At 47.5% G+C, this 232,069-nt stretch overlaps 10 protein-coding genes and 1 pseudogene across 29 annotated transcripts; 7 read left to right on the top strand and 4 right to left on the bottom strand.

The window, feature by feature from the left end:
• The first annotated feature begins 4,659 nt into the window (after window positions 1-4,659).
• On the top strand, window positions 4,660-9,565 carry TMIGD1 (transmembrane and immunoglobulin domain containing 1). 6 transcript variants are annotated; one of them, XR_014855730.1, is made up of 8 exons: window positions 4,660-5,070; window positions 5,339-5,438; window positions 5,883-6,161; window positions 6,946-7,224; window positions 8,012-8,115; window positions 8,380-8,408; window positions 8,762-8,850; window positions 9,193-9,565. XR_014855730.1 is itself a non-coding variant. In XM_085078377.1 (8 exons), the coding sequence occupies exons 2-7, from the start codon at window positions 5,360-5,362 to the stop codon at window positions 8,766-8,768; spliced, it is 777 nt and encodes a 258-aa protein (XP_084934503.1). In that variant the 5' UTR covers window positions 4,660-5,070; window positions 5,339-5,359; the 3' UTR covers window positions 8,769-8,799; window positions 9,193-9,565. The 6 variants fall into 6 exon arrangements, 5 of the variants coding, with proteins under 5 accessions (XP_084934503.1, XP_084934502.1, XP_084934506.1 ...); XM_085078377.1 differs by having other exon boundaries at window positions 8,762-8,799; XM_085078379.1 differs by having other exon boundaries at window positions 4,661-5,070; window positions 8,800-8,850.
• An 883-nt stretch (window positions 9,566-10,448) lies between these two features.
• On the top strand, window positions 10,449-27,083 carry BLMH (bleomycin hydrolase). The gene is made up of 12 exons (XM_085078375.1): window positions 10,449-10,604; window positions 11,071-11,268; window positions 11,635-11,744; window positions 12,375-12,516; window positions 13,748-13,836; window positions 15,137-15,229; window positions 18,588-18,743; window positions 19,249-19,407; window positions 19,503-19,570; window positions 19,972-20,089; window positions 21,285-21,354; window positions 26,097-27,083. Exons 1-12 carry the CDS (start codon window positions 10,592-10,594, stop codon window positions 26,246-26,248), a joined length of 1,368 nt encoding a protein of 455 aa, XP_084934501.1. The 5' UTR covers window positions 10,449-10,591; the 3' UTR covers window positions 26,249-27,083.
• A 3,714-nt stretch (window positions 27,084-30,797) lies between these two features.
• SLC6A4 (solute carrier family 6 member 4) lies at window positions 30,798-51,017 on the top strand. Of its 2 annotated transcripts, none has more exons than XM_085078370.1 (14): window positions 30,798-31,169; window positions 37,432-38,033; window positions 38,749-38,883; window positions 39,490-39,709; window positions 40,098-40,236; window positions 40,608-40,742; window positions 42,487-42,590; window positions 43,300-43,427; window positions 43,756-43,868; window positions 44,616-44,747; window positions 45,792-45,891; window positions 46,250-46,350; window positions 47,709-47,876; window positions 48,543-51,017. In XM_085078370.1, exons 2-14 carry the CDS (start codon window positions 37,577-37,579, stop codon window positions 48,615-48,617), a joined length of 2,007 nt encoding a protein of 668 aa, XP_084934496.1. In that variant the 5' UTR covers window positions 30,798-31,169; window positions 37,432-37,576; the 3' UTR covers window positions 48,618-51,017. The 2 variants fall into 2 exon arrangements, with proteins under 2 accessions (XP_084934496.1, XP_084934498.1); XM_085078372.1 differs by lacking the exon at window positions 30,798-31,169 and adding an exon at window positions 37,014-37,225.
• Window positions 51,018-51,707: 690 nt separating this feature from the next.
• NSRP1 (nuclear speckle splicing regulatory protein 1) lies at window positions 51,708-63,369 on the bottom strand. The gene is made up of 7 exons (XM_085078373.1): window positions 63,216-63,369; window positions 62,053-62,140; window positions 56,915-56,971; window positions 56,626-56,757; window positions 55,894-56,101; window positions 55,220-55,328; window positions 51,708-53,337 (listed from the first exon to the last, which is right to left on the bottom strand). Exons 1-7 carry the CDS (start codon window positions 63,233-63,235, stop codon window positions 52,302-52,304), a joined length of 1,650 nt encoding a protein of 549 aa, XP_084934499.1. The 5' UTR covers window positions 63,236-63,369; the 3' UTR covers window positions 51,708-52,301.
• Window positions 63,370-64,507: 1,138 nt separating this feature from the next.
• Window positions 64,508-86,963, bottom strand: LOC146429167 (EF-hand calcium-binding domain-containing protein 5-like). The gene is made up of 15 exons (XM_085078368.1): window positions 86,897-86,963; window positions 83,014-83,169; window positions 78,240-78,339; window positions 77,275-77,529; window positions 75,972-76,180; window positions 74,603-74,759; window positions 72,288-72,577; window positions 71,479-71,651; window positions 70,556-70,784; window positions 69,701-69,853; window positions 68,423-68,520; window positions 67,418-67,671; window positions 66,846-67,075; window positions 66,562-66,658; window positions 64,508-65,080 (listed from the first exon to the last, which is right to left on the bottom strand). The coding sequence occupies exons 2-15, from the start codon at window positions 83,116-83,118 to the stop codon at window positions 64,968-64,970; spliced, it is 2,463 nt and encodes an 820-aa protein (XP_084934494.1). The 5' UTR covers window positions 83,119-83,169; window positions 86,897-86,963; the 3' UTR covers window positions 64,508-64,967.
• Window positions 86,964-88,724: 1,761 nt separating this feature from the next.
• LOC146429166 (EF-hand calcium-binding domain-containing protein 5-like) lies at window positions 88,725-99,271 on the bottom strand (annotated as a pseudogene). The gene is made up of 4 exons (XR_014855880.1): window positions 99,243-99,271; window positions 93,109-93,675; window positions 89,098-89,254; window positions 88,725-88,840 (listed from the first exon to the last, which is right to left on the bottom strand). The product of XR_014855880.1 is annotated as an EF-hand calcium-binding domain-containing protein 5-like (transcript).
• Window positions 99,272-100,527: 1,256 nt separating this feature from the next.
• On the top strand, window positions 100,528-197,899 carry SSH2 (slingshot protein phosphatase 2). 5 transcript variants are annotated; one of them, XM_085078367.1, is made up of 16 exons: window positions 100,529-100,755; window positions 111,055-111,147; window positions 135,329-135,372; window positions 165,037-165,140; window positions 169,801-169,865; window positions 174,449-174,570; window positions 176,953-177,021; window positions 177,784-177,849; window positions 178,857-179,051; window positions 180,847-180,940; window positions 181,056-181,184; window positions 183,253-183,299; window positions 184,679-184,825; window positions 185,403-185,603; window positions 189,738-190,581; window positions 191,831-197,899. In XM_085078367.1, exons 2-16 carry the CDS (start codon window positions 111,136-111,138, stop codon window positions 193,742-193,744), a joined length of 4,053 nt encoding a protein of 1,350 aa, XP_084934493.1. In that variant the 5' UTR covers window positions 100,529-100,755; window positions 111,055-111,135; the 3' UTR covers window positions 193,745-197,899. The 5 variants fall into 5 exon arrangements, with proteins under 5 accessions (XP_084934490.1, XP_084934489.1, XP_084934493.1 ...); XM_085078366.1 differs by having other exon boundaries at window positions 111,050-111,147; XM_085078364.1 differs by lacking the exon at window positions 111,055-111,147 and having other exon boundaries at window positions 100,528-100,755; window positions 176,956-177,021.
• A 1,448-nt stretch (window positions 197,900-199,347) lies between these two features.
• CORO6 (coronin 6) lies at window positions 199,348-205,610 on the top strand. Of its 4 annotated transcripts, XM_085078358.1 has the most exons (12): window positions 199,348-199,598; window positions 201,403-201,602; window positions 202,192-202,314; window positions 202,757-202,886; window positions 202,968-203,149; window positions 203,270-203,389; window positions 203,602-203,721; window positions 204,098-204,202; window positions 204,325-204,470; window positions 204,550-204,607; window positions 204,689-204,919; window positions 205,027-205,610. In XM_085078358.1, exons 2-12 carry the CDS (start codon window positions 201,405-201,407, stop codon window positions 205,147-205,149), a joined length of 1,536 nt encoding a protein of 511 aa, XP_084934484.1. In that variant the 5' UTR covers window positions 199,348-199,598; window positions 201,403-201,404; the 3' UTR covers window positions 205,150-205,610. The 4 variants fall into 4 exon arrangements, with proteins under 4 accessions (XP_084934484.1, XP_084934483.1, XP_084934481.1 ...); XM_085078357.1 differs by lacking the exon at window positions 203,602-203,721; XM_085078355.1 differs by lacking the exon at window positions 203,270-203,389 and having other exon boundaries at window positions 199,352-199,598.
• Window positions 205,611-205,703: 93 nt separating this feature from the next.
• ANKRD13B (ankyrin repeat domain 13B) lies at window positions 205,704-213,968 on the bottom strand. 2 transcript variants are annotated; one of them, XM_085078347.1, is made up of 15 exons: window positions 213,340-213,968; window positions 209,894-210,029; window positions 209,475-209,599; window positions 209,357-209,402; window positions 208,959-209,102; window positions 208,670-208,859; window positions 208,517-208,583; window positions 208,347-208,428; window positions 208,214-208,278; window positions 208,002-208,132; window positions 207,737-207,894; window positions 207,507-207,659; window positions 207,184-207,344; window positions 206,934-207,014; window positions 205,704-206,849 (listed from the first exon to the last, which is right to left on the bottom strand). In XM_085078347.1, exons 1-15 carry the CDS (start codon window positions 213,634-213,636, stop codon window positions 206,625-206,627), a joined length of 2,061 nt encoding a protein of 686 aa, XP_084934473.1. In that variant the 5' UTR covers window positions 213,637-213,968; the 3' UTR covers window positions 205,704-206,624. The 2 variants fall into 2 exon arrangements, with proteins under 2 accessions (XP_084934473.1, XP_084934474.1); XM_085078348.1 differs by having other exon boundaries at window positions 206,938-207,014; window positions 213,340-213,963.
• Window positions 213,969-215,078: 1,110 nt separating this feature from the next.
• GIT1 (GIT ArfGAP 1) lies at window positions 215,079-223,737 on the top strand. 5 transcript variants are annotated; one of them, XM_085078342.1, is made up of 22 exons: window positions 215,084-215,322; window positions 218,220-218,353; window positions 218,435-218,547; window positions 218,631-218,736; window positions 218,811-218,897; window positions 219,000-219,130; window positions 219,208-219,302; window positions 219,382-219,424; window positions 219,607-219,633; window positions 219,928-219,976; window positions 220,060-220,132; window positions 220,733-220,830; window positions 220,911-221,022; window positions 221,101-221,228; window positions 221,307-221,459; window positions 221,539-221,766; window positions 221,876-221,929; window positions 222,200-222,286; window positions 222,386-222,459; window positions 222,553-222,735; window positions 222,869-222,932; window positions 223,033-223,737. In XM_085078342.1, the coding sequence occupies exons 1-22, from the start codon at window positions 215,271-215,273 to the stop codon at window positions 223,243-223,245; spliced, it is 2,304 nt and encodes a 767-aa protein (XP_084934468.1). In that variant the 5' UTR covers window positions 215,084-215,270; the 3' UTR covers window positions 223,246-223,737. The 5 variants fall into 5 exon arrangements, with proteins under 5 accessions (XP_084934467.1, XP_084934471.1, XP_084934468.1 ...); XM_085078341.1 differs by having other exon boundaries at window positions 215,079-215,322; window positions 222,386-222,735; XM_085078345.1 differs by lacking the exon at window positions 221,876-221,929 and having other exon boundaries at window positions 215,083-215,322.
• Window positions 223,738-223,754: 17 nt separating this feature from the next.
• Window positions 223,755-231,446, top strand: ABHD15 (abhydrolase domain containing 15). The gene is made up of 2 exons (XM_085078352.1): window positions 223,755-224,824; window positions 226,041-231,446. Exons 1-2 carry the CDS (start codon window positions 223,755-223,757, stop codon window positions 226,516-226,518), a joined length of 1,548 nt encoding a protein of 515 aa, XP_084934478.1. The 3' UTR covers window positions 226,519-231,446.
• Window positions 231,447-232,069: the final 623 nt, after the last annotated feature.

The raw sequence follows: 232,069 nt of genomic DNA, 5'->3' as shown, positions 1-232,069 counted from the left end.
TGTTCTTAAACCAAAAGGGAGAAGGAATGTTAAGAGGGAATTTGGCTGTCTTGGAAATGATCACCACTATATAGCTTTAAGTCCTCAGTCTACAAATAAATTGCTCTGGATTTACCGAGAGTAACTGAGCTCATTTCCCTTTTTAGCTGATAAAAGCCCAGTTGTCTGGAACTCCCACAGGCCAATTGTAAAAGCAGCATGTGGCAAAGGCTGATGACTCACCAGCTCATTTGCTCAGCAGCCAGTAACAACAAACCCTTCACATTTCCTTGGGCCAACCGAGGAGAGCTCTGACTTCCACATCCCTGGGTGAGCAAATCCGCAGGCTGGGGACTCATCTGCCACCTCCTTCTCTTCCTCCTCCCTTTCCTCTTCCTCTCCTTCCTCTTTCTCCTCATCTCTTCTTTGTGCCAGTGCTGTGGCACTTAAAAAGATGGTTACTCAGGAGCTGTGGCTTTTGCCTCACCACACTTCACAGTGCTCCCAACCATGGAGCAGGAATGTGATTTTTTTCCTGAAGATTGGCAGCAAATGGTTCCCTATGAACTGAAAAGATGGAGCAGCTCAGTCTTTGCAGATTCCTTGCAGAGGGTATGAGGGATGACACCACAGCAGGGAAGTTAAAACTGCTAATATTGTTTGGCAGCACTTCACAAGATCAAATCAGCACTTGGTTTTCCAGCAGAGCACTTCCAAGAAATCCCACTGGTGATGAAAGTTCCTAGGTAGACAAAAATATCTGAGGTCCAGGCTGTAGAGCAGCCACAGCAGAACAGAGTCTTGAAAGAGAAGCAGATCTGGGAATTCTGCTAGGGAATGTCCTGTACTGACCACCAGCATGAAACAGGCACCAAGTTTAGCATCCTCCCTAGTCATTTTTATTTCAAAGATAAAAATAGGAAAAAAGTCCAACCCACCAGTTCCAGAGGCATTTTCTGTCCGTAAAATGAACAAAGTCATGGAAACCTGGCAGATAATTACTGCTATGATACAGCCTGACCCCTGGCTGAGGCAGGAGCCCACCTGGAAAATTGGTTCAGTCAGGTAGGAAATGGAGTTTCATGAGTGGACAATGGGAAGCAAAGAATAACAGCATTGATTTCCCTGAGTGCTGCCAGGGGTGAGAGCTGCAAGCTGCCAGCCAGGACTCCATGCATGGGAAACTACAAGGGCCAACATTTAGGTGCAATTTCATACAGAAAAGTCACTTTTATCTTGTGCAGGGCACCTCTATTGCTAATTTAATGCCAAGTTCCTTTCACATTTCCTTTTATTTGGCACCATATTCCTCAGAGTAGGACAGCAGAGGCCACACTAATGCACTGCCTTTGGTCACGATTGGTGCCACCAGTGCTGGGTGTGACCTAGAACAGCTGGGAAAGAGTGGGACAGCACTGACTGCTGGCAGCAGAAGCTGTGCCTACTGCACTGCTTTCACCTCAGCACAGGAAACACTGACAAGTGCCTCGATGCTCCTGATTCAAGGCTGGACTTCCTTCCTGGAACATGGAAGTTCCTTGCACTCACTTCAGGGAGAGTTTAAAAGATGCAGAGCAACTCTTCAAAGTGATGACTGAGATTCTCCGAGCCTCTTTTACTCACACTTCCGAGAAAAGAACATGAGTGTAGCAATATGTATCAGTAAAACCCCAGGACAAGTTTCCTTATTGCATCAGCAGGAGCACAGCCTCCGCAGGGCACTTCCCATAGCACAGATAAAAAACACCGATGGATTTACCACGTCAGAGATGCCTCCTTCTCCTCTGAGCCCAGGGGTTTTGGCAGAGCTATTCAGTGTGGCTTCAGCCTTCTACAGGATTTACTGCCTCTGAGTTTCTGCCAAGGTGATCACGGGGATCTCATCCGGTTTCCAGCGCTCCCAGGTGACTTTGCTCCCTGCCAGCTCCCGTGGGTGGGTACCCAGCAGGTGGCATCCACGTCCAACACTTGTGCTGGAACCTCACCTTCCTGAGGGCTTCTCTTCTGCTGTATTGATTCCAAGATCTGTTTCTTCATTAATGCCTATTTTTCATTTAAAGTTCAAATTTCACAATATTCACTGGTTTAGTGCTACTTTAACTATTCTTATTCCTTCCCAAGGATAAAGTTCAGTCATCATCCCTCTGTATTCAGTGGCACAGCATGTGACCTTTATATAAGGATCATCAGGAAAGAGATTTACTAATAAATTTATGAAAAAAATACTTGAAGTCTGTCCATCTCACAGTGGGTAATATGACGGGTCGAAGCTGGGAGAAATCAGGGCATCTCCAAAATCTTTATACTTGGGAAAAATAGGTTTTGTGGGAGGGAAGAGGAGTGCTGAGTAAGTTCAAGCAGCATTCCCTGACAGCCTCGCTTTCCATCCCAGTTATTTGGCAAGGAGAGGCAGTGGATTTGGGTGTTACAGTCATCCTCCAACAATGGAAATGTTGCAAAATATGTAGCACCACATATTAAGAAGGGATTAGGAGTGGGGAACCACAAGGAGTAGGAAGACAGGAGCAGCCTTGGAGCAGAGCCTCAGGCACTATTGCAGAAACATGTTTTCTGGAGCAGGATTACAGCTCCATGTTACAGCCTTTGTTTGGTTGACAAAACCATAGATACCATCCTGGGTTTCCACATGTATGTGCAGATCCTGCCATGCCCCCAACTCCAGAAGCAACTATCAGCCCTCCCAACTCTGCTGGATATAATTCAAGATATCATCTGCCAGTGAGAGTGTGGAGGATTAGGAATTGTGCTCCCTCCCCTGCAGGCACTGAGGAGATCCACGCAGAACCCAAACTGCTGGGAAGTTTGAAATTGGAGGTTAGGAGACCCGATGGAAAAAAAACTGCTCAATCTCTATCATGTTCTAAATCTTCTCTTCTCAAGTTTCTAAGGCTTGTATTACACCCAGAAATAGACTGGTGCTTATTAATTAATTCCTTTGAGGCTGTTCAGAGTCATATTTAACGACAGTCTTATTCTGGGTTTGTTGGTCCAGCGTTGCCATAAGGATGACAAGCAGGAACCGGTGTGGTAGATTACTCTGACTTCATGGTCTGTCTGATCCAGCCTTGGCAGTGCAGATCCAAGTACCTCAAATGTGAGGGTTGGATCCTTCACTGTGGAGATTTACAGAGTACCTGCCTCCCTCAAGAGGCTCCTCCCAGTCTGAGTCATTAGTGGCTGCTTTACATTCTGGAGCATGAGGTTTACGTCCCTCTAAAATGTAATGGAAAGGTGGAGAACGCAACCCACAAAACTCTAGACCTCAGTAATTAGACACCCACAAGATTAATTACACCCTGTATAAAAAGAAAAGTGTAAAAAGCCATTGCGAAAGTAATTCTTACCAGGTCTAAACAGCTGCCTTGCAGTGCCTCTGGCCAGGTAACACCTTGATTTTCTAGTCCCTCTTCCTTGAGCAGATCCTGAATCCCATTGCAAAAGAGGACACTGCCATTGCTCCAGGTGAACCTGAGCTCACCTCGCTGCCTGTCATGGACCTGCTGGGACAGAATTCTGCTCAGATCCCAGTTGGTGCTGGGCTGCACATCACGACAACCCCCCACAGAACAGCTGCTGTCTGACAATTTTCTGCTGTCTGTCTTTTCCCTTACTTTTATTTCTACATTAAAAGAAATACTCCCAAACTCCATGCTTTCCTTCTATACATCCTCACTTACCCCAAACACCTCCTTCTCCAGAGTGTCAATCACTGCAGTGCAGTGACCAGACGGAGCACATATCTCTGCACTCTATGGCCTTTGCCTTATGTTGTGGTGGGAGCACATGAGCTGTTTCCCAGTCCATTCCTTTGAATCCCTCTCTGTTTCAACTCAGCTTAATTCCAAACCACAAAGATCACTTTACTCCTAGGAAGAGAATTTGGACTGAAGTTTGTCCTGAACCATAAGCCAACATTTAGTTCAATACTACAAGGACAGGACAGTTTCTAGAAGGGAGACTGAGAACTCTCTCTTTAAGGGACTTCTGTACACAAACACTTTTTAAACTGAGAATGACTCCCTGTTAGTTTTTAAGGGTAAACCAATAAACACAGAAAGAGTTATATTAAGAAACGCTCAAAGGTGAGCCTTGTTTGCAACAGCCCCACAAATAACCAGTGCTGTGTGCTCCTGTGCTGTGTGTGCAGGCAGCCCCAGAGCAGGAGCCCTCCCTGCCCACCTCTGTGCCACTGAGCTGGGACACAGCGTCTGCAGCAGAAGGAAACGCCAAGGACACGTCCCAGACTCCTCCTGCTCATGAAATACACTTTATGGCTCTGCTTAGCCCATTCCTGATGAGTGATGTGCCTGCAGGGACACTGGCAGCAGTGACAACACGTTCAGAGGCTGCAAGGACCCCGTGCTTTGCAGTCACGTCACTGTCACCCTGCTGAGGTACAAGCAGCAATTTCAGATTTCCACGTAGCCAAGTGTTTCAGCTGTGCTCTGGGCACACACAGCCCAGGCACAGCTGTCCCAGCAGTGAGGACAGCTGGGACAGACCCCCTTGCTCTCTGCTGGAGGTGCCCAGGGCTGAGCTAAGTACAGGAGCAGCCTGGGGGTACACACTGGTGGGCAGGACAGTGTCTGCTCTCTCCTCTGCCAACATGCAGTTCAAAGTCTGAATCAGGGCATTTTCTCATTTTGCACTCAAAGGAGGACGTGGCAACGCAGTTTGGGCAGAAAGGGACAAAACGGAGTCTACTCCTGCTCTAGAATAATCTAGGATAAAATCCCTGTGGCTTGAAACAGTGTTGTGAACACCCAGAAAGCTGAAAGAAAAGGTATTATTTTTGGCTGAAAGTCTTTATGGCTGATGCAGGAACTCTCTCATTAGTTACTCATTGCCTCAGCAAGTCTCATAAAAAAGCCAGCGGAGCCCAGCAAATACTTTTCTTCGGTGTTCTGGGAGCTCAGAAATCCAGGAATTGAACGAGGCCTTGAACCCATTTTATGGACTCATTTCTTACTGAACCACCATAAAATATTAAAATTCAGGCCCTATAAATAAGGAAGGGGAAGAACTGTGCATTTCCCAGCAGAAGCAGCCTCTCCAGAGACTCTTCCCAAGGTAAGTCCAGCACTACCCGATCCAGAGATGAGTTCCCCTGACCTACAGGAGATTGGAGACAACAAACTCATGTAATGGAGATTAGAGACACAAAACCCCCCTGAATCTGCTCTGAACTGGAAAATGCCCTGCAACAATCGACTCAGTTGATTCCCTGGTGACCCTGTCCCCGCTGTGAGGGCTCTCCCCAGGGTGTCTGATGGCAGCAGGGATTAACCCCTGCGAGCCCTGAGCAGAGGCAGCAGGGCTGTGATCCTGTCTCCAACAGAGCCAGCTGGGCCCCTCCGAGATGGTGCAGAGACGCAGCCTCACTGTCCCCTATGGAATGCCCGTCCTTGCCATTTCCTTCTTGGCATGTGTGGCCACAGGTAAGCAATGGAAAAAATCCCTCATGGCTTTGTCCAAGCCCCATCACACCAACTGTTGAAACTGCCCAGGGCTGGGTCATGTGCCACAGCAGCATCCCAGCTTTTGAGTGTTCCGGAGGTCATCCCCAGAGGACTGTCTGAAAACTGGCCTCTGATTTTGAGAGCAGCAGAGAAGGAAATGGGGAAACCTCGGTGTTTTCCAGCATTATTGCAGCAGCTGGACAGGGATGATGAGGCCACTGTTTCCAAATCTGCTCTAAGCAGTGAGAAGTATGATAGCTTTGGCCACCTGTGAATACCTTCAGACAGAGACCTTCAGACTTCTTTGAAACCTGTAAGTCTCAGTCACTCCTCCAAGGCTGAGGTCTGGAGAAGTGAGCAGGGCAGTTTTGTGGGAAGGATATGCTCAGAATTCTTAATGTCCTTGTCCTCCTTCCTCTGCAGGTGTGGAACTGTCTGTAAATGACCACGTTGCTGACTTCACCCTGTCTACACAGCTTGGCCCTCCCATCTCCCTCTCGTGCCACATACGAAACAGCAGCCAAGCCGAGGAGCTGCTCTGGTACCGGGGAGATGGGCAGGTGGGTCTGCAAGATGGGAATAAAGTGAACATCAGCAACATCTGCATATCCCCAGTCAACAAGGCTGACAACGGAGTCACCTTCACGTGCAAACTGGCAAGGGACAAGTCTGTGCAGGTGTCTGTGATTCTGGATGTTCAGTGTGAGTCCCTGTGGTGGATTGCTGTGTGGGATGGCTGGGGTGGGATGGAGTCATGGGCTGAGCAGCTCTGTCTGGGCGGTGTTTTGCACCCTTGTACGCTGCCTTCACCAAGAAAAAATGCGTTTAGGAGGAGATAACTCACGTGATAAGACACACCCTTCCCACAGTGGTGCTTATGGCCTGATCTAAGGCCTCTTTTATAGGAGTGGGTGGGCCCTTAAGAAAGATGTCCTGGATATGTCCCTGCCTCCACCTAGATTATTTCCCAAGGATACAAGTCAGGGCAGAGGAAATACAGGAGCAACAGTCTGCCACTGACTACCCTCCTCATTCCCAGGGATCAGGAAAGGCTGCACTACTGTGATGTGTTAGATCACTGAACAAGGAGCACAAGTGAAGGGAACTTATTTTGGATTAAATGGTGGGCATTCTACAAGCTCCTGAAAAGAGGTTGGAGCAAGGTGGGGTCAGTCTCTTCTCCCAGGTAACAAGTGACTAGAGGAAATGGCCTCAAGTTGTGCCAGAGGAGGCTTAGATTGGATATTAGGGAAAATTCCTTTACCAAAAGGGTCATCAAGCCCTGGCACAGGCGGTACAGACTGGCCACCATCCCTGCAGGGACTGAAAAGATGTGTAAATGTGGCACATGGGGATGTGGTTTAGTGGTGGCCCTGGCAGTGCTGGGTTAATGGCTGGACTCAATTTGAGAAGGCTTTGCCAACCTAAATGGTTCTGTGATTCTATGAGCAGCATTATTAATGACCCATTGAACTCCTGTGAACAGTTCCTCCCCAGCTGAGTGGAGAGGAAACCCTCCACGTGGAAGAAGACAAAGATGTTACTCTGACCTGCAATTCCAAATCCAACCCTCAAGCCCAAACCACCTGGTATAAGGACAACCAGAACTTGACCCTGCAGCAAAGTCGTCATGAGGTGTACCAGACCAGTGAGGAATTTCGGCTCTCCATCAAAAAAGTACAGAAGTCTGACAATGGGACCTACACCTGCATGGTGGAATCACCCTTGGGAAAAGGGAAAAAGGATTTCCTCCTCATAGTTGAAGGTAACAAGGCTGCTGGCAAAACAACAAGCTTTACAAATAACTCTCTGTTCTCTTTCATAATGACAACAATCCATTTATATTAAGTGTAGGTGGAGTGGGGTAAATCTCCTGCATGGATTTCTGAGGGCACAGCAACAGCAAGGAGCTCTCCCTGCACCTGTACCTGGGAGCACAGCACCAGGAAGGGCCTTTCCTGCTCTACCTGTTATTCAAAGGCATTTGGCAAGTGTGACCCAGGGCAGGCTCGTCCCACTGTCACTCTTCCCACGCTGACAGGGCACACTCAAGTGTGGTTTAAAGCACCTCAGGTCTTACTTGAAGTGTCTTGCTATGACCACAGTATTCTGTCATGCCCAAAGAGATGCTTAAAGCAAGAGAAGTTGGGCTCCAGAAGTGACTACAGGGGCTGGGTGCTCAGACAGGTGACACTAAGTGAGGTGACCCACCAGGCACCTATTTCCCACCTCTGTCCAGGCCCCTTTCCTTTCTGCCTTCCTGGCAGAGGGAGGGAAGCAATGTTACCTGTGTCAGTGGTACCTCTGGACATCCTTATTGAGCATAACAGTGCCTGGGGAATCTTCTTCAGCTCACTAAAATACAGGCTCAGCTCCCTTCTTTCCAGGAGACTAACACACAGAGTCAATCTGCAGACGGCAGAGAGAGCAACAGTTAAATCAGCAGTGACAGCTGTGGGAAAAGAAATATGTCTTTCCACGGTCCTGTGAAATGTTCTGGGTTATGTGACTGCACTCATCTCTCACATATCCAACCTCCTCTTTCTTGACAGATAAAAAACCCGTTTTTCCCAAGGAGGCTGTTATTGCTGCTGTTGTGGTGATGACAATCACAGTACTTTTTGGAATTGTGGCTCGAAAAGATAAATTTTTTAAGGTATGGAAAGCTTTAGTTTAATAGGAAAAAATAGTATTGTTTGCTGCAATGCCCTGGTTTTCTCTGCTTTTTCTATTCTATTTCATAATGTTGCTTTTCACTGTTAGAAAACTGCTACAAACTACATTTTGCTCTAGAATTACCAGTAGATAAATCAAGTATTAGATATTTTATGTGGAAGGCATTATGTACTTGCAATATTTGCAACAATTTGCCCATGGCCAGGAAATGTGAAAGATAACAAGACTGTTTCTTTCTTTTCAGTGCTTCAAGAAACCAAGAGAAACAGCTCTGTAAGTATTTGACTGCTTACTCACAGTTATTCCAAAAGAATTCCTTCTTTAAAATTGGCAGAACCTGGAAAAGTGCACTCAGCATTATAAACCCACCCAGTCCTTGCTCTGGCTGGTGAACATCAGCCCACACCTCCTGTCCCAGCAGAGAGAGGTCCCTGGAAACATGACAGGACACACACAAATCCAGCCCTTCCCTGGCCATCCCAGGGAATTTTGTGTAATTCTCTTACCCCTTTGTATAAGCACTGGAGGGGAAAAAACCCTAATGTCATATCCCCAGCCTGCTGACAGCTTTCTGGAGCTGAACACAGCCCAGATGAATCTAACTTACTTGTGTTTTTTCTTCCTAGGAGGTGATTTTTCATTTCTTCTGTTCATTTTGCTGCAGGTAAAGAACACCCAGAAAACATCATTTCTAGTGGTCAGCAAAAGCCCTTGTGTGAGATGATGAGATAAAGCACTGAAACAAGTTTTTTTGGGGTCAAGTTTATATGTCTTTTTCAAAATATGCGTGGTTCTTTGCATCTGTTGATTATAAGTTGCTGCTTAGTGTCAGAACTGTTAGAACTGGTCACTAGGATTCTTTCCTTAGAGCACCATTGAGGGGAATGGGCTGTGTGAGATGATCTCTTGCTCTCCATGCTTATTCCAACACAGAATGCATGTTCAGTCAGGCATGTGGGTTGTGGATGAGTCTAGAGAGGAATCTCTACTGGATTGTGATGCTGATGCACACAAATAAAGCGAGGTGTTGAGCTGACAGCTGCTTTCTGTCCTGCAGTGCCATTCCACAGGGTGCTGGGGTGGTGGCCACCCAATTTCCTGCCTCTTCCCAGTGATCCTGTGGGCATCTCAGCTTCTGTTGCCAGGACAAAAGCTGCCTGGCACTCAGCACTGCTGCTGCACCTCCTGTCTCTGTGGCTGAGACAAATCCCAGGGTTTGGGGCAGCCCCAAGCGCTCGATGACACACAGTGAAGTTCCAGTGTGATTGCTCCAGCGTCGTGATGGGTGGAAAACCTCTCCATCCATCCCTTCCCCCAACCAATGTGCCACTCAAGCACTTTTCTCAAGGTCCTGGCAAGCTGTTGAGGCCTCAATTAGCCTTGGAACAGCCCATTGCTAACACTGTCAATAAAACACTGCGTGTTGTAAATCAATTTGAGACTGTGATGCACCAGCACTGCTCTCAGAGGAGCAGGGCGTTCCTCAGGAGGAAGATTCCGCAGCCTCATCTGGAGTGTGACCCAGAGCGTGTCCTTGGCTGACCAGAGCTCAGGGAGGTCCCTTAAGGTGCCACAGCGGTGCCACCTCATGCTCCTGGGCACTCAGCCTCAACACCGCCAGCTGTGGAGACTTTTCCAGACCCTCCCGTTAATCTGCGGCAGTGCAGGGGGTGACACCGTGGGGGAAGAGCTGGGGACAGCGGGGTGGGGATGCTCCGGCTGGATGTCACTGACCCAGGGGTGACAGCAGCCCTGCAGGGCCGAGCCTGTGCCACACACAGCCCATGGCACCGCCGCTCCTCAGGGCGGGGAGGCTGCGGGCTCTGGAATGTTCTGGAGGCACTGTGGAATGTTCTGGAGCCGCGGTTGTGAGGGGCCGGTTTGAGGGGGATGTGTGAGGGGTCCGTGTGAGGGTTCCATGTGGGGAATGTGTGAGGGATCCGTGTGGGCAACGTGTGAGGGGCCGGTGAGAGGGGTCGTTGTCAGGGATCGGTGTGAGGGGTCGCTGGGAGAGGTCTGCGTGAGGGATGTGTGAGGGGTGGGTGAGAGGGGTCCGCATGAGGGGCCACTATAAAAAGCCTGAGTGAGGGGTCACTGTGAGGGGTCGTTGTCAGGGATCGGCGTGAGGACTCAGCGTGAAGGGTCTGTGTGAGGGGTCAGTAAGGGGGATCGCCGTGAGGGCTCAGTGTGCAGGATCTCAGTGTGCAGGATCTCCGTGTGCAGAATCTCCGTGTGCAGAATCTCCGTGTGCAGAATCTCCGTGAGGGGCCGCCCCGCCAGCTCCCTCGCACTAATCATGTCCCTCGCCTCTCGCCGTCCGCCCTCCCTCCCGTCGCCGCTCGCCCCCCTCCTCGCCCCCGGCCGCGGCCCCGGGCCCCTCTTCCGGCTTCCGGTGCCGGCGCTATAAGAGCCGCTTCCGCCCGGGGCCCGCGCGGGACCGTGCTGCCGGTGCCGCCATGAACGCGCGCGGTGAGGGGCCGGCGGCCTGGCCGGGAGGGGAGGGGAGGGGAGGGGAGGGGAGGGGGCACGGCGGGGCGTCAGCGATGGGGGGGAGATTACCGGGGGGCGATGGGGTGGGTGGGGGGATCTCGTGCATGGCGGGGATATGGGGGCTCGTTGTTACCTCAGCAGTGGGTCTGGGGAGGGGGATTACCGGCGTGGGGAGGGGGTTACCGGCCCTTACCGGGGTACGGGTGGGGGGTGGGAGACTCATGGCTGCCTCAGCAATGGGTTGGCGGGGTGGGATGGTAATTCCCGGGGGAGCGGGGCATTTTCGCGGGGCATTTTCGGCCCTTAGCGGGGCTCGGGGCAGGGATAGCGATGTTAGGGAGGGGGCGGCAGCCTCACCGTTAGCTCCGCGGTGGATGGGAGGGGATGTGTGTGTGTGTTACCGGGCTGGGGGTGTCGGAGGTGACCGAGCCCCGGTGTCCCGCAGGGCTGAGCACCGAGAAGGCTGTCGCCTTCAGCCGGCGGCTGCGCTCCGAGCCGCAGTTCCTGCTGGCCCAGAACGTGGCGACATGCAACGACCCGCTGGAGGTGTGCCTGCAGCGGCAGGTGGTGCAGGACACCGTGCAGGTGTTCCAGCACGCCGTGCCCGCCGAGGGCAAGCCCGTCACCAACCAGAAGAACTCCGGTAAGGGCGGCCAGGGGCGGCGTTGGGGGGATGACTTGTAGCGCTGATTGTGCTCTCGGGAGTGGCGGCTATTCCAGAGTCCTTTGTCTGTGCTTCGGAGCAAAGTTCAATCCGGCAGCATCCTCCTGAGTTAATAACAGACTTTAGACCTGCAGCGTTTTGCCTCTTTTCCCTTCTGTGTGGTGTAATTGAGACCTGAGCTCTCAGAAAAAGGTTTCAGAACTCGTTCAGAGCTTTTTGGTGTTGTAGAACCCCAGCCAAAGGCTCGAGGCAGAACTGTGTCATGAATCTGGTGGTAAAAGAAATGGTTGTGCAGCTCTTGAGCACAGGCGTTCCAGTTTAATTCGTGTTCCTTTGATCTCTCAGGGAGATGCTGGATCTTTTCCTGCCTCAACGCAATGCGTCTTCCTTTCATGAAGAAATACAACATTGAAGAGTTTGAGTTCAGCCAGTCCTATCTCTTTTTCTGGGATAAGGTACAGTCGTGCAGGTTTGCTTATGCAATCAGGTGTAACTGTTGGGACAGAATTTTTTAGGCTGGGTTGTTTCCACACATATGAGAAGAAACTTCCAAAGCTCTTTAAAACTGTGTTTTAAATGCAGGTTGACCAAAATGGGACTTTCAGCTTGAGAAGAAAGTTGTCAAGATGTTGATGATTTGGAATAGTAAATGTTTTTTTTTTCAAGAGTACTGTATGTTTCAGAAATTACTTGTTGGAAGTTCAGGGGAAACATGACTGTAGCTCTGAGGTTTCAGTTGTGCTTGTGACCTGATGGGTGAGCTGTGTGCCTTCTTTTCCCCCTAAGGGAAATCAAGCAAATCTAGTACTAGTTTGGGCCAGGCTTCATTGCATAACTTCTGCTTCACATTTCCTGTTCCCCTACCCTCCAGCTCTGTGCTAACTCACTCCTAAATATTTGGTCTGTAACAAAGAATTTTATAGGGTAGCCCCTGGAATGCTGGAGGGGAAAATGAGGACTTCATAGGATGAGCAGAAAGTAGCTTCATCTGTTCTGTACTTGCAAAGAACTGAATACTCAGCAATTAATTAATGCATGATATGTCAGACTTAAAAGAGTTTTTTTTTGTTATCTGTGTGTTTCAGGTTGAGCGTTGTTACTACTTTTTAAATGCCTTTGTGGAAACAGCTCAGAAAAAGGAGCCAGTGGAAGGAAGACTGGTGCAATTCCTGCTCTCCAACCCCACAAATGATGGTGGACAGTGGGATATGCTGGTTAACATTATTGGTGAGAGAATTGGTCACTAGTGGCCCTTCCTGAAACTGCAGGTTTGAGAGATGGGGAATGGAATAGAATAAGAAGTGGAGTTAGAGACCTGAGAATTGGCTAAGGCACATGATGCCATTAACCACTATATTTTTTTTAATCAAATACCGTTTTTGGGCCAAATTATAAATATTAGGCTTAAATCTTGTCTAGCATTTCTTTTGCATATTGCTGCTGATGATTAAAGCTCAGAAGATCAACAGAAGTAACCACATAACCCAGACTTTTCCTTTAGTAAAAGGATTCAGTTCTGTTTTACTCCAGTCATCAGCCTAATTTATTTATATCCATGTACACAATTTTTAGGGCACATGGTGAGGAACAAACCCTTGCTAGAGCTGGGTGTGTCTACAAAGCAGGAGCAAAACTACTTGGAATTGCAGCCTGAAGTTGGTATAAAGATCAGTGAGAGGGAATTGATGTGGAATGTGGCAGTGCTGGTCTTACAAAGATCCAGCAGAAATGGGATCCTAAGCTGCTAGAGATACTTAATTACACCAGCACTTGCTTTCATTTGTGTTGTGAAACAAAGTGACAACCTTTGTAAATCAACAAGCCAATAATACAAATTTAGAATCACAAAAGGAATTTGTTTCTTTGAAGCCTGGAGGTTCCTTTTTTTCCTCCTCCCATTGCTATAAATACTTAATCAGGGCAGAGATTTTGGCTGCTGCTGTTACATCCAAAGCCTTGCATGGTGAGATCTGTGAGTGGTACTGTAATGTAGGAAACAATTGAGCTGCTGCTGGTGTTTTGTAAATGTTGAGAAGGAAAGGAGAGTGGGAAGTCAATTTTAACCTTAGATAAACTACATGGAGTGATTCATAGGAGGCCCAGTTCTTTAGAATGAATTTCAGGAGATTAATTTTAAAGTAATCAAGTCTCTTTTTCTTATGGTGAACAGAACTTCCTAAAGCACTAATTAATTCAGAACTTTTAAGTGTTGAGTTAAATGATACTGAGCAGTTCAGGGATTCCACATTCTGGGATCCCTGTGGAATGCAGATCAGAGGTCAAGATTCAGTCAAATTAAAATGTAAATTTTGGGTGCTTGTAACCTTTAAATAAGAAACTTTCCCTTATCTCTGCAAAAACCCAAACTCACTTTATCTTTTACATGGGTATAAGCAGAAGTATAAGCATCTATTGTGTGAAAAAGCCATTTGTTAACATCTAGTTTTATTTCATTTAGAAAAGTATGGTGTTGTCCCCAAGAAATACTTCCCAGAGTCTCATACCACAGAGGCTACTAGAAGGATGAATGAGATCCTGAATCATAAGGTAAAATTGATTTAGATGATATAAGTTAGGGGAGGGGATGGAAAAGAACCTGCTCCAAATGTTCCTAACCACCTTATCTTTATTGACCAAAGTGTTAAGTGCATCTCAGCAATTTAAATTTATTTACAAGCAGCCTAAAGTCTCAGCAAAGTCTGATGTTAACCTTGAAGCATGGAGCAGGAGGGTGAGATCATGGAAGATGTCTATTGCCAGGCTTCAGTAGCTTGAAAGTACCTTATGTGGTTTTAGTAGCAGTTATTCCTAATCCTCAGATTTCCAAAGAAGTTAATTCTTGACATGTGGCTGCTTAAATCTGTTTCTGCAAAACCAGCACATGGCGTCTAGGTGTATTTTTTCCACCCTTTCAATATCTCATCTCCCTGTGTGCCAAGGTTTCTGGAGATGACTGCCAAATTTGATGAAAAAGATGGGGGGAAATGTGTTTTAAAAACACTGCATCTTAAAAATCAGCTTTCAGTATAGAAGTGCACAGCTTTGTCTGAAGGAAGGTGTTAACTCCCTCCCTGAACTGCAGAAATGAATTAGCCTGGGAAGATGCTGGTGTAGGTAGCTAGATGAAAAAGGCAATTAAAACACTTTTTACAGTTTGCTTTATTTTTTTCCAGTTCATATGCTGCATGCTCAGGGAAAACTGCCTGCTGAAATCCATATAAAAAATGCAACATATGTGGTGGAATGAGCTTAGATATATTAAATGTTGTTAATGTTGTCCTAGTCCTGAGCATGGCAGAGCAGCTGCTCCTGAGGGAGCCCCATCACTGCTCCTGGCCTGATGGATGGTGACACTAATGGGAAGCTTGTGCTGCTCTGGCTGCAGCTGTGCATGCAGTGGGGAAATGCCCCTTTCTTTTCATCAACCAAGAGATCAATTATGCATTAGAATTGCAAAATAAATGTGACAGTGTGAAGAAAGTGTGTTCTGTGAGTCACAGAGGTGCTGGTGTGTGTGGATGTTGTGGCATCACCTATGGGACTGAGAGAAGGCAAGCAAACCTTAAGAGCTTAATGGCTGCAAGCCTCACATCAGTGAGGAAAGTGGTAATTGAATTATGACTATTTGTTAATTTTTGGTGATATTTTACTTTAAAAGCATTCAATTATCTTGTTATTTTTGAATGAATCAATCTCTAACGAAGCCTTCTGAAAGATATTTTAATTTTGAAAACATGTTATGAAGACTAAAACAGGTGCTTGAAACAACCAGATAGGAAGTCCTGGAGCTGATTAGGTGAATTACCTTTCATACCCTTTATAATAAAGTGACTTTCTCTTTAAACAGATGAGAGAATACTGTTTGAGGCTAAGAAATATGGTGGAAAGTGGAGGAAGCAAAGGAGAAATTTGTGCTGCCATGGACATGATGATAGAAGAGGTAAATACACTCCTGTGACACTAATCTTGGAACAGAGGACTGGAATGGATGAGATTTCTTACTTTTGTTCTGTAGCTATTGGATCAACCAAAACAAGTGCCTCTTGTTGCTTAACAGAGTGTTCTTGGAGCTGTACAAGCGGATTTTTTTCTGCAGTGTCTTATTGCTTACCTCCTGAGTTTTTCTAATCCTTCCAGACAAATATTTTGAATCCGTAGATTGCAGAATGATGATATTTTACAGTCATCTGCCTCTTGCTGTCGGAAAAGCAGCATTTTGTCTCTTGAGAGATCAAAATAGGGGCTGATCAGGCTCTTGTAAATAACAGGAAAGGTTGAAATTTGCATTCTGATGGCTTTGAATGCAAATCTTGCAGCACAAGTGTTGTGCAAGGATTCCCCACAAGAGAGCAGAAAAGAACCACAGAAGGGAGATGTCTGCACAAGGCTGAGTCCAGCTGAGGTCTGATCCTGCAGGGCAGCAGAGGAATGAATTGCAGCATGTTTTTGGCTGTAAATTGACTCAATCACTGTCAGTGTGTTTGTAGTGCCTAAACCTCCTCCTGCTCACACTGACCCATGTCATTTTTCTCATTCTGTGCTGCTCATACATGATTCTTAAACTGCCAAAAATAACTTAAGCTCGAGGCTGTTTTAGTGTGACCAAGTGTATGCACTTTAGAAAAAGTTCATATTTAATTTATTTCTTCAACATACAGTGCCAAGAGACCCAGTGCTTAAATGTATGTCTTTAGATGAATCTTTTTATCTTATTGTAAGGTTAGGTTAAAAGAAGAAAACTGTTTTGTGTTCCTTGGGTTTCATCAAAACTGTTGTGTAATTCATGCCTTAAGATGGATAGAATGCTGTGCTTTGAGTTTAGCCCAGAATGTTGCCAGTCAGCACTTAGTTCAAAGGTGAATTAATGTAACTTACATCCAGCATGTGTCCAAAAGCCCCCGGGGGATTCTACAGCAGACATCAAAAGCTTCCTAGAGATGGTCATTCTTAGGGCAGTGACACACAGTTCACTGCTAAATGGTTCTTCATTTATTTAGAGCCTCTTGTCCTCTGACAAGAGATCCTGAAACTGATTTTAAAGGTTATTATCTGATTGCAGTTTGTCTGTTCTGTGAAAGGTGCTTAATTCTCTGATGTTAGCATAGCATTTTCTCCTGCAGTAGTAAACGTGGTTTGCATGTATTTAGATGTATGTGAGTGGTATTTCCTCTGTATTTTTGTGGCAAAGCAGAGCTTGGTTTTGTTCTGGGAGGTTTTATTTGCATAGCAAATCTTGGTTTGCTCCTGCTGGGAGCAGCGCTCAAGCTGAAATGGGGCAGTTGTCCTGGAACACAGGATTAAATATTCACTCCAGAACTGTATAAACATTCTTATCAAACCAGTGCACAACAGGTCAGAAGTTGAAATCAGTGCAGTTCATGCAATAGAATTTTTCTTCCTTTACTGTTCTCCCTTGTAGACTCTTCCTTATCAGGAGTGTCCTCCTTTTCCCCTCCTCATTCATTTTGGGGTTTAGCACAAGCTACTATATCTTTGCCTTATCTTGGTTCTAGTTGTCACTAGGGTAATGTAAGTCACCCTTCAGTTTAAATATGCTTATTTTATTTATTGCTAGAGGAAGCTTGTGAGATAGGGAAAGAGGGCCTGTGTTGGGTGTGGTGGTGAAACAATTGAGGGAGGCCAATCCCAGGCTCCAGTGCCTCTGTTCATGGAGACTTCTGTCTCCATCATTTTCCTTCCTCTGGCTGGAGCCCATGTGGTTGCTGCTCTCCTTTTAGGCATTTTTCTTGTGAATTTTGTGTTCATGGCCTCATCTCTCAGCACTTGTGGTTATCTGAGGTAATGTGGGTGTTGCCACAGCAAATGGTACCTTTTGTGCAGTCTGTGCAAAATTAAATATTTATAGTAGTTCAGGGGTTTAGATTTGCTCTTTACCATATTTGAGAAATGTGTGAGTTCCTACAGTAGAAGCCTTATGCCCACACCCTCATTTTAACCTGTAATTAATCTTTTCACTTGTTTTTTTAAATTGCTTGAAGCAAGAACAACTTAGCATGAACATTGCACTCCTTTTGGTGTCAGCACAAAGAGCACATTAACATAAAGCCAGTTCTTGTGGAGCCTTAGGATGAGCTCAGCCAGCTCCAGAAAGAGTTAAATCAGCTTTGGGAAAGGTATTGTGTGTACTTTCCTGTGGAAAGTGTGAAGACTGCCAGGCTGGGAAAGCTGGCACAGACTACAGGAACTGCATCCCAGTGCAGAAGGTGCAGCTGAGATTTGATTCCCTCTCCTCTTATTTAAAATAACCTGATAGTTCCTTGCAAAGGAGAGACTTGTCTTGTGCTCAAGACGTGGACAGAGCTGAAGATCAGTGTCAGCTGAAATAAAACAGATTCAAACCTGTTTAACTGTGATTAAATTCCCTGTCCCCAGAGTACCTGTGGCAGGTCCTGCTCAGTATCTCTAAAGACACTCATGTGGTTACACTGTCACTGTTGGCACATTTTCTGATAAGCCCTGTGAGAAAGTGAAGTGCAGTTTCATATTCTTATTTACAGGGAGGCTGATGACTTGAAATCTGGTCAACTTTTTGTGCTAAAAATCCAAAGATAGCTGCCAGCTGCAAAGGATGTCACAGGCAGCAGGCAGGGAGCTGGAATCAAATTGCATAACCTGCCAGCTCAGCCCTAAACAGAGATACTGTTAAATGTATTAAACCAGATGAGGAGATTATTCTGGGCTTTTGAAAAGAAGCAAAGGCCCATCCTTGCAATCCAAATGAACATTACAGTAAAAAAGGAATTAGTGCAGGGCAAACACTGGGATAAATTGCCCATGTTAAAAGGTCTGGTTTGTCTCTGCATAGGGCAAACCACTTGTTGGAACAGGTGATGCTGAATGCTCAAGCCTTTCAAGAACCAATTTCATAAAGTTTCTCTTGCAGTGTTGGAGGAGTTTCAGAATTACTTATGAAATGTTGTAATGAAACTGGGCAGTGTCCTGGTTTTTGTTTTGGCTGCTGCATTCCTAGGATTACCTGGAATTTGTAAGCTTCTGTTTTGCCTGGTGGTTTACCTGAGAACACAGAGTGAGAGTGTGGAGAGAAGGTGTTGATTTTCCTTCCAGATTGGTTTTGAACTGCTGAAACACCCAGATTTCAAGAGCTGAATGCAAACAATAGATATGTGTTTATTCATGTGTTCAAAGGTGACCGTTAAGGTCCCGTTTCTCCAGCTGGTTCTCACACGGAGAAATCCATCCTGCAGTGTCATTGCTGAGGTAGGAGAGGCAAAACTGCATGTTCCAGCAGGCTCACAGCTGTTTGCTTCTCTGGGCAGGTATTCAGAATAGTGAGCACTTGCCTGGGCACCCCTCCGGAGACTTTCTGCTGGGAGTTCCGGGATAAGGAGAAGAACTACCACAAATATGGCCCCATGACCCCAGTGCAGTTCTACAACGAGCATGTGAAGCCTTACTTCAACATGGAGGACAAGGTTGGTGAGGCTGAAAGCTTTCCAAGACTTTTTTTTGCTGCTAAACCACTTATTTTCCACTGTTACCAGTGTCTGTCCCCCCTGTAGCTGCAGCACATGGGATGGGCACTGCTTGCCCAAGGAGTTGGCTCTGTGTTTATTGTCCCTGTTGTGCTGTTTGTGCTCTACCCTTTAATTATCTGCGATCTTGGGTTGCAGTTCCACGATGGTTTTGTAATGATAAAATATGCAATGATCTAATCAGTTGTAATATGTCATAAGGCAGACATTAGAGAAGGAATAACATGCAGAGCTGCTCTGCCACAGTTAGGAGGTGAACTTGTGAAACAAAACAAACCCCAACAATCACAACCTTAAAAAACCTCTTATTTCAGCCAAGTGGCTTGTTTGCTAATAGGGCAGACATTTGGCTGGGACAAAAGCCATTCCCTGAAATCCTTCTAGATTCACTCCTCAAAGATTTCAGTTGTTTCACCTTATTTTATGACATCTTGGTTTTTGGCAGATTTGTCTAGTGAATGATCCTCGTCCCCAGAATCCCTACAACAGGCTCTACACAGTGGAGTACCTGGGCAACATGGCTGGAGGGAGGAAAACTCTCTACAACAACCAGCCTGTGGAGGTCTTGAAGAAATTGGCTGCAGCATCTATTAAGGATGGCGAGGTGGGTTTGGTCTTTCTGTGGATGGCAGAGTGCAGCACATGCCATGTTAAATTCCTGGGATTTGGCCCAGACATGACCCTTCCTTGTCTTTGCAGGCTGTGTGGTTTGGCTGTGATGTGGCAAAGCACTTCTACGGCAAGCTGGGAATCAATGACCTGAATATGTGAGTAGAGAATCAAACCAGAATGCCATTTGGGATACTCAGTGGGGACATGAAGAGTCCTTTAGCTGCTTAAGGAACTAATCTGTACATACTTCAGATTATATACTCCAAAAGTGTATATTCGATTCAGCAGCAACAGAATTTTTTTTCACTTGTTGGTTAAATCTGAATCCTTTAAAGATGCAGTACAAGTAGTTGTTAAATGTTTTTATTTAAGTTGTCTAATAGCTTGTGAGAGAAGCTCTTAAAGGGCTCAGTCTTTGCATTTATTCTAACATTAAAATTGGCTGAACTGGTGTGCCTGTGCACTGTCCTGGCACAGGGCAGTCTCCTGATTCCCTGACTTAGTCAGAACTCTCCTTTCATCCTTTTTTGATATGGCTTATTTGGCTTTCTGATAGATTTAATCATGAGCTGGTGTTTGGTGTCTCCATCAAGAACATGAACAAAGCAGAACGGCTGATCTTTGGAGAATCCATGATGACCCATGCCATGGTCCTGACAGCTGTCACTGAGAAGGTAGAGTCTCCTTCTTGGAGTTCTGGTGCTGGCAGGGATGTGTTGGAATATCCTGGCAGCTTTTTTGTGTCCTGGGCTCACTCAGAGTGTGCCACAACCCCCTGCTGCACCAGGCCTGGTTGTTTATTCCCTTTGTGTTGTTTGTGTCTGAGTGTTCAGACGTATAAATATTTAACAGGGTGGGAAGAATTTTAGACATGTCAAGGGACTTCTTTCCTTTTGCCCACAAATTTTTATGGGACAACCACTGCATGGTTAGTCCAGTCTGTCCTAGAGCCTGAAACTCCTGTTAAAAAGCTGGTAGGAGGCATTTTGCAGTAGGGTTAACCTCCTGCAGTTCCCTGGCATGTGATCTCTCTGACCTCTAATTAGGGAAGGGAAGTGGTGTCCAACATAGCTCTGTGGCAAACAGCAGGCTGAGATGAATCCACAGCTAGATCTGCTCCTGGCACCATAACAAAGCACACAATGAAGTAAAAAGAGCCGTGTAAAAACTTACAACTCAGGGTTATCTGCAAAGTTGATGTTTCCATTTATTTCTAGAGGTTGTCATTATTAAAGTTTCTTTGAAGTGATCTCTTCCTGTCCAGCTTGACCTTGGCTTGAGAAATAACAGCTTGCACAGCACTGACCAAGTTTGCCTGAGCTGTGGAGTTTTGAGACTTGAGATGGAACTGCTGAGTCATAAGAATGTTCCAAGTTACTTTTTACAACTCAATTTAATTTTTTCCTGTTTTCTGCATTCTGAGCTCTTAATGCTTCCATTGTGTATCAGATTGCACGAAGACTTCTCTAAATATCTAACTGAAAAACAAGGAAAATTTTTGTAATGGTAATTCCTGTGTTCAATTTCCCCCATGCCCTGATGGGGAATAGGGGGACAGCAGCTTAAATTCTGTGTCAGTGAAGTCCCAACTAGAATTTAGTTAAATTTCAGTTTCCTGATAAAATACTGATTGCAGTCTCTCTTCTTGACCACATTTCCTCATTTTTTATCTAAGCAGGTAGATGAGTATTTTAGAAAATGGCATTTCTCCAGCCATTAGCAAGAAACCATTGGGACTCTCCAGTGCCTGTGGCCTGTTGGGAGTGGAGCTCTGTGATTTCCTGGTGCTGGATTTGGATGTGGCAGGGTTGGCTGCTCAGATCTGGCCTCTCCTTCTCTACTGAATGACATGGACTTGTTTTGTCACAGGATGGGCAAGAAGATGCATTTGAAAAATGGAGAGTGGAAAACTCCTGGGGTGAAGACCGTGGCAATAAAGGTAATTTACAGTCATGGGAACAGAAAGCTGAATGTAGTGTTTAGAAGTAAGGATGTGGAAGGGACAATGCAATAACCAAACTGCTTTGTGTATTGAAGGCATGGGAAGATACTGATAGACTTTATCAAAAGCTCATATTTTATCAAAGTTTAATTCCTTCATTATCAATTTTTTAAGGTTGTTCAGTTTATTTCTGGGAAGCTGCTGATATTCTTAAGCCTTGATATCAGCTTGCTGTTGATCCCAAGTAAATTCCCAGCCATTATCCCTGCCAAAAACCCCAGCAGCTGCAGGAGTTTGCTCTCCCTCTGTCACACTGCTCAGAACCTTGGCTGTTTTTTTGCTCATAATCCTTTGCTGCAGAAGACAAGTGTGGGAAATCTGGTAGCATGAGTCCAAAAACATGGTAGCACTTGTCCTGTGAGATACCAGGAATTCCTGTGGGTGTGTAACCAATCTGTTCAGAAAAGCACAATAGATAAGTTTTTGGCAGTATCAATAAAATAGGATCACTTCCAAGGACTGCACTGTATAGGAATGCTTTTTCTTTCTAGTACAAAAGGAGAAATAAAGACTTTACTGCACCATTTTAAAATGTACTAAAGCTTTTGGTAACAGCTAAGCTTTAATCTGTACACTGCACATGGGCCTCATGCTGGCTGTGGCTGGTGGTATTGAATAACCTTCCTGAGCCATGTGTGAAACTGAAGTGGTTTTTGTTTTCTTTTAAAGCACTGTTTATCAATCACTGCAAGGCTTTGCTTACTGATTTTGTAAACGAGGAAATGAGGGCATGGCTGGTCCCAGCTTGTGCTGTGAACAGCTGCAGTGCAAACTGTTCTAATTCCAACAGCTGGCTGTGGAAAAAAATTTTAAAAATCCTAATTCTGGTTGTCTTTTGGAAGCTGTGCCAAAGCCATGGCATGCAGCCTCCCTGCAATGTTCCTCACTGGTGTGACAGACACTGGGACACAAAATCCAGGCCTTGCTTTGCTGTTCTGCTTGTGCTGAGGGTTCTACATGAACTTGTTTTCCTGCTGCTGCTGTCACAGCTGCACTGCTGGGACACTTTGGGAAGGCTCTGAGGGCTGTGGCAGGGCCCTGGAGTGGCACTTGGCAGCAGTGTGGACACAGCCCTGAGTCAGAGCTTGGAGGTGGTTTAGGAAACTTCTTCCAGTTGTTTCCTTGCTCATGGAAACTGGGAATGACCACAGGGTGGTTCTCTGCTGGTCTGAGGGGCAACTCTGACCTCCCCAACCCTTTGAGCGGTGTGAGGGCATTGCTGCTCTGCCCTGCCAAGGTCAGTCAGCTTTTCCTACATGGAGTGGAGGGGAACTCCATGATTTTTGTCATCTCCTATATGAGACAGGCCGGATGTGGGCTCAGTGGTGAGTGTGCCAGGCCAGACTGTGTGTGCCAGGGAATAACAGTCCTTGCTGGCCACATTTTTCTGCTGCACATTAATTCCAAGTGTTGTGCTTGTAGGATTTGCTATGACAGAACTTTCCCAGGATGTCTTGGTTTTCTTCTGGGAATAGACTATTTTTGGAGAACTGTTTTAGGATGTGGTCTTATTTATAAGCTTTTTGATAACATGAAAAACTTAGAGGAGAACATAAAATATTCTTAGAAAAGTGTCTTAATTTATGTTGTAGCCTCTTGGTCTTGCAGTGGAGTCTGTTCTGAGTTAACTGTATCCATTCACAGCAAAGTATTCCAATAAAAATCTTCAGTCTTGACAAAGCAATGGAACTGTTGACATTCAGCCTTCAAGGCTCAGCAATATGACAGTGGTAAAATGTCCTTTGAATGCTGGATTAAGTAGAAAACCCCAATCAATACTGAGGTGACATCAAAAGCACAGGGCAGCAGCTGAACCCTGACACTGCTGCAAGTGGTACCTGCTGGGCTGGGACTGATCAGTGGCACTTCTGTGCTGCAGCATCCAAATACACTCACTTTTCAAGAATGAGTTCTAGAGTCATTTAAGAGGAGTTGGTTGTTCCTCTGAAATAAAATAGGACTTCAGAGTGACTTGAATAAACCCCATGCCCATCTGTGTGACCTCTGCAGGGTGAGTCACTGTCCCTTATCTGCTTTGTACCAGGGGACACCTCAGTCTATGGAAAGTCTTGCTCCCTGACTGTACTTTGTTTTGATTAGGGAGTTGCCTGGAAAAGTGCCTTGACAGAAAATCCCATCAGAAGTAGGAAGCTTGACTATTTCAGTCTGCCTTTTTTCAGGGAGGTGAATCCCTGAATGGTTTTCATTTTGGGTATGACCAAATAAGCTGCTCTGGAGCAAAAGGCAATTGGACATGTCTTCCAGGGCTCCTTCCCAAGCACTAGAAGAGGTAACTAAGAGTCACAGAATCACTTAGGTTGGACAAGACCTTTTAAGGTCCAAAAGAATGCAGCTGTTACCCAGTACTGCCAAGTCCCCATGGCACCATGTCCCCAAATGTCACATCTACACATCATTTAGATCCCTTCAGGGACTGTGACTCAACTTGACAGGGCTTCTTCTTCCTGTCCTGGTTTTTCACTCTTCAGTAGTAGCTGGTGTAGGAGGGTGAGGACTCAGAGTTTCTCTGAGCTGTCATGCTGTGCCACTGAGTCTGTGTCTCACTGTGATAAGAGTTAAGATTTTTATCTTATCTGCCTTGATTAGGCATTGGGAAGCTATGCTTGGCTAAGTCCAGCACAAGAAACCAGAATCCACATCAGTGAAGAGTCAGCGAAGAATGATGTTAGACTTGGCACATCCCAGCTGAGGCCCAGTTGGGTGTGGGGGATACAAGTAAGCCCCAACTCCCAAAATTTCTTGGCCAGGGTGATCAAGGGTCCAGCCTGCAACAAAACACCAGAGACTGGACTTGAGTCATTAAACAGTGAGCAAATAAATGACTTTTCTGGGGTGGAAAGAACAGTGTTTTTTCATATGGAGTCCCCTGTTGCTCCAAGTACAGTCCAAGGTGCCACCTGTTTCCCCTAACTGGAATGGAGCAAGACTGGAAGGATTGGGACTCCTAGTTTGGGAATTATGGGATGGAGTCAGTTATCTGTTCACACTCCAGAGTGAGCAGAACTGGAATCTTGTGGTAGTGCTTGTCCTGGAGAAAGGGAATCCCTGTGAAGCAGCCCAGCTTTGCATTTTGCAGCTTTGCACTGGAACCCTGTGTGTTTCTCCTCAAGGAATGAACACAGCTGCTGACAAACATTGCTTGTTTTCTGAGGTAAAAAAGTCACTTCCCAGTCAAATATTTCCTTTCTGTTTTATTGGCACTTTTTCAGCCACACAGGCAAGTTTAATTATTCTGAGTACTCCTTTGTTCTGGAGACACACAGGACATTATTACCTAACTTTGAACCCAGCTTATCCCATCGGATATCTTTTTTTAAAAGCACAGCAAGAGGGGAATACTAAATCACACTGTGGAGAGGGGTCCATCTGCTTGTTTTGGCATGAAAAGAGCTTTTTCAGGATACATCTCCAGCTAGAAATCAACTCCCTTTGGGCGTTTTATCTCTTGTTTTGGCTGTTGCTCTCCTGCAGGAAGGCATTTCAAGGATTGAACTGTGGGCACCCAATGTCTGTTTGTGCATCTCTCATCCCAAAAGTGCTGCTCTCCCTGAGCAGGAGTCACAGCACAAACACAATGTGGCTTCTGCAAGGTCCCCTGGGGACTTTCAGGGGCTTCCCAGGTGTCTGTAGGATGTGTTTATAGGGGTCTGCACTGCCCAGGCCTCCCCAGAGAGTGACCTGAGCTATTTGCCTGTTCCCAAGTCATGCTCGGCGCTTCCTCCTCACTCAGACGCCGCGATCCCAATCGGCTCCGAGGGACAGGATGTCAGAGGCAGAGTTCATTAATCCTCTCAGGGTGCAATTACTTGTTGGCTCTTGGGAGTGAGAGGTTTTTGTGTGTCCCAAGAACTCATATCCTGAAGAGAGGATAATCAAGGCAGCTCCCTTTGGCAGTGTTTCCAAAATGGCTTCTAGCTCGGGTTACAGTTGATAGGGGTTTTAATTTATGGGGATTATCTGATCTCTTGCTTTAGAAACAAGATGGTGTAGATAGATGCATTTATTGTCCATATTCTTTGGACATTTTCTTGTTTCATTTGATTGTGTGTTGATACTGTATAAGGACACGAGGAACTTTATTACATAAAGCCTTCTCATCTGTCTGCTAAATGCTTCCTTTCTCCCAGCCACTCGTGTTTTCAGTTCACCTGGAATAGCTTGTTTCCAATGTCCCAGTTCAAAGGGTGTTCACTGTAATTTTTATATTAAGGGAGAGAGTTAAGATTTAGTTTAGCCTAAGTGTGATGTAAATGGCTTTGTGGAAAGCAGTGACTGCAAAAACTAAACCAACGAAGTTTGCTTCAAACAGATTGATATTCACCTGGCAAATTCTAATGCCTCAAAGAGATTCAAATAATTTTAAATTCTGCCTTAAATGCCTTTAAGGCTTTGTAATTCCCTTGAGTATTCTCAATGCCTATTTTGAGAGAGCAAACATAAATTATGGATATTCAGGGTCTTGTTTTTCCTCGTGGCCTTTCAGTGCACACAAAGTGCATCCTGTTAGCCTGTGTTAACTTCCTTGAGATATTTTTCTGTGTGTTTTGAAAGATAACCAGCGTGCCCAGACCCTGTTCAATGCATCATTCCCAGGTGAGACTTGTCTGTGCCTGCTTTTCTGCAGTGGATCTGTGCTGAGACTTTCTGTTTCCCCCCAGGCTACCTGATCATGACGGATGACTGGTTCTCCGAGTACGTGTATGAGGTGGTGGTGGACAAGAAGCACGTGCCCGAGGAGATCCTGGCCGTGATGCAGCAGGAGCCCATTGTTCTGCCAGCCTGGGACCCCATGGGGGCTTTAGCCAAGTGAAGCACAGAGCATTTGCCTCCTCATGGTCATCAGAAGTAGCTGCAATAGAGAATTCCAGTGGTCGGAAGCCATAGCCAAATGATAACGTGACCGAGCCCTCGGCTGGTCCTTATTCCTGAAATGTAAGTTAAGGATCCTTGGGAAATAGCGCTTCACTGATCCAAGCTCTCAGACAGGCTGATCCAAAACTCAAAAGGGAAAAGGAAAAAAAAAACCCCTCAGAATGAAAGCATATAATAAATGCTGTCAATGGCAGTTTGATTTTACCTTAAATTTTTAATGCGAATCAGTGTAGTAATGTAGTAAAATTTTGAGCGGTGATTTCCCTAGAAAAATATGGGCATTAAGGGCCCTTAAGAATTAATACTTAGATGATTGTTAGAGCAAGCATATTGAGATAATTAATCAATTATGGTCTGGCTTGTCCTATAAAAGAACTCCCAAAATAATTTTATATATTTACATTTTTAGTTTTGCTGAAGTTTTGGAGGGGACATATGATTTGAAACTGCTAAAAATGACCTTTAGAAAATTTTCTCTTCCAGCAGAATTGGGGAAGGGGAACTGTTTCCATGAGGTATCCAGTTCCACTTGGTTTTATTCTTCCATGATTGAGCTGGGACTGGATAACCCCCCAAGGTCCAGTGCTATGTCTGTGTGCACAGGAGCGCTATTTTTCAGTTATTTTAGCAAGAACAACCATAAATATGTTCACAGGTGGAGTTAGTGTCATGCTCAACAGAAAAACCAACGTTTTAATTGCTGCATTTTATTTGGTTGTTTTAAAAAACAAGATGGTGCTATGAAGCTTTTGAATAAACACTTTCTAAAGTGACTGGGACAGTTTTGGTTTCTTTTCTGAAAGAGGTGGATGGAACTGATGGAATGGGAAGGTGTTGGTGACCTGCAGTGAGGGTGTGGTGCTTTCATTACAGACCTTTCACCACAGGGTACAGAAATGTCATATATGGCACTGGAACTGATCCTCCTGGGGGTGGGGGGATGGACCAGATGATCCTCCAGGGACTCTTTTGGGGTCTCAGCACAATCTCCACCTCATGCTGTCACTGGAGTGAAGGCAAGCAAACAGTTCTTGTACTCCCTGGTGGCTCTGACACAGAGCCAGATCTCTTGGAAAGCTGTGTTATGCACAATATTTTCATTATGACTAATGCATGTGTTGTTTTGGGGGCTTTTTCCTCTTCCAAAAGGTCAGTAATTTTAGTCCTTCAAGATCTATTTACAACTTTAAGACCAGTTCTCCTGTTTCCTCTGTGCTATCTATGAGTGTGATACCAGCCAAGAAGAATTAACTTTTCACCTAAAGTTTAACTTACATTTTTGTTGCTGGTGGTAGCACTGATGAGGATTGAGTTTGCTAAACTCAAAACTGATTGCAGGCCAGTTTTTGTTAGTTTCAGTATTTAAAAGTATTGTCCAGCAGGTGCTTATCTCCCCAGTTCTTGCCCGGATATTTCCCTGTACGCTTTATACAATAGTAATGTGTTTTTCTCCTTCCAAAAAGCACAGAAAATCCACATGGCTAAAACACGTTATGGGGAATGAAGCCAATCTGGCAGCAACACTTCTGCCTTTATGCCCTGCAATTTTATAAGTTCTTTCCAAGGTGGAATTGGGAAGGGGAGGGGGAGTGCAGAATGCCAAGGTGAGAACTGTTTTTTTCACTGTGAGGACTCTGAGGGCAGTTAAAGAAAATGTTCCAAGGTTTGTCCTGGAGCCACCAAGACCAAGCTGGCACTGCCTTGGGATGGATATTCCTCTGCCTGTGGGAGAACAGCCATGGAAACATTGGTAAGGATTGGTACCTGCAGACTCTTGCAATCCATCTCTTGCTGTCTCACTCTTTTCCCAGGTGTGTGGGAGAGAGTTCAGAGCCCAGGGATTGTTCCCAGGGAATTGTTGCAGCACTTCTCCAGCAAGGGTGATGGAGGAACAGGCCACTTAACCCCTGTCAGGTCTTAGGAAATGGTTCAGAGATGATAAGGAATTAAACTCTTTCCAAGGGCTGGAATGGAAATAATGTGGGAATGAGCTTGGCTTGCTGTAGGTTGTCACTCAGCAAAGAAAGCTCTGAGTCTTATGAACTGTAAATCTAGACTGAAAAAATTAACATACAACTGCTAAAATGATGCTATGGTTAGAACAAAAAAATGATTTATGCTCTCTATATTTCAACTCTGATTTGTCCCTTAGTTTCTATATACCTATATATATGTATAATCTCATTTGCAAAGCCTAAACCTTTGGATTGTTGAAGAACCAGCTGAACAATTTCCTTTTCCAGTTTGTCAACAAAACCATGTGAGAATTCAAAGACAGTTCCCCTGACAGGTGGCAAATACTGACAGATAATGTTATGAAAGCCAACTCTTTCAGATTTAATCAGATGGCAGAAAATAACAATTCCTAAAGAAGAAACTGAGGAGAGGTTATGTTGTAGTGGCAGTTTGTGGGTTCTAGGAATCAGATTTCTCCATTGGAATGTGCTCTTAAAACAGTTGTAGTGGAAACAGCAAAACCTCTCCAAAACCCATGCAACTCCCAGATGTGCATCCTAGCACTGTGAGTGTGGAAAATAGCAGGGAAGGGCAATCAGAGTTTCTTTTATCTCAAAGCCAATTTTAATAGCTTCTAAAAGTATCTGATTGCTAACTAAGAAAAGATGGGAACAAACAAATATTGCAGGATCTGTTTGGTTTGTGTTATTTGGAAAATTGTTCCAATCCTTTTATTGGCAGTGAATCAGAGACACTTGCAGAGCTATTACTGATCTCATAGTACAGTTGGTACTACTGTTATGAGGTCATTTGAGTCATGATTCCATCCTTGTGCTGGAATCTGCAGCTGCTTTATCTGTGGAAAAATGTCTTGTGTAAAGTCCATTTTCTTCTTTTTTCTTTCCCTAAATCATCAGGATTTTCCCCACCAATACACAGATTTCATGAGATTCTGGAACTGGCTCAGTACAGCACCTCAAAGTTTTTCATTTGTGAAATAAATAAGGTGTCGTAAAGTTGAGGGTTTTGCCTGGAAATCTCCAGTCTGTAATTTCTATTATGTCCCAAGGCTCCAGACTATTTTGCAAGAAATTAAAAACAAAAATAAAACCAGACAAAACAAAACTAAAACCCAACAACTGCTGTGGAAGACATTAATGAAAAAAAAAAATTAACAAAAAGGCCAGGATAAGGCATAGAAGAACTTACTCTAAGATGAGGCAGAGAGAGAGAAAAACCTCAGACAATCCCTCCAAAATTGTTAAAAATCCAATATATAATTCTGTAAAGAGCAGAGGGGCTCTCAGAGAGTGAATTTATTTCTTGCAAGAGAGTAGAAAAGGTGAGTTTGGCAAACCTTTCCGTCTCCCAGCAGTAGTGAGCTGGAAATCTGTATGGAAAGGGAAAGTGCAGACTCCTTGTGCCATCCATCCTCCCAGAAAAAAAATCCTGTTCTCCAGAGCACAGGGTCAGATCCACAGCTGGATATTTACACATTAAATCCCTGTGCTTTGACCTCAACCCTCTGAATTAGGACAAAACAGAGGGAAGGCTGTGGAGGAACATTACACACAAGGACACAAACTTGTGGGGGTTTTCCTGTCTGCAGTGAAGTGGAGGTTAACATGTCCAATTCTGATTATTTTGCAAAGCAGGGCACAGGAAGCAAATCCAGCACGGCAGATAGGAGGTAGATATTGCTTTTTTGCACTAAAAGATCAATGAATTTCTAAAGCAAGGGAAGGCGAAAAGCTCAATTTGACAAAACAGCCTTAGCATAGTGCCATGGGGAGTTAATGGGAAACAAATATGATTTTAATACATGCCCCTCGTGTGTGTAACTGCAATGCCTGAGCTCTCCTTGAGATGGTGCAGGTGCCTCACCCTGCCCAGCTGCTCCTCTGTCAGGGACCAGGGACAGCAGAGGAAAGTGCGAATTACAGCCCTCAGCTCTTCAGTTCTCAGTTTATTTTCTTTTCAACTGTTTGGAACAAGACTCTGAAAACTGGTAACTGCTTACAGCAAAGCTGCTGCTGCTGCTCAATCAATCAGCTACTCTTATTTGCCCCTATTCTGCTTTCCCACTTTTTTTTCCCCTGCCTAAATCTTCCACCTAAACTATGGCATTGACCTGTGATTTATGACTTTTTATAAACAAGTTGTGAAGTGCAGGAATGAAGAAACCCTGGATGAAAAACACTGGAGAAAAAAATAAGTCAGAAGTGGAGTGAGGTATTTGAAACAGTAGTAGGAAGAAAGGAAATTACTTGTTGAGCTTATTGAGGCAGCAAAATGCCTGTAAAGAATTCGTGCTTCAATCTTTAAAACAAAACTAAACCTTTTCTTTATTAAAATAATGCAGATATTCTGCAATAGAAATTATTCCTTCCAAGCCCTTTTATTGTGATAATATCCCAGTCCTTCCTATCCTCCTGAAATCTACAGACCCACCTATAAATCTGTAATTCACTGACTCGCCCAAAATTTTTTCGTGTCCATCCTCATCCCCATCCTGTTATTTACAGCTGTCACAGCATCCAGCAAAACTGTCCCTTACCAGGAAAGCTTCCCTTCCTTCTGCCTCTGCCTCCATTGGATCCTGCTTGCCCGAACGGATCAGAGCAGGCAAATGTAGCCACCCACCTCTAGGAGGAAAACTGAGCTGCAGCCCTGGTGAAACATAAAGTTTATTTGACTAAAGTGACGCAAAAAATTCTTAAAGAGCTCTTTGGCAGCAGATTATCTGGAAATCAGACCATGTGAGGGGGACTGGTGTACAAAAACCTCCCCAGGATGCTGAGTTGCCCACAGGCTGAGCTCCCCAGGCTGCAGTAAATGTGGGTGAAGAGGACTCGAGCTTGGATCACCCAAAGGGAAGAGCTTCGGACCAACCCCAAACACAGGTACTTTATGATTTTCTCTTTAACACAGCGATGTCTGAAGTGCTTTTATGAAATTCAGACAGACTCAGAGACAGCTGCTGCTCAGAGCTGACCCCCTGCAGCAGCAGACACTGGAGTTTCATTAACTTTCCCCCCTCGTTGCCTCTTTCCACTTCAGTTATAAAATCTGAAATACTGATGACAGGCTAAAATCTGTTCTCTAGGTTTTGTTTGTTTTTAAATCAGCTTTAAGGTCTCTGAAAATTTCTAAAACATTGTGGATCTAGCAAAGCTTTGGGGGCAAAAAAGATGCATTGATTTTAGTTTTAGTTTTCTGCGGGTTTTTAAAACTTTTAGTACCTTTTATTTCTTTTCTGCTGTTACATGCTCTACTCTGTCACGTTCAGGCACTTGTCCAGCAGTTATGAATGTTTGGAGTCAAATGCCTGTAGCAGAACATGTTCTGACAATCTAAAATTAAGAGTTTTGGCAGCCCACATAACTCCATTACAGATGTAAAGTTATTTGCTTACAAAAAAGCACTAAACTATAGGAAAAATGAAGAAAAGCAGCAGAATCTGAAGGAAAAAAGGAAAAAATAGGCAATTTAAGCTGTTATTTATTTTGGAAGGGTGAAGTGAGCTTTATTAACCATATTAAGTTATATTTTAAAAGGTAAATGGTTCCAGCACAGTAAATTATTGAACTCAATAGGACAGATTTATTGCAAGTAATAAATCTGAGGAGCATGTCCTATGTATTTATAGTCAATCATGTTTACTGAAACCAACTGGGTTAGTTTGCTGAGAAATGTGGAGTTTAATTAAGGAATGCAATGTAACTGAATATAGAAATAAGCAAGGAAAACATGTTTTGATATGTTAAGAAAGCCTGGGGGAATAGGGATCATGCATTTAATGGATGTGGATTCTTGCAAATGTTGTGGCTTTTTTTTTAATGTGGGTTTTCAGACATTTACCAGGGAAGGGCTCAAGCACTTGGGCTGCATCTTCTGGTGATTTTGATGGTGAATTGACTGTAATTTTCTTGGAGAATATTTTGCAAACTTCTCATATAGCAAGTGACTGTTGTGACCATTTCCAAATTGGACAGGGTGTGATGAATTTCAGATGGTTAAATTAAGAAAAACTATCCCCAAACCGAAACTTAATAAACCCCCTAAATTATTCCCACACATGGAAATGTCCAGTGTGTTTTAGTTCTTTCCTGCTTCCCTCCATGGAAATACACACTGCTGAGTTTTCATTAGCAGCAGAGCCTAAAGAAATATTAATTCTGTGTCCTGATCTCCTTTCTGATGCTCATGTTTGAACTCTTTTCCCAACCTGTGTGTTTGCAGCTCTGTATCTTATAGAACTGATAGAACACAAAGAACCCTGCCTGTGGGATAAATGTTTCACAAAGAACTTGAGTAGAACTTGGAGCCTGAATTAAGGGCTGTAATTTGGACACAGCCATTAACAAATCTCCTTCAGTGAAACATCATCTGTTACTAAGGGATGGTGCTCCATTTATTTAGTGATGTTTGCTGTGTTACGGCTCTTCCTTCAAGTTGATATAAATAATTTGGGGAAGGATACAAAAGCAATATCATTCCCTCCAAGCTTATCTGTTTCCTTGCACTACACACAGACACTCTCCAGCCAAAAAAAATGCATTTCCCCTCCTCCCTGTTTTTTAAATGACTGACACCAATTTGGCAGCATTCCCACTACAGTACGGCGTCAGTCTTCTCAACAGAATTTTGAAGGTAAAAATCTCTCTTTCCTGATGACTTTTTAATTTCAGACTGAAACATGGACACGATTGACATAAAACTCCCAGTGCACGTTTGTATTTCCCCAAAACTACTGCTTTCAAAAATACTCTTTTCCCATCTAATGCATATTTATCCTTATCTGGGAATATAGGAGTTAACTGGAGAGAGCCCTCTCCTTGTGCCACTCTTTGGGAAGCAGCTTTTCCCTCTCCCAGGAGGGCCTTTGTCTCACCAGCACGACTTGCTGAGTTCACTCTGCTTTAGCAGGAATGTGAGTGAGCCCTTGGAGCTCTGCAAATACTCACATAAAGGGTCTATTTTGTCACCTGCATGCTGCAAGTTTCCTCTAAAATACTGCCAGGTTACAGTGCTGTGCTGAAGTACCCCATCCAATAACATTTAACATCACTGGCATTGGGATCAGACCTGTTACAATTCACTGCATTTCGGTGGGTTTTGACCACTCCTTATCAAAATCCAGTTCTCATGTATGACACGCAACAGGTAAAATTCATCATAATTGAGTGCAATGCAATTTAATTGGCTGAATTTTTTTTTTAATAAGTCCTCACAGTATGGGAACATCTATTCTGTAATACTTTGATTTAAGGGTTGCTCCTGAACTGCGTAAACTCAGAAGAAAAATACAAAGCCTCTCTGGCTCATGGCTCTTTTGTGGCTCAGAGGTGAGAACAGGTCCAGGTAAACAGCACAGCCTGCTCCTGCCTGGGATGAATAATTTCAATCTTGTCATAGAAACTTCTTGCTTGATATTTGAGATAAAAGTCATGTCCTTGGACTCTTTCCATTTATGCTCAACTGCCTGTGCGAGCTGCAAGGTGTCATGTGAGTCAGGCAGCTGTAACTTTAACCACCTTAAATACTTTTTGATAAAAGTGAGATTTAGGTCAAGTTAACAGGGATCATCCCAGTGCTTGATTCTGTTTGCCAACACCCTTGGCTGACTCTTCTTCTAGAGCTTCAAAGTGCTTCAAATCCCTGCAAGTGCCTGCATGTGAGGGGCTGGAGCAGGGCAGATGGAGGAGCAGTGGGAGGGAAGGTGGTACCTGAATTTTCCTGCAGGAATGCAGCTGTAGCCCAGCGAGCTGCCGAGAGCAGGAAAATAACTTTGTTGTTGTGCTGGAAAGACTTGTTTACTCTGTGGCAGAGCGAGAAAGGCGAGGGATTCCCACACTGCCACGAGAGGTCACTGTGAGCCTCCAGAAATAAACTGGAGATGCTCCATCAGTTGTGCAGGAGGAATCCCAGGGCAGGGATGCTCCTCCAGGATTGCTCTGGTGGAAGCGAAAAACCTGAATTTGTGCATCAAGGAACACGCGGGGATTTTACATCCACAGTGCCCGTTCAAGTCTGGCTCTGTGTGGGAGATAAATAAATATAATTTAATTGATATTTAGCTGATGTGAAGCGCGTTGGTGGCTGTGGTCAAGAGTGTGGGAACACATGTGTTCAATTATCCATCCAAGTGCTTTCAACAAAGCTGTGAAGGCCACGCTGGGTGCTCCAGGGTCACTCCTCTTTAGTCACTCTTTGCTCAGGGAGGGTGACATTCCCAGGGCTGGCACATTCCACGTGCTCCTGGATGGAGCTGCCCTTCAGAACAAGCCCTGCTCAGGGCCTCCCAGAGGAGCAAAGTCACGTCCAGCAAACACAGATCAAAAGGAAACGAAAGCACAGATCTCTGTCTTCTTCCCTTTTTTATCTTGCCTTTTTCTCCTGCAGCTCCTTAGGGGTGATAAGGAGCCAAGGTGCAGTTATGTAAGAGAGACCTTTGGTAATAAAACTGGTAATAAAACTGTTATTTCTGGGGTCCTTGCTGTCACCATTCAAGCACCTGAATTAGGGATCTGTGCAGAAAAGTGGAGGCTGAGGTGGCCAAAATCCTTCACTCTTAGGGTCATTTTCCTCTGGATATCTTCCCAGGTGTCCAAGCATATTTCCTAACCCCAAGAGCTCTAGTTCTGCACCTCTTTACACTCTTTCTAGTGGTCACAGTGCCTTCAGATATTTTATTTTCTAGATTTGTAACACAGCAAAGAAAAAAATACATTCTCCCACAATTTTTTACAGTGTAATGAAATAATGTGTAACTGTTCTGCTTTCATGTGCCAACTATGCCCCTGTGAACTCCACTGTGTTGCCATGGCCTCTGTCACTCCAGAGATTTCCCAAGACAGCTGGTGAGCTGTAATTCCCTTTTCAGAAAGATATTGCTCAAATTTCAGCTGAAGCCCCAAAAAAATTCACAAGTAAATTTTGCATATTTGGGGCTCAAACTACTGAAAATTCTGCAGAAATATTTCAAACAATGTGGGGTTTTTTCCCCTTCTGGTCTGCAGAAGACCAGAAGGAGCTTAAGTCTGGATGGACAACGATCCTGGTTGTCACAGATCTTGGAAATCAACAATACACTCATTGACCTGCTCTCAGTAAAGAACGCACTGAAAAATGTGCAGAAATAAAGTGTTCTACAAATATAGTGAGAGTTTAAGCCTCAGGTATGGAAAAATCAGTCCCATGAGATAATGCAGTTAAATCAACATCCTTTACTGCATTCCTATTTATGGGTGAGAGGTATAAAGTCCAGAAGGGCTCAGGTTACTTTTCCATATTCCCACCTGGTATTTACCTCCCATACAAGGGGAGGATTGGATGTGGCCTTTCCTTGGATTTCTATGTTGCCACCAGTAGTGGCAGGATTCTTTCCATCTCCATAACCTCCTTTGGGACATTTGGAAGGTTTTGGACTCCAAAGGCATTCAGGTTTTATAGTCCTGCAGGTAAAACAGAACCTCCTGTTCTTTGCTTTGGTGTTTTCCTCTGGAACTCTGAAGATGTTTCAATCTTTGTGGGTGATTAACTGATGACAGAAAAGTATTTGCTCTTGAAGAATTCAAATTAATGATGCACTGCTTGCTGTATGATGGAAAGGAGATTATTTAGGTAGAGACAGAAAGTAAGCCTGGAGAACTAAAGATTTCTGAGAGTTATAAACATCATCTTCAAGTGATTTTTATCTTGAGAACATCCTCCTGTTTGCTCTGCAGCTCAATAACTTTCCTTCTCTTTCTGCTTGCACTGAGAAATGTTTAGAAGAAGTTTAACAAACTGTCTTTGCAAAAGGTTGAAAGCTGAGGAAAACTTGAGATTTAATAGCTCTGATAATCAGCAAATTATAGAAATATGCAAATCATATCCCTTCTCTGCTTTAGTTTTTCCTGCAGTTAAGAGTGAAATAATGCTTCTTTTTCTGCTAGGATGTGACAATGACAGTTACTGTGATAAAATGTTTGGAAAAGGAAAAATTGGGTGTAATTGCAATAATTTAATCTGTGGTGGCACAGTGTAGATTGTGTGACTCTGCCAGCTATAAAGCAGGGTTACTGCCCTGGGGAATTTACAGCACAGGGGATCAGCTCCTGTTCCAAAGTTTTGCTGGGTAAGGGCAGCTTGGTGTTTACATTACCTGAACAGGTCAGCAGAAAACAAAACATGACCTGCTGAATCACAACTCTTTCTCTGTTCTCTCTGTTCCGAAGGAAAAGTTAATTGTGTTATATTTCATTGCAGGATGGTTTATCTCCCTTGGATTCTGTTTTTAGCACATATGAAGAGGACAGATAAGAGAGATCCTCCCAGTGCCTCTTTTTTTTGCTGGCAGTGGAATAGTGCCCACCACCCTTCCCAGGGCTGGAACCACAGTGTCAGCAGATCCAAACAGAATGAAAGATGCTTTTATTTGCTCAGCGAGTCAGATAAAACTGGGGACAGGTTTTGTCCTTTAGACTCACATGTTAGTTCTTAATCAAAAAAATCAGACTGAAGTTTTTGATTTTTTCTTCTTGTTATTAGTGTTGACTGAGTCTTGAATGTTAGTTGATGCAAAACCACTGAGCTTTAAATACTTCTCTGAGTTTCATTTAAGCCCTCTATGTCTGCTGCTAAACAGAGCAGCCACTGTGGGATTTCTGAGGAAAGATGGTCATGAAATGTAATTTTTATATCCATGGTTATCTCGTATTTGTTTAATTAATTCTTTCCCCTTCATACCGGGTGAACCTAGAAATTGCCACAAGATGAGTGGATGAGTCACAGGATGAACTTAGGAAAATGAGAATTAAAGCCACACTAAACTCTGCCCTCAGTTTGCAAACTGAGAGTCCAACAGTGCTCAGAGGGAGAACGTGACACCAGAAGACAGCAGGACTGTGACTGTGTGTGAGGTGTCCAGCAATGCACAAAGTCCAGCAGATCCTCCCGAGAGGGTGTAATCCAGGTACACCAGGTTCTGCTGTCAAAGAGGATGATTTCTTCCTTCCTTTCTCTGGACAAAATCCCAGATTATCTGCTCCATGATTCACATTGCATGCTGTGATGGTTAATTACTTCTGTGTTTTAATCACAGAATCTGCTGGCTGTAACTTGAAAAGTTACCAACACCAGTAAAGCCTGTAATAGATTTTCAACTCTTTCATTTCTTAGATGGTGCTTGTGCCTTCAATCTGATGGATTTAAGTATGGAAGAGGAATTCTAGAAGTGCTGGGAGTAAAGGTGTGTGAAGACAAACCACGAGGGGACCCCGTGCTGCTGCCTCTCTGCAAGTGACCAGAACAAATCTCACCAAAAATGGAAAAAAAGGCCACAAGCAATGAGACTGAGCCACTGACTTCCAAGAAAGATGCCTCAGACTGTAGCAAAGGAGAAGACTGTAAAGAGAATGGACTTCTGGTCAGGAACCCTAAATCTGCCCTGCGGCTGGGGGAGGAGGGCAACAAAGTCCACCCCAGCCAGGGGGACAAAGGGGAGGCAGCTCAGATCTCCAATGGCTATTCTGGGGTTCAGAGCTCAGTTCCCCGCAGTGCAGAGGTGGAGGATGCCCAGGGCACAGCCCCAGCAGCCACCACCACCACCACCACCACCACGTCCACCACCTGCGGGGCTGAAGCTCAGCAGCAGCTGATGGAGCTGGAGGACAGAGAGACCTGGAGTAAAAAAATTGACTTTCTGCTCTCTGTCATTGGATACGCAGTGGATCTGGGAAATGTGTGGAGATTTCCTTATATCTGCTATCAAAATGGAGGAGGTCAGTGCCCGTGCCTGTTCATTGTTCCTTAATGCTGAATTTCTTGGTTTATAAATGGATGGTTTAGTGACTTTTAAAGTATCATATATAATGAATGACCGGGGAGAAATTACTTACTTTTCAAGCAAACTGAAAAACCTAAAAATTGGGATAGGGTAATGACAGAAAAGCTATTCAGCAAGATTTAAAACCTCAGCACAACCAGAAGCTGAGAGCCAGATAGGTGCAGACCTACACCCCAAAAGGGAAGACTTAATCCCTTTCCCATGGGATATTTTAAAATCTGATAAACCAACATGTCTAAACCAACTCATGAAGAGGTGGTTGACTCACTGACCTGAGGGTCAAAATATAAATATAAAATCTAATCAAGAAGATCTTGAAAAGGACTTTTGTCTCTCTGATGTAACAAAGGTATGCTACTGGAGAAATTAATTATTTTATCTGCAGCCCATCTCACAGCTGTACTTACTGCAGCCAGTGGAGTCAGTGAATTCTGCATTACAGAAATGTGAAAAGTTTGGCCTGAATGTTGCTTCTTGTTCACACTGCTACGTAGTTACCCTTAGAAGAAATCCCATAGTAACTCAGTGGTGTATTGGGAAGGGGATAGGCATTTTCCCTGTGGGATAAAAGGAATTCTTGTTTATGGAGTAATGGTACTTTTGGAAGAGGAGTCTGTGAAGAGTTACAATCATCTGTTTCTCTCCTGCAGGAGCATTCCTCATTCCTTACACAATCATGGCCATCTTCGGAGGGATTCCTCTCTTCTACATGGAATTAGCACTAGGACAATACCACAGGAATGGGTGTATTTCCATTTGGAGAAAAATATGTCCTATATTCAAAGGTAATGAAGGGAAACAGAACTTTCTGAATAATTGGAAAATTTTCCTATCAAGGTGGAATTTCAGGGTAAAAAGGAAGAAAGTCTCATAAAACCAAGTAAGGCTTGTTCTACATAAGATTTTGGCTTTAAAAAGAAAGTTTTCCTAAGAATCCATGCACACCTGCACAGGTGTATACTCTTGTACACATGTAGAGTATGCAACTCAAATTGATTATATAGAGGCTGACCAAGCCTAAAAATATAAAGAATAGAAGGAGCTGTTCTATATGCTCATTTATTCTTGTTCCCAGTATTATAAGTCTGGTTTTGTCCTTTTATTTACTGAGACTGCAAGAGGCCTATTTCTAAATCACAGGAATTTAGGAACACATGGAAAACCCCTCTCTATAAACATGCTCTGTCTTGATTAAGGATGCTTTACTGGAATCAGAGTATTTCTGAAGTCACAAGAAATTCCAGTGTTGTAAACACTTGTGAGGGTGTGTGTTCCTCCTGCAGAGCTGCTTTAGACAGCTACTAATGGTAGCTGATGTGATAACCGATTTATTTTAATTTTTTGGCCCCAAACTTGCACTGACTGAATGCAATTATCTCCTGCCTCGCCAGGAATCGGCTTTGCCATCTGTATCATAGATCTTTACGTAGCTTCCTACTACAACACCATCATGGCTTGGGCTTTTTACTACCTCATCTCCTCCTTCACGGCGGAGCTGCCATGGACCAGCTGCACAAACCCCTGGAACACAGGAAACTGCACCAACTACTTCAGCAAGGACAATGTCAGCTGGACCCTGCACTCCATCTCTCCTGCAGAAGAATTTTATACGTAAGTGCATGTAAGTGAGGATGGTGGTGTTAGCCAGACTGCTGGAACACCAGCAAGGTTTTCCTCAGAGGGCAGCAGGGCTGATTGTTGATGGTACTCTCTTCAAATCTCTGAATTCTTGCAGGTGGATTGAGGGTTGAGGGGTGCTCTGTGTTTTAGGAGCTTTCCAAATGCTGTCAGCCCTCACTTATCATCACTGGTGTGCCATTAATGTAAAAATTTTAATTAAAATAAAACAAATCCAAAATGTAATTTCTTTGAAGGCTGCTTATCAAGGCCTCAGGATTCCTAGTAACGCTCAGACCACAGCATGGGACTGTTAAATGCATGCTTAAAGCAAGAATTTGTTTTAAAAATATCTGTTCTGTGTTTTTCTTCCCTCTTGCAGCCGCCAAGTTCTGCAGGTGCACAGGTCTGATGGGCTGGATGACCTGGGGGGGATTAGCTGGCAACTGACCCTCTGCTTATTGTTAATCTTCACCATTGTGTACTTCAGCATCTGGAAAGGGGTCAAAACATCTGGCAAGGTGATGCAAAAGCAAGACACATCAACTTGGTATAGTACAGCATAGAAGCAGTTCTAAATGAGGCAATTAACTGACAGGGAATTATCTCAGGTTGTTTTTGTGACAGGGATTATGGGCTGGTTTATTTGGGAGGCACTTGATGTACAGTGACTGCTTTTCCAAGTAAAAAAGGACAATAAGTTGTTCTCTGGGCAGGAACAACCCTGCCAGGGAAAGGGGACAGATACGCAAACTGCTTGTTTACAGACCTGCAGAGAAGCTCAAGTGAAGATGCTATAAATGCTAAGAGATATAATATGATTAACTAATTCTTATTATCCCTGTTAACTTTCTACCCATGGCAAATGCTCTCCCACCATGTTCCCTCACAGGTGGTTTGGGTGACTGCCACATTTCCTTACATCATCCTCTTCGTCCTGCTAGTGAGAGGTGCCACTCTGCCTGGGGCTTGGAGAGGTGTCCTCTACTACTTGAAACCTGACTGGCAGAAACTCCTGGCCACAGAGGTAAAAACCATTACAAAAGTGTAGATATTTGCTTTCAGCCTGTCAGTGTGTGTATCAGCATAGATACATAGACCATGATTCAACAGGTGTCTTAGCACGGATTTAAAAGCCTGACTCCATACTTTTTCCATAATTATAAAACATTTTAAATACTAGAGTCCACCCTCAATTTAGCTTGAACTAACTGCAGATTTCCCATACAGTGGCTGAATAGAATGAGTGATGGGGTTAGAAGAAACGAAGTGACCAAACACTTTTTCACCAGGAAAATGGTGACCAGGCTGACTCTGAGTGAGAAGCCATCAATGCTCTTACACTGCAACAAAATCCTTCCCCTACAAGAGTCATGCTGAGCAAACTGAATTTATTAAACCTTAACAAGTGGTGGAGCTGCAGTTTTTTGGCTTAAGGGGGTCAGTAGAGCCCTACAGTGTCCACAGCTGCCCTTATTTAAATAGTGCAGGTTACTAGAGCAGAAACTTCCTGTCTCCATCCTGTAACAAGCTTTGGCAGATGAGCCCATGGACACCAACTAAACCCTGACCCAGTAATTCATGTAAGTGCTTGTGGAGGAGGAATAAATCAGTCAGGCCTGCATACACCACCAAAGTTTGAAAGGAAAGCAGGATTGAGCTAACTAGCAAACTCCAGGCCCTCTAGTATCTGATCCAGCCTTGAACTCTGTGGATGACAAGTAATCCATCAGGCTCAAGGCTGTGCTTCCTTCACTGCCTGTGAAAGTGTCTGGTGAGGAGGGTGATGGAAAAACCCCAAAGCAATAAATACTACAAACACGAAGATTAAAAAATTCCAGTGTTTGCAAGTCTGCTGCTGCCCAGCTGATATGGAGAGTTTTGAATGAAGAGGAAATGAAAAGACACCAGTCTCTGATAAAGCAGCATCTCCAATAAGGAACCACATCTTCTGAAAAAGCAATAAGGGGCATTGATATTGTATTGGATGTATCTGGAGTGAGGACAGCAGATTGCAATCTGTGTGCTGGGTGATGACAGAGCTCTGTCTGGATGATACAGGATGGCCTCACACGATGGCAGAGAATATTAGAAATGAGTTGTAATGAACTCCATGTTTCAATCAAAAGAGAATAAATGAATGAGGACTTTCACCTTCAAAAAGAGAGCTGATATTGTACTTTAGAACATTACTCATTAGGGCTGTGGCCACTTTTCAAGTACAACACGCTTTTCATAACAAGATCATCACACTTGCATCTGTCACAGCTACAACAAAGCTGAACTGAGCCCTAAGAACCAGAACTGCGTCCACACTGTCAAATATATTTCCATAAATCTAGGAAAAGTCTACACAGCCTGGAGGACACATTGCCAAACACAGGTCTATTCCACAGCACACGGAGTTTGGGGGAAGATTTGGAAGACTGCAAAATCATGGACAGAAAGTTCTTCACACACTGCAAAACTTGTGTTAAACTGATTCCAGGCAACTCACTGAATCAATCAAAGATGCTGTCAGAAGTGCAACTGCCACAACAGCGTAAAGACATAAAATAAGGACCACTAAAATTAGAGAGGATACTTACAACTCTCACAGATCTACAATAAACATTCATATTTCAACATCTCTTTTGTGTCTCTTAGAGCAGGACTAGGACATAGGCAGACTGGTGAAACACCCTTTTGTAGGTCAAAGTGATATTCTGCACACACCAAACTAATTCAATCTGTTTCATGTCATTTTCTTCTTGGCCTTCAATATTTTTCAGGTTTGGGTGGATGCAGCAGCTCAGATTTTTTTCTCCCTGGGACCAGGTTTTGGGGTCCTGTTGGCTTATGCCAGCTACAACAAATTCCACAACAACTGCTACCAGTGAGTTCTACCTTATTCTATGAGTGAAATCGAGTTAAAAATGTAACTGTGGGTATTTATGCAAAGAAACAGGGTGCTGGTGAAAGGGATTGAATTGTCAGATCTGTGTACACAGAAATCAGACAGAAGTGTGACGGAACAGAAACCCTTACTGCAAGAACCTGCAATCTAAAGCAGTCCTTTTCTATTTTGCCTGTCTTAAAGAGTGATAATTTTTATCAATTACAGCAAGGGGGACAAGGAGTAGAAATCTGCCACAACAAACTGGACTAAACACCCACCAAACCACCACACTGTAATTATTTAATCTGAGTAGTCAGTTGGGAAATGATTTCATAGTCTTGAGCAGAAAGGCAGTTTGCAGTTGTTTCCTTGTTACCTTGAAAAAATTCTTTTTCTAACTTGTAAAATAAAATTCTTGATTCTTTAATATTCATATAGTAATTCCTATTATTTTAAAACACCAGAATACAGCCAGCATTTAATCCAGTGCCCGACTGATGTTACAGCATCTGTTTGGATTTGAGAAGAAAAAGTAGTTTGTGGGTTGTTGGGTTTTCTCCTCTTTCTTTCAAATGTGCTGGTTTTTTTTTCTCTTGTATTCCCCTAGTTTTTCTTGGAGTCTGTCTAAACTGTAGACCAAGAAGTTGTAAACTACTCTTTCTAGCAGATGCAAATTCCCTGATATGAGTTAGGTCTTCTGTTGCAGAGATGCTCTGGTCACCAGCACTGTGAACTGCTTGACCAGCTTTGTGTCTGGATTTGTCATCTTCACTGTGCTGGGATACATGGCTGAGATGAGGAATGAAGATGTGTCAGAGGTTGCCAAAGACACTGGTAGGTTAATGTTTTATACACATCTCAAACTGCTTCTAAGGTAGAATGTATTTGTGTATTATCTTCTGGATTGAGAGCAGCCCAAATTATGAGAAATATTTAGTATATTATTCAGGATACTGACTTTATAAAGGCACTGTTACACAGTGCAGCTAAAAATTAGCCCATGAATACAACACATAAAAGTCAGACTGCAGTTTCACAGATGTGGTGGTTACTGCATGTGGCAAAACAGCCTGGAGGAGACTTTTCCCCTGGGAGTCATCATGCACCAGCCTGTCCTTCCACAGCAGTGTTGGCGAACAGTGATCTCAATTCTCTGATCCAGGACCCAGCCTGCTCTTCATCACGTATGCAGAGGCCATTGCAAACATGCCTGCTTCCACCTTCTTTGCCATCATCTTCTTCCTGATGCTGCTCACGCTGGGATTAGACAGCACGGTGAGTAGCCAGCGTGGGAGACTGTTGGGATCTGGGAATGTATGGGATCTGGGATCCTTGGGGGACAACCTTTACCCCACAGGTACCACAGAAATAGAATTACAAACACTGCACTGTCACTGAGGGGTTTGCAGCAGGATTGGCAGCTCCAGGTGCCTTCTGTAAAACAGCAACTATTACTCCAATTTTTATCTAAATAGGTTTAAATATAATTGAATGATTTGTCACTGTCATGCTGTGGACAATAAGACGTGGAAACACAAGCAAAGAACTTGATTCACACACTCCTGGTTGAATGCAGCCCTCCAGGCTCCTTTCTCATTTGTAAACTTACAAAGCAATTATGAAAATTTGGAGGTTTTTCACACAAACTGGATTGAAAAGGTGGGAACTGGAGATATAAAAAAAAAAGCTGCCATGTGAGTCTAGTTTTACAGATGGAGAATCAGCTCCTTCCAGCAAGGCTGAACTCAGATGGTTTCAGTCTTGGTCCTACTGAACCACCTCCCACTTCTCCACATCCTGGTGCCTCTAACACAGGACTGCCATTCACACAGATACCTGAGGACTAAATCCCCACCTCAAAGGGTATAAAAAAGTTATGAGGAAAGACTTGTTAAAAAACCCCACACCAGCTCTACAGACGAAAAAAGTGCAAGTGTTTCAATGCTCCTTTAAGCACTGAAACATCCTTTTAAGCAGGTAACACTGCCCTCTATTTTCCAGTGATTTTTCCATGCTTTTCAGTTTGCAGGACTGGAGGGAGTGATCACTGGAGTTCTGGATGAATTCCTGCATGTCTGGGGCAAACGCAGGGAATTGTTTGTCCTTGGTCTGACCATCGTTTGCTTTTTGGGGTCGCTGGCAACCCTGACATTTGTGAGTATTTCACCCACCCTGAGCCTCCCTCACTGACAGTTTCCTGCAAACGACACCTTGGAGAGGGTAGTAATTTTTGAAGAGTTTCGAGAAATCAGATTGAATCTCCAGCCTGTTTTCTTTATGCATTAGAAATCTATTACTTGGAATAAATGTGAAGAGTATTTCACTAGGAAATTGGTTGCAAAATGATCCTACTGCAACTCATGATGTGCTGCACATCATAAAGGATGATGCTGCTCAATGGCTGCATCAGTCATCAGACAACTAGCTACATTTTTAATGTGGTTTACTTCTTGTTCCCAAAAGTTCCATGTTTAAAAATAACATGAGTAGTTATTACAATCTCCACAATGTTTACAATGTATCTTGAATTAAAAAGAAATTCTAGTAATGGATTTCCTGGATCTTCCTCATTGTTTCAGGGCAGAAATCATCATTAGTCAAACCAAATAGTTCCCTTGGGGCTTATGGATTTCATTCTCACACCAAGCAATTTTTGAATAATGAGTGTAATGATCACAAGGGAAAAGGAAAGAAATACTTGGCTTTCCTGTCATGTTTTGCTTCACTTGCTCATTTATGTGTAACTTCCTTCTCATGTGAAGTGTTTGCTGTACAAGGATGATGAGTTCCTCTGCAAGAGGTCTCCTCCTTCATGGTTCTAGATCCCAAATGGAAAGAAAGCAAAGTAACACTTCATTTATTTCCTGTTCAGTAGCTATAATCCCTGTTGGAGAAAGAAGAGGGCACCACAGAAGGCATGCAAAAAGCCTGTAAAATCCCATTTGTTCACTAAAATCCAGCCAGAACTGCCAGCAGATTTTTAGCTTCTCTGCATGGCAGCCCCCTGGTGAAGGATGTCCACAGAGAGTGAGCAGATCAGCAGGATTTCCCTGGCAGGAACAGCCACAAAGTGACAGAACTGGGTGAATTTCCCACTTGTGAATGCTCTGCTCCAGCCAAAGGCAGTAACAGACTGCAGCAGTGCAGGATTCCCACTCCTGGATCCTGGGAATGCTGACAATTTGATCTCTTTTCCAGGGAGGAGCATATGTGGTGAAGCTGTTTGAAGAATATGCCACAGGTCCAGCTGTCCTGACTGTGGTGTTCCTGGAAGCAGTGGCTGTGTCCTGGTTCTATGGTACTGACTAACACCCCTGACCCAAACTCCTGAGCCCCTGCAGCTCACACTGCCTCGGTTTCTGCACACAAGATCACCCACTTCTCCAGAAAAAGTTTACAAAAGCTTTTTACAAACTCACTGATAATGAAACCAGTGAGATTTAGTATTAATTGCTCTCTGATAGAAGTATATCTAAAAGTAACAAGAGCAATAATTCAGAATAATGAAGGATTTAATATAATTAAGAGTTATAGGAACAACATAGTCTTTTGTGATGGATTCTGAATTTACTTGCTGGGCATAAAAAAGTGTTGAGCATCTACTTGAGAACAACTTAGATCTGCTGTCATCCCTCTGCTCCCACTTGTCTCCACAGGCATCACCCAGTTTTGCAACGATGTGAAAGAAATGCTGGGCTCTGCCCCAGGCTGGTACTGGAGAGTTTGCTGGGTTGCAATTAGTCCCCTCTTCCTTCTGGTGAGTTTTCTTTAGTGCTTTTTCTTTCCAGCACAAGAAAATTACCACTGAACAATGCAGCTCCTTGGACTTCTAAATGCTTAATTCCAGAATTCCCTTGTGAAGCTCTTTAGTAACAATTTTTATTAAACCAAAAAGGCTCAATTAGTGAAAAACCCAATACAGTGCTGCAAGACCTTGTTACTAAATCACAATTTTAAGGATTTTTGTAGTTGAGTTAGCTTTGTAAGTCTGGGTTTTGAATAACTCCCTCCCCTGCCCTCTGCTAAACAGATTTACTTCGTTTTGTTGCTTTATGTTTACCTCAGCAAAATGAAGCAATAAAAGCTGATGAAACATACTGTCAGAGGAGGAAAACCAAGATAAGTAAATACACTGTCTCAGCAACTGCTGACTGACAACTTTAGAATACTCCACTTAAAATTTACAGCAGCTAATTACAACCATTATAAATCTATAATTCAGAATTGGAAATACTGTCCCAATGTTTGGCTTGGCAGTATTATCAATAACATTTGAACATAAAGTGTTCATTTCCTGATTCAAAATTAGTTCACGCTATCTTTTATTCTGGCTTGCCTTAGTGGGAGCAGAGCAGGTCAGAATGGAGTTTATGAAGCACAGATTTAAGACCTACAAAGTGAATTCAAAACACTTGTAATGATCAGGGCATAATTAACAGACTTTCATTTTATTACCCCTAGAAAGAACAGTCTATAAATAAAACGTCACTCCACAGTAATGTTTATACTACTGTGCTCTTTGTGATCCTAAACCAGCAAAACAAACAGAGAGGCACAGAGCTCTGGGGATGTGGTTACCAGGCAGAGCTATTTGTATTCCCTATGGCAACTAACCTAAAATAAGGAAAGCCCAGGATGCAGGATGTCATTTCTGTACGGAAGTTTTTCTCATAATCCTGAGCTTCTGATGATACCCTGGAAAAAACAGAGATCCTTCCAAGGACAGTCACAAATAATATTCCTGTAACATTCAACTAAAAGTATTTGCTTCCTAAGAAACTTTTCAGTCATGAATGATATCCTCAGGAAAATGATCCATCAGCATTAACTGAGCTGATATTTCATCCTTTTCTTGTACTGACAGAGAGCAGTGTTGTGTGGAGAGCATCTCCTCTGGGAAGCATCCTTTTGGTTTTTGTCTTCTGATTTGTTGTTGATTTTTTGTTTTAAATCCATACTAGTGCAATTTAGGATTTTTTTCAGTGTCAACGTATTTTTTAATCTTGAGTCCCACTGATTTTTTATTTATTTCAGTATCACCCTGGAACACAGAGTTTCCCAAAGTGTGTGCCATCAAAATCCACATATTCACACTTCCCCCTTTTTCTCTTTCAGTTCGTCACTTGCAGCTTTCTGTCCCACCCTCCTGAGCTGAGGCTTTTTGATTATGACTATCCCTACTGGACCACAGTTGTGGGTTACTGCATAGGAACCTCCTCCATCATCTTCATTCCCATCTACATGGTCTATCGGTTGGTTGTCACCCCAGGAACACTTAAGGAGGTATCCCTGATGCTCTGTTGTTTCTGTTTGACTGTTAGGAAGGAGGTGATTTCTAAGAATGAGTAGATTTTTTTTATTCTCACCAGTTTCCTCAGGTCTTACTGAGGCCACTAACAAATTCTTAGAAAATGTTTTATCAAATAATTTTTTAAGCTCTGCAGAACTGAAGACTTTTCCTGAAATTCACCCCAGACACTCAAATCCCCCAGTCAAACAAATGAGGCAGTTAAAGGTTGGTTCCCTGGGGTGTATCTGTAAAAAAGCTGTTTTTCTCTCCCACATTTAGTAAGATTTCTCTGCCATAAATCTGTGGCAGCCTGTAATGATAATACTGGGATTTTTTCTAAGTTCAAATACCAGTTCATAAAGAATGTGTTTAGTTGGCTCAGGGTATCCAAGTAAACTGCAAAGTCCTCAAGCATTAATATGACATCTGCCAAGCTTTGATTCTAATTATATGACAAATTTAAAATCCTGCTGTGTACTTCTATAGCACTTTACATCTTCATAGTGCTCATAGAGGCCTGAAACATTCTGAAGTAGTAGTTCAGGAGGTGTAACTCAAAGCCAAGTCATACTTTATAATAAATCTCCTTTTGAATGGCTGTCATGTTATGTATTGCCTCCAAAATTAATCAATGTCTAATACTGATTTCTTTCCAACAGCGTATTCTGAAAAGCATTACTCCAGAAACAGCTACAGAGATTCCTTTTGGAGACATCCGCATGAACGCAGTATAAGCTAACCTGATTCTGGGGGAGGGAAGAGGAGCATAAAATGTCACTTTCCCCACCCTCTCCCCCCAGAGAATCACCTTTCCAGCTGAGACAACAGAGTTTTCCACGGAAGCTGCATCACTGACAACGTTCAGAAAGGTGATGCCTCCAAGCAATTTACCCAAGCAATTCAATGACATCTACTTCAGTGCACTTCCAAGCAGGCTGAACTGAGAACTCCCTCTGGAACTCGAGGGAACATCCCTGCTCCAGGAGTGGCACCGAGTGCCTGCAGCAGCCCCTCCAGGACGAGCAAGGCAAGGCAGGATTAGGTGTAGACCCCCAGTCCGTGGCAGTGCTCCTGTATCTCCCTCCATGTGATCGTTCGTACCGGGCAATGTCGTATTCGCTTCTAAGGTTCTCTAATTGCTTCAACTACATGGGAAAATGCACAAATATTTCTGATAGCCATACATTACTCGAGTAACGCAGGGGTTTATAAACTAGGAAAATAAAAATAGGAAGTTCCCTAGGTTTGTAGTAGGGTAGACAGAGGGAGAGGGTAGTGAGGTAGACAGAGTGCACTGGGTTTTCATGCTGAAGAAGAAAAGCAGAGATTTTTTTCTTAGCAAGAAGGTGAGTAGAGTTCAGCAGGATTGATTCTCATTAGAATTATTTCTATTCAATTTTAAGGCACTGACACACAAATTACCTTCCATGTACATCTTAAGCTCTTTACATGACATGCACACAAATGTTCCCAAATGCAGCTGCCCTTCAGTCTGGCTGCACCTCCCCTGTCCCTCAGAGGACACGAGTTCAGCTGCAGTGGATGTGCAGATAAAGCCAAGCAGGCATCATTCACATAAAAACTTGCATTGTATTTTTACTCTATGGCACAGAGATTACAATGAAAATAAAAAAATAGAGGATAAAAGTCTCTTTTGCATCCTATGGTGTACTAAGGTAACATTGCTAAACTTGTCAAGGTTCCAGAGCAGGGGCATTAAGGAAGCTGCTGAGTTTACCTGGGTATGAAGCACTTGCCAGGTGAGAAAAAAGCAGGGATGGTGTGTTTGCCTTTTGAAAACATTTCCAGCATCTTTGCCAGGTTTTTCCCCTTATGTGGGAGAAAGGCCTCTTCCACTTCCTTTTCCACTTTGGCTAATGACTTTTGAGTTCATTTAAGCCTCAAGCCCAGCTTCCAATATGGAAATAACTTATGAGGGACAAGGACTGTTCTTTCAGAACTACAGACTCCTCAACTATTTTTCAAAAGGGAATTATGTTCTTTAATTGCCACTAGAAAAACATAATAGATGTCTTACTGGACAGTTACTGATGAGAAATAGTTTTGTAGCTGATGCCTCAAGTGTATTTGAAACCTACTTCCAAAAATTAAATTCTCATTAACTGAAAAAATACACATGAAATGTCAATGTAAGATGAATGAGGTATTTGTATGTATCCAATAGCAAAGTGTGGGAAATAAAGGAGAAAACCCTACCCAGTTTCTTCCTTCTTCAGACAGGTGTTCAGCTAACAAAAAAATGTATTTTAAGACACCGATGTAGGGCAGATATTGTTGCTCTGGGTGGTTTCAGAGAGACTTCCCAAGAAATGCCACATTTTTTAGTGAATTAAGTCAGCCAGGAAGCCCTGATAGTAACACAAGCCCTGAAACAGCTGAAACGTGAGAACAATGTGCTCTGAGTCCTGAGATATTGAGAGAGGATGAAAATTCTTAGAATTATTTGAAGATACAAAAAGCAATGTAGATTTAAAAGGCTTTCCTTTTCCTGAATAATACAGAGATAAAATACATCCGTGTTTTCATTCTATAAAAGCTGAACTTGAAAGGCAGTTTAGTCCTCATTACTTTTTTGTTACATGGTTTGAATATCTTATTATGGTAAGTTCAGTATTTCTATTTAGCTGAGTGGTTGAAATATTGAGAAATTTATTTATTTATGCAATTCTTTTTTTTTTCCATTTTACATACCCATCTGAAACCAATATTTATCAGGTAGCTCAGCAAGTAGCCATACCTTAAACACTGGTTTTGTATCAAAAATATTGATAACAATTGAGGTGCACTGCAGTTACAAAGTGTTTTGAGGCAAAAAAATTCCTTCTCTTCAGCTCATGTTCCACTCATCTATCATGAGTATATCCTACCCTCTGTTCTGAACAGTGAAAAGGAAGTTATGAAACTGGTAAATTAGGACCATCTTTGCCTTTTAAAGAGAATTAAACTGGAGTTTTAGCTGTACAGAACTAAGTATTCCCTCCAACTTGTACATGATGCACCTGTATTAATTTATGCAGCTGTTTAGTTACAAGTGTTGCAAGCTGATTGTAAGTCATCAGTATGTGCCTTGTACTGTAAACTGTTATTGTAATAAATTTAATATTCATAAACCATCTGCAGACGTCTCTTGTGCCTCTCTCTTCTGGGAAGAGCAAAGATAAAATCTCAATTCTAAGGAAAAGCAGAATATCTAGTCCAGTTTACAATGCCAACAAGGCCTCTGACAAAAAGCAGAGGATTTCCTTCAGTGTTTGAACTCTGGCCCACTCTAACCACTCTTTCATTCCATTCCAACAGAAGAACCAAAGCTCATTACACTTGTTTACACAGAACAGCAAAACCAAACTGCTCCTCACTGGAGTATGTGCTTAACTACTTGATTAGCTGACATATAAAACTCATTCCAAGCCTTTGTAAAGTGGCAGCATTTGCATTTAATTTTACTCACATTTTGTCTCATTACTAAGTCTGCTGAACAAATTATTAGGGGAACACGAATCTCAAAACCTGTTTTTTTCAACATGTAAGTTCACCTTACTCTAGCATAAAAGTAATTAACTTACTACAAAACAAAGTGAAAGAAACAATTTTAAAAGTGTTGAAAATGTATTCTAAAAGCTATGGTCGCTGTCAGACATCCTACTTACCTAGTCTGAAGGTAATTTTATTCTTGAATATGAACCTTTGAACAGACGACTGACAAATCTAAAATATCATTTAACAGATACAACTGTAATACATGTAAAGACTAATCTACCTTATTCCATGCAAAAAAGATGCAGTAAAATATCCCACACATTAGATCCAATATGTATCTTACACTTTATTAACTGTTTCTGTACATCAGGTCCCCAGACCAACGCCCACACAATAATACAAAATTTGTATCTCAATATGCATATAGCTTACAAAACTCCACACTACATACAGAAATCTCCTAGATCATTATTCAGGCTGTTTTTCCTGCTTTGTCACCCACTTTTACAGGTCTGCTTCCCATTTTTGAGAGCACCAGTGGGCAACAATGAGTCTTCCAAGAGCTGAGAACACCTTTGTTTCAGCAGAGCTCACTGTTTTGGCTTCTGAAAGGAGCAGGGGGACATATTCTCACATTAAATTGTGTAACACTCCCAGGTCTGTCTGAAATCTCCAGGTACCAAGGACATGGTACTGAAGGGCAAGGAGGACAGTCAGCCACATTTAATATTTCAATGTACAAACAGACTAAGGGTGTGTGTCAAGAGACCCCATAATCCCTTCCAAAAGTTGTTCTCTTAAGGGACACACAATTTCTGGAAGGAAGCCAGGAATAAATAACCAGGATAATTTCTCTGTACAAATGAAGTGGCCCTCCCTTGTGGCTGACAGCCCAGGTGTTTGTGGCCAGCCCAGGGACATCAATCCTCCTCCTTCTCGATGTAAGGTTTGGTGCTGACCCGGGCCATCTGCCGGGCCAGGTACCGATCCCGCGCTGACATCACTGTCTCCTCGCTGCTCCTTTTAGCAAATTTGCTCATGCTCTCAGCGGCTTTCTGTGCTTGTTCTTTCTCCTCTTTGTCCCCTTCTTCTCCAGCTTTACGCTTCTGGTCAGACAAGCCTCCAGAGCTGGAGCTTCCCTTCTCATCCACCTCTCTGTCTTTGCCCTTTCTCTCTTTTCCCAGATCAGTCTCTCCATCTTTGTCTAAAGATGTAGGAGTACTTCCTCTCCTCTCTCTATACTTCTTTTCATCACTTCCATATTTCTCTCTCCTCTCCTTTGCATGATCTTCCCTTTCTCTGTATTTCTCTCCTCTCTCCTTCTCTCTGTCATTATATCTGTCTTTATCATTTCTTGTTCTTTCTTTCTCTCGTTCCTTCTCTGAGCCCTTCTCCTCTCTCTCCTTTGCCCTCCTCCATTCTCTGCTATGTCCCTCCCTCTCCTTTCTCTCCTTCCCCCTTTGTTTATCATCTTGATCTTCCCTCCTCCTGTAGTGATCTTTACTAGTGTGATCCCCATGCCTATGTCGCTCTTCCCTTTCCCTTTGATGATCCTTTTCATGGGTCCTACTCCTCTCATAATCCTTTTCCCAGTGCTGCTCATCATTTCCCCTTCTGCTTGATCTGCTCTCTCCCCTCTTTGCAGGATGACTTGCTTGGGCTTTGGTGCGTGGCTCTTCCTCCACACTGGATGAGCTTGGTGACCTGGAATGCCTCTGGCTTTTGTGATGTTTAGCCTCCTCTTCACTGCTCACAGAGCTCCCCCTTCTTTTCTTCTTTTTCGAATCTACTTTACTATGTTTGTGTCTCTTTTCATCATCACTGCTATCAGTTTCCAAGTCGGTATCAGCATCTGGATTACTCTCTTTCTTAGAGGGCTTCACCCTTTGTCTTTCTGATGGGCATTTGTTCTTCTCGTTGGGTTCATCCTGACTGTCAGGTTTTTCTTCCTTTATCCTATATTTTTTATGTTAGAAAAGAAAAACAACATTAAAACACCTAAGATCTTGGACTTTTCCACAAACTGACTTCTGGTCAAGACTTGGGCAAAAGATGCTGCTGGAAAGTCTAAGAAAGCAAATCTGCCTGTGGCTGAGGTTTCAGGAATCCAACACACAGTATCCATATCTGGTTCACTGGTGAATGTGAGCTGAGGAACTTACCTAAAGGAGTGACAGTGGTTATGTATGTGCAGCCTCCATCTAAGGAAAACGACATTGATTTGTGTTCCTGTGTAAGCCTGTTGGCAAGTTACAAGTTTGCTTATGTGTTTTGTCCTCATCGTCTTTTCACATCAAATAATTTTCCGGAGAAGAAGCAGGAGGTTGTGTGTTTTGTTGACAGAGACAGGAACATGGTTTTTTTAAATCCAGTACTTCTGAAGATCTCACTTGTGGCTAGACAGGAATTAGTAACTTTTAACAGCTCTAATGTCCTTAAATGCAAAATGCTGACCCATGGAGGGGGTTATGCTTTGTCATTGTCTTCTGGCTGATGAGGAAATACATGTTCACACAAGCCACGTCTCTTCCATTTAATCACAGCTCCAGTAACAGCCTGTGGGGCACTCTCATGAGTCAGCACACCACCAGTTAGAGTCTATGTCTGCTGAATGCTTGAGGGCATGGACAGCCTATGAATAAGGACTAAAAATTACACTGAAAAGTTTGGTAATTTACTTAGTAATGCAACTCAAAGGTGGACCACTTTAGGGACAATTATGAGAAGTAATAATGGAGCTGTTTTCTCTCTGCACCCTGTTGTACCACCATAAGAAAGAATAAAATTAAAATATACACCTGAGGCTTTTTATTTGAAAGCCTTGCTGGGAGCACCATCCACAGGACTACTTGTTTCTGCTGAATTGATTTTATGTGCCACTAAAGGAAACTTCCTTAATTTCCAAGATTAAGAAACCATCATTTTAAATGCTCTCTGCACAGTACCAAATCACATCATCCTGAAGACTTCATGGAGAACTCCCTTATTTCAGACAGCTGAATAACTTCAGTGGTTCCTTTCTTCATTTACCCTAAGAATTTGCTTTCTAATAATCCAATCTTGTATCTCGAAGATCTCCTGATGAAAGCTGCATTTTCTTTGTGATGTCAAGCACTTAACAAGTGACACCCATATTCAAAACTTCTATCAAACTAGGCTTAACCTGAGTTAATTGTCCCACATGATCAGTTGCTGCATACAAGAAACATCCCCTTCATCACATTTGCCCACAGGGCAGCATGTTACCATTTTAAATACCTAAATAATTCAGCTGCATCTCATTACTTTGCTTTGGAATGCTCACATACAGAGATTTCAAACTGTTTCCACTGGATTTCCTACATATTTGATTCATTTCCTTTTACCACAGTGTCAACACTCAATTTAGTTTTTATGCCACTAAATGTGGAGTAAGCACAAAGTTAAGAGACTCACATTCTTTACAGGAAATTCATAGCATATTCATTTCCTATGACTTACTGCTATGCTCATTATTTTACCTCTTGTCTTTGTGATTCAAAATGTGTAACTTAAAACATATTGCTAAATATTATGTAAACCAAAGAAAATGTATGTTAGAATAATACCAAGCAGGATTACAAGCATGACTGCCCTCTTGATACTTTTTAGACAGTGTCCCTGTCCTGCTTGTTTCATTTCTGTGTCACTGATGATCATTAGTTATTTACCAAATAATTCAGTTAATCAGCTGTATAAAATAACCAGTTTACCTTACCACTGTTTCAGTGCTCTCTGTCTAATCCTCCACTGAGTATGGAATCATAAACAGCCAGATGCTGGTTTTTATTCTTGAAACCTTGTTGGAATCACATCCTACCTGGCTTCACGGAAGCTGCATTTAGGCATCTCTTCTTCCCCCACACTCTGGTTTAAAAGATGTCTGTAGAATCCACTGAGATCCCTCTGTTTGGTCACATCCAAGTATGCTGAGAGAAAGAGAGAGAGAGGTTTGATTTACTGTGCCACAAACACTCATCACACACAACTCCCAACTGGTAGACACCACCAAGACTGCAATCTCCATCCTGGAGGTTTTCAAACCGAAAGTGGAAAAAGCTCAGAGTAACCTGATCTGACCTGCTTGGAGTAGGAAGCTGGAACAGATGACCTTCAGAGGTCCACTTCACTCCAATTTATCCTATGATCCTATATCCTGTGCTTTACATCTACTCAGATCCTGAGGTGAGGACTGGAAACATCATTGTACCCCAGGCTTACCAGTCTTCTTTCAACAACTGACCCTCCCTCAAAAATTAAGAAGTACCAACCCAAATAGCACTCACACACACACAGAGGAGCTTCATCTCTCCTATTTGTAACATGTACAAAGGAAATTAACAGACCAAGGTGGATCTGATTCAGGATCTGCTAATCTGGTCCTCTTTGATATTAATTATCTCAAGCCTCAGAGAGGGACCACCAGATGAACATGTAAATCATGTACAAGGCCCTACTTCTTTTTCAGGACAATTATTTCACTGTGAATCTCACCCTCAAGAGCTGATTCTCTTCTTTCTCTCTCCTCCTCCTCAGCTCTTTCTTGCAGCTTCTTCTTATAGGCTGAAGTCACAAAAGCCTCTTTGTGTGCAAACTCTCCTCCTTCCATTTCACGCTCTTTCTGAATTTTTCTTTCCATTCTTCTTTCTTGTTCCTTCTTTCTAATTTCAGCTGCTTTGAGGATATTGTGGATATATCTGGGCTGAAGTAGGAGGAAAAAAGTTACTGTGCTGCAAGGTAATTGAGGTGGCTGAGAAAACACAAATTGGGATTGATGGAGATGTTGAATTAAGTTGGTAATGGAAGAAAATTGTCAGGAGCTACTCTAATGTGTTCTCCCCCTGATTGATAGCTATCTGAAATAAACTGCCATTACCTTTCAGATCCCTAACATGGCACGTTTCCCAGTGCCAAGAGGTTGCTGTATTAAATCAAAACAGTCATCCCAGCTCTGACTAGGAGGATTTTTACTCTACATGAAAATAAATGCTTTTTGATTTTTCATCCCTCTGTTGTCTCTGTAACAGCCTTGCCCTTCTTTTAAGGACTGGGAAGCTTCTTTCTATACCCACATAACCTGACAAGAGCCTTCAAATGAAATAGAATGAAAATGAAAGTATCACTTGTCAGGATAATTCACAATGCTTTGAAGTTTACAAGTTAACCAGGCATGGTTACCCCAAGCAGACAGAGTTGGACAGACAGGATACATTCTCAGGTATTGACCTTTTTGTCATCATTTCCAGCTAACAATTTGGCACTGCTTTCTTTCTTCTTCTGCTGCATTTCATCATAAATACTGTCATATTCATACACTGTAGCATCTTCTTCTAAAGCCTTCTGTATCTCCAACTTTGTCTAAAAGAAAAAAAGGGGGGAGGTGAAGATATTAAAATAATAATCATGAAATTTTTACCATTTGCAAATATTTCATTCCTATATCGCAATTTAAACAGATCTATAGTCTAAACCTACCCATCAGAACACTGAGAGTAAATTGAAACCAGTCCCTTACCTGTTTCATTGCTTGTTTTTTCAATGCTTCTTTCTGAAGACTTTCCCCAACAGTTGGCTGTACAAAGGAAGCATTGCAGAAACAAAATTAATTACATTGACACAAATAGTATTATTTTTCTACTATTCTAACAAACAATTATATAACAGTCCAATTACAGACAGGTGTGATTCAGAAAATACTCAGTTCTTCCTGCATGTACATTAGAGATGTAGCAGTCACAAGCAGAGATTCTTACTGACAATCATATGAAAAAAGAGAAACTGTATTCGTAGTAAAAACCAAAACTCTGAAAGGATTTGATATTTATTTCAAGATTGATCTGTATCATTAGCTGTGTATGTTCAGAAAGAAGAACACAGCTAAGCAGCATGTACTTCAAATGTTACTGTTTAGTTTCTCAAGATGAATATGCTAGAAAATAGCAATACTAATCTTTCCTAAGAAGAAACAGATCCCCAGTGAAAATATGTTTTCTATTCATACTGTCTTGCACAAAAACGCTTTGCATTTTATTTACTTTTTTCTTTTAATTAGTTTTGACCTAAACTATATATCTATCTTTTCTCAGCCAATAGATAATACAGTTTATTAAACAGATCCACTATAATGGCAGGACTTGTATCCTTGTTTATGTAATTAAATATCTCTTAATCTTAAAAAGCAGAATTAGGAAGGAAAAATCCTTTTGCATTTTGGCAGCTTCCCAAGTTTTGCAGCTTTGGCTAATACATGCTCTGTGTCTCATTTTAAAAAGGCAAAGAGATTCTGTAATTCGTTCTTAATAAAATTTAAAAATTAAAACCAACTAGCAGGGAGCTTGGCTGCAGGGACTAAGATCTTCTGAAATCAAACAGAATTAGCACCATCTAAATTCAAACAGAACCCCTGAACATGAAGGCTTTTAAATTCATTTGATGTTTAAAATAAAATAATAACATGTCATGACCCCTCTTTCTTCTCCTATTAAAACTTTAACAGATGTGTCAACAAGGAAAAACACCAAGTGCTTTTCCACAATTTTCTACAGGACAGACTGTAAACAGTGCAAATCTTTTTCTTTTCACTGGTTAATTGCAGAAACAGGGAACAAGCTGTGCCAGGATGCAGTTTCATTATACGTGACTCTGTGCACTCTGTCTCTCTCTCTCTCCCCTCCTCAGAGGTGCTTGATTTGGCAGGTGGGCAGTGCTGTGTGAGCAGACACTGGCCCTGTGCTGAGCACCCAGCTCCTCCTCAGCACTGGGAAAGACTGAAATCACAAATTCTCACCCATGTGTGTCCCTTTACCCAGTTTGACATATTGAGGGTCATCACTAAGGTTTCCTCTATGGGAAACTCTTACAGTGGTTTAACAGCAAGGCACCTCAACAGTGAAGAATCTCCCCTGCACTATCCTAGAAAACAGACTCTGCAGCTACATTTACACAAGAAGCTTTATTTCACCAAAATATCTGAAACACTGCTTAAAATGTTCTCCTTGTCTGCCTACACGAAATAAATGAACTGATCTACAAAGATCAGGTAAACACTGAAGTAATACATAATCCTCATTATTGGATGGTAAAGAAGTCCATCTGCCATTTCTCTAGAGTGGCAGTAAGTTTACAGAAAACAAACACCTTCCCCAATGGTTTATGGTGGACAATTTCCTGTTGTGCTGTGAGCTCTGATAGATGAGAACTTCCCGTCCCTTTGTATTGTTTTCACTTATCAACTGCCCATTTATTAAAGGCCCTATAAACTCAGCAATCTGTCTCATACTTTCTCCTTCCCTCTAGCCAAGCTATTCTTCTGAAGCACAAAGCTTGTAGTTCAATATTTTCTGGAAGGAGAAAACTTTTTAACCCTATCCTGTGAAAGAACATAGAATGCATGCAAATCAAGGAACTCTCAGAAATTAGGCTCTCCAGTCTACCACTGCTACCAGGCCATGGAAGAGAGCTTGTACACGACTGAAAAGGTTATTTTTTTAAAAAATAGCAATACATCACCCCAACCTGCTAACATATCTCATGGTTCATTCCATTTCTTGCCTCCTTCTCACTCCAAAATGAGTTACTTACACCCTCATGTACATGGATTTAGGACTGAAAACTTCAGGAGTATCCTTAGAGACCTGCACTATCCAACTACAACCTGTGCATGAGACTCCAATCTTCATGGAGGAGAAAAATAAAAATCACATCAGGCAACAGATTCCTCTCAATTCACATGCAACATGAGTCATGACTACTAGCAGAAGATCATGAGAATGAACATAAAAAACAAGTCATGTACACAGAATTAGCTTTCCTCAGAACTCCTTCCTAGTTTCTAGAAACCAGATCAAGGGCTTCCTGAACTGGAGGATGCACCTGAACCATTGTTTAACACCAAGAGCATACCTTAATTTGACTAAGCCATTTCTGAATCCATTTATATTTTTGGCCATGCCACAGCATCCTGTGGCAGGGAATTCCACACCTTAATTACATATCTGCCTTCTGTTTAGATTAAACCAGTTACTTGGTGATTCCATAACACAACCTGCTGCTTATTTGATGAGAAATGGCAGCATCACCTTACTTCTCTGAATTATTCTTGATTTTATGTACATCCTCTTGAGCTGCTCCTTTCCACATCCCCCTTCTCAGAAAACTCTTTTCTAGGAGCTCTTTTACTCTACTTAGTCTTACTTTGCATGGAAACTGTTGCATGAATTCTGGTCAGCACCAACATTAATTACTCAGAAAATCCCTTTTAGTCATAGGCTCTTTGCAAAGTTGCAAAGGGAATGGAAGGATTGGTAGGCAAAACCAAAAATCTGAGCCTACAACAAGGTATCATTTTCTGCTTATTTTCAGCTTCTGCCTGTTTAAACATTCCATTTATCTTTTAGGTGGTCGCTAAAAAACCCACCAAATCCAGCTGATATATTCACAGAACTATCCACATTGGCTCCATAATCTCTCTCCCAAATTTAGCACCAACTGAGGTCTATGGACAGTTATTTTCTTAGCCATACTTTTCATCCTGTAGCAACAAATCAGTTTTGAAAGACTGGAATGGTACAGAAACATACACTGGGTAATTCTGGTGCAATCAAGAAACAGAAATTTTATCAGCTGTACCACAAAGATAATTTCAACTAAACCACAAAGGTAAAATGGAACAATGAACATCACACAGACTGACAAGACACCTTTTCCCAGTCTACACTGTATTTCAAGAAAATTTCCATCCCAGATGGTCTGTTTCTTATGAACTAACACAAAGATCATCTTCAGCAACTAACATCCATTAATGTACTTAGCCACAGGACAAAAATACCCAAATTCCTTCAGCAAGGGTAGAGGTAAAATCTGAGTGAAAAATGCATAGTAATGTTAAAAAAAAAACAGAGCAAAAGTTTGGTATCTAATATATAATCACAGACCAAGTCAGGTGTGCAGATTTCCCAGCACAAACTTTATTAGAGTTCAGTTAAAAATACATAATCTCCAGACATTTGAGATGTAGTTCTGACTGATAAGGCAGCAGACAGGAAATGAAACCCCTCCCAAATACTGCTCCTTATCTTGAAAAGCCCTGAAATTATTACTGAACTAATAAAGTAGTTCTGATTTTTAAAAAAAAAAACAATCTTCTTTGATAAAGGCAGTTATGAGATTATTCTTTTTGCTCGGTATGTACCATACTAATGAGCACAACTTTCAAGAGCTTTTATAACAGACTGACAGTGAATCTGTCAGCTTTTCTGAAAGGGAAGATACTGGAGCTGTTGAGCTAAAACTTGGCAGTCAGTATCATATATTATTTTTACCAGATTTATTAGTATTCATTCTTTCCTTTCAATGTTTAGATATTAAGAGAAAATGAAGAAGTGACAAAATACAAGACAGACTTTCGCTATACTCAGGAAGGTTCCCAGACCTACCACATGTTTAATGACAACAGATTAAATGAAGCTTATTCCTGGGATCTGGAAAATGTGGGGTTAGATCCTTTATGCAGAGAAAGACACTAAATCCCATCTAACAGGGAAAGTGTTCCTGCCATTGAGGAGAGTGGATCCACTAACATCTCTATTAGCTGTATCTAAAGGAAAGCCTCTCTCTATAGCCACAGTGGAGGGAAGCACCTCTGAGATCACAGCTAAGTGAGGGAAGAGTTGGGATTTAAAACATATTCCTGTCCTGTTTCCTGTGAGCTGCACTGAGGCAGTTTCATGTTGAGGGTTGAGTGAATATCACTAGGAAGGCTCTCAGTCCTTTCATGCCCTGTAAAACAGGAGCTCAGACACCTTCAACAGCAACACTGGATCCTGTAATGGAACCAGGTATGCAGGAGCTAAGAATTGCTAAATTCAGTCTTTCTGTGACATAAAATTAACAGCTGCTAGTTCATTAAAATAAAAATACATTTTAAAAATAACTGCTTTGGTGAGTCAGAAACTGACCAAAATTATTTGATGCTCTATTAGCATTGCTTTTCTCAACCACACAAGAGCAAGCTCTAGGTGAAACAAGCTCAAGTGAAGCTCTAGGGAAGAAAGAACATCTCTGTAACACGGATTATAAATACAACATCCAGGTGGGATTTACGCAGTGCACAGCGCCCTCTGCTGAGGCAGGTAGAGAGCGAATATTTTGAAAATAAAAAAAAGAACTGTCACACAATATCATACATTTTCTTATGCTTTAGAACTTCAAGGTTTTACAGCTTTTTTTCACAGTATACACATCATAATATCTATTGCATCAAATTTGGGTGGAATGAGCTGAAGGATAAAACACACTGAACTACTACATTTAAAGTTAGTATCTGAGTGAAGCCTGTTGATTACTACTGGTTGTTCTAATTTCAGGCATTCACCAGTGACAGACAACAAATCTCTTTACAAGCTACAGTTAACTCTTGCAAACAGGTTGTCACATGTGCTGAACTTCTGAAAGAACTGACAGAAAGTAACAAACAACTCATCATTTCCATCTAATGTGTACTAAAGAAAACACAGATCACATTTCACACCCAAATCCAAAATGATGACACATATCCTAGTGACATTGCCAAAACCTGCTGCACCCTTTAAGTGCTGGACACAAATAAATTTGCAGAATATGCGGCAAATTTCAGAAGAAAATTGTTGAACTGACCTCTTCATCTGACTCGTCTGCGAATACCGAGAGCTTCTTTGAAACAAGATTTTTCTGTTGCAGTTTTTTGGGCATAATAAGCCCATATCTAGAGAGAGAAAAAAATTTACCTTTAGCATCACTTACAACATAGCATGTTTCAAACCGAAAATCTGCCATTAACAATTCTGAAGCAAAAGATCAGCATCAACATAATGTATCAAAGTTATATGTGAGCAGCCTTTGCAGCAGAGCACACCTGCCAGACCTACTGCTGTCTTTTGCCATGCAAAGTTTCTGGATGATTGTCCTAAATTAGGGCACCAAACCCTTTTGTCCAGAGTTCTCAAAGAGTTATCTCTCAGAGAAGTAATAAATTACTGTTTAACCTGAAGGGATTTAGCCTTAGTCTATACCACGCACTATTCTGTGGCTACGTTTGCAGTTCAGTAACTTCAGTTGTTTTGCTGGCGATGTAAACCACAAGTACCATGGCAAAGGACAAGATTTACAGTCAGATTGTGCCATGCAGAGATTGTTTAACCATACAGACAACTCTTCATCTGACAAAGTCCATCTCTGCTAAACCCACTTCCTTTTGGTGTCTTTTCCTGAGACCATCACTGAGTCACCAGTTGGACACAGCGGGTATGGCTGAACTGGAACACCAGTCCTGGGGGTACCACACCATCCCTGTAGCCGCTGTTTGCTTCCTTGAGCCCTGAGCCCCAGGCAGGAGCCGCCGGGCCCGGTGCTCGGGGGTGGGAGAGCGGCTGAGAGTGAGGGAACACTGAGATTCTCCTAAATAAGAGTGAAAAACACCCCCTGGCAACACCGCCGAGCAGGAGCCGCCGGGCCTGGTGCTCGGGGGTGGGAGAGCGGCTCAGAGTGAGGAAACACTGAGAAAATTCTCCTAAATAAGAGTGAAAAACAACCCCGGGCAACGCCGCCCCACCCTCAAGCGCCTATCCGCTGTTTGAGTTGTGTTTGTTTTTTAATAAACACGGTTTTAAATTCAGACCAACACAGCGAGGCCGAGCGGCGGACACCTGGGGCAAGCGAGTGCCTGGACAAGGGTTTTTCCAGCGCTTTCCCCCGCTCTCAGCGCTGGCCCCAAGCTTCCCCCCTTGCCCGCTGCCCCGCTGCCCAGCAGGGCCCTCCCGCCCCGGCTCTCTGGCACTCACTGCTTGCCCAGCGCCGCCATCTTGCCCGGCCGCTTCCTCCGCGCTGCCGCTGCCGTTCCGCGGCCGCAGATTCCTCACGGCCGAGTGCTCACCGCACACTTTTACCACCCGCCCCGGAGACCACCAGGGCACCGCGCCGCGGTCCCGCTCGGGGAGGGAAGGGGAGAGCGGGCGGAGGGGGCTGGAGGCGGCGGGGGATTTTTTTTTAACGACTCGTTGTGCAGGCGCGAAAGTGCTGATGAGGGAAAGGCAATGGCGGGCGCTGCCTGAGGGGAGGGGCGGGGGGAGCCGGGGGCGCCTCAGGGCAGTGGCGGGAAAGGTCCCTGAGGGGGCAAAGGCCCTGAGGCGCTCCCGGTGATCGCCGCTCTCTGTGTCAGAAAAGATACCAGTTTAAAAACCTTGTATAACTTTAGTCAAAGGGTTCTGTTTGTCTTTACCCCAGGAAAAGGAATTTTAGGTTTCTTTCCAGGGCGTTGTTCTACCAGGTGAGGTCTGGTGGACTCAGCATATCAATAGACTGGAAGTAACCTAAAGATAAAGATAAAGATAAAGATAAAGATAAAGATAAAGATAAAGCAAAGATAAAGAGCTATCAGCAGAACATCAGCAGGACATCAGTGGCTATCTAAAACCCCAGAGCACCTCCTGCAAGGGTGAAGACATCCTGGCCTGGAAAGGACTGATAAAAAAACTGAAGAATGAAAAATCTAATTAACATCAGAGGCAAGGAGATTCAGATCCAATGGGAAACTGAATACTGGGAGTTTGCTCAACTTTAAACCAATGAACACTGACCCAATACTTTCCTATGTATTTTTACTGTATAAAATACCTGAGAAATTGGGTAAAAGCTATGTATCATGGAATGATTCTCTCTGCACAGCCGGTCTGTGTGTGTGGATGAGATGATTTCTGTGGCATATCCTGACCAGAACAACATCCAGATAATAAAGTAATGCTTTGACTTTCTAACATTAAAAATGTTGTTGGAGGGGTTTTTTTTGCCCGCAGATTCGGTGGCACCTGGGCTGTGGCTCAGGAGCCACAGCATCCCCCCCAGCCATCACTGACATGTCACTTGTTACTCGCTGAAGACTGAAAGAAGAGTTTAATTTCCCAAAATGTTATTAAAAAACTTGATTCTTCCAAAAGGGATGTTATTGGAAAGATGAAATCTTGCTGCAGACGGTGCAGTTGCTGTAATCTCATGCTTTATCCCAATAAGAAAGCTTTTTGTGTTATATTAATAGTGTTGGGCTTTTCTGCAGTGTGTTCAGAAGAACATTACAAAATGCTGATTAACAACCTTTATTTAAAATTACTCCTAAAAAGTCATTGAAGGTGACTGAACCTTGAAATTTTTTGCTGTATCATTAATAAGCATTGTACCTTGGGAGCCATAAAGATGTCCCTGCTTCTCTTTTTCCTGTCAGAATTAATTAAACCCCCAAAACTTTAATTAGGCCTTTAAAATTCAGTAGCTATACTGGCAAAATTCTTTCATTTAATGTTTCTATTGCTTTTTTCTTGATAATCCTTAACAGACTCCCTATCATTTTAACTATTAATCTCTAGCAGATTTCAGCCATCTTAACAACATATACTAGAGGCTATGCATAAAAAATAGAAATCCAACACTTAATTTAATAAAATATGTTAGACACCAGAATCACTAGGGTTAGGTGAGAAATTAAGATATTTAATGGAGGCACACTAGAACTAGTTGCCAAAAGGGGCTAAGGATGGTTTTCTTCAGTGTTGGTGGCTCTTTGTGAGCTCTGCAAGCGCCAGGCAGGTTTGAAGCCACTGGTGCAGGTATTCAGCTGGAGCAGAGTCCTGCTGCCACTCTGCTGCTTGAGGGACACCTGGAACAAAAAATTCCCAAAAAACCAGCCATAAATACAGCAGGGAAAGTCAAAACCATGAACAGTGTTGCCACAAGAACAGAAGATCATCCCCTCATTAGTTTTCCCCGAGTCCAGAAATTCCAGGAATGGTGATGATTTGAAAAACACACAGCTTTATCGTGACAGTGACCTGTCAAGTGCTAACTTTCTATTATAATTTATCTTGTTTTGTGGTGGATGCCCTGTTGCACAAAGTGCTCTCCTATATTTTAATGCTAAATATTTGATAATTAAAAATGCAATGAGAAAAGTGGTTTTTTTAATCCAAACTTATGTTTGTTTTAAGAGTAATACCCTTCAAAGCTTTAACTAAATGCTATTAAAAGTCACTACAAAACCATGCCATAAAAGTTACTCTGTCCTTAAAGCTGTTGTTTTGTGCAGGTTGTTTTGTGCTCTGTTCTATATTACAGCACACAGATATGGAACATATGGACATTACCTGGTGCTCATTTTAAAGAAATTCCCATAACTGTGAGTTATACCTGCACAGCTCTCTCAGGAAAGGTTCCATCTTAGGAAACCAACCTTTCCTAGGATAGCAGCAGCTTGCCAAAGCTACACTTTTAAAATCTAATTAAACCTGCATCCCTAACTGTAGGAGAAATGAATTCTCTAGGCCTGCTTTGTTCTTTCCAGAGAATTAACTTAATATATATGAGGAGAACACATGAAAACAAGCTATGACTGCCTCAAGTGTTTACTCTTTATCAGCAGGCAGGGTATTGTTGATAAATATCCCCAGCTAAAGTAATAACTCTTGTCCACGTTTGGTTTTTAACAGGCCTCTCAGACTGGTATTAGATCATGAAGAGAGAGATCTCAACAAGAACAAGTAATTTCTTTAGCAGAGATATTGCAAATAGCAATAACAGCCTCTTGACTGCTCTGGCACCAAAAAAAGCCCATGTTCATTAAAGGAGAGAAAGACAGACTGAAAAACAGCTCCTGTCTATGGCCCATGAGTACATTAAGCACTTGGCAGATGGTGTTTACGAAGAGGAGGGTTCAGGCTGTGTGTTCCTGTTTGGAGCTGGGTCAGTCCCTAGGGCAGGGCACAGAGGTCTGAAATAGATTTGCTCGCCAAAAGAACCATCATTCTTCATATGTCTTTACGTATTACTTGCCAAAAGAACCCTCATTCTTCATGCTTATCGGGAGGTTTACAATGAGATCACTTGTTCTGGAAGGTTTCAAAGGTGATCTGCTCCCCTTTCCTGAAGGCAGTGAATTTTGAGTCTAAATTTAACAGGTTGATTTCTATTGACCAAAAAAGACTGCAGATATTTAGGACCCTTTGTCTGTTATTTAATCTATTGTAAAATTAAAGGTAATTTCTGAAGAAAGGCCCTTAAAAGCACTCAGCTGAATGTTGCCATTGACATGGTTTCATTGTTGAGCTGTGCCTGGTAACCTCACAATGAGTTTATGATATTTACCACTGATGAGGTCCAGCACCAGCTCTGCTTGAACTTGCACAGATGAAGCAGTTGGATCAAAGCAATAAATCTGCTGAATCAAATTGTCATCAAGTTTCTGCAATGCAGAGAACAAAAAAATTAGGGTATTTGTGAAAAGCTTACAGAATGAAAGATGTCTGAGAAACATACAGGAAATCTATCGGTAATTAATTATTTCACTGCCATTTCCCCCGTGGCAAATCCCACTGTATCTTCTTGGAGGAGGAAGAACAGAAAATAAACTCAAGAATTTGAATTCTCACCATTTTACACTGACTCCAGCTCTCAATCTCCTCTGAGCCCTTCCAGTCTGGATTCAAAAGCAACAGCACAGCCTTAACTACATCATGTACCAGAGCTGGGGGTTCTGCATGGCTCTTTATTCCAGCAAAGCTCCCAGCATGGAATTTCTGGATACACTGACGCAGCTCCTGCAGCATGAACCGGTGGAACAGAATTCCTGCATGCCTTACATATGCCATGTGTTCTGCCTCTGCAATCAAAAACAAACCTCTCAAGAAGCTGCTCAGAAACATCTGCTACTCAAGACTTACATTTTTGACTTACAGTCTATGTGCTAGATCCCTGAGGGCAACAAGGCTCCTGCTTCACATGTTTGATTTCAGCACAAAGTACCCTGTGAGCCAGAGTTAAAATCTGACCATTCTGTTTAACTCTACTCTGCTAAGCACTGTGACTTGCTTGGGAGTAGTTTATATATGCCAAGGATTTGTATTTGTCTTCCCATACTTGTAGGAAGGGTACTTTAAATATAGTTTTACCGAGATTCCTAATTTCACCCCGAAAACCTATCTCACGTCCGTATGCACAATACCCAGCACGTGTGTTGGTTCTGTTTCCTCTAGAGACCTCCGCAGGATCTCTGAGCAGGCAGCTTGGGTCATCTTTAGCATTTTCTGCAGGTCTTTCTGTTCCTGAGGTGGTAATTTCTTGTGCTGTCCGATGTTGATATCAAATATGCCAAGAGTTTCTCTTGACAGGTCATGGAGAGGCACTGCAATGTGGTGTTCTCCATAGACAGAAGTGAGAGCGACCTCTGAACTGTCTGTGCACTTGAACAGGTAATCTCTGAAATGAAATGTGCTAGGCTTTACCATCCTGGTTTGTTTTGGTGATTTACTTAGCATATGTAAATAAAATGCCATTTGTCTCTTGTTAAAATAAAGGTATTACATTACTAAATCGTAGTTTGTTTCCTTGAACTGAAATCTGCACAGCTCTAAGTATCATTCAAGGCATGTACACAAAGGAAAAAATAGCATTGGGAACACAATATTGCTTAGCCAAGGTGATTGCTGAAAATCATGAGAAATTATCAAAAGTTGCTTTCAAAGCAGTTTGCTGTTTCTAACTGCACTGACGTTTGTTCTAGAGAGTTTTATAAAAAGTAGAAACAGCTGCTGGAACAGCAAATGGCTGTTCAAGCAACTTTAACAAGGATGATACGCTTAAAAGACAAGTCTGCGAGGATCTTGGCAGTGGAAGGAAACAGAGAATTGAAGGAAATGAGGCTAATATGGCCAGGAAAAAATACTGATTATTCTAAAGAGCAAAACAGTTCAGTGTAGGCTGTAATCCTGCAAACCTTGGCAGCTCAGCTGGTAAGCATTAAGTCAGCCTAAAGTCAAAGAGAAAATACTCCTCACCCCTTCACAGTTCAGTGCCATGTGCATATGCACGAGAAGCCTCGATGGTGAGAGAGCTGCAGCCAGACTCTCAGGGCTGCAGCACCAGGGGCTTCATGAAAAGTGGGTCAGCCTTATGCAGCCTGAGTCAAGGAGCAGAGGGCAGCAGTCCCATTGCAGGTGCTGGAGCTTACCTGAGGAGGTTTTCCTCTCTGAGGAGAACAACAGGAGAGCTATGGACTTCCTTTTTTCCTGTATTATCTGTGGTGATCATCTTGCACAAACTGTGGTTCTGTCAAAGAGAAAGGAGAGGTTTAGCTGCATCCAAGAAAGGAACAGATATTTTGAAGCTTGGAGAGGGAGAAAATGTGTTTTTTTTTTTCTTTTAGGAAACTTCTATGTACATACAAGAGCAACGGGATGGTTTAAAGACATCTCCCAACAATGCTTAATTTTATTCCCAGAGATACATGAAGAATGTGCCCTGGACCTCCCTCAGCCAGACTATTTAATCAACCCCAGGCTCCATGCTGAGGAACACCCACAGGCCTAGAGGTTTCCATTCTTTTTCCCATCCTCTTGCAGTCCTTTCTCATGTCATGTTTGTGTCAGTGTGCCTTGACACATGAAAAGCACAGAGGGGAGTGAGTGACCTGGCTATCAGGCAGTTAACAAGGGAACAGTGCCAAGCCTGGAATGACAACAGAACACTGACAACATAAACCATGCTTATCAGAGGAAGCAGCTGAATTATGGCTGCAGCAGATGTCATACAGACTTTGGGATGACATGGGATCAGTCCTAAATATTGCATACACTTTTCATCTTCTTAACTCTCTGGTACATGAAGCGACAAGCTTCCCAGGGCCCAAGTGCCTGCTGAACAACTGGAATATGACCTGCACAGAGCAGGGCTGCCTTTACAAGCTGGCTAATTGGGAACCAGTCACTTCCTGAGCTTTATTTACATCTTGGCTGCTGACATAAGTTCAGAACGAAGAGCTAATACATTAGCTGGAACATTCTCTTGTCCCTATAAAATACCGTAATTTTGACATTTAGAGAATCTCCAAAGAGGAGCATTTCCCTTTGTGGAAGCCCCAGACAGCAAAGCTATGGATGGATGGATGGATGGATGGGTGTGGGGTTTTGCTCTATTGGTTGCTATGCAGCAGTGAGCACTGAAGTAGGAGAATATTCCCTTTTCCTTTGGAGAAAGGGTTATACTAGCAGGTCTCTTGAATTCCTTTATGTGAGAGGGTGAAAAGAATGAAGAGAAGTCTCCTTTACAGAGGGAATCTTCCCTCTCTACCTTTGTAGCCCTTTTGTTGCACAGGCAGGCACAAGAATCTCAGGCAGGCTTCAGTTTTAATGATAAAACCACTGGGAAAACACAGGCAGCTGGAGATGGCACGTCCTCTCTAAAGCAGCCTTTCAGCCCCTGACAAGTACAGACCTTTTCTCTGCAGTACCTTGTCTTTGCCAGGTACCACCAGATACACTGTGACAGTGTGGATGCTGGGTGTTCTGGGATACAGCCAGTCCAGAGCAGTGACAGCCACTTGTAGGACATTTTGCCGCATGCAGATGTGGTGGTAGGCTTTGCTGAATGCATGGGAAACTCCCTGTGAAAGGAGAAACCTCCAAGTGAGCCAGACAATTCCACATGATTTGGGAGAAAAGAGCTGGGGGAATTTTCATGTTGTAACAAATTGCTTTAATCAGAATTTGTAAAGCGGAAAAGTGACTGTGAAATGTCCCTTATCAAATAAAGCTTTGAAGCACTGAGCACCCAGTCACGGCCAAGTCCTTAACCAGACAGAGCTGATTTTTAGTGGACATAGGCAAGTGGACTGGTAAGGTTGGCTTGCTGCGCTCCCTGCTGTCCAGATGATGCAGCCACAGTCAGGCTGATCCCAAAGACCATCCCAAAGAAATCCGGACGGCTGTCACTTACAATTATTCCACCACATAAAAAGTAAGGTTTCACATAATTTTACAGAAATGAAAACAAATATGAGATTGAGAGCTTCAGGAAATAAAAACTGCTATCTTTGGACTTTGCACAAAAGGTCAATTAACTTCCCATTCAGGAGAAGATTAAATAAATTTTTGATGAAGTGATACCTCATAATCAATTTCAGACAAGATTCTAATCAGCAGGATACTGATAAGGTACTCTTCTTACACCACTTTCACCATATACTACATAACAGGACCCACAGATATTTTTTAGTTGTACATCTTACATTTACTCAGAACAAACATGTAAAATTCACAAGTGTTTTGCAGGTCAGAGTAACAAACTGCTTTCTGATGGTGCCTACCTCATAGAAAGTAATCTCATGGGTCAGAAAGATGGATTTCTCACACTGGTCCTGAAGAGTGTCAAGTCCTAGAATGCCAAAAACTCTCCAACGAGCATCACGCAGGGGCAGCACCAGGAATGAACCTTTCCTCTCCTCCACAGGGCGGTCAGTGTTCCAAAAGTGAATATTTCCGTGGAGCTGAACTCTTGGAACATGGATTGGCTGTCCCTGATCAACGGCTGCAAAGCTAAAAAAGAAGCTTATGAGGAGGTTTGTCAGGAGCAGAAAACCTTTAGTGAAACAGTAAATGCTGCAGCTTTGACCTCTCCCTGTTTTTTGATCAGAGAAGGAAGGTGTGAGCTCCATGCCCTGACCACATTTACCACTTGCATCCCATAGGCACTTTTCATCCTTAGGACATTTTAAAAACATCAACTAATGAATGGAATGAAAAGGAATACAGAAGCAAGCAGCAGCTACATTTAATAGGTTAGAACCAAGCAATGTTTAAAGAGACAAATGTGTCTGGTTTTTGGAAATGACAAGTGAAGAAGCATGAAAGCTGTTTATAGCATAAACACTAGGGAAGGAAAGGCATTGTTCTCAAAAATATCCTGTGGATGTAAACTGCTGTAAGGGAATTAATTTTTAAAGAAGAAAATGTAGGCCCAATGCCACAGACATTTGCTAAAGGATGAGATTTATTAGACTGTGAACTAATCTCCCCAAGGAAAGGATTGAAATCCCAAGCAGAGCAGTTCTAAGCAGACCATGCAGAGTATAAGGAATGTATAGGATATTGGATCATTCCACAGCAGTCTCTTGGGAGATTTCCTCTCTGGAGTACTCCATCAACCTCAGTTTCCAGTGCATCCCAAACACTGCCCTGTACATTCCACACAGTTTGAGGAAAAGGAACAGTTATTTGCAGCTTTTCTTACCTTACTCCTTTCATGTCTCTGTGCAGTACCTGGTTTAGGACATAGGGAGCATCGTCTGCAGTACAAGCCACGTAGCGCAGGAGAACCTGTCCCTGCTCTGGGGAGAGCTGGTTCTTTTCCAGAAGGGCAATATATGCACTGATCCTCTTGCTATCCCCATGGGCTTCCATGTCCTAGCAACCAAATGTTTCCCATTACAGGCTGTACATTAGCCACTGGCACTTATTTCATGGACTTAGCACTTGTCTCGTTTTTGCTGAGATGCTGCTCTGGGTCACTGAGTTTGTGTGTCACCAACCCCATGATGTGGCTGTGTCTCTGCTGTGGCTGTGTCTGCCTGGTGCACTCTGTGGTATTTTGATTGGCAAGGAAAACTGATTTCCTTTTTCCTGTTGCTAATGGGGAGGAGTAAATAGAAAAATAATCCCTAACTATAACCTGTGCCTAAGTAAAAGTCCTATGGATTTCTCCTCCAATAGGATATTTCCTTAAGAAAAAAAGCCAAACAAGTGCCAGAGTTGTCATATTTACAAACCTAGACAATATTTTAAGAACACTTTAGCTACCCTGAGAGAAGTTTGGCTTTGAGGAGAGTTTCATTGGTGAGGACAAACAGCGAAAGTTGCAGCTGCAAGTTAAAAATGAAATTATTTCCACTACAAATTAACCATCTTTGTCCCAAACTGACTCTGGTGTGCTTCATTTCAGAAGCTCTAAACCTACAGCTAGGGATCTGAGTCAGCTCTTCCATAAGTGAGACACAAGAGTCCATGAGATTCCTTCTGTACTGGCAGAGCAAGGATGCCTACCTGGGAGAGGGCCTTAAACACTGCTTTGTACATTGGTTCCATGCTTGTTCCGCTGGTCTCAGCCACTTGCTGAATATCCTGCAGCCATTTCCTCCTGGCTGAGCTTTGCAAGCTTTCCGTGTCCCTTTGTTCCACACTTGTGGTCAGGAATCTCACCAAGTTATCAATAGTTTCATCCTCATTGTCAGTGAACTCAGAAGCAATTAACTCAAGGAAAGTCTGGAATGCCTTTGGGGATAGCTTTCCCACTCTACTGAGCTGTGGGTATCGGGAGCAAAGGTGTTTCTTTGCTAGAAGAAAAAAATAGAAAATAAGGCAGGGTAAATCTAGTTGATTAATCAGTTTTGCAAAATATGAATTGAGACCTAAACTGGCTTTGGGTCCATCATTCTAGGTTTCTTTCAGCTAACTCCTAAATGGAAGTTGTGTCAATGGTAATCTCCAGTTTCCAGACTGGATGCAACCTTTTTTCCAGATGCCTGCTTTCCCTCCTATGAGAAAGAACCCCGCACAGCCCTGGTTTCCCTCCAGGGGTTGGTTAACTCCGCAGCCAGTCTGTCAAGATCTGTCCCAGCGCTGTGCAGGCTCTGCCCAGCCCCGGCTCTGGGCTCACGGGGGTGCTCTTGCACAGCCTGAGGAACGCGCAGGCTGCCTGGCATTCACGGTATCTCTGTGACTGACACTTCCATAATTTCTTCTGCATCCTGTTTTCAATTCCTGTTGGACCTGAAGATGTCCATGCTCGTGACAGGGGATTGGACTAGGTGACCTTTACAGGTGCCTTCCAATCCAAATCATTCTATTCTCATTATCATTGATTTTAGCTGTAGAAGTAGCAAGTACTAACTGGCCCCAATGATGGTAGAGCTGACTATTAATGCTGTCGTATCCAGTGCATCATCTAAAGAACATTCAGTATTCTAATTTAATTTCTGATTTTCTGACAGGACTAGGATGGAGAATGTTTTGATGGTATTAAATGTTTGGATTTTCACCTCCACTTCCTCTTCTCTTTGAAGAAAGGGATGAAGAAAGAAACACACATTAAATTTAATGATCACTTCCTTCACTACTGAGCCACAGCATAATGAATTATTTTCCCCATTATATCTAATGTTATACTTTTCCCGTGCAAGGCAAATCAAATAACTCTACTCACTTTTTACTCTGTGTTTCCAGGAGAAGTGCAATGTCTGTGAACCCTTCCCCCAAACCTGCTTGTTCCACACCCTTGAGAGGTTAGGTTGAGGCTGCTAGAAATAGTTTTATGTTGCTGGTAGGTGGTATTGATTTTACTGTGCTCCCTTTCTATTTATTTGTCCTTTAGTTTATGAGCCCTTCATGGAAGGGACTGTGTCCTTCCATATTTCCATGGTATGTTCTGGCATGCTTTGAATACAAGAGAGCAGTAAACTAACAGTTTCTCCTGGCTGGACAGCCTGGAGATGATTAACTGTGACATGCTGGTGTGCTCCCCACCCCACCAGCTGCCTCCGGTGAGCTAAAGGATAAAGAGATTTTGGTGGTTGCCAAAGTGAGCCATTTTTAGTGATTTGCAGCAGAACAAGCAGCATGAAGACGAGCATGGAGATGAAAAAAACAGTCCTCTCCACCCAAGCACACATGCAGACATGTTCTTAATTGCTAATACAGTGTTTCAGAGCACCTTATGCCCACATGTTAATATGCATGAGGCTGCCAGACAGGTTCAGGTGAACCTGCAGCACTTCTGCTGGACCCAAGTCTATTCTATCAAGGACCAAATTTGCTAAGTTTATTCAGTGAAATAACCCAACAGAGAAGTGAGACTGGGAGTTGCTCTGTAATTCATGAGAGCTGTGCGACAGTGTGGATAACTACAGGCTATTTGAGACCCATAAGGAAAGCTGTTCTCTCCTATGAGGTACATTCCTGCAGGAAGCACAGTATAATATATCTATTAAAAATAGCTGGATAACACAGATGGACTAGACTAGAAGTGCAAAAGTGTCCTCAGGCTTTATGTGTGTTTTTTCACTGCCATATCACATATATACATTGCATGTTACAGCTGAAATAATTTTTCAACACATCCCAGTGTCATGAAAACATTGGGCTACTTCTCTGCCTGGGAATCTTGCACAGGAGGAGGGGATGGAGCAATGCATTAACAAGTAGGTCTGGGTAACTGTTCTTTTCCATTTTACACCTCATACTGTGTATGCTTATGACTGCTTGCAAAACCAAACTAGTGCTTGCAACAACCTCATTAGCCCTGTCAGTGAATGGTTGAAGGCCTCCCGTGTTGTTGTCACAGAGTAGAGATGTCTCCTTACCCTTCTTTAAGGCCACTTTTCCCATGCCTCCCTCAAATGAGCTCAGAGCAGCAATCACCTCTTCCAGGTCCAGAGACCCACATGCATTGCTGTCCCACTTTTCAAAAAGAGCCTCCAAAAGCTGTTTCCTTTGGGCCATGTGAGACATGTGGTGAATCTGCAACAGAGGAACAGTTGATGTTTGGTAACTCCTTTGCCACAGATGCTGATTTGGTAACTGCTGGACACTGATGGTGGACATACACTACACTGGTGTGCAAATCACATCATTCCTATAGGCCAGACCAAATCTGTACATACATGACTCAGACCTGGAGATGAATCATGAAACCTGGGAGATACTTAGAAACACTAAACACAGGTGACAGTTCAGTTTACCAGGCACAGCAGAGTTATTTCACAGTGAACAAATGAAGCCTGTGCTGGATTTAAGGTGAGGTCAGCTCAGGTAAGTGCAAGTTTCCCAGAATACAAATGTCTCCCCAGCAAGAACTAACCACAGCCTTGTCAGTGACAGCCAGAGATGTGACAGTTCATATTTCTGTACACTGTTATTCTGCCTGTGCTGCCCCGAAGTGTGTAGGCTCCAAGCAAATACATGTTACCATTTGTCCTCTACACTCAGCGTAGAGGCATAACTGGCTGGAGTGGAATTCTCTCAAAGGCCAAAATACTGGCAGTGTGTGCTGTGTTCAGTGAGGACTGTGGAGCCGTCAGATCCAATATCTCATCCAAATTAGGTCAGCAGCACAGAGAGAAACCAGAAAGAGGTCTGAGGAAAACGCAGCTAGAAAAATGCACCACAAAACAGATCTGAAGTGATATGAGGCACCCTGATGCTGGGCATGAGGAAGAGGCATATGGTTTTTTAACACATGACAAGAACACCTTGTAACTTAAACATAAAGAAGACTGTGCGCATTCACATCCAGCCATGCACATAGCAAACCCAAACACACTTGTTTTAAAATCCTCCCCAAACATCCACAACCTCCTGTGTACATGCCAATGCAGTAGGTTAGAGATGAGGCTCTTGGCTATTATAAAGGTGAATAAGCAGAATGGAATGTTTTGGGCTCTTTCTCAATTAACTATCAACTGTTGTCTCACTGAGTCCGGCTCTAGGACAGACAGACAACCTCTTACAGGATGAGTCTGTCAGCTTCCAGAGCTGAGGGCTAGGGAGGGCTTTGTTTTCATCAGTATGAAAACAAAGGGGTAAAAGGTCTCCTGAAGAAATAGAGGATGCAAGGCTGAAAAGTGGAGAGCTCTGCCAGCATGAGATTAACAGTTGACTTTGTTAAGTGTCTTTAGGCATTTGCTTGGTTTTTGTTTGCACATGGGATCAGCAAAACTTATCAATATTTACTTTTTCTAGTTGTTTCATTTTTTCCTCTTCTGTCTGTTTGTATTCTTTTTTGATAAATGCAGTAAGCCTCTTCAAAGTAGGCAGAGGAACATCTTCACCAACAAAATTGTCCATGAGCTGTACAAAATGTGGCAGGGTGATGCAGCTTGCAGCAAAGGAATTCTTAGAATCCTGAAGGTTCTGAATCCCTGCCACACTGGGACCTGAGTCTGAAAGGCAGAAAGCACAGTGTGTCACAGGAAGCCAAATGTTGCCCTAAAGCCAACCACATGGCAGCTATCAACACAGTCCTCAATCCTGCACTTCCTATCCAGGGAAATTACGGCTGAATACAGACTGACTCCATGCTGAGTAGAGGCCTTAATCTGCTTATACTGTTGTAATAGTAGCTCTTCAGATCCAGTCTGGCATGGATGCCATTGTACAGCCAGGTCAAACCCTGACTACAGGTGAGCTGGAATTGCTGTTACTCAGCAGGGGGCTGTCTGAGACAAAGACCTCATTGAGGAACTGCATATCCCAAACAAACAGGATGCACATCCAGGGACTGACTGAATGACAGAGTAGTGCTGTGCACTGGAAGTTACCACAGAAAGCTGTAGGTACCAGGGAGCTGTACCATCAGCTTTACAACCCTTTATGCAATAAGTCTGTCACTAAATTGTTCAGACAATGTAGACCCAGTCCTTTCAGTGTTCTAAACTGTGAGACATGTGTTCACAGAGTGCTAGCAAGGAGGTTTGCCCTTCTAGGATGTTTAAGAAAATACCTCTTTGAAACACACAGTTGTCTGATCACAGCCTTCCTAGAATAAGGGCCTTTGTAGACAATGAAGTGTGATCATCCTTTGGAAACTCAGTGAGAGATTAAAATAAAAGGTCCCTGCTAGATGATAGCACATCTCTCTATAGGCAGTTACAGCCTGAAAACTATTTAAGTAATTTCTAGATTTAATGTGCTGAGTTCCTGTCTTGCTATAGTAATATTACAGAGTGAAACAGAACATAAAGTTTCTCCTTATTATAAAAATGCTGCTGCTTCACAAAGTCCCTACTTGAATTAAAGTGTCTGCTCAGTGCCTTGAATATAGATCATCAGCTAAGTGACTCACCTGCCATCCTGTGAGAGGAATAAGCTCTGGCAAAAAACACCATGCTGAGAAGCTAGCAAAGCTTATGGTCTTCTCTACTCAGAAGTCACTCATATGGTTTTGAAATGGATTTAAAACACTCTATAGTTAAACTAGTCCAAATATATACATTGAAATATTAAGGGCTGTCAGAACAAAGGAGAACACTTTTACCTTTACCCTGGTCATTTAGAAGGTCCTTATCCTGCACATCCTTGTCTGATCCTGGGAGAGCTTCATCCTGTCTGTCTGCAGTCCCAGGCTCAGCTTCACTCATGCTTGTTTTTTCATCAACTCCTTCTGTAACACTGGTGCTTATGCTATCAGTTCCTTCTAGATTTCCCAAAATCTCTCCCTCACAAACTTCCTGGTCAGCAAGGCCTCCCCAGAAACCCATAAGATCAATATCTTCCAGCTGAATTATTGGCCCTAAAATAGAAAAAATATCGGTGATCTGATTGTTTGCATTGGTTTTATGTTCCCTAGTATTGCATAAGAAAGTTTAAAGAAAAAATGTTTTGCCAAGCAAATGCAAACTACCAGAAAGTATCTTCTGCCAACACACATCTCAGGAACACAAAACTTCAGAATAATGTCTTTGCCTGCAGAGATCTGCACTTCTGGCTATATATTACACCTCTTTTCTTTTGAAAGAAATATTTCATCATTCTCTACACTAAGAAATAGAGATGTAATTCGCCTTGCATTTGATCTCAGCAATTAATTAATGTCCAATATCTTTAAAATATTTTACTTTCATGCAGATGATTCCCTGCATTTTTTCTTTATCTTTCTGTGTGCCTGGAGGTATTTTAGTGCAAACACAAAATTAACTTCTAATACTGCCCAGTAAGAAAGAAGAATTGCTTCAGAAACAGTCTCTCTTTAATTCAATTTCCCAAAAAGTACTTCAGAATTTTGCAGGAAGGAAAACCTTTGGATGCTGAAACATTTCTGAACATTGCATCACAGTTTGCAAAACATGTTTGCAAATTATGGTGTATAGGTCACAGCATTAATTTGGGCCCATTCTGGGGCTCTGTTCAGTTCTGTTAACACTTATAAAACATATCTGAACCATCCAACCTTGTGTGGACTCCCACTGTTTCAACCACAACTGAAACATCCCATGTGCTCACACTCTCTGGGGTTCCAGAATTTCCCCTTGCCAGTCACAAGGCTTCTGTCATAGAAGTCTCTCAGCAGGGCCAGTATTTTTTCTCTATCCAAGACACCAACCTAGACAAAAAGATTACAATTATTGGGTTTTTCTTGTGGCTCTTGTGACTTACATCAACATTTGCAGCATTACAAGGGCAGCATTAGCCAAAAATTACCTGTGACTGATAATTATCCATTACCAGAAAATCACTACAAATTTCAAAGAAGTTAATTTATTTCACAGAGGCAAAAATTCTACTCTGGGCTGAGCTGGAACTCCCCACACATCTTACTTTGCAGGCTCTTCCTCTTCCGTGTCCTTGACAAATTACAGTGAGATAATTGTAACTGTTCTGCCAAAAGAGATCTTCGTGTAAAGATCAAAGCTTCAACATTTCATGCTCTCAGGACAGATATTGATTGCCTGACAGTACCATGGAAGAATTTTCATATATTATGGGCTGTGCTGTGTTACCTTAGTGACTGCTCATTGTAGTTTGGTTTTGTGCCCCATCATGTCCTTTGAAGTGTGATGTATTGGCAACTGCCTGGAAACATAATTAGTCCAAAACTCTGAGCTATTATGACAACCTCCTAATTTCCTTTAAAAATTCACAGACATTTGACCACAGAGGTGAGAGGTATCAGCAGTTGCAGTGCAGAGGAAGGTGCAGAGTTTATTAAATCCTTGTTGCTGAGGGTGAGTGTACACAGACGATAAACCCAGGAAAAGGCAATGAAATGGGTCATTTCCAATCAGGAAATTGTGGGGTTTAAAAAGTAAAGCAAACCTAAACGATTGCAACTTTTCCATTTTATGATGTATTCCTGTTGTCATTATTTAAGTCCTGCCACCTTTGTAATCTCCTTCCCATTAGTAAAATAAAGTAAATTAGGAAACAGATTTACTTAAGTTCATTATTTGTCGTGAGTAGCTTTCCATTTGAATTATTGATTTCCTTTTCACATTTTGTTCTTAGATTAAAAACTGCAAAATGTAAAATTCACCAGGCTTTTAATTACTTGAGAACTTTGCCTGCCCTTAGACTAAAGAAATAAAGGAAGAACTTTGCTGTTCTTTTCGGAAAATTAGCTCAAGATGACTGCATTGTTTATAACCTGAAACTGTAATGAATGGCACCAATAGTTAAAAACAGAGGATTTGGGAACTCAGAGATACACATCTCACCTACTGGTGAAGTTAATGCTGGAACTAAGTGAACACATTTGCTGGTACTGCAGCACCTTCCTTTACAGGCAACTGCAAGGTTTTTTGCCAATTCTGAAGAAAGGAACAGAACTGAAATGTAAGAAGCCATCTGGTCCAACTTTAGTGTTTCAGAGTCTGGTAACTTAATTCCTGCTGTTAAAAAAAATGCTGGAAATTAGGGTTGAATTTCAGCCATGGGTGGGTTTGGAGCAACAAATGTCATCACAGAATTCTGTCCCTAAACTTACAAGATGTAGGTCCTGATTCCCAGTATCTTCTGACATTAACATACAAATACCTTGCACACCCCTGTGCAAACATTTCTTCTTGCTGTTTGTCTTTCAGTTGAATGTATCAGATCAGGTTCTGATCCGTTTAGGAGATGCACAGACACAGAACATGTTTTTGAAGATGTTACCAGATCACTGCGAAATATTTGGATTCTCCATTCAGTATTTCCATTACACACACTTAATTTTCCATTCAAATTTCCTCAGCTGTTACTTGTCACAATCATTTGCTGGTTGCCTTGAACTTTGCAGTACTAATGCATAATTTTACTTTATTAAAAAGGGAATCAATGAATGAAGTATTATTAAAAAGAAAATAAGGATGCTGTTCTGGGATTCGGTTACTTTTTTGTCCTTTTAAAATAATATAACTGGAGGATTTAGATAACTCGAATTCTTGAAGAGTTTTTTGTTATTTGGATCCAATAATTTTATTTTATATAAAATATATAAATATATAAAATAGGTAAAATAGCTGAAATTGTCAAATATTAATAAGGATTTATTTACTTATTTAAACATTTACAATTTACACAGATTTGCCATTTTAGCAGAGGTCCCTGTTATTTCAGGACACTTTTCCTTACAGCTTACCCTGGGAGGAACACATCACAGCCCAGCCATCTACAGAGAGAGGAGCACTACAAGAAACCATTTCCAACTCCTCTCCCCAGCTGTGCTATTTTTCTGAGTTCCTAAATTTAGTAGAAAAGGTGACTTTTCTTTGCACTTGGTGTGTGACTGGGGAGGCTGATGACAGATTCCTGCCCACCTGCCCTTCGTGCTGCACCTTGTGAGCAGGACAGGTACAGCCTCCCCCTCCACAACAGGGAGCCATCTGTGTTTGCACAGCCTCCCAAAACTCGGGGCAGCTTCAGTGCCCAGGGAATTGAAACACGTTGACCTCATTTTTTTGTCACCTAGATATTGGCAGGTGATGATTCTCAGCTGTTTTCAGCAATGTTCTGTGACCTATGAGTAATTCCTTTGGCAACACAGACTAAACCAGACTTGCCATTTAATCAGGGATAGGTCAGTGTTTAACCACTTGATTGTTTTTCTGGAAATGTGATGTGTGTATCCTGAACCCTACAAAGAGCTTGTTAGTGAGCAAGAGGGAAGAACAGACGCTCAGAAAAGGTCATGAGAAAGCAGACTTTGTTGTTGCTGTACTGCAAGAAAGATAATCAGGAGTGTCTCAGACTTCATTAGCTTGAAAACTAATCTCTGGCTCAATTCAATTTCATTTAAAAATCCCGGGTTTGAAGCATCTCTCGAAATTAATGTGTAGTTATAAAAGAAACTGATAAAAGTGAACACAGAGACAATAAGCATAAAATTCACAGAACCATTGCCTTTGGGGGCCTTATAGCAGTGATCCAACTGTGTTCTGGGATTGTCTTGGGAAGTTTCTGCTCCAGTGTATAGTCCAGGCTGTCCTCACTGAGCTGCCATCCTTCTGGATGCATGCATTTGAAATCATAATAATGATCATGTGGATACCTTCTAATTTGACTGTAATTTAAACACTGCTTTCTCAGCTCCCTGGCCCTAATTGCAGCTCATTGAGGCAGCCAGCCACACTCACCATGCAGACTGGAATAACTGCCTGCTACCAAACAAATGGAAATTAGGAACTTAAACAACTGCTTTGCTGTGCTTTGCAGAATGGGTTCTACAGGTAATGGATCACATTCAAGTGGTACAAGTCCTTGGGTTACTTTGCATTTTTATCTCCCCTGTGGGTACAGTAGAACTTTACAAAAGAAACCAGGCCAAGTTTAAAAGAGCTGCGTGGCCCACACGACACTTTAGTGAACTCAATTTGCAGGGCAAGGCTACCTCAGAGCCTGGAAACCACAGCTCTGTGCTCTGATCAGTTTTTTTCAGCAGCAGTGGCGTCACTGCTGATAGCTGCTCACTCCTGTTGTGTTAGTATTTTTGGCTCTTTGCCTCTGAGATTCCACTGGGATTAGTAGCATGGACATGGTGATTACTGCCACAGAAATAATAGGAAGAAAGTCACATTAAGACATGAAAGGAAAGAAGGGATCCTCTGGAAATGCGTGGCAAAGACACGACTCAGGTTTATACATCACTGTAGCCAGGAGGATCCATCACAGCCCTTCTTGACAGAGCCTTAGGAAAGTGAAATGTCTCCTCGCTGGGAAGCAGACACATTTCTTCCCTCATCCCTGAAACAGCAGCTTGCCTGCTACTCTCTAAAACACACTATTGGTGTTGAAACGAGCTCTGTAATTCCTTTCTCCTGGCAGTAATGACACTATTAGCATGACATTGTAGAGCACAGTTCACTCTGGGTAGGCGCTGCAAGCATCACTGAAGGAATGCTGGGTGGAATATATAATTTATATAGGGAAGAAAACTAAGATTAGGGCAACTGCTTGCTCTGCAGTAGCCAGCAACTGGCAAACTGAGGCTGCTCATAACAACTACCATGCTTTTGGGATGAAGCCCAAGTTTTTAGCAATAGTTTATGCCATTGATTCTTCTGTTCCTACTATTTAGTGGTTTTCTAATAAGTCTAGCACTTTTTTGTTTGCTTTTTAATGGGGATGCAGGTGTACTGAGAGGATGATAGATAGAGTTTAGAGCTGCTGAAAACCAAATTATGGCTTTTGAGTTTCATTTCCAGCTGTGTAACTGACTTACTGTATTTTAATTTCCTGTCCATAAACTGTGGCTGAAGTTCATGGTACTGTTCTCAGAGAAGCTGTAAAGGTGGATTATTTTGCATTTTAAATTTTAACTATGAGATATATTGATAGAAGCCTTTAAGACCTATAAAGCAACATAATTAATGCAAGATATGTAATTATTGAAGTAATATGCACATTTGTAAAAGTCAATCTACATCAGATTATCTTTGCTGAAATGTGGCTGAATAGATAAATGAGCAGTCAAATATTCTGAGTGTGCTGTGGAAACAGGTAATTTTTTAGAATTAAAGTCCATGGTTAATTTCTTCTCCAGAATCATCAAACTTCAGGCTCAAGTCATCAGTTTAGGTAATTCAGCTCCTAATTAGCCATCAGTTAAGAGGCTAGTGAATGTTTCTGTGTCCAAGAACTATGAATTTGATGATAGTCCAGCATCTATTATTCTCTAAAATACTGCTGACTAAGCACAAAGAGAGTATCTAGAGTTGAGAAAAAGAAAAAGCAAGCAGTGACCCAGAGAAATACCAAACTGGAAGTATGCCCACATTAGGCTCAGAGCTGCTTTGCCTACCTTTTCATAATCACAATATTGGAAGACGGCAATAAAAATTTCCCTCTGTGAATCATGTTTTGTTGCTTCTTGGAAGTCCTCAGCACACTGACAGAGATATTCCATGATTTCTTGGAACTGGTCACTTGAAACATGTTCAGTGTAGGAAAGGACAAACTATGGAGAGAAAGCAGTAGTGGACATGGTTAGTTTCCTTCAAGCATTTTCACCTTTAGCTGAACTCCTAAAAATCTATTGTGTGCAATGAAATATTTAAGAATTTGTAATTTAATCTGCCAACATAACACAGACTTGGTGCCTACTTCATTCTTCCCTTCAGAACAAACAATATTCTCCAAACAAGCTTGGAACACTGCAGAAATGCATCCTGAACAGTTCCTTTCCTGGTCCAGAGGTCACTTATCAGGCTCAGTGGTTCAGAGATGCTGGATCACATCCCTCCTATGAAATATTGTGGCTTAAGCTCAATTTTCTTGTGGAGGATTTAAGTTCTCCACGGTTTGCTGCAGTACTTAGTATTCCTGACTTTACTCCCAAGGAGGCCTTTTGAGCCATTACATTTTGCAGAACTGACAGTCACTCAACTCTCAAATGCCACAAAAGAGCATTGCCTACAATTTCAGTGTTTAGAGGACCAGTTGGACACAATAAAAAACTGAAAGATCCTTTTGAAAATGAGGCTGCTGTCACCTAAGTCCTCTGACACTGGGAATACTACTGACTTGAGATTGATTTTACGTTCCAGCCTTAGAGACGCTTTAACACTTTGGATTTATAGCCATGTGGCTTTTATGAGCAAAAGCAATATGGTTCTAAAAATGTGGTGTGCATGACATAAATAATAATGGCCATCAGAACAAACCACAATCCCAGAGCCTGTGCTGAATTATTATAGCAGGTTTCTGGAGCCAACCACACTAACAGGGAGCCCATAGAGTTAAAAGGAGGAATTTCCAAACCACAAAACGTTTCCCATTATCCCATTTTTAGAGTATGGATACCTGACATAAGTGCTAAAACATCTTGGACTTGTTGAAATGCCACACAGGCATTAACCAGCTGAAATATTAATATATGTTATTATTATTCATGTCTGTATTGCAGAATTTCCAAATATATGGGACAAGTAGAAAGAGAGAAAGAGCAGAAAAAAAAGCAATGGCCTGAGGGGTGGCTGGTAGGAAAGCAGAGCTCCTAATGCAATGTAAGTTTTTTCTTCATTCCAGCGTAAAAAGAGAATGTAGGTTGGAGATAAGGTTGCATATCTGGGGCTATGAGTATCCACAAGCTTCTTGGGGTTATTATAACCTGGAGCCCTGTGACAGAGTGTCGCTGTTGAGCCGCTAGCAGAGAGAAGAATCCAGTTCTCAGTGGCAAGAAGGAAAAGGCCTTTATTGTTTTGATTTCATCATATATAGAGAGTTTTCAAAAGTCACCCAGATTGGTCAGTCAAAAACCTCCCCCTAGGCCTGATTGGCCAGGTCTGCACCGTCCAAGTCTTGGGACACTGTTTTTAATAACATCCAAACCTTATCTTTATTTATAAAACACAAAAGGATTTCTCATGGGAAAGACCTGTGCTAGCCACAACAGAGGAACCTTAAAGGCTGTTGGGATGAGGCAGGTTGGACAAACAGCTTGTTGTTTTGGATGTCACCTTGATGACACATCTAAAGGCTCCTGCACTAATACTGTTGTCTAGCAGCTTCACAGGACACTGTTTACAAGCGCCATGTGGGCAGGAAGCACCCTCACAGTCTTAAGCTTTTCTTAGCTGATGTGTAAATGACTGTACACATAATTAACATATATTTATTTGTTATTAACCAAGAGATTTTGACACCTCCCCAAAGAAAGCTGGCACACCTCTTTCTTGCTATCCAGAGACCTTGGTGTAGTTTGTGAACACATTATCATCAAGAACAATGGATCTGTGCTTCTTGTTCCTACTGATCTCACTAGAAATTGAGAAAGCCACATGCAATCATGGAAAATAATCTCACCTTTAAAGCCTGATTCTGACCCTGCAAAGGCAATGTGAGCATTTCCCTTGGTGTCAATAGCTTTGTCCCAGACTGCTGGGGGTTCTGTATGTTAAAGCACAAAGCCTGTGAAAGAAACTATTAAGGGCTGCTCTCTGCTATTTAAATGCTTTTCATATAAAAGGCCTCACGAGGTTGTCACTAAGAATGTAAAAATATAACAGCCACTGTTCTGCATTTCTGAAAAAACAACCCCCAAACCCCAACAACAATGATGTGTGAGGTCTCTCTGCTGAGTTTCTAACAGCCTTTAAGCAACCCAAAGCTACACTGAATTCAAGGAAGAAAAAGATATTCTATTTAATTTTAAGGTCCATTAAAAGCAATGCTTTCCACCTGGGAAAGAGCCATGACCAGCGTGGAGAAAGAACTTTTTTCTGGGTTCAGTGGATGATGGAAATGGGTGAACAAAGGTAAATTGTAGCTGAGGATTAGAAGCAGCCCCATCACATCCCAAGGGAAGTGATGAAAGCCTCATCATTTGATTCAATTAAAACTGGACTGGAAAAAGCATCAGAGAATATGTTCTGGGAGAACATTCCTGGCAAATCAGACAGCCTGACAATCCATGTCTCTTGTGCTTCTGATCTCTGTTGTCATATCTTTAATTGAGTTAAAATAAAGAGTACACAAACTATATTTTAAACAGTTTTCTAATGCTAATGGAGCATGAATTCATTCAGTGATTATATATATGTACCACAGGGGTTATGGACTGATGCTTCATTGCAGTGACAAAAGCAATTCTCTGGGCTCTCATTATCCACAATAGTCTTCTTAATTAGATGCAATAATTCTGAGGTTAAATTCAAAAATATCTCATTTCATGCTTAGAAAAACCTTCAACAAGTTACCATAAAAATGCATCTTTGTGCAAAATACCAAACATGTGAGTCTCCTGAGAGGGAAGAAGGCACAAAAATCACACATGTTTGCTTGGAATTAGTCTCTGAACAGCTGCTTTATACTCTGGTTTTAATTATTATAACAGCACCCACTAGCACTGCTGCAATGAGGATCTGCCATTATTCCTATTCTAAACACCCCTTTTCACAGGTTTAATTACCCAGCCATAAAATCCAGCTCTGTTGCAGGTAGAAATGGTTGGTAAAGCCTTGGCTTGGACAGTTTTCAATAAATATAGTTTGAATCAATTTGGTTGTTTTCAGCTTGAGGAACAGCAGAGTAATGGGGTGAAACTTCCAACTACATTTATGATTTTGATGAGTTAAAACCATGCTTCTGATGTTTCCCAATGACAGCTTTTGAGTTTAAAACTACTTGGTTATGCTTCACCAATATTTATGAGACTTGTTGCAGTTTGTTTATGGTTCAGACCAGTGATAGTGCAGGGCAAAAGTGGTAAAGCTTCTCATCCTAGTTCCTCATGGTTTGGTTCTTCTCTGGTTAATGGAACTTAGTCAGAAATAACAATACTGTGAACATGTTTCTAATTACCTCAGGCTAATGGCTATAGTGGGACACCAAACCTCCTGTGAGCAGCCAAGCAAAGTCTGAATTCACAAGTGATTCAGGGCTTTGACATTCTAGAAAGGGATGTGGAGGGGTGTCCTAAAAACCTGACTAACTTCCCAAAGAGCAGCACAGGCTGCAGCTCTGAGGAAAGCAAAACATTCCAGCTGGCCAGGATGGAAGTTTTGTGACAGCAGAGTATGGAAGACAGAATTGAAATGTCCAGTTACCTGGACAATTACTAGTTACCTGGGATGCTGGAGAAAGAAAGCCCTTCGCTTACTTCTCTGGGCTGTCACCAGGGAAAATGCTGATACTTTGTGATAAACACCCCATTCTGAACCAGATGCTCTTATTTCATTTCTCACCTTTGTGAACTTATTTAGTCCTACTGTTTTTTCCAATGTGTTTAAGATTTTCAGCTTCCTTTCATGGGTTGCTAGTAAAAAAATGAAGGGATATTGGTTTAGAAAGCAACAGTTGGGATTTTGCATATTGTACACATATTTTTGTACATCGTGCTGTTACATTAACTTTTTTCTCATGTTGGATGACATTTATTTGAGGTTATCCCACAGTAGCTGAAGCATCTGATTATACAGAGACCATCTAAATCTGCTTGCATTTCTCTTGCTGAGAATCTGCATTTAGCTATTCAGAACTGTAGAGTCATATTTATTCTTGACATAAGTTGGTGCAAATTGCCGTGATTTTAACAGTACTTACAACTAATTATGTGAGGGAGGAAATGATTTTTCATTTAACAAACAGATAAAACTGCCTTAGAAGTCTGGTGACATGGATTCTGCTTTGCAAAAGTGGAATCTGAAAATCATAGTAATTTTCTCAAGAATATGGGAATATTTTTACTGATGATGATATTCAAAAGTATGTTTTGGTCAGCTTCTGGATTGCTATAATGGAACTTAGAAGAGCCATCAAACATCTATATAGGTTTCTGAACGAGTTCTTTGAGCACAGACATGCTATTTCTTTGGGCATTATTTTTCTCTTCTTTCTTCTAAATATATCAGGAGTAATGAGAAAATTCATCATAGAATGCATTTATCTCTTGCTGGTTAAGACATTTCTAAACTGTACATTATCTTTATTAAACTATAAAACAGTGTGTAATGTTCCGTTAATGTATATTGAACACTATTAAATGAAATAAATTAAGAAATGGAGCCTCTTAGTGAAATAGTACACAGAGCACCCTCAGCATCTGGAGACCAAATATCTGGGCAGGAAATTCCTTCCCAATCTCATGTCCCAGGGTGTGTTTGCTCTGGAGAACCACAGCTCCACAGCAGGAACATAGGGGCTGTGTTTGGCAGTTACACAATGTCCTACCAATATTGGATGATTACTCAGAGGAACAATTCTGTAATACAGACAGGGCTGAGCAAGGGTGAGCTCCAGGCAGAGGTGACTCCAGCAGCAAGCAGAAACACTCTCTGGAGTGCCCTGTTTATCATCCCAAATCAGCAAAGGCACATTTGTTATCACTGATGATCATTACAGGCTCTTGATGCAAAGGGCTGGCAGCAGGCTTGTGTTGCCAGTTCAGTGTTCCTGGCTCTATTCAATTATCATCATCTGGGGAGGTCAAGTGTGAGCTATATAAAGTGGACAGGAATTATGGAAATCTTTCTGAGCTGAGTGCTCTGGTACAGAGGCCCTGGGCTGTGTGTCACTGGATGCATGGGACTGGCCAAGTGAATGGCTCTGTGAGATGGGCTATTGGCTGGAGCATTAGGTAAACCTCAGCATTTCCCCTGAAACCATAACAGGTCATAACTTAACACTGTCAGACTTTAATTTTGTTGATCCTGCCTTGTTCCATACCTCCCAGTATGCCAGTATTTCCAAGACCTCCCATGAGACAAACACTGATGTGGCAGGTGAAGGAGGTGGTTGGTAGAGCGATTCTTAAAAATAGCAATAAGCACATGGCAATATTTGGCTAATAAATGATGCAAGTGGAAAGGACCTGCATCTGGTCTTTCTACCTCCCTGAAAGGTTTTTCCAACTTTTTTCTATACTTTTCATGATCATAGTAATGAATTACATGGTGATTTTCAATCTATCTAAAGATGTGTGGTTCATACCCTGATGTAACTACCCTTAGAGATTCTTCCTCCATCTGCTGTTTTCTCCATTGCCATACATTTGCTGTTTGCTCACGGTTCACATCAGAATTCAGATCACAACAATAAAGCTAAGGAAGACACATTGAAAACTTGCCTTTTCTCATTTCTTCAGGAATAGAATCAGTGACATCTGGAAAAGACCTCAAGGTACTCTGAACCTAAAAATCAAGGTAATAGTCAGAGGCCTGTCATGCAGACAACAGGAGGCAATTACTAAAATAATCACCCAGAATAATCAGACATACAGGCCAGTCATGGGTCTTACACATAGGTAAGATTTGTGGACAACACCCTGTCCCCTGACTCGGTGGTGGCAGAGCCATCACCCATCCTTGTGCCCCATGCTGCCATGCCAGGGCACAAATGTCCTTCCCCTCCTGTCTGGAACAAGCACAGCAGGATCTCCCCTAGTTACCAGTGCTGCTGGGATTTTGTGAGTGCCATCCACTGTCCACTCCTTGAACAGAGCTGCCAACACCTCCTTTCTCCTTGCTGTCTCCTCAGCCTTCTTTCTTTCAATTTCCTCTCTTGCCTCCCATTTGTTCTTGGCCTCAGCCCTCATCTTGATTAGCCTGTAGGACATGGGAACACAGATTAGAAAGGTACCATCATAAACATACTTAAGATTGACTAAGCCTACCCTAAAGGACAAAACAAAAGGAAGAAACTTTTTGCTGAAATTCCTGTCTGCGTGGAAGACATTTAATGGAAAATCATCTGTGCAGCTCTCCTAGTTTTGTGTAACTTCAACAGCAATACATTTTACCTTCACATTTATGAGATTCATCATTTATTGTGTAGATGTCCTTCAATTTCCTTTCAGTTCTAGCAGGGAGACAGGTGCATAATTTTGCTACAGTTGATTTACCAACAAAATTGCATCAGTCTTCATTGTCTCCAAATCCAAGTACCTTTTCACACAAGCACTTCACTGGCAAAGAACAATGTTCAATGAAATTTCTGAAGCAGCCTCACACAATAGAGCCCTCACTGCCTTAGGACAGGGATAATACCTCAGCCTCTCCATCATTTTGAACACATAGAGTTTGCAGGTTTGGACTGTAGCTCCCTTTCTTTCTTCTTTTGTTTTCTTTGCTTTTCTAATCACCCAGCCATGTTTTTCCCAATTCTTCATTTCACACAACAAAAGAACTAAATAAAATTGATCCTAAATTCATCTGCTTTGATTTTTCACTTTGTTAATTTATGAAATGGAAAAAAATGAAAGCCTTTAGGAAGGTCAAAATGCTTAAAGCCAAAGGATCAGCTCATATGGAAAGAACAGCCTCTCTTCCTGGAGGCTGCTGGAATCTCTCTGCACTGAGGCAGCTGCTCATCTTTGTGGCCTCCACATCCTCTGCAGTTACTCAGAGAAGATGGAGTTGCTCCTCTTTTTTACCTGAGAATTCCAAAAACTATACTTTAGCTAACAATTGCTGCTCCCTGTGTTTCACATGTTGTGAAATGGGCTGTTCCTGTCCCTACTCTATCCTGTTCCTCTTGGATCATCCTAGAAATTATAACCCATTAATATTTTCTTTAATAAACAGAAAGACCTGTTTTACATGTCACAGCAATACACTTTGATCACAGTCCGTTTTATCACAGGGTACTTGTTCTTCACAGCCATTTATCACAGAGGTTTCTTAATGAATCATTTGATTCCTTTACCAGTGGTGGGCATTGCACAAGTGCTGCTGAGGCAGCTCAGCCTCGGGCACTTTGATAGCAGGGGAAGGGTAAAATATTTTCCCATCTTCTCACTCCTTCCCAGAGCCAGAGAAGAAACGGAATGCAGCAGGTACCAACCTAAGTGGACTAACAGATTTTTCTCCAGTGTGTGCTGCAGGCAGAAAGAGAAAACCAGACCATTTGTAGAGGTAACTCCTCCTCTGGATCTGTCTGTAAGCTGGAAGCAGAGCCTGGGCTGTGCTCGGAGCTGCCAAGGAGCTCTGGTGATTGATTTGGGCAGTGTCCAGTACAAGTTACATTCTGTGCTGCACCTGCACTGGGCTACAGTTTGGCATTCATTTCTAGTGTCCTAAAACACTGAGCAGGTGTATCCTCTGCCAGGTGCCCCAGGGTGGGACAAAACACTTCCCCCTCAGACAATAATGGCAAAACAGGGATAAAAGCACCAGGCACCCATTGCAAAGTGAGCTCATTTCAGATCAGACATTTCCAGAAAAGATGAGGTGGCAGCAAGGTGAATTCTCCCTGCAGAACCAAACATGTTTCCTCAGGAAGAGAGCTGCCTGCCTCCCACACAGGGATGAGTGACTCAGCCTGAAGGGCTCCCATCCCTGGACAAAGGCTCCATTTCAGGTATCAGTCCATGTGCATAAGGAATTTCTCCCATCTGTTCTCTTTCCTGTCTTGACTCCCAGTCAGGTGGCAGTTAAGGAGAAACTGGAGGAAGTCCAAGAGAGCTCACTGAGGATGGGTAAGTGTTAGATGGGAACCTGTGATGAATCCTGCCTTTCCTGAATGTAATGCCAAGGCTCCCAGGACCTTCATTTGGGCCAGAATTTTATTCCTCACCTTTCTAGTGCTTATGTGAGAGACACTGAGCACAGACTGGCATTGCTCTGGTAACACTTCTTTCCTGTTTGGAAAGCCAGTGACTCACACGGGGAGTCTCACTGCTGGTGTGGTGTTGGTAAAATCCTCTGTTGCTGTGATTTAAGAATTCCATGCAAATCCCACAATACAGCCATCACAAATATGTAAATCCTGAGCTGCTGTGAATGCAAATCCCATGATGCTACTACCAGTGGATATGCAAAACCTGCTACAGCCGTGATTACAGAGCCCCTCTGGCAAGGCTGTCTATGAAGATATTTATTGCTGTAAGTCTTGATAGTCATTCCCTTTGCATCAGCTCTGAGAGCTACAAATTGAGAACCTGTCTCCAATTGTAAAGATGGGCTTAACAGCCGAGGTCAAGATAACAGGTCATGGGTGGTCAACATTTTGCATTCAACAGGAAAATCGGTTCTCTCCAGAAACAAGCTCTGATTCACAATGAAAGCCAAGAGTATAAACCAGAACCAAACAAAAGCCTGACCCAAACCTCCAGGAAATTTTATGTATTTTAATTCAATTATTTTTTCAAAATAGAACTGAGATATAGTCCTGTGAAGCAATATGAATGGTGAAACAGTCCCCAAAGCGAAGGTGTGTCAAGGCTGACATCCTAAACATCCCCCCAGAACAGCCTGGGCTTGAGTGAAAACTCACTGAAAGAGATGTTTCCCCAGCTCATTTGTTTCAGTGGATCAACATTTAAAAAATAGTAAATAAAGCTGAAATTATTTTACCGGTGACAGTATGAAATTAACTTCTCACACTGCTTTGTCGTATTCACACCAGACATGTTCCTACAAACTGCAATAGCATGTTTAATGGAAATGTGGAGACAGAAGCTCAGATAGAGAGATTTAACATATCCTTTTAAGCATTATAATACTGGGAACTTCAATTATCTTCATTTAGGGTTTATGCATAAGGCATGTCAACATTTTACTTCCCTAATTCCTGACAGTGAAACCAATTTTCAAGCTGTATGCACTATTTATGCAAATAGAGAGACAGTCATTCAAATAGAAGTCATTATTCTACAAACACAGATAGAGTATAAAGTGATCTAGTAGTGAATGAGTAATTTTGACATTATTCACAATCACCTCTAGATCATCTGTGAACTGAAAAGTTCACATCTATATTTTCCTGAGTAGAGCAATGAAAATAAAGCATTATTGTTCACCTAATGCTCCCACATTCTAACCTTAGCATATTATAAGGTGCCATGGAACACCCTTCCAATATTCATTAAGTATTATACGAAAGCAAACAGCCTAGAAACAAGCAACAGTACAAAATACAAAACAGTTTCAACTTTAAAGGGGAAACTAGAATCTAAAAGGAAAGCCTGAATAAAAATCCCAGGAGAAGGAGTTTCTGCAATGTGCCAGGACAATATTGTTGGTTTGGTCCAGAGAAATCATCCTGAAGGACGGAAAAAATATTTGTATTAAGTTTCTAAGACTAGAGAAGAAATAATCTGAACTTTGATACTAACACCTGTCCCAAAGAGCTGCTGTCACTGAGCTAGACCAGTTTGGAAGCAGTTTGCATTGCACATATGTAATTAAGATAGAGTCTAAGGAGGAATTACATCCTTCTGAAGGGCAAAATATTGCCTTAAACAGGAATAACTAGTGTTCCATTTTGTGTGACATGTTCTGGCATTTGTCCTGCTTCTCAAGTTTTTATGAGACAAATACCATCCCTGGCACTGCACTCCACAGGCGTGTTTTGCTCAGCAGTCTGCCAGCCAGGCTGCAGTGACACCATTCCTTTTGTAAAACAGAAACCAAGACACCAGCTCTGGCCTTGTGACCAGCCCCACTGTCAGTGCTCTCACCTCTGTGATGTTGTATCTTGCTTTAAAGATTTTAGCTCCTCTGAGACCACCTCCATTTCTCTCAGGTATGGGCCTGGTTTTGGAGGAATGCTATACTGAGGGTTATGTCTCATCAGATGCTCTGCAAGATAATTAATGGGGTCAAAACTGGTTGGTTCTTGATCTGATACAAGCACATGCTTTCTTTCCACTTCCATTAACAGACTTTCTACTGCTGGGATTAATGTAGGAAGGAGTTTGTCAAGCAAATAGATGCGAGTGTCGAGTGTCTCCTTGTCCTCATTGTACCACTCTCTGGCCAGCCAGTCACCAGGTTCCCTCCTCTGCACCTTTTCTTCTTTTGCCTTTTGTGCATGAACCATCCTCACCTTTGTCTCCTGCAATCTCAGACACCTTTGCTGTACCTTTTCATGAAAACACTCTTTCCATGAAGTGTAATTACTAGGACATGGTAGTTCATCATTCCCCTGATTGCTTTCCATCTCTGTTGCAGTCCTGTCCTTATACCCAAGTTGGGGATCTTGTAAACCTGCAGACTGGGCTGATTCTTATGGCTGAGCAGCCAGACTTCAATCACTGTGACACAGAAAAAAAAGCAGTTGTTATATAATGCCAAAAGATGCAGCAGTGCCCTAACAGGTGACACAGGAATAGAGTCTATTGTTAGGCATTAACTAATATTTTTTCTACGTTCCTTTTTTTATTCCGTTACTTCTGCTTTGTACTCTTAAATAAATACAGATCCTTTATTTCAAAGATCAGTAAATTATTTATAAAGATTAATTATGTATCACAACAGCCCTTAGAGACAGAGCAACTAAATTAGTGTGTTCCTTTCTTAGGGGAGAAGAAACTGAGACACAAAAGGGGAGTGATTAATTCCAGGTCACTTAGAGACTCAGAAACCAAGTGGTGAACAGTGCTTGGAACTTGTCCCCCAGTCCAACCAGTGGAATCCTCTTACCCCCAGTACATTATTTCTATTTATTATTCACTGCCTCCAGGAAATTCAGTGGATATGAGACAAAGGAAGCAAGTAATGGAAAATGCCAGATACCCAGGAGCAAGATTCCTCTACATGTTTCCTCTGCTTCATCTTTTCTGAGGCTGTCAAGAACAGTGAGGAAGCTTGTCCCACAAGCTACTTAACTTCACCTTTGGCAACTATTTTTTCCTCTGGATGTTTTGTTAAGGTAACAGGGACACAGGTGCATGGGTCAGCAGAGCTTCTACAGAAAGGGGAAACTCATACCATGAACTCTGTAATCAAGTTGTTCAAAAGCACTTTATGTTGTAGATTATTCTGTGAAAGAATAATCCCTTTACAATTTCAAGAACTTCACTGCTCAAAATGTTCATTCTGTCAAATATCAGGAAGAAACTGAGCTGCTCACAAGGCACAATTGGAAAAATGTTCTGTGTGTCTCCATGCATAACTGTCTGCATCTGCAATGGGATTTATACACACAGAATGGAGCAGAAGACTGGCTACTACTTGATTCAAAGCATGAAAAATCAGCAGTGTGCTGCAACCCCCCCAGTTCAGTGTTAAACAACAGCAAGGGGAGGGTGATATTAAAAAATAATCTATCACCTTTCCAAAGTAGAGAGAAAACTCCGCTCTGAAATTGTTGCCACACTACCCTTACCAAGTTTTTATTTGAAAGTGCTTTTCACTGAGGCCTTTCAGTATCCATAGCAATACCACTGCTTTTGATATGCATTGCTCTTCCTGTTTAAGCATTTGTAGCTGTTCTAAAGTGAGTTCAGCCTTCCAGAAAATGCATAAATGTGATCTACAGCCCTCCTGGCACACAAATGTAATTATGAAAATGTTGACCTTCTGGTTCATTACCACTATTGGAGTACAAATACTGCCTGGATAGGTGGGATGCTTCACAGCATTAAATATCTAGGATTGTTTTCTCAATGGGCTTGTTGGCATCTTCTAGTTATTATTTTCCAAAGGTGATTACCTGCTGGGAATGGGATGGATTTCTGGCTCAAGCTGCCTACCTGACCCACACAGAGGGGCTTAGTTTGGTAGTTGGTTTTGCCTCCAAAGGACATGAACTGGAAAGAAGTCTGGACTTACAACGGTAGAAAGGGAAATATGTCCACCCTGTCGAATTGTTCCTTGCTTAGGTGAGCTCCTTCCAATAAGCTGTAAAACCAGACTCCTTGGTTCAAAGCAGGGTGTTAACCAAGTGTTCTGGTCACATTCCAAATCAGCTGGTTTTGTTGTGCCAAAATAAACCGTTCTTGTAGTTTCAAATACTTATGTTATTTTTTAAACATCCTTTATGAAACACTCTGCAGTTTCTGTGCAATGTTAAAGTGACAACTGCACTCTGCTTTATGAGGTGGCTGATTCTGAAAGATGATGAATGTATTTTCTACACTGCTCTCAACCTTTTGTTCAGATGGTTTTGAGGATTAGTAAATGTTTATAAAGGATCTCTATGTCTCTGAGCAAAACAAAACATAAAACAACCAGTGTGACTGTTCTGTCTCAGTTCCAGGGCATCCATGTAACTCCAGGAATGGAAGCAGAGCATGGAGAACTGTGCCCAGTGCTTTAATGCAGTACAGATGAAGAAGACTAAGAGAGTATGTAAGAACATACAAACACCACATAACTGCTCAAATAAACAACAAAGGAGTGCTAGAATCAGGACCTGAAACTTGGAATTTGTTGAGGATTACAGAGACACAGCTCCAGTTTGGGTAAGACTCCATTGGCTCATCACCTTCAGTGCTGTTTTACATTAGTTGAGAGTTTGGTCCATAAGGGAGAATTTCTCCATTGAAAGGGTGATCAGGCATTGGAAGTGCTCAAGAAACAAGTGGACACGGTATTCAGTGCTCTGGTCAGGTTGACAACGTGGTGTTTGGCCAAAGGCTGGACTCAATGATCCTGGAGGTCTTTTCCAAACTTAGCCATCCTATGAGTCTATGATTCTACAATAATACAGAGAGCTCTCAGGGCATCTGGCATTCCCAAGTGGAGCCCAAATAACAGTAAGCATGGAGCACAGAGGCAAGCTCTAGAAACACCTAGGAAATTTGAAGTGTGATATAAAGTTTCCTGTAAGCCTTTGTTCAAGCTGAAGGCAAGATAAGCTTTCCATTATTTAGTAGGATGCCACTTCCCTGGCTCCTTTTCTGTGAGAAAAATATTCATGCTGGAATCCCTGCAGGTACAAAAGTATTATCCCTGTGTTTTCCATAAAAAACTCAAATCTGCTCATAAATAATATTCTTATGGTTTCATTGTTATTCTGTTAGAGTATTTTGATGGGGGGGATAAAGTCAGGAAGGACTAAAGTTTGTTTAGGTAAATATTTTGGGGATGTTGCATTATAAAAGTCCTTACAAAAACAAAGTCCAATCTCTTTGACATTCTGTTGCTCAGAAATACTTTTGCCTTTCTCTGATGTGTTTCATAGAGCACATTTATCTCATCAATCACAAAGAGACCAACACCCTTTTCATACATGATCTTTTCAATACAATTAAAATTTAAAAACACCTTCTCTTTTGCTTTCTGAAGCTTTGAAGAACTGTTTTTCTTACCTTTGGAGCAGGTATCAAAACAGATCTTACTCCTCCTGCATTCAAAGTGGCTTTGCAAATCAACAGGGATTTAATATATGCCCATCTGTTCTCAACCATTAAAAATCTTGAAGTGAATTAGGGATTTCTCAGACCTGCTGTGGAGCTGGGCTGTGAGTTTTACTCCTCTGTGTGTTTGCAGTTGCTAAGCAATAATCCCAAAGGTTGCTATGTCTTTCCACGATCAGAATTGCTGTAGGTTGTCTTTTGGCTTTGGCACAGCCCAACAGACTCTTCTGTACTGAACTTAGAACATTGCATCACATGACTGAAAATAAAATAAAATCAAAAAAGAACCATGAATAGCAACAGAGAACATTAAGGGCAGAAATAGAAGCCACAGGTGCCCAGTGACAGATTACCTTCAGATTCAAGGTTCAGAACCAAGTCCAGAACTACCTCAAGTCCATTACCAGCTGAAGGGAGGACTGTATTAACCAGATGTGAGGATCTAAGACATGAAAAGAAGTTAATTACAAACTCAATTTAAACATTTTCAGGCTTTCTTTCTGGTGTTGCTTTGAAGCAGCCTTGCAGGAAAGGCACACAAAGCACTAACGAGGGGGGAGTGCACAGTGCCATTTTGTCAGACTGCTTTAAAACCTGAATCTAAAGGAATTTGATGAATCCGCTTTCATAATTTCTCCTATATTCTTTGAAGGATAATATGGCAGAGAAAGGAGAAGGGAATAAACAAACACATCTACAACAGGCATTCTGCACTCATTTACACACATGTAAATCAGGTGTCTGTTCAGCAATTCCCTTGGGTTAGGCAGGACTTCCAACTGAGAAGCTTATGGCAATTTCTGCCAGGAAATGAGGTTTATCTAATGCTGGTTTTTGCTTTGTCTTTTGTACTGGAAGTGGCAAAATCTTTGGATTGCCTACCTGCAGGAAAACTGAACTGTGATTTTATCTATGGTATTTGTCATTGGAACAGCTGCAAGGTACCCTGCCCTCTAGCACAGTATTAGTCTCCATTTCATGGGACAGCCTGTAAAAAACCTTGAAATAGAGGAGGTCAACTTTCATGTGAAAAACACACTGTAATAAATTATAATTTCTTTGCTATTTATTTGGAAAAACATATCAGAAGGAATTATGTTCATTGCAGTGCATTGCCAAGATGTGTTGAAGTCTAGCATCAATTATGTTAACAAAATGAAGCAGAAAATTAGTGCACAGGAGTAATTTAAAATGAGGCTTTAAACTGGATTGTGCACTTTTTCCTCAAAGCAGTTTGCACATGATTAATTCCTGTTATCTCTTCTCCCAGGTGGGCTTGGTTTTTCCCCTTTGCAATTCAGAATTCTGTTGCTGTTATGATTAACTTACAAAACTTTTCCAGTATGAAACATAAATTAAAAAAACTACTCTCCCTTTCCTAAAAGGGATTTCTTTCAACCCCCAACCAAGAATATACAACTAGAACTTAGAAGGATGGATCAAAACAGCTCTATTTTTATTTTTCTGGAAGTGGAATCCCGTGGGTTAAGCAAACCTTTAATTGCACCCTATCTAACTTGGCTGTTATCCCTTAATGTTTTTGCTAAGCAAAGTGTATCCTTTTATTATGCCACCAAATACTTGCACTGTTGACAAAATAATGGGCTGAATATGTCATCACAGATGTTTTGCTGGAATTGCCTCTTCTATCTTTTTCTGGTTTTCTGTGTAAGATACATTTTGGGAGCACTCTGTTGTCTTTTGCAGCTGATGCCAAGATTATGCAATAAAAGCCCTAACATGTAGTAATAATAAGTTGTGTTAGCCAGGGAAATGTTTGCAGTGTATTAAATAGTCAGTTTTGGAAATGTGTACAAAACCAGCTCATGTACAGCTCCACTTCTTTTAAATGCTACTCTGGGCTGAAGCAGCAGGTGCTGACCACAGTGCTGCCAGCACAGGAAAGAGTAAGGCCACAGACTTCCAGTCTGTTTTTTGTACCAACCCTGATGCTGTGACCACAGCCTGCCCTCTAATTGCTCTTTTCAATCCCAATACATCTGCCTTAAAGCTTCCTCCTCCACATTTAAATTCTGCTGCTGAAAAAAACACTGCACATGGAAATTATACCTTTCTAGAGGCTGGAGAACTATCACAATCTGTGGTTGTTGTAGCTAATAACTGATATGTCGGACTTTTAGTGAACTGTAGATAACAACTCCATTGTTTACTTGTGGTAAAGGTTTTTAAAAGTGTTTGCTGTTCAAATAACTGGGAGATCTACAGGGTATATGAAAATTACACAAAAGTCTGCTTTGGAACCTGGTTAAAATAATCATTTCTTGATAGTAATACCTGCATGGTTTGACCAAAATCCAGAATGAAACACCAGTCTCAGGTGAGGGAACTGCTACAACACTCTGGGAACTTAAGTCTTCCATCAATCCTCTGTATCAATGCAGATGTATCTGAACATGAGCTATGAGCCTTGAAGGAGCCTCATATTTGCATGTTCAAGACCCTGGCTAGCTGTGCAGCCCACTCTGTAAACTCAGTTTAGTCGAGTTTACTGAGCCTGTCCTCTGTCCATGTCGTCCATCCTCGCCTGTCCACCAGGAGGCAAAATGCTCCATTAGCGAGCCTGACTTCTCCATTGCAGCCAAGCCCAGCTACAGGACCCTCCCTGATCATTATTTTAATTGGGGAATAACCTAAAGAGAGACGGTGGCTTCTCCAGTGCTTAAATTTACAAGGGCAAAGTGCTGTCAGCCTGAGGAGCAGATCAAAGCAGCATCAGCTGTGTGCTTGAAAGAAATCTATGGGTTGATACACACTCATGACAAAGACTTCGCTCTGTTTAACATTTAGAACACCACCTGGTTATCATATGTAATGTTTGTCATTTGATGCCCAAGACAATGCTTGATCCCAGTTACCTCCTTCCTATGAATTTGGTGGATTCTTAATCCAAATTACTCCCTTCTAATGAATTTGGTGGCACCAGGCTGAAACTGCAAAGCAAATGAAGTTTAATAGCACCTGATCCTTTGTTTGAGGCCCCCAAACGCCAAACAGTTCTGCATCTGGGAATGTTTGGATGCTTAAATTGTACTCATTAGACTCATCTTTTGGCTTTTGGGCTTGTGCATTGGTGTACCTCGAAGAGGTACTACATGCTTCTTTCATTACGGAGTTAATATTGCTCCCTAATGCAAAGAAAAGCTCCATTATGTGACCATTAATGCCAACTTTCACCAGTGGGTGCCATACCCACTGTCAGGGCTCCTAGTAGGATGGGATTCCACAAACCATCACCAGCCAGGAGGCACATTGAGGGTGCCCTGCTGACACACATTAGTAAAAGTTAATATGTCCCCCCTGGGGCTGAGGGACCCGGGAGGCGATGCTGAAACCCCTTCAGAGACCGGGGGGAGAATGCCGGAGCACCCCAGCTCCCTCAGGGACCGGGGTGAGGATGCCAGTACCTTCCTGCCCATCACAGCCCCCTCACGGACCAGAGTGAGGATGCCGAGGCCCTCCGGCCCATCGCAGCTCCCTCAGGGAGAGGGGTGAAGATGCCGCGGACCCCTTGCCCATCACAGCCCCCTCAGGGACAGGGGTGAGGCTGCCGGGCCCTCTGGCCCATCGCAGCCCCCTCACGGACCAGGGTGAGGATGCCGGCCCCCCCTGTCCATCTCAGCCCCCTCACGGACCGGGGCTGGGGGCTCACGGACCCTCAGGAGCCGCCGGCGCCGTGGGGGTTAACGCGGCTCGGCCGCCAGGGGGCGGCGCCGCGCGCGCGCTGACAGCCGGCGCGTGCGCGCTGGCGCCTCATTGTGCCCGGCCGGCCCGGCCCCGCCGCGCCTCAGTCGGCGAGAGGCCGCGGGCGCGCGCGGAGCTGCTGCCGCTGCCGCCCCCTGCGGCCGCCGCCGCCGCGCCACCTCCGCTCCGCTCCCCTGTCCCCGCCATGGAGTGAGGCCCCCGCCGGACGGCCGGACGGGGGGGTCCCGCCGCGCCTCGATGGCTCTGGTTACGGTGCAGCGCTCGCCTACCCCCAGCGCCACCTCCAGCCCCTGCGCCTCGGTGAGTCCCGGCGGGCGCTGAGGGCAGCGCGGCGCTCGGCGGCCGTTGGGGGTCCGGCGCGCTGCGCATGCGCTCCACCCCTCCGCCTCACCCCCGGTGCCGCCGGTGTCCGGGCCGAGGGCCGGGGGCGATGCAGGGCCGGGGGCGATGCGGGCCCGCCGTGCTCGGGAGCGGGGCTCGCACACCCCTGGGCTGTGGCCTGGAGACAGCCGGGGGGACGGGCGGGGGTCCCGGTGCCCCTCAGCAGGCCCGGGCTGGGGCAGGGCAGCTCCCTCGGGGTACCGCAGGGTCCCCGTCGTACCCAGCCCCGTGTGAAGGATGGGGCGGCGCGGGGCTGTCTGCATAAATCCACCCGGTTTGTTCCGTGCTCATTGTATGCGCTGGGAGAGGCGGGAAGCGTGTGTGGAAGCGAGCTGACATGGTTGGGGCTCCGGCCGTGCTCAGCTGATCTCATCTGACAGCATCCTCTGGGTATCCCCAGCGCCCTGCTTGTCTCTGCGGGCACCTCAGGTGGTTTGCTCCCCCTTTTCTCCCAACGGTGCACATGATCTTCACAGGGCTGTGTCAAGACACAGCAGGGCCAGATTCCTAATCCCTGAGTGAGATGTGCAGTAGGACAGATGTTCCCATCGCTGCCCTGGTTGGGCAGGCGGCTCTGAAGGGTTCTGCCTTTCCATGCTCTTTAAACTTGGGACAGGCTGTTGTTTTGTTTGTTGTTTGTACTTCTGTGTTATAAATCCCTGCATGTTAACCCCTTATGCTGCTGCCTACCCCCTATGTGCCGTTTCTAATGTAGTCAAGGATGGAGAACGAAAATAGCTTTGCTTTCGCTTCTGTACGCTTCGTTCTAAGTTAGCATTTATCCTTAAAAAACCTCATGCATTATCACACTGCTGTTATGCCTGATTTGCCAATGTTTGGAGGAAGAGAATAGTTGAAATCCCAGTTGCTTCCATCCTCAGTGGGGGGGAATGAAAAAGCCAGCTACTCTGAAAATATTTCTTCTTGTGTTAGGTAACCTCTTCTGAAACCAGATCAGCTACTTGACAGGTCCTGCCTGCCCTGACAACATTTTAGCTGTCAGAACACTTACCTCTTTTTTTCCCCCTCTTTCATTCCCATGTCTCTCCTAAGGTATGTTTACTTAGCAACACAGATTAATTTCACCTATACTTACCTGCTATAAATATTAATGTGCTGCATTACTTGAGAGATTTCTTCCCCCTCTGACTTCTCTACCCTTTCCACTATTCCTTTTCCCATACATTTATAGCATTGAATACATCTAGTGAGAATGGATGGGTCTCTCTTGGCATCTTCCTTCTTTCTCCCATTTGGATGCATCTTCCTTCTTTCTCCCACTTGGGTTCATAGACCTTCCCTTTGTTAAATATTTTATATATATAAGAACAATTAGTTGTGTTCTCTAAAGCTTTTCCATCTGGAGCAGCCAGGCTGTTTCCCAACCAATTAAATTAAATTGAAACCATGCTGATATTTGGATACTACTTAGTTTTTAACTATGAAAACAACTCCCTGTGGAGCCTGATAAATCCAGAGGATGCAGCCTTAGGCTTATGTGTCTATTCTCTTTCTCCCATGCCATGATATGGAGGTGTATTCTGTGCCAGTGGTGTTTTCATAGCCTTGGTGCCCTATGCAGAAATAAGTGTGTGACATATTCCTGGCCTGCTTTTGGTCCTCAATAATTACTTCTACTTTCTCAGACTTCTCTGGCGGTATAAAATGAACTTGATTTTCATGACATTCTTAACAGCTATTGTTTGAACACTTCTGCATTTCCTGTTGCAACTTCCTATCCACACTTCAGGGTTTAGCTGCCCTTTTAGCCTCTCAGATAGCTGTGGTGGGTGTTTTCTTCACCCTTCTGTCAGAGCTCGTGTGTGTTCCTCCTCTGCCACAAACTTCTTGTTACGTAATTGAAACTTTGGTGTCATTTCAGATGATTCTCCTTCCTCGGTTGCTGAGGGTTTGTGAGCATGGCAGACACGTTTTTAGTCCTTAGGAAGGCGTTGGTCCTGTGAGCCACACTTGCCATTCTCACAGATCCTTCTCAACTGCAGCAGGAGGACTTGATTCTTTCAGTTCTAAGTTGAATTATTTCAACCAATCTGTTGTAAACTGGTGGTAGCTTCCTTCTACACAGACTGGTGAACTATCTCCAAGTTACCTCTTTAAATGAAAGCTCATCTTGTTGAATAATCTTATGAGTAGTGTAAGGGTCTGTCCTGCAGTGTGGAACATGCTGTTTCTGAGTGAAAACTGTCTGGTAACTGCTGGAACTTTGCTGTTTCAACTTGTGGGTAAGGGAGAAGCCTGTCAGTGTGGAAGCATATGGCTATGTCTAATTCTGTTTCCAGGTCACTAAGAATTTTGAGGACAGAAATGGATTCTCTTTTTAAATTGCTTGATGTCTTTTTACTTCAGAGATAAACTTCTCAGACAAGGAGAAAGGGTGAAATTGGTGTCCTCAAACTGGATTTTTTGCATTAAGTATGCCCTATAAACTGTTATAATTGGCTCTTACGGATTCAGGGGAATAGCTGATCTGAATCACTCTGAAATTGGATGGCTTTTATTTATAGGTTTTTATCTTGTTCTCATTGCCACAGAGCATCTCATGAGCATTCATTTCAGGGTAGTTCATGCAAAGTGTTGATTATACATTTACAGCCCTCTGGTTGCTTGATGACTTGTAAAATTCCTTTAATTGTCTGTCCAGACTTTTGCTGTTTGTTTTGGCCTTTGGTTATGCAGTCACTCTTGAGAAATAAGACTGCAATCTTCAATCCTTACAGCAGAACAGTTGTCTTCTGATGTGCCATGGTAGCAGAAAGTGGTGGCAGACAGGACTGTGCTACAGTGAAACACAAAGATGCCATGAGGTCCTTGGTGCTGATGCACTGTTGTTCAAGGCAGTTGTTGGCTGATAATTACCTGTATTGGGAAATAATCTATTGAAACTTGGCCTTTTAAAGTATTTTTATGCACAGTTACAAAAAAAAATTGTATCTGTAATTTCTAGAAAGTGCCATTTTCCTTTTGTTTATTATATCTCTTTCCTGAGAAGTGAAGAAGCTGGGCAGGCAATCTGGTCCTGGCTGCTCTCACAGTTCACTTGTCTTCCCTACCCTCAGGGAGACAATATGCTTTCATTGGAAGGGACCGACTGACCCAAAAAGAGAGGATATGCTATGTATATATTGTTCTAAAATGCACAGTTTGGGAAAAAAAATATGCTAAAGCAAATTAAAACCTAAACCATTGGTCTTCCCTTCCTTGATCCCAGGAGAACAGCTTGAGCAGGAAGTAGAGTTCTGAAAATGTGTTTGGGAGTGTCTGTCATGTTGTGCTTGGAAGCTCCTTGCTGGTAGAACCTACAGGAAATATTTTCCCCACTTCTTTATGGGGAGGCTAAATATAACATTTCTCTACCCCTCTCCTGTAATTGCTGTTTAACAATGTGGTAATTGTGAGTTACTTAATCATTGATAAGTCCAGTCTGTCTCACGTTGAACTTATTTTTCTATTTTCCTTTTTTTTTTTTTTTTTTAATAAGATCTTGATAGTTGCTGCTATCAAGGGTTATGGGGAGTTGATTTTTGGAGGGAACTACAATGTAGTCAGGAGATCAGAAGCTTCTTGTGAAATACTTAGTAGACTTCGGAATACCTAATATTTAAAGATGCTCTTATCATCTGATCATTAAAGATCATCTGTTGTTTCTTGGTTTTCTCCAGCTGATGTCTTTCAGGTACAGCCAGAGCTCATTCTGAAAACTGAAGATTTTGGAGGCAGTGGCCCAAAAGAATGAGCTGATTCCTGCTTTAGGCAAACCTTGTAGTGCCCTACAGGTACCTGTTTTCTCTGGTGCCAGCTGTTGCCATTTGGGAGATAAAACTGCTTCAGTGAGGTGATCTGTAACTTCCTTCCTACCTTTCAAACTTCTCCTGCTGAAAGCCCTGTGAGGGAACTAGGAGGCCTCCACCTCTTGCTGGGTGCAATGCTGTGTTGTTAAAAGATGATTCCTGTCCAGCTGGACAAGACCAGGCTGTTGGAGCACAGATGATTTTTGTGTGTTTAAATGCATTCAGGTGTGATGAGGCTCTCCTGTTCCTAATGCAATTTGATGGTTAAACTGTGACAAAAGACCTGTCCTTCTCTGGAATATCTGCTGCCTGTTGTATACACACTTACCAGACTTTTCTAGGATCTGCATGAAATGCTAGTTCCCCTTAGAGGTGAGAACAGTATTTGCAGCTGAGAAGGAGGATGATGACAGTGGAATTGGAGCTCACTGAGAACCATAGAGAAACATTCTTAAAACTTGCAGAGGGTATGAAAAAATCCTTATCTTCTTTTTTAAGGGATCTAACTCCCTTAAAATAGCGTATCTCAATGACAGCTTGATTTCAGTTCTCACCTCTTTAGTTCCACCGGCATATAAATCCTTGTGTTTTGAAAAGGAGCTTGTAATTTGAAAATGCAAATAGCTTGTGATGCTGTAATGAGTCATTATCTGACCAGTATTGATTCTTCCTGTTTAAGAAATGAAAATAAGTTGGAAAGGGCAGGGTACAGTAGCATCTACAGCCATTCTGGGAGCCAATGACACGTTTATTTAAGTGGAAAATGCTATTTTGAGTGGAGACTGCCATCCACAAAGCAGTCTGCTGGAAATATTTTTGTGTAAGGGAGCTGCCTTTATGCAGGGGTAGTGCCTGAGGATTTCCATTTACTGGAAAAAATCCTGAAAGATCTAACGCTGCAACTCTTCTATCTTGGGAAATGAAAAAGAAAAAAAAAATAGCCTTTGGGCAGCTTAGCTCAGTGTAGCTGCTCCCTGATCACAGCCTGCAGCTCAAGGTTTCATTCTTCAGTCACAACAAACCACATCCTCCCAGGACCAGCTGAAGCGAGGGGGCTGTTTGCAGACTTTGCAATCCTCGTGTCTGATTCTTGCTGATGCCATTAGCAAGAAGTACAAACCGAGCTGCTGGTTTGTGACCAGTGCTGCCTTCACGTGAACTGGCCCTGCCACTCCATCACTTATAGGCTGGTCAGCTGCCTGCTCCAGGTGTTCCAGTTGTTTAGTTCAGCCTCTGAATTAAATAAATCTCTCAGTGCCATTTGCCTGAGCGTCCTTTTAATTTGACTATTAGGTAGTGACAATGAAGCTCGTGTCTTTTGCATAAAAGGGCAATCTTGGAAGCAGGGGAAGAAAGAGGTTATACCTATTGGAAGTAGTCAGTGATTTAAACAAGGCAGATGCTATTTCTTAGCTTTTAGCTGGAAGCTTGTTCCTCCAGAGCACTCTGTTTAAAGGGATAAAAAATTATTAGGGCTGAAAGCCATTTTTGCATTTCTGAGTTGGGCTATATAAATCGATTAAATTACTGTCAACCCGAGCATCTGCAAAATGTCTTATCTCAATACTACAGTATTGCAGTGTGTGTGTGTGTGTGTTCGTGTGTTTTAGTCAGCATTTGGGCAGGCTTCTGTATATACGGGTTTGAATGTGTCAATAGCTTTTTGCCCAAATAGAATTCCTCTGAATATGCATCTTATCAGCGTTGCTCATTGCAGGCTGCTCTCCTCTCGGAAGGCAGAAAACGTTGCTGCGAGATGAGTCACACCGTTTAACAGCTTGTTGCTTCCATGGTGAGACGCACCCTTGCTGTGCATGCCAGCGATCATGAAACTCCTGGCAAATGCCCTGTGACGTGAACTCCTTATGGCCCCGGTAAATGGAACGCCCGTGGCACTCGCTGAAACGCGTTGTGCTTGTGGCTACTCCCTGCTTTTGGGTGCACTGGGCCTCCTCCTCCTCCTCCTCCTCCTCCCAAGGGACTCCTCAACTGCAGCTTCTTGGAAATAATGAAGTTACTGTATCGGGGGGGCTGTTGCAGGGTGAAATTGCTGGGGATCCTAAGGCCACAGTGTAAACTTCTTGTATTGTAATCAAAGACATTAGAATATTTCATCTGGCCTGTTTTGAAAGAAGTGTTTTGTCACAGATCATGCTGTCCCTGTACTGAGCTCATACCAGTGCTCAGGTGGTGGCTTGGATGCTTGAGCTTTCCACTGCTCTGCCACTGGAGAAGCACAGGAGATCTTGGAGAAGTAAATTCCAGAGATGTTGTCTCAGGAGTTGGGCTGCAGCTTGTAACTGAATTAAATATCCAAAGCCGATCCTGTCCTAGGGAACTGTGGCTGTCCTATTCTCACTGGCTGCTACCACATCCCTTCTGTTTTGATGTACAGAACCATCATATTTAAAATTGCAGCAAGAACTTTTAAGACTTGTTCAACTGGCTTGGTTTAGTTTCAACAGCTGACATCTGAGAAATGTGTACATTAGGATTCTTCAGAAAAAAACCCTGAAACAAAACATGTCAGGCTTTTAATCTCTACCCTTTCTGCACGATGATGATGAGAGGGAGGTTCAGGGCATGTGCCTTGCATGTGTAAAATGCTTTGCTTTCCAAAGGAGAGCTGGTTGGTAGTTAGAGGTAGTCTGAGTCTTCTGAGTGGTGCAGGACCAACCCTTTGGCTCAGTCAGTCTAAAAATGGAGTTTCCCACAGGTCTCTGAAGCTACTGAATGGACTGCAGAGAGTCAGCTGATGTCTGTGAGCTTCTTGTACAGTAGGAGGTATCCTTTGGAGCCTGCTGTTCTCTTGCAGGAGTCCCGAGTTCTGGAACATCTTCAATAGGAAACAGGGTGTCACACTGAAAATTTAGCTCATGCCTAGCTGTGGGGCAGGCAGGGAAGTGACTCAGCTCTGTGACCTACAGACAGGAGCTAAACCTAGGTACAAGAGGAAATGCTAGGTGATGAGATAAAGGTGTTTCTGGAATAAGGATAGATTCTTTTTTCAGTGTTCTTTATTTCTGTTGTTGTCTTTCTGGGTTTTTTTTCCTTTCCACAGTCCTCCTCAACAGTTTTAAATAGTTTAAAGACAAACAGCTCTGGGTATGTTCTTCAGAGATGCTGCAACCACTGTATTTAAATACAGTGCTTCAACATGTGGTAGGAAACAACTACCTAGGTGCCGTATTGTCTTCCTGAGTGAAGTGCAAACCTTGAAATGACAGCCCTCCCCTTTGGTTTTCAACATTGCAGAATGGTTGACAACTATTTAATTCACTTTCTGAACAAATATTTTTCTTTTGTAACATCTAGTGAGTTTTTTTACTGGGAGTTTGCAAACTTGTGACTTCAAAAAGTGAAGTGAAACAGGACAACATAGACTTTTTTGTTCTTTGTGGTGTTTCTTCCTCCTTGGTAGTATTTTGGTTCTGCAGCAGTTAATAGAATGTGTAAGCCTGAATTCCACCTCTTAATGAATCTTGAGACAGCAGCAACCCCTGTAGTGTAGGTTGACTTTAATATTGCATAAACTTGTCAGTACAGTTGCACATGGGAATCAAATATTAATATATTATCTCCTGCTTTTAGTGTTTGCCTGCCACTGCATCCCTCAGCACTTCGCTGTGTGGCTGCCTCAGTGCTGGGAGGGAATTGTCCTTCTGTGCAGCTTCTGCTCTGCTCCTGAATCTCAAATAAGAGATTATCAGGGAAAACCAATATGAGCAGACTGTATTTTCAACCCCCTTCCCAAAAGTTGGGCAGAGTTACAGGAACTTTAAGGCAAGGGAGGTACTACTAGTTAACATTTATAGTATGACTGGAATAGAGTTTGCATAGTCTCAGTGGGTGAAATGAATGTTTTTCACATACGCTTTGCAGATCCCTGGTTTCAATTTGTGCTTCATGCTGCAAAGATAACAACTGTGCCACATGCTTCTGCAACCCACACTGCTGGTCCTTGAAGTAGAATTCTTCTCCTTTACACATACAGCAGAAACTGCTCTTGTGGGGAGGAAGCTCTGTTTAACTTAGATCCGTTCATCTTGACCATACATTGCTGAGATGGTTATTTTGGGGCAGATTCTATCTGGTTCTCGTATGACTGAGAAAGTTCAAGCTTGACTTTGCCTTGAGGAGAAGGGAAAAGTTTGACAATGTTTTTTTAGTAGTTGAGGAGAAGATGGCACGAGCCAAAATCAATTTTTAAGCTTAAGCACTTGCTCACATGGCGGTCCTGAATTTGAGAAGTGCCCCATTTAAAAAATAAAGTAATAAAAAACCCAACAAAACCAAAACTAAAGTGCCTCCTCCCTACAAACAGCCCCACAAAACCCAAACCAAAAATATGCAGCTTGTTTAAAATTGAAACTTGCAAGTTTGATTTTAGGACAGATGAGCACAGAACGCCTTGAGCCAAAAGGAGTAAGTGGCAAAGATACGTTGAGGTGAGAAGCGATCTGTGCGTGTTGGAATTTCACTTGCTCGCTGTAAAGGACAACATCCTGGACATAATTCACCCTTCCTTAACTTCACTTTGGTGGTGAACATTCTGTGCAAATGCTGTGAGAAATGCTGAAGTACCCTGAAGGATGAGAGATACTAGCAGGGTATTACTGCAGACTCTTTTCTGGGGGCAGATGGGGAGCGATTTCCTGGCTGAGTGCTGATAGTTTGTCTAACGTGTAGTGTTGCTCTTCGTGGCTTGGCACAGGTTCAGAGCTCTGTGTGGTGTGGAAGCATGCTGTGTAAAACGTGAGAACTTCCTGCTGTGATAAGGAACCAACAGTTCTTCCAACAGGTGCAGTCTTTAGCTGCAGTCCTGAAGACGTAACAGAAATGTTTGCTGTCATGGGCCTTCAATATTGTCAATCTCAAACTGAGTCTGGCCTGAACAGTTCAGAAGGCAGAGCTCTGCTTTCTGCCTTGCACTGCAATGATAAGAGAATTAATGGAGGGGAAACTGTGTTCAGGAATCTCTAATCCATGATGGTGGCTGTGACTGAAATGAGTAATCTTATTTTAAAGGGTGCTCTAAACCACTAAAGCTTTATAAATATTAATTTTGTTCATTTGTTTCCTAATAAAAGGCTTTTATCCATGAAATCGCTATTTATTTATTAACCTGACAAACTAATAGCAAGCTCTCTTCTTTCAGTGTATGCATGTGCCATATCACAATTCTGCTTGTCACCATAATAAGAACTTCATTCATCTGCCTTAAAATGTCATTGATAACAACCTGGCAGTGGCCCAGCTTGGAGCAAGTTAACTACAAAAGGCTGCATTGTAAACCTTTCTGAGAGTACATGCTACATTAAGTCTAAAATTAAAAAAAAAAAACAGAGAGAGAGAGAAATGTGCAGGCTGGTCCGAGCTTCATATAAAGCCAAATAGCTTCAAACTTCTGGAAAAAAATGGAATTCTGTATGGAGGAATTCTGGCTGCAGATGAGACAGTTTGGAATGAAGGATGCATTCTGCTCACTTTAAAACCTTTGAGATGCACTGAATTTATAAGCCTCATCTTAACAAGATCCTTACATGTCCAAGCTCTTATTTAGCTGCTTAGGGGTTCAGCAAGACATTCGCTCTCATTTTATTTCCTTTAGTCTCTTCTTTCTTCAACCAGGATAAAAGCTACAATCTGAAAATAGTCACATGCCTCTGGGAGTTAACTGCTAAGAATACTGTGAGTTTGTCTTGGTTATAGAGTCCTTCCCTGACCCCATCTGCACCCTGTGCACCAAAACCATTTATCCAGCCATAAGTTCACAGAGTGCAAGGAGGGTCTGTCACACACTGAAGTTCAAATATCTGATAATTCTGCCAGCTCCTCTGCAGGGACCTGAGCTGATCCTTGCTCTGCAATCCCTTATATGGGGCTTCACATTCATGGAGGTTTAGGGTTTCCTGCCTTTGCCTCTCCCTTTCCTAAAACTGTTACGATGAAATCCATAGCCTGGGCGAGGGCAGATGGAGCTGTCCCTGAAACAGACGCAAAGTTTGTGAACTTTGTGGAATGAAGCTCACAGAACTTTTCAAAATGGGCTGTGTCATGTGCTGCATGTAAGGGCTGTGGGGTTTGGTAGAGCCCTTGACTAACATAGGCAATCTCACTGAACAATTTAATAGCTGAGCTGACCATGGAGCTTTAAGGCATCTTCATCCAAGGTCTTCTGGGAGCACTGTAAGCATGCAGTAAAACACCATGGTTCTCATCCTACGCTCCAGACATGGCAAAGGCTCAGGCAGTGTGGGGAAGGGCTTGCTCACAACTGATGGGTATATAGTCTGATTTCTTAACTGGAACAGGGACTGCAAGAGTCTTTAAAAAGTAAAACCCAAACCCTGCAATTTCATGCTGCTTCACTTCTGTGGTTTTTGTTTTGTCTCTTTTTTAAGTATAGTGTATGGACAGCGCCATGGGTTAGGGAACACTTCAGCTTCATCTTCAGAGACTTTTCGTATGTAGCCTTCTGCTGAAGTCAATGGGTGTGGAGGTAAGCAGTGCCGAGAGCTTTCTGACAACATCACTGCCACCCACTCTGCAGCCTGATGCACACAGCACTCCTTGTATTTGAGCATTGTTTTTCTCCAAAAAAGTCGCATGCGGTTGCACAATAAAGACACTGCTTATTTGTGTAATGCAAATCTGTTCCTGCTTGTTGGTACAAAGTGCAAGCAGCGAGCATCAAAGTGCGGAGACTTCACAGATCCTGCATGAACACTTGCCACTGAACTTCAGTGACATCCTGCATTATGTCAGAATAAAAGATGACATCACAGTCGGTCTGTGAGTGAATGGGATTTGAACTCAGGGTTGAATGTTGCTGCCTGAAGCGTTTGTGCTACTGATGCTCAACACCCTTTGCTCTGCTACTGTTTGTTTTTTTATGTATTTTTACAGCTGCTGGGTTTAGTTTCTCAAAGGTTAATTATTTTATCAAGAGCCAGTAAGAATCAGTTTCCTGTCTCCTTGTCTTTCTGTTGGTTTCCTTTTTTGTTGAAACACAACTTTCTCTGTTGAAACAACTCCATTGCTGCACTCTTCAGTTTCCGTCTAGTGACTTGAAGTGTCTAAAATGGCCTGATATTCTCACAGAGATATTGACAGTGGGGTCTGGTGACTAAATTGTTGTGATAAAACAAAAATTCATTAGTTGATGCTGTTGAAATCCGCTGACTTTTCTGTGCTTCTAATAGAAGGCTTTAAAATATCCAGCTGCAGACTGATCCTCTCCAAGCATGTGACACTGACATCAGTCCTAGAAGTGAGGCGTTGAACTGCCTCCAAAAATGAGCTCATCGGGTAATATTCAATGCACTGATTTAGCAAAATATTAATTAATTTGATTACATGGTCACCTCTACATACTGTTTGAAAGATGGGAATTAACTCCAGTTTGAGTTGTTGCTACCAGTTACCAATGTTATAAAGATCCTGTTGATAGGATGCTGTGCTCCCACTGTGTGCTGGGACCTGGGCTTGGCAGAGCCTATCTCTGATTGCCACTAATTTGCTCTAAGACTTGCCAGTTTCTTCACTTTTCTTCTCCCTACACCCCTCGCAATAAGCTGTAGGAAATAAGACAAGATTCTGTTGTCTAACCATCCATCTAAAGCCACTCATAAAATTTGCTTAATTTTCTTACAGTTCCCTTTTTTAAATGACTGTGTAAAAACACAGCCATGTCTTTTCCCAGGAGTTGGGGTAGTGGTCCATCTTCATCCTGACCTGCCTGACTCCAAAGCTGAGTGACCATAATGAAATTAAACCCTAGCAGAGCAGCCCTGGAGGCTTCCTCCCCTCCTGTAGCTTGAGGTCAGCAGTAACTACAGACTTCCTCTTACAACCCACACAAAGAGTGTGGATTCGGGCAGCAGTGGACTGATGGTGACCCCAAGTACTTGCGTATTATTTCATAAACTTGAAGAAATTTTGTATTTACCTTTAATTACAGTAGTAGCACAGTCTAGATGCAGCTGTCCAAGCACCTCAACATGTGTCTGATTATTTATTTATTTGAAACACGTACATAAGAGAAACAGTTTGTTAGAATAAGGGTTCCTGTGCATTTGTGCAGAAACAGTTTTGTATTCCTCCCCCCACCCAGTATTTTCTGCCTGTTACTGCACATTGCAGGATTGTTAGTTTTGGATGCTGTTTCCCTCTGAATACAAGTCTTTATGGAGCTGCTCATAATGTTGCTCTTTTCGTTCAAGAAACACTGCTGCTAACTTAAGACAGGAAGATGCTGTGTGCTGTAACGATGCCTGAATTGCAAACTGTTGTGCAACTAAAGAACAGTATTGTGCAAAACAGAATGGAAAAACTGCTGCTGATGAGCACAGAAAGTTGAGGCAACGAGAAGCCCTACTTATAGAGCAAGAGGAGAAGCTGGGTTTGGTGAACAAGCAGTACAAAACAAGATAGGAAGACTGTTCCGGCAAGAGTAAATGATCCCTTAGAGCAGCCAAGGAGGCTGGCTGATGTGAACTCTGTGCAAAGTTCAGTGGAGACTGTGCTCCAATGTCCCGGGCGCTGCTGCTTCTTCCTCCTTCTTGTTTACAAGAAACTGGCATGATTTCAGAATAAACTTCTGAAACATCCTCGGTGGGAGAAGAATTGGGATGACAAAATAGTTGTTTGTATCTAGAAAGTTATTGCTACAGCCGTAACTGTTCAAGCTGGCTGAGTGGCTGCTGGCTGGTTTTGGTTAATGCCAGGAATTGTGCTGGTGGGAAGCGAGTCCTGGGGTGGGACTGTGCAGTCCCTGTTGTGCCTCAGCACAGTTCTCAGCATACTTCAGATGCTGCCTTTGCAAAACGATGGAATAAACTTCCGCTTTTCCCAGTAAAATGCCTGTGGTACACACATCATGCAGTTGTTTTAGTCCGTCTCTATTTAACAATAACAAGGGTTGTGCAGAAAACATTCAGGGCATGGAAATGTTGAGCTGAGCCCCATCTATCCTCTGCTGTTTGAGGGTGGGAGGAGGTAGGGAAGCATGGAAAAGAGGAAAACAGCTTTGCCTGTGCCTGTTTTGATACTGAAGAGCTCTTTTCCAGTGATTTGAGAAGGGGGTGGGGAGAGAACCAGATGCTCTTAGGAAGTTCATACCATTGTTAATAATGTAATTCACAGATGGTGGTGAAGGCCTTGAAGAGGCTTTCATGCAGTACTTACGCTCTGTAACAGATCATCACATAAGGGCTCACAAATAGAGATGACTTAATCCCAAGGATGAATCTACAGTGATCTGTTTGATGGTTGCCCTGCAGATCACTGCAACCTTTTTAAACAGTTAAGAGCCTTCAGGATCCCTGAATGATGAGCACTAGAATTGGACCAATCCCTAATTAAATTGTCAGGATAAAATGTTAGTATAGCTTTGATACTTTTCCAATGGAAACGGCTCTTATGAAATTAAAAAACAAGTTCTTTTGTTCTAGTACAGAAATCAATACAGGTAATGTATGAGCATCAGTTTGTACAATATCTTGTTAAGAGGCAATTCTGCTTTTATTTCCATTTGTCTGCTTGGAGCTGGAAACAGAGCTTGTGTGTGTTCTGAATAGCTGTCAATACTTTGTGACAGCTAAGGAGGATTGTGCCTTGCATGTCCTCTTGTTGAAAAAGAAGTCACTCATACCTCTGAGCTTTATAGCAAATGAACAGGCTGCTGGTTTTCAGACATGTAGAATGAGAAAAGGTTTAGCTCAAGTCTTTGCAATTAAATTCAGTATTTGTGTGTTTGTGAGAGGCTTATTTATAAGGTCTTCCCTGGCTGCTGGCCAGCTTTTTTATTTGCTATAAGCTATATAATTACAAGTATTTATCGGGGGCTTGTAAGCAATACTGGCTTGCATGTGTAGCACTAGAAATCAAAAGTTTCAAATAACATGAGAACTGATCTTAGCTTTGTTTTTTGTAGCTCTCTTTTCAAGTGCAGCTTCTCCTTTTCTAAGAGACATTCCCATTGTGGGTTTTATTATTATTATTAACTTCTTCAAGTTTAAATTGAGTTTAGCAAATTGACTTCTTGTGATGTTTGTCATGTGATGGTTCATGAGCCCTGAAGAATGTGCTCCTGTGACTTCAACCATGTATTTGCCTGTACCAATGCAGGCTGTATCATGTGTTCTTGTTGGTCTTGTATTTTGAGCTAAGCAGTTGAGGGGGTTGGGAGGGAAAAAAAATGGGGAACTAATTCAGGGCTAAGCTACCAGGAATTCTCAGACTGCTTAATTTGTGACCTTGTTCCCTAGTTAAATGCAATCCAGGATTTTCTGCCTCTTCCATAGTTTCACAGAAATGTTTTCTGCATTAGAAGCTGTGTTTTTCTCTTACTGTCCTTGTTAAAATCCAGGAAAACCCAGTGCTTTGGTAAAAGAAATATCTTGACATCTTGGGGAAGAGATTTTTTAATCTTTGGTGGGTGGGTGTGCTTTAACTGAGAAAGTGAGAAACTCTCTTTCTGATCCACATTTTTTGCATATATCAGTTGTGGCATCTGTAAAGCAATATCTTTATTACTGCAGTAAAATGAACAAAGTTGAAATGACCATATCTGTGCCAAGAATTCACTGTTTCTCCACCATGGCCAAAATTTCGGAGCACTAAAAGTGCTCTCAGTGAGCCTCCAGCTCCTTGTCCCACTGCTTGCCTGTGATGCCTATGTCCAGTGGAAGTGGAGCCTTCCCAGGACTGAGGACTCACAAGGTCAGAATTCATATTAGGTTTGTTTTAAGCAGCACTTTCCAGCATTTTGGCATCCCTCTATTTATTTTCCTGATACCATGCAATGCTGTTTTATATGTTGTCCTAAGTTGCAATATTGATGTAGTTAAGTATTCTATTACCACCAGCTGTGGGCCGTTAGCTGCCATCACCTGCTAATGACCCACTCCAGATGACAGACAATGGGCCATCCGTTAGCTGTTACCAGCTGCTAACGACCCACCCCGCATGACAGGCAATGGGCCATCAGAGACCCACCGTGTGACTCATGGACTTATCTCATCCCATTGTGAGATGCTCTGCCGAGGAGGGAGGAGCCAGGTGTTCCCACCTGGATATAACCTGGCCTTGGAACTGCCTGAGGTAGCCCTGTCTACTGGGTTCCCAGAGGACCAGAGCTACTACTAGATCTTCAGCTGGAGACTAGACCTTCACAGGATCACCGCTTCAACTGGACTACTTCAGTTGGACTGCTACTACCACCCTAACAGGGTGTTAGGTTGTATCTGACTTTGTCAGTGCTTTTCCTTGTATTATTTCACTTATTTTTTAATTTCAATCTTGACTTGTGATCTCCCACCAGTTTCTTTTCAAACCATCACATATTTTGGCGCCCAACGTGGGGCTCAACCTAGGGAAACTCAGAAAATCATATCACCATGATGCTCAGCCTGTCTATGTGGGTAATGTATCTTACCCTTTATATTTTCCCTCAAATGGGAAACTATCTACCCGTTGCATTGCTCCTGTTGCGACCAGGGAATGGCATGAGAATTGCTGTATTAGTTTATTATGCCTATTGCATGGTAACCTGTGAGGCGATAAATACCATTCGAAATATATACTCGACTTTGTCTGCCTGGCCTAACCTGAGCTGCTTCGTCTGGGACCTACTCAGCAATCGCACCCACCCTCTGGAGCTAGGAGGAGAGAGTGGTTTCTTCCAGCATTTCAGGTCAGGCACAGCCATCTTTGACAATATTGAGTTCTTTCTAGATGCTAAAGATGGCATAATCTTCCTGTTAGTTCTGTTTTCTTTCTTCTCTGCGACCAGCACAGTGTACCTCATGCTGAAGAACAGAAAAATACTTTGTCTTCTTGAGGAGGAGAAACGAAGCAAGTCAGCAGGCAAAAAAAAAAAAACCAAAAGAGCAGTCGATGTGTCAACACAGACCATTGCCGAATCAGAACAGCCAAAGCCAGTAGCGGTTGCCCCCGTCCAGAAAAAGAAATCCAAGAGCAAGTCAGTCCGCACAGCGACTGATGAGGATGCGGCAGGACCATCTCACCAAGCAGAAGAGACAGAGCCAGAGATCATCACTCGCTCTCTATCCCTGGGGGAGCTGCGTGACCTACGGAGGGAATTCACCCGGCAGGCGAATGAGTCCATCTTGACCTGGCTGCTCCGTATCTGGGACGCCGCAGCTAATGACACTATTCTGGATGGAAGTGAGGCCAGACAACTGGGATCCCTGTCTCAGGATGTGGTCATTGACCAGGGGATTGGGAAAACCCAGGAAACTCTCAGCCTCTGGCGGCGATTGCTGCTGAGTGTACGGGACAGATACCTGTGCAAAGAAGACCTCCAGATGCACCAAAGGAAATGGAACACAATAGAACAAGGTATCCGATGCCTGAGGGAATTGGCCGTGCTAGAGATCATTTTCTCAGACAACGAGAGATTCCCCAAGAGCCCAGATAATGTCCGGTGCACTTCACAAATGTGGCTAAGATTCGCGCGGCTCGGACCAGAGATATACTCTCGCTACCTGGCAACATTGCAGTGGAGGGAAGGCGAAGACCAGGTGGGCGTGTTAGCAAACAAACTGAGAATTTATGAGGACACTGTCACCGCCCCACTACGCACCCAGGTCTCATCGGTAGAAACAAACCTGGCCGAGCAAGTCCGGAGCTTGATTGAAGAGAGCCTCCAGAAACTAAGGAAAGAGTTCAAAGAAGGATTTTTCCATGCCACACCAAAACCAACCCGAGTCTCTGCCATCAGGAGCAGACGTCCCCCAGCCAGGAAAAGAAGACAAACCCCACGACGTGACCTCTGGTTTTTCCTTCAAGAGCATGGGGAAGACATGAGGAAGTGGGATAAGAAACCCACCTCCACCTTAGCAACCCGAGTACGTGAATTGAAAAAGAAAACATCCATTTCAGGAGGATCATCTAGGTACAACACTGCCCCAGTCTCTTGTGGACAGAACTCCAGACAGAATAGAAGTGATAATATGACTGATCCTCTTGAAGGGACCTCAGGAACACATTTACAGGAGAAGAACATCGTGCACCAAAAACAAGATTAGAGGAGCCCTGCCTCTAGCCAGGTAGAGGAAAGGGATAATCAGATCTATTGGACTGTGTAGATCCGATGGCCTGGCACGTCTGACCCACAAAGATACACGGCTTTGGTTGACACCGGCGCTCAGTGCACCCTGATGCCATCCAGGTATGTGGGGACCGAATCCATTTCCATTTCTGGGGTGACAGGAGGATCCCAGCAGCTGACTGTACTGGAAGCTGAAGTGAGTTTAACTGGGAACGAGTGGCAAAAACACCCCATTGTGACTGGTCCAGACGCCCCATGCATCCTCGGCATAGATTATCTCAGGAGTGGATATTTCAAAGACCCAAAGGGACATCGCTGGGCTTTTGGGATAGCAGCCGTAGAGACAGAAGACATAAGACAACTGAATAGCCTGCCTGGTCTCTCAGATAACCCGTCTGCTGTAGGACTACTGAGAATTGAAGAACAGCGGGTACCAATTGCTACAGCAACAGTGCATCGCCGGCAATACCGCACTGACAGAAACTCTGTGGCCCCCATTCATAAGATAATTCGAGAACTAGAGAGCCAAGGGGTGGTCAGCAAAGCTCACTCACCCTTTAACAGCCCTATATAGCCAGTGCGTAAGTCCAGTGAAAAATGGAGACTGACGGTGGATTACCGTGGCCTAAATGAAGTCACACCACCACTGAGTGCTGCTGTACCGGACATGTTGAAACTTCAGTATGAGCTAGAATCCAAGGCAGCAAAGTGATATGCAACCATTGACATTGCCAATGCCTTTTTCTCCATTCCTCTGGCAGCAGAGTGCAGGCCTCAGTTTGCTTTCACCTGGAGAGGTGTGCAGTACACGTGAAACCGACTGCCCCAGGGGTGGAAGCACAGTCCCACCATCTGCCATGGACTAATCCAGGCTGCACTGGAAAAGGGTGAAGCTCCAGAACATCTGCAGTATATTGATGACATCATTGTGTGGGGGGACACAGCAACAGAAGTATTTGAGAAAGGAGAAAAAATCATCAGAATTCTCCTGAAAGCCGGTTTCGCCATCAAGAAGAGCAAAGTCAAGAGACCTGCCCGAGAAATCCAGTTCCTGGGAGTAAAGTGGCAAGACGGACGGCGTCAGATTCCTTCTGAAGTCATCAATAAAATCATCGCGATGTCTCCACCAACCAACAAGAAGGAGACGCAAGCTTTCCTAGGCGCCATAGGCTTTTGGAGAATGCATATCCCTGAGTACAGCCAAATCGTGAGTCCTCTCTACCTCATAACCCGCAAGAAGAACGATTTCCACTGAGGCCCTGAACAGCAACAAGCCTTCACCCAGATCAAACAAGAGATCGCTCATGCGGTAGCACTTGGACCAGTCAGGACAGGATCAGAGGTAAAAAATGTGCTTTACTCTGCAGCCGGGAGCCATGGTCTGTCCTGGAGCCTTTGGCAGAAAGTGCCTGGTGAGACCCGAGGTCGACCACTGGGATTCTAGAGTCGAAGTTACAGAAGGTCTGAAGTCAACTACACTCCCACTGAGAAAGAAATCTTAGCAGCTTACGAAGGAGTCCAAGCCGCCTCAGAGGTGATCGGCACAGAAACACAACTTCTCCTTGCACCCCGACTGCCAGTGCTAGGGTAGATGTTCAAGGGAAAGGTTCCCTCTACCCACCATGCCACTGATGCCACGTGGAGCAAATAGATTGCCCTCATCACACAGCGCGCCCGTATTGGAAACCCAAATCGCCCTGGGATTCTGGAAATTATAACAAACTGGCCTGAAGGTGAGACTTTTAAATTATCTTCAGAAGATGCAGAGGAGCAAGTAGCACGTGCCGAGGAAGCACCCCCATATAATGAACTGCCAGAGAGTGAAAGACGCTATGCCCTCTTCACCGATGGTTCCTGCCGAATTGTAGGCGCAGATCGAAAATAAAAAGCTGCAGTATGGAGCCCCACACGACAAGCTGTACAGGCTACCGAGGGGCAAGGTGGCTCGAGCCAGGTCGCAGAGCTTAAAGCCATCCAACTGGCTTTGGATATTGCCGAACGAGAGAAATGGCCAAGGCTCTATCTCTACACTGACTCCTGGATGGTAGCCAACGCGCTATGGAGATAGTTAGATCGCTGGAAAAAGGCTAACTGGCAGCGCAAAGGAAAACCCATCTGGGCTGCTAAGATTTGGCAGGACATCGCCGCCCGGGCAGAAAAGCTGACCGTGAAAGTTCGACACGTGAATGCACATGTACCTAAGAGTCGGGCTAATGAAGAGCATCGTAACAACGAGCAGGTGAACCGAGCTGCCAAGGTAGAAGTGTCACAGGTAGATCTGGACTGGCAGCACAAAAGAGAATTATTTCTAGCTCGTTGGGCCCATGATGCCTCTGGTCATCAAGGGAGAGATGCAACATACAAGTGGGCTCGTGACCGAGGAGTAGACTTGACCATGGACAACATCTCACAAGTCATCCACAGCTGTGAGACTTGCGCTGCAATCAAACAGGCCAAGCGGGTGAAGCCTCTGTGGTATGGTGGACGATAGTCAAAGTACAGGTATGGAGAAGTATGGCAAGTTGACTACATCACACTTCCCCAAACCCGCCAAGGAAAGCGCTACGTGTTGACCATGGTGGAAGCAACCACAAGATGGTTAGAGACCTACCCTGTGCCTCATGCTACTACCCAAAACACCATCTTGGGTCTAGAAAAGCAAGTCCTGTGGAGACATGGTACCCCTGAGAGAATCGAGTCTGACAATGAAACCCATTTCAAGAATGGCCTCATAAGCACCTGAGCTAGAGAACACGGAATTGAATGGATATACCACATCCCCTATCATGCACCAGCTGCCGGGAAAGTTGAACGGTGCAACGGACTACTTAAGACAACTTTGAAGGCACTTGGCGGGGGAACCTTCAAAAATTGAGAACTGAACTTAGCAAAGGCCACCTAGATGGTTAACACAAAGGGTTCTATCAATCGAGCCGGTCCTGCCGAGTCCGAACCTTTGCACACAGTGGATGGAGATAAAGTCCCTGTGGTACACATAAGAGGTTTTTTAGGAAAGACTGTTTGAATTAATCCCACCTCAGGCAAAGGCAAGCCCATCCGTGGGGTTGTTTTTGCCCAAAGACCTGGTTATACTTGGTGGGTGATGCAGGCAGATGGGGAAACCCGTTGTGTCCCACAAAGAGACCTTATCTTAAGTGAAAACTGTGTAGATAGTAATAGAATAAGGGGTGGATAATGTCCTAAGTTGCAATATTGATGTAGTTAAGTATTCTATTACCACCAGCTGTGGGCCGTTAGCTGCCATCACCTGCTAATGACCCACTCCAGATGACAGACAATGGGCCATCCGTTAGCTGTTACCAGCTGCTAACGACCCACCCCGCATGACAGGCAATGGGCCATCAGAGACCCACCGTGTGACTCATAGACTTATCTCATCCCATTGTGAGATGCTCTGCCGAGGAGGGAGGAGCCAGGTGTTCCCACCTGGATATAACCTGGCCCTAGAACTGCCTGAGCTAGCCCTGTCTACTGGGTTCCCAGAGGACCAGAGCTACTACTAGATCTTCAGCTGGAGACTAGACCTTCACAGGATCACCGCTTCAACTGAACTACTTCAGTTGGACTGCTACTACCACCCTAACAGGGTGTTAGGTTGTATCTGACTTTGTCAGTGCTTTTCCTTGTATTATTTCACTTATTTTTAATTTCAATCTTGACTTGTGATCTCCCACCAGTTTCTTTTCAAACCATCACATATGTATACATACACATACATACATATATATATGTATGTGTTGCTACTGCTGTTCAGTCCTCTGCATTCCCCCCTCTGCATTTGTGTAAATCATGTTTCAGCAGAGCTGTACTCTATACAGTTCTCATACTATTAGGATTTTTTGGTAATTTTTATGTCTGCGTGGGCTAAGCATTTCTTTAGATTTGAATCCAACATCAAAGTAACATTGGTTTAATACAATGTTTTTATATCACCTTTTTTCCTCCAAGTTGGATTTTATTTTCAGCTCTGACTCTCTTATTTTTGCTGCATAATTTGAGACTTTTTGCTTGCTCTTCACATTGTTTTAAAAAAACCCAACCCACACACAAAACTCTGTTTTCCTTAGCTCACACAGTATTTCCACTTGGCTCAGAAGATGTGGATTTGTGAGCTGAGGGAATCCTCGTTTGGCTGGTCACCCAAGCTTTCTTCAAGAGCATTAGAAGGATCTACAGCTTAAGTTCATCAGAGGGCTGACCTGCTCTGGTTTTAATGAGATTTATTATACCTGTACCTGTTGGATTCTGTGGTTTTGATCTTCAAAATGATCTGAATAAACCTGTTAGTGAAAGCAAAACTATTGACAGAAAACTGACTCTACTCAATCTGCCCTGTGTTAAGATTATTGATTTTTGGAATTATATTAATATCCATTGTGGCATTGGCATGGAACTTCTCTGTGCTGTTTGGCAAAATGCTTGTATCCATGCTTCCCTTCTTAACTCCTCCAATCCTCCCCTCTCAGAAAACCACACTGATCAAACCCTGATACTGCAGTCCAGGCTTGGAGAGGGTGGAAGAAACAAATCTGAATGTAGGAGTTGATGGATGACTGTGTGTGAATGTTAAGGGTACAGCTGCATTCCTAACACATGCAGGAGAGATTGGGAGGGGTCGGTCTTGGCCAAACGTAAATGTGTATTTTCCCTAAAACTGCCTTTGTTTTTCATGAAAGCTCGACAGCATTTAGTGATTTGAGTTTTGTTAGCTTAAAAAACCCGAGAGTTCTCGATTTGCTCCGAAGTGAGTTCCTGTGACCTTTCAGCTTGTCAAATATGTAGTCCTCCAGGGCCTAGAAGGGGATCCAGAGGCACTGGAGGGGTATAGATGTGCACTGGTTATGGCTGAGTGAAGGCAGTGCTGGGGAGCAACACGAGCAGGGAAAGTGGTGTCTGGGATGAGAGTATCTGGGTCAGCCTCCTCCAGGGCTGCAGGACACGTGAGATGCTGCTCTAGTGTGGTTTAACTTCTTTCAGTTTGGTGACTTCCACAGAGGTTTAACACAACCCTAGACGATGCAGGTTGACAGGCTGGCTGCGGAGGTGGCCAGTGAACACAGAAATGTGACTTGTTCCATCAAGATTTGGCAAGCCTGATGACTGGGAGATCTCTGGAGCTGTGAAGAAGAATGTGGCCTGTCAATAACAGAACTCATCAACTTTCCTGTGCTGGCGCTGGGACTTCGGACATGCAGCACTCAAGTCTGAGACAAATGCATTGCTGGGTGTAACGCCTTTCCTTTTTTTGATTTGTACCTATTAATGGAAGCAGAAAGCATAATGTAATCTCAAAATAGCTCCTCCGTGAATGCAGAAACATTCCACTTCTGACTAATTGGCCATTCAGAATGAGCATTTAACTATGCACCAGAGACTGAGCAGCAGCTTTCCATGTCCATGTGAATGGAGTTTGAAACATGCTGCAGTGCAGAGCTGTGCAGGCTCCTTGCTTTGTCCTCTTACTCACACACCTCACCTCAGTGTGACTGCTTTACCCTGGGAGGCAGAATGCATGTCCTGCTTGCTGTCTCTGGTTAGGCAGCAAGCTGAGGGGGCTGTTCATTTTCTCTGCTCTCAAGACTGAGGATCTTGGAAGCACTAGGCTGATAAACAGTCCTCAAAACCAGATTTCTCTGTCTCTTGGTTGTGAATGACCAGGAACACAAAGAGCTTATGGTCAGAGTCCTGGCTCCAGTGCATGGCTTGGAGAGCTTGGCAAGCACCAGGGAGCCCCTGTGCAGTGTTTTGACTCTGGCAGGCAGTGCCTGCTGCCCCAGAGCATCTGGCCCAGCTTCACAATGAGGATAAGGCACACACATACACGTGGGGGCTGCAGGGCTAGGATCCATGTGGCCTGTCATGTCACTGACCTAAAACCTGTCCCAGTTTAAGGATTTCTCTTGCACCTGCTCTCTACCTGTCCAGGGGATAGTGCCACATTACACAAGGCTCTCTCTCAGGAGACAAGTGCCACTGGATGTGTGTAGGGTCTCATCTGTCCGAAAAGGGCACCCTTTCACTCACCCACTTGTCCTGGCTTTCTCCGCACTATAGGAGGGAGTGGGCAAGATTCTTCTTGGGATTCCTTTGTGCCTTCACTGGGTGTGTTTTTGTTTTTCTGCTGAGCAAATACACATCTTTGCTGGGTCAGACTGTTGATGTTTTGTGTGTAGTGAGACTGTCCTCGTGGTCTGCATGTGCTGGACTGTGTATGGCACTGGCCTCTCCTGGCAGGCTGAGAGCTGAGGGTGAGGGCTGGCTCCTTGTCCTAGTGCTGCCTTTGCTCTCCTGCCCACGGGCTCAGTGCCAAGGGAGCTGCCTGGGCCAGACCAGCCAGGCAGAGTCTACAGAGGTGATTTTCTTTCGCTGATCCGTGTTGCTTTTCCAAATCCCACATGGCCTATATGGCTATAATTGTAGCTCATTTAGAGCTGACCTCAAAGGCAAGTTCTCCTTTCCTCCCAAAAAAGGGAGGTTTTCACATGAGGGCTTACTCTGGTTTAAGGCTGCTTTATCTTAGTATAGCATAAACCTGTTTCTAGTTATCCTAAGGCAGAAAGCAACTAGGGGATTTGGATTGGACTGGATGATTGATTCCTGCTGATTTAAGCAATCCATAAGGAGTGCCTTTTGCCCTTACCTAGCTAATCTTGCTTTCCTTTTCTGGCATAGGCAGCAGCAAGAATTTTACGCTGTCTCTTGCAGTGGGACAGAGTTCTGGGAAGTGCCATGCGCTGAGCATTGGCTTCTGCAGCTCTGCTCTTCAGGTGGTTATTTACGCAAGGCACTAGCCAAAGGGAGAGTTTTAACTGGATTAACCTCAAGAAGAGAATGTGGGGATTTAGGGATTAAGGAACCAAAAGCAGCCAGCAATCAGCGACTTAAAATCTGCAGTAAGAGCCAGTCTCTATAAACTGGGAATGCAGTCCTTCCTTACCTGCACAACATTGAGATTGGCAGTGTTTTTACCCTTGAGATTTTGGAGAAGATGGTATTAGGGCTGCAGGGTGTGTGTAGAGTGTTTTCTCTGAAGACTTGTGTATTAATTGGAAATTGTTCGTAATTGGCAACCTTTTGAGAAAAAAACTAGTGAAGCACCGAGTGCTTAGATGAGATCTCAGACCTGGCACTCAGAAGGCATGTTGGTGGCTTGCTCCAATATAATGAGAACATCTGGTTTCCATAGCCTTGTAACTCTTGTAGCTTCGTGCACTCCCCTTTTACACCTTCTACCCTTGCCTTAGAATGTTTCTGTTGTCCCATATATTTTTTTTCCACTGATGCTGTTACGTATCCCCTGCAGGGAAAATCCGGCTAGATTACCGGATTGATAGAAAGATTTGGAGGCGAGGGAGAGATCAACAAAAACCTGTTACTAAGGAGACACGAATTTTAGCATAGAGTCTCTAATGGCCAGTCTGCCAAAGGGGAAACAGATGGCACAAAGGAGGCTGGGATTATACAGACAAGTACCACAGGGCTGCAAATCTGATACATCCATTGAACTTCCTGGGGTCAGGCAAATCCAGGCTTGTGCCAAGAGTAATGTGGTTCCTTTGCCTTTGGCACTGTGTTTCTGTCCTCCTGTTAAAGGCTGTTCTGGACAGTGGGCTTCTGCCTCAGCCATTCCTGTCCCAGGGAACAGCCAGGTTTGGCACAGAGTGAGGGCAAGTGGCTGTATGGAAGTGTGTCCCTTTGACAGGTCAGGCTGTACCCACTGCCAGTGGTGCTCCCTTCCTGAGAGGGGGGAAATAACCAAACATAACCCTGCATTCTGCTTTAGTACAGCTTTTCTCCTGTAACTGATGCACTCGTGTAGAAGAGTAACTTCTGTCCTGGGAGAACGGGAGGATGGATGGTGGCCACAGTTGCTCCCGGCTTTTGACACAGCCTGGCCTTTATTGCAATATAATGTTTCGCAGAGGCTTAAATTTCAGGAGTGATGCTCCCAGCTGTGTGCTGCTCGCTGGGCGCCTGCTTCCCTGGCTCCTGCCTGCTCCAGAGAGACGTGACACGACACTGCTGGTCTGGACTGAGCAGTGGGTAAATAAGCAAAGGCAGAATTCATCCTGGCTGAGGAGAAACAGTGCTGGAGTCACTTTTGCAAGAGGCTAATTAACATCTGGTTTTGTATTTAACTTTCAGGCTCTAGAGAGTGTTGCAGTAAACAGGACACTGATTCGTTAATAGTGGGAGAGTGCTAAATGACTACAGTGCTAGAATTAATAGCTTGACAGCATATCCTCCTTTTCTCTCCTCCCACAGCAATTTGGACTGATACCCAAATAAACAATAACAAATAGATTTTTGGAGGAGCTGGCTGGGAGAAATAACAAAAGTCAAGGGGCACTCGTTATGCAACATTGTTCTGCTTGTATTTGACTCATCCAGAAAACCCTGTTCTACTCCCTAGCTTCATTTTCCTTTTTCTTTTTTTTCTCTTCAGCTGCCGTTTAGGTGTTATATTTGCTTCCTTGCTTTTGGTCCCTCAGAAACTCCTTATACCCTTGGATCTCTTGTTGCTGTAGGCATGGAGCGCTGGAAGAGTGTAGGCAGAACTCTATTATAGAGAAACAGTGTACAAGAGCCTATAAACCAGCTCGTGCAGGGCAAGAAAATTGCTCTGGCTTTAATTCCAACCATATGAGACTAATACCTGGGTGTATTTTGTGAAGAACTGAGTGATTATGAGTAGTTTATAACTGTTATGTCCCTGTTCTAGCAGCAGTGGTCCCCTGCCAGAAGTGGGGCAGCTGGGAGGCTGTTGTGCACCCCGGGGATGGGGGATGTGAACAAGGAGTACACTCTGTACCTTGTGATTCTCTCTGCAGTGTCTTGCCAGGGAATATCTTCAGGCGTTCCTTTCCCTCTGCTCTCCACAGACTCTGCTTTGTGTCCTGCATGCACAGAAAGCTGTCCCAGCAATTCCTTTTGAAGTTTTGCCTGAAACACTTGGGGGTTTTTCCTTACCCAAACGGAGGCTAGAGGTGAAGGGACTTTGCTGCCAATTCCTCTTCTGATCTAGAGTCTAAACTCCTGCTGCTAAAGCTCTACCAAGCCACTTCTGTTCTAGATATGTCACTGCAATAGAGCAGAGCCTCCCCGGCTGTGCTCCTGCTTGAATCCAGGGTTATGCAATAGCAGCCTGCGAGTGCCAACGCAGATGCTGCTGCATCCAGACACGCTGCACAATGTAGTTGCTTGGATACCCCTTTTTTTTTTGTTATTTTTCTCACAAATGCTAGGTAATAATTTGCAACTCGTAATTATACCGTTGAACACCGATTCAGGTTAAGCAATGTAAGGAATTTGAAATATTAATGATTTCCTCTCTGCTTTTTAAAGGTCGAGCATTGTGGAATTTGAAAAGACCGAGTGTTGCTCTGCTCCCTTTTTAGTCTTTATTTCATCTTCATAAGTGTTTAATAACTTCCTCCTCTGAGAATATCTTCCATCGAGAAAATCAACTCTTAATTATTGATGCAATGTGCCAAGGGCCCTGCGTGGCCTGGCTGCTGGTGCTTTTATTTTGGGTAGGTCACGAAGATTTCTGCACTGCTCCTAATTCTCTGTGTTGTGTGTTCCTTACGTCAAGAGGAGATTTTACAGGGACTTGCAGGGATTGGATCTCGGAGGAGCTGAGTGGGTGAGAGTCTCCTGTAGCATTCTGGCAGAGAGAAGGATGCTTTTGTGTTGCAGGCAGCCCCTGGGCTCTACGAGCTGGCGTGGGGTGAAGGTGCAGCTGAAATGTGTCTCAGAGCTGGCAGCGTGTGCTTCCATCCGTGGAGTTTGAGGCAAGCTGTCAAAATGAAAAAACCTGTGCCTGGTTATGCTGCTGCTGACCAGGAATTAGACTTTTAACAAGAGGGCTGTGCTGGCACAGCTTCATTTTATGGACACAGAACGAGGAGTGGTATCCAAATAGCTCTATTCTTGTTCCATTATGGGAATAATATATTTTGTGTATAATATTGTTTTAGTGACCCTACTATACATTCTGGAAAAAGTCAGAGCTTTGGAGTTACAATTTGATCAGAGCCCTGGAATAACACCCTGATTTTTAATGGAGATAACTGCTGCAGGGATACAAATGAGTGTGCACCAAGGTAAACTAGATGCTAACAGGAAGATGGCTGATTGCAAGACAAAGACCCTTCCCTTTGCTGTGTACCTCCCTTCCTTCCACCCTCCACCTCCTAAAATAACCTTTCAGCATGAGTGAAAACCAAATATTTTCCTCTTTTAAAAACACTTTAAAATGTTTGTTCATGTCAGTGGGAAAGTAATTTAACCCAGAAGCTGGTGTGGTGCATCTGCTGTTTGTGATCTATGTCCTTTTTCCTTCTAATGCTTTCCCATTGCTCATGGATGATAAAAGATTATCAGCTGCACTTCCAGGTCTCCAACTTCCCTGCATATGGCTCATTAGCCAGTTTGCTTTTCAGGCTCTCTCAATCTTGTTTAATTCTAGCTGCCACTTCTTTAATGCAGCAGTTGAGGAGAGTCTCTCTCTCTCCAGCTGGAAACTGGCCCAGCTTCTGAGGTGAAGATGTCAGCCCTGTGGGTGAGGAGGTGCATGGCCAGGGCTGCTCTGGAAGCTCTGGAGGGCATTGGGAGGTTGAGTAAGGTCTGTGTTTTAACAGGTAGTGACGGGAGAGGGTCTGAGGTGTGAATGTCCATCCTGCATAATTGCAGAGGGACAATTCCATGCATGTAAATGTGTCAGCCTGCATGAGTGGATAATGAACGGCTGCTCGTTGTGGTAACCTGTGGAGCTGGGATTTCATTTTAATCACAGACTGTTGGTTGGGTAGAAGCCCTGCCCTGAGATTCACCAGTGTACACATGCCTATCTTTGATTTGGTCTTAGTCAAACCATACCCCTGACGTCAGCAGCAGTTCCCAGTATGAAAACTGAAGTTCCACTGCCTGTGTTTATACAGCAGTGAGTCCTCTCCCACTTGGCCCATCACCATAAGCATTTGTTATCATTCTAGGGAAACAAATGCTCCTAGATTCTAAGATTTCCAGAGGACAGTGTCATTAACTTTGCCTAAAAGGAGATTAAGCAGGTACCTTTAGGGTTCTGGCAGGCATTAAATCCTGTAAAGCATCATAATTACGTTAAATACCTGTCTTTCTGTCATACTTGCACAATGCTGAAAGGCCTTCTGAAAGTCAGAGGGAGGTCTATTCAGGGAGAAAATAATTCTGCTGGGTTTTTTCCTTAGTGTCTCTAAGTGGCTAGAGATGATGTGCTACTATAGTTTTACAGAGAGAAGTTATATTAATATACACTTTTAGTGTAGGGATATTTAAAGTGAATATGTATCTACAATTTATGGGGTTTTTTTTCTCCCTCTTAGGTGGGTCTCTGATTAAGGCAAAAGCTATTGTATTCCCAATCAGGCAGGCTGATTTCACTGCAGAAATTCAGTTGACAGTAATCTGCTTTTTAATCTGTTCTTGTGGTGTAATGTAGCCGGCTGTGTCACACTGTATTTCTCATCCTAACTCTTGTTGTACCAGTTGAAGGCTTGTAATTTTTGTCTTGAAGTGTCTGAGTTTTAATTCTGCAGTTTTTAGTGAGTGCTAATCTAAACAAGGTTTGCATAAATCTCTTTGCTCCAGCGGGAAGATGAAAGCTTTGATAAGGAACTTGTTTTTTTCTCTCTGCCAAGCAGGAGCACAATGTCTTTGACCTAAATATACCAATTACTGACATAGAAAAGTGATACAGAAAACAATCCGGAAGGAATGCCAACCTCTGAATGAACACTTGGCTGCAGAAAGCTGCTGTTTATGTGGAACCTCAAATCCAGAAGAAATGTGAGGAGGAAAACAGCGTTTATTCAAAACATTTCATGCAAATAGTGAGGGGTGGGAGAGCAACAGCTGGAGAAATGCTTGTTTATCCTTTATTCCTATGGCTCTGGAGAGGTAAAAGCACTATGCAAAACACAGTGCAGTTCTCCCCTTTCCCGTTTGTGGCCTCGTTAGCTCAGCTCAGCTTTTTGAAGAACTTTTATGTCAAACTTAAAGGCTTCCTGGTAGCAGCTTCTGTTTTAAAACGTGTTTGATGGCAAATGTAAGAATTTTAAAAAGTAGCAATGAGCTTCCTCTCTAGAGCATGCTAGGTGACTTTATTAATTAGTTTCATCATTTTTATTCATGGTTAAGGTTAACCATCTCCAGAGACTGAGGGACTCTGAAGTGAACTGGTTTTCAGTTCAACTTTGAGATCTATCCTCTATTAGTGAGTACTCACACGTTGCTGCCACATTGATGACTTCCAAAATACACCGAGTAAATTGGTTCACACAAACTGCTGCAGATTTTTGTTTGTTTTTGCTCTCCATGTTGCAGCTGTGGAATTTGCAGACTCTGGCTGCCCATTTTTTTGGTAGTCAAATCACCCTTTTTAGTACCAAACTGCTACTAGACATGGTCAGACTGGAAATGGTACCTGTTATGGTTGTGCATTTCCCCTCAACCTCCACAAGCTCTACCTGGTGAATTATGTGTAGTCTTGGGCTTCTTGCAAGAAAGAAGGGAACATTTTATCAACCCAGGTTTTGGAGTCAGCCCTTTGTTTCATTTTCCCAGGCAGTGTTGTTGCTGGCACTTCAGCCATACTGCAAATGCAGCATGTGTGGGCTTTTTGCTCACACAGTTTATTTAAAAGATTGATACAACTCAGACTACTGCAGGAAAAGTCCCTCTGCTACAGAAATGTGTAATAGATATTTGGCAGTGTGACTCAAACATTTGTCTTGCTTTGTTCCAGCAGATGATTTGAGATTATTGATAGGACCAGCTTTGTGCAGGGTCTGCTGTTGAACAGGAATCTATCAAATATTTAATCTTGGAAAGCATTGAGCTTCAGTTCTGTGTGATGTCCATGCACAGATCCTGATCCCCTGGACTTCATAAGGCTCTACTGAGTTGCTTCTTTGGGCATTTGGTGCCAGTTTTGTGCAGATGTTGGGAACTCCAGGGCATCTCCACCGTCACCACATGTCTGTGTCAGGAGTTGAGTTGAGCCCTAAGGAATCTGATTGTCCAATGGATGCTCTTATCTCTCTGTGCCTTGTGTTGCATTCAGAGAGAGGCTGTGGCTGCAGCAGTGGCACCTTCTGCAAGACTTGACCAGACTGGGTTATCCATGCGTTGGGAAATAGTTGTGGGAGGGTGGCTTTTGTACTGACTTGCTTAATATTTGCTGGCACACGAGGAGAGCTCCCGTGTGGAGAAGCGTGCAGTGCTCTGTGTGGCTGGAGCCCAAACAAAGGGACGCTGGGACACTGGTGGATGCTGTGAAAGGAGCATTTGCATGGTTTAACAACTGGATCAGTGCCTGGATGCACAGCCCTTGATTTGACTGAAGCAGCTGCCTTCTTCCCAGCAAAGGTCATGTTCAGCTCAGAGGCACTTAGTGTGTGTCTGAACAACTGGATGGGATGTAGGCAGGGAGCTAGGAGACTGCTCATTTAATTACAGTTTTTTGCTTTGAGTACCTCCTTTGAGACTGAGTCCAGAGCTGTCCACATGGTGGAGGTTTGACCATGTTAAATGAAAAGCCCCTCTGATGGCATGGATACATCTGAATGTTGCTGTGGATTTGGGGGATCTATATTAACTAATTTTCTGTTGTATAAATAAGTCAAGATTTAGAAAACGGGTAAAGGGAGAGAAGTTCTATAATGTCTGAAGTGGTCACCTCACAGCTACAAGCAAAGTGTTGACTTATGGGGTGCAAACTGTCTTAGTTGTTGGGGCTCTCTTGATATTGCTGGCTGATATATGTGACCACTCCTGATAAAAACACTTCCCAGGCATTGTCTATACAGTCAGGTATGTTGGCATAAAATCATACATAGCCAGCAGTTATTAAATGGAAATTCTTTTATGCTTTGAAAGATATATTTTTAGGGTGTAGTCTGTGTGAAATGTTCCTTGGTTAATAGAAATGTAGTGATTATTAGGCGCATGACTTAGGCTAATAATCATATCTTACAGTGCAAGAACTTGCTGTGATGTTCCTAATGTTAAATCCAGGCAGGCAGCTCCAGTCCCTGTACGTAAGAGTGAAGATTGAATCTTGTTTGTCATTACATCAGTCTGCAAAAAGGAGATTTATAAGAGCAGAATTGTTTGCATGACATGGAGTGACTCCCATTGTATAGAAAAGAACAGCACTCCAAAATTTCTCTCCTCTCCCTTGCCCTTTTGATGACAGATAGTTGGCAGTGGATCAAAGCACAAACAGGATTAATGTTTTGCATATTCTGTCCTACATGGCCTGAAAGGAGCAGAGATGGAATTTTTCATCTTTCGCTTTAAACTGCATTTAATATCGTGGCCTAGTTTAGAGCTATGCGACTCATTCCTTCCATTTCCCCTGAGGCCTCTGTTTCTGGTCAAGGAAAGCAGGGCATGACTCCCTCTGGAGCTCATCAGTGCTGCTCAGCTTCCTCCTCGGTGCGGGCTGGTGGAGGAGGCTGGTTTGAGGCTGGAGCAACCCAGCATCAGGAATCTCCAAGGAGCGTTTGTGGGAGCTGCCATCTCTTGTCGCTGTGCTCACATCACGGGGGCTGCAGGGCATGGGAAACCCGGGGCTGGGGCAGCATGCAAGGTTTTTGCCACCACCTGTGCAAAGGCAGCCGTGAAAGCTGGGGTTGTGTCACAGGTCACACCTCCAAATGGCTGGGTTTACTACCCAAGGATGCTGTCCGAGCATGTTCCTTCTCAAAGATGTCCTTAGAAAGGAATGTTTGATCCGCATCTTTGGCTGATGAATTGCCCTACTGGCAGCAGTACTTCTCCACCTTTGGAAAGACGCTGAAAAAGGCGAGAAAGCGTGAAGGTGCTGGTTTTAGGGGTGGTGTCAGCGCTGGAGCCGTGTCCCCCTGGAGCCGTTTTGTCCCCGGAGCGGCACCTGAGCGGCCACATCCCTGTCCTGCCCTCCCCTCTAGCGGGAAGAAACATCATTGCAGCCGCTTGGGCTCCAGTCGCTGGGATTTGGGGGATGTTTTGTGGCTGAAGGACTTTATAGTGACCAGAGCACAGTGGGAATGGCCGCAGGGACTTGGGCTGGGATATGCGAAATACGGGAGTGTTGGCTGCATCTTCTTTCATGTCCTCTGTCCACGTTATCATGGATGCATTTGCAGAGGAGACAGTGGATTGGGTGGAGATGGTTCAGATACCTGAATCTGACCACTCTGTAAATCAAAGACAAAACATGAGGTCCAGGGAAGGAGTAGGCTGCCGGCTGGTCAGAGTTGCTGGTAAGAGGAGGAGGCTGCTGAAGGTTAGTTTTGTTCCAGACAGCATCCCAGGTACTGGCAATGGGTCTCTTGCTCTAATCACACTTGTCGACCGTTCTGTTTTCATAGTCAGTTATATTCTGAGTAAATGTGCTCCTCAGACAAACCTGCTGCATTTATGTCTGATATCAAAGAGATGCAAGAGCTTCAGCAGAGACAGATGGTGATTAATTGGGCCATGTCTGGCCTCCTCCACACTGAGCTCTTGAGGGTTGAATTTTGAGGGGAGCTAAGATAATGATCTACATATTTCAGGATCTTCTAGTGTCATTTGTGGGACTTTTGGCTATGGCACACAAGGCTTGCCAATTGCTGTGACAAGGATTTTTCTTGGCAGGTAGAAACGGCCATTCATTATAATACTAAAAATGTTTGCATAGCATGAGTTCCTGAGCAGTGCAAAAGAGACCTCAAGTGCTCTTTCAGTTGTTTTGTCTTACTGTGGAGTTTGAGGAACTTGTTCTCTAGCTAAATACACACTTTTTATTCAATAACTCCATCATGTCTTTAGCAATCCTGCATGCAATGAAACATCTTTCTCTCCCATCTGACCTCTTCCTCTTGCCCCTCTAAGTCACCTTCTTGTAAACCCACAGGGAGCTCAATCAGAGCTTATGCTCTCACCCAGTGCTGGGGTGAGAAATGAAAATACACTCTCCTGAGAAATGCTAGTAATTAGGATTACAAATCTTCAAGGACTTTGCTCCCTGGTCTTAAAAAGCTGCTGCTGCTCCCATGGCTGCTCTTCCTCTGCACCCTCTGAATGCTGCAACAGCTCCTTTGCTGTTGACTGTGGAGTTCATCGATGTTTTCATCTTGAAAGGGTCAGGAATGCTGCCTCCCTTATCGAGTTGCTGAGCCAATTCTCAGGTATGGTGGGTAGATGGTATTCCTGCCAGCTCTTGTTTGTTGTAGATGGTCTGCAGGTTTTAGCTTGAATTTGTGGTTGCAGGTGGCTCCAATGACTTTGTGGTGCAGTGGTGACTGACTGACTGTGGTGCAAAGTGAATGACTTTGTGGTGAAGTGGTGTTCTAGTCCTGTTCTTAGAAATAGAAGACCAGTAGCAAGCAGCACTTTCTAGTTATTCTCATATATCACAGATTCAGATCATTGAAGTAAGAGAGAATATCCAGCAAGAGTGCCTGCATTTTATTCTGATTAACAAGTGAGCTAAATTGGACCTTTGCACCCAGTAAGCACAAAGAGTGTAGTTCAAAAGAGTTCAGAAGGGCTGTGCAGTCTCCCCTGGAATCGTTTATGGGAGAACATCATTGGAGCCTATAGCAGAGGAGTCTGGGCCAGGGGCAGTGCTGGGAAGGAGAGCACTGTCACTGTGTCACTGCACATCCAGAGTCATCCTTGTGAGAAACACTCTCAGAGAAGCACAGGTCTCTTGCAGCCACCTTGCTGGTTGTGGCTTGAAACCACCACTCAAAAGGAGACCTGCAGGAGGGAAGCCCAGAGCAACCAGGAATGAAATTATCTTTTCCCTTCCTCTGTCTGAACTCTGGTTTTCATGGGATGCCTCTGTCCTGACAAGCCCTTGGTATGTTTCAAAATGCTTTTTCTCTGCAGAGCTGCATGAGCATAGTAAGTTCTCACTAATAAAACAGATCCTGTACCCCATCTCCAGTGCCTGGCAGGGCGTATGCAAATGTACTGTGAAGCAGAATTAATTGCTGAGATCTCTCTGCTGAGGTATTGCTTTGGGCTGTAGTAGGTAGGCCTAGTAAAATTCCACAGCACATTAGAGATTGTGCATATTAATATCTCATCTAAAGCAGCGTAATATGTCAAATTTCTCCTTTCTAGTCATATCTGTGCTCACCGAGTCCTGTTTGCCAGGTTTATTACTTGCTGGTTTTGTGGATTTTTACACTTGATTGCTGACACTGGACTGTGAATTAATATGATCTCTATACAGGTAATAAAAACCCAGAGATTTTTGCCCAGAAGTGAACTATGTGTTTGGCTCCTGGCCTGCCTTGTTTGGCAGGGGTCACTGGAAGTCTGTGCAAAAGCATGCAAAATCCTGCAGGGGCAAAAATTCCTGTAACGTTGAGTTTTTAAAAGGCTTTTGAGAGAACATGAAGTGACAGCTGAGCAGAAAGTGAGTTCCTCTCTAGTGACAGCTGCATGCAGGAGCAGGGAGAGCTCCCCTTGCCTTACACAATCAAACCAGTGAAATGCAAACCTTTGCTTTCTGCATATTGTAAAACATGTTAATGTTTTTCTCCTTTTTTTATGTATGCAGGAGGCAGACAGTGGGGAAGAAGAATGCCGGTCCCAGCCTAGAAGGTAAGATTGTCACTCGAGGCTCACAAGAGTCCTCGAGGATGCCTTCCTGTGTGGAATATTCCACAGGGCTTTTGTTGTTCCTCTGGCATGTCCTGCAAACACGCATCACTTTGTGCCTGTTGTTGATGTTGCACAACTGTCTTGTGTGAGCTTGACTGAAAAATGGGTTTAACTGTGGCCTGAATGATGCTCCCACTAAAAGCGTTGCTGCAGCAGGAAATGGAAAAAGTCAGAGTGCACACTAAAAAAAAATATATGGGGAACAGTTGGCAAAGATGTTAGAGAATATATTCTCCAAACTGCTGTTTCTGTAGCTCCCTCCAGTGTCCTGTGTTGCTTCTCAGGATTTAATCCACCATCAGAGTATTCTGAGATGCATAACCAGACTAAAAAACTCTTTTTCTCTGGTTAAAAAGTCCCTGTTGCCATCAAAGGTGATCCTGATCCATACAGGCACCTGCTGCTTAAATGGCATGTTCAGTGGATGTGTGGATATTTGCTGCTGATGCAGGTAGTCAAACTTATGCTCCAGAATTAAGAGGACACTGAGAATTTGCAGGGATTTTTTTTCTTGTTTATTTGGTATTCTTTTGCAGGGAGGCGTTCACCTCTTGTAAATGCTGATTTCAGTTGCTCCAGGAAGAACTTTTTTTTGTAAATGTTACTTGCTAAAAAACATTGAAACTCAGCTGATTGAACACTGACAAGTATTAATGGTGATTTTTATAATGTAGGTATAGTCTGAAGGGTAAGACTTCTTGGAGTCTTTTAAGTTTGTCTCCTTTCCTTTAAGCCATCAAAAGAATTATTTCAGCTGAATTTAATAAAAGCAAAAATTGTACATATCGGGTGACTTCACCAATGGCAGGAGTACTCTCTTGGCTTAAAATGTTGCAGTCAGGTTTTGTGAAAGGCTTAAGATTCCCTCCAGAGGGAGTAAAGGGGAAGTGAAGGTGAAGTGGTTCTCCCTTTATGAGCTCTCTGACTGTTACAGTTCTTTGCTTAATGTTGTTTGTGTGAGTAGGTAGCAACAGAAGCCATAATATCTAGTGTTTAATATACTTGAACAAGATCTGGGCTTTGTGTCTTGGGGCCAACTTGGATGAATCTGCAAAAGAAATAGCTGTCCTGGTTGCACATTCCCATGATTTCACTGTAATTCTGTGACTCTGTGGCTCAGGGAAGGTGACTGCCCTGTTTACTTCAGTCTTCTAGCCCAAAATGATGATTTAAGGATTGCTATTTGTTCATTTTACAGCTTTCATGAGTGAGAGGAAAGCTGGAAAGCACAATTCCCGAAGGCTTGAATTGAACTCAGCTAAACTCCGATTTTTCATTTCACTCTTGGCCTTCCAGCAGTCACAAGATCAGCTCATGACTTGATCTCAGTATACATAATGTATTGGAAGGGATGGGAGGTATTTAATTGTTGTGGGCACTTAGCAACAATTGTAGGTTAGGTCTGAAACGAGCATTTTTTAAATATGTTTGAAATAACTTCCTGGGGCAGGAAATGATAACCTGCTGTTGATGTGGTGATCCTGTTACTGGGGTCACAAAGCTAACTTAAACCAAGCTCCTTCTGGGGGAAAACGAGGGGGTGGGTGTTAAATGTTTTTGATTACAGTAGGATAAAAATAATAGAGTCAAATGGGGTAAATAGTGAACCTGAGTCCTGCTGTGGAGGAGCAGCAGATGTCCATAAACAGCTCCTGAGTATATCAAATCCCCAGTTTTCACAGGAACATAGCAAGTAGCAGCTATTAAAAATCCAGACAGTAAAAAAGGCTACAGATTGAGCTTGGCTTAAAAGGAAAGGTGAATTTCCAGCTGCAGTGTCACTGAGGTAGTGCTCTGCAGCAGCCTGACATTCCTCACTGCCTGCCTGGGCAGGGCCCAGTTCTCCTGAGGCTTCATTCAGGTGGCCTGGCTGCAGCTACAGTCAGTGGTCAGTGTTTGGGGTGGGATTTTTTTTTGCTGTTTGTAAAATTCTTCTGACGAGGAGACCTTTTGTCTCCTGCGGTCACGGAAAATGTGTTCACGTGCTACCTCAGCGTGTCAGGCAGCAGGCATGTCCCAACTCATCCTGTTAACTGGACACTGAAGCCAGGAGTACTCCTGTGGTAGGACTAAAAGTGTGTTTGCATTCATAAAATAACTTTTCAAAGGTTATTAAATAGGATCTTAGTGCACAGAGGTGTTAATGCTTGCAAGGGAGTTAGTGAAGACCTAAGCATGAGCCCATGGACTTGTTTGATTGTCAGAAGATTTTTGCAGTTGACAATCATTGGCTAGAGCTTTCGTTTCCATTCCTGTATCCCAACGTTTGTGCACAGCCTGGGGATTGCTGTCTCAGAAGAAATGTTACACACAGATCCAGCTCAACAGCACTGCTAATCCTGTGGTTAGCAAAATCTAGATAGCTTCTTGTGTTAGGTTTCTGCTGTTTATCTTCCCTCCCTGATGAGGTATGGGATGTATATTGAGGTGAGGGGGAACATGCAGGAAAGCCTAGCAGCAGGACACCAGGAGTGACAGTGTTTGTTGAGCAGAGGCTACAAAGAGCAGCAGTCTAAAATGTCCTCCAAAGAGGCAGAGAAATAAGTCCCAAACAGAAGCTGAAACTTGCAGTTAATCACATCAAGATCATCATACTTAAACAAAATGATCTGTCTGTTTGCTGACCTGTGCTTTTTAAGATCTAACACCAGAGAGGCCTGTGATTGCCTGGCCTGGCTCTCACAGACAAGGGAGAACTGTGTGAAAATGTTGTTTAAACTTAAACCTGCTCTACAGAGCAGTCAAATGTCCTGACAAGTCTGCACTCGCCAGCACCATCGTGGAGTGCTTTCTGCTTTGGGAATTAGCAGGATCTGCTTAAAGCTTTTCTCCAAAAGATGGAAAGAGCTATCAGAGTACAGAGAGTTCCTGTGTGCTCTGCAATCATCCTTGGAAGGTGCTTGAAATGGTATTTCCTGTCAAACTTTTGTGTTGATGCAAAGAGAAATGGTTTGTTTTCTTACTGAGGAAAGTACTTGGGTCTAGTGAACATGGACCTAATTTCTATAAAGATTTCTACCCATTACTAAAAACCCCAACAAATTAATGCTGTGAATATCTGAGGCTGAACAAATAGGTGAAAACTAGCTTGGCTTCTGGAATATTTTTTCTCACACCCAAGCCCTGCTCTGGGGGAAGCCCAGAGGAGTCTCTGTGTCCAGCTGAGATCCCCAAAGCCCTGACACAAATCCAGGTTCTTACTCTGGAGTCCCTGATCCAGCCAGTCCTTGTCACTCTTGGCTAATGGGAACAAGACAGTGCTGCATAAGCAGATGTCCTGAGCAATCTATTTATTACATTTACTACCTTCATAGCTGTGTTCTGACATTTTTATTAGGCTGTCTGGAGGCTGTGGAGCTAACTGGCCTGCACATCTCTCCTGTCCCCAGACATGCTGCTGCCACACTGAATACATCCTTAATGGAGCATCTGTGTTAACGAGCTCCTTGCAGCATCCCGAGGTTGTTCAAATTTACCTAAAATGCACATGTGTTGAGCTCTGAGTTGTGTTTACACCCGCTGAGGTACTGACATTGAGGTTTTGTGTGCTCTGTGCCAAGGTTGCAAGGATTCAGCATCTTTGTTTTGCTGACGAACGACATCTCTGGGGCCTGGGGCAGCAGCAGCACTGCAGCTGCGTTGGATTTGCTGTTGGGATCTGCCGTTTGCTTTTTGGGTTTTGTGTTTTAAATGATGCCTCTATTTCCACACTGTCGTGATTTTACCACTTCTGTGTGGCTTGAAGCGGCTCTGGTTGCTGAAATGCAGCATTTGAGGCTGCTCAGTAACTGCTGCATATAAAATTGGGTGAGCTGTATTGCCTAGTGAGGCTGCTGGAGACTTCAGAGGGATTCTTTGAACTTTTATGGCCTGGCAGTGGGTCAGACTAAAGTCCATTTGCTCAGGTAAAGCTGAGGAGCCTGTCGTTCCCTTCAGGTGCCACAGGAAGTGATTACATCCTGCTTGAAATCTGAGGCTTGTTACCTGAAAATGTTCTCAGAAAGTGCTTGTCCTCCTCTCTTCAAGTGGGGGCAAGAGTGTGGTGTTAAATTATAATTTAAAAAGAAAAAAAACAAACCCCACACCTTTTGCACCACAAGTATGGTTACCTTCTGGTTTGTTTCTTTTTAGTCAAAGTAGTTCCTTCCAGGAGTGAACTGGGAAGGAAAGCAAATCAGATTATTGCCATGATAACAGTTGGATGTGCCAAGATGCCTCAAGGTCTCAAGCTGTGAGTAAATACCTTTGTTTTAGGAGCGGAAGACCACAGTCTGATGCAGGAGCTGATGGTTTATAGCAGCATAAAAACTGTTTCTCAAACAGTAAGTGGAATAGGTGCATGTTCTTCCTTCTACAGGGCAGCAGCTCAATAAATTGTAAGCCAACCTGTTTGATTTTTAAACTGAGACCCCTTGTAAGATGTGTGTTAGCCCTGTGAAAAAGAGGGGGGTAACTGTGATACTGAACTGACTGCACTTCCAAAGGCTCATTCGCACTCCACGCTGAGTTGTGTGCTTTTGCAGCATCCTGTGACTGCTGTGGCTTTTGGAGATGTGTATCATCACCATTTGGTGCTCCTGGGGCAGGCTCCTGGCACTCCTGGTTATCCCTATCTGGTGTTACAAGAGGCACTTCCAAAAGCCATGCGCTGAGAGCTCTGCCGACTCAATCTCCCTTGTGCTGCCTTTGCTTGCTGCTGCAGCTGCCAAACATTTACTGTGTTGGTACTTGAACAGTAGCTGGGTCTTTAATGGGTGTGCAAGACAGTTTGTTAACTCCATATCTTGAGTAAGAAGGGACTGTGTGTGTGGTGTACAGGAAAACGTGTGTTTATCCATGCCAGAGATTACTAAGCTCTTGTAGTATGAACCTTATCTCTAGAATGTGTTTCCTGAATTCATCTTTCTGTCTTTCCTTTCAGTGACAGCTCAGCCTCTCTGTGGCATTTACTACAGCTGCTTGGGGAGAGTGTAATACTGAGATAAAGAATAGTTCTGGTCCTCTGCCAGCTCTGCTGACCACCAGAAAAAGTTCTGGGGGGCCATGGTTCATTACAGTGGCCTTCATTTTTGAATTACCAGCTCTTTTATCACAAAACTGTGAGCAAAAGTATTGAACTGGCAGTAAAATTTGGGTTTATTAGATCAGTAACAGGTATCTGCAGGGCTAGTTCACTGCAAGGTCTGTGTTTGTGGTTGCAACATGTTCAGTCCAGTCTGATTACATACCTGCGGATCACAATAATGTGTGAGATGATTTCAGGTGTGATCTTCAGGCTGAAGGATCAAGCAGAGTAATATCATTGTGCTGCCAAATTACCAGGTAAACACAGGGAGCTCGCTCAAAATCTGAATGCTTATGAAAAGTGGTTTTGAATTTGTCATTCTAAGCGTGTGAACAGAGGAGAATGAGGAACAGGTCAAGGACAAACTGGGAACTAAAAGGAATGAAGGTGGGTCAGATCCTTCAGCTACCAAACGGGTCTAGAGTCCAGAACAGCTGCTGCCATGCACTTGTGCTCCTTCAGAGGTTTGCAGAGGAGGGGCTGACCAGGAGGTGCCTTAAGGATTCCATACATGCTTCTGTCTCCTGCTGAGCATGAACCAGGTGCTCTGAGCTAGAGAAATAGAAAGGGAAAGTCTGAAATTCCCTTTCCTGGCCCCTTTCCTGGTAGGACACCTTCACAAGACTTCAAAGTTAAATATGAATCCTCAGAGTTTTCAGCATTTTGTGGATTTCAGACGCTTAAATGTATTTTGATAATCTGAGCCAGGGTTTCTGGACTCATTGCCATTCAGCTCTTTGGTGTCTTTGCATCAAAAACATTCCTTTATAAAATTGGGGGAGTGGAGGGTTTGACAGTTGGGAGTATTTAGATCTTTCTTTTCCACAGGTCCCTGAAATAACACATTACCTACACTGGTGTTGCTTATTGAGACCAGATATTGCTGCTTGTGTCCTTTTTCCTGCTCAGGTCCCTTCAGTCATCTTTGCTTCAGGCTCTGTAAAAAGGGTGTAATTGAGCATTGACATCTTTGTGTCAGACCCTCTAAGATTTAATGATAAGTAAAGTAAAAAATGATTGGATGTGGGGCTAGTGAGGGAAGGGTTTAATGAACTGATAATATTGCAAAATAGGTGTTGAATTCTCAACTAGGCAGCCTAATCATCGATCACGATGGGCAGCTGACCAAAGAGCTTTAAAAGCAGGGGTTTGTTCTTTCAGTGATGCTTATCTCCCTACCCCTGTACTTGTCTGATTTCTTTGCTCAAGAACTGGAAACAGAAATACTCTTTGACAGCTTAAATAACCAAATTTAGAATGTGGCTTCCTGTTCTGACTGGTTCTTCAGGATTAAAGTACAGTTTTGCGTGCTTTCCCTGTTCCAGCCTCCCCCTGCCTTTTTCTTTTTTTTTTTTTTTATATTTTGTTTTAACTAGATATGGGCTCCTTTATAATTACTTGGTAAAGTTTCCCTGGCTGTGTGTAATACAGCTGGTGTATGTAAGCCCTGCCTTGGTGGGTGGTATGTCTGTTAATCACTGGGAAAGCTTTTTGTCTGTACTGTACTCTATCTCGTTCTGCCCTGCGTGCATTGGCTTGTTTATGATCGCTGCTACTGAAATTGCTTCATGTTTTCCTGATAAATTGGACTGCAGGATGCAGAAGGCTTCGTCTCCCGTGCTAAAAACATCCAGAAGGCTTCTGACAGATCTACTTCTCTTCCGAGGTGCGGAGGCAGCACTAGGAGATCAGTGCAGGAGGTGCTGCTCTCAGCCAGTCGATCTCTACCTATTTACAGGTTTGCTGCACTAATTTAAAGCTCTTTCCAGATAAATAGTCTATTTGGGCTTGTAATCCACTCAGACTCATCTGTGGGTTCTTTTCAATGCCTAAAGCCAAAGGATGACTTAACCGACTTCCTACCAAAAAAGCAAGGTCCTCAGGTCCTTTGGCCCTCAAAGAGCTCACTGTGGCACCAGCTTTTTCAAGGCTACCCCTTAGCTGCCTTCTCCTATCAGAGCTGATGCTGAGACAGCTGCCTTTGTGGGCAAAGATTGAGTGTAGCTGCCGGTGAGAAAAACAAAGGACTTGGCCCCACCTCTGCAGACGGAAATGAACTTGCTACCTCTGCTCTCTGGCGGTGCCTGTGCGAGACTCCCGTGCTCGGCTGTGGGCAGGGACGTGTTGTTTTCAAAATTCTGTGACTTCTCATAAATATCACCGGAAGCAGCTGTTGAACAGTAAAGAGCAAACTTTCCACATGTGCAGTAAAGGTGGCTGAGCAGGCACGGCCGTGGCACATCGCTCAGCAGGGAGAGGATGTGATGGGGCTGAGGGGGAGGTTTGTTTGTCTAACACAGCAGCTTCACAAGGGTTTTTTAAAATCCCCCTGAAAATAAGGGTCTGGATTCTGCATTTCCTTATCTGTGACACTGATAATAATGATTGAGGGCAAAATTCCTATATGTGACAGCCTCCCACTGTCCCCTTTACCTTGAACATGACTCATGCCACAGCCGTAGTACTTTCCATATTTGTAGGAAGAGAACATTCCTTGCTTTTGCAGAGTACCTGGACTTCAATCCAAACAGATTTAATACCCAACACCCACTGGAGGTAGAAAGACTATGACTATGTATTGTGTTCATTAGAGCTCTTCAAAAAGAGAGAACTGAGAGGACCAGAGAAAACCTTGTTGGTAGGTGTACCCTAAAATGGAAAGAGGTCACCAGGTCCCCCTTCGTGTAGACTAGGAATTGGAGATGCTTAATAAGACAATCATGCTCCAGATTTAATCATGTTAACACGTGAGCAGACACTTAGCAAGCCCCTGTGGGATAGGAGTGGGTGGAACACGATGACACCCACACCTTTGTGTGGTCTGACAAGAGGCAGCAATTCAGCCTGAAGCTGTTGATCTTGGATGGAAACAGAAGCTTGATGAATGCCCCGTTTGCATGTGGACTATGTGCACTGACAGGACTGGGTGTCCATCTCTGAGCATGCCTCCTGCAGGTGTCAAATCTGGGCATGCCAGTGCCAAGCCTGACCAGAGCACTTCATGGTGACTTGTGCACAGAGGCTTGGGCTGGACAACGAGAAGCCCATTAGCAAGTGCTAGCCCTGTGCAGGACACAAAATTACTCTGTTACATCACTGCAAGACCAAAACATGCTAAAATTCACCAGAAAAGTGAGGCAGCTGAAGGTACTGATGAGACTTGCTGTGATTGTGCAGCTTTGCAATGCAGACACCGAGGAAAACAATGACTGTATGAATAAACAATATGTTGTCAGCCTTGTCTGCCAGACTGAGTGCTACAAGTCAATACCAGAGGTTTTGCATGCGTGTTCTCCTTCCACCCCCTTAAACCTCTTTCCAGAGACAGTTCTGGTGGCATTCCTTCCTCTCCCTCCTCCTGAAGTGCCTGTCCAGATGTCCCTAACACTTTATCTTTTTTTTCCATTGTGCTTCCATAACTGGTTCTAGCTGCTGCCTTAACGTAGCAAAGATTTTGGGATGGGTGTTTTTACAGGGTGTTTCACGTGCTGATATAACTCCAGTTTATTAGTTTGTGTGGTGTTCAAAGGTTAAACAGGATCCTGCTGCCCCACAGGCTCATGCTGTCGGATGCTGTGTGGGGTTTGCCATCTGCTCTGCTTGGCCCCGCTGATCTTGTGACCTCCTGGGGAGTGTGAAATGCCGAGGAGAACTCGGACAAGCAGTGCCCTTTTCCCTGCAGCAAAATACAATTTCATGCACTGGGCTGGGCAGCACTTGAGACCCCAGACAGGCGTATTTACATCTTGTCAGGCAGTGATGAATGGCTCTGCTCACATGCTCTGTTGCGGCACCGCGGTGATTTAGGCTGCTGCCTGTCATCACTGCAATTTTGTGCACTTTAAATTCTTGGTGTATTTGTCCCAGCAGAGTGCACCTGCTTCCAGCCAGGAGTAGTTTCTTAACTGTCTTGTGACCTGCTGCCTAAACTTTATGTCATGCATCTCCTTCTTTCTGGCTGCTCCTTGCTCTTGTGTGCTGAGAGATGGAGTTACTGGATCTAAACTTTTACTCATGTCTAAACATAGGGTGAAACTTTGACAAAGAAATAGAGTTGTTCCTTAAGTCCAATGTTAAAAAGCAAAATACGAAAATAACACAGCATTTAGTGCTGTCATTTGGTTGACAAGGTGGTGATGGATCAAAGATTTGACTTGATCCTGGAGGTCTTTTCCAGCCTTAATGATTCTCTGAGTGTACAAATGGACAGTGGGACCTGAAATGTCACTAACATGTACCTGAAGGCAGCGCCAGGCTCAGGCTGGGGTTTCAGTCCTTACAGCAACAAACCCAGGTTCAAATAGCTTTTTTTGCAGATTTCAAGGTATGAACTTATTTGAGGATTTCCTACTTCTGTTCTCTTAAGGTTTGAAAAGAAAAAAAAATAAGATATTTCTGTCATCATTTGGTTCCCTGGCATATGGAGAGGCAGTGCATGATTGTATTAATCCAAGGCTAATTCATTTACAAATCTATCATCCATATGTTATGAGTAGCTGCTCGTAGTTAATCACTGCACTTGTTTTCAGCAGCTTTTAAGGGCTTGCCTTGTAATGTTGGTTGAGTGTAAGAAATCTGACGTGTCTGGACAGTATCTAAGTACATTTAGTCTTCTACAATGCTTGAATAAAGCCCTTAAGTTATTAATTAGAATAGAACAGAAGTTCTGGGCTTGTTTTTCAGTCTGTGAATGTATGGTATGTGTTACTACTGAATATGAGGTTTTGCCAGTCTCTTGACCTCTGGAAGGATTGAGTTACCCTCCATTTCTTAATGTCCCGATTTTTCCATTGCTTCTTGCAACCGACTTCATTTCTGCCTAACAAAATGGGTTTTTTTGGCATTGCAGCAAGCTGGCGCTGCATTTTCTTTACAGCTGTGAGGCACTATTACCAGATCTGAGCTCTTGGCTATATAGGATGACATTGCTTAAATTAATGCAACCAAACAATACCCAAGCAAAACTTGCAGAATCACAAATTCCACTGCTTTGCCCTTTTCACTACCTGTCCCTGAAGTGGGGATGGTCGAGACCTTTCAGACAAGTGTCTTCTTGCTCCTGTCAAGTCTCCTATCGAGACCTGAAGCAGTTGCCATCACACTGTGATGGTTTTTTCAACCCCTCTCTGCTTCTCTGAAAGTTCTAGTTAATAATTGGAAATGAAGCTGATGGAGCTTTTGGCTTCCAGCTTTGCTGCCAGATCACAGGGGCAGCTCTGCAGTTGATGCCTTGGTATTTTTTACTCTTGAGCAGATGTCATTAACATGTAGATGTGTTTAAACTCACATCTTCCCCTGCCAGCTCACTCGTGCCTCCTTGCTGGGCATGTGCCACGCACAGCAGATGACTTAAGGCTGGTATATCGTGTTCCTCTGTGCTGGGATGTCATGCATTCCCATGGGAATTGCTTCCAAGGCTCCTCGGTGGTTCGCCCGTGCTCTTGCTGGGTGTAAGGGCTGGAGAATGCCGATCTGGGATGGGCAGTGCAGGGTGGGATCGAGCTGCCCCCGGCTCTCTCCGGTGGAAAACTGTATTAAGTTTCCCTTGCACTGTAACATCTGAATTCCCAGCAGCCAGAGGACAAGACTTTTGTCCTAAATAACTTCCTTTCTTCCTTTTCTCGAGGGGCGATGGAGCTAAAGATTAAACAGCACTGAAAGGCAGCTGCTTCTCCTATCCTTTGGCAGAAAGCAAGTTGTCGCGTCTCTTCATGTGAAAGTTACTGCCAGGAACTCTTCCCCCCGTCTTCTGCAGGAAAGAAATTAAGGTCGTTTCCTAAGCACCCGAGTTGTCGCTGCCTGCCTTTTGCAAAACATCGTTTGATGTGCTGCATCAAACCTGGTTTCGGGGCGTGCAGCTTCACTGCCCTAGATCTGGGGGGGAAAAGGAGGGGAAAAAGGGGAAGCGAAAACGGAAGGGAAAAGGAAAAACTGGGCGCACCGCGCGCGGCGCTGTGCCCCATCCCGGGGGAAGCGGCAGCTGAACCGCGGCCCCAGAGCGGGGCGGACCGTCCGCCTGTCCGCGATCCGCCTGTCCGTGATGCGCCAGTCCCGGTCCCGCGTGTCGCCATCCCGCCTGTCCCCTCCCTGTCCCCGCAGCCCCGCTCCGCCACGTGCGCGGGAGTGGGCGTGGCGATGGGGGCGGAGCTTGCCTTGGCCCCGCCCCTGGGCCGCGCCTGCGCGGTGGGGGCGGCGCGGCGGGCGCGGGGCAGAGCGGCGGTGCCGATGCCGCGGGGCAAGGCGGCCGCCGCGGCGGGGAGCGATGATCCCCTACTTCTCCGACAACGCCGTCATCTCCCAGGGCGCCATCGCCCAGCTGTGAGTACCGGCGCACACCGCCGAGCCTCCCCGAGAGTCCGTTCCCCGGTGCCGCTCCGCCTGCCCCGGCTCCCGGCGGCTCCCCTGCCCGGGTGTGCGCTGCGCTCTCCCCGCTGTCCCCTTTCTCCCCTCTCTCCTCACCCTCCCCGCTCCCCGTAGTTCGCTCGGCCGCCGGTTGCCTCCGGGCAAACTTTCCCCTGGCCGGCAGCGCAGCGTGGAAGTGCTGATAAGCGCCGGCAGCGCCCGGCGGCTGCTGCTCGCTCAGCGCTCACTTCCCTGATTTTTCTTTCTTTCACCACAAGCACTCCGAGTTCCATCCGAGTGCTTCTCTCAGTGTTACACGGGAGCTGCCCGGGCAGCTCAGGGCTGCGCTTCCCCCGCCGGAGCCGCCGGTTCCCCGTGCGGACCCCCAGCCCGGCGGGGTGCAGATCCTTTGCCCGCATACTTCGACCCTCTTTGGGGCTCAAAGCAGAGATTAGCCCCCTTATCTGATCTCTTGGCTTATCGCAGAGCAGCAGAGAGGGGCTGCGGGGCTGGGGTGCCATAGGAGCAGCTCAGATCTTACACTCAGCACCTGCGGGTCACAAGGCAGGGACGTGAGCTGCTGCCAGTTGTTAAGGACTGTCAGTCTCGGGCAGCTCTAAAGTGCACAGTGTCTCCGTGTCCCAAACTAAGCCGCGTGGAAAATCAGTCTCTCCAGCTGCACACCCCCCTTTGATATGCAGATACGAGTAATCATTTAATTTATAAACAATTAACAGCAACTGCCTGAGTCGTGGAGTTTGGCTGGAAGGATTAAGGAGGGAAGTGGCAGCTATGGGGTGGTAGATAAGGCGTTCAGAGAGATAGTCGCTGTGGTCTAGCCATGCTTGATACTTCTTTAAAGAAGCCAGCAGACTGTTTTATCTCTTGGAAACATCATGAAAGGCTTCCAGATAGTGGGATAAAGTGCTGGGTCCCACCTGGAACTGTGTTCTTGTCACAAGAAGCTCCTGCTAGAACTGCAGCTGCCTTGTGCTTACGAGGTTTTCAGAAGATATCTCTGCTTATGCTTCATATGGAAATGAGTCCCCAGACTCTGTGCCTTCTTTTGTGAGCGCTAGCAATCACTGCTGCAGTTGATAATCAGTTTAGTTAAGTCTCTCTGAGCCTTTCATACTCAACGCAAAATGTTTGTAGTTAGTATTTTTTTTTCCCGCTTGCACTGTTGCCTGTAAACATCAGGGCTTTCCCTGTGGTTGCTGATAATGTAAGTTTAACAGAGATGTACCCAAACTGTTCTTCCAAAGCAATGATGCAAACTGGATATGCCCTGGGCTTTGGGAAGTTGCAGTAATTCTGGAATTGTGGTGAAAACCCCGACATAGTCTAGGCTGAAACACTTCCTTAGAGCTTTGGATGATTTACCGACCAAGAGCAGGTAGCCAGGTAGCAATTGAGGTGCTTCTAAGGTGTTTGTTTTATACACTGCTCAAACACTTCACCCGCAGCTGGAGACTGTACGGAAAGGGATCAAAGGAAAGGGGAAATGCTGCTCGTCTCTGCTCCCTCCGTCACATGTCACACAGATCCAAGTGCCTCGTGGTAGTTTAAATGGCCACTTGGTTGGAAGGACCACCCTTTCCTTTTCTGGGGAGAGAGATAACAGAGTTATCAGAGTGGAGCTTACGCTGTCCTTTGCCTCCTGTAAGGGAAGATTAATAAGCATGAGAATGACGGAGCTTTTGGCCCATGCAGAAGTGCTCTCACAGGGTTGAGTGCTGGATTAATATTTTGCTGGTGTTCTCAATCAGGATGGTGCTGCATAATGAAGGCCAATTTTTAAAGTTTGTGCTCCTAATTACAAGTTCACAAAGGCTGATTAATATTAGATGTCCTTATTTAATCGCAGACAAGACCTAAAAATCCAGATTTAGTTGTTTGCTATGCTAAAAATGTGCTCTCTGTGGAGTGGGAAGGGCAGTAGTGACCCAAACATTATCAGAAACTTCTGTTTCAGTGTATTCTTTAGTAGATGTATTTGGCTGATCAGCTCTGACTTTCAGAGATCAGCAGAAATTACTCTTGTGTTGACGCTTTTAGTCAGTAATGTAGTCAGCTGGTCTGGGTCTAATTCATTTCAGGTTCACAAGGATCCAAATAATGTCCGGGAGACTTGTGTTTATCAAAATGCTCAGAATTTATAGTTGTAACTTGTTCCAGAAAATCTTGCTACTCTCACTGAACCTAGGGGCAATTCTGCCGATTTACTAGTTTATTTGTGTGTAGGATTCAAAATTTACTTTGGTCTACTAAAACTCTGAGGCAGCTGATGGAAAAGATAGAAAAAAGCAAAGCTCCCAATAGTCTGCAAATATCAAAGAATTTTTAACGAGAAACCTGGAGGAATTGCCACGGATCAGTTCTTCCTGCCTGCAGTCGCTTCCTCTGCCTCTGGCCAAGTTTTAGTTACTTAATTCATTGCTGGTGTCCCTGAAGTGGCTTTTCCATGTTCCTCTGATAATGCCAGATTCCTCTGTCACCCAGTTTTCCTCTTTATCTCGGTGACAAAGCAGGATGACCCAGCGATCAGGGCGCTCACTTGGGGTTTGAGAAAACCCAGCTCTTGCTTTCACTGTGCCACATCCTTCCTGTGCGAGTCTCACTGGGCTGTGTTCAGCCAGGGAGTGCGGCCAGAAGGTGCAGAGGGATGCTCAGCCTTTGTTCTGAACCTGAAGATTAACCACCTCACTTCAGTGCCTGCATCCCCCTGGCATTTTGGGGCATTTTTTGTTGTGTTTGAATACTTTTGACTCTGCCTTGGCTTCCTTTCTGCAGTGGGAGTCTTCCCTGGGCACACTTTGAGCACATGTTGAAGCACCCCTGTCCTGTTTACTCCTTCATCCTCCAACACTCAGGAGCCAGATGGATCTAAAAGCATGGATGTGCTCATTGCTTTCCATGGTTCTCATGCTTGCCTCATACCAGCCTGTTTTCTATTATAAGACGTTAACTCATAGTTTTTATATGTATTTTAAACTTTGAGGAAAGAAGGAGCAGGAGTAGACAGTTTCTTCACAGCATTGTGAGTTTATGGTGAAGCTCTTGGGGGGAGAAAATAAACTCAAGAAGTTAAACTGAATTATTTTCAGTGATAAGTCGACACAAAATGTCCTTTCAGACCCAGCTTAGCAGCCTGTTGCTCTCTCCTGTAATCAGTTTTTAAGTGAAACCCTTGTGCAGAGTGTGAGGAAACAACACTTTACAGTGTAAGAGAAAATTCTGAGGCGCTGTGCAGGTAATTACAAACTGTACAGTAAATTACCACACTGGGCAATTCATGCTCATTGTGTTGCCACCTCCGTGCTGTAACCTGTCTGTGTTCCCAGCCCGCCTGGCCCTTGTCCTCCCCCACCCCTTTCATTTTCCTCTCTCATGCGGCTGTGGCCTTTATGGTAGGAAATTCCATGACCACCTAATCTTGAATCGTGCCAAGTGCCAAGTCAGGAACGTAGATAGGTGTGTGGCTGCTGTTGCCATTCTTTGGAGAGCTGCTTATTTATTTATTTCTTGTATGGGAAACCTTACAACCTTTTTATCTCCTTACTATGTTACTGCTGCCAAAACCCTTGACCGTTCAGCAATTAGAGCGCAATCCTCCGAGCAGCATGTTATTGGAAATCTTTAAATGCCTCTGTGCCATTGTAAAGCACTGTAGTTTTGTGGGTATTTTACCATTGTGCTGAGAGTCGATGATATTTAAGAACTGAGGAGGAGATGCTTGAAAACTGCTGCTGAAAAGACTGGAAGATCAGCAGAGTGATTGCAGCTACCACTGTCAGCTCTAGCTAAATTTGCCTTATGAGCTGAGGGTCGCTCTGGTTGGAGGTGCGTGAAATACAGAAAGCAGTTGGTTAGCCCTTCATCTCTTGTAGAGGCTGGTAGGATCAGGGCAGACTACAGCAGTTGTTTTCTCCATTTAAGTGTACATTGTGTGCTCAGGGTGTGTATGGCTGCAGAAGATGGCCTCATACTCCATCAGGGATGTGATGGGAATGTGCAGCCAGGGGAACCTGACCCCTTACCCTTCCTGCCCACCCCTCCACACAGCTGAGCTCACCCAGCACAGTGGATGGGCTTCCTGTTGACAGAGCAGAGTCGTTGGGGATTTCTCATTTTTTTGATTTCTTTGCTGGTTGTGATGAAACAAATGCGATGCTTAAGAGGCCTCTTACTACCCACTGATTCCTAAAACTGTTCAAATAGGTTGTGGTATTTGGGTAAAAGTAGTATGGTCTGTGCAGAGTTGATCATTAACTAGTCCAGGGCTGTATTGTTCATAACTACTTTTCCTGTTTGGCTTTTCCTTTTATTCCCCAGAAAGCTGTGGGCATTTGTCTCACCGATCCTTCCTGGTAAGGGCTGGAAGAGAGACAGAGATGGTTATCAGACATCAAATCAAAACCTGAGCCACAAACCACTGTTTCAAGGACAAACCCCCCACACCACCAACCTTTTTAAGCAATGTGTTTTAGTTAGGAAGCCCACGCTGCTGGCTGCCAAATTAATGTTTTAAAAGGCTGTAAATGGTAGAGTTGACTCCGAGATTGTGTTGTCTTGAAACATCTGCAGATGTTCCCGTCTCTGGAAATGCTTGGGATTTTTCTAAAGACCACAAAGCAGAAGGACCCCAGTGAGATTATCAGCAGAGAAAGACCTTTCAGGGCCAGTTAATAGCTGGCTGGGATTTTTTTGTGCAGGACTCTGCATCCATGCACCTTTATCACAGAGCCCCTGGTTAAAATATTGCTTCATTGTTTTTTAAACAACTTCAGGCTAACTGTCTTGAAAGTTGCTTCTGACTTGTGTTTGTGGGGTCAGAGGAGGTTTAAAATTCTGCCTCCCATTCTGCAGTAGACTCTGAAGAGCTGCTGTCTCCTCTGCATAGGTCTGACAAACAGCATTTAAATTATCAGCCCATATGGGCTTAAAACTAGTTCAGCAAATATTTTTCTCCAGTGTAATGGATGTAATGTGTACAGAGCAAATCTGCAACTTGAGTTTTCAGCCGTGGTGTTTCATAGCAGCTGGTTGAAGACTCAAATTCTCACAAACACATGGAGCAAAACTCACTCCTGTCCTTAATACTGAACACTTGTGCTTTTGCTTAAGTATTCCAAAGCTACCCCTTTGCTTTCCATGTGCAGCTGGGCCAGAGCTTGAATTCAGCACCTTAAGAAGGAACTGAGACTGGCAGTAGCTGTTCTGCAGCCACCTATTGCTGGGTTGTTTGGCTTAACCGAGTGTTTTGTGGCAGACAGAAGCTTTCTGGTTCAAGGACAACAGCCCGTGGATGAGGTAGGGTGGGGAGAAGAAACGCCTGTAAAAGTAAATTAAGACAAGCCCAAGAGCTGGTGAAGGCTGGGGGTGTTTCAGGAATCCAGCCTGGGAGATCTCCATGTAGTGTTGGCATTTCATGGCATTGACAGCTTTATACATTTGGGCACTTGTAGGTATATTGAGGCCACAGGCTCCTTGTTCAGTGCATATTCCTGTTTATCCAGTACTTATCTGCCCCTCATCAACATCATGTTCAGCCCTTTGGGCTCTCTGATTTACTTGCAATAAGCCATTTAAGCAGAATGCTTTCCCTCAAAACACCTTTGTTACAAGTAGGCTAAATCCAGACTGCTGAACCAGAAATGATTTAGTCCTTTCTTTTAAACAAATGATCTTTGTCACTTATTAGCGAACTCCTTCATTTGTTCACACACTTCTCACAATGGCTTAATGAGCTCCATGCTCTCACCAGCCAGGGCTGGCTCCTGCCTGGGATCTCCTCGGGAACTACACGGGTCAGGGTCCAGGTTGCACTGTTAAACTTCCAGCTTTTCCCTGCAAGAGCACAGATCTGTGACATCTGATTGTTGCATTGTGGCTTTAGTGGAGGCACCGAGGTGGATCGGAGTAAGTTCATCCCAAGGTCCAGAGCTGTCTCAAGGTGCCCAGGATGGATTGGGACCCCTGTAGAGCTGAGCTTGGAATTGTCAGTACAGTGGTGTTATCGTGTATAATGTGCTGGGTTTCCTCACTCCCTGTGATTTGTTTGCCGGCATGGAGAGAATAAATTTGCATCTCTGAGCCTCTTATCCTGCAGCCTCTTTTCTTAAAGTATCCCAACGGGATGCTTTGGAGTGGGCTGTTAGCTGTGTCTTGGCTCAGTGACCTTTAGCAGAACAGGCATGGGCAGCCCTGTTCTGGGTGTATTGCTGATATTTTGTGACACTCCAAGTGGCAGGTGGGACTGGAGTAGGGTAGTTTTGATTAGCAAATGGTAAGTTTACCTTGGTTAGGTTAAAATGTAAGGGGGAATCCTATTTGCACAAAGGTGTAAAAAGCTATCATTAGTCTGACCTTTGTCCTCCTGTTAGTCTCCTGCTTGCTTTCTGCAGCTCAATGCTGAATTAAAATGAACCCAAATTATGGGAGGGGTTTCACTGGGTTTTTTTGTTTGTTTAGTTTGTTATGTTTTTTTAAGGGCTCATTGCATGGTGTTGTGTGAAGAGCTTGTCACTGGCTTTGTTGTTGTTATTGCTAGGCTTGGTTTGTTGTTTTTTTTCCCCCCCTTTATTTGCTTTGTAAAAGAGATGGAGAAATCAAAAAACAAATGCAAAGTGGAACAGCCGCATTCCTCTGTGGCGCAAAGACCAAAAGCCAGTTAGTCTAAATAAAAACAAACAGTTTGTCAGCACCATTTCTAGCCCTCCTGTTGGCTTGCCATGATAAGAAAATTGCAAGAAAGCAAAATAGGAATATCCATGTGCCTCGGTAGGAAGTGGGGATGACACAAACATCCACCCCAGAAGTGGGTGATGCTGTGTGCAGTGTGTGTGAATGGGACTGATGTGTGCCCAGCTCTCCCTCTGTGCTCCAGTATGTTTGAGCCAACCCAGGAGCTGAATTTTGGAGAGCAGGGTCAGGAGATGGGCCAGGACATCACCCAGATTCCCAGCAGCCACCAGCAAAACCTTGACACTGCTGTAATCTTCCTGACTTTTTTTGTCCTTAGTTCTTTCGAGTACATCATGAAATGTTCCATCAGAGGCTCTCTAGCTTGAAATTAAGCAAATATCTATTCTGGAGCCTTTTAAAAAGCTGTTTAAGAGCCTTTTCCCTAAAGTACACTGTGTTCTTGTTAGAGACTTTGCTAGGTCTGTGGTACGTAGCAGTGTTTAGTATTCTGATGGTCTTTCTACTTTAATGTGCGGTTTTTAAAGGGGTTTCCATGCTTTTAGGAAATACGAAGACTTGAGTTAACCACAGAAAATTGGCTGCCAAACTGCTTAAAGTGCTAATTCTGCTGAAATTTAGCACCTGGCTTTTGCAGGGATAAACATAACTGGATTCTCTACTTTTCGGTGTTCAAACTCCTGTAAAATAAAACTTTATTTAATGTGTTTCCAGTCTGAGTCTTAGTCAGCAAAACTTTGCAGGGTTTTTATGTTGAGTTAAAAACTCCTTTATATGCATTTTGAAGTAAAGCATTGATATCCCCTTCAACTGAAAGTTGCATGAAGGTGCTAAAAGAGTTGGTTAATTTGCAGCTGTGCTGAGAAATCACAAATGCAAAACTGCAGGGCGATGCTTCAGAATGAAGCACGGTACTGTTTTTCCTTTAATTCACTTTTTTTTGTGAGCAGATACCATGAAGAACGGATGGTTCACAGTACTGCTTCCCTGCTTGTATTTAAAGTAGCCATGTAAAAACATTGAAATTCTTAGGAACATTTTGAAGAAGTTTTCTTGCCTCCTGTTTAAAAATCTCCCAGTTGCTTTTGCCTCTTAGGGTGCCCTTCGTTTCAGCTTTTATTTAAGTTGGGAGATGCTGTGCTGGTGTTAGACATCTCACAGTCTGTCAGCTTCTGTTTAAAGTGGTGTATGGTGAGTGATTAATGGAAATTATTTCGGGCATAAAGGACTCCTGGTAAGCTGATCCCTATTCAGAGCACCAAAAGAAAAAGCAGAGTCACAAGGGATGTTGTCTCCAGGAAGAACTTGTAACATCCGCGGGAGGAAGAGTTGGATTGGAAAGTGATGCTGAGCTTGCATTTTGAAATGGATCATAATTATATCTCATGGTCTGATTTGGAGAGCTTTTCCTGATGGCTCTGGAGGCTGATTGTCACTTAAACCAGCAGGATGTTTTTTGTGGGGTTTTTGTGGGTTTTGTGGCTGCTGTCAGGGTAGGTGTGCTGTGCTGGGTGTGCATGGTCTGAGCTCCTGGGGGCAGGCAGCCTTATCTCTACAGGCTGAGTTACCCCATTCCCTCAATGGTGGGTTGGTTAACCCAAAGTGAAGCTGTTTTTCTTACTTGGTTTGCAGCTTTTTATCGAATCTGAAGTTTGTATTGACCTTGTTTTGTGCAAAGAACTGCCCTTCTAAGTGTTGCCTTGGATTGAAAGCACAGAATCCGTTAAACTGTTCCAACTATAAAATGTTTCTGATCCTTTGTCTTTGATGTTTCCTCACTTCTAGCTGATTAAAATTTCAAGTTATTAGTTGGAGCCACATTTAAGTTTGTATTCCCTTAATTGTAGATTCCCTATTCCCTAAAATAAAGTCTCTGGCGTATTGGCAAGTGGGAGCAGATCAATGGCCCGATTACAGGCTGTGTCAGCACAACAGGTAAAACTCCCTGTGACTACCAGTTTCAAATCAAAATCTATTGAAAGAAACCTGGCACGTGGCAGTTCTCTCTGAAACAGCCCACAAACCATCTCACATCACTGGCTGCTGCTGGCTGTCCTTTTTGCTAATCTGAAGGGACAGTCGTTCCTAAACCGATTTTACTGTTCCTGCTGGAAACTGTCATTCAGGGATCAAATACCATTGCATGGGGAGGATGCAATAAGAATGAGAGAAAATTGAAAGTGCTGAGTGCTGCAGAAGTTAAAATACTGAACAAATAACTTCCTTCTATATTTTTATGAGTCAAATCCAACAGCCTCTTGATGATTTTTGATGCTTTTGGTAAACAAGCATCTGCTTCTTCTTAGCAAGAGGAAAAGGCTTATTATTCAGCATTGATTTCTTTGTGTAGAGACAGAGTGGTCCTTGTTTTGGTGCTCTATTTACAGGGGTCTGTTAATGTATTTACTGAGGGCAGCCAACAAGGCTGTGATCAGAGCCAGGCAGCTTCCCCAGCGTAATTCCTCCACCCCATGCCCTGGTTGGGGTGGTTGCAGAGCCCAGTCCTGGCACAATTCCACTTCTCAAGGCTGCAGGACCTGTGCTCCCTGGCTGACCACAGCCATGCTCAGTGCTGGCCACATCCACTGTGACCAGAAGAAGATGGAGCCACATCCTCCTTGAGCAGTCATATCCTGGGGCTGTGCCTGGGGGAGATGTGGCTGCTGGGGTGGGAATGGGGGGCACAGGGTACTGGGGACTTGTCAGCTCCTGGTCACTCCCATCTTGGGGAGACAGCCAGCGCTGCTGTGGTTCTGGCAAGTCAGTGATCTCCTTCCATCTGTAAAGTGCTGGACATACTTTGTCTAAATATAGGGGACCCTGGACTTGGCTGTGGCAGGGAGGGACAGTATGTTGACCTCAGTGTGTCTCCTGTGACTTGTGTTACAGTCGTATTTAAAGCAGATGGGTCCTTCTTGCAGGACGCTGCCAGTCAGGCCAAACATGGTCAGGTCTGTGACAGTGACACGTAGGGAGATTGGCATAAAAATTTATTGTAAAATAAACGTGTCTTAAACGTGTTTAAATGTAGTGGGGAGAGACCCGGCTGTTAATCAAATGCTCCAGGGTCTGTCAGCTGTCATTTAAGGTTTAAAAAGAAACGTATTGTGTATGAAGCAATGCTTTCAAACTCTGGTGGCAGAGGAGATTACTGTGGTTTAAAGATAATCAACATGGACTGTGTTAATTAGGAGAGAAAAAAGATAAGTACGTGTCAATCAGAGGGTTGTTCTACCTGAGGATAACTAATCAAAAAGCTGGTGGTTATTTTTATCTGGTCCTTGACGTGATAGATTTTCCTTAGGAAGTTGATTGAAGTGTTTTTAAGAACATATTTGAAAGCATTTTGTCGGTACCAGAGCAGCTGGCTCAGTTTGGGCAGGCTGGGCTGGTAGGAGCATGGCTGTGGAGTGTTCTCCTGGGTATTGCTGTCCTGCTCCATGAACCCAGTGGTATGCATTAAAAATGCCCAGAGATGTTTAAACAGTATATAGCACAAGAAGAATGTCATGTAGAGCTTTCATCTGGGAATGTCTTGACTTGGAGACCTGGAAGCCTTTGGGGACTATCATGTAAAACAAATTCCTTTCATGGTCTCACTTCCGGTCTGGGTCTCTTGTTTTAAAAAGTGCAGAGAATCAGATTTCTTCTGTAAACACCAAGTGCCTGGATTTCTTAATCAGCATCCTAATTGTGTTAGCCACCCCCTTTCTAGTCCATGAACTGCCGTGCTTGGGCTGCAGGAAGAACGATTTTGTGCATATCTTCAGTCTCAAATTCCAGAGACATCAGAGCTTTGTTTGCACAACTTGTTTTGCTGTTGCTTTTTGGAATATTTTTCTTTCTCTCTGGGTAGATTCTCTGAAGCTGCCTTGGAGGCTGAACAAGGGCCACCAACACGTGCCTTGCTGGGACTCCCTCAGTGTTGCATAGCCAGGGAGGTGGGCAGTAAAGCTTTTTGTTATTCGTGCTGTGTGGAAAACTGCATCTGTTTCAGTCTGTGATAACTTAAATTCGTCCCTGCTTAACTCCCTTCCTCATTGCCATGGTGATCCTACAGCCTGTGCCCAGGTCCATATTCCTTGAAATAAATCATTACCTGGTGACCTGGTGTCAGCGGGATGTCCCCGCAGTCTGTGCTGTTTCTTGGTGGTGACAACAGGCACAACTCAACTCGGCACATCTCCCTCACCCCATCCTCAGAACCAGGACATTCCCTGCCTTCCGAGCGCTGGCAGGAAGCGATGGGGACAGGCTTGGCAGGGAGGTGACACAGGGAGGGTTGTGTCAGAGCTACTGTAGGAGCACACGCTGAGCAGCAGCCCAGTGAAACCTAATCTGGAGCTGCCGGCAGCAGGCTGGGCACATGGCTGGCTGCTGAGGAGGCAGCTGGTGCCTGTGCCAGGGCTCTGCCTGCATTGCCTTTGCTTTAGGAGTTTGTGTGTTGAGCTCGTTCATCCCTAGGCCAGGAGTGTGTGGGGGGAACAGGAAACCCACATGGACTTTCACTTCCATCAGAGACTATAAAACGTTGTCCAGCTTAAAACAAAACCCAGTCTTCTTTCCTTTGCCTGTAACGAATAAATCCCACCTCTGCCTGTGAGGGAATACATTGAATATAAATCCAAAGCTCAGCCCTGCACAGTGAGGGCATCGGGAGGCAGAGGAATGCTGCAGGTGGTTGGGGTTGTCTCGGCACAGTGCAGCCCCATCGCAGCTGCGTGGGCTGAAAACTCGGGCTGCAAACAGCAGCTGTTGTTGCTCCCTTTGCCGGCAGCCAGGCAGGGATGAGTTTCTGGCAGGGATAAGTTTCTCAGCTCAGAGCTGTTGTCTTCCATGCAGTCTCCAAAGGATGCCACTGCTTTCTCCGGGCTGCCCAGGCTCTGACTGAAATTTGCAGTTATTTCAAATTATCTGGTGGCAGAGGGGCAATAATGACATGTCATGGTTCGTTCCAGCAGTGGGTGTGATTTGTAGACTGGTAACTCATTCGGGTGTTGAGTGGAGTATCGAAGCTCCCCACAGTCTGGTGGGATGACCTGAGGCTGGTTTCTTCCCATCTCTGAAACTGTGTCTGAGTGTGGTTGTTTTGGTTTCAGAGGTTGTCCATACTGGAGCCCAAAGTAAGGGAAAAGGTGACTTGGTGCTGGTGAGAAGGGATAAGTTCATGTGGATGAGTAAGAGTTGGTATTGCAGCTCTTTCTATGATGATGCCTGTCTTTGTCATGGCAGCTGAGTTCTCTCTCCAGGGAGCCCCACCTTGGAGTAGAGGAAGTGCCTGCAGACAGTTCCTTTTTCAAAAAAAAAGAAAAAGGCACAAATGCAGATGTTGCTAAAAATGCAGTTTGCGTCAAACCTCTGAGCCCAAGTGGGTTCCCACGCTTGGTTTGTTTTTCTCCTTGGACTGTTTCTTAAGTTGCAAAAGTGCTGAGTGGTGAGAGATGGCCTTTGGTGGAGAACCCACTTCCCTTTTCTCTCCCTGCCCTCGCTGGTGTCACCTCTGTTGACAGTGTGGCTGACCCCTTTTCGGTAAGTTGTGGCTCTTGTTTTGCTCAGCACTGACTTTGTTTCTGTTTTGAGTATCAGAGAAGCCTGGACTTGTCTGTGTGTGCTGACAGCTGACCCTGTTAATACAAATGTCAGTGCAGGGCAATCCTGAGTTATCCTTGCCTTTTCATTTTCCCTGTTGTTATGGTAGGGTTTTGGTGGGTTTTCTTTATTAGTACCTGGTATTGTGCTTTACACAGCACTGAGATCTGGCCTCTGTATGAAGAGAATCAAGCACATTCATCCCTTGCCTAGGAGCAAAGGCTTAAACTGGAAGCCAGGCATTGCTTCCTTCCATTTAATTCATTAACACTGTTGGCGGTTATTAAACAAGGTGCTTTAAAAAGTAAACAAGGGAAGTGGGGATGTTGTTTATTGAAAAACAAACTACAGTGAAGGTGAAAGAGACACTTCCCTGGGGAGGGTTGCTGGAGGAATGCAATGCTTTTATCTGGTGGCTTGATGGAGCAGCGCCCTGGGCTGCCAGGCTGCACATAATCCAGCTGTGCACCCAGCTGCTGTTGTAACCTTGACTGTGGGACTGCAGGGGAATTGCTGCTCTTGCAGGGAGAGTCCTGACTGCTCCAGAGCTCACTCACATGTCCCTGGCTGCCCTCCCTGCCTCCTTCCACGCCTTGGGAATGAGCTAAGTACTGACTGTGCCACTCCTGCCAGCCTTGGAATTTTGGGTTTTCCCTTGGGTTTGTGTTTGGCAGCCTCTGGATTAAGGGAAGATGATAGAGCTGAGCTGGCAGTTTAGATGTGCAAGGCAGCATTGGCTACTCATGTTAGAGGAAAATCTAGGGGGCTCTTGAGGGAGCAGCCTGGCTTAAGGACAGGAGAGAGCTGGGCACATGATGGGTTTTTTTCACTTCCTGATAGACACCTATACTGCATCTCTTCCCTGCCTTGTTTAACTGCTGGCTCTTGAGATGCCTTTCCCTGTACACACCAGCAGTGTTTGGTAGAGCAGGGTCCCACCTGGTATCCCCAGTGTTTCAGACCCATGTCTGCATTGACACTTCCCATTTTCAGAGCTTGGGCTGCTGATGCTCCCAGGTTGTCAATGCCAGGCTTCACTTGTGTCATTCCTTACTGTCACACTTGCCTGCCTGTTTCATCACTGTTTCTGCTTTGCTTTTCTTTGCCTTTGGTTTGACCAGCTGATGGAGGGGAAGGGTATGTCCTGCAAGTAGATTGGAAACTGGAAGCCCTTCCTGGTGGTGCACAGTTCTGCTGGGCAGCTGCCTGTGTTTGCAGAACTTTTGCTGGGTAGTGGTTGTGTCCCGAGAGGTGCCCTTTCAGAAAAACTCTTTTGCTCAGGAGTTGGAAGTCTCTGTGGTAACTGCACAACTCTCTTGTCATGGGGAGCTACTCAGCATAGTCTCTCCGCTTTGTTAGGATGCTGCTTCTGAGCATTTTTCTGCAGGGCTCCAGTTAATGAATACCTGCAGCTGAAATAAATTGTGTTTGTATTTCTGTAAATTACACAGGTAGTGGACTTTCATTCAGTTGTGAAGTACTTTGAAATCTTCATTTCCCTCACCATCACTTTTCAGTCTCCCATTTCTTCAAAGGATAAGGGTGAACAGGGTGGGAGGATGTGCCCTCCCTGCAGTGCCCCTTTGCCTTGGGCATGGCTGTGAGGAGGTCACAGCATGAGGAGGTTTTGCCCCTTGCCACGCTGACCTGTTCCTGTGCTCTGTGTGGGAGGATGTGGATGGAAGGACTTCTCCTGCCGAGCCTCTCAGGGAATGATGCCAACTCTCTGGTTGTGCTACTTGGCAAGTGCCCCACCAAGGGCTGGGCTGGACAGGACAGAGCCTGCTGTAAAGGAGCTGCTCTCATGAGTAAGGAGAGCCGACTTCTGGAAAGTCATCCTCAGGCTCGCAATAACTTAATTAAGTGTTTATTAGGATAAAACATTGCCAGAAGCTGTGCAGGTGCCTCCTTGCCTTATTCCAAAAAGGTTTTTTCTCCTTTCGTTGTGAAGCAGTTTCAAAGAAAACTGTGAGATTTCTTTCGGAGTATTTAACACCAAGGACTGAAAATTTCTCATTGAAGCTGGTGGGTGGTGCAGATTCACCTGTCTCCTGGCTGGGGGGTGCAAGGGGATCTAGAGGGTCATGGCAATGCATTCAGTAATTTATGTTACCACATCTCTTTGGCATTGTCCCTAAATCAGTAACTCTGTCTCTCTTGTGTCCTCAAATCAGTGTATTTGGTGTTTGTGCCTGCAGTTTATGAACAGAGCTGTGCAGTGTAACAGCTGGGAAGACGTTTATTATTTGTTTGCCATCGTAAGTTCTATGTGGATCTCATTTTGTAGCATAAGGAGAATTTGGTTTGAACCATGCAGTGATTTCCTTGTGCACGAGGAGCTCAGCCCTGGGCAGCAAATCAGGGGGCATGGGAATCACTTCTGTTTCCTGCTGTTACTGCTGGTTAGAAACAGCTTTCTGAGAGCAATGTCTGTGCTTTTTGTGAAAAAGGCTTTAAATAGTTCTGATGTGACTTGTACAATTTCTACAAAATCTTTTCTGCCTGGGAGAAAAATTGGTACAAGTAGCAATTTCCGTAGGAGTTGCCTAAGTCTTGTGCTTGCGTTGGTTCTCTTCCCAGTGAGCAAGGAATTACAAATAGCATATCAGTGGTGGCCTTGAGGTTGCTGCTTCACTGCAGAGGTGAACATGAAACAGAAGGGTTTTTTTTCCCCCTGACTGTAGTGCTGAGGATGTGTGAACTCTTTCCTAGATATGTCCCAAGAAAGTCTTCTCCTGAGAAAACCTGCTGTGCAGTGCAGAGGGCTGATGACGAGCCTGGGGTGCTGATAAAACACAGCTCAGCTTTGTTACCTCTGCCAAGTTGGCTCCTTGTCTTCTGCTGTCCTGGGCTCAACTTCTCCCCTAACCACGTTGAGTGTCTTTTAACACCAGTCTGTTCCAGGAGATTGTTTCAAAGAGCACTGAAGCTCCCGTAGGCTCTGGCAAGCCAGATTTTGTCAAGTGTTTCAAAGCCCACATTACACTTGGGAGCCATCGAGCTGTCAGCAGAGTGAAATCAGTAGTGGATGGCAACACTTTTTTGGAGCCCTAATTGCCTTTTCACACTCATCTTTTCTACCTTTTGTGTTTCTGAAGTGTGCAGACTAGGGCCTGCTGTTAGTGTCCCACCTGAGGAATCCTTTCTCCTTACTTATCAGGACACTATCCAAAGGCGAATTTGCCCTGAAATATGATTTTTTAGGTAAAGATTGTGGCAGGGACTGTCTAGGCAGAATGGACCCAAATGGGGCAGCCATCTGTGTGTGACACAGAGGATGTTAGGCCAGTGATTGCTTTTTTTTTTTGCTACTGTAATGCATTCTAAAGTGAGCATCTGCTGAATTTAATAGTAGAGCTACTTGGATTTTCCTATAAATTTGTCGCCTTTCCTCCCAGTATTTTCTTTGTTGCTTGAGTCTTAGAACAAGGGCTTTGTTGTGTGTGTGTGTGTATTATGGATTTCATTTCTGGATACTGATGCATCTGGGGTTAGAATTCAGGGCAGGTGATGCCAAGAGTGCCAATAATGTGCCTTGGCTGCACAGTGAGTGTCCCCACAGCTGGATTTGGCACAAGGCTCTCGTCTCCACGGATCTGCTGTTCTCCCAGCAGTGCTGATGGCCATCTCCTGCCCTGTGGGAGGTGCTGCCCTCCCTGCCTGACCTCCTTGTTCCACAAGAACGATCTGCTTTGCCACATTCTTCAGCTGTTCCAGCCCTTTGTATGGGAAATTACTTTCCCTTTCCCTAGTCCTACCAAGTTACACTTACAGCCCGTGGTTAATGGCCCAAAACAAGGCTCCCCTGGCCTTAGGAGGGAAGGTGGCCTCCTGGAAGGATGCAGCTGGTGGGAATCTCTTTAGTTCTGCTGCTCTTTCCTTTCCAGGCTGGTGGCTGAGAGCTGGTGATAAGAGAAAGTGATGGAATTGAGAAGATTTTTAACCTCCTGGCCCTCTTAGCTACATGCTGCATTATCCACTAAAAATAGTTGCTAATTCCACCTTCTGGGGGAAACCTCAGGCACAAGCTAAAGGACTGCTAATATTAGTTGTTGGCTTTGCTGATAAAATTAACTGTGTGAAAGCTGTCTGTGAGTGCTGAATTCTTTTTCCTCCTCTGCAGCCTAACATCTTTTAACAGTTTTCTTCTGTGGTGAAATTATAATGGGAGGAAGAGAATTTATTTTTATCATTAATAATACTATTACTGGTTTTTTTAAGTGTCCTTAAGATAACTCAGTGTTTCTCTAGTTCAGTCTGTAGGAAACTGTAGCTTGAGAACTTTCAGAGGATTTATTTGTCAGCAAAAGCTAGAAAGGCTCAGTCATTTTTTTTAATGTGAGAATGGTCTGAGGAAACATGTTCAGTGTGCCCAATGAATTTAGTATTTTTTTGGTTTTATCTTTAGTATAGCTAGAGAGCTCTGATACATTTTAATTTGATATGAGTGATTTTCTCCTTTTTGAAATTCTGGTTTTGTTGAAACACCCAGATCATGTTTGACATCTGGTTCAATTTTAGAAGAAAATTCCTGGGAGAAACTTTGTCACTCAGGGGTGCTGAGGGTATGACAGGCAGCACAGTCTAAACATTGGGATGTGCTGCAGCCCTGAGAAAAGTCTTTCTGACTCTGTGCATCTGCTTTACTGGAGCTTGGAAAACTTAATTTTTACATCCCCAGCAGCAAAATGGAGAGGTGCCCAGAAATGTGCTTGAGCTTAGGGGGAAATCCAACTTTAACACAAGCTTTTGTAATTCTTGTGCTTATAAAAATGTAGTCGGAAAAGCCTTTGCTAAAGCAGTCAACCTCAAATAATGAAAATACATGGCAGGGCTTTTTACTCTATTCATTTCCCAGTCCTCATCCCTTAGAGGAAGGGAATAACTAACTGGGTTTGATATTTCTTCAAGGAGAGAAAGGAATAAGTTCTTAGTCTCTTGCTCAGTTGAAGGACAAGCCAACATCTTTTTCAAAGCATGGGGCTGCTAGGATGCACGATGCCAGGGACTCTCCCATCCTGTCTTATCATATTAATCAACCATCCTGTTGACTGGAGAATTGTTTCTGGCTTTTTTCAAAGCCTGTAGGACTGTCTTATCAATTCTGAGAAAAGCAGGAACCCTCGAGTATGCAACAGGATGGCTGAATTGCAGAATCTGGAGTGTGTCTTGCTTTTTCCACGAACTACAGCATCTCCAAGAAAACGAATGGAAGATGTCCTTAAAACACCAGCTGTTCCTCAGTACTTGAGAATTCTTTATTGCCCCTCATGTGACTTCAGAAAGGGCAAAATCAGACCATAAAGTGATGTCTGATTTCAACAGCATTACAGTTTCTGCTTGTAATTTATAAGTCTTTGAGAGTTAATCATCGTGCAACTCATAGAGAGTAGTTTTATGATTTCTTAATCTGTTGTGTACACTAATTTTCTTTTGGCTAACTGCTGAAGGAAGACATTTGTTTCTGCAGGGCATCAGCTGTGTCTGAACCACAAAGCTCAGGGTTAACAGAGTCCGTAATTACCCAGATGCGTGGGCTTGTTCTATTCATCACCATTTAGAAATGTGGATCTGTCATCTTGACTTTCAAATCGAAAATGTAGCCATAGGTTAATCCCCTCTGCCTGCTCAGGTTGCACCTCTGCAGGCAGAGTGGCACCAGCATGTGTTCTGCTTTTCAGTGTTTCTCTGTTTGTGTTGTTCTGTTATGCTTTGAATGTTTGCAATACTTGCATGGGGGGGGGAAAGTTCTTTACCAACAGAATAATTTGGTCTAAATCATCTCCTTGCAAAGGAACAGAGCATGCATTCAGTGCCTCGAACCTATATTGTTTATTGCTTTTTTCCTTTTTAAAGACAAGACGAGACAGTTCTCCTCACTCCCTGTTTCTCTCCCCTTACAGCATCAGTGAAAGCTTCCTCACTGTGAAAGGTGCAGCTCTCTTCCTGCCACGAGGAAATGGGTCATCCACTCCCAGGATCAGTCACAGGCGCAACAAACATGCAGGTAAAATGTGGTATCGATGGCTGGGGCTTGTCTGCTCCCTCTTGTTTCAGAGTCCACCTTTCTTGAGCTCATTCTCACCTGATGACACACGTTTGTATGGCCCATGTGTGTATTAAAGCCTGACCTGTAGGTTAGGAAGGAAGGAAGGTTTCAGAACTCTCCTGTTCAAACAGGATCATCAAACAAATGAGTGACATCAGGGCAAAACTCATGGCATGGTGGAGAGTTGAGAATAACTGCCCTCCAAAATATCCTCCTGTAATTTTAGTATGAGAGAGGGAGGGGAGGATTGCCTTCCAAGACCTTCCTGCACTGCACTGGCAAACCTGAGGTTGTGATATGGGGTGAATAATGATCGTTCCTAATCTGAGACTAACTGGTTATGATGGAGGAAAGGGAGGAGGCTTACCTGACTTACCTCCACGTGGGGCTGAGGAAACCTGTGAGCAAAGTCAGTGTGACTTCTCAGAGGTGTGAGCTGAGTGAGTAATACAGTCGGTTATATTTCCGCCTCCCTTATCTGCTGGAAGTTTGATTTGAGTTTTTGCTTTGACTCTCTTTGAAAACTCACTCTGAATACTGTAACTCAAACATTTCAGGGTAGGTGGTTGATGGTGGATGGTTCAGGTTCATGGTGGTTGATCATGGATGGTGTTTTACAGGCATCAGATCAGTGTGGGGATTTTCCCTTCCATAAAGCAATCAGCTGGAAAAAAAAAAATTGAGACCTTCAGACTTTTGCAAATGGAACAGAGATAGAAACACACAGGAGTCAACGTGCTTTGCAGAAAATAACCAGGAAAAACGTGATTTGGTTTGGTTCCAGGTGTAGATCCCTTTGTACTTTGACACCATCAGACTGTCATCCACCTCTGCATCTGTCGGAGTTACGTATGTGATGACTGGCCACCTCAGAATCTGTTTGCAAACATATTTATAGAAGAAGTTTAAGTCAGAAGGCATTTAATTATATACTTCCACTCAAACATAGCACAAGCGGTACCCAAATTGCTTTGGTGAGATGCATTAATTACCAGTTGTCAAAAGAAAATGTTCTGAAACTTAATTTAAAGTTGGCCTTTCTGGTCGAGAATGCAGTGAAATGTCCTTTAGCATTAAAGTAGAGTCAGAAGTTATTTAAAAGTTTCTCTTGGCCTGTCTTGGTTTTTAATCTCTCCAAAGTCCATTGCTAAAGCCCAGATCTCCCCCTGGCACTGCTGCCTTGGCTTTGCCTCACCAAGGAGACCCACAGGGTGGCTTTCCTGGTGAACCTCTGCAAGGCAGCACAAACAGCTGTTGAGTCTCTCTCCTTGCCTCATCTACTCGCTCCAGCTGATTTGCATGAGGTCTGGAGACCTTGGTGGAAAATAGTTGCTTGTCTAATCAGCTCAGAGCTCTTGGAAGCCAGATTGCCAAGGAAGCAAATCCGGTGTGTTGTAATTGCTTACAGGGAGATGTTTGGTATTGCCGAGGCTGCCTTGCCTAAGGGGTGGGATTTTTGTTCTTAGAAGGCTTATTTTATTCCTGTCTCTTCAGCTTACAGGGTGAGATTTAATGAGGCATCAGTACTTGTCCTTTACTCAGTGTCCCTGCCTGTCAAGTGATGGGAATGCTATAGAATATTTTATGGTTCTTGTAGGTTTCACTGAAGAGTCCCTTGGTCTTAGTGTGCACCAGATTTCTGTGAATTTTTCTAGTATCAGCAGGCCAAGACACCAAGGCATCAGTGTGTCACCTTCCTGAGCAAAACATCTGTGCCACCAGAATTAAACCAGTGATGTGGAGAGCGTGGCTGGCACAGTGTGTGCAGCTGCCTCCTTTCTGGGACACCGATAATCCATGCTCAGCTTCCATTCCCATGTGTGTCGTGACTTATCTCTGGCACACAAAATTAGAAGGGAGAGCGGACATAACTTTCCAGTATGGAATTGCTGCCTATGGATGCAATAGTATTTCAAGTGGTTCCAAGAGCATTTTCTAGGAAGGCTGACTGACCCTCCTGACCTGCCTTTTTAATTCATCAGAGGCGCTAGAATCCAGCGTGAAGAGTGAATGGGTAACAGGAAATAATTAATGCTCACACCCATTTCTCTAATCACATCTCCATCAATGGAAATCATTGGCAGATTGACTAGATATGGCACCAGCTGTCCATGCTCCTCTCCCTGGGTGGTCCTGTGCCACCTGGCAAACTTCTGTGGGATGGTGGGCTTGCTTTTCCACAACAAACAGCGCTGGAGGAGGCCAGAAAGGGATGTAACTTTCCCTGGGGCTTTTGCCATCTCTGGAATACTGTGAATCACTTTTCAGATCCCACCCTCGCCCATGCTTTGCACCTTGCCTGCCAGCTCAAGGAAACAAAAGCATCTGCTCCGTGCAGGACAATGTGATAGGAAGCAGCAGCCCTGCCATGAATGCCAGCGAAGCCAGCTCTTCACAGGACAGGATGTGACATCTTTGTGCTGATTCTGGCATGTTAAAGCCTTTCCTTTGGTTTTTCTTAATCCAGGAAGTTTACAAAATGCCTTGTGTGTTTGGGGCTGAAAATGCTGCAAGTCGATAAAAGCTGGCCAAGGAAGCAATCTTTTACTTTCCAGCTCTGGAGATTGCAAGGCTGGCAGGGAAACAGGCAGGAGTGTGGTAAACTTTGTGAGGATGAAGGATAATGGAGCTCCTTGGCTGAGCCTTGCAGAAAGGGCTGTCGTGGAAACTTCCTCTCTTTAAGTAATGAAATAATCCTGTAGCCCAGGTGATGTTTTTTTAAACTCCGGAAATTTTGGCTCTTAAACTGATTCTGAATTAATGGCAGCAATAGGTGGGAACTGTTACATTTTAGAGAGAGAGAAAGCTGAGGTGAAGTGTCTTTCATTTCAAACTAAGATGTGGATGCTTCACAAGTCAAATACTTACTGAGCTCTTCCAGGCTGTGGGCAGGAGGTGCAGAGGGACCTTTGCTTGTTGACAGACAGTTCTTGGCCATTCCCACTGTGGTAGTAGCTGGAGCTTGCTGGAACTGAGCAGTGCTGTCAGGATTTTGCACTGGTGTTGACGTGGGGAGATCCTGTCATGGCACTCCTGGCAGAACAAGCATCTAATGGATGACTTGGCCTTCCTGAATACCCTATCTCCATAAATAATGGCTATTTAGGGAGGCTTGTGCCAGCCTCTCCTGTGCTGGGAACAATGTCCATGGGCACGAAGCAGCTTCAGGTGCTTGTCGCCGGTGATACTTTGTGATTTCCCTGGCACTGCTGAGTGCCTCAGTTCTTCCACCCCCAGTTAAAAATGCATTCCCAGAGCATTGACTCATTCTCTATAGGCTGAAATGTGTTTCAAGGAGGAAGGAAGAGAGAGGAGAGCAGGGAATGCAATGTCCTGTGTAGCCCACTCCATGCTAGGTTGCTGCTGTCCCATCCGGAGAGGGGCTGCACAGCTCTTCAGCCCTGCTCTTCCACCAGCTACAAAAATCACTTAGAAACCAGGTACTCCACTGGCCTTTCCTTTCTCCCCCTTCCCTTTTTTGGTATTTCTGGATGCTGCTCCATGTCCAAGGTTTCCTTATTATTGAGAGTCTGTGATATAACATGGATTCGAGCACCACTGGTGAATCAGAAAGGGAGGTCAGGGAGATAAGCCAGTCTTCCTAGAAAAGGTTCTTGTAGCTGATCCTGCTGAATATTTGCTCCCTGGAGTGTTGCCTAAACTCAGCTTTCTGGCTGTGGGGGAGTGGGAGAGGGTGGAAGAGTAAAGGCTCCTCTTCTTGCTGATCTGTGCCACCCACCTGGCAGCCCTGCACTCTCCTTTCTGGGAATGCTGATTAATTTTCCATATAATAATTGAAAAACCAGTCCGTTGCAGGAGGTGTTGCTGCTGGTTGACACTCAGGGGGAGATGTTGGCTCTCTGCACGCCAGGAGTAGTGCTGAGAAGTCAGTGCAGCAGTGCTGACAGCAGAGCATCTCACTTGTGTTTGAAATGCTTGATGTTTTAGGAACCTGGGACACTTGTCTCTTCTTAATGAGACTTAAAATCACAGTCACACAGTAAATTTAATTTTCTTTTATTTTTCCTCAGCCTCACCCGTTGGAGTGTTGCAAGTGTTTTCTAGTTAAAAATTACAGGTGTTTGATTTTTCAGGTGGCAGTTCTGAGCTGCTTTTGGGTGGGGTTGGCACACAACCATGGGTGGGCACTTGCTGCTGTAAGGTGGGACTAAATCTCACTCCAAGTAGAGGATACGTTTGCGTGGGTAGGAGTTTTGCACTGAATAATAAGCTGGTCTAAAAAAACCGGCAGATTTCTGGTTTGGAGCACGTGGCAGAAGGAGATGTTGAACCACGGGGCGGGGTCCATTTCTACCTCGTTTGCCTTGTCTATCAAAGGATCAAAGAGTACCAAAACACTGTTTATTTCTGTTTAAAAAGATAACAGAATTTAGCAGGAAAGAAGGTGGTAACACAGGAGCAGGTGAGCACATGGAGCAAAGAGCAGCTGACTAAGAGATGACAAAACTCCCATCTCTGAGTAGGTGGGAGTGACAGTGACGACACTTGTGGTGACGTGTCAGGTTTCTTGGTGGACATTTGCTCTGGCTGGACAGTCAGGAACTTGCATGTGATTTAAAACCATTTTTGTGCATTCACCTTGCTCTCTTGCCCACAGGGGATCTCCAGCAGCACCTGCAGGCCATGTTCATCCTGCTCCGCCCAGAAGACAACATCAGACTGGTAGGTTGGCTTTCTGCTTATCTCCTGTGAACCAATGCAAAGGTTAAGCACCACTTGACAAATACACCTGTGTAACTCAGGGAAGCAGTGGTGTGTGTGTTGGAGTGGTTTTGTCAGCAGGTTTGGGGAGTTTTTGCACCCACAAAGGTAGAAAAGCAGCCCATTGTGGACGGCCTGCTTTGGTTGTTTAGTGAGACAAATTGTATGGCTGGAAGGTTGTCTTTGAACCAAGTGCTGGGTACCTGTTCTCTGAGACAGTATTGTAACAATTGCCAGAGAAGATGGGTAAATCATCTTGGTGTCCTGTGATAGGTCAGTTGTGTTCCTCACTCTGCTCTCCTGGCTAGTGCCATCCCAAAAGTCCATGCCTTAACAGGAAGGAGCACATAGGATCCCCACATAGCCACACATCCACACTGAGCCTTGGCCTTCTGCTTTTCTGGGCTGTTGTCTTCTGTAATGATGTAATGAAAATGAGACATTGCTGTTCCTAGCATTGAGGCACAGTCCTGAAGAGCTCCAGAAGCCAAACGTGATGAGTGAGGAATTTGCCTGGGACATGTTGAAGTGCTCTACAAGGCCAGGCATGACTGCAGTGTGTCTGCATCTCTCATCACTCAGTAGCCTGAAGTTTCCCTCCTTTGTTTTCTTGGTGCATCTTAGCAACGTCTGCCCAAAGAAAGACTGCCAGCGTCACAAGTGTTATTCTGGCACCTCTGGTTTGCTGAATCCTCCTGAGCTGTGCTGGAGATGGACTGATTGTATGAGTATAGCTAGGAAACAGCCAAGGTTACTGTGGAATGCTTTAGTTTCCCAGATGACCACTGAAAATAATTTGCCATAAGCAAGCCAAAGGACCTAGTCCTAAACTTTGCCAGGCACACCTTGCTGTCACTGAAATTTCAGTGAAAGTGATGGGAATGGGGGTTCTCAATGCTTTTCAGAATTTGAGCCAGGGTTAGAACATTGGAAGCTATTGAACAAGGCATTGTTCAGCAGTATCACTGGCTACATTGTGTGATTTGGGACAAATTAGCCTTAACAGCTGAATAAGGACTTTGTGGGCTGAGACATAAACCCTTTTGTCCAGAGCTACATTTGGAATGCTGAAATCTTGCATGAGGTTAAGTTCGATAGTCTACTTGAATTTAATTGATTCTTGACGAACGAAGGGTGTGCAGGGCTGCAATGGACTCTCTCATAAAACAGCAGATACAAATGAGATTTGAAATATAAACAGTACTGAGAGAAATGCATTCTCTTCATTTTGTTGGCTGCTGTGATTTAGAAGGCAGGCTCCACAGCTCAGGGGGCAGCAGAGGAATCTAATCCTCTAAAAACCTACACTTAAAATTTGGAACAACTCTTGTTTCTGTTGGAGCTATTGGCAGAGGTTTTTAGCCTTCCATGAAAGCAGGATTAGAGCAACAGTACCAGTGTAAGATCAGTAGGAAGGAGGAAAAGGAGTTAAGAATACAAAGTGATTGAATGTGTTCCTGTAGCTTAGCAGAGCTGGGAACTTGAAAGTTGGACACAATCTTTTTGTCTTCAGATCAAATATCTCCATGAGAAATGTGTTCTTGTATGAAACACCTACTGTCATGGAGCGTGAAAGGTCAGTATGAAATTCTTGGAATGTGCTGTTCATAAGGGCTGCTGAGATATCACATCATACTTCTGATGATACAAGAATGCAGCAGAAGATAAAGTTGGCTTGAGTTCAGGTGAGCCTAAAACTAAGAAGAATGTGGCTGGCCCTGAAAGGGCTACAGGGGATGACTTGTTCATGACTAGACTACAAATAACCTTCCCAAATTGAGGAGAAAGCTACCTCTATGTAATAATCTGGTTGAGAAAGAACTTTCCATCTCCTCACAGTAGCCAGGCCATCCTCCCTAGAGTGACTGGGATTTCAAATACCTTCATTTAAAAGGCGTCAGATCACCTAGTGTGCTCCTGCTGTCAGGTGGGCATATGAACTAGTGCTTCATGAAAAGGTTAGAGATTCGTTTGTGATTTGATAGGCATGTTGGGGCTCTAACAGTAACTTTGAAAGTTGGCTGACTTACAGTGTCAAATCTGCTGTTCTAATACTCCAGTAAATTTAGCAAAACACGTTATCTGCCCCAATCATGGTTCTTTATGCTAAGGGTGTAAGTGTTGCACCCAGAGATCCACACTAAGCCCTATTTCTCTTAACTGGCCTCTGAAAATCCCACCTCACCAACGTGGAGCTACATGACCTTTGCTCACTGTTTGTCTCGCCCTGTTCTAAAGGGTCTTGCATCAAGATTTCCCATTACTGCTGGCCAAATTGGTTTAGCAAAGTAAGTTAGATTTTGTTAATCCTCTTGCTGCTGGACTGTCCTCAAGAGAAGCAGAACAGAAGCTCCTGTGTGGATGCCCCAGACATGGGGCAGCTGTGTCTGTCTGCTCCTGTTTTAGGCAAGTCTGTGCTTCTTGTTGAGGTTTGGTTCCTAATGCAGATAATGACTTTAACCACCAAGACCTTAGTGATTACTTGCTCTTGTAGGTTGAAGAGCACCTTTCTGTTTCCCCACAAGTGCTTAGTTCTAGAAACAGCCATGTTGGGGAGAATTTGCACCTTGAAGGACTGACCACTTTGATCCTCCATGTTTCCAGAGGAATCCCAGTGACTCAAGAAGCAAGAGGGAAAATAAGGCTGGTTTTAGCATGACTTATCCTAAGGAGATGGGGTGGGGCACAGTCTCTGGCTGTACAGAGCACTGCTGTCTGCTGGCATCAGCATTTGGGGAGTTTCTGTTGGTCTTTGGTCCCACTGGGCAAGTCTGGAAGACTCTGTCAACACCATCTCCTGCCTGCACTTGCTATTCTGCCCCATCACCAGGGCTGCTGCTCCCTGCAATGCCACTGGGAAGCTTTCCCTGCTGCGCTCAGCATTCCCTGCCACAGAGCACTCTGCTGGGATAGCAAGCTCTGCTCAGCTGCCAGGCACTGGTTTGACCTTTGCTGTAGACTCCACCATGTCTTGTGGTCAAGATTTCCCAGCTGGTGGACAGAAGAGCTCTGAGGAGATCAGAGGGAGCTTTCTCTAAGCTGAGAGGTGCTGTTCTGACCTCAAGACCTAGTTGGAAAGAACTAAAGGAGAATTTTGGGAAAAGCAGCCTGCTCCTGAGAGATCCATGCCATAGTTGATTCCTGATCTTTTTTAGGCTGTTTAAACTGGGTTCTCTGAGCCATGACCTCCTGTGAGGGTCACCAAGAGGTGTCTACTCAAGCAGTGGCTGGGGGGGGCTGCTGGTGCTTGAGGAATTTGGGTCCAGTTTGTGGAGGATGTCAAACACCACTTCAAACTTCAGCCACTGGGTTGCAAGGAATTCAGGAACTGAGTCCACAGCACAAGGCAAGGCTGAGTTGGGACGGCTCCTTCTCACCCATGTTTGCTCTCTGCAGGCCCTGCTCAAAGTTCAAGCAGCAGTTTAACAATGTGGTAAACACTGAGGCCAGACAGAGTCTTGGGGTTGGATTGGGCCATCCAAAGTTAAGGTTTAGTATACAGAATTAAGACACTTCCTTTCTAGGGATGTCCTAGTTTCTCTAGTTGGGATCCTGTGACTAAAATAGCTGCAAACGTGTTGGAACAGAGTCCAAAAAGTGTTGCAAGTAAAGGCTGCTGGCTGCAAGTGTTGATAAGCAAAACTTTGAGTGCTGGGCTCCCTTCCCCGGGCTCTTCATTAACCAGCAGTCTGTCTGTAAGACTTCCTGGAGTCCCTTCAGTTCTCACTTCCTTGTGGCTTCTGGAGGATCAGCTCACCTCAGTGCAGCCTTCCAGGAGCTTCAGTGTTGGTCTGACATTCACAGCTTAAGTTCCACTGCTCTCTGAATGCTCTCAGTGGTATTTGATTTAGGGGATTTGGGGCTGAACACCAATCCTGCTAGAGCTCTTGTGGCACTGGGGTACAAGTGATTATGGCAGGAACAACGAGGCATGATGACTTTCACCTTTCCTGAGCAATCTGAATCCAGTGAAGGATACAGCTTAGTCATAGGGTTATCTTTTCCTGCCAGGTGTAAGGCAGTGCTATTGCTTCTGCACTGGGGAAGTTGCCAGAAGAATTCAAAGGACCAGCAGGAAACCACATATGAATTAGATCCTGGTTGTCTGTCCAGCTGCTTGGGAAGCTGGTGGAAAGAGACCCATTGGAGCTGTTGTAGCACACAGTAGTGTAAAGGAAAACTCTCGTTCTTGGGGCAAAGCCCTCTGAGAGCTGAAGGTCACGTTCCACACCCATCTGTCTCACTGGTGGTCCACAAAGCTCACTGGTTTGGGACCAGTCAGAGGGCTGTAGGTTGTTCAAAATCAGCCTTGGTGGGGCAGAGCAGATGTGCAGAGTGCACCAGGAACATCCCAGCTGTTGAGGAAGGCACTGTGTGGGAATAAGGAACTTCTTACTCCATGAGGAGTGTAGGACATCTGTATGAGTCCAGACTGCATCACTGCTTCTGCACCTGTCACTCAGCATGGAAAAGCGGACTGTAAAGGTAATAATGTGTGTTTTGCTGGATTCACTGCTGATCTCTTCCCCTTTTCTTTTCTTCAGGCTGTGAGACTGGAAAGTACCTACCAGAACCGCACTAGATACATGGTGGTGGTGTCCACCAATGGCAGACAAGACACGGAGGAGAGCATCGTCCTGGGAATGGATTTCTCTTCCAATGACAGGTACTGAGACTGTCCAGGTGGGGAAGTCCTTATACTCACCCCACCATGAAGTTAAGTGTAGAAATCACTGTCTGGTGTTCATGTTTTCTCAGGAAAGGCTGCTTCAGCTTTTCCAGCCTAACATCTTTCTTGAGATCCAGAATTGCCTTTTTGTTTCTTGAAACGTGGTGGTAAATGTGAAGGCAACAGTGCAGGTCAACATTTCCCTCATTCCTCCAAGCTTCAGGCTTCTGTGAAGATGTTAAGTGCCTCTGAATGGTGAGGTCCCCAAGCCCTGCATCTGCACACCAGAGACAGGGACAATTTGCATGGAAAGAAAGAAAAAGCTGCAATTAGAGAAGCTGGACCTCAGGGTCCAGGAGGGCAGGTAATAAGAAAGTGACTGTCAGGCAGCTCCTTGCCAAAGTCATGGCACAAAGACCTGATGGCAATGTTAGGGTTGGTGATGCACACCGTGTGCTGTCCCCAGGCAGCAGTGTGTCATCAGGGTTTAGTGCTTCTGCTTCATTCATTTAAATTCTTGCTGACCTTTCCACAAGGCTGCAGAATGTGGCTGGGAAGCAGCTTTTGCTGCTGGAGGGACTGTAAGCCAGGAGACAGCACCCCAGCAGCTTCAAGGACAGAAGCTTCACATTTAGAATGGGACAGTGGGCGTTTCAGAGAGGGCATGGAGGCACATGACTCTCTTTAACAGAGTTTTAAGTAAATCTTGGCCTCTACTGGAAGACAATCAACTGGATATTCAACCAGTTTTGGAAGGTTTCATATTCACGCTTACTTGCAGCACAACTGCTACAGGAGTGAGTCTTGCTTTTGAAACTAGTTGGAATTCCAGATAGTTAGCAGGGTCACTAGAAAATACTTTTGAACTATATGGCTAAGAAATTGCCTTCCAAACAGCCTGCTGGTCACAGAAGTCACCCTGCTTGGTTTAGATGCTTAGCTTGGGTGATGCCTGCTAAAATGGGTGACCAGCTTGATGCTGCCCTTGGCTCCTGTCTCTGCACATGTGTGCACAGCTGTGGCTCAGGGATGCTCTTGCCTTGGGGCAAGAATAACTTGTCCTTGCACAGGTTGCTGTGAGCTTGGAACTGGCTGTTGGCTGTGATGTACCAGCGCAGCCACCTTTGATAACTGATAGCTCACTGGTATTCAGTCTCTAATAACATAGCAGGGTCGTTTTAGCTTTCTGCTGGAGTTCCTGAGGTTCTGGATGGTCACTGTGATCTGCCCTCCCCGAGCCCACTCGGTATTTATAACTCCATGTAGACTTGTTGCTATGGTCTCTGATAAGCGCTCGCTGAACAGTATCACTAAAAATACCCCGGCCACCTTGGGAAGCCTTTTAAAAACACATCTTTCCATGAGCTCATCTCATGTTGTCAACAGAAATAGCTGCATGCCGCAGTGTCTCCTGGTGCTGGGCACCAGGCGTGTGCATTTCCAGGACTCCCTGTCTGACCCTCCAAAACCTGGTCTTGCCCTCTTCCTGCACCTCATGAGCTGGAGACTGGCAGGGCTGCTGGAGCTGGTGGAAATCTGGGACCACCTGGTGCAAAGCATAAGAGCAGGAGGCAGTTGAATTCAGTCTTCTTCAAGATGCTGCTTTGATTATGGTGCAATTTTGCAGCTTTATGAGATTCAGCTCTTTCATCTGACAACCTGGAGCAGGTTGTGTTGGGTTCCCCCGCCCCTGCCTTTTTTCCATCACTTGGTTTCTGCTTTTAACTTAGCTTTTTGCTCAGCCTGACAGAAAACTGGTGACTGTGAGGGCAAAGAGAGCAAAGCAGCTGAGAGAGGAGTGGGATTGCCAAGAGGTGGTTGTTGTGCTCATTCTTGAGGTGTGGGAGGGTGAAGAACGGTCAGGAGTCAACCACAGGTGATAGGCTGTGATTGCCAGCCTGCCGTGCTGCCAGTCACTCTGCTATTGCACTACTCTGCTCCCAGTCCCCAGCAGCTGTGGCTGGGGGACAAACAAGAGAATAAAGCTGTGGATTGCAAAATCAGATCTAGAACCAAACCTCTTGAGCCTGAGAGGGATTAATCTGTAAAGAAAGCCTTGAGCTGACCGAAGACTGTGAGCCCCCTCTGACCTTCTGCACAAAGTTCAGTGGTTTTAGATCCTGTTTGCTCTTCTTCTGGGTGTGTTAACCCTTTAGTCTTGCTCGAAAGGATACTGTTGTACCTTGAATCTGGTTAGTGATCCTTGCCAGGCCCCTGTAGAACAGCACTGGCCCTGTTTGTCACTGAAACAACAGTAGGATTTTTCATTTTCTCTTTTTTTTTTCACAATGAATACAAAGATATGCAACTATTGCCATGAAACTGGAACAATAACATGGTGCTGTAGTAGATAGACTGACCTTCTTTTTCTTATTGCAGTAGCACTTGTACAATGGGCTTGGTGCTGCCACTCTGGAGTGACACCTTGATCCACCTGGATGGGGATGGGTGAGTGCCTTTTGTGTGTTCTATGTCAATACAGCTTAAAACAAGGTGTATGGGGAAGGATTCCAGTGCTTGCAGAGCCCTCACAGGTCCAGCAGACCTCCTCTGTTGACCTGTATCTGGTTAGTAGGCTCTAAGGCCCTAACTCACATTGGTTGTGGCAGGGAACGCCAATAATTGACTTATCTGTGAATAAACACGCACTGAGACACTGGCTTATGTGTGTGTTTAAGCTGGAGTAAAGGAGCTTTTACTGGCGAGTGGGTGTGTAGTGAAAGCTCCTTAAAGGGATCCTATTATGTGTTCCTCCATCACGCTTGCAGCAGGCAGCACTCAGCCCAGCATACAGCAAGAATGATGTTTCTCTGCCAGATAGACACCTGACTTGCAGACTCCTGTTTGTGCCAGATACTCAGGCTGTCCAGTGCAGTGCATGGAATGACTTTTCTTTCCTTGGTAGCTGCCCCAGGATCTCTTTAGCTGGACTCTGTTGCTCCCAGCTGTGGCATTGAATTTGTGTTGCCAAGGTAAACAGCACAGCCCAGCACTGTCCCACTGTCTTAGTTTCATTCCCAAACAGCAGCTGCTTTAAAAAGTTATCTTAGAGCTTTTAGTGTGCTATTTTGATCTGTTTGCTAGCTGAACTCAGCAGTGTATGCATAGGGCTAGACTTTTGCTCTTCTAATGTGCTGCAGACTATCAGTTATTAACTAAAAAGTCACTTTTGGGACACATTTTTACTGTGCCTTTTTTTCTTCCCACCAGAGGGTTCAGCGTATCAACAGATAACAGGGTGCACATATTCAAGCCCGTGTCTGTACAAGCAATGTGGTGAGTACTTACTACAAGCTGTCCCAGTTCTCCTTTTTCCAGGTGTTTTGACTGCTTAAGCTCTTAAAAAGCAGGTGCTGCTGGTTTCTTGGGACCTCCTCGAGCAGCCAGAAGTTTCCTTCAGAGACAGGGAAGGAAGTTTGCTGCCAAAGGAAAAAGCTGTATCAGTGCTGGTGTGCAGCAGCTTTGTCTCAGCTGAGGGCAGGAAGGAATAGGGTCATTTTCCTTGCAAAGGGCTGCTGCTTTGAGCCCAAAGTCACATTGCTTTGAGTATACGTTTGAAATACTTTGAGACATGTTCATTGTGATAGAGGGAAGAGAAGCTGCTTGCATTTTTCTTTCCTTTTAGGGTGGTTCATGTAGTGATCATGAAAGTATTTCTGGCTCGAGCTTCTTTGCATTGCAAAAATACATCGCCTGTCAGTGATGCTGCTGTCACCCAGTGATTTTGACCTGGATCCTTCTGATCCCAGTCAAAGATTTAAAATAAGCTAAAAATAGGAGAGGGGGATTTGTTTCCCAGCAGCAGCTGAAGAAACTTCTGACATCCCTCGTGCAGTGAGAGAAGGCAGACACCTAAACATCTCAGTACAGTCCTGAGCCCTTGGTTGTGCATGTCTGATTCCTGGGTGTCCCTGCCCTGCACGCAGGGCAGCTGATGGCACAGTAGGAGCTGTCAGCACCCTGTCTTGGACACAAACTCTGTGCATCTTATTTAGGGCTTGGGTATTTGTAGCAGATTTTGGAACCGGAGACCCGGGTGCCTCTGCCCTCTGAATTGTGGGCACCTTCACTGCTATCCAGGCTTGTCCTGGCATGCTGCAATTAAGACATGCAAGCTCTGGCAGCGTGGGGGTATCCACAGCCTTGCAGGACAGCCTCCTGCACAGTGCCAGGGGTTTGTACCAACTGATGAGACATGAGCAGCATCCTGGATTTGGCTGCTTAACACTTGATACCAGCCTGAGGAAGAAATTATAAACCTGCTAATGTTGTTCCCTTGCTAGGTCTGCTCTGCAGAGTTTGCATAAGGCTTGTGAAGTGGCACGGAGCAACAATTACTATCCAGGGAGCCTCTTCCTCACGTGGGTCAGTTACTATGAGAGCCATATCAACTCTGACCAGTCGTCAGTCAACGAGTGGAATGCCATGCAAGATGTCCAGTCCCACCGGCCCGACTCACCCGCCCTCTTCACAGATGTGTAAGTTGGGCTGGCTCTGCTCAGCCAGTGTTTGACTGTCCCCAAATGAGGAGAGAGTTTCCACAAGAGATTGCTCTTAATTAGGTATTAATAAGGAGAGGCTTCCTGTTCCGTGTAATATGTGGACTCTTGGTTAGGTAAACACCAGCACTGGAAGTTTAACCCTCCTGAGGTTCCCTTGCATCTTATCCAGTCTGTTTTCAGTTTAGTTGTTTACCTTGGGCTTTAGGATTGCAGACCTTTGCTTCTGCAAGGTAAGTCCCGTGTTACTGGTGAGAGAGGTGTGGTATACCTAAACCTTGTCTCTGCTGGTTTTGTCCTCTGGTTCCAGGCCTGGAAGGAGCAGGTTTCTCTGGACTTTGCTCTTGCACTGGCACGTGTCTGAGCACATGTTTAGACTAACACGGTCTTTTTATCCTTACTCAGTTCATTTTGCTGTAAAGTGAAATGTTTAGGAACGGACTTCTTAGCCTGTGAGCTCAGAAACATCCTCATCTCATCCATCTGAAACACCTAAGAATGGAGGCAGAGCAGTGCAGGTTTTTGTCATCCTGCGGAGCTTAGCAAGTGTGGAACAGAACCAGGTGTAGGTCTCACGATGCCTCCAGATATTTAGCTTGGTTATCAGGTGATAGATAGTCCAAAACAGTGGCTGAGGTAAATGGGTAGGCAATTTGGAAAGGCAAAATTTATAGGCTGTGTCAACATTCAAGGTTTACCACCCCTGTCATTAGTAATTGCTGATGGTAATGATACCATATAACCTGAAAGGTAGTCTGTGACCCAATGTGGTGCCAAGTGTGAGGGCTTCAGTTGCCCATTTTGTAATTTTGTAATTACTTCACTGGCCCCAGCTGCTTTTCCCAGGATAAGAGTACCTTTGGTTGATTTATGCTCCCAGATATTTCCTGTTGCTGGAATCCAGTGAGTGAATAATGATGCTAAGCAGTTGTTCAGCTGTGAACAAGTCTTCACACTTGATTGTTTTTTAATGTACAAGGCGGGTGGCTGAAAAGTTTTGGCAGGCTGACAGATTAATATTTTCTTGTAGCTTTTCATATATAAATTTTATCTAACCCACCCTTTCCCTGGTGGTGACAATTGAATTATTTCCTGGGGACACTTAAACAGCATTCTCTGAATGGAGCCCTGAAATAAGGCATGAGGTTAAAAGAACCAGGAACTTCCATGATTTTTATTTGTGAACCACCAGTTGAACACTTGGAACCTCCATGCCCTCGCCAACCTGGCAGCCTTCCAGAGAAAGAGAAAGGTGGTGGGAGATGTCCCTGCTGGGTCCCTTCTAAAGATGCTGGGTGAGCCAGCCCTGTGCTGCTGCTCTGCTGCAGCTTCCCCTGGTGTTACTCAGGCTATTTTTGCAGCTGGTGATAAGGCCCCTGGCAGCAGAGGCGGCAGGAATGCAGAGGCTTAGCTGCCCTCGTCTCTCCATGTAAGGAGTTTTGGAGCTGTTACCTTTCCAAGAAAGGTAGGGAGTAGCTTACATATTGCTCCAGAGGGTATAATGCAGCCTTCCCAATTTAAATTTTACCAAATACCAGAGGTTCTCTGGATGACTACAATGGATTAGGAGCATTCAGTTGGTGTCTTTCATATACGACTGTGAATCTAAACTGGGCTTTACTGTCACCTGAATTCCCTCTAGCCGAGGACATGCCTGGGGGAAGTAGTGTGAGAGTCTGAGACTCTACAGAGTATGCAGTCTATAGCTATTTAAAAAGTGCCAAAAGTCCAGTTTGTTTCTCCTCCCAGTGACTCTGTTGCTTTCTTCTGACAGCCCAACTGAGCGGGAGCGCACGGAACGGCTCATTAAGACCAAATTAAGGGAGATCATGATGCAGAAAGATTTGGAGAACATCACCTCAAAAGAGGTGAGTGGTGAGGGGAACTCACCCTGTTGTGCAGAGAGCTCTGTGCCTCATACCATGAAGAATGTCCAGAACAAAAGCTTCATGTGACTTCCTTGTGTCCCTCCTCCCCACGCAGATACGCACGGAGCTGGAGATGCAGATGGTGTGCAACCTGCGGGAGTTCAAAGAGTTCATTGACAATGAAATGATAGTGATCCTTGGGCAGATGGACAGCCCCACACAGATATTTGATCATGTCTTTTTGGTGAGTCTAACAAGTGAATGCAAGAGTAAACACTCCTAACGCTTCTCAATATCACTTGGTTGACACAGGGGCCTCTGGAGGAAGGTAAAGGAGTTCTGGAGGAGAGATGGGTTGATCCTGGGGTTGCATACTCTTTAACAAGACAGTAATGAACAAGAGCAGCCTGGCTTTTTGGCTATACTAGACTTTGCCATGTAGCACCAAGGTGTAGACCCTGTCCCTAGAGAATGGAGGGGGGAAAAGCCTTAATTCTAACAGTTTTTCAGTGCGGTTTCCATTGATGTAAGACCAGTTTTGTGGTTTAACTGTCCAGGTACCCACATGCCAAATTCTTGTGTTTGGGAAGGGCATCACTGCAGCGAAGAGGGAGGGGAGCTGTGTGACATTCAGGTGGAATGACGCTCTTGTAACATGGAAAGCTCTGAGATGGTGTGATCTAGGAGGAGCAGAGTAACATAACAAAGAATCCTGGAGATAAGTCACTTAAGGAAACATAAACATTTTGCTGTTTAATGTTTTGCTTGCTTAGTTGCTGCTGGGGCCTGTCTTAATTACTGCAGCTCCTTCTGGTGAGTCAGCGCTCCTCTGGATTTCCCAGCCCCGGAGCCATGGACACAGGTTTGGTTGGGCTGTCTAGCCTGTGAGCTTGGCTCAACTTTAAACAAAGCCATTCCTCTTGGACCAGCTGGTCTTTCCAAGTGCAGAGGGCCTCTCCCAATCTCCGGCTCAGAAGGGATGGTCTCTGTTAATGTGAGCACTCCCAGGATATCATGTTGGGGTAGAGCCAGGAAACTTGGAAGTACCTATGATGTGATGGATTGTTTTTTTGCAGACTATGTGTTATAAGGGGAGAGAGAGACCTGTTACAGGCGTATGGTGCTGGCCCAAAGCTGTACAGGCAACTAGATCTGCTGCAGGGCTTGGAGTCTTGGCTCTGAGTGCATTTAATGGGGAGAAAACCTTTCAAATAAGGCTTGGAGGCAGCACCAAGGAGAAGAGCTGTGGTTAATGTGTGGAATAAAAGTATTTGCAAAGCAGCTGCTGTGGTGAGGAGCAGTGCTGCTGGGGCTGGGCACCAGCTTCACTCAGGAGTATGTGTGCTGCAAGGCAGGGTTGTGCTGTGAGTGCTCTGGAAGGCAAGGACCCTGTGGGATCCCACTTAGGCAGTGCTAAAATAACTAAGCAGGAAATAAGAAACCTGATGATGTTGGTAATTATGGATCAAAGGACAGGAGAAAAGGTTTTCACCCCTGCAGCATTGTTCTCCCTACCTGTGGAAACTGATGGTACTCAGGCCTGAATTTAATTATTCTTCCTTGACTAAAAAGAGACAATATTAAACTGAATCTGGGTCTTGGGAAATACAATCAGTCATCTTCATCTGGATCATCTTTCCATTTGGGAGCCATTACAGGGCAGGGGAGCAAGTACCTTGTGTACCTTAAATTTTGAAGGCAGCCTTCGAGTGGTTTTGTCCTCAGTCAGGTTTGTGTTTGAGCAGGAGGCAAGCAACTTGGAGGCCCTTGTGTGTCCTGCAGAGAAGAGAGTTTCCTAGCGAGGGTTGGTTAAATGTGTTAATCCTTCTCACACAGGCTTTGAACACGGGGAGAAGAGGTGTAACCCAAGAGAGCTTAGGTGTTGCTGCCTTTGATGTTCAAGATGGGTGTTTCGTGTATAAAGAGCACCTGGATGGTTTTTAAATGCAGGCAGTTTCTCCTCTGTGGGGCAGAGCTGGCAACAGCCTCCAGGGAAAGGGTGGAGTGGTCCCATCTTGCTGAGGTTGATTTGTCAGCAGTTTGCAGGAAGTGCCAACATACAGTGCTGGGCTCCTGCTTTGCAGAGCTGCTTCTTGTTTCAGAAGGGATCTGGTTAATGGGGTGAGAGAAGGTGCTCAACATCAGTCCTGGTTACCACTTGTGTACCCCTGTGCTCAAAAGACCCCCAGTTCTCCAACCCTTTGCTGGTCAGCTTCCTCTTGTGGTTCACTGGTGACAATCCCTCCCTCCACCAGTTGCCTGGCCATGCCTTCCTTCTGCCTGATGTGTCCCTTTGCATGTTTTCCCTGCAGGGCTCAGAATGGAATGCCTCCAATTTGGAAGATTTGCAGAACAGAGGGTGAGTAGCTTCAGGCCATCAGCTTAAAAGCAAGAGCCTGGCCTTAACACTTGTCCATGCAACAAACTCTGTTCCATACCTGCTGTGTAACCTGAGTCTTACTGAAGGATTTGCAGATCCAAACAAGCTTCCTCCAAACTCCTTGTCCCACAAACAGGCACACTAAAGTAAAAGAACCTTACTTCTGACCTTGACTAATGTCCCCAAGGCAAACAAAGGAAGGCAGCAAAGCTCATAGCTATAAGTAGTAAAAAGCTGCAATTACTGAACTGGATGCTGCATAGTTGGCTCTGTGCCCTCAGCCCCAGCCCGTTGTTCTGGACTGATTACAGAGGCACTTCGGACCTCCAGGCTGTGGCAGGAAGGAAAATGTGGAGAAGAGCATGTGTTGCTTTGAGTGGGGCCCAATAGTAAGTAAAGTCCTGCAGCTCTCAGGCTGAGCACTGATGGGTTCCTCTGGTTCCTGCCCTTCCTACTTTTCAAGCTTAGAATGTCCTTTCTCTAGACCAGGTGGATATAAGCACCAAGATTGTGCAACTAAATAATTATTCATGGGTTTGGCTTATTTGTGCCAATCCAGTGGAAAAAACTAATCACACTGCTGAATTGATAGTGTGTCTGTACCTCAGAAATTCAGCCTGGCAAAATTGACTCTTCTTGTTGAGCTCAGGGTCTGCTGTGGTTTCCTTGAGTCCAACAGGTCCTACTTGATTGCCAGTGATCTCATACCTGCTTGGGAAAAGGGATGTCACTCCCTTGCAATGCCCTTGTTCTGCCTGATATCCCAGCACGAGTGCATTTCATAAGCATCTTACGAGTAACCCTCAGGGCTAAAAATACTGAGTGCAGTGTACATAAATACCACACGCTTTCTCTAGCAGTTTCCTTTCCAGAAAATTTAGGGATAAGAAATAAATCCTCCCCAGTGGCTCATTGTCTGCTACATCTCTCTGTAGTTACTTCATGGATTTGTTTAGCTCTGGTTTTACTTGGGGACTTAGTCTTCCATCTTCCTGTGATTTTGGTGCAGCAGGAGGAGAGAGTCACAGAGGGGCTTTGAGAAAGTGTGCAAACACTAATTGCAGGAACTCCTGTGGCACAAGTGTTGCTGACAAGTAGAATGGAGGTGGTGGGCAGTGTGACCTGACATAATGCAGAGGAGGTTTCTATCCATGGATCCCTGTTATCAGGCTCTAAACTGCCCAGCCAAACCTATTGTCTGTGTTAGCTGCAGCTTCCTTACATTAATTCCTGGTTTCCCAGGCATTTTGTTCAAGACTGCACTTCCAAATGCCCTTGGCAAAGCAAGGCAAGGCTGCAGTGTAGCAGCAGGACATCTCTCTGAACTGGCTGTGTTTCTCTCTGCTGTTTCCATGCAGGGTACGGTATATTTTGAATGTGACTCGAGAAATAGATAACTTCTTCCCTGGGCTCTTTGAGTACCACAATATTCGGGTTTATGATGAAGAAGCTACAGATCTTCTGGCTTACTGGAATGATACCTACAAATTCATCTCCAAGGCAAAGTAAGTCTTTTCAGAAAACACAACACACACATTTAGAAGATATATACTAAGCATTTTCTATTTTCCTGCTGATTTTCTTCCTTGCCTAACACACTTCAGAGCATTTTCATTTTGTGGTATGCAGTATAAAAACACCTCTGTGCTAGAGGCTCCCCTGAACTGCTCAGAATCATCCAGGGATTTGTTTCTAAACTGTGACACCACATTTATGGTACAGGTTCTGTTTTTACTTGGAATACTGCTTGATACAGTGGGCCATTTGGGCTGAGCTCAAGGGTGGCATGTTAGTCCTCTGAGGTTTCCCTGTCTCTGTGTTTGTCCACTTTGCAGTAACAGCTTCAGAAGAGCTGTGGTAACAAAATCTGCTAAGAATATTAATAAGACCTTGTTCTTCAGTTTCTTTGTGTGTCTTGCTCCAGTTTGTAAATTGGATTATCAGATCACATCCCAGACTCCAGCTGTGGCCACAGTGTTGAAAATATGTTTGACAATGCTCTGGTAGAGAAGTTGCTGTTTTCTTAAGCTTCTCAGATATTCTCTGTTTAACGATCCTCTTTTGTTCTTTCTCCCACTTCAGGAAAAATGGTTCCAAGTGCCTGGTGCACTGCAAGATGGGAGTGAGCCGCTCAGCATCCACAGTGATTGCTTATGCCATGAAGGAATATGGCTGGAATCTGGACAGGGCTTACGACTACGTGAAGGAACGGCGCACCGTCACCAAGCCCAACCCCAGCTTCATGCGGCAGCTGGAGGAGTACCAAGGGATCCTGCTGGCCAGGTGAGTGGAAGGAATGATCCTGATGATCCATGTTAAGGTGTAACACTTCAGTGGTTGACTCCATTCTTTAGGCAGAGCTTGTATCACTGTGTTTATGTAAGCTCGGGATCTTAGGAAGGGTAGTGCTCTGTTTTCATGGGTTATCTCAGCTGAGCCTGGGAAAACAGGTGTAACAAGGAGCTTTCAGGAGGCTGTTTGACTTCTAGGATGTGTGGTTTTTGGAAAGCAGCATCCCATGAAGTGCAGCATTCAGAGATATGCAGGCTCCAGCAGAGATAAATGATGTCCCTGTTGCTTGTAACATCACTTGGCAGGGAACTCGCTTTGTCTCCTCACAGTTCCCTGTTGAACATGCCCCTCCTCAGCAGCTGGTCTGGTTTTATTTAGATCCCTTTGGTAAGTGTTGGTGTGAGGGGAGGGGACAGGATGTTCTGTGCATTGCAACAGTGGTGTTTATTCCTGCCTGGAGTCCTGAGGCTGGTCTGGAGCTGGGCCTGGGTATGGGCAAGTGTGTTGTAATCCCAAGCCTATCACCTGACTAGAAAAAAGACATAAATATTGCATGTTTCTGAGCTGCGTTAAGCAATGTCTTCACGTGATCAGCAGGAAGGAGATAGTGATACTCTGTTTTGCCAGATTATGGTATTTTGTTTGGGATCCTGGTGTGCTTTGCCTGGGAGCAGATCTGCAGCAAGCAGTTACCCAGTCTGAGCCTCCTGCCACAGGAGGTGGCTCTTAGCAGGTTTGGACCAAAGTAAATAGTAAATTTCAAAGCTGCTCAGTGCTGTTGGGAGGTGCCTGCTTGTTGTAGAATCATTTAGGTTGGAAAAGAGCTTTAAGATGATCTAGTCCAACTGTTGTCTTATATACTGCTATTTATAGCAGCTCAGGCACTCGTGCTCTCTTTAGTGCACACTGCTTTCCTCTGTCCCCTGCTTGATTTTGTCCCTTCATGTCTGTTCTATTCACTTCCAAAGACCTTCCTTCCCTTTTATACTAATAACTTATCCTTCCTCCTCTGCTCTCCACCTGTTCCCAGCAGCTTGACTGTGTTTATTGCTGGGCCAGGTTTGGATTCCCAGTTTTTACACCAAACCCTTGGTGGAAGCTCCCCTGTCACTGGAGAGTGCTTCCTCTTTCCCTCTCTGCACAGATCAGCAACATTGGGGCTCCTCCCAGCTTCTTCCCTGACCAGGTGCACCCACAGGATCTTCATCCTCCACCTCCTCCCATGCCTGCCTTCTTCTCCCCCTGTTCCCCAAACCCTGCCTGCCATAATGACTCTCTTTCTCTCTAAAAATCAGCCAAGTAGTATCAAGTCTCAGGACAGATCACATGGAATAGATAATTTTAAAAAATAGTGCTCTACTGGACTGAAACCCTTTGAGACACCTGCCTTGGGTGCCTCATGTGACACCAAACATGCTGCTGGCACCAGTTAGTAAAGGTCAGTGCTTAACTCTGGGCTGGAGATGACCTGACCAGTGTGGTGTGCATTCAGCAGACTGGGAAATTAAGTCTCACTGGGGTAGGTTGGATGGAGAAAAAGAAGTTTTTTAGGTGTGAAAAACGCACCAATAGGTTGGTGAACACCTGTGAGGAGCCCTGGTGTGGGAGCAGCTGGTATCTCACATCTTCAAGCCCTCAGCCCTGTAGTTGGTTTGGGTAATCTGCCAGTCTGGTAGTTGGTGACATGCCTGCAAAGCCACCCTGTACAAACATTTTGGTTAAGGATTATTTTTGCCTGTCTTTTAGTGATTTATTTTTTGGAGGTGTATCTTTCTTGCTGACGCTGTTTATAGGCATTGTGGCTTCCCTTCCACTGAAGCACAGCCCTGCTTCTGACCTACTCTGCAAGTCCCTGTACAATGGCACAAACAGGATTACTTGTGAGGCTTTAAAAAATGCAAGAGCAGTGCATTACATCTGTGTAGGACGAAAAATCCTGCAGTAAATGAAGCTTCCCTGAAGCAAGGAATGGCCCCCTCCATGCTGCAGAAATTGTCCTTCTTAATTAACTTCCCCTCTCAGCTCCAAACTGCTTTTTTTCCCCTCTTTCTTTGTGTTGTTCAGCTTTGGCCTCTGGCCGCCTTGTTTATTGCTGCAGTATTCCAGGACAGGTAAAAAAAAAAAAACAAAACCAAAAAAAACAACAGATTGACACTCATGTGACTGCTCCAATTTCAGGGGGAAGGTATGTGAGGGCAGCCATGTGCTCACACTATCTAGTTACGGTTTTGTGCTGGGGTTATAGCAACTGGGATATGTTTTCCAGCTGTAAAATGAAAACCCCCTGCCTGCTTTTAGTCACAACAAGAAGTGTGTTTTGCTCTTTGGGACTGTCATACTTCCTGGGGTTAGTTAAACTGTCCCCTCCCTCTGCTGATAAACACAGCAAGGCTGAGCCAGGCCTGTTTCTGTTATTAGTTATAGATAAGTTACAGGAAAGCAGTGTTTGGGATCTCCTGTGCCTTGTGCAGCGTGTGAATTAACAGTAGTTTTATACCCGAGCCTGGAGAGCTGGTGGGAGGTGTGGGGGGCTCCTGGTCCAAAGCTGGTGTGAGCACAAGCACCAGGAATGTTGCCCAGGAAGGTCAAGAGATGACTGCTGGGCTCTGGGAAGGGACGTGGGCTCCTGTTCTCTGACCCTGCTTCAAGCACCTCATGCAGGTTGTAAGACTGGGAAAAGTGTGAGATTGGAAGTTAGCACAGCACACCCCTGCCCGTGGTGTTTGACATGTGTTTTGGTCCTCAAATCTCTGCCAGTTCCTCACACAGGAGTGTGGTTTTCACTTTCAAAATCAGATGTGCAGCAAAGGAACTGGATTTGAGCACTGAAGTGCCCTCAGAAAACATCAGCAACTCCCCAGGTTATATGAGCAGAGATGTCAGATGACATCCCATGCAGAACCCAAGCAAGAACCTGCCTTAGGGACCAGCCTGTTTCTGCTGCCACTGTCAAACTGCTCCAAACCCATTGGAGACAGAGCACATGCACCCCAGGACAGTGTCTTTGGCCTCTGATCTTGACCCTCCTCTCCTGATTCTGTCTGTGTCACACGTGAAGGTTGTCACTGATTATAAGGTTGGAAAGCTAAATCTGCAATGGATTCTTTTCCTTAGCTCTTGGGCACCCACAACTGAACTGGCACATGGTAATTATCTCAATACCATCCATTAATTAACTTACTGTGGCCACTGGATGTGTCTGGGAGCGTCTTCTTATGCTAGCAAGGTACTGGAGGGGTTTTGCAAGGTCTCCTGCAGCTCCAAGGAGGTTTCTGCGGTTTCTGTGTTCCTCCTAGGGGCAATGGGTGGAAAGACATCCCTGTGGCCGTGGCCACTCAGCAAACCTTGGCAGCCTGGGCTAGCTCTGGGATTTCATGGCAAGAAGTTGCCTCCGGGTGCTCTCTGTAAGCCCAGGTGCATGGCTTGGGGTTTTTGGCAGGCTCAGATGAGGAAGGTGATGCAATGCCACTGGCAGTTGCTTGGCCTTTTGATGGCTTAGACCTTCCTAAAGGGGCTTTCCAGGAGCTGGAGGAGTTTTGAGCTTCCTTCCTGTGGAAGGTGGGTGGTGATTTGGGCTGTTTGTTTATTGTTGAGGATGTCTTGTGTGTTTTTGCACACACCCACTTCTACTCATCCCACCCTACCCCTTGGTTGCAAGAGCCAGTTATTTATGACTGAAGCTATTCAGAGAAGGAACCATGAGGGAAATTGGACTTTTTTCAGTGCCCACCACCTACTTGTGTCCAGCACAAGGGGTTCTCTCTCTTCTGGTCACTGCTCACCTGCTAGCAAAAGGAGAAGTGCTGGCTGAGAAAGGACGGAATTCTGCAGTCAGTTAAACATGGCATTTTTTGAGTGGACTGATCCAACACTGCTGGGGAATAGGGAGGGGTGTGCAGAGCAGAATGGTGCCATGGGATTTAGCTCCTGGAAAGTGGCTCATTACTGAATCAACTTTTCCGGCAGCAGGTTTGACCCTGGACTGTTCAGGTGAAGCTGCAGTTGTGGTCAGTGACTCCAGCATTTGGCACGGTTTTTGTTGTAGGTTGTGTCCTCTTACAAGGTAGATCTGGCTCTGGTTTGTGGAAATTACTCACTGTTTTCCTTCGCTCTCCTTCCCCACAGCAAACAGCGGCACAACAAACTGTGGCGCTCGCACTCGGACAGCGACCTGTCGGATCACCACGAGCCCATCTGCAAGGCTGGGCTGGAGCTGAACAAGAAGGAGATCACCACCTCAGCTGACCAGATCTCAGAGGCCAAGACCAACGACAACCAGCAGCCCATGTCTCCCATCTACTCAGCTGAGCTGGACAGGGAGCAGCAGCTCCCAGAGGATGCAAACATGATCGAGGATATGTGTGTGAAGGAGAGAAGGATCCACTTAGAGTTTACTTGCAGAGACTTCCACGCTGAGCAGATGGAAGACAAGCTGAACCTGAACAATATCAATGGCTGTACAGCAGGGTGTTGTGTAGACTCTGTCCCCCCTGACAACTGCCATGCTTCTGAGGCCTTAATGCAGCTCCAGCACCCCTTGGAAATAACAGAGTTTCCTGATCTCACAGTGGACGATCTGGAAAAAGATGCCCTTAAGCCTGATATGAACGTGCACTTGGTTCCCATGGAAGAATTCACTTCATGCTTAAAAGACTTGCCCCAGTCCCCAAACCAAAATTCCCCAAGCCTCCAACAGAACCCTCAGCCCGAAGTGACAGACCTCAGCACAGACAGGATTGATTTCTTCAGCGCTTTGGAGAAATTCGTGGAGCTTTCCCAGGAGAGCCGATCACGCACCTGCTCCCATTCCAGGCCAGAGGAGCAAGGGACTGGGAGGAATGGGGTCTCCAGGGTGCCCATGCTGGAAGTGCAGCCTGCTGCAGATGGGGGTGCAGATGCTCGAAGGAACAGCCCTGGAAACTCTCCTCAGGCATCAGACGACTCTTCCACAGATGAAGAGCAACAAAAGGTTAAAACAACTTGCTCAGTTTTTTTAGGAACTGCTGCTCGACCCTATCTGTGGGCTGCTTTCTGCTGTGGGGTGGCTGCGGATGGTAGCCCTGCTTTCACTGGACAGGGTGTTTGGGGAGGGATTGCTAGGTTCTTCCCCCTTCACTTTTAGATCCTTGCCCTTTTCTGCACTTTTTCCTTAAACATCAGTTTGCTGGCATTGGCAGGGCCAATGAGCTGGCCTTGACCTGACCTGCTGTGCTGTTCTCATGAGAAACTTATTTTTGAGTTTTGCATCAGGAGAGCAGAAAGGTGGGACTTGACCCACTAATGTAGCCAGACCCTGAGCCCGGCCAGAATCCCAAATCTGCATGGATATTTATCTGACTTGAGAAATCCACCAAAAATATGGGGCAAAACTGGCCCTTTTCCCTGGTCGGGAAGCACCAGCATTTGGGGTAGTAAATCAAGGCAAGTGTAGAGCTTCCACTGCTGGAGGAAGAAATTAACCTGTCCAGGTCTGGAGTGATGGGATTGGGCAGGTCATGGCTCACTTCTCCTGGGTAGAGAGATGGTCTTGACAAAATTTAATAACCTCTAAATTTAGGTACCTTTTTCTCATAATTGCTTTTCAGCCTCCAGGACTCTCACAGGGATTGATGATGTCCGGGGCCATCATTTTCTGGGAGCTTCTCTTATTTAAATTCCATCCTGCATTGCTTGAATCTTTTCCATCTCCATGTGAGGCAATAAGGCTCTTTCAAATATAATAGGCCAATGCTCTCTCCTGTGATTTGGCAGAAAGTGTCTGTGGGGATTGGGAGCCTCCCTGACCATTTTCCTCTGGGAAACCAGAGCATTTCAATGCTGGGTCATTCTTTTTGCTGTACTTCTGTTTGCTCTGTACGTGAGCAGAATTTGTCATGTTTTCAGTTCAAAACAGCAAATTAGCAATATTAGGTTTCTTTTTGTAACTGGACTTCGCTTCATTTAAAAAAAAAAAAGCTACATTTTCCTTGGAGTTTGTGGCAATTAAGGTCCTTGTATCTTAGTCTAAGTGAAAATCCAGCATGGAGTATGTTAAATTCAATCCCACAGACAGTAAAAAAATGTACATTAGTGATCACTGCTCTTGTGATCTCCACACACTGCAACATGCCTTTTTGTTCCTTTGGGGATGTGCACCCCTGTTTTCTCTAATCTACTGCTGTTTGCTCTGTGTCAGCACAGCTGATCCACTTTGTAATTCTCCTGTTTGTGTGTTGCAGGAGGTCCCTGAGCTGCCTGGTGCAGGTCATCTCACAAGATCCCACTCGGAAAATGCCATTTCTGTGAAAGAAATTATCACAGAGATTGAGTCAATCAACCAGGGAGCAGGACCTGCCCAGCAGAAAGAGGGTTCAGCCAACCTCAGCCAGACACCAAAGAGGAACACGGTGCATGACCTGCCAGTGGAGGTGATTTGGGCATCAGAAAAGTTGGAACAGAGTGAAGCAGCCTGTGCTGGACACCAGGAAAAGGAGAAGGACCCTCTGCCAGATGAGCAGGAAGAAGCCCCATGTCTGCAGCTGTCTTCTGGTAAATCAGACCTGGAGGAAAGCAGCTCTGGGGGGGAGCAGCAAGAGCCTCGTGGCTCCATCAACCCTGAGCCCAAGTGGTGCCCTGGCTCCGTCCGGCGAGCCACGCTGGAGTTCGAGGAGCGCCTGAGGCAGGAGCAGGAGCACCAGCACACAGCCCCAGCCTGCACTTTACCCACCCGCAAGAACTCCAGGAACGACTCTCCTGCTGCTGAGCTCCTGCCACGGGGGAAGAGCGAGGAGCCACCCCTGGAGCTGGCTCTGGAGGGTGACAAGGCTCAGGCTCTGGGTGCTGAGGAGCCACTGCCTGCACCCCTCGGCCCTGCTGCCCAGGAGTCACTGCCCATAGAGCCCAGCCCGGGGCAAGAGGGAGCGGCACAAGAGCGCAGGACAGTGGTCTCGTTTGATGGGACTGAGGAGCCATCCCTGCCCTCCCTCCTCCCAAAGAGGATCGAAATCATTGAGTACACCCTCACGGTGAAGCCTGCAGAGCAGCACCCCGACACAAGCTGTGAGCAGGGCGGGCTGGCCGCGGCCACCCCATCTTTAGATGAAAACTTGAACCCCTCGGTGTGCTTGGAGAAGGCTCTGGCAGATCCCTCGCCGCCAGAGCACGCGGTACGCAAGCAGGCCGCCTTCACCGTGGGCAGTGGGTCACCTGCTCACCTCGGTGCTGCTCCTCCCTCTGCCCAGGTGACCTGTCCACCTTCAGCCAGCCTCGAGCGCTCTCCTTACCCCTACGTCATTCACCTGGAAGGTGTCACCGAGCAGAGCACGGGTACAGACGATGAGCCGGTCACGCCATGCGGCACCGAGGGAGACGTGACTCTCCCCTTTAGGGACAGTCCCAAACCTCTCTGCGGGGGTGGTGGTGCAAGCATCTCGAGGCAGCTGAGCAGCGAGGATTTCACCAGCCAGCACGCTGAAAACATGGACCTTCTGGACATCTCGTTCCTGTGTTACAGCCTCCCGCACAGCTCCAGCAGCCGCAGCGTGGAGGAGCGCTCCAGCAGCCCCGGGCTGGTCAAGCAGAGGGCGAAGGAAATAGAGGCTCGGATCCGGCATGCAGGGCTCACCCCACCTTCCCACATGAAGCGTTCGGCATCCCTGGCCAAACTGGACTGCCTGGACCTCTCCAAGGACGACTTACGCGAGAGGGAGTCAGCCTCTTCCGATGCCAACCCAGTGCTTCTCACCTGCGTTGCCCTCGGTCGAGGCTTTTGTGGGGGGAGGTTCGAGAGGGGCTCGGAGAGCACGTGTGGGAAGCATCGCCTCTCCTCCCCAGAGCCCACCAGGCATTTTGTGGAGCAGCTCAGAACAGCCGAGTGCATTGCCCAGAGCAAGCCGGTGGAGAGGCCGCTGGCTCAGTACGCCAAAGAGTGCAGCTCCAGCCAGCAGAGTTTGTGTTCCAGCACAGATCCGACGTGGACTAGCTCCGAGGAGGGCCCTCCACTGCTCCAGGTGCAGCTCCTGGACTCCTTGTCTCCAGCTCAAGCTCTGGCTGTCGCCCCACGGCAGCAGCATGGGAGAACTCACCCTCTGAGGAGGCTCAAAAAGACCAATGACAAAAAGCGGACAACCAATCCCCTCTACAACACGATGTGATCCTGGGCCCTTGGCTGTGATTTCTTACCCAGAACCCGTGGTGTTGCTTTCACGCAAGGGGCAGGTGTAATATAAGGAACATGCACTTTATTGGTTAATTTTATATATATTGTCATTTTACTGTTCCTGGCGCATGTAGGTGTGGGTTGGTTCTTCTGTGTGTGACTCTGACTGCAGGACTGTTTGGGTTTTTTTTTAAGTTTTTTAACTCGGATAACCTCAAATGTTCTTTTTTTGTTTTGTTTTGTTAGTTTGTTTTAAAAGAACACTTTTATAATGAGAAAATTGATGTTGGCTTGCTTTGGCAAGGTGGAGTTTTGCTTACAACCAGATCCTAGTTCCTAACTTGAATTTTCCCCATGCCTTCAAATGGTGCTGGGCAGTTGGTGGGGTGAGAGCCCCTGTAAATGTGAAGGTTGTGCCAAGGTCCTTTTGTTTGGCCTTTTATTTCTGCAAACTGGAACTCCACCGTATTGGCAGATCCCTCACAAAGCTGCTTCAGGACAAACCCCCAGGCTCGGTTCAGCTGGTGCTTCCCCAAAAGGAGCACACAGGGATAAATCCTCCCAATGGATAGGCTCCAATAACCCTGGGCAGCACCAAGACCAGCTCTCCTCCCTGCCACAGGGCACACAGGGCTCTCTGCTCTGTGCTGAGATGGGGCAGAGCTCCTCCAGGAGCTGCCACATTCACCTCTACCCCCAAAGCCAGTGTTCTTTTAAAACAAACGCCTCCTTAGGGTTTTAACCCTCCCATTACTTGAATACTGCTGTGGGCCTTCCAAGTTCATGGCCATATCATCTGTTCTCTGCCCTCCTCCTACTGCCTGCCCTCTGCCCCAAAGCTGTTCTTGTGCTGCCTGAGTTTCCCTCTCTCCTCTGCCACTCTCACAGGTGTTTCTGGTTGCTCCCAAACCTTGAGCTGTTTTTGTTACACGACATACTGCCCTTAATGCAAAGCTTTGTCATCTCTGCTGTCACTCCTAACTCTGGACCCAGAGGGAAAATCTTTTCTGGAAGTTTTTTCTTTTTCTTCTTTTTTTTTTTCTTTTTTTATTTTTGCCTAAATTGTATATATGATATTTATATGATTTTTTTTGGTCTTTTCTATGTGTTTGGTTTTTTTTTTTTTAAAGGGCAAGACTGCATTCTGTAAACTGGAAAACAAACCCACCTGACTCAAACTCAGTGCTGTTCTTTGTGATCTGCACAGACACGGGAGTGGATTTGACATTATAAGCTGTCTTCCCTTTCCAAAAGTGAGCCTCAATGCCAAATGTGTCCCTTTTCCTCCAGTCCTGGGTGAACCCCCCTTACCCCACTGTGGGAGGGGCACTGAGTGTCTGCCCATCTCCTTCCTGCTTGAAGCTGGGTTCCAGAAGTGCCAGTTGGACATGGAAAGCCATTCTGCTGGTTCTTGCCTCCCCAGAGAAGCTGTGCTTGAAGGGTCTGCTCCAAATTTCAGCAAATTATTTTGTGGTTTCTGAGCAGTTCAGCTAAATCAAAGCTCCTCATTTCTAGCTGAGTGCATCAGCAAGTTGTCCCTGTGCTGTAGGAGTGGAGAGAAAGGCCAAGGGGAGCTCTGGGTCCTGTCCAGTCTCATGGCAGGTCCTGTCCGAGCTGGTGCTTGGCTGGGGCCCAGACCTGTCCTCTGGGGAGGAGCAGAGCAAAGAGAAGATGCAGAATGGCTCAGGCTGCTGAAGCCCAGCGAGGAGAGGACATGGTGTGGGAGGAGCAGCAGCCAAGGCCGTGCCTAGAAAGCAGCCCTGAAGCTGCAGAGCCTTGCAGGCTCCGATGGGACAAACTCCCCTTGAGCTGGAGAGGAGTGCACAGCACTGGAGTATTGGGAAGCAGCATGTGCCTGCCCTGGGGAAGGGATGTCTGTGACCCCCAGCTTGCCCACAGCTGGTGGCAGAGAATAGCCTAGCAGTTGGCAAGGTAATTCCACCTTGCTGCCCTCCTGTAGCTCCCAGGGGTCTTCCTGTGCTGCCTTGCAGCCTGGGCACAGGTCTGTGAGTCTGTCTGTGCTCCAGCAGCCACAAGCACTGTCCCTCCCTTTCCTGACGGCTGGCAGGGGGTTGTCACCCGTGCTGGAGCACAGCCCTGTCCTGGGTCAAGCAGCACGTCATCCCAGGCCATTTCAGTCACTAGAAGTCACCCAAGCCCCTGGCCCAGGAGGCCAGATACTTCTTTGGGCACTGAAAGACATGTGGCTTCTCCTAGCCCGCTCCAGCTGGCTCCGGAGCCGGGCAGACACTGCGGAAAGGCCAAGTGGCTCATGTCATCTTGAGAAGGACAGGTTCAGTCCTCACCTCCCCCCTAAACTTCACCAGGCCCCACTGCCCACCGTTCTGGCTCTAAGGATATTCCTGCCTGCCCCTCCACGGGTGGAAGGGAGTGGTTACCACCAGCCTGCCTTCCATTGGAGGGTGCATGCTTGGCTGGCAGCGTGTCCTGGTGACAAGGATCTCTTGGCGGGGAGAAAGCCCTGTGTAGAATTTTTTCCCTTGAGAAGGCAGGAGGAGGAGGAAGAGGATTGGGTTTCTTTGCCCAACTTGATCTCAGGAGAAAGGCCCTCTGGAAAGGGTCTTCCATGTAGACCAGAAATGCTGCTTCCTTCCAATACTCTGCTCTCTGGGTGCTTCAGCTGGGGAGAGCAGCAAAGGGGCAGAGGCCCCTGCAGGGAGGTGCTTTGCTGTGCCCTTGTCCTAAGCTCTGGCCCAGCACAACTGGATTTTCTCTTAGAAGGCTGTGGGCAGGCAGAGGGAGTCAGGAAATGTTCTCTTGCAAGAGTGATGAAGGCCTTGGAGGTCTGGAGGCTCTGAGCAGGATAGCAGGAAGGGGACGGACTGGAGGGGCCTGGACCTCTTTGACCCGTGTCTGGGCAATGAAGCCACCAAGCCCCTGACATCAGAGGTCTCTGCTGGGGACGATTGTCCCTTCTCCATGCTGGTGGCTCATGAGAGGGTGATGACTCTCTCCTAGTTCCCATGGCCACCCCACGAGAGCTTCTTGTGACCCGCTGAGCACCTCAGCAGCACCTCCGGGGTGCTCAGCAGCTGACAAGCCTCGCGGATAGAGGGGGTTTGGGAGAAACGTGTTGTTTTAAGGGCATTTTTGTACAAAGCAACTGTTCTTTGGTCTCTGGCGAAGCCTCTCGGAGGACGCTTTATTGTTTACATTGACTCCTGTACAATATCCCAGCCATCGCTGCCCCGTCCCGGCCGTACTGTAACGTGTGAGCCTTGCACAAACGGACTGCGTGTGCGTGAAACTGGTTCTACACTGCGTTCTGTTGCACTCGGTGGTGTGTGTGGGTGTGGGTGGGTGTGTGAGCGTGTGTCCGGTCTGCTTGAGAAGTTGTGACATGTACAAATCTCTCCCCTCTCGGCCCTTTTCCCGGGGACACGGTCCCAGCGGGTGGCAGGAGGTGACGCCGCTTCTGGGTCACTTGGATGTTTAAACGGAGCAGGGATTAGCTCCGTGTCCCTCTGCCAGCAAAGGCCTGGTGGAAGGGATCCCTCCCCACCTCCGGCTGCTCCGGGGACCTCCTGGGAGGAGCGAGCTGGGAATCCGTGGCTGCAGGGGCACTGCAGCTGCTGGGGGCTCCAGGAGCCTCGCAGCCCTCTGGCAGGAGGAAGCCATACCCACCGCAGGTCGCTGCTCCCCGCGCGGTGCGTCCTGCCTTAATCTGGTCCTGGCTCCACGCAAACCCCCCGACTTCTCCCTAAGGGAGGAACCCCCAGGTGTGGGGCAGAGGCAGGTGCTGGCCTGGCGCAGGAGGGTCTGGGCTGGTGCAGGGCTCGGTGCCTGCCCAGTGGTGCTGCCAGAGGTGCTAACAGCCCGCCTGCGCTGCAGACATCTCTGTTGGCACGAGAGAAGGTGCCAGTGCCTTTTATTTTCCTTCATGGAGATGTGACGTCCGTGCTGGTTTGTAGGGATTGTCCAGGGCCGAGCAGCTGGCGGTGGGGTTGCAAACCAGGGAGGGGAGCGCTTCTGTCTGCCCCTCCTGGATCTTCCTTGGTGGCTGGGATCGTCCCCTTTCCCCTTAAAGACTTTATGACCGATGTGCTCAGCTGTTTTTAAATGTGAACTTGTGCACTGATGTGCAGATTCAATGTTCTTGTTACTGAATGAATAAAAGGTTTATTTTGAAGATGACAAGGGTATGTGGCCTGTTTGGGATCGGGGCTGGGGGTAAGGAGTGATCTGTGCTGCTCTCAGAGCATGGGGTGGCAGTGGGGATCTGGGAAGCCCGAGTGGGATTGTTCACTCATGTCTCCTACCAGAAGGGTGGGTGGCCCCATCCTGTCCCAAGTGAGGGAGCAGTGCAGATACAGGAGCTGTGAGGAGGGTCCTGAGGGTTTAAGCTCCAAGGGGGATGTCAGGTTTTAGCTGGACACTGGACAGCCTGTCTCCGGTTTGGGTTTTGCTCTCTTGTGGCAAGAAAAGCTGTGCAAGGGTCTCAGTGGCCTTGCTGTGAGCAAGGGGCTATGGAGAAAGCCAAATTGCCTGGGCTCAGCCTCACCATCCACACAGGAGCTTCCCATCTGGCTAGAGCTGAGTGGGCACTAGGGTGTGGGCCAGGGGTGCAGGGCTGTCACTGTGGGTTTGGCAGTGTCTCTGGGGTGTCCCATCCCTTCCTGCTCCCCCCAGCACCATCTGGAGAAAGGCTTCCCAGGGCCTCTTCTTCACTTGCTGGGGATGTGTCTTGGAGTTGAGGACACGGGATATGGCACTGGCTCCATCCCCAAACACAGAGTGAGCCAGGGCCGTGGTAGGACAGGGCAAGCCAGGGGTGCCTCTGCAGCCCCCTCCCTGCCAACCCCTTTGGCTTGGCAAACAAGGATGTCACCTCTTCCGTGCCTTTTTGCCAGCTGCCCCCTCCTGCCCGCTCAGCCAATGCTCATCCAGCTCCACACGGTGCCCTTGTAGGGTCCAGGGCTTTGCTGCCTTTCCAGGAACCACCGCTCCCCTCCCTCTGGTCCCTGAGCCCTAAAATCCCTTAATCCCCTTGGGCCAGGGCATCCCTGCAGGGCTGGGCTTCGCTAAATCCCAAATCTGATTTCTGGATGTGCCTGTAACCATCCTGCAGGGCTGGGCTGGGTCTGAGGTGGGCTTGCAGACCTCTTTTTCCTGGGGGAGGTGGGTACCCCATGGGGTTCCATGAGTGTTGGGAGCCCCTTAGGTAGCCCATGGTCCCTGTGGGGTGGGCTGGCCCCGGGCTGTGGGGGGACGCATCGCAGGGTCACAGGCTTGTGCTGAAGTGACCCCCAGGGATGCAGCCTGGGGGTGTCGAGGGCTGCCGCTCCCCTTGGTTTCCCCCAGTACTTCAGCAAGGCGCAGGGGGCTTCTCCTGACCCCATCTCCCAGCCCGAGGGGCTCCCGCTCACCGCACCGGGGGGCTGCGGGCACCCTGGGCCCCCCCGCTTTTGGGGCGGGCGGAGCGGGGGGTGGCCGTGCCGGGGCTGCCCCCGACCCGCGGGCAGAGCGGGGGGCCGGGCAGGGTGCGGGGGCAGGCGGGGCCGGGCCGGGCCCCCCCTCCTCCCCTCCGGTGCCCGCCGCGGGGGGGCTGTGCCGGCCCCGGCGCCCGGCTCGGCTCAGCTGTTCTCTGCGGCAGCGGGGCCGAGCCCAGCCCAGCCCAGCCCAGCGGAGCCGAGCCGAGCCGCGCCGGGCGGAGCGGAGCCGAGCCGAGCCGAGCCGGGCCGGGCCGGGCCGGGGAGAGCGGAGCGGAGCTGAGCGGGGCTGAGCGGAGCGGAGCGGGGCTGAGCGCGGCCGGAGCGGGCGGAGCGGAGCCGAGCGGGGCGCAGCGCGGAGCCGGGCGCGCCCGGGCGCGGAGCAGCCGCCGAGCGCAGGTGGGAGCCGGGCGCGGGGCGGGGGCGGTGGGGAGGGACGGGGGGACGTGGGGAGCGGGGCTGAGCCCCCCGGGCCCCGGCCCCTCGCCGCCCGCCGGCGGAGATGGCTATATTTGGACAGTGACCTCTGGTCGTTCCCGAGCAGTCGCTGCGGATTCAATTGTGGCAACGTAATGGCACGGCCGGGGAGCGGGGAGCGGGGCTGTCCTGCCTCTATCCTGCCTGTATCCCGCCTGCACCCCGCCTCTCTCTGCCAGCACCTCATCCCACCCCACCTGCACCCTGCCTGCACCCCACACCTGCACCCCATGCAGCCCTGCCTGCACCCCACCTGCACAGCCCACCTGCACAGCCCAGCCCAGCCTGCACCCTACACGCTGCCTGCACCCTGCTCAGCTCTGCCTGCACCACACCTGCACCCCACACCCTGCCTGCACCCTGCCCAGACAGCCAGGCCGTCCCCTCCTTCCCTGCATGCTGACACCCCAGACTCTGCTTCTGCTGGCAATGGTTGAGGTGCTGGGAGAGCATCCCCACGGAGCCTCCTCGCTCCTCCCCAGGGCTGGGGACTGTGCTCGAGACCAGGGGGTGACACCAGCGGTGCAAGTGTCCAGCCCGACTTGGCAGCCAGGCTCTGGGCCCCTTAGCACTTAGTTCCAACCCTTTCAGCCAGGCCAGGGATGATGCTGAAGTGCCGTGAGGGCTCCAGGGACTCTCAGGGACTGGGCAGATGTGGTTGGGCAGGGCACTGCATATACCCTACTCAAAAGCCACCGGCTGGGACATGGAGGAGCAGATCTTCTGCCTCTGCCTGCACCAGCCCCACAGGCTGGGAACAGTTGTGCCTGGCTCTCCAGCAGTGGTTTGGCGGCTGGATGTGGCCCTTGGCAATGGCTGTGGACCCAAAAGAGAGCAGAGGAGTGCTCGGGGTAGCCAGTGGTTCATGGGTGCTGCAGAGCCCCAGCTGCAAGGCTTTCGTGGCTCTGAGTGTCTCAGTCCCCCCCCGGCAGGTCCCAGGAGCAGCACGGGCTGGGGAGAGAGCTGGGTGACTGTGGGCATCATGCCCAGCTGTGGCTGAGGGCTGGAGATCCCACTGGGGCCAAGGTGGGGCTCCTTCACACCCCAGTGTGCCCGTGGGGCAGTGTGTCCGTGCCAGGTGGAGGGGCAGAGTGGGTGGCAGGGATCAGTGCCACGGGACAGATGCATGGAAGGAGGCGTGAGCCACCAGCAGGCAGCTCTGGAGGCTCAGCTTCCCTCCCGGGTGCTGGGTCGAGCCAGGCAACCTCAGGCACTGATGCGGGATGGGATACAAGGGGACAAATTATGACCTAGTGCATGGCACCTTTATGTCCACCCTGCTGGCACCTTTATGTCCTCAGCCCCGCTAGCAGCTCACATGGCAACCCCAGTGCCAGCCACAGGGCTTGGCACGGCTATGGGATATGGAACAGCACAGGGTATGGCACAGCCACGGGGCATGGCAAATCTGTGGGACATTGCACAGCTGTGCATCATGGCATGGCTATGTCCCTGCCCAGTGTCATGTGGCTCTGGCCACCAGCTGACAGTCCCCAGCACCTGCAGCACCCCCACATCCCTGCACAAGGGTTGCCCCTGCTCCCTGCTGCAGGGTCAGGACCACATCAGGAACTATCCCACATCCTCATCCCACCACCTCAGTGTTCCCAGGCTTCCCGCCGTGCCCAGAGTAGGAGGAGTCTCTCGGAGCACGAGGCCTGAGGCACCAAAACCCCTGCAAGCAGTGCCAGGGTGGGGAGGTGGTAGCCTGACTCTGTCCCCCCAGCCATGAGCCGCCGCGTGGTGCGCCAGAGCAAGTTCCGGCACGTGTTTGGGCAGCCGGTGAAGGCAGACCAGATGTACGAGGACATCCGTGTCTCCAAGGTGACATGTGACAGCTCTTTCTGCGCCGTCAACCCCAAGTTTGTGGCCATCATTGTGGAGTCTGGCGGCGGTGGAGCCTTCATTGTCCTGCCCCTTGCCAAGGTGAGTGGGGAGGATGCTGGGGTTTGGCCACCCCCCCGGGATGTGTTATGGGGAACATGCTGATGGGTTTTGCTTTTGGGGAGCTGCTGTGGTCCCAGAGCCCCCCAGCTTTGCTCCAGCACCCCGTCCTCATGTGGGGGCTCAGGGCAGGAACAACCTGGGTGATCACAGGCACATGCCAAGGGAGACATCACCGGGGCAGCAGAGGTGATGTGGGAAACCCCTGGCTGCTTCCTCCCCAGCCCCAATTCCCTGGGGGTACAGGATGCCCAGGGTGCAGCACTCAGTGGGGTAGGGGAGCAGAGAGACTGGGAGGGAATCCCCAGCCCCTCCTTGCCATCAGAGCACACAAAAAACAGCCTCTCATGGGTCACATCATTCCCCTCTGTGTCCCTACGGGGCCTTGTACCAGGTGAGCCCCATGTGCCTCAGTTTCCCCCTTCAAGGCCGGTGCAAACCTCTGGCCACCGCCAGGATCCCTGCATGTCCCCACTTGTGCCACAACCCCACGGGATGTCTGGGCTGGGTTTTGGGGGGCACCTGGCAGGGTCTCTCCCAGGGGACTCATCCCAGCCCCTCCCTGCTGCAGACAGGACGGGTGGACAAGAACCACCCGCTGGTGACCGGACACACGGCGCCCGTGCTGGACATCGACTGGTGTCCCCACAATGACAACGTCATCGCCAGCGCCTCGGAGGACACCACCGTCATGGTGAGGGGCTGTACCCCAGGCGGGAGGGGGATGGCAGGCGCTGGGGGAGCGATGCAGAGCATCCCCCCCCGCCCTCGCCGCCTGTGAAGTGTCACTGGCCTATTTTTAGCCCCGGTGCCATGCGTTCGCGCTGGCGGCGGCTGCTCGCTCCATGATGCAGCAGTTTGTGCTAAATATACCCGCCCTGGCGACTCAGCACGCAGGAATAGCTGGGGGGGGGGGCTGGGGGCTGCACCCTGGCTGTGCCCCCCCTCCCTGTGCCCACCAGCACCCCAGTGCTGGGGATGCACCCCGAGATGGAGGCACTTCTGGCATCCCCTCACCGCCCTCCCCGCGGCTGAGCTGGGATTAATGATGAGGTTAATTGGCTCCTGGGCCCTCATCCGCTTAGTGCTCACACACGGGGTGATCCCCAACGCCCAGCTCTCCGTGTCCCCCCCAGGTGTGGCAGATCCCCGACTATGTCCCCGTGCGCAACATCACGGAGCCCGTGGTGACACTGGAGGGACACTCCAAGCGGGTGAGCATCATCTCCTGGCACCCCACCGCCCGCAACGTCCTGCTCAGCGCAGGTAAGGGGGTCCCGGGTCACCCTCCCCGGGGTCACGGGAGATCTGTGGGGTGACACCATCTGCCTCCTGGGTCTTCTGCAGGCTGTGACAACCTGGTGATCCTCTGGAACGTGGGGACAGGGGAGATGCTGCTGGCGCTGGACGACATGCACACCGACCTCATCTACAACGTGGGCTGGAACCGCAACGGCAGCCTCCTGGTCACCACCTGCAAGGACAAGAAGGTCCGCGTCATCGATCCCCGCAAGCAGCAGATCATAGCGGTGAGTGTCCCTGCCGTGTCCCCCTCGTCCCACCACGGGGTCCCCCCAGTGCCTGCCTGACCCTACTAACCCCACACCGCGCGTCTCTGTGTTTGATTTAACCCGCTAACGCCGGCGCAGGAGAAAACCAAACCGCACGACGGCACTCGCCCCATCCGCGCCATCTTCGTGGCCGATGGCAAGATCTTCACCACGGGCTTCAGCAGGATGAGCGAGCGGCAGCTGGGCCTCTGGGACCTGGTATGACACGGCGGCTCCAGCCCGGCCAGCGCCAATCCCACAGATCTCAGCCCGGCCGGGAACACTCCGGGTGCCAGGGATACTCTCTGGCAACGCGTGCGCTCAGGGAGCACTGGAATAGGACTCAACGGCTGCTTTGGGGGACAGATCCGGACCCCCTCCATTTTCACCCCTTCCCATGCCCCGTGCTGACTGTCTCCCCCTCCCCCCAGGAGAGATTTGCCCCCCACGAAGGGCTGAGGCCCGTGCGGGCCATCTTCACGCGGGAAGGACACATCTTTACCACGGGCTTTACCAGAATGAGCCAGCGGGAGCTGGGCTTGTGGGACCCGGTAACGAGGCCGCATGGAGTGCTGCCCTGGGAACTTGGCTCCCCCAGACCCCCTGCCAACCCCCCTGCCCCAGGACGGGGTGGCTGCTGCATCCCCCTCCCAAAAATGCCAAGTTCCCGAGTGTGCCGTGCTGTGCTGTGTGGGAGGGCTGGGAAAGGGGGGTACAGCCAGGCTGGGGGGTACTCAGCCATGCAGGTTAACAGGAGTGGAGTGGGGGGCCGGGGGGGCATGCCAAGCTGCCTGCCCAGGGAGTTGTGTGCCCCAGAGGGGACAAACCCTGTCCCCCAGTGTGCCGTGGCTAACGTGTGTGACTAACCAGGGTGGGGGGTTTTGGGGTCACTGCTCACACCCCTCCACCACTGCTCCGGCCCCACAGAATAATTTTGAGGAGCCCATTGCCCTGCAAGAGATGGACACGAGCAATGGGGTCCTGCTGCCCTTCTACGACGCCGATTCCAGCATCGTCTACCTCTGCGGGAAGGTAACCCTCTGTCGTGGTTTGACAAAAAACCAAACAAACCTCCCCTCTGTGGGGTAGATTCTCCATAACACCCTGTCCCTGGGGGTGCAAGAGCTGTGTGACAGCTGTCCCCACCCCCACAGGGTGACAGCAGCATCCGGTACTTCGAGATCACAGATGAGGCGCCTTACGTGCACTACCTGAACACCTACAGCAGCAAGGAGCCCCAGCGGGGCATGGGCTTCATGCCCAAGCGTGGGCTGGATGTCAGCAAGTGTGAGATTGCCAGGTGAGAGCCAAGGGTCCTGGGGGGCAGGCAGAGGGGTCAGGGGGGTCAGCTGGACCCTGACTGCCTATGCCCCATGCAGGTTCTTCAAGCTGCACGAGCGCAAGTGCGAGCCCATCGTCATGACAGTGCCACGCAAGGTGAGCCTGGGGGGTCCCACTGGAGATGGGGGACCTGGGGGGACACCCCACATCTCACCGTGGTCTCTCTCCCTCCCGCAGTCAGACCTCTTCCAGGATGACCTGTACCCTGACACGCCAGGCCCCGAGCCAGCCCTGGAGGCAGATGAGTGGCTGTCTGGGAAGGATGCAGAGCCCATCCTCATCTCGCTGCGGGATGGCTACGTCCCCATCAAGAACCGGGAGCTGAAGGTGGTCAAGAAGAACATCCTGGACAGCAAACCCCCGCCAGGCCCCCGACGCAGCCACTCCACCTGCGACTCAGACTTCTCTGTGAGTGTCCTGAGGATGGGGACCTGGCAGCAGGGCTGTCCCCCTGCCCTGGGGTGGGGTGGGAGGGGCCAGACTCCTCGGTGACCCTGTGTCCCCCCTCCCTGCAGCTGCCGGGCTTGGAGGAGGTGCTGGAGGAGATCCGTGCCCTGAAGGAGACGGTCCAAGCACAGGAGAAGCGCATCTCCGACCTGGAGAACAAACTCTGCCAGTTCACCAACGGCACGGACTAGCGCGGTGGCCACGGCCACGACCACGGGCAGGGCCAGGACTGCCCCGGCCTCCCGGGGATTAAAGCCGAGTCCCCACATCGGGCAGGAGCCCGGAGCCGTGTTCTTTCCCCAGGAGCCGAGGGGGCAGGGAGGGGTCGGACCCTGACCCCACCTCCGCTGGCATCAGCCGCATCCTGCTCTCGGGGTGCCCTGGCACAGGGGCACCCCACTGCAGCCCCCGAGGGGGTCCTGCTTCAGTGCCCGCAGGCTGGGGCTGCCGAGCGTCCCTCCACGGAGACCTGCACGCTGGGCACCTCCCAGGACAGGGAGCTGCCGGCCTGCCCCGGCTAGGATGTGCTTGTGTACGGTGCTACACCCCCACCCCATCCCCCCCTCGCCTCCCCCTGCCCCATCGGCCCCTCGGCGGGTGCTCCCCACTGGCTCTTTGCTCCTGGACCCCTTGAATAAAGGGCTCAGCCACCCTTGGCCGCGTGGCAGGTTCCGGGGACGAGGGACCACCGTGCCAGGGGGTGCTGCAGACCCTTGGCACAGGCAGAGGGAGGCCGAGAGAGACAAACATTAAAGAGCATTTATTGGTGTTGGCCGCGGTGGGAGCTGCTCGGGCTCCCCCGGCCCTGGCCCAGATGTTGCTGTGGGGTGCACGGGTGGGTGGAGGGGGGGCACCGGCTATGAAAAGTCCCAGGGGAGCGAGCCCAGCCCCCCCCACCCCGCAGCCCCCGGCCCCCCGTGTGCAAAGGGGGAGCAGCCGGGGCAGGGGGCCGGGGTTAGCACCATTTGACGTAAGGTTTCTCTCGGGGTCAGTGCCCGGGACGAGGGGGTGCAGCACTGCCAAGGGGGGGCATCCGAGCAGGGTGGAGGGGTGCGAGCAGGGATAAGGGGGTGACACCGGGCGGCCTGTCACAGGCACCCCTTCAGCTGCCCCAGCAGTCCCCGTGCCGTGGGGGGGCAGCTGTGCAGCCCCACGCTGGCTGTGGGGTACAGCAGGGCTGAGCCCCCACCCCTGTTGGCAGGCAGAGCAGCTCCCGGGTAAGTGCACTTGGTAGCGCCTGGGCAGGGGGGGAAGAGAGGGCTGGGCAGAGCCCCCTGGCTCTGGGGGCACCCTGGGACCCCTCGCCACTGGCAGCCCACCCATCCGGGGCAGGATGTGCCCCCCACCGCATTCCTGGGGTGAGGGGCTGAGCAGCACCCCATAGGGCGGCCGGGGGGGCAGGGCTGTCCTGGAGAGGGGGTACAGTCCGTGGAGCTGCCCTCCCTGGTCCCTGCCACCCCAGGTGCAGGGTTAACCCCCACCCCATGCCCATGCTGCTGTGGGGTGCCCCCGCCTCACCCCAATACCGCCAGGGTCAAATCCTGCTCCCCCCTTCCCCCTTTGCCCTCCGCAGTTCTTGGCCTGGCTCCCCCCACACCGCTCCCCCTCTGTGCCCCCAGACACAGCCCCGGCCGCGTCCCCATCCTCCCTGGGGTGGGCGAGGGGCTCAGGGCGGGTGCGGGGTCACTTCTCCGTCAGCGAGAGCTGCAGGATCCGCTGCAGATCCTCTTCCTCCTGGCGCGTCCGGCGCTCCGCTTCCTCCTGCTCCCGCGCCGACAGCGCCATGGCCAGCCGCAGCTGCTCCGCGTAGCTGGGGAACAGGGTGCCCCCCCTGCCACCCCCTGGGGACGGGGCGACGGGGGGACGCGGGGACGCCGTGTGCTGGGGAGTCCTGGGGGGCGGGAGGAGCTCAGTGGGGTCACTGTGGGTCTGGTGCCCACGCCCACTCCCCCCAGGGGGGCTGGCCGGACCTTACCAACCTGTCTCCCCGGCGGCCCTCGTGTGACATGGGGTGGGTGCCCGGCTTGCTGTTGGTCAGTGCTTCCCAAATGGTCACCTGTGGGCGGTGGCAGAGGGGTGCTTGCAGGGTGGCACCCCCAAAACCCAGCCCCCCCCCCAGCATGAACCCCGACCCCACATGGTGGGATGCAGGGAGGGGGAGAGGTGGGGATGCAGCATCACGATGGGGTGGGGACAGGAGGAGGCAGGGGTGTGGCAGTGCCCACCTGGTCATACTCACTGCCCGCTTCCAGCAGGCTCTGCTGGATGGCGAACTGCAGCAGGTCATCCTCATCCTCCCGCAGGGCGTCCTGGTGGGTGCCAACCACGCTGTACCCCCTGGGCACCTCGAACAGCGCCGGGTCCATCTCACACGCTCGGCACGAGGCTGTGGGGACACAGGAGCTGTCCTGGCTGGGACCCCGTGGGACCACCTCCTAGTCCACCCTGCCAGCCCTGTGTCCCTTACCCTGCTGTGACCCACTCCCACCCCACCAGCTCTACCCCCTGGCCCCACTGGGACCCCTTCCCCTCCTGCCTCCCCACATACTGAGGGAGCTGGAGCTGCTGACGCTGGAGGTGTCGCTGCTGGGTGAGGGTGCCTCGCTGCTGGGGCTGTGCCGCAGGGAGCTGACGGGCTCGTCACACCCGTTGAGGTTGCCGAAGGTTATTCGGGCATTGAGGATATGGAAGATGGGGATTTCTGCAGGAAAAGGGAAAAAAAAGCGAGGAGGGAAGCTGGCTGTGCCAGCCAGGTCAGCAGCAGAGCCCGATCCATACCGATCTTGACGGGGAAGCCGGGCGGGAGGCGCAGGGTGATGAAATCCCGCAGTTTGGCAAAGAGTGCATTGCTTATTGCCATGAGGTCGATGATGGGGGCAACCTGCTCGCAGAGGGACAGTGGGTGGTCCTCACACAGCCACAGCTTTGCCTTGAACCTGCCGGGGACAGGTGTTGGCTTGGGGACCCCAGTCTGTCCCCACCCGAGCTCTGCAGCAGAGGGATGGGGACACAGGGAGTCCCTGTGTGCTCCTCCCCTCCTCACTTCTGTGTCTTGGTGGTGAGCTCCATGGGCCGTCCCATGTCCCGGTTGCCCAGCTCGAAGTTGGGGTTGAAGTACTCCTCGGGGGTGATGGCAGTGGGGTTGGCATGGCTCAGTGTCTGTGTGATCAGTGTCTGCACGGGGGGACAGCCCGGCGGGGTGAGAGGGGGAGGTCACACTGCAGGGCCACCCCCTCCAACCCCTGAGACACTCACCCCATTGTTGGGCCCCACGTGCTGCTCAGCAATGCCCAGGAAGGATTGCAAGGGGGTCTTACAGCCTGCGGGAGAGGAGGGGGTGAGGGCAGAGCCGGGGATGCCCTGCCCGCCCAGCCCGTGCCGGCTCCACCTTTGCTCTTGCCCTTGTGCTGGTCCGAGAGGTGCTCGGTCCGTGTCCGTGTGATCAGCTCCACGTTGGAAGCACCATAGACCTGGCCAGGGAGGGGGAATGGCAGAGGTGGATACCCCACAACTGCAGCTGGCCATACCCTGCTGGGCAGCTCAGCTCCCTGCCCTCACCTTGGCCTCATACCCATTCACCATTTCCGTCTTCTCACTCCTCCAGCCCAGGATCCCGGATTTGTTCCTGGGGTGACACAGCACCATGAGCTTGTTTGGCCAGCCTGGGGTGTCAGCACCCCTGGGGCTGAGCTCGGTGCCACCCCAGCCCACCTCTCAAAGGCGATGTTCTTGGTGTCGAGCTGGGTGGTGACAACAGGGGCTGTCAGCCGCCCCATCACCTGCTCCTCGGTGGGCTGCACAGCAGCCAGCAGCACCTCCTGGTCGTGGCCGGCCAGGGCCAGCGTCTCCGAGTAGACCACCCGCCTGTCGTGGTCAATCTCCATCACCACCGCACTGCTGTCTGCAGGGAATGGGGTCAGGACAACCACGGTCCCCACCGTGTCACCTGGCTGCCCTGCCAGCATGCCCCAGTGAGGGGGACACCTTGGTGCCACCTCACCTTGTCCCCGAAAGACGAAGCTGCGGTTGCCCCGCTGCCAGGTCATGTGGTCGAAGCCCAGCAGTGTGGTGTCCACCCGCAGGTTCTGGCCACTCTTCCACACCTTGTAGGTGTCGCTGGGGCAGATCTTGGATACCAGTGGCACTGGGGAGAGATGCCGATAGCCCAGACAGGGATGGGGCCACCTGCACCCCCGAGTGGGCTGCCAGCACTGAGCTGGGTGGGGGACACACCTGGGGAACGTGATGCCTTGGTAGGATGGGGGTCTGCAAGCTTGGGGTGTTGGGGGGCAAGGGGGCAGGTGACCCCCGAGCTGGGGATGGGGATGGATCCTGGGGCTGGGGGATTCTGCCGGGAAACTCCCGCTCCCCCCACAGCCGCGCTCTGCCCGAGCTCACCCCAACTGGTGAACTCCCACTTCATCTCCACGTAGAAGTCCTGGGCCTGTGGAGAGCACAGAGGGGTCAGGGGACACCCATGGCCGAAGCCTCCCACAGCCCCTGCCGAGGGAGGTACCTTGCGCAGCTTCTCCAGCAGGACAGGAATCCCAGCCAGGCGCTTGATGGCCCTCTGGTAGTCACGGTAGCGCAGGACCAGCTGCACCAGCTCCAGGTCCCGGGTGCTCACAGCCTCCTGCAGGACTGCAGGGCAGAGGGGCAATGTCCAGGGCCGTTGCACAGCATGGCACAGACAACGTGGCACACACAGCACTGCACAGGAGCCACGGGCATGCAGCACCATGTGAGCAGTGCCTTGGGAGCTGCAGCAGCAGGGTGAGCATGACCATGTCTGTGCCTGTATCCATGTCCACATCTGTGGTCACGTTTGTGTCCATGGCCACACCCATGGTGATGCTCGTGCCCACACCCATCCCCGTGCCGTGTCTGTGCCAGGGCAGCTGGAAGGAGGACGGAGGCAACAAGCCACCCTCTCACCTGTCCATCCGCTGCGGTTCTCCTTGCCCACGTCGGCGCCATGCTTCAGCAGCACCCTGGCACACTCGAGGTGGCCCAGCGTGGTGGCCAGGTGCAGGGGAGTGCGTCCTCGGGGGTCCAGCTGCTCGATGTCGGCCTGCCAGGAGGGAATGAGGCTCTGGGATCACCAGGGTGGCCAGAACTTGCCCTCCAAAGCTCTCCCACAGACGTGCAGCTCCCAGACCCACAAAGCAGCCAACATTGGAAGGCATCATGGAGAGCATCCCCATCCCTGAGATCCTGCAAGAGAGGCACCTCAAAAGCGTCTCCCTGCTGCCACTGCCAGACCAATGGAGAGGGCACGGAGAGCACGGCGGTGCTACCAGCACCCAGCACATCTCAGCACAGCCAGGCTGAGCTGCACCCACCAGGCGGGCACAGAGCAGGGGCACGGCATGGCAGCGGGGGGCACGGATGCCCCTGGCGCAGCGCACGGAGCTCCGCACGTCTCGATGCAGCTGCAAGCTCCAGAAAAGCCCCCACCTCTGGGGTTTGGGGGGGAGCTGTGCCCAGTTGCCAGGCAGCAGCTGCCAGCAGCCCCCCTCTGCCAGGGCCGGGAGCGCGGCGGGCGACGTGGGCTGCGGCGGGCGCACGTGTTCCCCTGCCTGAGCCGGGGGCGGGCGGCTGCGGGAGCGGAGCGGCTGCTCGGAGGATCCCCGGGGCCCTGGGGAGCCGTCGCTGGGGCTGCCGTTGTTTGTGCCAAACCCGGAGCCTGGCGCCCAGCCAGCCCTGAGGAATCCCTGGCGCGGTGGCACCCACGGGCCCTGCTCCCCGTGTGGGAAGCGGCGTCACACCCGTGCCCAGTGCTGGGGACATGGATCAGGGTGAGGGGGGCTACCCTCTGAGCCCCAGCACCCAGCTGGAGTAGCCTTGTGCCCAGAGAGGGGCACTCAGATGCTGCCAGGGTAGGAGGCAGTGGGGCAATCCCCAGATAATGGGTTTTGGGGAGGCCAGTCCCGGGAGAAGAAACCTGGGGTGAAGGACCCAAAGGTGCCAGCCGGGACTGGGCAGCCAGAGGTGTCTGGGCGTGGGCAGAGGTGGAGCCCTGGTGCCCAGGGTCTCACCTGCAGCACATCCCTGCCTCTCTCTGGGCATGTCCTGCAGTCCTGCTGCCTCAGGAATGTTCCCATCGCTGCCCAGGCTGGGTATTCCCATGGCCACCATCCCCAGGGACTCACCAGGTAGAGGGACCCCCCAGCCTGCCCACACCACCGGAGCAAAACAGCCCCCCTGTTCCCTGGGAGTCAACGTGCTGCTCCAATGCTCTCCAGGCGACTGCTGCTTCTTAATTGCACTAATGAAATGACTCTAATTAAGGCAATCGCCCCCCAGCTGGGGGCGGGGGCTGCAGGCTCAGTGGGGCTCCCCAGCTGCAGCCCTGCCCCAGCGCTGGGCAGGATGAGGGTCCCCAGTCTGGTGACACGGTGCTGGAGCCACCCCAGGGGACATGGTGTGACCCAGATTTTGCCAGAAAGAGCTCAGCCCTGGGCCCTGGTGCTGGGTTGGCTCTGGCTTGGGGACCACAGCACAGACCTCCAGGTGCTGCCCATCCTGGGGCTGTGACACCCACCAGGGATGGGGACAGGGGTGGAGGTGGCTCTGGGTGGCAGCGGTGCAGTGCAGAACCGCAGCTCAGCCACTCCTCCTGTGCCAGCCGGGCACGTGGCACAGCACGTCCCTCCACTGGGGCTGTCCCTGGCTTGGAGGACCCCAGCTCCTGCTCCTGGGTAGCAATGGGGACATGGGCCAGCACGGGAATATGGTGCCAGGCACTGCTGTCCCTGTCACGCCTGAGGGGGCAGGCGGCAGTGAGGGGTGTCCTGGCACAACAGGCTCTGTGTCACTGCCTGCCACATCCTCGTGATGTCCCTGCCAAGGGATCCCACTGACCCTTGCTCCCTTGTGGAGGCAAGTGTGGATGGGAGCTCATGACGACAATTTGGGGGTGACAGACACAGAGCCTTTATGGGGACACTGAGAGGAGCACTGGTCTCAGCTGCCCCAATGGTTCCCAAACCCAAACACCTGCACTTGGGAGGGGCAGCACGAGGAGCCACTGCCTTGTGTGGGTCACCAAGGTGGCAGGAGGGCAGAGCCCCCAGGCAGGGGCACACCCAGCCCCCAGCAGCTCACACAGCACCAGCCCCAGGCCCTTACCTGGGGGATGCTCTGGCAGGGATAAGGGATGAGCCGTGTCCCTGGATGCCCTGGACAGAGCAGGGGGTCTGGGCTGGACCTCACCTCCTTCCTCCAAGCCCCCACCTGCCCCAGAGTCCGGCCTGCAGCACCCGTGGCCCCCCCTCCGTGGGGTGCACACATGGCTGGCTTGGCTCTCACCCTACAAATGCCAGCGGGGGCCAGGGCAGGGCCCCTCTACTTGCCGGGCTGGGGGGTTGAAGCCTCTCTGCAGGCGAGCGGGTCAGAGCCCCCCTCGCAGCCCCTCCACCTCCCCGCGTTTGCCGAGCCCAGCTTTGATCTCCGCCGCGCCGAGCTCCTGGGAAAACTGACCCCAAATTACCACGGAAATAAACCTACTGGCCATGGGGTGGGAGAGCGGGGCGATGCTGGCGCAGCCTCCGGCTGGACCCCACAATGGAGACGGGTGTGGCGGGAGCCATCGCCTGCATCCCGGCGGGAGCTTCGCGGCACAATGACCCCCGTTTCATGCATCACCAGGGTCCATACAGCATGGCCCTCGGTGCCTTGGGGTTTAAGGACCTGGGCCGAGGGACTGGGGATGCTCAGCCTCCCCGTCAGCCTCCCTCCAGCGCCTGCGGTTTCCTGCATCTTCGGGGTTGGGTTTTAATTACCTGAATTGCAACGCCACGGGGGAGAGGGAGGCTGGGAACCCGCCGGGGAAGCACCCACACCCCGCTCCATCACCGGGTGGCTGGGAGGTTCCCGGGCTGAGGGACAAAGTGGGTCCCCTCACCCTGAGAAGACCCCGTGTGAAGCTGGGGGCTGCGCCCCGGCAGCACCAGGGCCCTTGTCCTCCCGCCCCCAGAGGGGCTCAGCCCGACAGTGGGGAGCTGGACGCTGCACCCGCAGCGGGGTGGCAATACCCTGAGAAGGGGGGTGCGGGTCGGGGGTCTGCAGAGGCCTAGCAGAGAGCTGGGGACACGTGCGGAGGGATGCTCGGGGCTGCGCGTGCTGGAGGATGCAGGGGACCCGCGGGTGGTACCCAGCGCTCCGCGGCAGCCCCGGGGGCAGCCGGCACAGCCCCAGGGTGCAGGTGGGGACACACACCACACCCCCAGAGCCCCGCCAGCGCGGAGAGCGACCCCATCCCTATCGCGCCCCTCATCTCCATCCTCATCCTCACCCCGGCCCCGAGCATTGCATCAGCCCGAGCCGAGCGGAGCCGGGCCGGGCCGGGCCGTGCCGGGAGTGTCCCCGCGCCGCCCCACCTGCTTGGCGCTGAGCTCCCGGTCCAGGTCACGGGCGCGGTTGTGCCAGACGAGGTAGTGCAGCGGGTACCTGCCCTCCGGCCCCTTCCTGCCCGAGCAAGACGCGAGCATCCTCCGTGCATGCTGGAGCGGCGCGGCGGGCGCGGCGCGGAGCGGCGCGGGGCGGGGGGGTGCGCGGGGCGGGGCGGGCCGCCACCTCCCGCCCGGTGCTTCCCCGGCTCCCCCCGCACCGCCCGGCCTCATGGGACTTGTAGTTGCCCTGCCCGGCATCGCCCCCTTCTTCTTCCTCTTCTTCATCCTATCCTTTCCTCAGCCCCCTCCCGCACCGCTCAGCCCATCACCGCATCCTCCGATCCCGCGGAGGGTCTGCAAAGGGTTACCCCGCTGGCAATCAGCATCGTCCCCAAATTCCCCTCTTTCCCAGGATGATCCTCCCCCTCCCGGTTGACCTCCGCTCCCCCCGTGGGGCAGCGGGCCCGAGCGCAGGATGGGGCAGGGGTGAAGGCAGCAGGTGGGGGCCGTGCGGGGGCCGTGGGGGGACCCCGATTGCCGCCCCCGCGGCACCAGGCACGGGCCCCCAGCCCTGTTTCCTTTTCCGCCTGCGTCTCTCCCGGGCGGGCGTCGCGTTTTCCGGCTGCCGCCCGAGAACAATGCAAGGCTGGGCCTCTGCGGCCGCCCCGGCCTCCGCCGGCGCCACGCTCCTGGCCCCCCCACCCCGCTGCTCCCCACCCTCCCACGGGGGGAGCCCCCCCGGCATTATTCTCTGCTCAGCCGTGGCGGCGGCGGTGGTCGCATCCCCCCGCCCCTGTCCCCGCACCGCATCCCCCATCCCCCTGCCAACCCCGCTGCCCCATGACGTCATGAGCCACCTCCTCAGCAGCTCGCGGTGAGGTCACCCCGCCTGCCCACTGTGTGCCCCATTCCCCTGGGCTCTGGCCCCCCGCAGCTGTCTGTGGGGTCCCGGTGGTAGAACCGGGGTGTCCCCTTGGTCCAAGTGTTTAAAGGGTCACAGTAGGGAACAGACCCCAAATAGTCCCAAATCCCCCCACCCAACCCCAAAATCCACTGCTGGGCACCCCAGGGGTAGTGTAGCCCGAGCCAGTGTCCTGGGGAAGGGGTGTGCCCCGGAGTGGGGTGCACAGTGTCAGAGGTGGCGCTGGGAAGTGCACTGGGGGTACCCAGGTCTGCGGCTGGATCCAGGACAAATGTCCAGAGCTGGGACTGGGGTACACAGGACCCGGAATAGGAATGGGACCAGTACCACCCCTTCGGGATAAATAGGACAAGGGCTGGGAGCAGGACCAGGATAGCGCCCTGGACTGAAAATAGGACTGGGAGAGCAACGAGGAGGGAGACTGGGGTCAGGGCTAGGGGATGCCCGGGAGCAGGGGCAGAGAAAGGATGCCCAGCAGCAGGTGAAGTGCCCGGGTCCGGGAGCGGGAGCGGGCTGTCCGGGTGCCGTGTGCAGGTGCGGGTGCGGGGCGGGGGCGGTGCCGGTGCGGTGCGGAGCGCTGCCGGTGCCCGTGCGAATCCGTGTGCGGCTCCGGATCGAAGTGCGGGGTGGGGGCGGCGCCGGTGCGTGTCCCGGTGCGGGGCGGTGCCGGCGCGGGTGCGGGTTCGGGTGCGGCTGCGAGTGCGGGGCGGTGCCGGTGCCGGTGCGGGGCGGCCGCGGCAGCGCTGCCGGTGGCGGGGCGGGGGCGGTGCGGCCCCTCCTCCGCCGGGGCCGGGCCTGCGCCGCTTCCTGCGGAGCCGCCGGGCGCTGGGAGCAGCCGGCAGCCCCCGGCCCCGCCGCCCCGGGCCCCGCCGCCCCCGCCCCGCCGCCCGGGCCCCCTCCCCCTTCCCCGCCGCCGCTCCCCCGGCGGGCCCGGGGGCGCCGCCGCCGCCCCACGCTGGCGCAGAGGCCCGGGCCCGGGCCCGCCTCGCCGCTGAGGATGTCCCGGAAGGCGCCGCGGGCAGAGGTGTGCGCCGACTGCAGCGCCCCAGGTAAGGGCCCCCCCGCACCGGCGCCGGCATGGCCCCGCCAGCCCCCCCCGCGCCTCCTGCCGCCCCCCGGAGCCTGCCCCGCGCGTCCCCCGCGCCACCGAGAGCTCCCTCTGCGCCCCGCGGCACCCCCGGTGCGTCCCCGGCACCCCCGGCAGCCTCCTCTGTACCCCGCGGGGTTTGCCCCCGGACTGCTTCCCCTGAACCCTTTTGCGTCTCCTTCTGCGCCCCACATCGAGACCCCTTCGCACCCTCCTGAGTGCCCCCAGGATCCCCCCGGTTATTCCTTTCTGCACCCCACTCTGCACACCCAAGGGACCCCCACTGAGTGCCCTGTCCGCCCCCCAGGAACCCTCTGCTGTGCCCCCAGTGAAACGCCTTGATAAAACCTATGACCCCGTTGGCGCACCCACTTTTAGCCCCCTGGAACACCCTAATACACCCCAAACACACCCCCGATACCCCCGCATGCCCTTCTCCGTGCCGCTCCGGTGCCCCCCGCGTGCCCCCACCGCCCCCCTGCACCACCCACAGCCTTCGCACCCCAGCGCGGGGGCTGCTGGCGCAGCCTGGGGACTCGCCGCTCAGTGCCGGCAGCGCTGGTGACCCTGCGAACGGCAGGATGATGGGGGACACCCCACAGGCAGCACCCACCGCAGCCGGATCCGGGCTTGGCGGTGCCGGCTGGGCGAGCCGGGCGGCCGCCGCGCTGCAAGCCAGAGCCGAGCCTGGGCAAGACCATTCCCATCCCCGGCGGTGCCGCTGCCCACAGCCCCCGCGCTGGGCACGCACCCGTGGGCGGCACGGTGGGTCTGCCCCCCCCAAACCCTGCCCGCGGTAGGGCCGGACCCCAAACCCGCCCGTGGCCAGTGCAGGTGGCCCCACGGCAATGAATGAACGGGTCTCGGAGCCGGCCCCGGAAAGCTGCCCGCGGGCCAAGGCTCTGCCGAAATTATTCCGGCCACGTGCCAATGGCCGGATCCTGCCAGGAGAGCTGTCGGCACGCGTGGGCGAAAGGCTGCCCTGCCTCCAGGCATGCCCCGTGCCGGCGGGCAAGCGGGGGGCCAGGGGTTCCCGGGGCGGTGCCGGGGCTCCCTGCTGCGGCCAGGGGAAATGGAAACCAGTTTATTCCAATCTCTTATCGCCTGGCAGCCATGGGAGGAAATGAGTTATAAAGTCCAGAGGCCGTTTCCTACAGCGCTGGGAGCACCCGCTGTCGCTGCCGGGGATGCGCCGCCTGGCCCTGCATGGGGGTGCCCGTGGGGTGCTCTGATCCCTCTGCCCGGCCCCCCTTGGCCCCACGCAGGGATGCTGGCTGGCACCAGCCCTGCCATCACCAGTACGGAGCCAAGTGCTGGGGTTCCCGGTGTCAGCCCACATCCCGGTGCGGGGATTGAGGTGCTGGCAGCTCCCTTGGACTCCAGGATCCTCCCAGCGTTTGGGGTGTCCCTGTGCCAGCGCTCCCCAATGCCCACCCGCATCCCACCACATCCCAGCTGTCGCAGGGTGGGAGGGGTGTTGCCCCGGGGATACTCTGGAGCCACCCGGTTTGGGGTCGCGGGCTGGCTCCCCCCGCACGGCGCGTCCTGTTCCCGGCGGTGGCCGTGGGCAGCGGGCGCGAAGGCACAGATGCCGCCGCACCGGCTGCCAAGGCGCTGCCATCTGCGTGCGCGGGGCTGCCAGGCTGGGGGGGCCACCACTCCCCCCGGCCACCCCACCCCGGCCCCGGGGCACTGCAGCATGGCAGGATGCCGTGCCCCCCAAGAACGGTGTCCTCCGGGCTCTGGGGGATGCGTGGGGAGGGGTCCGGGACCCTGCAGGGAGGAAGGAAGTGGGGGAGGTTTGGCTGCCTGCCTGCCTTCCTCTCTCTGTGAGGTCGTGGGGTCACTGTCACCCCTCAGGGCCATCGGGCTGGCCAGTGCGGACATCCCCCCCACCAGGCCCCGTATCTCCGTGCTTGGGGCTGCCCCCTCCTGTGGGAGAGCGTGGTGTTTATGTAGGACCTACAGAAACAAGGGGAGGGGGTGGGGCTGGGCAGAGAGTGGCAGAACTCCCCCTGTCGTGCCCGGCAGAGGGGACACCTGGGAACGATTCAGCATTGTCACCCTGTGCCTGGCTGCGTTCCAGGGGAGGGGGGGCTGTGACCCAGAGGGGGTCCTCAAGTGTTGTCCCCATGCTACTGTAAACAGCTGCAGCCCAAGGGCCACACCGCGGGCCCAGACCCCCTCATCCGCAGGACCTGATTTTGGGGTGCAGGCGTGGGGAGTTGCTGCCTGGCCGCCAGCAGTGCCCCCGTGGGTGCCGGGGCTGGTGCCAGCGCGGGGCCAGCGCGGCTGCTCAAACGGTCCTTTGTTCCCGGCGGGGACACAAAGGGCTCCAGTCCGGCTGGCCGGGGCCAGCGGCGGGGCTGGAGGGGCACGGCAGCGTGGGGGGCCATGGCACCTGACCCGGAGCTGGGGTGTCCTGGGTGCTGGCTGCGCTGCGGTGCTGAGGCTGTAGAGGTGGTGACCACCCCTGTGTAGGAGCCCGTGGACTGGGGGTGCCCACCCACTGTGGGGCACACTGTGGGGCACACTGGGGCACCCCCAAACACCCACCCAGGGGCTCAGGGAGTGAGTGACCTCGCAGCGAACCAGGGTGTCCCTGCTCAGGGTGTGCTGGTGTCATCCCTGCCACCGGCCGCCCTCCTGATGGTGGGGCGGGGGGGGGGCGAACCCTGCCCCCCTTTTGGCTGGTGGTTGCTATGGGAAACCCGTGGGTTTCCCCTGGTGATGGGCTGAGCCCCTCTCCATCTCACGGGAAATGGTTGCTGTGGCAACGCATCCCCCTGCTGGATGGATGGGTAAGGAGGAGACCACATGGGGAGGGGACACCCGCTGACACCCCCATGCCACCCCCAGACCCTGGCTGGGCATCGATCAACCGCGGGGTGCTCATCTGCGACGAGTGCTGCAGCGTGCACCGCAGCCTGGGCCGCCACATCTCCATCGTCAAGCACCTGCGCCACAGCCCCTGGCCTGCCACACTGCTCCAGGTGGGTGCTGGGGACACTGGAACGTGGGGAGGTGCACACCGGGACCCCCCGTGCCCACTGGGCCCTGCCTGTCCCCTGCAGATGGTGCACACCTTGGCGAGCAATGGGGCCAACTCCATCTGGGAGCACTCGCTGCTGGATCCGGCGCAGGTGCAGAGCGGGCGCCGGAAGGCAAACCCCCAGGACAAAGTGCAGTAAGTGCCCCCCGTGCTCTGGGGAGGGGTCAGGACTGGTTTGGAGCCCCTTCCTCACCACAAAACCCGCTGCCCACTCCCAGCCCCACCAAGTCGGAGTTCATCCGTGCCAAGTACCAGATGCTGGCCTTCGTCCACAAGCTGCCCTGCCGGGATGACGACGGCGTCACTGCCAAAGACCTCAGCAAGGTGGGGTGGGGACTCAGGGACCCCTCTTTGGCAGTGGGGACAGATCCCCCCGTTACCAGCTCTCTCCTCCACAGCAATTGCACTCGAGTGTGCGAACGGGCAACCTGGAGACCTGCCTGCGCCTGCTCTCTCTGGGCGCCCAGGCCAACTTCTTCCACCCGGTGAGTGCTGGTGGGGCTTGGTGACCCCAGAGGTGGCCCGGGGGAGTCCTGGGGCCCCATCCCACATGCAGGCTGTGGCTCTGAGGCTGCCCATGCCCGCAGGAGAAGGGCACCACACCACTACATGTGGCAGCCAAGGCCGGGCAGATCCTGCAGGCAGAGCTGCTGGTGGTCTACGGTGCCGACCCTGGGGCGCCCGACGTGAACGGCCGGACCCCCATTGACTATGCCAGGTGAGGGCAGGGAAGGGGGTCACCCCTGCCTGCACCCCCACCTAGGGTGGGCATCACCCCTGCCGGCCCTCCCACAGGCAGGCAGCCCAGCACGAGCTGGCGGAGCGGCTGGTGGAGTGCCAGTACGAGCTGACCGACCGGCTGGCCTTCTACCTCTGCGGCAGGAAGCCGGGTGAGCACGGGGGTCCAGGGTGGGGGGATTACCCTGGAGGGACCACAGGGTTCTGCTCACCACACCTCTCTCTGTGCAGACCACAAGAATGGGCACTACATCATCCCGCAGATGGCTGACAGGTGAGTGCCCGGTGCCCGTGGCCCTGCTGCCCTGTCCCATGTCCCCCCCCAGTGTCCCCGCTGGGCTGAGGGGGGGACCCCGGTCACTGGAGCATCCCTGGGGGGCGGGGGGTCGGCGTGCCCGCGCGTTTAACGTCCGCCTTTATCCTGTTCTTCCCTCCGCTGCCTTCTCCGGAGCGCAGGGTGCGCCCAAAGTGCATGGCACAGAGGTATTGTCCGCTCGGCTCTCGGCTCCGGGGGTCCCCCATGCTGCTGGCATGGGCCCCCCCTGCAGCCCTGGCCGCTCGGCCCAGCCCGGCACCTGGGGGGCACTCAGGGAGGGGGGTCCCGCTCGCCCCCTGCCACCTCATCCCCCTGTGCCTGCCTGCCAGCCCTGCTTGGTGAAGCCCCCAATGCCTGAGGGGGGGTCCCTGTCATGGTGGGGTGCAGCTGGGGACTGTTTTGGTGGGAACAGAACAGGAATAACCCCCACTTTTTGTTTCCTCCCTCCCTGTACCCCCCAGCCTGGACCTCTCTGAACTGGCGAAGGCAGCCAAGAAGAAGCTGCAGGCGGTGAGTGGGGGCCGGGGCAGGGCTGGGGGGTGTCCCGCCTGCTCCTCCCATCCTGCCTGACCCTGTCCCCCGTCCTGCTGCAGCTCAGCAACCGCCTCTTCGAGGAGCTGGCCATGGACGTGTACGATGAGGTGGACCGTCGGGAGAACGACGCGGGTGAGCGGGGGGTGCGGGGTGCAGCCCCCCAGGGCTGGGCGGGCGGCACAGCGTGGGGAGGAGCAGCCGCGGCTGAGCCCCGCGCTCCCCCCGATCTGGACGCGTCCGCCGGGACCGCAGGCCCCTCCTTCTTCATTCCTCCGGCCGGGGAGGTTTGCTCAGCGCGAGGGGCCGCCGCTGGGTGCCGGGCTGGGGTGCTGCCGGAGGTGGGTGCCGGGATCCCCCAGGGATGGGGGCTCAGCCTGGAGTGGTGCCCTGGATCCGGGGGGCGGCAGGGTGGGGGCTGCCCCATTGCCGTGGCAGGGCGGGTGCCAACAGACGTGTCAAACCCTCTTCCCAGCGGCTGGGGGGTGCTGAGCTGGTGCCTGAACGGGTGAAGAGCAGGGTGGGGTCCTGCTGGGGGATGCAGGGGGGACCCCAGCCCTGCTGGGTGGCTGGGGGAGGCGACTCCTGTCAGCCCGGCCAGGCTCCGCTCCAAACCCCAGCAGGCTGGCCCTGCGCCCGCGCCTGCGTCCTGCCGGCTCTGGGCCCTGCTGCCCGCTTGTCTGGGGGGGTCCAGCCCGTGTCCCCCGGGATCTGACACCAGGTGCCTTCCTGCAGTCTGGCTGACCACGCAGAACCACAGCACGCTGGTGACAGAGCGCAGCGCCGTCCCCTTCCTCCCCGTCAACCCCGAGTACTCGGCCACGCGCAACCAGGTGAGGCCCCCTCTAGGCCACGCGACCCCACTGTGCACCCAGACCCCTGCTCACCCCCTTTCCCCCCCTGCTGCCCCCAGGGCCGGCAGAAGCTGGCCAGGTTCAACGCCAGGGAGTTTGCCACCTTGCTCATCGACATCCTCGGGGAAGCCAAGCGCCGGCAGCAAGGGAAGAGTCTGCTCAGCCCCACAGGTGAGGCACGGAGGGCAGTGAGGTGGGGCTGAGCACTCCCCCCTGCCCTGTGCTCAGCACCCCCCTGCCCTCCCCCAGACGCCCTCGACTACTCGCTGCGGAGCCAGAGTGACCTGGACGACCAGCACGACTACGACAGCGTCGCCTCTGACGAGGACACGGACCAGGAGCTGCTGCGCAACGCCTCCCGCAACAACCGCGCCAGGGTGAGCCCAAACCCCGGCCTGGACCCCCACCCAGACCCCTGGCGCTGGAATCCTAGTGCTGAGCTCCTCTTCCTGCAGAGCATGGACTCCTCCGACCTGTCGGACGGCCCCATCACGCTGCAGGAGTACCTGGAGGTGAAGAAGGCTCTGGCTGCCTCTGAAGCCAAGGTGCAGCAACTGATGAAGGTGAACAACAGCCTGAGCGATGAGCTGCGCCGGCTGCAGCGTGAGGTGGGTGTCGGGCCAGGGGGATCCCCTCCTCAGTGTACCCCCACTCCTCGCTGATGCCTTCCCCTTCTCCCGGCTGCAGATCCACAAGCTGCAGGCAGAGAACGCGCAGATCCGGCAGCAGACTGGTCCTGCACATCCAACCCCAGCCCCCAGCGAGCGGCCGGAGCACGGGCACGCCCCGGGCACAACCCCCACACACCGCCGGGATCGCCAGGCTTTCTCCATGTACGAACCAGGCTCGGCGCTGAAACCCTTCGGGCAGCCGGTGGAGGAGCTGGTGACGCGGCTGCAGCCCTTCAGCCCCGGCGTGAGTGTGCTGGGGTGGGCGGGAGGGTTTTGGGGTGCAGCAGTCCCCCCAGCCCCACAGGGTGCTGGGTCCCATCCCCGCAGGGCCGTAACCTTTCGTGTGTCGCCAGGAGGTGGAGGACGAGGCTCTGTACTCCATGCACATCCCGGCCAGCGTGTACCGGGTAAGGGGGCCGCAGCGGGGGCGGCTCCTGCATGGGACGTGGTGGCTGTCGCCTGCCCAGGATGTGGCCTTTGGGATGTCCTGTCCCCCACCGCCCTGCACCCCCCTGGGTCAGGCCGGGGACCTCCCCAAGGGACGGCAGCTGCGGGATGTTCCTGCATGCAGGGTGGCGGTGTCCCCTGTGCTCGTCCTCCCCTGCACGTCACCGGGGTCGGCTCTAGACCCTCCTGCACCCTGTTCAGCATGGGCTTCCCCTCTTTTCCCCCTCCAGATGCGGAAAGGTCCATCTGCCTCCTCGGTGCCCTTCCCTCCATCCTCCCCGCTGCTCTCCTGCCCGCCTGATGGTGCCCGACACATGGTGATGTATTGGGAAGGGGGAGCAACTCTTGGGGTGGGGAGACCCCCAAACCCTGTGTGGGGATGGGGCTGGGCAGGGCTTGACTCTACTCCTCTCCAGAGCAAGCTGGACCGGCACGGCAGCGGCACCGACAGCGACTATGACAACACACAGGCTGGTGAGGTTCTGATCAGGTGCGTGGTGGTGCTGGGGGCTGCACCAGGGTCTGTGGGGACACAGGGACATGGGGCTGACACTAACCCAGGGCGGTTGGTTGGTGCCTGCAGCATGGAGGGGAAGCGGTATGTGGAGCTGAGCAAGGATGAGGACTTCCCCCACGAGCTGGACCCGCTGGACGGGGAGCTGGACCCTGGGCTGCCCAGCACGGAGGATGTCATCCTCAAAACCGAACAGGTCACCAAGAATATCCAGGAGCTGCTGCGGGCAGCACAAGAGTCCAAGCATGACAGGTACAACTGGGGCACAGCCTCAGGGTCCCTCTGGACACTCAGACTAAGGGGGAGATATGGGGCCATGCCTTGCCAACCCCCCTGGTTAGGAGCCATTGTCCTCTGCTACACTCACCCTTTCTACTTGCCCCAGCTTCGTGCCCTGCTCGGAGAAGATCCACTCGGCTGTGACAGAGATGGCATCACTCTTCCCTAAGGTAGGAGGGGCGTTGTGTCCCTGCGGTGGGGGTGATCCCCACCAGACACTCTCAGCCCCCTCTGCGTGGGTTCTGACACTGGTCCTGTGCTCTGCCACAGAAACCAGCACTGGAGACGGTGCGGAGCTCCCTGCGGCTGCTCAACGCCAGCGCCTACCGGCTGCAGAGCGAGTGCCGCAAGACTGTGCCCCCCGAGCCCGGCGCCACCGTGGACTACCAGCTCCTGACCCAGCAGGTCATCCAGTGTGCCTACGACATCGCCAAGGCCGCCAAGCAGCTGGTCACCATCACCACTCGCGAGAAGAAGCAGTGAGCGCCAGCCCGTGTCCCCCCTTCATCCCCCGGCCCCCGCGCTCTCCGTGTCTCCCTTCCCTCCGGCAGCAGCCGGCACCTGGGGCGAGCGTGGCTGCAAGTGGCCTTTTTGGGGAGCCGGGGTGCGGGGTTCCTCGTGCCCCCCGCGCCATCAAGGAGCTGGTGCTCAGCCTGCGGGGTAGGTGCCTGCGTCCCCCTGTACAGCCCCCCGCCCGCCCCGGGCACGCGCCTAACTTATCCTGTACATAGCCTCTGTAGCTGTCCGTGGTGGCGGTGGCCTTGTACCCTCACCCCCCACAAAGCCCCTCTCTGGGTGGCCGGTACCCCCGGGGCCACCCACAGCATTACACTGGACTGGGACGCCCGCGGGCCACCCCTCCCCGGGCGTCCTGAACCCCTCCCCGGGCGTCCTGCCCCGTGCCGGGCCGCGCTCCCCTCTGTAAGATGTGTCCTTGTACATTTGTATCAATAAAGGTGTGAGCATTGCACGGGCGCCCTGCCCCTGTGCCCATGGACGGTCCGGGGCTGCAGGGGTTCAGCCCCCCCGGCGCCACGCAGGGCTCGGCCACGTGTCCCTCCCGTTTCACCCAGTCCCCTTGGCCCTGCTGGCGGCCATCCCCGGCACAGCCCTGCTGTTTGCCCAGCCCCGGGGCTGGGCTTTCCCAGCACGGCCCCGCCATCGCTCTGCGGACCCGCCGACCGTCGGGGCTGCCGGCCGGGGCTCCTGCTGCCTCCATGCTGTCCCCGGAGGGTTTGGTGGCCGTAGCCGCGGTGCTCGTGGGGCTGGGCCTCCTGGCTTACTTAAGCCTTTGGGCAGGGAGGCTGGAGGTGCCTGGAGACGTGGGAGAGGAGGAGGAGGAGGAGGCTGAGGAGGAGGGGATCCCCCTCATGGCCGAGGAGGGCTCGGGGCACTGCCGGCTGCTGTGCAAGCCCTCGGCTCTGGCCCAGCACCTGGTCCGGAGCTTGGGGCGGTCAGCAGCGCTGCGGGGGGGACGCTGGCCGTGGCCGCGCTGGCCGCGGCTCCAGATGCTGTGGCAGCTCCTGCAGCCACCTGAGCCGGAGCCGGTGGTGGCCCGTGAGCTCCTGCAGTTACCCGATGCCGGGCTGGTGGCCCTGGACTGGCTGGTGGGGCCGTGGGGGACTGCGGGCGGCGGTGGGGGGGTCTCCAGCCCAGTGCTGCTGCTCATCCCCAACGCTGCCGGGAAGGTGACGGGGCTGCTGCTGCAGCTGGGGCTGCGGGCGCTGGAACGGGGCTTCACCCCCGTCATCTTCAACCGCCGCGGCCACAACGGCTGTCCCCTCACCACTCCGCGGCTCCAGCCTTTCGGGGACCCCGGGGACCTGCGGGAGGCTGTGACCTACCTGCGGTGCCGGCACCCCTCTGCCTCGCTGCTGGCCGTCAGCGAGGGCTCGGGCTCGGGGCTGCTGCTTGCCTACCTGGGCGAGAGCGGCTCCTCCAGCCGCCTGGCCGCCGCCGCCTGCCTCTCCCCCATCTTCCGTGGCCGGGACTGGTTTGAAGCCAGGATGCCTTGGCTTTATGAGTGGCCGCTGCTCCTCCACCTCAAGCAGGGATTGAGCAGGTCAGTGAAGTCCCTTGGGCTTGGGAAGGTGGAGGGGGGTACCCTGGGAACCCCTTGGTCCCCTCTGGGGGTGTGCATGAGATGGGTGCTGCTGCCAGCACCGGGAGCCCCAGTGCAGGGGCAGAGGTGCTGAGGGCAGCAAAACGTGCTGGTTAATGAACACCAGCCTGGAGCTGGCTGCCATGGGGCCAGCTGGGCCACCACGTGTGTCGCCAGCTCGGCTGGGGCTGCGGCAGCATCTTGGGGTTCCTGAGCTGGGAGATCTGTCACCCTTGGGAGAGGTTGGTGAAGCCCCTGTGTGGGTGTTGGGCCCCGAGGGGGTAAGGGGGGCTGACCCCTCTCCCTGCACTGCCCCTCGTCCCCAGAACCTGACCCTCCCGTTGGCCCTGGGAGGGACTATAACGCCAACACAGGGCTGGGCAGGGGGCTGTGACAGCTGCTCTTCCTTCCCAAGGGGTCTGGGTTCCCTATTGCCCAGCACAGCCAGGCTGGACTGGGCCAAGCATGGGGTGGGACAGGAGACACACTGCCCTGGGCAAAGGCCTCAAGCAAGTGGCACCCCCCGTGCTGAGAGTTTGTGGGGGGCAAAGGAACCCTACAGGTGGGCAGATGGGGGCCAAAAAAATGCCTGAAACAGGGAGCAAACAGGTAGCAGGTGAAGCTGCAGCAAAGCCCAGATGGCTGCAGCAGGTACAGTGCTTACTGCAGGGATGGGGTTTGGGGGGTGGGCAGCAGAGGGTCTCCCCTGTCCCTATTTCCCAATACCCACTGCAAATGCTGCTGTCACGGCAACGGCACGGGAGTGCTGGCTGTCTCCTGTTGTCATGGCACCCGGGCTGCACTGTGGGGACCCTCCACGATCCCTGGCAAGGGGCTGGGATGGGGCCCCTAAGCCATTCTAGAGTTGGGACACTCGAGGCCACCCCTATTCCCTGCATGCAGGGCCAGGACTGTTGAGCAGCCCATGAGCACACAAGCTGGTGGCACCTCCATGGCAGCATCCCTGTAGCCCCCAGCCCCAAGTGGCATCCCTACGACCCTCAGCCTCCAAGGCAGCATGCCCCAGCTCCTCCCAATATTCTGTGTCCCCCATCTTATGCAGCATCCCCATGATCTCCCTGCCCGTGGAACATCCCCGAAGTCCCCAGCAGTGTCCCCATAACCCCCAGCCCATGGCAGCACCCCCAACCCCACAGCGGCCACCCCATCCCCGCAGGTACAGGGGGGCCCTGGCCGAGGTGGTGGACATGGACAGGCTCCTGGGCAGCCGCTCGCTGCGGGAGCTGGAGGAAACCCTCTTCTGCCGGAGCCGGAGCCGCCCCACCAGCTGGGAGTGCTACTGGGAGCGCAACGAGCCCCTGCGCGACGCGGACGAGGTGGCAGTGCCGGTGCTGTGCCTCTGCAGCGCCGATGACCCCGTGCGCGGCGCCCCGGCACACAGCCTGCCCCGGGAGCTGTTCCGCAGCAGCCCCTACTTCTTCCTGCTGCTGACCCCCCACGGGGGGCACTGCGGCTTCCCCCGGCGGGGCCCGGGGCGCTGCTGGGCCCACGAGGCGGTGTTGGAATATTTCAGGGCCATGGCCGAGTTCCTGCGGACAGAGGAGCGGAGGAAGGGGCTGCCGCGGCCCCGCAGGTGGGGGGGTCCCCAAATCGAGCCCCCCGTGTTCACCTGGCAGAGGTCCTACACGCGGTAGCTCCCCAGGCCAGGGTCTCACAAAGGCAGGCAGACACTCCGTGTACTAAAATTACTTTATTACAGTTGATTTTTTTTTTTAACATTTCCTTTGCTATGATACAAAGGATACTTACAAACAAAATATTACATATGACCTTATTTTTTTTTTCTCTTCTCTTATTTTCTGACAACTTGGTAACAGCTTTAAATGCACAATCTATACAATTAATACAGGTTATATATGAGCTATAATGTATGTTGAACCAGAAGAATACCAGAATACTGACAATATACTGTACATTAAGCCTTACCAGTTAGTGCTCGTGGCATTTTCTACAAGAAGGAAAACGCACACCTGTAGATTCACTCATACCAGCTGGTGCTACCAGACACGGAAGCAGGAAGGAGTTTAATTCCCCTGGTTAAATCCTTCGTGGCCCATCACCGTGGTGCTGAGCCTGGAAACCTCAGACCAGTGTTCATAGTAAAACAGCAGATATGTGTGTGTTTTTTTCTATCTAATGCTCTGTGGCACAGCACGGCGCCGGCCATACCTGGATGATGCCCCAGAGCAAACGGCCACGGCGCTGGGGCCGGGCGCTGGGCGAGCTCTTGTTGGGGAGCTGGACCTCCTTAGGGAGGGGGAGAGGAGGAAGAAGAGGAGAAGGAGGAGGAGAGGAAAAGCAGCAACAGCTTTGCTGTCATCAGCAGGCAGCTCTTGGGTTTGTGCACATGAACAGGCAGGCGCCGAGGGGGGAAGAGCAAGCCCAAGGCACGGCGCTCCCGGCACGGCTCCGAGCTCGGCCGCACACGGAGCTCGTGCCCGGCAAACCCTCCACGGGGTCGGGCAGCAGCTGCCCTGTGGTCACCTCCTCGCCAGGAAAGGTTTGCTTTTGTTTCGCAGCCAAAGCCAGAGGTGTGTGGCTACAGGTGTGCACTTCCCCTCCTCCCGCCGGGGTCTACATCGCACTGATAAGGTTACATTTTTTGTTTTTTATTTAATTTTTTTTTTCTTTTTAAAGCAACCAGCAAGTGAAGCATTTTTTTTTAGTTGACTGGCAAAAAGACCTGGCATTTGCACAAAAGCTGCAAATGGAAAAGAGCCATCCCCTCCTCCCACCCGCTGCATCCCAGCCCAGAAAAATCCCAAACTGTTGGTGGAAGAAAGAAAAAAAAAAGACCACAACAGGGGTGGAGGAGAGGAAGGAGAGGGGGAACAGGTTGGAAAATACCAGGTTTGAGTTAACATTTCCTTGACTTCACACAATGCTTGTGCAAAAAGAAACAAACCCCCCCAAACAAACAAAAAACCCAAACCCAGAAACATGCTGGAAATAATGAAAACAAATGGAAAGTAATATATAAAATTAAAAATATAAATAGGATGTCTGGCTGACTGGTAGAAGAATAGGTCATTTAGGTTACAAAAAGGAATATACATTCAAGAGGCTCTGAACCCAGTGGGGTAACTGATGTTAAACTTGTGTTAATAGTTAGGCTAGAATTCTCAAGTTTGTCTTTAAAATCTTCACAACACAAGCAAGCTATTTTTAAAAAATATACACTATACACACCTCACACAGCTTCTCCTATTTGTATTACACACGTTACGCTACCCTCCCATCCACTACACCGAGGGGGGTCCCATGGCCAAGGGGCCTGGGGTTGTCCCCCCATCCCGTCCCGACCCCCCGGCCCCGCGGTGGCAGTGGGGCAGCGATGGCTGCGGGGCCGGGCAGGTCGCTTGGCCCCTCCACATCTTACCACAACCTTCTCAAAGCATTTACAAGTCACCAAAGGGCTGTAGCCTTTTATGTTATACACACTTCACTTTGCAACGTTAATTATTTACATCAGGGCTGCCCCCCCATCTTTTAGCTGTTTCTAGGCAGGTAAAAAAAAAAATGTTCCTGTTCCAAGCAAGCAGGGGGAAGAGCTGCGGGGGGTTAGGAGGGAAGAAAAGCTGAAGAAAGGAAGCGGGTGGTTTGCTTGCCAGAAGCCAAACCCATACGCGCACGTCTGCCTCTCCTTCTCTGATCCTTGAATCCTTACAAGCTCCCATTCCCTACAACCTCCAGGACAACCAGACCCGGAGAGCACGGCCTCACCGGCGCTCAAACTCCTCTGCTCGCAGCTTCCCGGGATGCTCAGCACAGCTATCGACTCACAGGCTTGCCTCTGCCACAGGACACGGAGCACAGATCCTGACCATTCCTAGGAGCCCACCCCTCACTCAAACAGCAGGTCTTGTGGGGCAAGCCAGCAGGGCAGGAACACCAGGACTCCCAAAAGACCTCACGTTGCACCCCCAAAATTGCCCCTGACAGCTGCCACCAGCCACAGTCAGGCTCTGCCGAAGCTGTGCAGACACAGCAGCCGCCGACTTCAGCTCGTCAACAACCCTGCGCTGATTTCTGCACTCTGCTGAGCTCAGAGTTGCCATAGAAATGTGTGATCCTGGCACTAAAAGCAGGCAACGATCTCAAATCAAAGTCTTTTTTTGTTTTGGTTTTTTTTCTTTTTTTTCCTCCAGTAGATTTAGATGAACTCGGGTTTAAGACAAAAGCAGTTGGAAGGGGAAGAAACAGATCATTTCTAGAGAGATTGAAAAACATAGTCACAAGCCGGTATTAAACTGCAGCAAAGAACCTGAACTTGGTTCCCGTTGAGTTCAGCTCCAGAGCAAGCTCGAAGCTAGCGCTCTGTCCCTCGCACTGCCCTCCGTGCGGCACACGACGCTCAAGGGAAGGAGATTCCACACAGCCATCAGGGAAAACCCAGCCGGAAGCTGGAAGCCAAAAGCCCCGGGTGAGTGGCTGTTGGCCTCCCCAGCTCGCAATATTTAAGCACAAATTCCTTACAGCATCACTGGACAAGTCTCGGGGATTGGGTGCATGCTGAACTACGACTGGCAATTACAGTAGCTTTCTGCTAGCTGGCACATACTGTATCTATAAATTTTAGTACAAAAACTTAAAAAATACAGAAACTAGGTCAATTTGTTAACTACATATTTACAGATAATTACAATTCTTTTCACTGGCAATAATTAAACTAATTGTCAGTGAAAATTCAAACTGTGCATGTTCTGAGGTACCCGTACTCAAGGGTGGGGAGCGGGGCAGGGGGCCAGAGGGGCAAGGTGGGGGGATGTTCCCCCCCCGGGTTTGTTCACATCCATGGGGGCAATGCTCGGCCCTCCTGGTTCCTGGTCTCACTGTGTGCACTCAGAGAAAGCAAGGAGAGCGGGATGTTGGGGTCTGTTTTCCCTGGGACATGGCTTCAGGATGTTTTGAGGATGCCAGGCAGGGGCAGAGCCAATGGTCATGTACCAAACTGCCTTTTCCCCCCCAGGGAGCCTTCAGGTGAAGTGCAAGTATTGAGACCCACAGCTCAGTGGTTAAGGTGCTTGTTTGCCGGCAAATCCGATTTAGTAAGTCCCTCTCTAGCTGACAAAGGGCTCTCCCTCCCCCGGAGAAGGGGGCAGGGATGCAGCAGGCAGCATCATGGCCCCAGCTGGCTAAACCTCATTGTGCAACAGGAACCCAGGTTATCTGCTGCCACTGCTCCCTGGTGGGGTGATGTTTACTAGAACCACTAGATCTATCACGTTTTCTTATTTTCTGGCTGTAAACAGCAACCCCCAACCCTCCAAAGCGCCTCACATGTATTTCTCAAAAGACTCCGGCTCAATCGATTCGTAAAAGTGCAAACTCAAACAACCACAGCAGAGGGACAGTGACCAGCATCCCTGCCAGGGTATCCACTGCTCCTCTGTGCTTGGCACGTGGCTCTGGGCTCACTGCAGGCCAGCACTGGGGTGGGAACATGCCACAGGCAGGAGCACAGCTGAAGACAACACTACTCCTTGGGAATGGGTAAGAATGACCCAACCAAACCTGAGCCTCTCCTAAAAAACTCGCAAGAGACCTTCCAAAAGGGACAGGGGGGAAAATTGCCTCCAGATTCTCTGGTAGCACAGAGAGAGCCCAGGGTTGGCATTCTGCTGAGCTGGTGGGGTGTCCCTGGGGAAAATGCGTGACCTGACACGTGAGAACCGCTTACCCCCTGAACTGTTAGATGCCTCCCTAAGATGGGGTCTGTAGAGGACAAAGGAGAAGGTCAGAAGGGTCTTCACAGCTTGAGGAGCTGGTGGTGTCCAGCATGGCATTCGCCCCTCTACTATGAGAAAGACCAGGGCAAGAGTTACTAGAACTGCAGAGCAAGCACCCAGGAGAGGAACGAGGCTGTCCGCTGCTGGCTGGACTCAAGTGACAAAACACACAGGCCTAAGCAGAATAAAGAATGGGCCAAGAGCATCTCTGGGTGTATGTATGTATTGATCATACACACACGTGTACTTTAAATCTTCCACTTTAGCTTCTCTTCTGCCCCTCCACACAACCCGAGAACCTCCAGGTATCAGACACACACTAAGGCAGTCAGTGTTCAGACCTAGCGGCGGCTCCACCTCAGGAATGCCAAAAGCCAGTGCTGGTGCAGCGAGCCAAGACCGTGCCGGGCTTGTGATCTCTCACGGCGAGACGCAGCTGGGGACTCTGAGCTCAGCCTGCTGAGCACTTCACCGGCCCACTCACCGCCTCCCCAGCAGATCCCTGCCTTGCCTCCACTGCTTGCCTATCGCTAAACCATCTTGTTTTCTTCTCTGCTGCCTTCTGACTTTCTGGTACCCTCAGGGAGCTCCCTCCTCTCCTTCACAGCACACCCGCAGCAGCTACCTACCCTCTCATGCCCCAGAAAAAGCAAGCTGCAATTAGCAGGGCTGCACTTCAGCGAGGGTTCAGCCCTAGCACAGTCTGTGCCGCATCTGTGCCCTCGCCCCGAGAGCCCTGCTGAGGGGTTGCTTTTGCTCACAAACAGGAGCGCTAAAGAACAGCAGAACTGAAGTGCCCTGACAGAAATGCACAGCATGAGGTGTGTGTGCACCTATACCCACACACACGTACATACAGAGTATATAAATATATACAAATGAGATACCATATATATATCCAGAGAGATGTGCGTATTCAACAGAGTAATGGTAGACAGTGGTACGATAGGATTTATTGCCTCTCAAGAAATGGCACGTAAGCAGGGTGGTGGGGCTGGGAGCCTGGGGGCTCGGGGTCCTGGGGGGTTAAACAACAGCACGGCCCCAGGATTGCCCTGGCTGCACCCCGTGCAGGTCACAGCGAGTGTGCAGCACACGTTCTTCCAGCGCGGGAGGGCTGGGTGGGTGGGACACAGAGCGATGCCAGCCTGGCCCCAAGCCAGGCAAGTAATGGCTGCAGGGAATTTTTTTGTGGGAAGTTTGGTATCACACCACGTTAGTTCTTCAACCTCTTTGAAGCTTACAGGCTTGGAGGGAATGCAGGTGAAACAGAGCTGTAGTCTCCATTTCAGTGCTGCATCCGAGGAAGAAAGTGTATAACATTCAACATGGAAGGGAGAGGTGGCTGCTGGCTCCCTGGGACCATGGAGAACAAGGAAAACGTGGTCCCTTTCACTGATTTTAAATAAAATCAATAGGAAATTCGAATCAAAAATAGATAAAAATGCTGGCTACT

Source organism: Lichenostomus cassidix, chromosome 19, assembly GCF_008360975.1.
Source record: "Lichenostomus cassidix isolate B80296 chromosome 19, HeHo_3.0, whole genome shotgun sequence".
Taxonomy (NCBI): domain Eukaryota; kingdom Metazoa; phylum Chordata; class Aves; order Passeriformes; family Meliphagidae; genus Lichenostomus; species Lichenostomus cassidix.
This window is presented reverse-complemented; position numbering and strand designations above follow the sequence as displayed.

Coding starts and splice junctions, on each gene's coding strand:
- TMIGD1 (XM_085078377.1), top strand. CDS start 5,360: ATGGTGCAGAGACGCAGCCTCACTGTCCCCTATGGAATGCCCGTCCTT. Junction 5,439..5,882: donor CTTGGCATGTGTGGCCACAG/GTAAGCAATGGA, acceptor CTTCCTCTGCAG/GTGTGGAACTGTCTGTAAAT. Junction 7,225..8,011: donor TTTCCTCCTCATAGTTGAAG/GTAACAAGGCTG, acceptor CTTTCTTGACAG/ATAAAAAACCCGTTTTTCCC.
- BLMH (XM_085078375.1), top strand. Junction 20,090..21,284: donor TGACAGCTGTCACTGAGAAG/GTAGAGTCTCCT, acceptor GTTTTGTCACAG/GATGGGCAAGAAGATGCATT. Junction 21,355..26,096: donor TGAAGACCGTGGCAATAAAG/GTAATTTACAGT, acceptor GTTTCCCCCCAG/GCTACCTGATCATGACGGAT.
- SLC6A4 (XM_085078370.1), top strand. CDS start 37,577: ATGGAAAAAAAGGCCACAAGCAATGAGACTGAGCCACTGACTTCCAAG. Junction 40,743..42,486: donor AGAAACTCCTGGCCACAGAG/GTAAAAACCATT, acceptor AATATTTTTCAG/GTTTGGGTGGATGCAGCAGC. Junction 43,428..43,755: donor AGAGGTTGCCAAAGACACTG/GTAGGTTAATGT, acceptor TCTCTGATCCAG/GACCCAGCCTGCTCTTCATC.
- NSRP1 (XM_085078373.1), bottom strand. CDS start 63,235: ATGGCGGCGCTGGGCAAGCA. Junction 62,141..63,215: donor ATGGCGGCGCTGGGCAAGCA/GTGAGTGCCAGA, acceptor TTCTCTCTCTAG/ATATGGGCTTATTATGCCCA. Junction 55,329..55,893: donor AAGAGAATCAGCTCTTGAGG/GTGAGATTCACA, acceptor TCTTTCTCTCAG/CATACTTGGATGTGACCAAA.
- LOC146429167 (XM_085078368.1), bottom strand. CDS start 83,118: ATGGAATATCTCTGTCAGTGTGCTGAGGACTTCCAAGAAGCAACAAAA. Junction 70,785..71,478: donor AGAGACATGAAAGGAGTAAG/GTAAGAAAAGCT, acceptor CTTCTTTTTTAG/CTTTGCAGCCGTTGATCAGG. Junction 68,521..69,700: donor TGGTACCTGGCAAAGACAAG/GTACTGCAGAGA, acceptor TCTCTTTGACAG/AACCACAGTTTGTGCAAGAT.
- SSH2 (XM_085078363.1), top strand. CDS start 100,693: ATGGCTCTGGTTACGGTGCAGCGCTCGCCTACCCCCAGCGCCACCTCC. Junction 185,604..189,737: donor CAAGGGATCCTGCTGGCCAG/GTGAGTGGAAGG, acceptor CCTTCCCCACAG/CAAACAGCGGCACAACAAAC. Junction 190,582..191,830: donor CAGATGAAGAGCAACAAAAG/GTTAAAACAACT, acceptor TGTGTGTTGCAG/GAGGTCCCTGAGCTGCCTGG.
- CORO6 (XM_085078358.1), top strand. CDS start 201,405: ATGAGCCGCCGCGTGGTGCGCCAGAGCAAGTTCCGGCACGTGTTTGGG. Junction 202,315..202,756: donor CGGAGGACACCACCGTCATG/GTGAGGGGCTGT, acceptor TGTCCCCCCCAG/GTGTGGCAGATCCCCGACTA. Junction 204,608..204,688: donor TCATGACAGTGCCACGCAAG/GTGAGCCTGGGG, acceptor TCCCTCCCGCAG/TCAGACCTCTTCCAGGATGA.
- ANKRD13B (XM_085078347.1), bottom strand. CDS start 213,636: ATGAAGAAGAGGAAGAAGAAGGGGGCGATGCCGGGCAGGGCAACTACA. Junction 210,030..213,339: donor GGGAGCTCAGCGCCAAGCAG/GTGGGGCGGCGC, acceptor CCCTCCTGGCAG/GCCGACATCGAGCAGCTGGA. Junction 208,584..208,669: donor AAGAACATCGCCTTTGAGAG/GTGGGCTGGGGT, acceptor GTGTCACCCCAG/GAACAAATCCGGGATCCTGG.
- GIT1 (XM_085078341.1), top strand. CDS start 215,271: ATGTCCCGGAAGGCGCCGCGGGCAGAGGTGTGCGCCGACTGCAGCGCC. Junction 218,737..218,810: donor CTGCCAAAGACCTCAGCAAG/GTGGGGTGGGGA, acceptor TCTCCTCCACAG/CAATTGCACTCGAGTGTGCG. Junction 221,229..221,306: donor CCCGCAACAACCGCGCCAGG/GTGAGCCCAAAC, acceptor CTCTTCCTGCAG/AGCATGGACTCCTCCGACCT.
- ABHD15 (XM_085078352.1), top strand. CDS start 223,755: ATGGACGGTCCGGGGCTGCAGGGGTTCAGCCCCCCCGGCGCCACGCAG. Junction 224,825..226,040: donor CTCAAGCAGGGATTGAGCAG/GTCAGTGAAGTC, acceptor CCATCCCCGCAG/GTACAGGGGGGCCCTGGCCG.